At 41.2% G+C, this 243312-nt stretch overlaps 2 protein-coding genes and 2 long non-coding RNA genes across 12 annotated transcripts; 1 reads left to right on the top strand and 3 right to left on the bottom strand.

The window, feature by feature from the left end:
• Positions 1-30914: 30914 nt before the first annotated feature.
• Positions 30915-94572, bottom strand: GGPS1 (geranylgeranyl diphosphate synthase 1). Of its 6 annotated transcripts, none has more exons than XM_038397656.2 (4): positions 94384-94572; positions 84486-84576; positions 41464-41534; positions 30915-32117 (listed from the first exon to the last, which is right to left on the bottom strand). In XM_038397656.2, the coding sequence occupies exons 2-4, from the start codon at positions 84553-84555 to the stop codon at positions 31356-31358; spliced, it is 903 nt and encodes a 300-aa protein (XP_038253584.1). In that variant the 5' UTR covers positions 84556-84576; positions 94384-94572; the 3' UTR covers positions 30915-31355. The 6 variants fall into 6 exon arrangements, with proteins under 6 accessions (XP_038253584.1, XP_038253585.1, XP_043367337.1 ...); XM_038397657.2 differs by lacking the exon at positions 94384-94572 and adding an exon at positions 93778-93796; XM_043511402.1 differs by lacking the exon at positions 94384-94572 and adding an exon at positions 85318-87810.
• On the bottom strand, positions 59760-82031 carry LOC122459417. The gene is made up of 7 exons (XR_006280115.1): positions 81860-82031; positions 80138-80280; positions 68204-68480; positions 66824-67363; positions 61937-61939; positions 60032-60036; positions 59760-59774 (listed from the first exon to the last, which is right to left on the bottom strand). It is a non-coding gene; the product is annotated as an uncharacterized LOC122459417 (long non-coding RNA).
• Positions 94573-94905: 333 nt separating the features above from the next.
• Positions 94906-242475, top strand: ARID4B (AT-rich interaction domain 4B). Of its 4 annotated transcripts, none has more exons than XM_038397653.2 (24): positions 94906-95154; positions 96035-96098; positions 131726-131836; positions 143765-143830; positions 146232-146322; positions 154900-154979; positions 160964-161055; positions 168970-169108; positions 178206-178285; positions 179798-179871; positions 180773-180918; positions 187384-187456; positions 189138-189232; positions 190341-190438; positions 194456-194723; positions 196198-196370; positions 209566-209823; positions 221072-221156; positions 222072-222264; positions 226837-228045; positions 232081-232194; positions 234001-234216; positions 237262-237408; positions 240721-242475. In XM_038397653.2, the coding sequence occupies exons 2-24, from the start codon at positions 96093-96095 to the stop codon at positions 240849-240851; spliced, it is 3945 nt and encodes a 1314-aa protein (XP_038253581.1). In that variant the 5' UTR covers positions 94906-95154; positions 96035-96092; the 3' UTR covers positions 240852-242475. The 4 variants fall into 4 exon arrangements, with proteins under 4 accessions (XP_038253581.1, XP_038253583.1, XP_043367331.1 ...); XM_043511396.1 differs by having other exon boundaries at positions 94921-95154; positions 232090-232194; XM_038397655.1 differs by lacking the exon at positions 209566-209823.
• LOC119853957 lies at positions 106294-114092 on the bottom strand. Its single transcript, XR_005292283.2, has 4 exons — positions 113920-114092; positions 107880-107969; positions 106889-106994; positions 106294-106669 (listed from the first exon to the last, which is right to left on the bottom strand). It is a non-coding gene; the product is annotated as an uncharacterized LOC119853957 (long non-coding RNA).
• Positions 242476-243312: the final 837 nt, after the last annotated feature.

Here is a 243312-nt window from a genome sequence, read left to right as displayed (position 1 = left end):
CCTGGGCCAGTGAGTGTTCAGCTGCGACCTCGCTAGGTTGGCCCGCGTGGATGAAATTTGATGATTTTTTTAAATTGAATTTTTAATTAAACACCAGTTTATTTCAGAGAAATAAACCTACTTAAAATTATAAGTGAAATTATTACAATTTATGGTCAGGACTAAATTTTACTTGATTCAAATAGTTAATAAGTATATGTTTGCTGCCACTTTTTAAAGCAAGTCTAGCCCCTGAAACCAGGGGTAGTCACAGGTTTCAGAGTAGCAGCCGTGTTAGTCTGTAGTCGCAAAAAGCAAAGGAGTACTTGTGGCACCTTAGAGACTAACAAATTTATTTGAGCATAAAACTTTCGTGAGCTACAGCTCACTTCATCGAATGCATTTGGTGGAAAAAACAGAGGGGAGATTGATATACACACACAGAGAACATGAAACAATGGGTTTATCATACACACTGTAAGGAGAGTGATCACTTAAGATGAGCCATCACCAGCAGCGGTGGGGGGGAAAGGAGGAAAACCTTTCATGGTGACAAGCAAGGTGGGCTATTTCCAGCAGTTAACAAGAACATCTGAGGAACAGTGGGGGGTGGGGTGGGGTGGGGGGAAGAAATAACATGGGGAAATAGTTTTACTTTGTGTAATGACTCATCCATTCCCAGTCTCTATTCCAGCCTAAGTTAATTGTATCCAGTTTGCAAATTAATTCCAATTCAGCAGTCTCTCGTTGGAGTCTGTTTTTGAAGTTTTTTTGTTGAAGGATAGCCACCCTCAGGTCTGTAATCAAGTGACCAGAGAGATTGAAGTGTTCTCCAACTGGTTTTTGAATGTTATAATTCTTGACGTCTGATTTGTGTCCATTTATTCTTTTACATAGAGACTGTCCAGTTTGACCAATGTACATGGCAGAGGGGCATTGCTGGCACATGATGGCATATATCACATTGGTAGATGCGCAGGTGAACGAGCCTCTGATAGTGTGGCTGATGTGATTAGGCCCTATGATGGTGTCCCCTGAATAGATATGTGGACAGAGTTGGCAACAGGCTTTGTTGCAAGGATAGGTTCCTGGGTTAGTGGTTCTGTTGTGTGGTGTGTGGTTGCTGGTGAGTATTTGCTTCAGGTTGGGGGGCTGTCTGTAAGCAAGGACTGGCCTGTCTCCCAAGATCAGTGAGAGTGATGGGTCGTCCTTCAGGATAGGTTGTAGATCCTTGATGATGGGCTGGAGAGGTTTTAGTTGGGGGCTGAAGGTGATGGCTAGTGGCGTTCTGTTATTTTCTTTCTTGGAACCAGAGTTTGTTGAAGTGCTAAACGAGCAATAGTCTTTTCTGCAGGTGCAAAAAAATGTTTTTTATTTCAGTTTATTTAACTATTTCAGTTCAATGACTAGTTTATTCAAAGTTTAAAAATAAACAAAGTTGAGAAAAGCAGAAAAAGTTGATTTCCTTGTCCAAAAATATGAATACAAACTAGGTTTGTGAGGATGAGATTGACTAGTTCTAAAATTTTGGACATGGTGACCAGAAACAATCAAATTAATTAATTAGCCACAGACACTATCTAATTAGTTTTAATTGTAAAACATGTTTTCATACATTTTTTGATAAATGAGTTAGATATAAAAATGTTTTAAGAGTTTTTTATTTAAGGAATTAAAACATTTTAAATTGCTGGTTTTGTGCCTTTTTAATTTGATTTGAATTTCCAACCAAATAGACTTGAAACAAATCACAACTAAAAAATTAATAATCACTGAGGAAATAAATCATTCACCATTTTCTAACATAAAAATGTAAACATTAAAAATTTGAACAAATGTAACATATAACATTCCTTAATTGTGTATAAATATGGTGTGTATCCCCCTCGTTAGCAAAAAGCAACACCAAAATTAGCATAAAGACTATATTTTGTGGCAAATCAACATGTGTTAATGCTTACCAACCAATGAGAATTAACCTTTCTTTCAACTAAAAAGTACAAATGTAAAACAATTAAAATCTATTTAAATCAAGGTTTCTTGCTTGCTAATTTAAATCATTACTAAAATGAGTGACTGAAACCAATCCACCTTGATCTTGGTATTGGGGGGGGCGGAATTACTGAACAAATGTCTCACAAGGATGCAGCATCTCCTCTGTGTTCTTATGGATGAGATTGTGCACAAAATTTTTTGGTTAAAATTAAATTTTATTGGTTCTTACTGGACTGGGAATGAGGACCCCTGTGTACCAGGCTCAAACACAGACTCACTGTGTGATCTTGAGCTAGTTACAGGTAAAAAATTTCTGAAGTGAAAGCAGATTGTAGGTGCCGAAATTAAGACACCTTGGACCTAATTTTCAGAGAATATATTGCTCCCACTAACTTCAACTATCATTTAAAATTCAAAGCAACTTTCCAATCATTGGATCTTTTGAAAGGAACACAATGAACAGAACCGTGCATTTTATATCATTGTGACTAGTCAAGCATTCTAATAAAAATATTATTTATCTATCTATAAAATATCTGAACCCCCTCAAATTCAGAAATTGTTTACAGTACAGCATAGGGGACACAGATTTTATTTGGATAATTAGGAGTTTTGACAATCAAGAGGGCAAGAGCACCTCTGCAGCTCCACTGTCACAGACCCGCTCACTTACTCCTATGACAGCAGGGCTGCAGAGGGCTCCCTGCACTGCTGCTCTTGCCCTTTCAATTATTACAGGTCCCAGGGGTGGGGAGGCTTTGGCTGTGGTGGGAAAGAGCAGAAACTCCCAGCTCTGTCCCACCAGGACCACAGCCTTCCTTGCACCTGCAGGGATTGGGTGTCATCAGCCCTGCGGTAGCTTAGGGAGCCCTCTGCAGTTCTATTGTCACAGCCCTATTCAATCACTCAAGTGACAGTAGGGCTGCAGAGGACTACTTTGCAGCAGGAGCCATTCAACAGCGGGATGGCTTCCCAGAAATCAATGCCACAGCCTCATCTGGAATACTATGTGCAGTACTGCTCCACTTCAGCTCAAAAAAGATATTGCAGGATTAGAGGGGATTCAGAGAATGATCAGGGAGCATGAAAAACTCTCATATCAAAGACTGAAAAAATTGGGATTGTTGATGTTACAAAAGGAAACACGTAAGAGGGGACATGATAAAAGTAAAATAATGAATGATATAGATAGGGAGCTTACATTGTCCCTGTCTCATAACACAAGAAACAAGGGGACATTCAATTAGATCAAAAGGTGGAAAGTGTAAAACTAATAAAAGGAAACAACATCTGATTAGACTGTGGAGCTTATTGCCATATGAAATTATTGAGGCCAAGAATTTGGCAGATTCAGAAAAGGGATTGGACATTTATATGGATGAAAAGAATATCCAGAGTTATAAGTAATGGTAACAATTTTTGGAAGGAATATTAAGCCTTAACATCAGCACACAAGCCAGTCTTTAACTACTAGCAATCAGGATGAGATCAAATATAGGCTGCAGTGTCAGGAATCAGGGCCTACAGCAGAGCCAGTCTCTGGGCCACCTAATGAACACAACTGGCCTGTAGTAAGCTGCCTGACTAGCTACAATGCTAGGTTGACTGGAAGAGTCACAAGACTAAACCAGCTCTAAAACCCAGCTACATCAGTTAGTCATGGGGGAATTCTGCACCAAAAAAATTAAAAATTCTGTGCACAATATTTTAAAATTCTGCAAATTTTAATGGTCAAAATAACACAATATAATCACACGAGTTTCAATTATTTTGGTAATGTATTTCAAAATACCTGTCAGCAAGTATATCTATAACTATATACAAAAATTATTCCAGAAATTTTTGATAAATAGATTCCTTACTAGGCATATTAATACAGAATTTTGAGTAATAATTCATTTAAACAACAATACAGAAACATATTTCCTGCTCCCTTCAGAAGCAGTGAAAAGGCTGGGGGAATCAGGGGTAATGGAGGAGGGAAGTCATTGCTGGGAAGGAACCTGGAGGGTTGTTGGGTTTGGGAAGTATGGAACAGGTTTTTTGGAGGCGGAAGGGATTGTTACAGAGTTGGGGAGCCTCCCTCTTGCAGACCCTGGCTGACCCCTAGTCTCCCCCATTAAGGCAGGTATATCTACCCTTTCCCTATGTGTCCCTTCATCCCCATTCCCATGTGGACCTGCACCCCCACTCAGCCACCCACTGTCCCCCATCCCCACACGGCCCTGCACCCCTACTCCCATTCAGCCCCCGTCCTGACCTGTCCTGTTCTGGCACCACAGAAGCCTCTGTGGGCAAAAGGTGTAACTGCAGCGTCTCTCCACCAGAATGTATTTTCTGCAGAGAAAAAAAATCTCCGGGGGAACATGAATTCTGTGTGCGTGCAGTTGTACAGAATTCCCCCAGGAATACGTAATTCAGTAGATGTTAAAAACATTTGCTAACAGCTGTGATAGCTCCTATGCCTGCATGTTCCCAGCCATGTTCCAGCCCTGCTTTTGTCATGGCCCTAGCCTTTCCTCACTCTAGATAACTTGGGTGTGACTCTTGGCTCCAATTCCTGATCTCTCACTCTGGCTCTGGCCTCGAGCATCTGACCCTGGGTGCTGATGTCTGACTATCCTGGTCACTAACTTGCAGATTCTCTACATCTGCCTATGGCAGGGTTCTTCCACGTTTCTCTGAAGTATCTGATACTGGGTACTCTTGGAAGCAGGATACTGGATTAGATGGACCTCTGTCTTGATGCAATATGATAATTCCTGTTTTCTTCACTGATATGTGAAACTTCTGAAATTTATTGCTGTACTACTAGGAACTTTTCTGATTATTCAAGAGCAGTTTGATGGTAAAATACTTTTTATTCCAACAGTAACTAAGGAGACTGTTAAACATTTCCAGCTTTGGTAGCTACTGTTTAAATCAGCAGGTCTGAATATCTTGCATCTAAGAGTTCTACAAAAGGTTGGCCAGGGAGCTCTGTTGCGCTAATTGGGGCCTGGTGGGTCTCCCCAAGTTGTGAACCTTGCTCTGGGAAAGTGGATTAAAAAATTATGAAATGTCACAGTACAATATAAGTGTTGATAGGAAAAAAATGCAAGAGGGGGACAGACTGAACTAGTCTAAACAAAAAGGCCTACTGCTATGACTCAGGGACAGTGTTAAACCGTGTCTGGTAAACAAGAGAAGTGTGGGCCCAGAAATCTATTAACCAAAACTGGTGTGTCAGAAATTAGGCCTAATTGGTAAACAAAATACTGAGGGAATGGCTATTCTGCCTATCACTCCCTTTTGCAGGCCTGAAAAAGAAACTGGGAGGGAGGCAAGAGGATGGGGGAAGCTAGCTACTGAAATAGTAGCTGATTGAAAGATGAGAGAAGATGTGAACTTCACCATCATGGCTGCAAATGTGCCATTTCCTGGATCTTGGCATCTACTGTGACACCCTTTGGCCTTTCTTGTCCTGATCCTGAGAGATGTCCTGACCAAATCAGGCCAGACAGAGGGACCCAGATGATCTCACCATCTCCACTGATTCTAACTAAATCCCAACTACCACTTGAGATGTGAGACTTTGTCACCCCCACCTCCTCTGATGTCCTTTTCCTTCCCCACCTTATTTCTTCTTTCCCATCTCTCTCCTTTTGTTTTCTTTTTAACAAGAGTATGGCTTAGCCAGCCAAGACATATTTTGCAACACTGTTGTGAGCGTGTGACCAGAAAGATGCAACTAAATGCAACACCTTAAACAGCCCAATGCTAGTACAAGTTTCTCAGGCTTCTCAGAGCCCCTAATAAGACTGACTGAATGCACCCTGTATTCACACCCTACTAGAAAGTGTGTTGTATCTTGGAATCATTTCTGACTAACTCCTTATACTTGTACTCCTCTTTGTAGTTAAATAAACTTTTATTTTTAAATCAAAACTAATCCAGTGCAGTGTTTAAACTGAACTGTTCAGGTAACTCCAGTTAAAGAAGCAAACTGTTGCATATTGGCCCTGCCCCTTACAGGGGCAATGGACCTCTAATATCTAAACTGCCCAGGATAGGGCTGGCTAGTGCAGCCATACGGTTTGGGGGGAAATTTGGGACTGGGAATGTGTTGTGATCACTCTGCATCTAGTAACCAAGGCTACTTGAAGCCAGAGTATGGCTGGTGTGTTGCTGACAGGCTGCTGGGACAGAGCTGCTGGACCAGGGCTGTAGCTATACTCAGAGTGTGACCTGCATGCTGTTTGTGAGCAGCCCAGGTTGGGGAGCTACAACAGCAAAGCTTTGTGAGGCACCCAAGGTTGCAGGGTAGGTGGTGACAACCCCTCACTGGTCTGGACTGCACTCCGGAATGTGACAAAAAAACACGTGTTCTGCCTGTGTTTGTCTAGCAGGGTGGTGGCAAATGAGAGTCAATGCCAGAGACAGAAGCTACATTTTCTGTCTGCTGTTCTTTTCTCTCCCTTTTTGTGTGTGAGTTTGTCTTCCAGGAAACAATTTAACACAACAACAACAGCTCCAGTCCAGCTAACATTTTAAACAATCCACCCAACAACAATAGTTATTATCCTTAATATCATCTAAACGACTGTCAATTGTGGGGGAAGAGGATGGGGGGGGAAGAAGGTCATCATTCTAAGAACTCCTTTTCCAAAGAGAGAGGAAACAAGGGATGTTGTTAAAGTAAAAGTCTTACTTCATACTTTACTTTTAAAATGCTTTAACTGTTTTTCCTTTTCTGTATCTTTAATTGTGTGTGGTGACATGGTACTAAAGCAGGCTGAGGTCTCTGTATACCAAACCCCAACTCTTGTTTGTTGGATGCTGCCAGGGTTATGTTAACACCTTTGTCTCTGTAGGCCCATTTAGTCCATCTAAATTAATACAACAGCTCACTAAACCCTTGAGTTGAACCAGGATTATTATTATTTTTTCCAGTAAAAGTTTTGGAACACTGGGAAAATTCCAGATGATTGGTACTTCATTAGCTTTTTTCCAATCTTTAAAAAGGGTAAACAGACATATAGTTATCTGGGTCATCTTGTCAGTGTAATAGTGATCCTGGGCAAAATAATGGAACAGCTAATATAGAACTCAAGAATTAATGGAAGGTGATGTAATTAATGCCAACATACATGGGTTTATGGAACATACTGTACCGTAGAACCTCAGAGTTACAAATACCTTGGAAATCAAGGTTGTTTGTAACTCTGAAATGTTTGGGGGAGGAGGGAATAAAAAAAAAAGAGGAGTACTTATGGCACCTGAGAGACTAACAAATTTATTTGGGCATAAGCTTTTGTGGGCTAAAACCCACTTCATTGGATGCATGCAGTGGAAAATACAGTAGGAAGATATATATACACACAGAGAACATGAAAAAATGGGTATTGCCATACCAACTGTAACGAGACCAATTAATTAAGGTGGACTATTATCATCAGCAGGAGAAAAAAAACCCTTTTGTAGTGATAATCAGGATGGCCCATTTCAAACAGTTGACAAGAAAGTGCGAGTAACAGAAGGGGAAAAAAATTAGTATGGGGAAATAGTTTTTACTTTACGTGCTGACCCATCCAGTCCCAGTCTTTATTCAAGCCTAAATTAATGGTGTCCAGTTTGCAAATTAATTCCAATTCTGCAGTTTCTCGATGGAGTCTGAATAAAAGACTGGGAGCGGATGGGTCACTACGCAAATAAAAAACTATTTCCCTAATTTTTTTCCTCTACTGTTACTCACACCTTCTTGTCACTGTTTGAAATGGGCCATCCTGATTATCACTACAAAAGGCTTTTTTTCCTCCTGCTGATAATAGCCCACCTTAATTAACTGGTCTCATTACAGCTGGTATGGCAACACCCATTTTTTCCATGTTCTCTGTGTATATTTATCTTCCTACTGTATTTTCCACTGCATGCATCTGTAGAACTGATCAATTAAATTGTTTTTAATTGTTCACTTTATTAATATAACTTCATAAGCAAAGTTTTATGAATGAAACAACGTTCATTCATAAAACCAGTTACCCAAATAACTGGCTAATTGAGTTTCACTTTCAATCCAATTGCTGCTTAAATCACTGAAACTTACACTGCTTCAACACTGAAACTTCTGCTCACTGTTTGCCATTCCTTGCACTTGTCCATATCGTAACTCAAACTCCATTTTAAGTTGTCCCAAACTCCATTTTAAAAGCTCACTCATTTTGTAAACCCTACTGCAACCTTCATTTTGCAAAATCCTGATGTAATCTTATTAGTGTAGTTCAGATGTGTGAATAAGGTATGTATGGATGATGGAATCAACCTCCAGCCCCCCCGCCTGTTCTCATAAAATAAAGTTAGGTTTCAGAGTAGCAGCTGTATTAGTCTGTATTCGCAAAAAGAAAAGGAGTACTTGTGGCACCTTAGAGACTAACAAATTTATTAGAGCATAAGCTTTCGTGAGCTACAGCTCACTTCATCGGATGCATTTGGTGGAAAAAACAGAATCTCTCCTCTGTTTTTTCCACCAAATGCATCCGATGAAGTGAGCTGTAGCTCACGAAAGCTTATGCTCTAATAAATTTGTTAGTCTCTAAGGTGCCACAAGTACTCCTTTTCTTTTTATAAAATAAAGTGTAAACATCAACGGCTGAAGATGCAGACAACAGCCCTGACAAAGCAAGAAGAGTCCACCCTAAAAAGACAATTGAAGAAACATCAAAACCAGGTCCCAGGCTGAAAGTCATGTCTGCAACTGATGGGTGATCAATCACACCAAACCCAGAGGCAGCATGACACAGCAAGACCCATAAACTCTGGATTCAAACTAAAGCCTACAAAAAGGATGGATGAGACGGGAAGACTTTGGAGAGTAACATTTTGCTGCCAACATGGAAGGGCATCAGTACATGCCCAACAGAGACCCAGCTCTTCCTTGTGCCCAGCTTTCCTGGCCAGTTAGCTGCCACAAGCTACGAACCCAAGCCACGAACTCAAGCTACATTCAGGACTGGTAACTATGATAACAACCTTGCAGAACCTGTGTGTGTGTGTGTATGAATGAATGTGTGAATAAATATGAAATTGAATGGAATGTTATAGCTATATATATAAGATTCTTTCTGTATTCACAATAAAAGTGGCATTTTGCCTTATCCCCTTTAATAAGATCCTGCTGGTTTTTTATTTTATTGGTATATCACATCCGATGAAGTGGGTTTTAGCCCACGAAAGCTTATGCCCAAATAAATTTGTTAGTCTCTAAGGTGCCACAAGTACGCCTCCGTTTTTGTTTTTTTTGCTGATACAGACTAACATGGCTACCACTTTGAAATCTGAAATGTTCGTAACTCTGATCAAATCGTTATGGTTGTTTTTCAAAAGTTTACAACTGAACATTGACTTAATACAGCTTTGAAACTTTACTAATGCAGAAGAAAAAATGCTGCTTTTAACCATCTTATTTAAATAAAACAAAGCACAAACTATTTCCTTACCTTGTCAAATCTTTTTTTAAACATTCCCTTCATATTTGTAGTAGTTTACATTTAACGTAGTAGTATACTGTATTTAACTTTTTTTGGTCTCTGCTGCTGCCTGATGGTATATTTCTGGTCCAAAATGAAGTGTGGTTGACTGGTCAATTTGTAACTCTGAGGGTTTACTATAGATACTGTCAAAATAACTTGATTATTTTTAATGAGATCACAAGTTTGTTTGATAAAGCTGGAAGTGTTGATGTAATATACGTAGACTTCTATAAGGCATTTGACATGGTACTGGACACATTTTGATTAAAAAACAACCTAGAATATAAACAATATGGGAATTTGTTATTTTAATTATGTATTTAAATTAAATACATACATTATGGAATAAAATTTAAAGAAGCACAAAGTAAGAACACACCTAAAGTATCAAGTAGGCTAATTACACATGAATCAAAATTAGGTGTTTAATCTAAAGACAAGGAAAAAACTGATATACAACATGTAATTGAATATGACCAACAAAGTTAAAATATACAATACTTGCACTGCTGGTGATGTGGGACATGAGCAATGAGGAGACAGCAGGCATGGTGCGCCACATCTACCGGGAGATCTCCAAGGTGGCGGACAGGGGCGAAGGCAGAGGAAAAACCCATGCCTCGTTCCCTGGCTGAGCAGTGGAGGTGGCCCCACATCCTGCGCTCATGATAGCAGCTCGTCAGCCAGTGCTAGTGGCAGTGAATGGGGGGGCTACTCCCGGCTGCCTCTTGGCAAACAGAGAGGCTTGATTGGGTGGCTGAACTTGCTGGCTTGTGTTTGATGAGGAGCTGCAGACCTGGGGGAGGAAATCTGGTAGTGCAGAGGGAGCTTGTTCCTCTTTAAAGTCTCCCTGTCCTCAGCCCCGCAGCCAGAGAGCAGGCACAGCAGCTTCTGAGCAACCAGAGGTGGCAGCAAGCTCCGCGATTCCAAGGCTGCTGTTGCTGAGGCTCTGCCAGACTGCCAAACCAGCAGGGTGCAGCAGAGATCTGGCAAACGGTTACTGTCACAATGAGGGATGGTGCTCTGTACAGAACAGCAGCAACAGGAAAGTGGATTTCTCTTTTTTTAATCTTATTTTTTATTAAAAAATACGTACCTATCCCATCCGTCCAGGTCCTTTTAAATTGCTGGGCCCCTGGGCAATTGGCCGGAAGCAGTAGCTATAAGCAACACTAGTGCTAAAAGTGTGTTCCAGGCACTAACACACATTTTTGCCAGGGTAGGTTGGCCCTCCGACATCCTCACAGTTGCAGGATGTAATTTCCTGGCAGGAACTATGGAAAGCCTTTGGGAAGCTCATGGGGTGAACCACTTGGTTGCCACCCCTTACCACCATCAAACAAGTGGCCTGGTGGAGAAATTTAATGGAACTTTGGGGGCCATGATACATAAATTCATAAATGAGCACCCTAGTGTTGCAGCACTTGCTCTTTGCCTACAGAGCTGTACCGCACCCCAGTTTAGGGTTTTCACCATTTGAACTTGCATATAGCCACAAGGTTAAGGGGCCATTACAGTTGGTGAAGCATCAGTGGGAGGGGTTTACACCTTCTCCAGGAACTCACATTCTGGACGATGTAACCAACCTACAAAACACCCTCCGAACCTCTTTAGCCCTTGCTAAAGAAAACCTAAAAGATACTCAAAAAGAGCAAAGAGCTTGATATGATAAACATGCCAGAGAGCGTTCCTTCAAAGTAGGGGACAAGGTCATGGTCTTAAAGGCGCTCCAGGCCCATAAAATGGAAGCATTGTGGGAAAGGCCATTCACGGTCTAAGAGTGCCTGGGAGCTGTTAATTATCTAATAGCATTCCCCACCTCCAACCGAAAGCCTAAGGTGTACCATATTAATTCTCTAAAGCCCTTTTATTCCAGAGAATTAAAGATTTGTCAATTTATAGCCCAGGGAGGAGATGATACTGAGTGGCCTGAAGGTGTCTACTACGAAGGGAAAAGTGATGGTGGCGTGGAAGAGGTGAACCTCTCCATGACCCTTGGGAGTATGCAGTGACAGCAGATCAAGGAGCTGTGCACTAGCTATGTACAGACGTTCTCAGCCACCATCTAGGACTGACTGAATGGGCATACCACTCCATTGACACACGTAATGCTCACCCAATTAGAGCCTAAACTTACCGGGTGTCTCCTTAAGCTAAAACTGCTATAGAATGGGAGATCTAGGATATGCTACAGATGGGTGTAATCCACCCCTCTGGCACTGCACAGCCATCTCCATTGGTTCTAGTTCCCACACCAGATGGGGAGATACAACATTTAGCTTATGGTAGTCCATGCAAAAACGTAACTCGCCCAGACAACTATCCAATGCCACGCACAGATGAACTATTGGAGAAACTGTGACCGGCCCAGTTCATCTCTACCTTGGACTTAACCAAGGGGTACTGGCAGGTAGCTCTAGATGAATCCGCCAAGGAAAGGTCAGCCTTCATCACACGTCGGGCTGTATGAATTTAATGTGCTCCCTTTCAGGCTGTGGAATGCACCTGCCACCTTCCAAAAACTTGTAGATGGTCTCTTAGCGGGACTGGGAGAATATGCAGTCAGCTACCTTGACGATGTGGCCATATTTTTGGATTCCTGGGCAGAACACCTGGAACATCTACAAAAAGTCTTCGAGTGCATAAAGGAGGCAGGACTAACTGTTAAGGCTAAGAAGTGTCAAATAGGCCTAAACAGAGTGACTTACCTTTGACACCAGGTGGGTCAAGGAACTATCAACCCCCTACCAGCCAAAGTGGATGCTATCCAAAAGTGACCTGTCCCAAAGTCAAAGAAACAGGTCCAATCCTTCTTAGGCTTGGCTGGATATTACAGGCGATTTGTACTGAAATACAGCCAAATCGCTTCCCCACTGACAGACCTAACCAAAAAGAAACAGCCAAATGCAGTTCAGTGGACTGAAGTGTGTCAGAAGGCCTTTAACCAGCTTAAAGGGACACTCATGTCTGACCCTGTGCTAAGGGCCCCAGACTTTGACAAACCGTTCTTAGTAACCACAGATGAGTCCGAGCGTGGTGTGGGAGCAGTCTTAATGCATGAAGGACCGAATCAAGAGTTGCATCCTGTTGTGTTTCTCAGCAAAAAGCTGTCGGAGAGGGAAAGCCACTGGTCAATCAGTGAAAAGGAATGTTACGCCATTGTCTACGCTCTGGAAAAGCTACGCCCATACATTTGGGGACGGCGTTTCCACCTGCAAAACGACCATGCTGCGCTACAGTGGCTTCATACTGCCAAGGGAAATAACAAAAAACTTACTTGGTGGAGTTTAGCTCTTCAAGATTTTGATTTCGACATACAACACATCTCAGGAGCTTCTAACAAAGTGGCTGATGCACTCTCCCATGAAAATTTCCCAGAATCAACTGGTTAAAATCGTTCTTAAGATGTGGAAAATATTGTTAGTCTTTATACAGTTAGTAGTATATTTAGAGGTGCATGTGTCTTATTAACTCTGTTTTCTCCTAGAGCTCCAGGAAAAAAATCACAGCCAGTGTTTCACCCTATCTGTGATTTGGGGGGAGTGTCATAAATATAAAGGGAAGGATAACCAACTTTCTGTATACAGTGCTATAAAATTCCTCCTGAACAGAGGCAAAAGAGTTAAGAAGCTAGGATAACCTCCCTGGCACCTGACACAAAATGACCAACGAGGGGACAAGGTACTTTCAAATCTGGAGGTGGGGGGACACAAAGGGTTGTCTGTCGGTCTGTGTGATACTTTTGCCGGGAACAGATCAGAAATGCAAGCCTTCCAACTCCTGTTAAGTTAGTAAGTAATCTAGCTAGAAAATGCGTTAGATTTTCTTTTGTTTAATAGCTGGTAAAATAAGCTGTGCTAGAGGGAATGTATATTCCTGTTTTTGTGTCTTTTTGTAACTTAAGGTTTTGCCTAGAGGGATTCTCTGTGCTTTGAATCTGATTACCCTGTAAGGTATTTACCATTCTGATTTTACAGAGGTGATTCTTTTACCTTTTCTTTAATTAAAATTCTTCTTTTAAGAACCTGATTGATTTTTCATTGTTCTTAAGACCCAAGGGTCTGGGTCTGTAGTCACCTGTACCAATTGGTGAGGATTATTATCAAGCCTTCTCCAAGAAAGGGGGTGTAGGACTTGGGGGGATATTTTGGGGGAAGACGTCTCCAAGTGGTCTCTTTCCCTGTTCTTTGTTTAAAACGCTTGGTGGTGGCAGCATACTGTACAAGGACAAGGCAAAGTTTGTACCTTGGGGAAATTTTTAACCTAAGCTGGTAAGAATAAGTTTAGCAGGTCTTTCATGCAGGTCCCCACATCTGTACCCTAGAGTTCAGAGTGGGGAAGGAACCTTGACAGATTACATTGCAACAAGGTTCCAATTGCCATTCAGAGCTTGGGTCTCCTCAAGGTGTTCTGCTCTTGAACTACCTTACTTAATAAACATTTAAAACTTTGAAAGAAAACAAAACTAAGGATTAAAACTTCATTTTGTCCATTTTTGATGTATGCTGTTTTATATCTTCTTTTATGTGTACTCAGTCTTAACTCCATTTTAACAAACAAGCAACAAGAGGATTCTGAAATATTACAAGAATAAATTTGGAACTAGTTCTACAGAAAAAAAAATGCATGGCCAGAATGGGGAACACAACTGGTAACTTAAAAAAAAAAGTTTAAAAAAAGATTCAGATTATAAGGAAAATAGAAAAATCAAAAAGAAAAGGAGTACTTGTGGCACCTTAGAGACTAACAAATTTATTTGAGCATAAGCTTTCGTGAGCTACAGCTCACTTCATCGGATGCATTTGGTGGAAAATACAGAGGGGAGATTGATATACACACACAGAGAACATGAAACAATGGGTTTTATCATACATACTGTAAGGAGAGTGATCACTTAAGATAAGCCATCACCAGCAGCAGGGGGGGGAAGGAGGAAAACCTTTCATGGTGACAAGCAAGGTAGGCTATTTCCAGCAGTTAACAAGAACATCTGAGGAACAGTGGGGGGTGAGGTGGGGGTGAGAAATAACATGGGGAAATAGTTTTACTTTGTGTAATGACTCATCCATTCCCAGTCTCTATTCAAGCCTAATTTAATTGTATCCAGTTTGCAAATTAATTCCAATTCAGCAGTCTCTCGTTGGAGTCTGTTTTTGAAGTTTTTTTGTTGAAGGATAGCCACCCTCAGGTCTGTAATCAAGTGACCAGAGAGATTGAAGTGTTCTCCAACTGGTTTTTGAATGTTATAATTCTTGACGTCTGATTTGTGTCCATTTATTCTTTTACGTAGAGACTGTCCTGTTTGACCAATGTAAATGGCAGTGGGGCATTGCTGGCACATGATGGCATATATCACATTGGTAGATGCGCAGGTGAACGAGCCTCTGATAGTGTGGCTGATGTGATTAGGCCCTATGATGGTGTCCCCTGAATAGATATGTGGACAGAGTTGGCAATGGGCTTTGTTGCATGGTAGGTTCCTGGGTTAGTGGTTCTGTTGTGTGGTATGTGGTTGCTGGTGAGTATTTGCTTCAGGTTGGGGGGCTGTCTGTAAGCAAGGACTGGCCTGTCTCCCAAGATCTGTGAGAGTGATGGGTCGTCCTTCAGGATAGGTTGTAGATCCTTGATGATGCATTGGAGAGGTTTTAGTTGGGGGCTGAAGGTGATGGCTAGTGGCGTTCTGTTATTTTCTTTGTTGGGCCTGTCCTGTAGTAGGTGACTTCTGGGTACTCTTCTGGCTCTGTCAATCTGTTTCTTCACTTCAGCAGGTGAGTATTGTAGTCGTGGGAATGCATGATAGAGATCTTGTAGGTGTTTGTCTCTGTCTGAGGGGTTGGAGCAAATGCGATTATATCATAGAGCTTGGCTGTACACAATGGATTGTGTGGTATGATCTGGATGAAAGCTAGAGGCATGTAGGTAGGAATAGAGGTCAGTAGGTTTCCGATATAGGGCGGTGTTTATGTGACCATCGCTTATTAGCACCGTAGTGTCCAGGAAGGGATCTCTTGTGTGGACTGGTCCAGGCTGAGGTTGATGGTGGGATGGAAATTGTTGAAATCATGGTGGAATTCCTCAAGGGCTTCTTTTCCATGGGTCCAGATGATGAAGATGTCATCAATGTAGCGCAAGTAGAGTAGGGGCATTAGGAGACGAGAGCTGAGGAAGTGTTGTTCTAAGTCAGCCATAAAAATGTTGGCATACTGTGGGGCCATGCGGGTACCCATCGCAGTGCCGCTGATTTGAAGGTATACATTGTCCCCAAATGAGAAATAGTTATGGGTGAGGACAAAGTCACAAAGTTCAGCCACCAGGTTAGCCGTGACATTATCGGGGATACTGTTCCTGACGGCTTGTAGTCCATCTTTGTGTGGAATGTTGGCGTAGAGGGCTTCTACATCCATAGTGGCTAGGATGGTGTTTTTAGGAAGATCACCAATGGATTATCCCCACTGTTCCTCAGATGTTCTTGTTAACTGCTGGAAATAGCCTACCTTGCTTGTCACCATGAAAGGTTTTCCTCCCTCTCCCTCTGCTGCTGGTGATGGCTCATCTTAAGTGATCTCTCTCCTTACAGTGTGTATGATAAGACCCATTGTTTCATGTTCTCTGTGTATGTATATCAATCTCCCCTCTGTATTTTCCACCAAATGCATCCGATGAAGTGAGCTGTAGCTCACGAAAGCTTATGCTCAAATAAATTTCTTAGTCTCTAAGGTGCCACAAGTACTCCTTTTCTTTTTGCCAATACAGACTAACACGACTGCTACTCAGAAAAATCAAACAAGTTGGGTTAAAATGATGATGAAAAACATTGTTAAATAATTAAAAATGGGACATTTTCACATTATTTAAGACATTTTCTATCACTTTAGAGTACATATCTTTCAAAATTGATGTTTTTGGACATTAAAAGGCAATTATTTACCACATTCATGCAAGAATAATATTAAGCATACATATTTCATTTTCTAAATCAAATTGAATTCAAATTAAATTTTAAATTAGTTGGTGTCTGCATCAAGTTATACCCATAATCGTATACTGTAATACTTATCAAGCCAAGGAAATTTTACCACAAACACTACATATTGTAATTAACAGCTGCTTACCCGATATTAACTGTGGTTCTGCACTATGCTCTGCACGCATGGATCCCACTTATGGGATCCATGTGCTCCAGCACAGGAGATCAGAACATTTTTATTAGCAGTGTCCAGTATGGGTCACACATGTGCCCTGCATGCCCTCGCATCGTCCTCCTCTCCCCGTCCCGATGGCATAAAGGGCATAGCGATCCCAATTGCCATTCAGTTCCTTCACTGCCCAGAATCCTCATTTGTAAGACTCTAAGCTCCAGGGACAGAGGGTGGGTCGTGAGATCTACATGTGCAGAACTTCTCAAAGAACCACAGTTACTATCAGGTAAGTTATCATTCTTTCTTCAAGTTACTGCATATGTGGATCCTGTGGCATTATGCCCCATATTCTTCATAGTAATATTGTTATGATATGCTTATGGCATAACTATGATGTATTTTATGCAAAAAGGTCATGTAAGATATAATTGTAAAGATTCTGATTCACTGAATATGATCATCCTATTTGTATGCATGTATCATTTTGGTAACTGAAGTTAGGAATATTATCTATACAACTATTACAAATGTGTTTGCACCTGGAGAATGCCCACTAGGTGGAATGCAATCAGTCTGGCGGGGAAGTCTAGGCTGGCGGGGAAGGGCCATTAGGAAGAACACTAGGTCTTAGAAGATGCTAATCTCCCACAGGGGAGCCTTCCTGAGGATGCTACAAACAGCCTCCAACTCATGGCTGCTGTGGCCCTACAGGGGCATCTGACCAAGTCACCTGGTTCTGGACTCCATCAGAGAATACCAGTGTTTTTTCCACTGAAAGGCAGGGAAACTAAAGTTCGAGACAAAGGGTTCCTGCCCTATGCAAAAGCTGTTTAAAGCAGGGAAGTGACATCATCGTGGTTTTTCACTGACTCACCACCCAAAGGAGATGCTTGGAAACACCTGATAAACAAGGACTGAATTGGGGAGAAGGGCTAGACCCAGGCTAGAGGGATTTCTAGCCTGTGAAAAGAATACCTGGGGTTTTAAGCTGCAAGCAAGTGCAGCTTGCCCTTAAGAGCCTGCAGCCAGCTTAAATAATCATTTAGGGTGAGCATTTGCTACTCATATCCAATTTCTTTAGTATATTAGTATTCTTAAGATTACCTAGCAAATAAAACAAAACCGCAATCTGCTTTGATCTGTTTGATATCCTTTATAAATCACTTAAAATCTATATTTGTAGTTAATAAATTTATTTTTGCTTGGTCTAAAACCAGTGTGTGCGGGAGTCATTACTTGGGGTAGAAAGCTGTGTATATTCCTCTAAACATTGAGGGAGGGGGCAAATTTCATGAGCTTACACTGTACAGTTCTCGGTATAATTTTGGGTTTATACTCCAGAGGGGGGTGCATGCCTTAGGAACTGGGAGGTGCCTTAGCTGAGCCTTTCCATTCTGAGCTGATCTCAACATCTGTATGTAGCTGCAGCTGGGTGTGTCCCTACCTGTATGTGTGCTGGAGAAGGCTTGAGGGCCTGTCACCACAGTACAGTGTAAAGGGAGCCCAGGCTGGTGGATCAGGCAGGCTCAGTGGTGCCCCAGTTCCAGGTGGCACGCCGGGGGGAACCTGTCACAGATCCCACTTATAATGATTAATTAGCAGTCATTGTCCAGGAAGTGGGAAGTAGGAGTTATTTGAAAAGAGATTGCAAAACAGCTCTTCCAAATAAGGAGTCAGATCTTGAAGTGATGACTAATGAAGTGTTTCTCTGAGTGGGATAAGCCTCCCCACCTAGTGCTTAAAGTCCATGGTGGCAGCCCTGCCTAATGGTTGTGAGGTAGGAGAATCCAGGCCCTCCCACTTCACTGGGTTCCAATCCAGGGGCTCCCTGGAGTCCAGCTAACACTCTCCCATGGACTGCTGCCCCTCCCCTTAGGACACATCCTGGCCGGCTGATTTCCCTGGAGACCTAGTCCATGGGTCTCAGGAGAGCAGGGAATCTCAGTTACACAAACCAGACCTCTCCAAAGGACATCTTCCTGACACAGTCCCTCTCCATTGGTGAATGCAGATCTGCCTCTTTCTGTCCACCAACCTGCTGTGCTGAAAAGACTCCCTTTTAAGTCTCTCCTCCAAATGGAACATGCCCTGCAGGCCAGTCAGGGTGGGGTTTCCTGAGCCCAGAGTTGTTCCTTCACTCTTAACGCTCCAGTGTGGGGTTTATCCACCCCATCATACACACCCCTTTAATCTGGTGCTGGGGTCCAAGTTCAAGTCTTGCAGTCCTCTGTCCAGGGAAAAAAACCTCTGCATTCTAGTGTTTGTTTCCTGGCCTGTGGCCTATATGGAACTGAGCTAGTGAAAGGGTACATGATCCATTATAAAGAGCTAGAGATTTCCCAGTAGGTAATACTGTAATGCTCCTATAGCCCATTTTACCACCAAGACCTCTTTTTCTATACTCAAGTAAGCCTGATGAAGAGTACTGGATGTTCTTCCCCCTCAAAGTCCTGGGACAGTACTGCCCCAACTGTACATCTGAACCATCGTCATGGAATATGAACCATTATGTTACATTCAAGTGGCAGAAGACTGATTCATTGCTCAGGAGATTTCAAGGTCCTTAAGATTTGGTCACGGGCTTCAGACCAAGCAACCTTCTTGAGGCTAGAGTTCTTCACCAGGTACGTGAGGGGTGTGGCTATCATGGCAAAGCTGGATATGAAGTATCCATAGTCCTTGGCCAATCCCAAAAATTGTCTAACTTTCCTCTTTGTTGATGGGACAGGGAAGTCCATCAAAGCCTGGACTCTCCTGATTGAAGGCCTAAGTTTTCCCTTTCCAACAGTGTATCAAAGATACATCACCTCATGAAACCCCAATCAGCACTTGGCTGCGTTCACTCTGAGGCTGGTATCCTCAAAGGCCTGTCTGACTGCCAATATATGTGCAAGGTGTTTCTCCCAATCATAACTATATATTATATCATCTATTTAAGTTGCTGCACACTGATGATACAATCGCAGGATTGCATCCGTCAACCTTTGGAAGGTGGCAGCAGCCCCATGAAGGCCAAAGGGTATAGTTTTGAAGTGGTAACAAGCTGAAAGTTGCTGCAAAGGATGTTTTCTCTCGAGACCCATATGTTATAGGAATCTGCCAGTAGCCCTTGGTCAGATCTAGGGTTGAAATGTATTTCACGGCCCCCAATCACACTAAACAGCTTGTTGAATCGGGGCATGGGATATACCTTCCTAAAGTCAATACAACACTGAGTCGTTCTATTTGTCTCAAGTGCCAGGACAATGGGGCTCTGCCACCTGCGGTGAGATTCCTCTATCATCCTCAGGTCCAGCATTGCCTGAAGTTCCTGATGTACAGTGCCCCACATTTTTCTGGCCGGGGCAGTGGCTGGCCAGGACCTCCCACCCAGGCTGTTATAATGTGGTGAGAAATCAGCTGGGTTCTCTGGGGCTGTGCTGAGAAAACAGAAGGGAAAGATCAGACCCCCTGCAATATTGGAGCCCATGGGGATAGCTAGCGCCCTTCCCCCTGAAGAACCATGTCTGAGTCCTTGGATAACAAAGCCTGGGGGCCCAGTTCTGGAGTGGGTGGGAAGGATGTTATGAACATGCTCTCATTTATTTGATAAATCTCGGTCTCTTTCCTCTTCCCTGGTTGCTGAATCTCATAATCCACTGTTCCCACCTCGCATACCACCTGAAGGGCCCTTGCTATCTAGCCATTAACTTTGACTCAGAGCTGGACAGTAGTAGCAGTACTCTGTCACCGAGTTGGAATTCAGGTGGGTGGGCATCCTTGTTGTAGATTTATTTTGACATGCTTGGGACCTTAAGAGATTTTCATTTGTGAAGACCCCTAATATCTTCAGCTTTTCTCATAGCTGGAGAATGTGCTGTACTACCCTGGTCCCAGATTTCCCAAACTAGATCTCAGATCCCCTGGGGTTGCCTTCTGTACAACAGCTCGAAGATCAAAAAACTCATGAAGGCCTGGGGGACTTTGCACACTGCAAATAGGATGTGTGGTAATGAATGATCCCAGTGGTGGGGGTCTTCAGCCACACACTTTCTTAGAGTCCCCTTCAGTTGAAGCATTTGACTAGCCCATCTGTTTGGGGGTGATAGATGAAGGTTCTCAGAGATTTGATTTTCAGCAGCTCACACACATTTATCATCAGTCATGAGATGAAGTTTGTCCCCTGGTCTGTTACTATTTCCGTGGGGATCCCCACCCTTGTGAAGACCTTCATGAGTTCCGCCGCTATGGTCACCACATTGGTTGTGCAAAGCAGAATAGTCTTAGGATATAGTGTTGCATAATCTATGATCATCACTATGGGTTGGTGTCTAATCATGCTCTTCTCTAGTTACCCTATCAAGTCCATATCAGTTCTCTTAAAGAGTGCATCCATTATTGGCATTGGCATCAAGGGAGCCCTTCGAGTGTTCTTGTGTCCTGTCAGCTGGCACTCCAGGCAGAACATGCAGTAATCTTTCACCTCTTTGTGGATGCCTAGCCAACAGAACTGGCTGGTAATCCTTTCCATTGTTTTCTCCCTCCCCAGGTGGTTGGCACATGGTACTGAATGCACAAGCTGGAAAAACTCCCTCCAAAAGGGACGGAGCACCAGGAGTTGGGCCCAGACTTCACTAGTCTGGGGGTCACCCTATACCAATCGGTAAATGTGTTCCCATCTCAACTCAAAGCTTGGCCATCATACTGCCCTCTGTGGGTTAATTACCTCCCTGTTGACAGCAGCCAGCTGTTCATATGCCTGGCTCATGGTGCAATCTTTGTTCTGTTCCCCAATTACATCCTTGTTCTAGGTCAGCCATTCCGTACCCAGGGGGCTTTGAGTTAGTGGGTCCAGCTGGTCTTCCAGGGGCTCCCCTGTCTGCTGTGAGGTCCCTTCCCTGGGATTTTTTCCACACTCCTGCATTAGCCAGTTCCACTTCTCCCATGGTCTCAAGCGCATGATCAACCCCCTGGGCTGAGTCCCTCTCCCACACCTGCAAGACTTCAAAGTACTTTCAGTCTCAGCCCAAGACTATGGGGGTAGGCAAAAGCAGCTCTCTGAGTGATTCTCCATGGTCAGCTGTAGCTCCTTTGTGTGGCATGGGCATACGTCCCCCATGTATACACTGAAGGAAGACTGTCAGACAGCTTCCCATGGGCCTAAATCAGGTTTTCCCCTCACAAAGATCTGACTGCAGTTAGCCTGTGTGGTTAGCCAAGTGCAAGGAGTCACGCTATAAAGCCTTACCTAAATTAGCGTATCCTTGCTGATGCTGTGTTCCCCAGTGGGTTGCTAGGGCTTCTGGAGTCAGATCCCATGGTTCTTTGTGCTGCAGTAAACTGATCTTCTCTGTGGTTCTTTCCCAGTGAATTGTGGGAGAACTTGTCTGTCCTTCTGGGCACATGGAGAGGGGTGTGTGAGAATTACAGGAAAGCATTGGAAATGATTTAACTTGTGTCCTCACTGCAAGGGGGGTGGCTTATCAGCCCACGTGAAAGCGGAACAGATACTCTAGCACACCTACCCCCAGCTGTGCCAGCTAGCTGGGATTAAAAGCACCACTTTTCTCAGAAGAGAGGTTTTTATGTATGCATAGACGGTGACCTGGAGCAACATCTGAGTTTGAGCCCAGGATAACTCTGCAGTGAAGATATACCCATAATAAGCCAATTTTATAAAAGAAAAACAACAAGGGTTGAAATAGAGATCAATAAACTAGGCCCCTGGTTTCCTGCTATGCTACTTGAGCACTGATACGAACTGGAAAAGGAAACCACAAAACATCAAAATTGATGAATAAAATCTTAGTTTTTTATTTTACAGCACTCTATATATTAGTTATCTGAGAAACAACTAGTATCATAAAAGCACCTGGGCCTAAAGTTTCAAGGTTCTCGAGAGTTAACATTTGTGTAGATGCTGCTCAGAGGTACTAAAAAATATCCAGTAATGATTCTGTACAGTAGATTCCATCTCCCTGGTTGCCAGCAAGAAGTTACTATTATCCAGCAGTTGCTAATAAGTGAAAGATAGGTTTGTAAAGCTCCAGCCAGGGACAGAAGTACTGGGAAGCCTTCCCTGCCTGCACCCCTGCAAACCTGCCTGCAAGGAAGGCAGCAGCCTAGAGGCTGGGACTTTCTACAGGGAACGGGAGCGCAGGGGCCAACAGAGCTGCATACCCATACCTCTTCCTGCACACTCCAGGGGGTTGGGGCTCAGCACATCCTTCCTTGCATGAAGGTCTCCAGCAGGACACAATTGGGAGAGCACAGGTAGAGGAACCACACAGTTCCAGCATCAAGACTACAGCCCCTCTCCCTGCTACTGCTCTGTCCACCTCTCCCAGCTGCATCCCCTTACTTCCTGGGTGCAGGCAGGTTTTCAGGGATGCAGCCCCCTCCCTCTTACTGCCCTTCCCACAGCCTCTCTTCCCAACCCACAGCCTCTTACCTCCTGTGTGGTCCCTGTGTGCAGACAGATTTGCTGGACAGCAGCCCCAAAAAGAAGGTCTGGGGCAGGCTGAGCACTGACTGCAGGCAAGTTTGCATGGCAGCAACCAGAGAAGGCATGTCCCAACATGTCCTTCCCTGGCTGCAGCCTCCAAACTTGCCTGCAGGTGGCACTTTTCTTCCAAAAAAGGTTGCGAATAAGCAGCATGCCTTTGCCAATATCCAAATCCTGCTAACATTGATGTTAATGATATTGGATTGGTTCCCAGCAACATGTTGCCATTAACTGGAAGTTGTGAATATCAGGATTTCTATTAAGTAGAATCTACTGTAGTTAGGTATATCGGACTACCCCTAAAAAGTCATTTTCAGTCAATTCTCATGCAATACATAGATTTTTAGCAGATTGTATTTGCTTCTGCTGCTCCATTTAAAATGAGGAACTCTGAGTATGGCTGGATTAGCAATACCTTTGTCAGATTTTCTTGTCTTCCACCCACTCTTCTCTTGGTCCAGCACAAAACTGAGTGAAGCAAGTTTTAATTTGATTTCCATTAACTGGTTGTTAAGGAAGATGTTCATCTTATACAAAAACATCCAGATAGCATGGAACAGATTGTTTTTCTGGCAGCAAAAATTGGGAGATTGTTAGATGAAAACAATACAGTTACATAACTATCCTCAAAAAGAAAAGGAGTCTCTAAGGTGCCACAAGTACTAACAAATTTATTTGAGCATAAGCTTTCGTGAGCTACAGCTCACTTCATCAGATCCGATGAAGTGAGCTGTAGCTCATGAAAGCTTATGCTCAAATAAATTTGTTAGTCTCTAAGGTGTCACAAGTACTCCTTTTCTTTTTGCGAATTCAGACTAACACGGCCGCTACTCTGAAACCTGTAACTGTCCTTGCTGTTCACCGATTTTTGCCCTAGTTTTAATCATGACCAGGAAAAGCTAGTTGTATGACAGTTACATGTAATCAGTAGCTGATAATTTATGAATTGGGTAATTAAGTGTAATACCTATGGTCTTCCAACACAGTTTTATAAACAAAGGGAGGAGATCTGCATAACTTACACACCATGTAGTCTTTTCCTAGCAGCAGGATTTTGTGTGTCCTTTAAAGTTATTTCTCCCTTTCAACTGAAACAATTTAAAGTGCTGTGGTTTGTTTCATTTTGGCCTTTCCAGAGGAAAGAGCTAGCACTGAAACACTATGCTAAATGAACTGCTCTCACTTGGCTTCAAAAAAGGAGAGGGCTGCAGATAATGAAGATATATCAGGCCAATCTTCTCGGCAGGAAGGTGTTCTTCACCTCTGGGTATCTCAGTACAGGAAAAAGAAAGAACAAATCAATATCCCTTTCCTGAAACAGTAAATCCTCAAAGCCTAGTTATTGGAGTTCCATTTAAATCCTCATCCAGGAAAATCTTCCATTGTTTCAGACAGAACACTTATGTGCTATTGGTTTCAAACAGATTTTTAAAAAATGCAGATAGTTCCCTGAAAATGAATTTGCCTATAACCTTGAGAAGGCAGAGCAATGAAGGCTAGACTAAAGAAGAGATATACCATCTACTGAGCCCCACATACAGCTATTGTGTTTGATAGGAGTTCACATTTGCTAAGTGTACAGTAATGAGAACTGATCCAATAAAGAAAAGGTGGACAAAAAGAGTGACATTCTCTAATGGCAAGTGCATTTCTAAACACCACATTTAGTATTTTACATTATAGTGAAAATAAAATAGCACAAGGGAGTATATAATGCCCCAGGAGATTGAGTTGACCTTTTGGGAAAGGCTGCTACTGGAGCTTTACAGGCCACAAGAAAGCAGGAAATCCATTGGCTGGGTTAACTGGTTATCCCTTAAAAGGGTGTGGGGGCAGAGCCAAGTGTGGAGGTAGGAGAAGAAATGCTTAGGACACCACTTGGGTCCTCATTCAGCAAAGCATTTAAGCATATTATACAAAGGTAAATTAGAGTGAAAAGATTTTTGGAGAAAACTTCAGTCTCTTCCCTCACTCTTTGCACTTCTATCACTCACATGTACAAGACACATTCAAGAAGCATGAGTTTTGTTTTTTTTTAAATATTAGAAATATTAGGTTCTATTTCAATCTGTAGAGTCAAAGCTAAAAGGGAAGGAATGACAGCAGCACGGTGGCTGTTGCACTAGCCATTAAGAATCAGTAAATGTCTATAAGCCTGGAGGAGGACAGGAAAGAAAATGGGTGGTGACTGAGATCATGCCTAGTCTGTAAATTCAGCTGTCATTAGATAGGGAAGAGGAGAAAGTATGAGGAGTTAAATGTTTGGGGGCTGGGTTTTAGAATCTAGAAGTTTCTGGAAGGTGGCCAGTGTACCTGACAGTAATGATCTATAAATATAAAACTAACATTTTATTTTTCCCTAGGGCAGAATTCAGTAGGTAGTTTCTCATCCTAACTGTAGTAAGAGAGCTGTTGCTCAACACAGCGAAAAAAGGTTACTCACCTTCTCGTAACTGTTTTTTGAGATGCGTTGTTCACGTCCATTCCACTCAAATGTGCGCACGCGCACACACACACACAAGCCGGAAGATTTTTCCCTAGCAGCATCCATCGAGTCGGCCTGGGCGCCCTCTGGAGTCATAGCTTCACGGCGCTCAGTATAGAGCCCTGCCGACCCACCACTCCCTCAGTTCCTTCTTCCTGGCTACTCCAACAGAGGAGTAGGAGGGTGGGTATTGGAATAAATGTGAACACCACATCTCTAAGCATAGTTACGAGAAGGTGAGTAACCGTTTTTTCTTCGAGTGCTTGTTCATGTAAATTCCAATCAGGTGAGTCACAAGCCTAAGTTTAGGAGATGGGGTTGGAGTCTTCCACTGCTTGGCGCACTGCTCTTCCGAAGACCGCATCGTCTCTGGTCTGCTTGGTAATCACATAACACGTGGTGAAAGTGTGGATGGAGGACCACGTTGCCACTCTGCAGATTTCCTGAGCGGGACCTACACCCGGAATGCTGTTAATGAAGCCTGCACCCTGGTATAGTTTGCAGTGATTGGGGGTCCAGGAACCCTGCCAGGTTGTAGCACTCAAGAATGCAGGATGTGATCCATGATGAAATGCATTGTGATGACACTGGCAGACCTTTCAGTCTGTCTGCCAGCTACGTATAACTGGACCAATTTTCTGAACGGCTTAATTCTCTCACTGTAAAAGGCTAGTGCCCTGCAGACATCCAGAGAGTGAAGTCTCTGCTCCATACTGGTGGAATGCGGCTTAGGGTAGAACACTAGGAGGAAAATGTCCTGGTTGATGTGAAACTGCGATACAAGCTTTGGGAGGAAAGCAAGGTGAGGCCTGAGTTGAACCTTGTCCTTATAGAACACGGTATAAAGAGGCTCCGATGTTAGGGCCTTGAGCTCAGATACCCTTCTGTCCGAGGTTATCGCTACCAGGAATGTCACTTTGTAAGAGAAGTAGAGCAGGGGAGTATGTTGCCAACATTTCGAAGGGTGGTCCCATGAGCCTAGAAAGGACCTGGTTGAGGTCCAGGTGGGGACCCGCTGACGGATGTGGGGATACAGCCTGTCGAGCCCTTTTAAAAATCGTCTGACCATAGAGTTAGCAAACACCGAGCGGCCCCCCGCACCCGGATGGAAGACTGATATAGCGGCTAAGTGCACTCTTATTGAAGACAACAAAAGCCCCTGCTGCTTAAGGAAGAGGACATAATCCAGAATGAGCAGCACTGAGGCTAGTGTCAGGAATGAATGGCGCTGCGCCAACCAGATCAAAAATTTCTTCCACTTGGCAAGGTAGGTGGCTCTAGTAGAGGGTTTCCTGATGCCAAGGAGACCTAGTCGAACCTGTTCTGAACAGGAAAGCTCCATCAGGTTCAACCACAGAGCTTCCACACTGTGAGGCAATGCAACATGAGGTTCAGCTATTGAAGATGACAGTCATCTTGCGTTAAAATGTCCGGAAAGAGTGGAAGGGTGACCAGGGCTTCCACGGACATGTCTAGGAGAGATGTGTACTAGTGCTGACGAGCCCAGGCTGATGCTATCAATATGACCTGAGCTTGTTCCCACCGGATCTCGAGGAGCACCTTGTGAACGAGCAGAATGGGCAGAAAGGAGATGGCCTCCCCATGGACGGAGGATCCTCTGGATCCTGGGCTGTGATTCTGGAAGGAGCAGAAATGTTGGCATTTCCTGTTGTGTCATGTGGTGAACAGGTCTATCTGGGGAAAGCCCCACCTCTGGAAGATTGAAAATGCGACATCTGGGCAAAGGGACCACTCGTGGACCTGAAACGACCTGCTTAGGTGGTCTGCCAGCTCGTTTTGTACATACACAGATGTCCCTTCAATCCTCCTGAGAGATTTTGATTAAATGTTCACGGAGGTACTCTAATCCTCAGCCAAAGGTGTAAGGGAGGAATGCATTATTTTGTCCTCCATGGAGGACACTTTCCCAGCCATTCAGCAACAACTTCAGCAGGCACCATTGCAGTATTCAATGCTAGTAGCATATGACACAGGTGGCTTTGGGACACCAGCAGCAGCTGTGCTCACTCTGCCTGTGGGAAATGGTACCAGTATTCAGTGCCATCTACTACTAGAATCATGCAACCCAGCAATTTCCTCATTTCCCAGCTCTGGGTGGGCCATACTCACCCAGGCTCATGCTGTGACTGGAATAGTATATAGGCAATTCCAAGCACACACGAGAACGTAGTCTTAAAACTTTAGGGGAGCAAGGGGAGCGAGTTCAGCATCTTAAGTTTGTTTCTATTGTCACTGCAGCCTCCAGGGTCTCTCCCTCTACAGCTCTAGGACACTTGAGCCAGTAAGAAGAAAGAAGAGGACTTGGGATGACCTGTTCAATGAGATCTGCATGCCCGTGCTGATTGGACCATGAGCACAGGGCCTGGATGATGAATGCAGAGGACAGTCTGGAGAAGGAAAGAGTGGGCAGGAGAAAGGCTCAGGAATCCCAGCAGGAAAATAAGGAAATGCACCAGGACATAATGGGGCTTCTCAGGCAGCGAACACAGATGCTGTAAACTCTGGTGGACTTGCAAGTCCAACAATCCTAGGCTTGCGTCCCTCTACAGCCTATTGAGAACTCAGTCAGAACCACCCTATTTCACATGACATCAGAGGTCACTGCACCCTCCCTATCACTGCTCCCTGGGGGCCGTTAAAGACAATCACAGCTTCATATGAACTGTGGCTTCCATATGGCAACATGTGTATGTCTAAATGAAACAGAAATTAATATCCTTTCCCTTTCATAATTTCTGTTCTCTTAATGTATTAAGTTTGGTTAATTTTTTTAATGTACTTGTTTTAAAATTGCCCATTTCTTGCACTGATGGTTACATAATACAATTCTATTATTTGGAACATAATTCATCTTTATTAATTCAAAGCATGTGCTGCTGAGGGATCAGCAGTTCTGAACATAATCAATTAGCTGTTTATTGCATAGTGTCACTCAACTCATAGGATCATTTACAAAACAAAATTAATAGGTGCATTGACATACAGTAATCACAACATTACTCTTACCAGGCCACTAAAAAACATGGCCAGGTAGAGAACGCTACAAAGCTGGCTCATTGTAAAAATGGCCTTGCAAAGGCTCTGAGCCATATAGCTCTAAGTTGAGCTCTTCTAAGGACCCCTGTATCTAGCCCGTCTGTCGTCCACCCTGGCAGAAACTTTTCCTCATTCCTTCACATATAGCATGCAGGACACAGCAGATAACTATAATCATTGGGCTATTTTTCTCACCAAGGTCCCATCTTGCAAGTAAACAATGTCAGCCACCCTTCAAATAGCCAAAAGCACATTCAACTGTCATTCTGAACTTGCTGAGCCAATAGTTGATCTGTTCCATGGTGCTGTTGAGGTGGCTGTTGTATGGCTACATGAGCCAGGGGTAGGCTGGGTCACCCATGATCAGTATTGGCATTTGAATGTTCCCAGTGCTAATCCACAGGTCAGAAGAGTGTCTTCTTGTAGCTTTTTGAACAGCCCTGAGTGTCATGCACCTTCCCTGACCAGCCCACAATGATGTCAACCAACCAACCAACCAGTGATCGACCAGTGTTTCCATAACCATAGAAAAGTAGCCCCCTCTCCTGATGTACAGTGGCAAAGTGCTCTGGTGCCAAAATAGGAATATGCATGCTGTCTATTACTCCACCGCAGTTTGGGAACCCCACTGCTGAAAATCCATCCATCATGTTCTGCGCACTGCCTAGTCTCCATCCTGCAGAGCAGGAGGCAATTAAGGACCCCTGTGGTGGATTTGCTACCAGTCAGTCAGGAATCAATTTGGCATCACAATTGTCACAGTGCAATTGCCACTCGCTTTTCCACCATCAGTGCAGCTCTCATTTTGGTGTCCTGGCGCTGGAGAGCTGGGGGGAGCTCAGGGCACAGATCCAGGAATGTGGTCTTCCACATCTGAAAGTTCTGCAGCCACTGCTTATCATCCTAAATCTTATGATCCCACAAGTTAGTGCTTGTATCTTGAGCCCAGAAGCAGCACTCCACCATCTGCAGCTGCTCCATGAATGCTAATAACTTTGAACTGATTCTCACTATGTCCCACAGCAATCTGTCCTCCAAGGAATCGTCATGTTCCCCACTCATTTGGGTCTTCTTGTGGCTCTGCAAATATTCCAGGATTGTGAACCCTCTGCTTGCAGTGCTCATCAGAACAGAGCTGAGCCGTGTAGGCTCCATGCTACTGTCAGATGGCAGACAGCGAGTCCATAGCAAACTCGGAAGTTGACCCAATGCTCCTAGTCACCCCTGCATGACTTAATTTAGCCCCCTCATTCATTGCCAAAACTTCCCAAAACACACTGGACTGGACAGTGGGATAGCTACATTGCACTCTGTATCAATACAAGCCCCCTGGTGAGTATGTGCACCGCTGACACAAAGAGTCAAGTATGCATGTGTACAAGCAACATACTAAATGTGGTGGCAGTATGCCGATGTAACATGAGTTGACATGTTACTCATGTTACATGTACAAACTTGTACACAAGTTTGTAGTGTAGACATGACCCTAGAACCACCCAGAAATTGAAATCAGAACTATGGGATTGTGTGCATACATATTTTCTCAATTACATTTAAAGTTTAAGTCATTAAATAACAAGGAGAATTTTTGGCAATATATCTGAAGCACAGAGGTAACTAAAGACACTAGGTAACCATTTGCTACATTACTATTTGCAGTTAATCTGGTTGTGTGTTTTTTTTGAAAATGTCACCCATGAAGTGTTTTTTAAACTTGCATGCCAGCTTTAACATCCAATATGAGCCTTTGGCTACTGAGGCAGGTTTGACATACCTTTAAGTCAGAAAAATCATCTGATTTGATAGAACCCAACTAATCTGTTCTAATAAAGAATTGGTGGAGTATTTGCTTCCTTTGTACTTGTGATGGAATCTCTTCACTAAATTACCTAAAGGAGGCTCTCAAGGAATTGGGACTACAGTGGTATATCAGACCAGAGTGTTAGTCCCACTTGAATGGACAATGCCTGTGCCCTTGTTGGCCAAGCTAATGCTCTGATGATTCATATTAAAATAACTCATTATTTCAAATCCATTTCGCAACACTGATCTGCCTATTATACCACCATTTCCCACATCTGGCTGTGTGGTGACATATCTAGATTAGTTTGTTGTAAAGAAAAAGTCATTGACCATTGTGGAGCCTTCCTTCTCCTTTGATTCCACTTTAATAAAACCTATTTTTGTTAACTTTAAAAAGGACAATGAATATATTGCAAAAGGGTTACCTAAATCTCCATGTTTAAAAAAATTCAAAAGCTCCTAAATAGGGCAAATTCAATTTATTATGAAAATTTAGTCAAACTCATCTCAGATTAAGAAAATTGCAGGATTTAGAGGACACAAACTCTACAGCTAAAATAAATACCACTGACTGTGCAGTGAAGATTACAACTGAAAGATTCACATGAAAAACTAACTTAACAATTTTACCTTTAACAGATCTATGCAAGTTTATTTCTCTATGCAATATTTTGTAAGCAGTTTAATTAGAGCTGCAGAGATAATTTGTGATGTATACAACTACCCTTCAATTACTACTTACATGATGTCTAATATAGCCATTTCTATAATGCAACAGTAGTAAGTAATTTTAAATAAGCATCATTTCTACACTTTTCTTTACATGGATTTAGTAAGAAAGTCTAGTTAATACATGCTGGTTTTAAAGTTTCCCTCCCCAAAGCACAAGTCAAATTAATTATTACTTAATTTTCATTTTCTTTGAACATTTTGCTTAAGTGTTCAACTAGTGCTACAAGTTCAGGGTTTCCCCCAAGTGACTCAATCTGTTTATATGCTTCAGATTCAAGCTTTTTCAGCGTTTGCCGAGTGTATTCAAAGGAACCTACATTCTCAAGGTAATGTACACAGTATTTTTTTATGTCTACATTTTCTGTCCTTTGACGCAAAATATTCTGCACCTGAGTGCTTTCGGGTCTGGACCAAATAGCATGAATAGTTGGGAATGAGAATTTACCCTCAGTTAAATCTTCACAAAAACTCTTGTTCTCACTATATTCTTTGGAGTGTAAATTAGCATAGTCATCTCGTATTTGGAAGAAGAGCCCAAGTGTATTAAGGAGTGGTTTTAAGTCTCTTTTATAATTGGAAAACAACTGCATGAGGCCCACAGCTAATCCAAAGAGACCACCTGTCTTTTGCAGTACCATGGCTTTATACTCTGCTTCTGTAGGACAGGTGTATGTATCTCTCCAGTAAATATCCAAACCCTGGCCCTGATGGAGTTCCAGCAGCTGACGAGTGAACACTTTTACAGCATCTGGGTGATCAAGTGTTAAAACCTTCTGTAGGCCAAGGAAATACACATAATTAGCAGAATTTATTACAGATGGAATTCCATAGATGCTATGAGCCACTGGAAAGCCCCGTCGTAGTTTTGAGTTATCTTCAATGTCATCTATGAGTAAGCTGGCATTGTGCAACATCTCTGTCACTTCAATAATAACCTAATAATACAAGAAGAGAAAAGTCTTACATTGTAAAATGAGGTCTAAATTTGTGGAACATTTTGCATTTGCACAGCATTAACTAGTATTTTGCTTATTTTTAGTTGGTCCACTTCCTCCCTCTGTTGAAAGGGGCTCCCTAGAGCTCTGTTACACTAATTTTCATGCAAAAGGCCTTCTTGAATGTGAGTGACAAGAATTGTACACAGTATTCCAAATTAAATCTTACCAATGCCTTGTACAATGGCATCAATACTTTTCTCTATTAGAAATGCCTTCCTCAATACAACCTAGGATCGCATTTGCCTCAGTATTTATTTATTTATTTTTTGCAGCCACATCATATTGGTAGCTCACTGTCATCATGAGATCGACCAACATATCCAGGTCTGTCCTCTGTTTTCAACTGATGTGCCTCCAGACTGTAGCAGAAATTAGATCTTAAATTCATGACCTACATTTTTGTACTATTGAATTTCATCCTATTTCTGTGTCACTCCAGTCTTCAAGGTCATCCAGATTTTTCTGTATAACATTCTGATCCTCTTTCATACTGATGAGGCCTCCCAACTTTGTATCAGAATGTTAGTACACTCCTACCTTTTATGCCAAGCTCACTCCGAAAAATATTGAACTAGATTGGTCTTAGAACGAATCCCTGAGGAACTCCCACTAGTAACCTCCCTCCAGAATGATAAATCACCCCTCAGTACAACTCGTTGCCATCTCCTCTTTAGGCAGGCAAGGGAGAAGTGTGGTTCCAAGATGAGCTGTTTGGAAGCAGATGAACAGTCAGTGGGAAAGCAAGTTTAAAATGGCAGACACTATAAAGAAAAGACACATGCTAGCATTGAGATTGTATAAAATCAGAGTACATTAGATGAGGGCATGGCCTGCGAGATAAGATGGAACAACTATTTTATGAGAGAAGACTAAGTGGTTGGCTTGTTTAGTCTAGCAAAATGAAGGCCAAGAAGAGAGAAGAACTGCTCTCTATAAATAGATCAGGAGGTAAAAACCAGGGAAGATGAAGAGCTATTTAAGCTAAACAACAATAGTGCCACAAGGACAATTGGATATAAACTGACCATTAATAAATTTAGGCTGGAAATTATAAGGTTTTTATACATCAGAAGAGTTAAGTTTCTGGAATGGCTTCCCAATAGGACTGTGGGGGCAAACAACCTAATTAGTTTTAAGAAAGAGCTTGTCAAGCTTTATGAGTGAGATTGTATGACAGGGATGTTCGGGGGGAGGGGGGACGCAGGGGAGCAGGGCTCAGCCATCCTGGGGTCCCCTTCCAGTTTTTGCGTCTTATGTTCCTAAAGCTCATGCTTCAGGGCTGCAGCTGGTCACTTGCAGAGGTCAGGAAGGGATATTCTTTCCCTTGCCGAAATGCATTTTTTGGATCTCCTTCCTCTGACGCATCATAAGGCTACAGCTGGAGATAGGACACAGAGCAGGGTGGGCCAGTGGTCTGAGATAGTATTGAGATTTCTCTCAGGTTCATGCTCACATGCTCAGAATCTGATCACCATATGTGGGATTGGGAAGGAATTGTTCCCCAGATCAGACTGGCAGTGACCTTGGGGGGTTTTAGTCTCTACATCTTGGGGCATAGGTAATTTGTGAGGATCATCTCTGTATCTTTCACTTAATTCCCTGCCATTGCATGGGGATTAGGCATTAGTACATCTCAGTCTCTCCTATCCTCTTCCTATGAACACAGTAACAGTCTCCTGAGGGTTGTAACACTTTGGTCTAATTTCAGTTATTGAATTTAGGTGTGTGGATGTGTCATAAAAATAAAGGGAAGGGTAAATACCTTTAAAATCCCTCCTGGCCAGAGGAAAAACCCTTTCACCTGTAAAGGGTTAAGAAGCTAGGATAACCTCCCTGGCACCTGACCACAATGACCAATGAGGAGACAAGATACTTTCAAAGCTGAAGGGAGGGAGAAACAAAGGGTCTGTGTCTGGTTGTGTGATGCTTTTGCTGGGGACAGAACAGGAATGGAGTCTTAGAACTTAGTAAGTAATCTAGCTAGATAAGCGTTAGATTATGATTTCTTTAAATGGCTGAGAAAATAGGCTGTGCTGAATAGAATGGATATTCCTGTCTTTGTCTCTTTTTGTAACTTAAGATTTTGCCTAGAGGGATTCTCTATGTTTTGAATCTAATTACCCTGTAAGGTATTTACCATCCTGATTTTACAGAGGTGATTCTTTTTACTTTTTCTTCTATTAAAATTCTTCTTGTAAGAAACTGAATGCTTTTTTCATTGTTCTTAAGATCCAAGGGTTTGGGTCTGTGGTCACCTATGCAAATTGGTGAGGATTTTTATCAAGCCTTCCCCAGGCAGGGGGGTGCAGGGTTTTGATGAGGATTTTTGGGGGGAAAGAAGTTTCCAAACAACTCTTTCTCAAAAAAATAAATCCGGACGTTTGGTGGTGGCAGTGGAAATCCAAGGGCAACAGGTAAAATAGTTTGTACCTTGGGGAAGTTTTAACCTAAGCTGGTAAAAGTAAGCTTAGGAGGTTTTCATGCAGGTCCCCACATCAGTACCCTAGAGTTCAGAGTGGGGAAGGAACCTTGACAGGATGTCTGGATGGTGTTGGTGGCCTATAATATACAGGAACTCGGGCTATATAATCTGATGATTTCTTCTGGAGTTGAACTGACTTTGAACACCATGGAAGGTGTTTAAAAAAATAAGCAGCAGCAGCTTTCAACTGGATTCTCGCATAAAAGACAGTGGAATTGACAGAACTGCGTAGTCTGGAAGTGCTTCTTTGTACTAGAGAGAAAAAGAGAAGACCATAATTTTACATATTCTGAAATCAGACAACAACTAGGACTTGGGGAAGCCCTAGAGGAGAGAAATGGCAACAGTCTAGAAGAGACTAATAGAAATGTTCATCCATCCTAACCGGTGGAGCTAGTGTACCAGTGTTCACAAGCAATGGTGCAAAGGTGGTGAGTGATATGTTGACTTGGAGATGCAAGATGCAGCATTCATGAAAAAGGATGATATTTTCTGTCCAAACTTTAAGTAAGGGAACAGTTGTTTGACCGTGCTGCTTTCGCTCAGAAGTGATTCTGACATTTAATTTCTTCACCAATCAGCTAAATGAATCCACAAGTGTATTTGGTCAAGACAGCCAGTGTGGTGCCAGTGAAGAACAAAAAGGTGTCAGAAGAGATGTAATTTGATTGTCAGTGGCTTAAAAGTGATAGCTAAATTAGGGGAGAGGTAAACAGTCAGGAAATTGAAGACTGCAGTGATCTGCGAAGTTAGCCTTGTAGGATCCCTTACTGGAGCCAAAAGAAAAGAAATGCTTAATACAGGGGTTCTCAAACTGGGGGTTGGGACCCCTTAGGGGGTCATGAGGTTATTACGTACGGGGGGGGGTCCACGAGCTGTCAGCCTCTACCCCAAACCCCACTTTGCCTTCAGCATTTACAATGCTGTTAAATATATTAAAAGTGTTTTTCATTTATAAGGGGGAGGGGTCATTGCACTCAGAGGCTTGGTATATGAAAGGGTCACCAGTACAAAAGTCTGAGAACCACTGGATTAATAGAAAGAGCTGAATGCTGCGGACTGCCCCTATTACAAGGCTTCATGCAGTTAGCGTCACAATGAATTATAGAGAGGTGGCAGCTGCTCCAAATTAAGGCTGAAGCCAGCTTTCCATTCGAAGCAGGATTTTCAAATCTACTCCTTAAATTAAAAACAAAACAAAACAACAAAAAACCCCACCCAACTCCCTGGTATTTCATGTACTGTACAATCCCACTATAGAATCTCTGGAAAGTTTGGTACAAAAAAAAAAATCACTCAGAAGTTTGTGTTGTAGTTTTATTTCACTCATACATTGTTGTTCAACAAGTTTTTGGGCTAGCTCTCTCTGAAGTTTCTGTGAACCACATTCTACTAAGGAGTCTTAGCCTTCCCTAAATTTTAAGATGGTATCTGCAGGTATTGTGATAACATTTCAGGATGGTCTCACAATAATAAAAAAAATGTCTATGTCTATATGCCCAAAGAGTGTACTACACATTTGAAAGTTATACATTTTAATGTGCTTTTCAAAACATGGATAGCCCATGGGCAGATGCTCATGAAGGGTGGAGAAGAGTAGCTGACAGAAAACTAGATAGAGTGTACGTGGGTTTGGAGTAAACGAATGCGATGAAGCTACCTGGGCACAAGTAGTATTGGGAAAGGGAAAAGGAAGCTACATGGAAGAAAGGTTGTCTCAGAAGGAATGTGGTCTATTCCTACATCGCTTCAACACTTCACTGGAATCCCTGCATTGCTTGAGGGGCCTACAGGAACAATCACTGACTAAGTTAAACATTTAAAATCCAAGGATGTTGATAGGGCTAATACAGCCTTTGTTAACTTTGAATGGAAACAAATATTGTTTCAGCAAACAAGAATACTGCCATGCTTTATATTATCACAAGAAAATGGAAATCACAAAATAATGATTACACTGCAGACACAGCACATCTGAAGGTAAGCAAATACATAAAGTTCAGGTCACCCAACCAAAACTTCACTGTCCCTAAAATGCCACCCTCAGAATAACCAGAAACAGACTTCTTTATCCACACGCTGCATAGGAACTAGGACTGTCTATTAATCACAGTTAACTCGCGTGATTAACTAAAAAAAAATTGCAATAAAAAAATTGCGATAAATCGCAGTTTTAATCGCACTGCTAAACAATAGCATACCAATAGAAATTTATTAAATATTTTGGATGTCTTTCCTACATTTTCAAATATATTGACAGGACAGGTCACTGATTCAAGTGGTCTGGATTGCTTGGTAAACTGGGTGCAAGCAAATAATATGCGTTTTAATACAGCTAAATGTAAATGTGTACATCTAGGAACAAAGGATGTAGGCTATACTTACCTGCTGGGGGCCTCTATCTTAGGAAGTAGTGACTTTGAAAAAGATTAGGGGTCATGGTGGATAATCAGCTGAACATAAGCTCCCAATGTGGCGCTGTAGCCAAAAGAGCTAATGGGATGCTTGAATGCACAAACGGGACTTTTGATTATGAGTACAGAAGTTATTTTACTTCTGTTTGGCACTGGTGCAACTACTGCTGCTATACTGTGTCCAGTTCTGGTACCTACAATTCAAGTAGAATGTTGAGGAATTGGAGTGGGTTCAGGAACAGCCATGAGAATGATTAAAGGATTAAAAACTATGCCTGTGATAGACTCAAAGAGCTGAATCTAAGTAGCTTAACAAAGGGAAGGTTAAGGGGTGACGTGATTAGTCTATAAATATTTGTTCCCCATGTCAATTCTTAATAATTGAGTAATTATTCATAATTCAGAATAATTCAGTCTAGCAGAGAAACATATAACACAACCCAATGGCTGGAAGTTGAAGCTAGACTAATTCAGACTGAAAACAAGGTGTACATTTTTTTTTTTTTTTTAAACTGAGGGTAATTAGCCATTGGAACAATTTACCAAGGGTCACAGTGGGTTCTCCATCACTGACCATTTTAAAATCAAGATTGGGTGTTTTTTTTTCTAAAAGATCTGCTCTAGGAATTATTTTGAGGAAGTTCTGTTATGCAGATGGTCGGATAAGATGATTGCAATGGTCCCTTCAGTCCTTGGAATCTATGAATTGTCTAGCATAGTGTAGGTCTTTCCCAAGGTGTCTGACTTGTCATATGGGAGGACTGTGAGATGGATGAATTTACCATTTCTGCAGAATAGCTCTGTGATACTGTCCATTTGTCTGAAGTATGAGTCTGAATCATGATTCTCCCAGTTAGTAGTACCACATACTATTACTCAGTCATTGAACAATTTCAATTTGAAACTGGAACAAGAAATTAAAAGCAGGTAAGGACTGCAGTTCTAAAATGTTAGAGACTTGCACAGTTTAGTGTGGGAAGAATTGTGGCTTTAGCATTAACAACAGTGTTTTGGTGATGTGGTTTTGTTTTTTTACTCTCTCCCCATTCCAAGCAATGGTGTCATGTGGCTAGCAATGTTTACTCTTTTATTCTTCCTCCAGTGATGATGTATTTCAGGCCAAGGACAAAGGCCTTCGTCAGATGTTCTCTAGCCTTTTGATACAGGCTGCTGTTTTCTGCCAGTTTTCTTGCTCTGGCAGTTAGAGGGGGACTAGAAAGTTAAGCCCAACTGGTTTCTAAATTGCTTGTCCTATGCAATACTATTTTCTCCTCCCAAATTATTGAAATGCAGTCAAATAAGAAACTTGTCATTACTCAGAGAGCAGAAGTCTCATGAGTTGCCATGACAGGGCAACAAAATGGCAGATGAAATTCAACGTTGATAAATACAAAGTAGTGCACATTGGAAAACATAATCCCAACTAAACATATAAAATGATGGGGTCTAAATTAGCTGTTACCCCTCAAGAAAGATTTTGGAGTAATTGTGGATAGTTGTCTGAAAACATCCATTCAGTGTGCAGCGGCAGTCAAAAAAGCAAACAGAATGTTGGGAATCATTAGGAAAGGGATAGATAAGACAGAAAATATCATAATGCTTCTACATAAATGCATGGTATGCCCACATCTTGAATACTGCATGCAAATCTGGTTGCCCCATCTAAAAAAAAAATACATTGGAAAAGGTACAGAAAAGGAAAACAAAAATGATTAGGTGAATATAACAGCTTCCGTATGAGGAGGGATTAATAAGATTGGGACTTTTCAGCTTGGGAAAGAGATAACTAAGGGGGGGGATATGATCGAGATCTATAAAATCATGACTGGTGTGGAGAAAGTAAATAAGGAAATGTTATTTACTCCTTCTCACAACACAAGAACTAGGGGTCACCGAATGAAATTAATAGGCAGCAGCAGGTTTAAAACAAAAGGTAGCATTTCTTCACACAACACACAGTCAACCTGTGGAACTCATTGCCAGAGGATGTTGTGAAGGCAAAGACTTTAACAGGGCTCAAAAAAGAATTAGATAAGTTCATGAAGGATAGGTCCATCAATGGCTATTAACCAGGATGGGTAGGGATGCAAAACCATGCTCTGAAGTGTCCCTAGACTCTTTGGGCCAGATGCTGGGAATGGGCAACAGGGGATGGATCACTTGATGATTACCTGTTCAGTTCATTCCCTCTGGGGCATCTGGCATTGGCCGCTGTTGGAACACAGGATACTGGGCGAGATGGACCATTGGTCTGACCAAGAATGGCCATACTGAAGTTCTTATTCATGGTCTTCTCCATTGCCTTTCTAAGTGAAACATTACTCTTGTGCTTCCAGCTTATCATGTTTCTTATTTGACGAAGGAAATTGCATCATCATTGATTTTGTGAAAGGCACATGTATAAAAGACCTATGTATACCTCCTAAAAAAGAATATGAAGGGACTAGGGCTGTCAAGCGATTAAAAAAATTAATCTCACGATTAAACAATAGATTACCATTTATTTAAATATTCTTGGATGTTTTCCACATTTTCAAATAGGTTTTCAGTTACAACACAGAATACAAAGTGTACAGTGCTCACTATATATTTATTACAAATATTTGCACGGTAAAAACGATAAAAAGAAATAGTATTTTTCCAATTCACCTCATACAAGTACTGTAGTGCAATTTCTTTACCATGAAAATGCAATTTATGAACGTAGGTTTTTTTTGATTAGATAATTGCACTCAAAACAATGTAAAACTTTAGAGCCTACAAGTCCACTCAGTCCTACTATTCATACAGCCAATTGCTAAAACAAACAAGTTTGTTTACATTTACGGGAGATAATGCTACCCATTTCTCATTTACAATGTCACCTGAAAGTGAGAACAGGCGTTTGCAGGGCACTTTTGTAGCTGGCATTGCAAGGTACAGTATTTACGTGCCAGATATGCTAAACATTTGTATGCTCCTTCATGCTTCAGCCACCATCCAGAGGACATGCTTCCATACTGATGCGTGTTAAAAAAAAAGAAAGTGTTAATTAAATTTGTGACTGAACTCCTTTGGGGAGAATTGTATGTCGCCTGCTTTGTTTTACCTGCATTCTGCCATATATTTTGTATTATGGCAGTCTCGGATGATGACCCAGCACATGATCATTTTAAGAACGCTTTCACTGCAAATTTGACAAAAACGCAAAGAAGGTACCAATGTGAGATTTCTAAAGATAGCTACAGCACTCGACCCAACGTTTAAGAATCTTAAGTGCCTTCCAAAATCTGAGAGAGACAAGGTGTGGAGCTTGCTTTCAGAAGTCTTAGAAGAGCAACACACTGATGAGGAAACTACAGAACGCGAACCACCAAAAAAGAAAAATCAACCTTCTGCCAGTGGCATCTGACTCAGATGATGACAATGAACATGCTCTGGTCCGCACTGCTTTGGATTGTTATAAAGCAGAAACAGTCATCAGCATGGATGCATGTCCTCAGAATGGTGATCGAAGCATGAATCTTTATCACATCTGACAAATACCTTGCGACCCTGGCTACAACAACGACATGAGAATGCCTGTTCTCACTTTCAGGTGTCACTAAAAAAGTAGTGGGCAGTGTTCTCTCCTGTAAATGTAAACAAAATTGTTTGAACAACTGGCTGAACAAGAAGTAGGACTGAGTGAATTTATGTTTTACATTGTTTTATTTTTGAATACTAGTATTAGGTAAATTGAAAAATAAAATAAAAATATAAAGGGAGCACTGTACACTTTGTATTCTATGTTGTAATTGAAATCAGTATATTTGAAAACGTAGAAAACATCCAAAATATTTAAATAAAATGGTATTCTATTATTGCTTAACAGTGCGATTAGTTTTTTTAATCTCCACCGTCCTAACAAGAACCTCAACATTGAAGTACAGGAGTATGGTCACTAATCAAATCAACATATGGACTGGCTGGATAAGAGTGTCAGAAATAAGAGTTGGAGAATTGATCTCGTCAGATATTTGGTGAGAAGAAGCTTTTATACCTTAGATGTAGTTAATTTAGAAAAAATGCACTGAAGACTAGATTTCTGAAGAGAATGTTTGACTTCACAGAGTCACGTGGTGGGGGCACACAGCCAGACACCAAGGGGTTACTTTTTTGTGTGTAACATTTTGAGTAATGTTAATATGCAGATGTTTTACTTTTTATGAACATTAAATTGACAAGGCTGCAAGCCATAGCAAACTGCTTTCCAACAAGTCAAGCCACCTTCAGCAAAAAATAAATGGAAGTGTTTGGGATTCATCAGTATTCAATACTATCTAAACTAACTGTATCTGTCATCTGTACTTCTTCTAGTTTTAAAAATACCTCCTTTTTTAAGCAATACAAAGAAAGTGACTGGTACCTGTATTTTATCTTCTGGTACATTCAGCCAGTGATTAAAGGCCTGTGACAGTTTAGTTCTCACTTGCTTACCTGTTAAAAAAAAAAAAAAAAAAAAAAAAAGGTTTAAATATTGAGGAAGGCAATTCCATGACATCGAATAGACAAAAAATCAAATACCAGTACAACAATTCCATGCCTCTTGTTCTTATAGTGGTAGGTGGTAATTGTTAGAAATATTCGCAAAAAAGAAAAGGAGTACTTGTGGCACCTTAGAGACTAACAAATTTATTAGAGCATAAGCTTTCGTGAGCTACAGCTCACTTCATCGGATGCATTTGGACGAAAGCTTATGCTCTAATAAATTTGTTAGTCTCTAAGGTGCCACAAGTACTCCTTTTCTTTTTGCGAATACAGACTAACACGGCTGCTACTCTGAAACCTGTTAGAAATATTGGTTCAATAACAACGTTGATCAGTAACAATGTCCCCAATGAGTTTTGACTTAAGAGGGCAGATTATAAATAGCATAAGTGCTGTGGGAAATAGGAAAAGGAGGACTGCTTCCATAATGTATAGAACAAGCAGCATCTTGCTTAGTTATATCAGTGGCCTCACGTTAAACATCTCATGGTGCTATCTAGAAATAATGCTACACTACATATTGCTAACAGTTACAGTAAGTTATACTTAGACATTGCTGTAATTAAATTGGTAAAATGGTTTATAGTTGATCATGGTGGATGAAGGCCAGACTGCAAGTCTATAGCTTATATAAATCTGACAGCAACTGACAAATATTATAAATCTAAATTTATCAACATTAAGGACTTCTTTGGGTATGTAACAAGTTATAAAACAAGGTTTCAGAGTCAGATCAATCATTTAACTATCAATCACTTTATCTGCTAGTGCAGTGGTTCTCAAAACTGGTCTGCCGCTTGTTCAGGAAAAGCCCCTGGCGCGCCGGACCGGTTTGTTTACTTGCCGTGTCCACCGGTTTGGCCGATCGCAGCTCCCACTGGCTGCAGTTCGCCGCTCCAGGCCAATGGAGCGGCGAACTGCGGCCAGTGGGAGCCGCGATCGGCTAAACTTGCGGACACGGCAAGTAAAACCAGGCCGGTGCACCAGGGGCTTTTCCTGAACAAGCGGCGGACTGGCTTTGAGAACCACTGTGCTAGTGCACTGATCTCATGTTTTATTTATTGATCATCCCCTTCAATTTCAGCTAGTCCTCCCACAATATACCAGGTCTTATTTTTTCCCCCCTAGCTAACTGCCATCATAGCAGCCTGTATTCCAGCCAGGACAACAAAAGTGGAGTTTGACTTATTTCCGTTTCGGCATCGCACTGGAAATCCACTAACTAGTTTAATGAGGTTTGTTGGCACCAGAAAGGCGAGCAACTGGACAGCAGAAATAGTCTGACAGAGCCAATACCAAAAGAGATCCTTAATACACATTTTGAACAGAAGGGGAAAAATATTTTCAAAAGTTTATAAAAAAAACTCTTTGTAGGCACCGATCCTGTGTTCTGGAAATTTCTCCCAAAAAACACTATGCTCTGGTCTACACTAGGAGCTGAGGTTGAATTTAGCAGCGTTAAATTGATTTAATCCTGCACCCATCTACATCTTTTTTTCCCCGACTTAAAAGGCTCTTAAAATCTAATTTCTTTACTCCACTTCCGACAAGGGGATTAGCGCAGAAATTGGCCTTGCCAGGTTGAATTTGGGGTACCATGGACACAATTAGATGGCATTGGCCTCCGGAAGCTATCCCAGAGTGCTCCATTGTGACTGCTCTGGACAGCACTCTCAACTCAGATGCACTGGTCAGGTAGAGAGGAAAAGGCCCGCAAACTTTGGAATTTCATTTCCCGTTTGGCCAGCATGGCAAGCTGCAGATGAGTTCAGAGCTCATCAGCAGAGGTGACCATGATGGAGTCCCAGAATCGCAAAAGAGCTCCAGCATGGACTGAACAGGAGGTACGGGATCTGATCGCTGTATGGGGAGAGGAATCCGTGCTAGCAGAACCCCGTTCCAGTTTTCGAAATGCCAAAACATTTGTCAAAATCTCCCAGGACATGGAAGACAGAGACCATAACAGGGACCCAAAGCAGTGCAGCGTGAAACTTAAGGAGCTGAGACAAGCCTACCAGAAAACTAGACAGGCAAACGGCCGCTCCGGGTCGAAGCCCCAAACATGCCGCTTCTATGATGAGCTGCATGCCATTTTAGGGGCTTCAGTCACCACTACCCCAACCGTGTTGTTTGACTCCTTCAATGGAGATGGAGGCAACATGGAAGGTGGTTTTGGGGACAAGGAAGATGATGATGATGAGGTTGTAGATCACTCACAGCAAGGAAACGGAGAAACCAGTTTTCCCACAAGTCAGGAACTGTTTCTCACCCTGGACCTGGAGCCAGTACCCCCCAAACCCACTGAAGGCTGCCTCCTGGATCCGCCAGGCGGAGAAGGGACCTTGGTGAGTGTACCTTTTTAAAGAGTATACATGGTTTAAAAGCAAGCGGGTTTAATGATTAATTTGCCCTGGCATTCATGGTCAGTACAGCTACTGGGAAAGTCTGTTAACGTGTCTGGGGATGGTGCGGAAATCCTCCAGGGACATCTCCGTAAAGCTCTCCTAGATGTACTCCCAAAGCCTTTGCAAAAAGGTTTCTGGGGAGGGCAGCCTTATTCCATTCACCATGGTAGGACACTTTACCACGCCAGGCCAGTAGCACACTCAGGAATCATTGCAGAACAAAGCATTTCAGTGTATGTTTGCTGGTGTTCAAACAACATCCGTTCTTTATCTCTCTGTGTTATCCTCAGGAAAGTGGCATCATTCGTGGTCACCTGGTTGAAATAGGGTGCTTTTCTTAAGGGGACATTCAGAGGTGCCTGTTCCTGGTGGGCTGTTTGCCTGTGGCTGAACAGAAATGTTCCCCACTGTTAGCCACAGGGAGGGGTGAGGGGTTAGCCACACGGTGGGGGGAGGCAAAATGAGACCTTGTAACGAAAGTACGTGCTATGTATGTAATGTTAACAGCAAGGTTTACTGTGAAAGAGTGTACCCATTGTTCTATAAAATGCGTCTTTTTAAATACCACTGTCCCTTTTTCTTTTCCCCCTCCACCAGCTCCATGTATTTCAAGGATCACAGGATCTTCCCCTTCCCAGAGGCTAGCAAAGATTAGAAGGTGAAAAAAAACAAAACAAACAAAAAGCGCACTTGCAATGAAATGTTCTCTGACCTCATGCTGTCCTCCCACACTGAGAGCACAGATGAATGGGTGGAGGTAGACAATGTCAGTGTGCAGGAAAGCACAAAATGACCCGGAGGAGCGGTGGCGGGCTGAAGAAGATAGGTGGTGGCAGCGTGATGAGAGGAGGCAGGATTCAATGCTGAGGCTGCTAGAGGATCAAACTAATATGCTCCAGTGAATGGCTGAGCTGCAGGAAAGGCAGCAGGAGCACAGACTACCACTACAGCCCCTGTGTAACCAACCACCCTCCTCCCCAGGTTCCATAGCCTCCTCACCCAGGTGCCCTAGTACGCGGTGGGGGGGGGCCTCCGGCCACCCAGCCACTCCACCCCAGAGGATTGCCCAAGTAACAGAAGGCTGGCATTCAATAAGTTTTAAACTTTAAAGTGCTGTGTAGCCTTGTCCTTCCCTCCTCCACCACCCCTCCTGGGCTACCTTGGTAATTATCCCCCATTTGTGTGATGAATTAATAAAGAATGTATGAATGTGAAGCAACAATGACTTTATTGCCTCTGCAAGCGGTGATCGAAGGGAGGTGGGGAGGGTGATTAGCTTACAGGGAAGTAGAGTGAACCAAGGGCGGGGGGTTTCATCAAGGAGAAACAAACAGAACGTTCACACCGTAGCCTGGCCAGTCATGAAACTGGTTTTCAAAGCTTCTCTGAAGGGCACTGCGCCCTCCTGTGCTCTTCTAACCATCCTGGTGTCTGGCTGCACGTAATCAGAGGCCAGATGATTTGCCTCAACCTCCCACCCCCCCAAATGTCTCCCTCTTGCTCTCACAGATATTGTGGAGCGCACAGCAAGCGGTAATAATGAGAATATTGGTTTCTCTGAGGTCTAACTGCGTCAGTAAACTGTGCCAGCATGCTTTTAAACGTCCAAATGCACATTCTACCACCATTATGCACTTGCTCAGCCTGTAGTTGAACAGCTCTTGACTACTGTCCAGGCTGCCTGTGTATAGCTTCATGAGCCATGGCATGAAGGGGTAGGCTAGGTCCCCAAGGATAACTATAGGCATTTCAACATCCGCAATGGTTATTTTCTAGTCTGGAATAAAGTCCCTTCCTGCAGATTATGAAACAGACCAGAGTTCCTGAAGATGCGAGCGTCATGTACCTTTCCCAGCCATCCCACCTTGATGTTGGTGAAACGTCCCATGTGATCCACCTGTGCTTGCAGCACTATTGAGAAGTACCCCTTGCGGTTTATGTACTCGCCGGCTTGGTGCTCCAGTGCCAAGATAAGGATATGGGTTCCATCTATGGCCCCACCACAGTTAGGGAATCCCACTGCAGCAAAGCCATCCACTATGACCTCCACATTTCCCAGGGTCACTACCCTTGATATCAGCAGCTCAGTGATCGTGTTGGCTACTTGCATCACAGCAGCCTCTACAGTAGATTTGCTCACTCCAAATTGATTTCCAACTGACCAATAGCTGTCTGGTGTTGCAAGCTTCCACAGGGCTATCGCCACTCGCTTCTCAACTGAGGGCTGCTCTCATATTGATATTCTTGCACCTCAGGGCAGGGGAAAGCAAGTCACAAAGTTACATGAAGATGCCCTTACGCATGTGAAAGTTTCACAGCCACTGGGAATCGTCCCAGACCTGCAACACTATGTGGTCCCACCAGTCTGTGCTCATTTCCTGGGCCCAGAATCGGCATTCCACTGCATGAACCTGCCCCATTAGCACCATGATGCCCACACTGCCAGGGCCTGTGCTTTGAGAGAAGTCTGTGTCCATGTCCTCATCACTCTTGTAACCACGCTGACGTCGCCTACTCGCCCGGTTTCGCTTTGCCAGGTTCTGTTGCAGCATATACTGCTGGATAATGCGCGTGGTGTTTAATGTGCTCCTAATTGCCAAAGTGATCTGAGCGGGCTCCATGCTTGCCATGGTATGGCATCTTCACAGAAAAAAGGTGCGGAACGATTGTCTGCCGTTGCTCCGACAACATGGCTTACAGGGTTGGCTTATAGAGAATTAAAATCAACAAAGGGGGTGGCTTTTCATCAGGGAGAAACAAAAACAACAGTCACAAAGAATGGCCCCCTCAAGGATTGAACTCAAAACCCTGGGTTTAGCAGGCCAATGTTCAACCCCCTGAGTTATCCCTCCCCCTGGTATTTCAGGCAGGACTGAATCTCCATTAAACTTTTCAAGGTGCCCCCGACAGACCTCACCAAAACGATTGTCGACCATTGATTTCACAGAGGGAGGGAGGGAGGAGCAAATGAACACCAGATTTCTTTTGTGTATTTCTTGTTTTGATCCACTCCATCTATCTATTACATTTTTGGCTAGCAGCAGACAGTGCAGTAGGACTGCTGGCAGGACTAAAAAGAGAATAACCTGGTTGAGTCACTCCTATTTCAGTCCCTGCGCCCATGTCTGCCCAAGTGCTCCTGATCGACCTTACCAAGGCAGCCAGGAGCACCTCGGACATGACGACGATGGTTATCAGGCCTATTGCACTGTCTGCTGCCACAAGACAATGGGCTGCTGCTGTGTAGCAATGCAGTACCTCATGTGCCAGCACTCAGGAAACGTACGGTGACAGTGAGCTGTGCAGGCTCCATGCTTGCCGGTATGGCGACTGCACAGGTAACTCAGGAAAAAAGGTGCAAAATGATTGCCTGCCGTTGCTTTCATGGAGGGAGGGAGCAAGCGCCTGACAACATGCACCCAGAACCACCCGTAACAATGTTTTTGCCCCATTAGGCATTGGGATCTGAACCCAGAATTCCAATGGGCGGAGGAGACTGTGGGATAGCTACGCACAGTGCAACGCTCCGGAAGTTGACGCTAGCCTTGGTACTGTGGAAGCACTCCACAGCGTTAATGCACTTAGAGCATTAATCGACTATATAAAAACACTTTCTAAAAAGCAGATTTCTATAAATTCGACATAATTTCGTAGCATAGACATACCCTAATAGTAATACTGATTCTCAGAATGAATTAAACACAGAGCAAGCAATCAGCGCTTTCTCAGAAAGATGAAAGACAGAAGATTTAGAGTCCAAATTTCACTTTTAGAGGAGCCAAGCTAATAAGTTTAACTGCTGTTTTATCAGAAAATAGGAAAATAAAATTTTAAATCAGTTTAATGCATATTAATAAGCATATGCTTATACTTTAAAAAAAATGGCAACTGCCAGATCAATTAGCGAGAACACTAAAACAGAGATCTTTTAATATAAACAGAGTTCAGGTTATCTTGAGCTCAGATTCCTGATGGAACAAGTTTAAGACCCTTGACAATTTCAAAATCATATTAAGTCAAGCATCTCTGTAAAGACAGCTCTTACTAAGAGCTCCTGTGAAAATAGCTCTATACAAACCCCAAACTGGGCATGCCAGAATCAGGTTTGAGGCTTTTTTTACCCTATTCTTTGCAGAGCAAAATTAAAGAAGGGACAACTTGAAACTGATCAATTTCACATGACAGTTTTGGGGACAATGACCAACCTCTGCACATCCTGCAAGTGTTTTAAAGTTTGACTGTTTAAGTTAAAGAGAGCGTCTCTCCTATTGCTGTGTGAAGGACCTACCCAGAACAGGGAGTATGAACAGTATGGGGCACTGGGAATTTTCATATGAGGGGGTCAAAGCCTCTTGCTGTGCACGCACTCCCATGAGGCAAAGGTCAGCCACCCCTTTCTTTAAAGGCCCAGCACCTCTTGGCTCTTTTATTCCAATGGAAGATGGTAGGATGTTGGGTATGACAAAGTCCTTGTGCCCACCAGCCCTCCCAGACTAGCCTGTGCTGGCGGGGGCACTCTCAGTGGTCTTCCCAGCAGGACCATGTGAGTTAAGGGAACAGGGTAAGCAACCCTGCTTCCTGGTCTCAGCCTAGATGCTCCCACTGTTCTGTCTCCTCATGAGACTAGGAATCCCCATTACCTCCTGTCCCCTGCTCCTTCCGATTCCTCTTGTGAGTGTGGTCCCTTCCAGTCCCCCCACTGCCTCTCCTCTGCTGGGGGATACCAACGTGGGGTGCGGCTTCTACTTTCTCCTCCAAATCCATGGTGTCTTGGCTTCTGGACCTATCCTGTGGTAGGGATCTTACTCAAGATAATCTACCTTTCAGGGGGGCTTGCTCTCCCACAAACTACCTCTGGAACCTGTTGATGAGCACAGAAGCAAAGCACTAAACATAGTGCCCCATATCCATGTTGAGGGTCCTGGGGAGCAAAGAGAGGAGTTCTCTCTCCATCCTGTGCAGAGGTCCAGGAATGTAAACATCCTTCTGGTCCCAAACTTCAAAAACAGCAGCAGATAAAAGCTACCATGGTACTCACATTGCAGAACCTGGAGAACAGCATACAGATGAGTTCCCCTCAGAGAAGTTCACAAAAGTAATAATCTTTCATATTGAAATATTGACAAAACATATAACATTTACAAGTTAATAGAAAGGTCTGAAATCCATTTGAGGGCTTCAGGAGATGTTATAGCTCCTGTAAAAGAAAAGGTGGGGCACTTGGTTCACAGTTTGGAGGTCTCCGCATTCATGCTGTGGCAAATCCTTGATTCTTCTTTAGAGCAGCAGGTGCATGCAATCCATGTAATGTCCCAATACGGCAGATACTCATCCATTATCTTTAGCAGAGCAAGAAACCATGAGAGGTTTAATGGTGAGATCATCTACATGGTGCACGTCATTTATGTCAGAGCCTGCCCATTGCATCTGCCAGGGTTGAAGTTGGATAACAGAAGAGCTTCCCTAGATGCTCAAAATGGTCAGCGGGGCTTAAGAGGAGTGTGAGGCAGGTGAAAAAGTTCAGGTTGTCATGGAGTGGGAGCTGTGTTTAGTAACAGCTTTCTTGTACTTGTGCAACGTATTCCTCTCTCACTGGCTGGTTGGAGGAAGGATGTTTGAGAGGCCTGGAAACCAAGGCACTACAATGGACTTCAGGGTGCCAGTTACAAGTCTCATACACTTTTAGTTGGATATCAACAAGGTCTGCGTGCAAGTTTTTCCCCGAACAGGTACCCACTACTTGGCTGGGGAATAAACTGGCTTGGGAGGCCATTGTACAGATTCGCCTTTTTGCCAACGTGACTGCTGATGGAAATGGAACATTCTGTCCAAAAACACTGAACTAATGAATCAAAACATCTGATTGCACTGACAAGGTTGGATAGCTTCAGCAGAGCCCCTTATGCCAGATAGTATCACAGGCGGATGACAAGCTGCAGCTGTTTAAAGCGCCTGCTGAAAGCGTGTACGTGTAGTCAATACGTGTAGTCAGTGCAAACAACTGGTCACAGCAGCTTTGCCCTCCCCTGAAACCTGCTCACGCTGCAGGAACTGTGGTCTGCCTCACCAGGATTGCCCGCTCCAGTAATTTCTCTCTCCTCTGTACAACATACATAGGGCAGTAGCTTTTGGGGTCTTGAATGGCTTTCCAGGTGTGACATTGTGTAATTAAAATATAATCATGCAAATCATTATTTCTACCACTGTTATATACTTGCAACGATTCTTAAAGAACGTAGCCCATGACCAGAAAGGGTTAAGTATCCTGTAGGCTAATTAACCCAGAGTTAGCCTGTAGAAACATGTTAGAAATGGTAATTAAGGCTAGAACTTTGAAATGCAAACCTGTATTAAAGAATTAGAGGTTATACTAATTGTGTGTATCTTAGAGGACAGCCACGTAAACAGACTGTTCCGGTCTGTCACTATCACTATTAATTCAGAGATCAAAAGGAAATATTAACATTAGATTAATCTCGAGTGAAATAATGTCATTGTCTATATGTCTCTTTGAAGTTTGTAATAGACTGTCTAATGAATAAGTTGCCCTATGTTAATTTGTGTAACTAATTACTGGTGGTGTTCAGGAAACAAAGTTACATCGAAAACTTACTTACTGTTTTACCCAGGACTGCATGGGTAAACACGCTGCTAAAAAACGGTATAAAAAGACCTCTGGGTTCTGATCCTGTCATCTCAGATCTGCTTGAGGCTTCAATACAGGAGAAGCTTAAGCCACAAGATTGAGATCCCAGTGCTGACTGGTCCGCCCTGAATATATTGGGCATTGGACTATAACCTATGGACTAAAATCAAAAAACTTTCCATCTTTAAACCTTACCATCTCTGTAATAAATCTGAACCGCAGGAATTGAATTCATGTCTGTATGTATATTGTTCTTTTTAAATAAATTGTAGTTTAATTAATAATTGATAGTAAGCATGCATTTGGTTAAGATCTGGAATATTCATTAACCTGGGAGGTAATCGATCCAATCCTTTGGGATTGGTAGAACCTTTTCTTTTATATGATGAAATAAGAGTCTCAGAAATAATCATATTTGACTTGGGTACCTGGATGTAGGCCTGAGGCTGGGTTACTTCAAGGGAACTGTGTTGTTGGCTTCTGGGCAACCACTGAGGTAATAAAGAAGCTGTTTTGTGCTGGCTTGGTAAATGTAAGTATAGAAAATATCCACCAGCTTTGGGGATTATCTGCCCCATTCTTTGCAGTTCACCCTAATTGAGTGATCTCAGCAGCACTCCCGAGAGTCCAGTCACACCAGGTTTTAAAATGGCGATGACTTTGGTGGTGATGTGGGACTTCAACCCCAGATATCTGTTGGGAAAACAACACAGCAGGATACACATTATCCAACAGGTTCTTGGAATGGATTGGAAACAATTTTAGAAGGTGGAGAAAGCTACTAGGGGAGAGGCTGTTCTAGATTTGTTTTTGACCAAACAGGGAGGAACTTGTTAAGAATTTGAAACCCAAAGTGGAAGGCAGCTAGGGTGCAAGGGATCATAAAATGGTAGAGTTCATGATTCTAAAGGATGGTAGGAGGGAAAGAACCCAGTAAAGACAATGGATTTTAAAAAGGCAGACTCAGGGATTTGGCAAGTAAGATCCCATTGAAAGCAAGTCTAAGGGGAAAAACCGTTCAAGAGAGTTGACAGTTTTTCAAAAAGAGACATTATTAAGAGCACAAGAGCAAACCAATGCGTAGGAAGTATGGCAAGAGATCACCCTGGCTTAACCAGGAGATTTTCAATGATCTGAAACTCAAAAAAAGTCCCACAAGAAGTGGAAACTAGGTCAAATTACAAATGAATATAAACAAATACGTGTGTAGGGACAAAATTAGAAAGGCTGAGGTACAAAATGAGATTAAACTAACTAGAGACAAAGAGTAACAAGAAAACATTCTACAAATGCACAGAAGGAAGAGCAAGACCAAGGGCAGGGCAGGCCCATTACTCAATGAGGGGGGAGAACACAGTTACAGAAAATGTGGAAATATCGAAGTACTAAATTACTTCATTTCAGTTTTCACCAAAAGGTTAGTAGTGCCTGGACATCTGACAGTGAAAATGAAGCAGACTCAGTCTAAAATAAGGAAAGAATAAGTTAAAAATTACTTTAAGTTACAAGTTAGATGCCTTCAAGTCACCAGGGCCTGATTAAATACATCCTAAAATACTTAAGGAGCTGACTGGAAAAGAGCAAATATACTACCAGTCTATAAAAAGGGAAATAAGGACAACTAGGGAATTACAGACCCCAGTCCGTTTAACTTCAGTACCCAGAAAGGTAATGGAGCAAATAATTAAGCAATTTGCAAATACCTAGAAGATAATAAAGTGATATCAGCATGGATTTGTCAAGGAAAAAAAGGTCAAAACAACCTAATAGCTTTCTTTGACAGGTTAACAAGCCTTGTGGATGGGGAAGCAGTAGATGTGGCACATCTTGACTTTAGTAAAGGGTTTTGATACTGTCTCACATGACCTCATAAACACACTAGGGAAATACAATTAAGATGGAGCTACTGGAAGGTGGGTGCATAGCTGGTTGACAAACCATTCCCAGAGAGTAGCAATCAGTGGTTCAGAGTCAAACTGGAAGGGCATACTGAGTAGGGTCCCACAGGGCTCTTTTCAATATCTTCATCATCGATTTAGATAACAGCATAGAGAGAGTACACTTATAAAAATTTATGGACGATACCAAGCTGAAGTAAACATGATGAAATTCAATAAAGACAAATGCAATGTACACCCCTTAGGAAGGAACAATCAGTTGCATACATACAAAATGGGAAAGGACTGCCTAGGAAGGAGTACTGCAGAAAGGGATCTGGGGTTCATAGTGGATCACAAGCTAAATATGAGTCAACAGTGTAATAAGTGCAAAAAAAAAAAAAAAAAAAAAAAGCAATCATGGTGGGATATATTAGCAGGAATGTTGTAAGCAAGACACGAGAAATAATTCTTCTGTTCTACTCCACGCTGAGTAGGCCTCAACAGGAGTAGAGTGTTTCGTTCTGAAGGCCACCTTTCAGGAAAGATTTGGACAAATTGGAGAAAGTCCAGAGAAGAGCAACAAAAAATGATTAAAAGTCTAGAAAACATGACATATGAGGGAAGACTGAAAAAAACTGGTTTGTTCAGTCTGGAGAAGAAAAGAGGGGACATAACAGTTTTCAAGTACATAAAAGGCTGTTACAAAGAGGAGGAGATAAATGGTTCTTGTTAACCTCTAAGGATAGGACAAGCAGCAAGGGGGCTTAAATTGCAGCAAGAGTGGTGTAGGCTGGACATTAGAAAAAACGTTTTGTAAGGGAAGTTAACCACTGGAACAAATTGCCTAGGAAGGTTGTATAATCGCCACCACTAGAGATTTTTAAGAGCAGACAAACACCTGTCAGGGATGGCCTAGATAATGTTTAGTCCTGCCATGAGTGCAGGGGACTCTATTAGATGACCTCTCGAGGTCCCTTCTGGTCCTACAATTGTCACAAAGTGGTTGGGAGTTTGCTGGCGGCAATGACTACAATAAATAGCGCTGCCATCCATTGTGCCATCTGTCAATTCCAGCATCAATCTCAGTTCTTGTGAAGGGGCACATTGTGGGCAGAATTCCGTAAGAGGTGTTTTTGCCTCTTTTTGTTTTGTCAGCTTACAAAAATTTCGGAATTTTTTGGTAGGTGGCTGGCAATGCTGCTAACAGTGACATGTGGTATGCACACATGTAATGGCACATCTTCACCTAGGTACCACAGAAGGGTCCATGCTTTACAGCTTGAGTGCATTAAGTTTGTGGCCTCCACTGTTGCTGTCCATTGTTGTCATCTTGTAGACCTGGGTGCCCAACCTACAGCCCGCCAGAGCATTTCAGAAAGCCTGCAGCCTGCTTCAACACAATATACTAAAGGGAGATTTATTAGCATTGTGTCATGTTTAGAACATTTTAGTTTACACAGGTGTGTAAATAGAAACAAGCTACGTACAGTATTGTCTATCTAAATGGACATGAAACAAGATAACTTAAAATATAAATCAGTACAGGCAACTTTAAATCTTATTAAAAAATATAAAGAATCTGTTTGGCCCACACAAGATTGTGCTTAGGTTTATGTGGCCCTCTTGTGTAATAAAGTTGGGTACCACTCTTGTAGATTCCATCATCAACTCCAGGAGAGCAGTGGCTAAGTCTAGGTCACCAGTAGCTTCATACTCCCTTAGGAGTGTTTTGCTCTCAACTCCATCATGGCATAAAGAAGTTCCTGTAACCAAGGCTGATATTCTTCTTTCAGGCTTCAATAAGAAGCTTTGTGAAAGAGTCAAAGTTTTTGGAATTTTTTGGTATGCTACTGATGTTTGAGACGCTGGTAGTGACAAGGGTTTGAGGACAATATATACCACCACTACTGGCAAGTGCTGACTGTGCAGGAAGTGGTCCAGGACAGTTCAAAAGGCAGTAAGGGGTGATCTGCTGGAGTCAATGGACACAAAACGTAAGTCAGGTGTCTATTCTTTTTTCCTTCTTCAGGCTGAATGGAAGGTACCCTTCTGCTTTGCACTGAACAGCTCAGTGAGCTGTTCACCTGCAGCACTATCTGTTGAATAGCCCCATGCTATATCGTGGCGATTAAAAATCGCCAGGGTACACAGATGCCTTATGATTGATACTATGATTAAGAATAAAGTCATCATGCTAACGCATAAGACGAAGTGCAATTGACTAGAAACAAAACAATGAAACAGTGAACAAATTAAAAAAAAGGTCTCATCTACTTCTCATTATAAGCTATTTCTGTGTTCACTGTAACAGTAGTAGGTACACACTTAAGGATGATTTAGTTGGGGATTGGCCCTGCTTTGAGCAGGGGGTTGGACTAGACCTCCTGATGTCTCTTCCAATCCTGATATTCTATGATGTGCAAATACAATTTTCAAATTGATCCTCAGTCACATTAAGAGGACTCGAGTTATAACAAACTTATCTGTACCAGACACTAAACAAATGGGACAAGCAAGCACATTTCAGCTATGTGCTGCAAGTTTTCACATTTCCTGATAAATGAGCTAAGAATTCTCCGACAAGGTGCTTTAATTTTCTAGGAGATTTTCTTGGAGCAGATCAAACTGGGGAAAAAAAACAGCACCAAGCCTGCAGTTTCAAGATACTGAATATATCCTACAACTGTGTACATTTAGCGAACAGGGTTGTCTGCGGGTGAAGTATTAATAAGTATTTCAATACTTCTATGGGGAGGACTATTCAAAAGCTAATACTGCACTTGAGTAATTTTACTGCAATGTTGTAAGACACCTACTATACCAAACCCATAGCAACACTTTACTTTGCTTCCCCCTTAGTGAATTACATGCTTACGGAGAGAACAGTTGGTTTTAATGCATTAGGCAGCTATTTCTGCTGTTATAGCAGGTTTCCTAAAAATAAGCTTGCAGAACATTTAATGTTCAATAACTGATTTAACCATGAGGTATACACAATTCTGCATTAGTATGAAATCTAGATGGACCACTACATTATATGAAGGATTTAGCATATTTTAGTCACTTGTCCTAGACAAGTATTTGACTATAAGACTAGTCTACCCTAAACAGTAAGGCTGTCTAGACACTGTATTCAAGGAGAAAGAACACCATCTGTACAGAAAAGCATTCATCATTCCCTTTATTTTCACAGATTTCCTGTGATCCACTTTTTGAAGAAACACTATTGCATCTCTCAATCTTGCTGTTCTAAGGAGTCAGTAAAGTCAGGGATACTGGTGTAGTTTAGTTTGTGTACTTTCTCCATTTCCCTGTTTTTGAAAAATGCTGACAGCTATAGCATAAAGGCAAGGAACGAAAAGCCTCTGAAAGGCCATACTAATATAATGAGTATATGCACAACAGCATGCCACTACCTTCCTTGCCGCCTGCCTGGACAATCAAATAGAGGAGAAAAAAAGACAGACAGACATTGAAGGAAAACATACAAATAGGAAACTGACAGGTCTGAAACAGATGTTTTAAATGGCACTGGGAATTTATCTGGGGGAGAGTGAAAGGAAAAGGAGTGTAGCTTTAGATTTTAAAGTCTTTACCAGATGTGTTCAGTCTTTTTTTAAAAAAAAAAAAAAACAAAAACAAAAACCCACCATTGTGTATTATTACTGCTCTGTCAGTCACTCTGGGAAAAGCCAGACACCAGAGCAATTATTTAGCTGAAGGCATATTGTGGTCTACTCTTCAGAGTAGAAAGAGCTTATTATAAGGCAAGACAGATCACAGTGCCTTTACAGCTGTAACTCCTGATGACAACAAGCTGATTTTAACCAGATCACTACCAGCCACCTAATTTTATTTGCAAAAAGAAAAGGAGTACTTGTGGCACCTTAGAGACCAACACATTTATTTGAGCATAAGCTTTCGTGAGCTCACGAAAGCTTATGCTCAAATAAATCTGTTAGTCTAAGGTGCCACAAGTACTCCTTTTCTTTTTTGCGAATACAGACTAACACGGCCGCTACCCTGAAACCTAATTTTATTTGAAAATCAGAAGGCATTATTAATACTCAAACAAGTAGCAGCTCTGGATAGGAAGACAACCTTTCCAATGATATTATTTTAAATACAAATTTTTAAAAGAGAAAGTTAGCTAGCTTAAATAAAAATCAAACATATGAAACATCCAATATCTGGGAAGTATTTCCTTCTCCCTCCACCATCACTACTGTAACAAGATGGGGCCCAGTAGGACCTGAGCATTAAGAAAGGAGGATTAAGTTTTCCAGGTACTAGTTAACAATTGGATGCCCATTTCACTCGCATTTTCTATGAGAGTTTCCCACATCATCTTTTAGGGTAGATGTAGCACGACTCGATTGGCATTTCTTGATTCTTGCTCCTCATGCCTCCAACCCCATCTTCCTCTCCCTAGAAAATCATGGGATATATTGCTAATGTGTGGATAGTCGCAGCACTTCAGCAACTTTCATATAACTTTGAAGAGGACAACTGAATAAAACCACCACCTCAGAATTTTCCCCACTGCCCTTTAGAATTAAGCCTCCAAAACAACTCTTTAAAGCAGATTTCTCCACTAAACTGAGGCAGCTACCCAGGGTCATGGTCGGGTTGCATAAGGAGCATCTATAGGATTCTTTTCCATGCATTTGGTTCAAATCAGCAATAGCATTAAAAAAAATTAACACTTCCAATCTTTTATAAGCAATCTAGAGATAAACTTAGTATTATATACAAATACATAACTAAGTTGGCGTATGGAAATCCTTAAAACTGTATTAACAAGTCCTGCTACTAGTCGCTTTCTTCAAACCTAGTTTCAGAGTAGCAGCCGTGTTAGTCTGTATTCGCAAAAAGAAAAGGAGTGCTGTAGCTCACGAAAGCTCATGCTCAAATAAATCTGTTAGTCTCTAAGGTGCCACAAGTACTCCTTTTCTTTTTTCAAACCTAGTGACATTGATCATATTATGGTTGACGCTTTTCTACTGTCTTTTCTTTTTACTTGACAGCATCAGTTGAAGTCTTTCATCTCATGTTTATCTACAAATTTCTGCTTTTCTTACATTTAGATGCGTGTGACCTGTTTCCTATCAAAACTCTACATATCAAAGCTTTTCTCCTTCTGCCTCCTTCTTTATTTTACTATCTTAATTTTGAGTTTAACTTTGGCTATTGTCAAAGGGGTTTATCCCTTCACAGTCAAAAGTTTGTGTCTATGCCTACATCAACTTTCCATTAACACAGCTATTTCCTCTAAGCTAGAGTTTAATTTATATAGAATGGAGAGTAATCCTTCGTGTTTCACAGATGCAGTGAATAGTTTTTCAAATTCCATCAGTTTTCTGCTTAGGTTTGCCTTTTTGTGTGGATGGGTTAGCAAATTTCTCAATTATTGGTATTGATATATTGGAATTTGTGTGTCTTCTGGCAAGTTGTGTACCCCAAGCAATCAAAATGTGTGGTTTCAAAACAGCTGGCCAAGTTGATATATCTATAGATTCCTAAACATCACAACTTCCCAGGCTTTTACTGGGTTTAAATTCCGTATTATCTACTATGAGCACTGGCATAACTTTCTAAATAAATTATCCCAAGTTTCTACTAATGCTTTTATAAAAGGGTGATTAAACATTGATTTTGACCTATAATATTTATTTAACCAGAGAATCAGGTGAATTTGATTTCTCAAAATGAAATCACTCTATGTCTACCTGCTGCTTATTAGGGTCTGGCATTAGCCAGTACATTAGGTTTCTAATTTGACTAGCTTTATAAATGGTGCTTAAATGTTTGCTAGAGTAAATAGTTTTTGCCATGGTTTCTAAACTAGACTGCTTAACCCTGGATTTATTATTTCAATTTAGTTTAATCTGGAATTGCACAGAACTAAAACCAAAAGTGTTTGGAAAAGGATGTTAATTTAGGGCACAATACTCATCTTAACTGATGCAATTTTGCATAGCTATAAAATTTTGTATTTTGACCAATTTTCCAGATATGTTTTGATACTTTTAAAATCAATAGAGCATAATTATTATGTCTTGCGAGCTTTTAGGAATGTGTATTCCCAGGTATTTTACTGAAGTAATCTGTAATCATCTTTGATATCTTTCCGTAGATCAGAGCACACACTTATGTCTAAGAGCTCTGATTTGCCAGTTTTTTAAAATCTGGATGTTTTGCCAAACCTTAAGATTTCCTCTTGAAATTCTAGTAGCATTAATACCATAACACCATCTGCATAAAGTTTACTTGTGTTTGTTATGGTAACTTCATTTATATTAGGATTATTTCTGACCAATTAGATAACGACTCCATTACCATGGTATAAAGAGATGAATAATGACATCCTTGGGGGGGGGGCATATGTGCGCACACCTCAAGAAAAAGGGAAATTTAATGATAAATATACAGTTAATCTTACAGTTGGAAAATAAGAAATCTAATTTTAAAATTTAGGGCCTAAACCAAAGTATTCTTTACTTATAAAAATAAGAGTTAAACTAGCATGCTATTGCTCTGCAATTTTGAAGATTTAACAGATGGTGAAATAATTTCTAAGACTGTTAGATCAATGTGTCTTAGTCCTAGTTCTGTGTTATGCCAGGTTTATTGTATTATTAAAACACCAGGGTGTCTTTTTGGATTTAATAAATGCATTGTGATTGAGACAAAGCCACAGGCAGAGCACCAAACACCACCAGAACCTTATATTAACAGTTCACTCCCTCTCATGTCTTAAGAATTCTAAAACTTTTCTTTTTATAAATGAGTACTTGTGACACCTTAGAGACCAACACATTTATTTGAGCATAAGCTTTTGTGAGCATAAGCTACAGCTCACTTCATCGGATGCATTTGGTTTGCATTTATTTGCTCAAATAAATTTGTTAGTCTCTAAGGTGCCACAAGTACTCCTTTTTTTGCGAACACAGACCAACGCGGCTGCTACTCTGAAACTTATTTATGGTACCTTTTTTCTCAACATACTGCAGGAGAGAGATTTTAGCAGAAAGGTAAACAGGCCTGTTTTCCACGCTACTGTCTTAACATTATTTAATACTGTAGTACTTTTTACATCTTCAATGCATTATTATGACTCTATAGTTCTGAGAGTCAACTAACGGTCAACCCTCTCCCTCAAAAACGAACAGGTTGTCACAGGTACACCAAACTCCTTCCAATATTTGTATTTAAAAAAAAAAAAAAACCACATTACACCAAAAACCAAGCAGCTAGGCTACAGAGGGAAGTGAAAGTATAAGGATATGTGGACTAGAACCTGCGACTGCCAATGTTCCACTGTGAGGTCATGTGGAGCCACTGCCAGGGAGCACTATGGATCACAGGTGCCACAGGAAGTACCACACAAGGAACCCAGGAGTGACAGTACCCTGCAGATCTCTGAGTGGCCAAGTGCCCTATTTAATCTTGGAGGGTGTCCAAGGAAGTGGTCTGGGCAACTACACAGACTTTTGGCCTACTGCAATTTCAGACCTCACCTCATCCCCCTCTCCTACCCCAGACTGACTGACTATGAACCTGACTCTTGCCTCCTGACTCCATTCTGGAGTACGACTCTGACCCTGGCTCTAGCAATTCCTCCGACCCCTGCTCACCGACTACCATCCCTGATATGCGGATCCTGGCTGAGCTGTAACTGCTAGGCCAGACTTCCTATGCCCCAGTTCTCTACAGAATGCAATTTCAAAGTCAACACATCCTGCTGGCTGTGTCCAGTCTAAGCTTTTTCTGAAAAATCACCTAACTCTACTGGTAATAAGGAGCAGAAGACTAGTGTGAACTGGCCATTAATAATGGTGAAAAGACCACTCCAAAAGCGGTGACCAATAGTTTAGTGCTTCTACTGTGGCTTGTCCCAGTGGAGAGGATCTAATGCAAGATTTTTCAGGTATGGCTCACAGCAAACAAGATCATAGTGTTTTCAGAAACATGGTGACAACCCTAGGTAACTTTCATACCAAGAAAGAGCAGTTGGAGGTGGGGTAACATGTAGTTTTCTCCCACATATGCAGCTTCCACACTGTCATGCTTAGCAAGACCTCCCTGTTGCCAATGCAATTTTCACCCTTTCTTTCTTAAGAAATGGTAACTAACTTGGCACCATCTACGCAACTTCCAACCTACTGTTCCAAAAGAAAGTTAAAAACTCCCTCGGCTAAGCATACACTACTACAGAGCTGGAAAGTTCAGATTTGGGGACCGGGGGTAAAGAAGTAGACTTCAAAGAAAGGGATAAGAGTACCCGCAATGGGAAATAAAATGGGTGTATGCCTTTTTTGATTTATGATACAAAGCCTCAAGTTGGTTTTTAATGTTTTTAAATTAGAAGAGGCTCAGGTCTTGTCCATCATGTCTCCTCCTTTCCCACACCCACCAAAAAAAGATGAGAGAAACCATGCAAGTGAGGTATGATTGAGAAAAGATGTCTAAGAATTTATCATCACTCTCAACTGAAGAAAGATATAGACTGAAGGTCTCAGAAAAAAGCATACAAGTCCATAGCGAAACATCCAAGCCTCCTTTACATAAAATTTAGTGTCATTCTGCGTATGTAAACAACATAAAAATTGCAAAGTCAAACACATGCCAGAATTAAGATTGCCTGTGCAACCTTAATTTGGCCCCTTTATGCATAAGAGTACAGTCTAACTACATACACTCCATCCCTTGCCTCATTCAGTGCTCAGAATGGATCTGCTTTGGAGATGAATCATGGTGGTGTAGCACAGGAGACTCGTCTGTAGGACCCCTACCTCATTCGAGGAAGTCAGGTGTGTATCTGTTGTGGTAACTGGAACAGGAAGGCCTAAGCCTACGCACAACTAAGGTCCAACCCCCTCAATTGAGGCTGTTAAAATGCCAGTAGGAAAGATCAGACTGCTCAGGCATCAGAGAAACAATCATGGACACCAAAGATTGGTCCAAGAAGGGGGCCAGATGCACGCTGGAGGAGTGGGCCCATAAGATGTTAAAATGGGAACTGTAAATCTGATCCAGCAGGGAGTGGGAAACAGATGATTGAAGTGCGTGTGTTGCATGAGTGGGTTCTCTGAGGCCTTCTCAATTTAGAGACTCCAGAGAATGGGTAAGCATTGTCCCGCTTTGCTACCAGAGTCTCCTTGGCAAGGTCCAGCAGCTGGACCATCTCCTGGGGTGTGGAAGTAGGAACAGCAATAGTCCCTCCTCCCCCTTTTTAAGAAGGGAGGGATTTGCTAGGCCTGTGACTCGCTTTTGCCACACTTGCCTCCATTCCCCATCACCAGTATCCAATCCTCATTGGTGTTTGGAGAGTGGGCTCACAAGGCAAGGGTGATCAGATGGGGACCAGAGGAATGAGGGATAGGAAGACGGAAAGGGCAGTCTCCCCTCAAGATGGACTGGCTCCCTGACATTGCTTCAACTCAACCTTCTGAGTACCCCTCCTGATTTAACAGCCGAGTGGTCTGTCAGCTAAGTTGGGTGCAACTACCCCAGATCCAGGCTGGATTTGATTTAAAAATCAAAATTTAAACTGTGATTTAAATCATGAGTCAGGAAGACTCAATTGAATCATGGATTTCTACATGGAAGTGCATTCTTGTTGGTTATAACCTTAATACATATTCTTCACAACTCAGATGTAGGTTTCATTTTTAGAAGGTACACACTATACATTTTTAAAATGATTTTGAAGGCTTTTCAGATTAGTTTTACAGCTGTATCAGAAAATTAATGATTGTTTGATTTCATTTACCAAAGGTAACGGAAGCAGATATTTATGAAGACATTGGGAGGTGAATGATCTCCAATTCAACAGGTTAATAATGAATATTTGGAGGAGGACATCACCAGACAGACAGTTAAATTGTTTTATTTAAATAAAAACAACAACGTTATGTATTCTGGATTTTTTTCTTGAACAGCAAACAATATTTTAACAAAATAAGCATATGAATTTTTGAATTTAGTTAAACATTAAAGTATTTTAAAAATCAGGGTTGTTTTTGTTAATTTTTTTTTTTTTAAACTAAAACAGTTAATGATGTTTTTTTTTTTAAACCCAAGAATTAAAACAGACAGTCAGCCAGGTCAACATGAGAAACTTCAAATATTGGCTTTTGCAGCTAACTCAGCCATCTTCACCTTCATTTTCCTGTTTGTTCATAATCTGGAAAAGAAAAACAAGCTTTCCTGCTTTTTCAGGACCTAAACAATTTCTCAAATTTGGAATGAATTAGTCCAAAGGAAGAAAATATTCTTTCTATGCCAGCAGAAGAAGCTACTATTGTTAAAAGGTGAGATCATCATTTCAACAGTCTCTGAATCCCAAGCGTTTAAGGGACTTCCACCAGTTCAGTGGTGGAACTTTCTTTATAATATCAGCAAACATATTTCTTGAATGGTTCACCCTTAGCTCTGAAGTTTATTACAGTAGGCATTATGAAGGAATGATTGCTGGATGTCCATGTCATAGCCAACTCCTCTTCTTCTGCAGTTAAGGTTTGACTCTGATACAGAGTATCGAGAATATCTGCAAGAAAATGAGCTGGAGATAGTGATTGTCCCAGTCTTTTTTTAAAATGTTTGTAATTTAACTCTGTCATTGCATATTTTTTTTTTTTTTTTTTTTTTAAAGAACTCACTTGGTTCCTTCCAAATTTCAACAGCGTCAGCAATAAAACAAAAAGAAAAAGGAGTACCTGTGGCACCTTAGAGACTAACAAATTTATTTGAGCATAAGCTTTCTTGAGCTACAGCTCACTTCATTGGATGCATTTGCTGGAAAATACAGTGGGGATATATATATATATATATATATCCACACACACACACACACACACACACACACACCCACCCACCATGAAACAATGGGTTTTTATCATACACACTGTAAGGAGAGTGATCACTTAAGATGAGCCATCACCAGCAGCGGGGGGGGGGGGGGGGGGAGGAGGAAAACCTTTCATGGTGACAAGCAAGGTAGGCTATTTCCAGCAGTTAACAAGAACATCTGAGGAACAGTGGGGGGGTGGGAGAAATGACATGGGGAAATAGTTTTACTTTGTGTAATGACTCATCCATTCCCAGTCTCCTTTCAAGCCTAAGTTAATTGTATCCAGTTTGCAAATTAATTCCAATTCAGCAGTCTCTCGTTGGAGTCTGTTTTTGAAGCTTTTTTTGTTGAAGGATAGCCACCTCAGGTCTGTAATCGAGTGACCGGAGAGATTGAAGTGTTCTCCAACTGGTTTTTGAATGTTGGATTTGTGTCCATTTATTCTTTTACGTAGAGACTGTCCAGTTTGACCAATGTACATGGCAGAGGGGCCTTGCTGGCACATATCACATTGGTAGATGAGCAGGTGAACGAGCCTCTGATAGTGTGGCTGATGTGATTAGGCCCTATGATGGTGTCCCCTGAATAGATATGTGGACAGAGTTGGCAACGGGCTTTGTTGCAAGGATAGGTTCCTGAGTTAGTGGTTCTGTTGTGTGGTTGCTGGTGAGTATTTGCTTCAGGTTGGGGGGCTGTCTGTAAGCAAGGACTGGCCTGTCTCCCAAGATCTGTGAGAGTGATGGGTCGTCCTTCAGGATAGGTTGTAGATCCTTGATGCGTTGGAGAGGTTTTAGTTGGGGGCTGAAGGTGATGGCTAGTGGCGTTCTGTTATTTTCTTTGTTGGGCCTGTCCTGGAGTAGGTGACTTCTGGGTACTCTTCTGGCTCTGTCAATCTGTTTCTTCACTTCAGCAGGTGGGTATTGTAGTTGTAGGAATGCATGATAGAGATCTTGTAGATGTTTGTCTGTCTGAGGGGTTGGAGCAAACGCGGTTGTATCGTAGAGCTTGGCTGTAGACAATGGATCGTGTGGTATGATCTGGATGAAAGCTAGAGGCGTGTAGGTCGGAATAGCGGTCAGTAGGTTTCCGATATAGGGTGGTGTTTATGTGACCATCGCTTATTAGCACCGTAGTGTCCAGGAAGTGGATAAATAAATAAATAAAATAAATAAAAAATAGCAATAAAACCGCTATTTCCCTGCATTTTGTCCCAGGCTTCAGAAGTAGGCTTCAGGGAACCCAGCAAGTGTTCAACATTTCTCTTAAGCCCAATGTTGAGAACTCTATGACAAAATCGTGAAAAAATAAATGGCACTGTCACAGCCAAACTGTCATCCGATTAGGCCAGTTCTTGATATAGTGCTCAAAACAGTCCACTACAGAGTTCCATCGCATGTCTTGTGGGAGAGTTAGCTAACTTCTGCAAAGTGGTTGTTCCGGAAGTATTTTGCAATTTCAACAACATTAGCCTTTATTTCTGGAACACTGAAGTCTTTGGCTAGGAGGTGCATCAAATGAGCACTGCAACCGTATGTTAGTAGCTTAGGACTCTTCTAAATTTCTTCTCATCTTTGATACTTTTGCAGCATTGTCTGTAACCAACCTGCGTACCAGACATTTGAATTTTTTCCCCAAGTTTGTTATAGCTTTTACTGCTACTTCTTGTAAGTATTCTGCTGTGTGTGTGCATTTCCTGATGTATCAATTGTTTCTGTAAGGAAGACATTCCCTTCTGTTGTTACACAAGCACAAACAGGATTATTGTGGACATTGCTCCACCCATCATGACTCAGGTTAACAATTTCACCCTCTAGACCTTTTGCACACTGCTCAATTCTTCTTCACATACTTTATCCAGCAATTTGCCTGTAACACCTGCTCTGTTGGGTGGACTGTATTCTGGTCTAAATGACGGAACCATGTTAATGAAGTGGGGGTTCTCAATCATACGGAAAGGAGAGCTTATTGCATAAACAAACCAGGCAATTTTTTCATCAATTACCTCTTTTTGTAATCTGATGGTTCTTATCACAAATTTATCTGGTTTTTTTTTTTTGGATGGAGTTTTCCTTTTTGTTACAATTGACATACTGTGGCTATGTGACATATATGATGTGACTGAAACACTATCCCTGGCAGATCACCATCTTTTTCTATAGGTTCAGAGTTATCTTGAAGGTTCATAGTCTTCAGAATCCTGTATATTGACGATGGATTCTCCTAAACAAAATAAGTAAATGCAATTATTTAATTATTATTACCATACTGTTCATTTAGTATTACTCATTGCGTTGACTGACACTCAGTACTACTTTAGAGGTGAAATTGTAAAAGAAAGATCTGCCTATTTCAGCTATTTATTTTTTATCATAACTGCATCTAAAATGATAGTACCATAGAGTAACTATATTTTTTGCTCAAACATGAGAATTCAAGAATGGCCAAGAAGGAAGACAGACCGTCCTTAAGAAAGACGTATGAAACAAAAAATAGGTTTACCAACCTGAAGATCCTGCATGTTCAGACATGTTCCTTTCATCATCTTCAAAGCAATTTTCTCCTGAGAAGGAACACTTCTCATAATGTTGTTTCATTCGGACAACCAGGGCTTGCATTTCTTTGTTGCACTGTTGGCATTTTACACACATGCAGGTCTTTACCCACAGGTAGAGGAACTTCATTAAAAATATTCCCAAATTGGGTCTCTTACAGCCTGTTACCATTATAGGTTTTCCCTTTGAGAGAATGGTATGGTAGATCCCAAATCAATGAAGGTTACACTCAAAGACCACTAGACTTCTGGAATATGCTGCTCAAACTGTTTCACATTTATCTCCAGACTTCTTCTCTGTCTGGATCTATTTGTCCAAATCTTCTATTCACTGAACTTTTTGAAACTTTGCACTTTTAGAGAGAGGTAAGGTATTGACTCTGTGTACACAAATTTGCAGAGGGACAATAGGGTTGAGGTCTGCAATTTCTCGCCTCTATATATTTTAAAACATTTTTGCTGTTAACAAGCATGTTATCTCTGGAGACACAAAACCAGAGTTTGAGAACTGCAAAACTAAGCATCTCTGATGGTATCCTCTAGACTGAGCTCTGAGTCCCATTGGGTAGATAGAAAGATTAACTTAAATAATCTATACAGAAGCCACTGGAACCCCATAAAATTGGGTCCTTAATCCATGAACTATTGGACCTCATTTACAAAATTTTTCTTAAGCATTATATGAATATATTCTCATATGACAGAATTAGAATTTGTAAACCCTATTCCATGAGGAGAAATTTTTGGGCTATAATGTATCTTTAGATAAATTTTCCTCAAATAAAAAAAAATCCAGTTTTGATTAAAAAAAAGCATTGATTTTTATCCACTCTGCCCAGTGCCTAAGTTGGATTTGTCAGAGACATGGGAGGAGGGAGAACCCACCACCAGTGACCCTCACTGCTTGAAGGGCCAGCACACTCCTGGACGTTAGGGGTGCCCAGCATCCTTTGTCAGGCCAAGGCAGGGGTGGCCAACCTGAGCCTGAGAAGGAGCCAGAATTTACCAATGTACATTGCCAAAGAGCCACAGTAGTACGTCAGCAGCCCCCCGCCCTCCAAATCAACTCCCCCAACCCGCTCCCAACATCTCCCACCCATCGGCAGCCCTGGCGATTGGCTCCGCTTCCTTCCTCCCTATCAGCTGTTTCATGGCGTGCAGGAGGCGGGGGGCAGGGGGGGAGAGGAGCAGCAAGGGCACTGCAGGCTCAGGGGAGGGGGCAGGAAGGAATAGAGTGGGGGTAGGGCCCGTGGCAGAGCCAGGAGTTGAGCAGTGAGCACCCCCCAGAACACTGGAAAGTTGGCACCTGTAGCTCCAGTCCTTGTATAGGCGCTTTCTCCAGGAGCCGCATATTAACTTCTGAAGAGCCGCCTGGGCTCCGGAGCCACAGGTTGGCCACCCCTGGGCCAAGGGACAGTTACCTCCAGACATGCCCCAAAGCCTGGCAGGGGAAAAAAAAAAAAACAAAAAACAGTGCAGTGAATGAATCCAGTAGAGGAAGCCTGGATAGAGTATTACAAAAGACCCCTCCAGATTCCCTCTGCCACTCACTACCAGTAGTACCTGGGAGGATTACTTGCCAGTGGAACAAAGGCATGCAACAGAGGATGGGATCCTTGCAACCCAGGGGGAGGGGAGTACTGGGAGAGGTGTCTTCCCAGGGATGCAAGAGGAAGCTAAAAAGGTAGCACTGAGGAGGAAGGACAGGACAGAACTGAGGGCCACCCTTACAGCCAGATCCTCTAAGGACTTCAGAGGGACAAAGAGGCCCCCCACCCAAAATGCCTTTCTCCACAACCTTGTGGACTGCCCGAGATGAAGGCAGTGGGGGGGGCATAGTAGTGGTAGTGGTGAATGGAGGAACAACGGATGGCGATGGGTCAGTAGTCAACTAGGTACATGCCTAGGGGTGAACGGCAGATGCTCCCACAGCTGGTAAAAGGGACAATGGGGTTGAGGTGGGTGGGAGATGTGTTAGCAGCATCCACTGCAGATTTGTGGGTAGAGCTTGTTCTTCCCCTGGCCCTCCTTGCTGATTGAGGCGACTCTGCCAGTGGTGATGGTTTAGCAGGAGAGTCCCTGCCTGTGCCTTCTGCTACAGGAAGTGCTGATGGTGTTGGCAGAGCTGTTAATAGCCATGGGTAGGGCCCTACAAAATTTATGGACCATTATGGTTAATTTCATAGTATTAGGATTTGAAAATTGGTAAAATTTCATGTTTTCAGATTTTAAATCTGAAATTTCACAGTGTTGTAATGGGGAGGGGGGAGGAGTCCCAAACCTGTTGCAGGGTGGGTGTGTGAGAGCATGCACATGTGCAAGCATCATAGGATTGCCACCCTCACTTCTGGGCTCAAAGGCAGCAACTGCAGAGCTTCCTGCAGCCATAGGAGGTTCCTGGAGGTGGAGGCGAGTGATCTCTTCCATGTTGTTGGAAATGCCCCAGCCAGGGGCTCCTTGAGGCTAATCTTGGCTGGCTTGGGAGAAACAAGACTCTGCAGACGCATGGGGAGGGGTCACTGTACAGAGTGCATCCCCCTTCCAGATGCAATTAGCAGCTTATTTTGGTAAAATAAAGAAAAGTCATGTGAACTTGAAAGAATGGATTGATTGACGGACACTTTACAGCAACAAACTACGCTCAGGGCTCAACTCCCTGATTGGTAGATACAGGCATCTGGAGACTGCTTTGTAGGGTAGAGAGCTCAACTGGTAGCCTCAAACTTGAGAGTCACAGCCTTAAGTTAACAAAAATATGTGAAAAAAAGTTCTGGTTTCAAAGGTCTTTGATTGAATGTCAGCATGGAGCATCCAGCAACTGTCTTTCTTCATTCTCTGTCTCTGTACTGAAAGCACCTGCTGGCGTTTAGACACTGCTCTCTCTGCATCCACAGTTTGTTGGAATTGTCAGACAACCCTGAGCTAGCCTTGCAGGATGGGGGATTCTGCCGAGTTCCAAAACTGTAGCACAGGCAAGCTACAGTCTGCTTCTTTTGCAATTTTTTTTTTTTTTTTTTTGGTAAGTAGGCATCTCCAGCCTACAATTCTTATCAAAGCCAGGAATTTCGTTAAGTGAGGTTAAATACACCATCAACAGATACATTTGTGCAGGGTCAAAAATACACACTGCTTTTAGGAACCCTACTGCAGGTTGTGAAACTTCTGAGCCATTTTTGCTACATTGCTTGACTCTTCTCCGTAGTAGTAGTATTGTTTGAGCTTCTTTGCCATGCAAGAACACACTTGCTGAGCACTGGCATTTAACTCAGCATTGTCAGAACAGTTTTCATTTGACTGTGCTTCAGCCCAGAACAGTATGTACATCCATTACTTTGTTGTATGCTTGGTAGATTGTGACATGTCGAGATTCAAACCAAATGATTAAGTCCATGAGTCCTGTGGCTTTCTTGGCAACAAACTGAACATCCTCTTTCAGCTGAGCATCATTTAGAAGGGTTGACAGTTTTGTTAAAACCTGTGTTTTTGGTGTCAGTATCAGCTCTTCTGAGAAGAGCTCAGACTAGTACTTCAGGTGAGCTGCATGGTACCGTGCAGGCCAAAACTGAATTCCAACGAGTAATTACTGGCTCTGGGAGAAGTGCAATTTTTTGTTCCCCAATTTCAGTCATGTTTGCAATGTGCTGCCTGTATTGAAGTTTGAGGTTAGGGCAGTTTTAAATTAAATATTTTTTTTAATGCAGCTGACCAGTTTATTACCTTTATCAAACTTGCATCTCCACAGCTCACTGACAGAAGAAATATATGTGCATTACATGTAATATGGACAGCATTTGGCATTAGACCTCCGAGAACCAATTTGAAAGACTGTCACAAGCTGCATTGTCACTTATGAAAGCAGATACTTTGTCAAAGTTCGCACTGTATTTTGAAACTGTTAATTATCGCTTGAGAAACTAGTGTAGTTAACAGCACCCAAATAAATGCAGTCTGTGAGCACTGTTAGCTCTCTTGTCTATACATCTTTGGCCTTGTCAGAAATTAAAAAAAAACAAACAAAAACCAAACAACATGCAGTACATAGTTGTCTTGCTCATCTGTGAGCTCATCTGAAATAATTACAAAAGACTCACATGAGTTAATTTGACTTAATCTCCTCAAAATGTGTAGCAAAAGCCTTTGGAAGGTAGATCTGTCATAGCTTATTTGCAGTTGGTAAGCAACCAACATTTTGTACATTGTCATACTAACTCATGCAGCTTTGGGTGATCAAGTTGTTCCAACCATATATTAACACTTGCAAATGCATGCACAAGTTCCATTCTAGCTAAATGATGGGTCTCAGAGCTCTATCATTTTCTTAAAAAAAGATTTTTTAAAAACCTTTTTGTTTACCAGCAATGCAATATCTGCAGCCCTCTTTTTGCTTTGATGGGTTTCTGAGTAAGTGGCACTGAACTGTTGCCCAATGTGTGATCCAGTGAAACATTTGCAGCTTATACAAAATAGTTTGGCTTCCAAATTCTTTAACACGATCCACTGCAGTAATCTTTGAGGTTTCTGATTTACTTTTAACACTCATTTTACAGTAATTGCATGTCTTCTAGTAGGCAGTCAACTGAGATCACATACTACAATACCTCCCCAACATCCATATCTACCAATCAGTGAGTTGAGCCCCGAGTGTGATTTTCTACTGTGAAGTGTCAATCAAAAAATTCTGTCAAGTGCCTCACCTTTCTATTAAAATAAGCCAATAATTGCATCTAGAAGGGAGGGAAGTTCCCTGTACAATGTCCCCTCCCCAGGCAGCTGCAAAGGGAACAGGACAGGAGGTGAATGGGGATGAAGGGGTGTGGAGCTATCTGCAGCCAGGAGAGATACCCAAGAGCAGTTCTGCAGAGAAAGAGGAAGTCCTGTCCTGTCCTGTCCCAGCTCTGCCTGGATTAAGCAGGTAGGAGCCCTCTGCTTGGGCGCTCCCAGCAGCACAGGGAAGGTCAGACGCACCTCCTGGTGCCTCCTCCAGCTGCAGGAACCTTTGGGGCTGCTGTCCAGCCCCAGAGTGTCCAGCGGCAAGGGGAGGCACCCAGAAGAGGGTCTGATCTCCCCCCCAAATACTTGTGGCTGTACAGGGGTTGGACAATTCCTGTCCCTCCCCAGCCCAGATGGAGCTAGGAACCACCTTTGCTGGGGCACCCCAGCACCAGGGGGAGATCCAATTTCAAGGTCCAGGACGCGTTTCACGGCCATGAAATTGGTAGGGCCCTAGCCATGGGGCAGCTGGAGAAGAATGTCAACCTACCTTGGCTAAGGTGGCCAGGGATTTCCCCCCCTTCGCTCAGTCTCTCCCACCAGATAGACGAAGGTGCCAGAGCAGAAGCCTCACCCATTGCTGGGGTCCACCAAGCAACGGTGGTAAGAACAGCTACTGGAGTATGTGTGTGTGTGGGGGGGGGGGGGGGGAGGAGAATATAAAAAAAAGGGGGTGAAGGTAGGGAAGAGAGATCTTACCCACTCCTCTCAATGGGGCTGCACATGCGGGGACGAGAGAACTAATGGAAACTAGAAGGAATAATCAAACACATGAAAGGGAGAATGGGGATTTACAGTCAGCACTGGAGAGGAAAAAAAATCCAGCTCTTTGAGCTGCACTGTAGAGGGTGTATAAGTAAGTTGAGGGGGTGCAATAAATGGTGAGATACACAAGGGCAGGGAATGCACATGGGGAGAGTGAGGCCAGCTGAGGTAGTAGGCAACAAAGAGCAAGGGAATAGCTCAGACAATGAAATGTGGGAGAGGGAACAACAAGGGGGACTATGATGTGGTGGGGGAGATCAGGAGCAGTGAACCACGGGGTAGGGACAGGGGGATTGACTTGTGGACAGGCAGGGGGAGAAGAGGGCCCATTAGCCCAACAGAGGGAGGGAAATCTGAGGAGGAGCACATGTGCACCCACGTGAGCTTGCCTAGTATGTTACTGCAGCCCAGGGCAAGCGAAGACAGGCAGGTGGTGAGCAGACTCAATGTGGGAGTAGACAGAGGGGTCCAACATACCTCCTCCTGCCCTCCCAGCAGCAACAGCAAGCAGCCTCTTCCTCCAGCAGCAATGGGAAAAGGAAGTCCATCCAGAGTGACAAGCGCATCATGTCACTTTTCACAGGTGGTCACTAATTTTGTGTGTCCAACTTGATACTTTAGAATCTTACTCGCAGGAGTTTTGGCACACACAGCTGCAAATGAAGTCAATGGAGCTGTGCTTTGAACGCAAAATGCCATATAATACTATGTACTCCAAAAACTTCAGGTCTGCGTCTCAAACTGGGCACTCAAGTTTAGTGGATACTGTTAAACTTAAGCTTTCTGTGCTTCAACTCCCCCTTTGTAAAATGGGGATACTATAACTCCCTTTCCCCATCCCGCTCTCACAGGGAAACTAAATTGATCAATGTATGTGAAGCACTCAGCTCTTCCATGGTGCTTAATCAGTGTAAGAGCCCACAATGACATAATTCTGTTCTGGAAGAAGGGTTTGAATAATGTGCTGTAAATGAAAGACCTAGAGTCACATATGAAACAATAAAAGGAGTACTTGTGGCACCTTAGAGACTAACTAAGGTGCCACAAGTACTCCTTTTCTTTTTGCGAATACAGACTAACACGGCTGCTACTCTGAAACCTGTCAATATGAAACAATGAAAACAAGAAGATACATGTCCAATGTGGTGTTCAGCATCATCCTGTTCACTAAGTCAGGCAATCACATGTAGGAGAAGCAGCATGTTCAGTGTGCACAGAATCTTTGGCGATTTTAGCAGCTAAAAATCTTAAGGCATCTATGAGCACGTTTAAACAGGTTTTCCCAAAGGCTTCTAACTTGGTCAAGTTTGGGTGGCTTGTCAGAGGATCAGTAAGAGGCACATTCCTGACACAAAAGCCATCCACCAGCCAAATTTTAAGTCCCTGCTCCAAAGCATGTGGACATTAGAGCTTATCAAAAAAAAAAAAAAATCAGAATTTTTTGAAATGGTAGAAAAGCATATTTTTCCTTAGCCTTTTTCACAAACAGGCGAGTTGTTTTGGCTGTAATTTTCAAAAAACTTAAGCCTGAAGTACACAACTTCATCCCAAATAGCTTAAGTTTGGACAAAAAATAAGCAATTGAGAACAGTCTTATAATGGGAAGGGTTGGGCAACTTTAGGTAGGGGCTAGTAGCCCCACCATAAGTAGATCCCCATAGAAGTAGATCTGATATTTTCAAAATCCTTCACAAAAATAAAATAAATAAATAGGTACAATATCAAAGGTTAGGAAGACTAAAAAGTTGTCAAGAGCACTTCTGCAGTATGTTACATTTACTTTGTAGTCTGGAAGCCAGTGATGATGCCAAGGGGTAGCTGGCACCTCCCTCTCACCCAAAAATATTTTTTACCCCTTCTGCCTGAAGAAGTAGAATAGTAAGGGAACAAACCGCCTCTGCTGCTGTGGTATATGAAGCATGAGTGTGGAAGTGATTAGCAAAATACAAACAGGTACTTCCTTACTTCAGAACAGGAGATTGCTGCTGAAATGCACAGCCTACAGGACACACAACATCTGAAGTGAGATTTAAACGGATGACCATTCCTTTGTCCCTGCTTGGTTGGGGAATATCTCTGAAGGCTATGACACTGCAATTCACAGACAGATACCTTGTCTTCCTCTCCCCACCCCAGCAAACAGAAGTCAGAGGAGTTAGCTGGGAGAGATGCTGCTCTCAGCCTGGCCAGATCCCTTAGGTACTGGGCCAGGCCTGGGGCAGTCCACATGCAGGGGGGCAGGTGCAGTTACACCCCCCCCCCCCAAACTGTCCAAAACAGTAGCTTGCAAGAGGAGCCTGGGACCCACCTGTGAGACTCATTTCTATACACAAAACTAAAGAGTCAAGCAAGTGATCACTGACAATTTCAGAACTTTTCTGAAAGCAAAACGCAGAGAAAAGGAGCTACTCTAAAATTTGCTTAGACTCACCTTCAACTTCAGAAAAAGGCCTAACTTTGGAAAAGCCAGTAGAGAGCACTCCATCAACATAACCTCTGAACTCTATGTCTACACTACAGCTGGGATCAACTCTCTGAAATTGATCCACTGGTGGATTTAGTGGGTCTAGTGAAGACCTGCCAAAAACAGCAGATTGCTTTTCAGCTGACCCCTGTACTCTACCCCCAACGAGAAGAGTAAGGTAAATCGACCCCGCATAGTGTAGACCCCGCGGTAACTCGACCAAAGGTACGTCAACTCCAGCTAGGTTATTCACATAGCGTAGGTTGACTTACCGCAATAGTGGAGATATAAACTTAGATAATGACAAAGGTTGTATCTTAAAAGAATCAGAAGTAGAATGTTCAGCATCAGATTCACCACCAGATGAAGACAACGTGGAAGGAAATGATTGGGTAACATGGTGAACAGAAGCTGAAACGGAGCCCAGCTGATAACAAGGTAATCCCAGGGAATAAGATTCCACCAGGACCAAGTGATATTGTGCAAGTTGTATCTGATGGCCCAAAGCAACCACACTTAAGATCTTATCTGCAAATACAATACAAAAATGAGTGTAAGCAGTTTCAAAAGAGCAGCTTGGTTTATGTTCACGGATTGAATATAGCAAAATACCAAATGCAGCTTACTGCTTCCCATGCAGTTTCCCCTCCCGCCCCCCCAATCTCCACTGTGTTAGAAAAATCTGTGTTGATCTGTGTGGTAATGGCTTCAACAATGGAAAAAAGCTCTGGCAAAGGATACAGGATTCTAACATGAAAATGGAATCACAAGAGCTGTCAAGTGGTATAGGTAGACTTCATTGAGTCACAAATTACTGACCCACATTTGCTTTACTGCAAGAGAACTGCATGTATATCAAAGTTGTGGCAGATGTACTGCAACTAACTGCAGTCTGGGGGATTGCTGAAAAAGAGAAAGCAGCAACGACAAGGGCAACTTCCTCGAGCTCCCAATGCTAACAGCCAAATACAATGATGTGTTAAAGAAAACAAAGTGAACCATGCAATGCAAAATACACTCATTCATCAATACAATATGAAATAATTCAACATTTCTGACATTATATTTGAATGCATAAGCGAAGAAGTGAAAGAGGCTAATATTTTCTCTATATTGGTTGACAAATTAAGAATGTTAGCAAAGCAGTTGAGTTGAGATTTTATTTGCATAGCATTATATGACAGATTTTTTGGTTTCCATCCTGCCAAGTCACTTGATGCAAAATTTTTAAATATGGGACCTCCACATTATCAGTGTGGTATTTATATACAGAACTGCATTTCTCAGACTTACGATGGTGCCAATGGTATGAATGGAAATTTTAGTGTACAAGTTCCTACGGGAAGTAGTACGGCAAACAGTACACATTAACTGTTTCAACCACAGGCTCAAATTATTACTGATGTATGCAAAGAAAACAAAAACATTGAATTCTCCCATCCTGGATCAGATATACTCACTAAATTCACAGCCTTTCAAAAGAAAGCACAACCCAAAGTTTCAGAATTGAAGTTGTGACACTCAATGGGCATGACAAGTTTCTGCTTGTAATGCTGTGGGAAAAAAAAGACAGTTTAATCCATTCTTGTGTCACTAGCTGTATCAAGAGGTGACAGGGCAGCAGATGCACAAGGTGTTAGTTCAGACTGACTATTGTCCTCCCTTGGATGTGAAAGAAAATTCAATTTCTTAAAAGTTAGCTGCTTGCAAATAGTCAGGTGAGTGCGACTTGTCTCAGGCATGCTTATCTGTGAACACTTGTATCAGTGAATTTCTGAACATGAATGATCTGGAAGAGGCGTCTGATGAAATATGGAATCAAGTCATTACAATTGCTTAAGAAAATGATTTCAAGCTGCCTGAAGTTTGGGGAGTACACAGCTATGTATTAAAGTTGCCTACACCCTCAAGAATACATTTTGTCTGAAGTATCAAGTGAAGAATAATCCCTTCTAGATAAAGAAGGCTTCAAGGTCAAACTTTTGCCAATGCTCGATCAAATAATTGGAGAACTTTAAAAAAAAAAAAAAAAAAAAAGAAGAGGAGAAGAAGATTTTCTGAAAATAAATCTGTTCTTGTTGGTGTCAGGTGCCTTAATCCAAAGTATGAAAACTATGACTTTCTAAAATTAAAGCCATTTCGAGAACACTTCGGATGCGATATAGACAGTGTGGAGACAGAGGTAAGACTCTTGCCAAAACTAAATGAATGCTATCTAGAGAAGGGAAGACTTACAAGACTGACCGTTTGTTGCAGCTATTAATTTTTGGAATAAATACAAACTTGCCTTCCACAAACTACACAAATTATGTGTGATTGGTGGGTTTATTCCTCTGTCAAGTGCTGCCTGTGAAAGAATATTCTCATGCCTTCCAGGCGTGAAAGATTACCTGAGGAACTGCATGACAAGTGACCGGCTAAGGGACCTGGCTACTAAAAAACAAAGTTGAAGTCTCGAACTGAAGAGAGCTGTTGACAGATTTGCTGCTGCTCACCACAGGCTCATTAAGCTTAAGAAGGTAAATAAACTGTCAAACATTTATCCCCATTCTATAAAGTGTGTGTAATAAAGTCCTTGCTCCCCCAATAATGGTTCGTCACCCCTTTGCTCCCCTAACTAGTTATACTAGAGTTGCCCCTGCTGGAGGCATGTGTAATTCTGTGGATATGTTAATGATAGAAAGGTAAAAGATGTCATTTGATTGGTTTAAAAAAAAAAAAAAAAAAGAAAACCAAAAACCAACAATGTCATCCCATAGGCTGGCGGGAAGAATGAGACCTGCAGCTCCCCACTGCAGGTCGTTCAGTTGGAAATTTTGATAATACAAGGTCATTGGAAATGGACTAACTGCAGTTTCATTTGCAAGCCCTTTCTCCCACAAACACAATGGTACTAAACATGACAAACCTAGAACAATTCCATAGATATAGATGAGAAAATGTTTATGAAAGTTTTTTAAATTATACTTTAATGCAGGCACAAAATATACAGTTAAACTATGGCCCTCAACTGACAGTATTGTGTTATCAGTTAATCCTCAGAACACGATATCAGTTTTTTTGTTTTGTTTTTTTAAAAAGATTACTATAATGGAAAGAGTGCTTTAAGTTTATTTTGTATCAGTAAAAAAAAAAGCAATTCAGTGTACTGATCTTCATCTTAGTATATTATGCTAAAAGCTGTCATGAGACACTGGTTAAAATGTCAGCATCCAGCCAGAAATTAGTAGAATCCATCCACAAACAGTATGCAGAGTTACATAAACATATATTTCATAATTACAATGCTAAAATAATTTAAAATTCCCTATCTTTACTTTGGTCTTGATAATTTTTAATCATCACTGGGAAGATGGAATACTGACTAATAGCTGAATCTTTAAAGAATACCACTCCAAAGGAACTGGTTAAAAACCAATGCTCAGTGGCACATCATATGCTATAACAAGCACAACCACAAACTGAATTTGGAAGGTTGGAGAAGAAGTACACTGAGCATTCGGGAAAAAGTCAAAGATGTCAGGAAAGTGCTAGCTGTGAGTGAGACTTGCCTTATACTAGGTCTTATGGCACGAGTTTCAAGAATACCTGCTTCCTGAAGGCAACCATTAAGCACACTTTCAACATGTGTAACAGGTGAGAAACAGCATGAAGCTGTCACTCTTAGGAATTAATTGTTAAACCAACAGCCATTTGTAATGGTAGATTACACATGTCACAGTTGTCATATACCCATACATGCATCCTGCCAACCACAACTCCTTGCCTCACTGATTGCTCTGGTCACTCAGAAAAATAGTTACTGACGAGGGGGGCATTTATACCTATCAACTGGGCAAGTTATCAAATAATGGAATGACACTGGGTGATTGAGTGCATGCAAAATTACCCTCCTTCCTCAGGCATACACGAGTCTTTGACAATGGACTGATCACACCATTTATGTACGAAATACCATGAGCTCACAAATAAATCCTTCAGCTAATCAACTGCTCTTATGCAAAGACCAGATGCGCACTAGCCTGCATACGTTTGGCCAGCAACCTACTTTGTACAGAAATTTGCAGTGCGGACAAAGATCAGTATGATGTTTTAGCAGTGGTGCCCTGATGACTACTTTGATGAATAATGTTTTCAATCCTCCACATCAAGGCTGCCTTCCCTAGGATTAGCCAAAAATCAATGTGTTTATGTAACCAATGCACTGCTGTGTTCAAGTGTAACTTTAAAAATCAACTTTTTTTTTTTTAAAGTTTCTCAAATATCTATATAATTGTTCTAGATTTGTCATATTTGGTACCAAGGGGTTTATGGGAGAAAGTGCTTTTGAATGAGACTCCTCTGAACCCATTTCCGACAACACTTATCAAAATTTTCACCAGCCGGAGGATGCGAACCTGGGAGGAGTAGGGGGAACTCTTTCCCCCTCCATGTCACAAAGGAGGACACCATGGAAATGACTATTCTGTAACTTTTACAGGTCAAATGACAAATCCTTTTCCTTCCTATCCCTCGCCCATGGAATGAGGTTTTACTATACTATGCTCCCAGACTACTGTTATGTCAGTGTGTTCTACAGAGTACAAGTGGAATAATATATACACATAATTAAAAAACAAAACAAAACACATACTTGATCAGACCTGCAGTCCACTTAATCCTGTATTCTGCATTGGCCAGGTCCAGATGCTTCAGAGAAAGATGCAAGAAACCAGATAAAAGTGGGACCAGCTGCACCTCATGAAGATCTCAACCTAGTCTCTAGTATTTAGAGACAAACCCTGAGCCATGAGGTTCTCTCTTCCAGAACTCTAAAAGGAGAGAAACTAAAGATCTCTGGATATTCTGGTTACCCATAAAATTGTCCAAAACTAATATGAAACCTTCTTGTCCTCAGTGACATCCTGTGGCTATGAGTTTCACAGTAATTACATACCAAGTGAGAAAGCATTTCCTTATTATAGAAAGTGTCACATTTCAATTTCATTGAATGCCCATTTGTTTTATGAGACCAGGACCTTCTGTTCTCCTGATCTACCTTCTCTAGATTTGTTATATCAATTGTAGTCTAAGGTACATAATCCCCGATTTTTCAGTCTTTATGCAAGAGGTTTTCCATACCCCTAATCATTCTCATTAAACTTTCTTTGATCGCCCTCCTTTAAGATGCACTGACCAGCACTGCCAAAGAATTCTAGATAAGGGCATCAACTACTGATTTATAGTGCTATTATATTTTCAGAATTGTTTTTCATCCCATTCCTTATACATCTTGACATTGCCTTTTTGATTGCAGCTGCACATTGATCAGAAATCTTTATTGAGCTGTCCATAATGTCAAGTTTCTTTCCTGACTGGATACCGTTTAGAACTCTCTAAGGTACGCGAGTAATATTCCACATGCTCCTAAGAGTGCATTACTTTGCATTTATCAACATCTAAAACTTCATCTGCTGCTAAGTTGCCCATTCAGCTAGCTTAGTTAGGGTCCCTCTGAAGTGTTCTCTGGACTTGACTAACCTAAATAACTCATCTGAAAAAGGTTTTCTACCTCACCATTCTTTCCAGAAGATGATTAAAGTGTATGGTAACACAAAAGAAAGGAGGCAGCAAAGCAGATGCATAAACAGAGCTGTGACACTCTGCCTGCTTCTTTCATGCTACAGTAGAACCTCAGAGTTATGGACACCTCGGGAATGGAGGTTGTTCGTAACTCTGAACAAGACACTATGTGATGCTCCTCAGGGCAGACTGCTTGGAGCAAGGGCTCACAGCTCTGCAGGGCTGCCTGGCAAGTGGGAGTGGGCAAAGGCAGCTGGTTCTAGCCCCCTGGGCTGCAAGGGTGATGAGGCACCCTGGGGCACTGCAGCATCAGTGGGTGCACAGTGCAGGCTGTGGCCCTTTAAAACTGAGCCGCTCCTCTAGAGTATAGCGTGCAAGCAGGAGTTCGGGCTTCAGTAGCTTACATTCCAGGCCAGGTTTCAGTAGCAACTCGGGAAGTTTCTTTCCCAGGCTCTGAGCTTGCAAGCTTGTCCCCCTTCCAGCCAGTGGGGGAGAGAGGGGAAAACAGCGTTCACCACCCCTTACCTGTAAGCGGCTGCTGTGGCAAGTATGGGGTGGGGATACAGCCCAGATGTGCCTACCTTTAAGATGCAATACAGGCACAATGCAGTACAGTATTTGCTGGTTTGTTTTTTGTCTCTTCTGATAGCTTACTTCAGGTTCCTCAAGGTGTCCGGTTGACCGGTCAGTCTGTATCTTTGAGGTTCTACTATACTCTGCTCATGTCACTGATAAAACCATGCATCTCTTCCATAGATAGAGGATTTCAGTCTGGGATGGATCAATCCCTCATCTTTCTAAAGTACAGAATATGCTTAAGTTTTAAAAACAAATTACTAGTAATGTCCCCTACAGACCTCAGTCATAGCCAAGACCATATGCCCCTCCACACAGAGCAGGATAAAAGAAGATGTTGTTATATCTGTTTACACTCTAGATGACCCATTAGAGTTTTCTTTTGGAACAGCGTTCTGTCAATCTCAAAAGTATTATAATGATAATAAAGGAGATCAGCAAAATGGTCAGTTTCATAGCCAAAAATGTACAGGGTGAAGAGACATCACAGTAGAACCTCAGCGTTATGAACACCTTGGAAATGGAGGCCATTGGTAACTCTGAAAATGTTCAGAACTCTGAACAAAAAATTATGTTTCTTTCAAAAAAAGTTTATAACTGAACATTGACTTAATACAGCTTTGAAACTTTACTAAGAAAAATGCTGCTTTAACCATCTTAATTTAAAATGAAAGAAGCACAGAAAGTTATCTTACCTTGTCAAGTTTAAAAAGTTTTGTTCTTAAAGACTAAATTTAAGTTTAAAAACCACAGTACACCACTGTATTTGCTTTTTTGTCTCTACTGCTGCCTGACTGCATACTTCCAGTTCCAAATGAGGTGCATGGTTGACCAATTACAGTTTGTAACTCTGGTGTTCGTAACTGAGGTTCTACTGTACGTTTTAAAACTATTTAAAAATTGAGCTACATTTACAAGTTAATTTTTAAAAGAACTTTTTCTAGAGCCATTTTTGCTGGCCATTTCTGATTTCTCTTTAGGTTGCTGAACTCCCATTACTGAGTTTCTGATAAACTAAGCTTCAACTACTACAAACAGTGTATACATTAGCAAAAAGTTAGTTCATCTTCAGTATTTTAACATGTAATACATTAATGACCTTCTGGTCATAAGGAAAATAACTATTAAGGGTGGGAAGGAAGCTACGTTTCCTTTTACCTGGGAGAGGGGGCAAGTAGTGGGTGGTTCATTTGTCGGAACCACTGGCAGCTATGGGGGCAGGGGTGGGGGGGAACCAAAGAAGAGGAGAAGCATGCTTTGAAATACCATAAAGTCATTCTGATTTACTTCCCAATGGGAGATACTGTATCATTAGAAGTCAGGGGATTTCCCCTTAGGCTGGAGCAAGGAGCATTACTGGCAATTTCTCTTCTCCTTCCCCACTTCAACCAGAAATAGTTGATAGTCACATTGGAATTATATGTGGCACACAGATTATAACTGCTGCAGTCGTAACAATTAAAGTTCACCACAACCAAAGGAAAGTTTCACTACAAGACCCTACCTACGTCAGATATTTGGCATGCTAAAGGACCATCTGTACCCAGAGTATGCCTATTAATGCCACCTGACCACATCTAAAATTTCTTCCAAGCGTGCATAGGCATTCACATAATCTTCATTAGACTTACTTTTAGTCTTCAAGAGTTCACAGTACAAATTGGATGGAAGTCACTGCTGTAGTGCGCTAACAGTTTTACTATTTCCTTCCTGTATGGGACTAGTCACTGCTTTGGTGGCTTCTCAGATTTATTTTCTACACTTCACTGCTCATGGATGAAAGCTACCGAAGCCACTTACCTGTACACAAGGCACAACATATGCTATGCTGTTGATTGTGAGTTATTGTCCTAATGATCAGCTTCCTTCTGCCTGAAGCGTTACCACATCTCAGGGGAGGCCCTCCTCTGAGCATACTACCAGCTGGCCTGAGACCAATACAAAACCCTTGGCCAACCATCTGGGGAGATTAAGTGACCTAGAACAGTGGAAATTGGTTCAAAGGAAAATTCTGGCGTATTACCAACTGTTTAAGCAGCATGTTGAAAAGGGCATAACTGAGAAACCAACAGTACAGAGAGATCAAAAGGTCCAAATACACCAAGGCACAGGTCAATAGTAGGCTCAGGGTTGACCATGTCCATTTCACAAGAGCTGGACCAAGTCTTTAGCACTTTCCCTTTCACCAACCAGACTATATAGGACCAGTGGCTCTTAACCTTTCCAGACTGTTTTACTCCTTTCAGGAGTCTGATTTCTCTTGTAACCCCCAAGTTTTACCTCACTTAAGACTTATTTGCTTACAAAATCAGATATGAAAATAAAAAAAAAGTGTCAGCACACTTACTGAAAAAATATTGCTCTCTCATTTTTACCATATACAAATAAAATTTACATTTCAGTATATATAAACAAATTCTAAGAAATTTTAGTTTGTACTGACTTTGCTAGTGTTTTTTATGTAGCCTATTGTAAAACTTGGGCTGTCGATTAATTGCAGTTAACTCACGCGATTAACAAAAAAAATTAAAAAATTGCAATTAATAGCAGTTTTAATTGCATTGTTAAATAGAATACCAATTGAAATTTATTAAACATTTTGGATGTTTTTCTACATTTTCAAATATACTGATTTCAATTACAACGCAGAATATAAAGTATACACTGCTCACTTATTATTTGATTACAAATATTTGCACTGTAAAAACAACAGTATTTTTCAGTTCACCTCATACAAATACTATAGTGCCATCTCTTTATGGTGAAAGTTCAATTTACAAATGTAGGAGTTTTTTTTTGTTACATAACTGCACTCAAATAAAAGAGTCATACTTCTCATTCAGCCACTCAGACAAACAAGTTTGTTTACATTTACAGGCGATAATGCTGTCCATTTCTTATTCACGTCACCTGAAAGTGGGAACAGGCATTCCTATGGGACTTTTGTAGCCGGCATTGCTAGGTATTTACGTGCCAGATACGCTAAACATTCATATGCTCCTTCATGCTTCAGCCACCATCCAGAGGACATGCTTCCATGCTGATGATGCTTGTTTAATAAATAATGTGTTAAATTTGTAACTGAACTCCTTAGGGGAAAATTGTATGTCTCTGGCTCTGTTTTACCTGCATTCTGACATATCGTCCGAGACTACTGTAACACGAAATATGACTCAGCACATGCTGTTCATTTTAAAGAACACTTTCACTGCAGATTAGACAAAACGCAAAGAAGGTACCAATGTGAGAGTTCTAAAGATAGCTACAGCACTCGACCCAACGTTTAATAATCTGAAGCACCTTCCAAAATCTGAGAGGGACAAGGTGTGGAGCATGCTCCACATGTCTTAGAAGAGCAACATTCCAATGCAGAAACTACAGAACCCAAAACACCAAAAAAGAAAATCAACTTTCTGCTGGTGGCATCTAATGTTCAGATGATGAAAATGAACGTGCGTCAGTCTGCACTGCTTTGGATTGTTATAGAGAAGAACCCATCATCAGCATGGACACGTCCTCTGGAATGGTGACTGAAACATGAAGGCACATATGAATCTTTAGCGCATCTGGAACGTAAATATTTTGTGATGCCGACTACAACAGGCCAGGGGAACACCTTCTTTCACTTTCAGGTGACACTGAACAAGAAGGGGGCAGCGTTATATCCTGCAAATATAAACCAACTTGTTTGTCTGAGTGACTGGCTGAATGAGAAGTAGGACCGAGTGGCTCTAAAGATTTAGATGGTTTTGTTTTTGAGTGCAGTTATTTTTTTGTACATAATTCTACATTTGTAAGTTCAACTTTCATGATAAAGAGATGGCACTACATTACTTGTATTAGGTGAACTGAAAAATAGGATTTCCTTTTTGATTACAAATATTTGCATGGTAAAAACAAATAGAAAGGGAGCACCGTATACTTTGTATTCTATGTTATAACTGAAATCAATATATTTGAAAATGTAGAAAACATCCAAAAATTTAAATAAATGGTATTCTATTATTGTTTAACGGTGTGATTAATCATGATTAATTTTTTGAATCACTCGAGAGCCCTATGTAAAACTAGGCAAATATCTAGAGTTGATGTACCCCCAGAACACCTCTGCGTACTCCCGAGATACAGATACTCCTGGTTGAGAGCCACTGCATTAGACAGTATATTGGCTACTTAGAATGCAGTGGTGAGGGGAGGGGAAGAACAGTTTCTCTGAATTGGATAGACTAGAGGAACAATCTCAGAAGTGCTAGATTTATTCTGAATAGAAAATTCTGCTCCTTTCAATAAAAGAATTAAATTGCTCAGAATCAAAATTCCATACAAGTCAAGACTGGACAAATTCAAAAGAATAAGTAGAGGACAATTCTGATCAATCTCTGAAAACAAGTAGAAAAACAGAACAGAATGGTAAAAGGACACTTGCCTGGCAGTTGAAGTAAATACTTGTATGGCTCTAAAAGAATTCTTTCAGATGTTTCTTCCATTCCCTCCATTTCAAGAAGCTATGTTTCACTCTGTCAAAGAAAGGAGACTTCTTACTACTACAATCAAGGTTAGAGAAATTAAATATATATAAAAAAATGGAAGCCAGACCCTAATTCTAAGAAAGAAGGGACGAGACAAGCAAGCTTAAAGGATTTAGGACAAAGGCCACTTGAAAGTGTTGCTTGAAAGAAAACCATCATTTTCTAAACTAGCACTGGCTTTACATTACAAAATGAAGGCGTCTTGCTGTTGCTTTATATACTTTAACCAGCACATTTTAAAAAAACAGGGGAACTTGTTTTGGATTTTTGAGAAAGCAGAGACCATTTAAATTGAAATTCATTATGAACAATTTTAGAATCTGCTTTGATGTTTGGGTCTTTAGACATTTTAGATATTCTGGAGAGAACGGGTATTTAAAAATTAGCTAATAGAACCCCACACTACTATCAAGCACCATTATGTAGATCTTTCTAAAATTTAGAGTCAGAATAATTCAAATTCTAAAATGTGTGTATTTGTTCCTAGACAAACAATATAAATTTAATCTAAGTTTCCTGATTAAAAATAAGACAGACAACCTGAATTTTTAAGGCACATTTTAAAACAAATACTCTAAATTTTTGGCTTACCCATTCTTTCATATTTGTTTTAAAATCCATTCCATTATGTCTGCTATGTCCTATTCTTTTAGATCAGTTTAAGTGTTTGGCTCTCTTTATCCTTATTTTTTCTACCCGGTATTCCATTTGTGTCTCAAGTTCTCTTACTGCCAATCCTGGATTTATTTGTCTGAATAGCTTATTCATCTTCTAATGTTCATTTCTCAGTTCATGTCTGCTCTCTCTTCTCAGGCTCTCCATTTCTGTGACTTTTTTCAGACTTCCTTCTGTAATCCATTTTCTTTCCTCTCACCTCTAACCTTTCTTGCTGCACTGCAGATGCAGCAGCTCAAAACTCAATGCTTTTAATGTCATTTGAAGATTGGAGCTGCAGTGGTAGTATGAAGTTTCATTTTACTTCAGCAGCAATCCTTGCCTGTTTAGAAGGCATCTTGCACGGAGTGTTTTGCCCTAACAATAGTTGAAGAATTTCCTTGGCTAGAGGCCAAAAAGTCTTGCTGCTAGATTTATAAATGTAATGTACTCATTTTGAAAATAGGCATATTAAGGAGAGTAATCAAAATTTTTGCTAAAACATAAATGTATTCAATTTACTATTTCCAGACCATTTTCCTAGATGACTCTTGGCAACAGTTTTCCCCAGATGCATGGAAAGACTTGCATTACAAAAATTAACACTTAAGGTAGCACGGCCTTTTTAAGTGTTAATTTATGGGTAATCCAGACTGCAATACCCTTCCTCTCACTAAACAGAGTACCTTGCACCACCATTAGTTGCACTAAATTCAGTGCAACTACTTGCAAAGTAAGGATCTCAATCTTACCCCAAAATAAGGATGTAATTAGGTAAAGAAATAGAGACTAGGAAAAAAAAAAAAGAGAAAGGGAGATCCTGGAAAGGTGAGAAACAATTCTATGAACTGCATTATGAGACACTACGAGTTCATCATATTGCCAAAAAAATGTATTCAAATGGTTATCCAACACATGCCCTTTTTGTAAAAGCACAGAGCCAAAAGCTAAGATTCTGAAAGTTGTTAATTTCAAGATAATACGAATTTGAAATTTAAGGTTTCCCCCCAGATGTTTCCCAGAGCTATACAATATGCAGAGTTGGTTGTGCACATTTTCGCTACAGTAAGCGTATTTGGCAGTTATTGCAAAATGAGATTTCTAGAGAAAAATGATTTTTCAATATAGAGTTCTTCAAAACGTGAGCATATGGTTTACCATCTCTCCAATATGGATAAAGATGTTGTTGTGTGATACCTTATGAAGTTCTCGATCAATTACAAGATATTCAGAAACTTCCTACTCACACATTGCCCTGCTCATTATGCCATGACTTCAAACCGTTACATGCCCAAATGTAATTCCCCCTGCCCTTTCACAACAACAGGTCACTAGTTAAGACAGTTTCCCGTACTGATCTGTAAGCCATTGGGTGGTCCATGGAGAAGATGTCATTGCCTCTTTCTTGTTTCCAGATGCTTCTATGGGTGTCCAGACTACGCTTGACAATCTGGTCAACTGAGCAGTCAAATAATGTCAATTATCTATCTATTATTTGATCAAGGTCAAATATTGTTATATATTCCACCAAGAATGCCCCAATGTAGGCAGTGACCTAATCTTTTGACAGCATCATAGCGCCATTCTTCCATTTTTCAGAACTTCATTTTATTGAGTTTCACATTTTTCGGAGTTAAAATAACTCCTTCAAGTAACTTGTTTTTTGTAATTAAGCATAAGAATCTAAAGCTAACCCTATTGAAAAAAAATCATACAGTATTCTTTTGGTACTGCTCTAATAGTTAACAACATCTGACCGTTTGACATTTGACAATATTTGACCAATTACTTTTGGTCAAATGCCTAACCTCAGATTTGACTAATTTTTGTCAAGAAGAGATGGGAATCCTACAGAAGCAGCTGAAAAAAAAAACAAAAAAACAAAAACCCACACACCACAAACCAACAGCTGCCACCTAACTGCTTATAAAGAGAACAGGAACTGCTAGTCAATGCCACAAGAAGAGTCCCAGGAAGAGGGGAACAAAGCAGTCAGGCAGTAGATCCATTGCAAGAGGGTCAGGTGGCAAGGCAACACATCCAGTAGAAGTAAGAAAAGAGTGACAAGAAAGTCTGTGCAGGGGAAGGGATTAAAAAACAAAAACAAAAAACAAAACCCCACACCCCCACCCCCATAATACAGGCAACAGAAACGTGTCCTCTTGCACAAGGTGGCAGAGAAAGTTGCGCATGGAACAAGAGAAAGAGCAACACTAGAAACTGGAGAGGGAGATGAAGACTAAAAACAAATTCCCCACCCTATTGCATTTGGCACACCTTAGTACAAATACATGAAAAAATGAGAAAGCAAGCAACTGGTCACGTTATCAAAAAGAAGTTATGCAGTTGGAAACAGGATAGAAGGTGATTGATGACACCTCCTCTATTAACATATATGGTCCACAATATGAAGGAGCTTGAGAGCCCCAATTAGGAAAAAAGACTTAAAAAAACAACTAACTATACTCCTTGACTGTTTCCCAATGAAAAAACAAAACAAGGTCTCAGTCAGCTTCATGTCATCTTTGTCACCCAACACATCTCCAGGTCACTGTGAATTAAATTTGAGCAAACTAAGGCCACTTTACTTCTGAATGAGCTCATTCACAGGGATTTAACATGCCGTTTTCAATTAATGGATAAGGATAAAAAGATGGAAGATATGAGCACTGAGGACACACAAATATAAAAGACACTGAATAACATCAATCAAGGAACCAAAGGACACAGAAGAAATTCTTGAATTGCCTCTGCACTCATGCTCGGAGCTGGGGTAACAAATAAAAGGGTCTGGAATTGCTCATTTATGAGCACAAATTTCATCTGGTTGATATTACTGAAAATAATTGGGATTATGTGCATGATTGGCATATTAAAACAAACGGTTGTAACATATTTAAGAAGGATGGAGTGGGACTATGTCAAAGTTAGCATTCCCTATTTCTGAGTCACTGATAACTCAGAAGACAATAATCTTGAATGCGTATGGATCAATGCCCTAACAGATGGGGGGTATTAATTGGTATCTGGTGCAGATCACCAAATCACAATACGGATTAGGATGACTACCCCCAATATGAACTTATTTATAATATTTAGGAAAAAAGCTGCATGCTCACAGGGGACATCAGTTTGACTGACTATGCTAGAAGTCTCATGCTTCCCATACTAAAACATTCTTGGAATTTCTAAACATTACAGAAGACAATTTCCTAACTCAAGATGTGAGGAAGCCAACACAGGGGAATTCTTTATTAGACCTTTTCTGAACAGAAGAGGAAGTGATTATAGAACTAAAATTAATGGTAGCTTAGGTACAAGTAATCATAAAGTAAATAAATGTGCAAGCAGAATAAAGTCCAGACCAGTAATATATATATTTGGTTCTTTAATAGGGCCAGTTTCACAAAGCTGAAAATGATTCTGAGCCAAATCAGCTGGGAGGAAGAATTTAATTAGAAAAAATGAATGATAACTGGAAATCATTTAAGAACACCTTACTAGATGCCCGAAAAGCCACAACCAAAGAAAGCAGCAGTTCTAGTTAAAAAAAACTAAACAAAAAAACTAAATCTGCTTTAGAGGGGAAGTAAAAGCATGCATATAGCTATAGATAAAAATAAGTGGGAAAAAAAGGGAAAGTTGATAATAATGAGTATAAGGCAGAAGTTAGAAATTATAGCAAGCTGATAAAGGAAGCTAAGGGACACAACGAAAAAAGAAAAATCCATGTCCAGCAGAGTTAAGGACAATAGGTTTTGTAAATATATTATGGACCATTACCAGCATTCTTTTTGTTTCTTACTAGATGAAAGTGGTAGAATCAATAAAAATGCAGAAAGAGGCAAGAAATGTTCAATAAATACTTCTGTTCCGTATTTGGGGAAAAACAGATGATACAATCTCATCATAAGGTGATAACACTTTCCATTTCATTATCTCTCTGGAGGACATCTACTAAAGTTACATATGACAGGTTTCAGAGTAGCAGCCGCATTAGTCTGTATTCGCAAAAAGAAAAGGAGTACCCGTGGCACCTTAGAGACTAACAAATTTATTAGAGCATAAGCTTTCGTGAGCTACAGCTCACTTCATCGGATGCATTTGGTGGAAAAAAAAAAACATATTACATATTTTTACTTCGGCAGCTCCAGATAGCTCTTTTAAACCTCTGGGATTCAAGTTAATTGGGGAGCTCACTGGATTTTTAAAGCTGATTTTCCAATGTCTTGGAGCAATGGGGAAGGTCCAGAAGACTGGAAAGAAGCTAATGTGTGCCAATTTTTTAATAAATGACATGGGAATTATAGGCCTGTCAGTCTGACATTGATCCCAGGCAAAATACGGGAGTTGCTGATACAGAACTTGTTTAATAAATAAAAGGGGGTAATGCAATTAATGCAAAACAACATGGGTTTATGGAAACTAGACCCTGTTAAACTAACTTGATTTTTTTTTTTTTAAATGAGATTACAGGTTTGGTTGAAGAAGTAATGGTGTTGACACAGTACACTTTGACTTCTAAGGCATTTCACTTGATACCGCAAAACACTTCAAATAAAAAAAGACTAGAATGATATAAAATTGGAACACGTGAAGTGGATTAAAATTGGCTAATGGATAACTCTCAAACTAACTATAAACAGGAAATATTTTTTCTGGGAAAGGAAAGAGTCATCGATCAGTTGTATTTCCAGTCATGTCCAGCAGGGATTGGTTCTTGGCCCTAAGCTTAACATTATCAATGACCTGGAAGAAAACAAAATCACTGAAAGTTTGTAAATGACACAAAAATTGGGAGTGTAAATAATGAAGAGGACAGGTCCTTGATTCAGAACAATCTAGAGATCACTTGATAAAACACATTGTTTACTTGTGCCCAGTTTAATACAACTAAATGTAAATATATATATACCTAACAAAGAATGTAGGCCATGCTATACAATGGGGGTCTCTTTCCCAGGAAGCAGTGACTGAAAAAGATTTGGGGGGTTGTCACAGTGGATAACCAGTGGAACATGAGCTTCTAGTGTGATGCTGTGCCTAAATGAGCTAATGCAATTCTGGGATGCATAAACAGAGGAATCTCAAGCAGGAGCAGAGATAATTTTACCTCTGTATTTAGCACTAGTGCGACTGCTGCTGGAATACAGTGTCCAGTTCTGAAGTCCATACTTCAAGAAGAATGTTGATAAATTGGAGAGGTTTCAGAGAAGAGCCACGAGAATAATTAAAAGACTAGAAAACATGCCCTATATTGATAGGCTCAAAGAGCTCAATCTATTTAGTTTAGAAAGTTAAGAGGGAACCTGGTTACAGTCTACAGTATCGTGGGGAACAAATGTTTAATAATGGGCTCTTCAATCTAGCTGAGAAAGGTATAACAAAATCTAATGGCTGGAAGTTGAAGCTAGACAAATTCAGACTGGAAGGAAGGTGTAATTTGCCACTGGGACAATTTACCAAGGGTCATGGTGGATTCTCCATCATTAATCCTTTTTCTAAAAGATATGCTCTAGGAATTATTTTGAGGAAGTTTTGGCCTGTGTTATACATGAGATCAGACTACACAATCACAATAGTCCTTTTTGGACTTGTAATCAATAAATTTGGCTTTACTGTCCTGAACGTGCCAGTGTAGACACACCTTAAAATACATGTCCTCATGCCACCTAAGCCAGTGATTGAACAGGAGACCTCCAAAGAAAGTGGCATCAGCAATTCTGCAGCTAAGAAGATGCCCCAGCAGGGTTAAAAAGCACGTACAAAGAGAGAGGCTCTATTTCAGACCTAATATAGAAAAGTTATTGTTTGTTATAAAAAGCTTCCATAGCCTCTTTGTAAGAGCAGAGGTGTTCACAATGCTGTTTTGGCCAAATCCCAATTTGGTTATTATATTAGTTTACAATGTTTAGTTTCAGTCTGAAAATTTATTCTTCACTTTGCCTCCTAGACTGCTGCATGGCATTGTTGGTACCAAATGAGGTACATTCCACTCCATAGGCAGCTACATATTTCACTTGTGAAGAAATGATTTCTTAAGGGTGGCAAGTGTTGCCAAAACAGCTCAGTAAAATATACACTTTAATAGAGTATTTAACTTTTATCTTAACTTCTGCGCTCTCATTTTATTACCACCAATTCTATAACCTGTTTACATTAACATCCACAGTATTCTAGCACTTTCCAAAGAGCTCTCAATTTAAAAGACAAAGAATCAAAGCAGACATGCAGCACAACAGCTCAAGTGGTCAAGGAGGTATTAGGCTATATAATAATCTAATTGGCTAGTTCAATGCATTCTATTTTGTGACTATAGCTTAGCCAGCTCCTTCAACATAAGGATCACTTTAATATTTAAGGGAACACAAAACGTAGATGAATGCAACTTAGATTTATTCAAAATGTCCTCTAAAATATTTTTATTTAAGCACATCACCTCCATCGTTTGCAGCCAACAGAAGTGTCAGTCCCAGGGTATTAGAGACACAAAATGGGTGGGGTAACATATTTTAACAGACCAACTTCTGTTGGTGAGAGACAATGTTTCAAGCTTACACTGAAAAAGAGCTCTGCGTAAGCTTGAAAACTTGTCTCTCTAACCAACAGAAGTTGGTCCAATAAAAGATATTACCTCACCCATCTTGTCTCTGAATACTGTCTGCAATTTGTAGAGCAACATCTAAAAACTAGAAATTAAAAGTGGGCTAGTCTCATTGTCCAAAACATATGCATTACAAGTTAATATTTCCAGTTTTAGCAATCTAAGCAGTTCAAGAATGCCAAGCAGTTTTTACTATTACTGTTTCAGCAAGTCCTTGAAATGGCGCCTATTGAGCCAATTTACAGGTTTATCTTAAAAGTTTTACTCAGTGGCATTCTGCACAAAAAAATTAAAAATTCTGCACACAATATTTTTAAAATATGCAAAATTCTGCATGTTTAATTTGTCAATAAATAAATGACAGGCTCCAGCATGGCAGTGGGGAGTACAGGCCAATGGCTGCACAAAGGCAGGAGATGACCCTACAGTCCCCTCCAGATATGGACTCTGTGGTAAGGCTGCACCTGACCCTGATGCAGCACAAGACTTGGGCTTGCCCCAGAAACACCCTGGGGCCCCTCCAGGTGTGGGGCAGGCAGGCAGGATCCAAGTGTGGAGGGACTCAATGTGGGGGATCCAGGTGTGGGGCAAGAGGATTCTGTGTGGGACAATCTGGGTGCAGGCAGCTCAGTGGGGGGAGGTATAGGGGGAGATCTGACTGCATAGAAGCTCATTGGTGGGGGGGGGGGGGATTGCAGGTGCAATCGGACTCTGCAGGGACTTCCATGTGATGGTGGTTGGGGCTCAGCGGAGGGGTATCAGCAGGGGTGGGGCTCTGGGTACAGCTAGTTGGGGGTCAGTGGCATGAGGATCTGGATGTGGGGACTCAGGGTGGTACAGGGTGACAGGGCATCAGGGTGGGGGGTTTGAGTGCAAGAAGGTCAGTGGAGAGTGGCCTGGGTGCAAGGGTGGGGGTCTGGGTGCAGGAGGGGGTGGGGTTCTGGATGTACCATGTGAGGCTTGGCAGGGATATCTGGGTCCAGATGCATGGGGGGAGCAGCTCCCTGTACAGAGAGCCCTCCTCCCACAGCTGAGGATGTTGAGCTTTCTGCAGCTGGGGGAGGTTTCTGGGGGTGGGTCTGACACAGTCCCAGCAACTCCTCACAGGGAAAGAGGAAGTCTCATCTTCTCCTGCCTCCAGCACAGCCAGGACTAGCAGCTGAGGCTGGCTCAGGATAAGAGCCACTGGCTGGGGTGTCCCTAGCCCTGTGGTGATTTACCTCTCCACTGGCTGCTCTGGGTGCCCGAAACAATGTGCCTGCACTGCTAGGGAGTGGTGCGTGACTCCCTTTGCAGCTTCCCTGTCAAAGGAATTTTTTTTGCAAGGAAACAAATAAATCTGCAGGGGACATGAATTCTGCACACATGCAGGAGGTGCAGAATTCACCCAGGAATTTTAAAAGATTAGTCATGGTCAGAAGTTACATAAAAATACCATCTTAGTTAAATGATAGAATACATAAGTGCAGATTTTTACTGCTTTAAAGTCACTTTTAAGTCACCCTGCAGCACCTACACAGCAATAGAAGGTGATGTCTTGGCAAACATTATCTTTGATCCAAGCCATCATCCATAAGGTTGTCAGGTGTAACTAAGGGCAGAATTTGGTCTACCGAAGTCTATTTTCAGTGGTAACAGAGAAAGGCAGTTCTGCTTTTAAAAATTTACATAAAATGTGCAGGACTGGCAGTTCAACATACCATCTTTTAACTTGTGAACTAAATGAACCTTAAATTAGAGAAGCATCACCATGGAACCCAACTATGCCACAATTACACTATTTTCAGAGCTGAACTGCACTTTCAATATCTTCACAAAAGAAAGAGCAATACTCAACAGAACACCAAATGGCTAAACCTACACTGATTTAATAGCAAAACTTAACTACACACAGTTCATCTTGCATATCCCGTGAGCCATCTATTACTAACCTCTGCCGAAAGCTGGGTACATCACTTCCAGCAGTGGCTTTGATTACATATAAATGCTGTCGTTGCTTAAATTACAGCGCCATTTCAGCCAAAACCCGAGAGAAACCAAGCAGCGGCCCCGGCAGCCCCCGAGAAGTCTGGAGCCAGCTCAGCACTGCCTCCCGCGGAGGCGCCAGCCTCAGAGGCTGAGGCCGCTTTCAGCACGACCCCCCCGGAACAAAGCGAACAGGGACTCTCGATGCTGCCGGCCCTTTGCTTCCCCTCAGGTCAGGCAGAGCACGACCGGCTGCAGGCACCGGGCTGCGCCTTCCCTGGGGGCTGCGGCGAGACCTGCTTCCGCTTCCCGCAGCCCGCCGGCCAGGTCAGCGCGCAGCGGGGCGCTCGTGTCATAGCGCAGCGTTGGCCCGGGGGGCGCGGCGCCGAGCCCCGCTCAGCGGGCCGGGTAGGCGCCAGGGGGCTGGGCAGGTGTCGCTCCCAGCAGGGAGCCTCCCCCAGCAGCACAAAGGAGCCGGTCTGGCGACACGGACCGACGAGCGGGGAGACCGCGCCCCCGGAGCACGGGGGCTGGCGGAGGGGACCGGCGACACACGAACCCCCCCCACCTACCGCCGGCCGGGGTCACTATCTGCCGCCTCCACGTTCCCGGGCGGGGCCAAGACGCACCCCGTTTCGGACCGGGCGGGCTCCCCAACTCTGATACTGGCAGCAGGGCGTTAAAAACTCCACCCACTTCCACCTCAACTGCTACCGCCTCTACTGTTGGGGGGGAAAATGCGCCACCAGGGCTTCACTGCGCAGGCGCTAGGTCCTCCCACTTGTTTTAATTAGCCCTCGATTCGCCCCACCCCCTGAAGGCCCCTCGCGCGCGATGCATCATGGGATTTGTGGTTCGAGTGTGAAGCTCAGCTGCTGCACGGGCGCGGAAGAGTGGCGAGGGAGAGAACCGCGTTACCCATGAGCCTCTGCGGCGTCGAGTCTCTGTTTCCATAGAATTGATGGAAAAATGACGTTAGTGTTTCCGATATGGGGGCCAATGGTGTAGGGAGACGGGTGGGCCTTACCGGTTCCGGGCCACTAGAGAAAGAGGAGGGCGGGAAGCGGGCGGGTCTCTGTCTGTCAGTCACTTTGTGAGGTGGGGGGAGGGGAGCAAGAGGCTCGGAGCGGAGCAGCCACCGCCAGCGCCGGGTCCGGGCAGAGGGGGGGGGGATCGGCCCCATCATACGCAGCGCGGAGCTGCAGCCGTAGCCAGAGCCCTTGCTGGGGGATTGATCCGGGGCCAGCACCAAGCCAACGGGTCCGGAGCCGGGAGGAGGCTTCGTCCCACATCTCCTCCCGGGTCAGGCGGAGCCGCGGGCGGGCGGGCGCCGCGGAACAAAGGTAACAGCGACAGCAGGAGAAAGAGCCGCCCCGGCCCCGCCGCCAGCGGGTGAGGGAGCGGGGCGGCTCCGCTTCGTACGGGCGCGGGGTTGGTAGCTTTTGTCCTGGCGAGACTGCGGCGGTACTCGCTGATTCCCCCCCCCCCCGCGTGAGGTGGGGGGTGGGCGAAGGGCTGGAGTCGCTGCGGGGCGGCGAGGAGCCCGAGGGGGGCTGCCTCATTACTGATCGGGTCCGGCCCGCTGCGCTGGGCAGTTGCGGCTGTTGCTGTTGAAACTCCTGTCGCGGAGTCAGCGCTTTCTTTTATGGGGGTGGGAGAAGCTGCCGCCTCTGTCGGGATCCACAGAGCCGCAGCCCCTCCAACGGGGAGAGCTGCCGCCACCCCCTCCCCCCCCGCCTCCTCCTCATACAATGGAGGAGCAGCGGCCTTCCCCCCCCCGCCGCCGCCGCAGCAAAGTGGGGGGGGGGGGGTTCCAGGGATCAGACATCGCCGTCCCCCTCCAGCCCGCAGGTCTCTGGGGAGAGGATTGAGAGCCCCGACCCCCGTGAGCTGGGCGCGGAGCTGGGACTATCCTGGAGCAGCCGGAGAGGCTGGGGGTGGGTTGTTGTTGTGGCAAGTTTCTCCTCCTCTGACAGAAATGGCGTCAATGGCAGCGAGTGAAGGGGAAGCCGAGCCGCGGTGTGTGTGGGCTGGAGGGAAAGCAGTGGCCGAGAGGGGTGGGGGTGGGGGGACTGAAAGGGGAGGTATCGCAAATGGGGGGTGGAGGGATCTGGGGGAAGGGGGTTTGATCAGGATCCCGGCGGCTCCCCTGCCCGATTTCCCCCCCCCCCCCTCCGGTGCAAACGGCTGGTGCGCTGGCTCAGTGCTTTGTTTTAATTCCAGGTCCAGCCTCGGCCGCTCAGCCCCGATCGGGGGCTTTTTTCCGCAGCCTGAGCTCATTATGAAGGTAAAACCATCGTCTCTCTGTCTGGGAAGGGATGGGGAGAGGGTTGCATGAGGGAATGATGCCCGATTTGTCCCGGCCCCACTCCCCGGTGCGAGGCTCGGCGCTGGTGCGGATCTAGGCGCAGGCTGCTTCGCCCCACTGCCGTGGGGGTGCCTTAGATGCCTTTGGTGTTTGCTGTGCAGGTTTGGCTCTGCCAGATTTTGCTGAGGGACTGTGTAAGTTCACTGCGAGCAGGTCGTTCCTTTTCCGAAACAACCGTTTGTAGGGGAATAAGGACATGGCTGCCGGGCCAAGCTTGACGAAGGGATAGGGGACAATCACTCCGCTTCGGAAAGTAACATTGCAGAGGAAATATCAGCCAGTCATGTTTGCATTAATTGAAGTTAAATGTTGGATTTACTTTCTGTGCCTTAACGGGAGTTCTGTAGAATTAATAATCGTGAGCTGATGAGGCGGTGTCTGTACAAAGGATGCTCTGCAGTGAAGGTAGTGCTGTAGGATGCAGAATGATTTTCAAACAGCTTTTTAGTTTCCTTTTTAGTAATGTATGCAGTATCCACATACACCATTGTCAGTCAGAGGCATTTGTAGACCATTGATACTTGGTATGGTAGGCAAGCCCGATTGAAGTGATTGTTCCATTCAATTTAGATGTTTTTATGAAGAATCTTGCATTTCATTAGTAGATTTAACAAGTGTGATTATTAGTCTTTTCCCTGATTTACTCTTGGTGAATACAGTGTCCTGTTTTAAATACTGTTGTTTGTATTACAACAGCATGCAGAGTTCTTAATCAGGATCATGCCCCCATCTTGCTGCATTAAATCTGGCTTCTAAGTTTTATAAAACTTATTAACTACATTTGTCGTATAACTGCAGGAAAAAAATATTGAAATATATGTACAGCCTGTCAGCTTTATTATTCATCGCTAAATACAGTAACCTCCAGCGAGAGTCATATCTCTTTGGGGTTCTGTACATTTGTGCCCATATTATATCAAATGTATATACACCATTGTATTCAGGAAACAGTAGAAATAGCAGAGGATACAAACAGTTCTATTTAACTGGATTCAGTAGGCAATACTAAGCACAGTAAAGTATTTAAGGTTCAGTACATTCTCTTTTAGTTACTAAAGAAAGAGCAATAAAATGTACAGTTTTAACTATTATTCCCTATATCTTTTCTTTAATGGGGGGAATAACTAGTGAGGCCTGAAGTAGTGCACCAATATTGGTATTTCATTAATAGGTTGCATCTAGTAAGAAATAAAAACTATAGTTAAACTTTTAAGGCAATCTTATATGGAAGTTCCCAAATTGTGGTCCATGACTTGCTTGTCTGTGGAGTGTTGGCTAAATACATGGTGCTCTTTCTACTTGTGTCCATGTGGAGAGATGGAACAGATAGGGGCAGGAGATGAAATCTAGAACAGGGGTTCTCAACCTTTTTCTTTCTGAGGCCCCCACAACATGTTATAAAAACCTCATGGCCCACCTGTGCCATAACAACTGTTTTTCTGCATATAAAGCCAAAGCCGGCATTGGGGAGTAGCAAGTAGGGCCACTGCCCACGGCCCCACTCCACAGGTGGACCCGCAGAGTAAAGTTGCTCAGGCTTCAGTTTCACCCCAGCTGACAGGTCTTGGGCCTCATGTTTCAGCCCTGCATGACAGGGCTGCGGCTTTCTGCCCTGGGCTCCACCAAATCTAACACTGGTCCTGCTCATCAGACTTTCTGAAACTTATGTGTGGACCCCGGACCCCTGGTTGAGAACTGCTGATCTAGAGTAAAAGGAGACAGAGTGTGAACTTTTTTTTTCCAAAAGGATCTAAAGGCAGCTAAATATATAGAAGTACTTTTCTAATAGTACTTTTCTATGTAAACAAATGTGTAATTACTATGGAGATACTGTTGTTCAGATACTGTGGTTAAAGAATCCATCTAAATGCCTACTATATATACAATTGTGGAGGTGAGGAAGTCTGCAATCACAAATGGGAGGGGAAAGTGTGCTATAGCACAGTGTGAAAACCCCTCTTTTAGCTCAATTGAATAAGTAGCAAAAGGCTTAAAGCTTAAATATCAAACACAAAATCCTGTTTATAGATCCATATTTTAGACAGTATTTTAACAAAAGCTAAAAGTTTCTTTAGTTATACATAAAATTCAGACTGCCATAGCCATAAGAAGTTGAATTTTTTAGCAGGATTTTTACACGTTTTGTGATTTGTTCATGATGAGATCTGAACTTCTGTGTGGTCAAGATGAGCAAACCAACTGTCTGGAGTTTCCCTATACATTTATTTGGGTTTTAAATTGGAAGATGTTAGTTACAGTGAAGCTCCTTTTTAGAGTTACAGCACAAAAATAAAATAAAATTGTAGCTGGTTTTAAGCTTCCAAAGAGTAATACAGCATGTCTCATGCTAACTAAATGTATATCAGTTTACAATCTTGTAAGTTAATTTGCATATCCCTAAGAATATTGCAAGTATACAAGTTTGTCTAATCAGAAGTAACAGAAGAGAGGGAACAGGGAATTCTTTTTTTCTATTCACCTACATCACAGAGTAACTGGATGACTGATTAAACAGAGCAGGATGCATCATAAAAAAACGTGACTGATTTTGTTTATAAACTACTGGACAGCACCCTCACGTGGTAATTTCCCCTCCCCTCAATCACAAATCCATGGTTTCTTCCTACAGAGAGAGTGGAGGGGTTGGGGGGGGTATGTGGAAGGGATTCTGTTGGAAGGGAGGGGTTCCCACTCCACATACTACTACTCCTAGGTATTCCTGCTCACCAGGGTCAGTACTCTCTACCACAGGTTGGAGTTCAGCAGGTAGAGTCCCCTCCAATCTAGAGCTGCTGTGACTGAAAGCACCACAGACCAGTCATGGCTCTCCTGTGAGAGTTGTGTTCTGTGAAGCACTCCTAGGGTCCACTCAGAGCACCAGCTGCAGCCCATGCTCAAATCAGCTGGCCATTTGGCCTGTCTTGCAAACCCCCCCCCACCACCCTGGCAAAAGTTTGAAATGCCTCCTTGCCCTCTGGCTTGAGAAATTATGTCCTAACATGTGTACCACCCCCTATAGCCAGTGATAGCAGTGTATTCCCCACAACAACATATCCAGATCCAAGGAATTAATCCCTTTGTATACTAATACATACCACCTCAACCTACCAAGAGTGCTATGTGCATAAGCTGCAAAGATGAAAAAACCCTACAGTTTTGTTTATATAAATGTTGGAATAAAACCAAACTCGATGTTCCACTAGAGGTAAACAAAGCTTTTTCCCTCTTATAATCACATATTGGCCTATACTAGAGAAAGGTTAGAGTGGTATGTAAATTGCTCTAGCTATTTCTGAGTTCTAGTTGGGATTTTCTTAATCACACTGTGTGCCTTGCACATGACTCTTAGCAAAATAAGAGTGTTTCAGATGGTTAAAGAATCTTGGATTGCCAGCAGGTACCTATTTATGAAATGATTATGTTCCAACAACTAGTTTTATGTAACAATTGTTGAAAAGAAGTCTGTAAGCTTTTTATCTTAACATTTTTTTAAAGTCAGGGGATTAATCCTACAAAAAAACCCTACAACATAAGGTGTACCTTTTTTTTTGTTTTTTTAATCTAAAGGTTAGGGCTGCAGATACTTAATTGGAACTGAAACTCTATAGTTAGGTATTTAAAAATTAGAAGTGTTTATGAATGTATTTTCCTTTACCTTTTATTAGTGAACGCATTTAGCATAAAATTTCTTGCTGTGGCTTGGAAATTTACTTGATGCTGACTAGCTGTATAATAGCAGAAGTAGTGAATATTGTAGAAACTATAGAGATGCACTGTGAACCAAGTACAGTAGAACCCCATTTATCTGACGCCGTATTAACCAAACAACCAGCCACATAGGTCCAGAAGCGGACGATCTCTCCTATGGCCGCTAGACGGTGCTGCAGACTTGCACTGTCCCATTCTCCAGATTATCCGAATTTTTGATTATCCGATCTGGCCCTGATCCCAGTTAGATTGGATAAACGGGGTTTTGCTGTGTGTCTGGTTAGATCTAATGTGGTTGTAACAAAATAAAATGTTGAAAAATGCCTATTTAATGTTAGTATTTCCTTGACTTTTAAAATTGTAGCTTTGATATGCCAAGCCTAAATTACAGTTTTACATAGTTGTGGATATATTTGTATTCCATAAACTCATGTGTTGTGGGGTGCTCATTCAAAACTGACAAAACTATGCAACGGGAAGAATATGTTTTTTGAACATCTTCATTCTGAATTTACGTATTGGTTTAAACAACAGTTATTTCACAGTGACCTATCTAGCTCTCCTACAGAGGTCACTGGTGCATGCTTATGCTATGACTATCCTTCCTAAAAGCCAGTCTGCTACTCCAGTCCATTGTGTTGTGTACACATGATGGACTAAAGTGAAATATGTCTTCTAAACTTTTAGTAACTAATTTCTATCCTGCAGCCCAAGTCAGCTGAAAGCCAACGGCTCTCATGCTCATGCTACAGTCTGGAAACTAGTTTAGGAATTTAGTGACCTTCATTTTCTAATCAGCTGTGTGGGCGGCAGCAGAAGTGCAGGGGGGTGGCACAGGAACACTACTAGTTGGTGACTGCTCACGTGAAGGAGTTAGGAGAACAGGTAAGACTTGTGGTGTATTTTTCTCCAGAATTGGTTTTTGGTTTGCAAGAAACCACTCCATTTAAAAGTAATGCTCCCTATATGCCCCTTACTAACCAACCTCTGGTCACTTTTCAATTTCCTCATGCTTACATAATTACGCAGAAAGAAAAGAAAACACTGCTTTATAGAACATGTCTGAATAACTTAGTCTGGATAGAACTTGACTTCTTTCATAGCTGAAATGTCAGCTGCCTTATAGCATACAAGTGTATAATTTGAAAATCCATGTCTTTAATATTGAATCATTTAGTAGAAACTGTGATACAGGAGCTGTGAGGTAACCTAGGCTAGCTTGTTGGGGGGGAGAGGTCTGCTTTAACTGAGGAAAGTTTGTTACTATCACAGTTCAGGGCAAATGCTTCTGTATTTCCCCTCAGTGGTTCAGCAAGAGCACCTAACTCTCAGACTTCATCTCCCCAGCAGTTGCCTTCCTTGGACAGAGACCGGCATCCAGGCTGCACAAATCCCTGTCTTCACTGTGTTATTCCCAGACAAGAGAGGCTGTCCACATACACCTGCTTGCTTTGTCTTTAGAAACTGTTTACAGGTGTAATTACTGCAGTTGTAACTATCACACACTTCTCCTTATGCAAACTTATTTTATTCTGAAGGTTAAAAAGCACTACAAAGAAAACATATTACAGCCAATAAAGGAACCTACACATGTGCTAATAAGCTTTCATCCTAACATGGATTTTGTCAGGAGCAGTCCTTCAACCCCCCCACTCAAGGAGATCCCTTGTGGTTACCAATTTGTGACAGCTTCAGCTGAGAGTAAGCCCCCAGTCTTACAAAATCTCAGTAGGCCCAGTCCTTCCAACCCTACTGTAAGGATTGGGGCCTTCCATGGACCAGGGTTCTGTCCATTTGCTGGATCAGGAAGAAGGCCCTGAGTCAGTTTAAAACTAGGGTATTTACCCCCAAACCCAATCTTTGTTTGTTGGTCCCTGAAGAATCTAGTTTGTATTAGTATTTATGTAGCTTTTCCAGGGGGTGGCTTCAAAGAGCTGATAAGGGAGGAAGTACATTAGCATCCTCTCCCTCCTAGAGAATGTACATACAATACTATAACATGTACACAGTTGCATTTTTAATACCCCAAATTTATTAACCCTCATTCAGTAAGGTTCAATTTAATTCAGTAAACATTATCTTAATTCCTGAAGGTTTGTTCTGGATATTATAAGATATTGTCAGTCTGTCACAATTACCAGTAAATGAGCCTGCAAAGAAAGATTAGTTTTCGTTTGTTCTCAAGCTTGGTATCATATATTTGGATCAGTATTTTTACATGTAGGGTAACTAGTGTACAGAAGATACTACCTAATATTATAATAGAAGCTGCAACACTGAATATGTGATGCTAATCCTCAGTAAAACATTTTTAACTTGACAATCAGTAGCTTTTATAATCTGAGAATATGATTGCTATATATATTGTTGAATTTGTGTGTGGTATAGGACTGTGCAAAATGTTGTGCTACATTTGTATATTTGAAAAAGATAAGTTTTTTGCACTATATTTTAAAATCAGAGAAGAAAGTGTGAATTCCTACACAGTGTGCTGATATCACCACAGAATACATACAGCTAATGTTTTACAGTTGAATGAGACAACCTTTCAAAGGTTCAGACTTCAAAAAGCTGTGTGGCCTTTTTGTGGGAAGATGAAGGGGCAAGTCTTCCCACAAATTGCTTAAGTGTCTTTACTGAAAACTTAGGCATTTTCTACACTACACAGTTTGGTCGGCAAAAGGCAACTTTTGAACTCTGCTGTCCAACAGGCATGCACCTCTCCACTTTCTCCCCTGAAAGCTTTGACATTCCTCAGCGGTGGAGAGTTCACAGAGCTGCTGAGGAAGCTGCTCCCAGCAGCTGAGGGGGTGGTGGGAGGAAATCACAGAACCATAGGCAGGCAGACATAGTGGGCTGCTGCTGCAGGGTGGGGAGAGATATTGTGTTATGCAGATCTGGGGAATGATGTGGAGGGGTGTCCCCCTCCCCCTGGATTGGTTGTTCAGGCTGCTGTCTGAATTAAGAGACAGCCTACCAACACACTCTCCCCCAACACACACACACTGTCTCTCTCACATACATTCCCCTCCCCCCCGGCACACACACGCTCCCTGTCACACACTCTTCCCCCACTCAGGATAGGTCCTTCAGCCTGCTGTCTCCCCAACCCCAGACACACCACTCTCCTCTCCCACCTTCCCACCCCAAACTTCAGTTGAAAAACAACTGGCAATTTAGTAGGATGCCCCTGGAATTGATGGGATTGAGAAACCTGCATCATTGTGATGCTGTACCTGCCCAATGAGGCATTGCAAACCCTTCCCAAAGCACCTTGCAGCAACTTGCACAGTGGGATAAATATCCACAGTGCACTGCTCTCTGTGTCAGAGCAAGAGCTCCTAGTGTGGATGCGCTCTGCCAACACAAGGAGCATAGTGTGGACATGCAACAGCAGTTTAATTAAAGCGACATAACTTTTGACAAAAGTTGGTAGTTTAGACAAGGCCTTAGGTTCATGCACATTTTTCACAGATAGCTGAATTTTCTTATTCAGCTGCAGCTTGAAAGTACACAGCATTTCAGACTTCTTATACAGTTGACTGAACAAGTATTTTAATGCCATGCATATGAGAGACTAGTGTTTTAATAATGAAAATTTAGAATTTAAACTTGTGTGTGGACTTAAAGGGCTGTGGAGCCTTTCAGCCTCTACGGTCCCCAGTATTGACCAAAACTTGTTCACCTTTTGTGGAAATATGATGGTGGTTCCTCTCAAGTTTCATCCATCATAATTGGCAATTTAGCAGTTTTTAGAGGAAAGCAAAAGTCAGAATAAGCATATGCTTTGAAAAAAGAAAAGGAGTACTTGTGGCACCTTAGAGACTAATTTATTTGAGCATAAGCTTTTGTGAGCTACAGCTCACTTCATCAAATGCATCCGATGAAATGAGCTGTAGCTCACGAAAGCTTATGCTCAAATAAATTTGTTAGTCCCTAAGGTGCCACAAGTACTCCTTTTCTTTTTGTGAATACAGACTAACATGGCTGCTACTCTGAAACTTGTCATATACTTTGAACTACTCATCTCCAGAACAGTGAAGATTATAGAAAAGTCACAGTTCATGAGCTTGCACTGCTGCTGCTCTTGTTGCCTGTGTATTTGAGTAAAATGTGCTTCTCTTGTGCCTTTCCATTTAGCCCTTTGAATGCTGAGCAGCTATTTCTGTGGGTACACTTGAGTTGTACTAAGCCACTGCAGTTGTGCTGTCCTCTGGTACCTCTTTCTCAGTGGCTTCTGAGAAATTTCCAAAGGCCTTAGGGGAGCCAAGGGAAATTGTTTAGTACCATCCTAATGAGAAATCTTACTTGGTGCACTGTAACTGATATAAAGTATTCAGAAACATGTCTAACCTGGCCTTCCCATATTGCTAAACGTGGAGGATAGGTAGCTAGATGGGATGATAACCATAGGGCTTCCAGTACAAAAAAAGGTTGAGAACCACTGTACTACCCTAACTTGCAAATAGAGTAACATTTCTTGACAAGAGATTTTCCGCCCGTCAGTCTGAATTCTTATGTGCCCTTGTCCTTCACTACCTCCACTCTGAGTAAATGTTCAGCAGTCACTCTCTGCTCCGCAGGAGGTGTTTTGCTGGAGCTTTGAAAAAGCTGCTACGAGATAGTCACGGTGAGGTGTAGTGGAGTGTTTCTGCAGAAAGCTAGAGATAGTGGCAGATCAATTCATAGTTCACAATGCACGAACCACTGCCCAACTGAATGCACATGGACTATACTTGCAGATGGAGTACTATCTTTGAGTTCCAACCACATTTTATCAATTTCTGCTTACTTTTAGACCTTTTAAGCAGGAGCTGAATTGTGCATTCATGTGTTCAAATATTTTAGCCTGTGCACAAATCTCAGACTTGTTTTATCAAGAAATTTAAATACTGATTGCATAGATATGTATACATTTACTGATTTCACATAAGCCAATTATTTATAGCAGGCAAGTACACTACAAATGCACTTAGTACAGTGAGTTAGATCCTCTTTTGGCCACAGTATAAATTGCTGTTGGTGGTTGTGAAGCAAGTATGGGGTCCTTAAGAATATAACCCTAAATAGCACAGAATTATTTTATAATTGTGCTCTACACATGCCTTACTCTGTAGCTGGATACTTTTACTATGACTTCAGCACATTCTTTCCTTTGCAGTTTTAATTAGAAGGATATTGAATCTCATCTGCAAGTGGGATTGATCTCTTGAAACTTTACAAGGAAATGGAAAGGAATTACAACCTTCATCCTCTTCTGCCTGTTAGTGTCTCTTTATAATAAAGTATGTGGGTATATATGAATTGCCAGTAAGGTCAGTGGTCCACCTAGCATGGTATTCTGCTTCCTGATAGTGACTAATGTGATGCTTTCAAGGATTGCAAAAACCCTTATCATTTACTTAACTGACCAGTCGTACAGTGCTCTAGGGTGGGTGAGAAGTTAGTCACCTGAAAACATACCTTACATCCTGAAGTATAAAATTACCTTCTTAAAACTTGTAGTTGTGCAAGCCTATTGATCATAAAATTTAGTCTCTAAAATCCCACCATACTAATAATGACTTTCCTGTAGCACTGTAAGAAAGATAAGGTATAAAACAAACCTTAGTTAAGCATACTGCTTAACTGATTACTTGTATTATCTTTCTTAGGGTTCTTTGAATTTTGATGCTTAACTAAACAAAAGGACTATACAATTATATTATAATTTCATTTTATTATTAACTACCCTTATCAACTGCTAACATAAGGCATAAGAAAGCAAAAATAGTATTGGGCTAGGATTTTGCTAGCCTAAAATAGAAAATTGGTTGATATGATAAACCATCCAGGTTTTCAGAATCAAACATAACCACAATAGAAAACACTTTATCATCAACTGCTGTCTTGGGAAGGTGATTTTGTTTAGATATTAGACTGAGTCCCTCACTTGTGCCAGTTGGTTATCAACTCACATGTTGCTAACACAATGGAGGAAAAGCCAGTCATAGCTAAACCATAAGACAATTTGATCAATTACTTACATGCCAGTTCACCAAGGTCTCCTTCCCAATGGATTTATAGTAGTCAACTCTTAACTTACTTCCCAAGGAATTATATTAGCCCAGGATTCGATTAAACACTCCTAACTATCTAACATATGGTCCTACATTTAAGACAAACTGTATAGACTGAGTGCAGTTCAAGAGACTTGCACACATTCTCATTTTATATCTGTATACACCTAGAACTTGAAAGACAGCATGAAACCACAGTGTTTCACAGTCTTAGTTAACCTGTTACAAAAGAAGAATATGCCAACTCTGTGGCAATCTTTAAAGCAGATACGGAAGCATGTATGCTTCCTTACTTATCAGGTACCCAGTTTCAGGAAGTAGTCAAGTGACTGGTTTGGGACGTCACATAAGAGAAAGTCAGTCTGTTTATTTATTGCCAGATTTTTGCTCAGCCATCAGCTTTCAACTGTTCCTGTTCACATCAGGAATTGAGACTACAAATGCAGGTGGAGCAGAGGACGGACACAATTAGTCTTTTCCCAGTGTGCTAGCAGGCAACAAACTCCTGTAAAATAGAAAGATAGGCACCTTTAACTATCTGAGAAGATAGTCCATATCACCAGGACTCCCAGGTGGCTGGCCCAGGACCTGTCTTCTCCTTTATCGGTGTCCTCAGTTTTCACTGAAGCAATGTGCTGAAGGATGCAGGCCATTTTATTCCATTTCTTTTGTTGGTTCTTCTCAGAGATGCTGGTGTGGACAAATCAGAAGGTGCCCATACTTCTGCCAAAGATTCAAAATTACGTTTGTCCTCTCACCATTCATTTGGGGAACCAGGCATCACCTTTGAGTTCATGCAACTGGGACTGGAGTTTTCCACTCTTGGTGCAAAACATCTCGTCATACCAGCTTGCGTAAGATAAATTAGGCTGTACTATCAGCTACAGCCTATCTTGGGCCATACACCGAATACCAGCTGGTTTGATTCGGTCAGCAACTTACCTCTGCAAGTTGCTTTTCATGGGTCCTTCTGCGGTGCATCCCTTGGCCAACTTTGCAGGCTATGTTTGCTCAAGTTGCAGTTTCTCCATCATCACTTTGCTAGTTGCTGAAATATTCAGTTTAAAGGTCATAGTTTATACAAAGTCCCTCCACATTCTTTGATGCTTTTTAGACTTGTTTTACAATGTAAAACAAATAAGTAAAGTCTTTTCAAGAACTGTTTTCCAGCAGGCTGGAACAGCTATATAAATTCTCCATTTTTATTCTCCTTATTTTAAGAAGAATGATGGGACCTTTGTATGCTTCAGCTGTGTCTTATTGATCAGATAAACAATTACATATTCTTATTATTCTGTGATCAGGTGTTTGTATAAACACTATCTGGTTACACATGAATTTATTTATTGCCTTTTCAGAATGGGTGTATTTCACTAATTTGATAGCATAGGCATGTTTGATTGCAAATAGCCTTATTTTTTCACTTTACTGCTAAACTAAAATCACTATGAATGCAACCCTCATCTTTCTCCAACAGGATTGCCCATAAGGTAAACCCTATTATTAAAGTTAATTAATTTTCCCCAAAGCTGTATCACTTAATCTACTTTTCTTTTACACATGTAACATCATTTAATCACAATAATTGGTTGTTTGGTTTCTTAATTTTTCAACTAGTGTATCTGGCAACATAATATAGTATCTTAGTATTTGATATCTATATTTTAATTCATTCACAGACAAGGGGGGGAAAAAGAAAAGACGACTCATCAGCTGCACCAACAGTACACTCTTGTGAAAGGCTGGAGAGTTTGAAGAAACTGCCGTTAGACTGAGGGTTTTTTCCTCTCAGCCCTCTTTGCTTTTTTAAAAGTCTTGATGCCTGCACAATTCTTTAGTAATAATTCATAATTTTGAGGCCTTAGTTACTACAATAGCAACATGTACAAGTTGCCTATATGTTGTGATAAGTATAAATATTTTATTAACTCACCTATCATGAGAATGTTGCATTTTTCTTGTGGCTAGCTGAGGTCTTCTAGAAGTGTCTCTTGTAGAACTTTTGATGACAACAGAATTTCAGCTATACGGGGGGAAAACAGTGGAATTGGCTGTCAGTTGTGCCAAGTAAAACTAGGGAGACTCTTTGCTCTTTCAATTATAGTAATCTTAGGTGTTGCTTGATTTCCCCTCCACACCTTTATTTTTTTATGTTGACTGTATCCCCTAAATCTCTCTTCTCTTCCCATAAATCATTGCAACATTATACAACTATAACCCTCTCCCAGAGCATGGAGTGATTTTATTATTAAGAAGGCAGATTATCTGATCATTGGAAGCTGGTATTTTTGCTTGCTGGAATCATTTAACCCTTTAGCCAAGAGTTAAAACAGTCTTTGGGCAGAGCTGCTCACTAACAATTCTGGGATAATACAAAGCCTGAGGAATTGTAAGAAACAATTGAGTGTTGCAGAATAGCTTCAGCACTTCTGAAAGTGATGCTAGGAAAACGGGGCCTTCTCAGCAAGTTAAAATGCCTTACTTTTGTTGTATGTGGGGGGGAGAGGGGAAGGTTTGGAGCATCATAGCCACTCCCTGGAAATGGCTGCCATAAGACATAGGCCTCAACAGCCAATCATGATGTACCAGTGCAGCAGTCAGAGCCAAAGAAACTGAGGGATTCTGGGTGACTGAATTGTGTAAAACATCTGAAACATGTTGCTTTATATTGCTTCATTTGCTAGCTTCTGGGAGGCAGGATGGTCTGAATAGCTATACATGCAGAAGTTCTTATTTACTGTGGAATAAAAATCAGACCATTTCCTCTGTAGTATGCATAGACTTAAATTGTATGGCCTGGCTTCTAGAATGGAGAAGCTCTGTCCCCCAATTCCTCTCTTTCCACACCTACGCTCAATCAGTGAGATATTTGGAATTTAAATTCATTTCTTTATATTACCTCCAATGTGTACATTTTCAGTTTGCTTCAGATTTGTATTGACAAGGAATAACTGCATTGTAGGAGGTATTGTGAAAGCTAGAGATTTTAATATCAGATCAATGGACAATTGGTGCTTTTTAGAACCAAAAAGGCATCTGATTTGGTTTTGGTATCCAGGAGGCAGTAAGACTTTGGATGCTGTGGAATGTTTGCATCTCTTCCTCTTTAGGGCAGAGGTGATTTAAAATTTGAGAGGAGTGGGTTTGAATTCCTCATTCCACCCACCACGTATAGGATCAAGCTACACTACTTCAACATATGCACCCCTTTCCACTATCTGCTACTACATCCCCTAATGTCATAAGTCTAATTGGAGTGGTGATTCAGCTGTAATAATCAGTAAAATGGTTAACACTGAATCTTGGCAACATTTTTAAATAGTAGAATTCAATTTAGTTGAATGGGAACAGTTCACATCTGTTTCAGGCTAGCTATAGACTGAGACATCACTTTATTGGTTGCGTTCAGTTCACTTTTTGAAGCCTGTTTTCATAAGCCCCAAGGCACAGTTTAAATGGACACTAAGGGCTAGATTTAAGAGTGTGAGTTAGGTGCCCGACTTTCACTTTAGGTGCCTAAAAGTCTAATATTTAGCTACCACTAGCATTCACAAAACCACTGCTCAGCAGCTGCCTAACCTTGTAGGTGTACAAGTTTCCACTAGTAAAGTCATGTAGGTACCTAAACTTCTGCCAGTATGCATGTGCAAAGCCTCCTATATTCTGATGGAGTTGAGCAACTTGTGTACTAAACCCCAGAAGGATTCTTAAGCTAGCATTCCCCTTCATATCTCACCTGTGGGGCCTGATCCAGTAGACATGCTCTGAACACCCACAAGACAGGGGAAGAGGTAGCGGTTAGTCATACAGGTGACTACTTCTTTGCCCCTGTGGAGGTAGAGGGATAAGGAGGGGAATGGATTGCTAGCAACCCCCAGTTTGTTGGCTTCAGCCTGTGGAATTAAATCACCAATAGATTGACAGGAAGTAGAGTAGCTCATATTATATACTCTTATATTTCTGCAATTTAGGAATATTAATGTTCCTCATATGTGTTTTAGAGAACAGTGCTGTAGCTTTAAAAAAGCAAACTAAGACTACTGTTATCTAAAGATGGCATTGTAAAAATTGAATTAGATCCTGTTATCTTTGTTTAAGATTATGCAGCTTGATGATCCATGCATGTTTTCCTCATGAGACATAGTACTGGCAGATATTTCCATTAATCTGGGCAAAGCAGGGGTGCATTGCAATTACACAGCCTCCCAGTGCTGGAAGTCTTGCTTCAGATCCTGATAAAGTCCAGTTTGAAAAAGTTTAGTGATCTCATCCTGGTTTCTTGTATAGATTTGTGTAGACAGTACTGGCTCACTGATTGATACTATGTTCTGAGAAGAGTAATTTCTGTAACACCAGGAGTTGTTGCCAGTCAGGAGTAAAGTGTAGTATTGGGTCGATCTCTGACAGAAATGGTATTGTTTCTTTTGTGGCCCCCACATCTAGCTGGGAGGACTTTTGTTTCTTTCCCTCTCCCAGATCCAGCAGGCTGCTGTGGGGTATGTAGAAGACATCTCCATTACTCTATCCTTCTTTCTTCCTGTTTTGAGAATCTCATGGATCTGATATCTTTTACCCAGCAAGGTAAATTAAGATTATTATCTGTTTCACTGCTGCCCACAGGGTTATGAATAGGAGCTGTGGAACAGATAAGAATCCTCTTAATTTCAGTCCACTTCTGATGCTTAGAAAAGGACAGAAGCTCTGCCTATAAGATCAGTGTATCAGTTTGTAGTTGTGAAGATAATCCTTCCTAATGTAAAGGTTAAGCTTTCATTAAAGATTAAAATTCTGCAAAAGTTGATGGCTTATGGCCCCACGCTTGTGAGGAAAAATGTTGCAAGTAGAATCTTTAATCTCTGTGCTAAAGGTCAATTCAGTTGTGGCCCCAAAAGTTAATCTATAAGTGTCAAATGTCAACCATCCCTGTCATAGGATGAGTAATAATTTAAATAGGCAGCCATCAGACTAAATTTTCCCCCTTCCCCTATGTCCTGTTTGGATATCCTTGGATTTCTTATCACCTTTCCTACTTTTTCCTGGGATCAGAAACTGAACAATTAATTGAAGGAAAACTATTAAAATTGGATTTTTAATGTGAAGTCGTTTTTTGTTCTAAATAGCATTTGTATTACGTAGCAGTTAGGGGCCCTCAATTAGTGATGATGGCCCCCATCATGCTATGTACTGTTGTGTATATATACACACACACCATAACAAGATGGTCCCGGCCCTGAAGTGCTGCTGGGGAAGTGGTTAATGGGTGGGCATGTGGGGGAGGAGAAGCAAAGGCTTTGCTTAAAGACCATTCTGAATATGGAGAGTGGTGTGTGTACATAACCAATATCGATACTAAGGGCAACAGTTTTAACTGCTGTTTTCTCAGAATTTTTCCTTTCAGCCATGCAGAGGGTAGACTAATGCCCTGTAAAAAGTTACTAGGGATTTGGGCTCATTTTTCCATTCGTTATCTAAATAACTTTAGAGGATGGATGCTGGCCTCTATTTGAGAAATGATATTACAAAACAAAAGTAAAAAAGCTACAAGTAAAGATCAGTCTAGACAAAAATAATCTATATTGTAAGGTATATTGTAATATTTTGATCCTTTACTAGTCAGGTAGTTCTTTTCTCACTGCATTTCATGGGATCTGTTACTACCTAAACCTAGTTATTAAAAGCTAAATGTAGCAATACAAATGGTGTTTTCTTCAGCTGTTTTATTATATATTTCTCTGGGTTTGTTAAAAATAGAACTAGGTCTTATGCCACATGGGATTTTAAGGTTAAGTGTAGACTGCAGTAGAGCCAGCTGAATAACAAAGATTTCAACACAATGCCATGGGAGATTAATTAGGTAGCACTTCGGATACATTATTCTCCCCAGATCAACGTTCCCAGAAAGAAGTGTAGAGAAGAAATCTATGGCTCTCAGTATTTCCTGTAGAGATCACTCTCGGGATCTCAAAATCCTCTACATAGCAGTGGCAGGAAGAGACTATTCTCTCTCATTGATCTCAACACTTAAGATGAGAGATTCTCACACAATTTCCTTTTGTCCATCAAAGGCTTTGCCCCACTCCCAGAACAGGTGAAAATATGGTAGTAGCCCTCCAGAGACAATAATGAATGATCCAAAGATCAGTTCAAGAACCTCTGATTTAGTAGATAAGCTGTTTGTTTAGAGAGGTTCAGTCTGTTGGCTAGTTTACCTTTGTCCTTCAGTTCAGTCTCTTGTTCTGGGAGAAGAAGGGATTCATAGTGTAACTGTAGCACAGTGGACTCCAGGAAGGTCAAACTTTAAGGGCTTTCTATTTCTGGGTCAAAAAACTATTAATTAATTTTGTCTGAACTACAGGTCATTTGCCAGAGTTGTAGGACTTTAACATTTTTCCACTGGAGGCTGACAGGAATGGATAATGCTTCATAATTTTAATGATCAGAGGAATAAAGCTAATTAGACCTGAAATGGGGATCTGAGCACAACTCTGCCCCAGCATTCTTAAATTTCTATTGTGCCATTATCTAAAGGGAAAGTCTAAGGATATGCCTTCAGAAAGCTTGAGGTTGGTTGACCTACAGATTAAGCCTTAAACATCTTTGTAGACACTAAAGAAGAGGAGGACTCATTTTAGTTCTGCCCAGTTCCACTCCTGCTTGAACGAGACATGAACCCAAAGATAAGTCAGCGAGGAAGGCATGTGCTTGAACAAGATAATGTATTTGTGCTGTATACCCTAGATCCAACAGGGATTAAAACTGGCTTGCCTGTGCCAGTTCTGAACCTTCCAGAAGTCAGACTGGAGAGGGAGTAATATTGAAGCATGATATTAGGCTTTCCATTTTTTTCTCTTCTATTTCTTGGTAGACTCATTACACTCAGAAGGCTCTGCACAAATTTAATACCTGGAAGAAATTCTTATTGAAAGAGCCTTCTCAGAGGTAAATCAGGAGTAGCCTTATTGCCATCAGAGATGGCATCTGAGGCGTAGGCTTATGCAGAGATCTTAGACTTGTGCTCGGTTGTCTGCCATTGGTCCCGAGATTGGGTGGAGGAGTTTAAAGTCACTTCCCTTTATGTTCTGCAGTGACTTGCACCAAGGATCTTTCCTCCCTGGCCTTCTATAATCTGGGGTGGATTCATAATTTTACTTTATGCCTTTGATTCTTAGGCCTCAGATCTATTCTTGGTGTCAGCCAACTACAAACGCAACCATATGCGGGCTACACCAATTAAAGTATTGAAAGGATCCTATGTTACTGTTTTGATAAGACTAAGCCCATTTGTAAGTATAGGTGGTCAACATTTGGAATTTCCATCCAATAGGAAATGCCAGGATTTTGAAATTTTTTCCCCAAATGGGACAAAGTTGAAATTATGGAATTGTTAGCAAAACAAAATATTGCAAAAATAGCTCCTCTAATGCACTAACAAGTGAAAATGAAGAGTTTTGTTAGTGTGACAGGGTTGGGGTAGACCCCATCAAATGCAGGCTGAGTGTGCCCCATCTCTCTTAGGGCATAGAGGTGGGTAGTACTTAACGTACATTTATGCCACCTTAGCCCAAGTCAGTATACTCGCCCTTCTTAGTGGGGCAATGAGGCCTAATGGCCAAAGTCAACATACTTTCCCCTAATAGCTGGGTAGTGTAGCCCAATGGCCAGGCTCCATATATTTGCTTCAATCGGCAGGGCAGTATTCACCCATCTTAGCAGCACAGTAAGGCCTAGTGGCCAAAGTCAGTACATTTGTCCCTGGTAGCTGGGTAGTGAGACTCAGTGGGGAAGGGGGCCACTATACACAATAAGGGGGATGGCAGCCCAGGTCTTCCCTCTCCAGTGGGCCCTAGTCCAGGCCCTCATAGTGACAGGAGTGTGTGCCACTGAGTCAGCAGGGGTTCCAACCAAAACATGCTGACTCCAAATTCCAGTTCACTAACCAGGCCACTATCTAAATCCCCTAAGCTGCTTCCTACCATAGTTCCCACTTCTGTAATCCAGGCATCTTTGCAGTCTCTGGCAACTCCAGACTCTTCAGGGCCTCTATGGGTAGCTTGGTATCTGCTTGGGTTGCAGTGTCTCCAGCTCCCACGGCATCAGTTGATCCTTGGCTGGAGCTGACAGCATAACTCCTTCTTCCCTGGCAGTCAGTTGCAACTGAGCTGAGCTGCTCCCTTTTATACTAGTGCATTTGGAACATGCCCAGTAGAGTTGAGGGGGTGTGGTTTCCTCAGCTAACAATATAGGGTTAACCCTTCCCTGTCCAGTGCAGGGTGAGTGTGCCCCGTCACAGTCAGTTTTCTGAGAAAATTGACCATCAGTATGTGTGTGAAATGTTTAGATTTTGTTGAATCAGCATTTTCCAACTAAAGGGTTTCCCATTGAAAAGTTTTCCAATAGCTCTATTTTTAAGTATCACATGCTGTGACACCTATGGTTATAAATCTTGTGGCATATTCTACTCAAAAACAGTCTAAATGTATTTGATGTTGTATTCAATCTTGTTTTGACCTAGAGGGACCAGAGCATATGCAACTCAATTGAAAGCCACTTCAAAAGACTTGGACAAGGTGTCAAACTGAAGGCTGCTAGCTAGAGCTCAATTCATATATTTACACAGCATTACTCTTGACTTACTGGCTAAGTCTTATGTCGAGGATGTCCAGTTTAGGAGAGCAATTAAAAAGGGACTGTCAGTTTGAAATCTAATAAAAAAAATGTTTCTAGTTATGTGCTTGTGCCAATTGCCTCTGCCCAATGTGTGGCATTAGGCTCTGTTTTTAAAAGTTGGAAAGTGTTGCAGGGGGATTGCATGGGGTAGTGAAAAAGAAGTGATTAGTAAAGCTGATTACAGAAAGTAGTGTCACATCCACAGTAAAATTGGAAAAAAGGAATATTCATCTTTGTTGAAGTAATCTTGCTTGTTACCGTAAAACCTGCATAATTCAGAGAGAATGAAGATGTGTCCCTTTATAAGTTATAATCGTCTATCTCTAAAGAGTGGGATTTCCTACAGACTGTACTCAAAGGAGAATATCTTTTTCTCATTACCTTCATTTATTTAAAATCACTTTTAGTCCTTCAGTTCTTAAAATAATGGTAAAGAATGCTAGGATTTAAAATTCTGAGATTTTAAACTCTTAGTCTTTAAAGTTGAGGATACACTGACCTGGAGCTAAACTGGTTTAAGCCTATTTTTACTCAGAAGTGGAAACTATAAATAACTACATCATGATGCCTGACTGCTCAAAGTATCACAACAGTATTATTAACAAAACTTTTCTGTATTTCATTCTTAGAATAATTCCATGTTAAGATGACTTCTGTACAAAGCAGTTGTGCCTTGTAACTTTGAGGCGTACAGTGTTTTTACACTAATAATGGGTCTTGAGACATCATCATATTATATCTTTAGTTTCTCCATCAGTTTTACCAAGATTATAGATAGTTCTAAACGGCTAGTTTACATTTCACTATATAGAATTGTTCAGGATGACAGCATAGACCAGACTGTTTCATAGTCTCACATAATAAAGTAGCCCAACGTATAGGTTGCAAATACTGCTAGTCTATGTTGAATTGAATCATTTCTCACAGTAAAGAAAATTGTATATATTTTTTTTAAACAATGAAACATCAGGCCTAGACAACCTATCCCCTTTAACAAGTGAAGTGTTATTTATACTACCATGTTACAACACACAAAAGCTGATAGAGCAACTACAGAAAAATTTACCAAGTTATGCTACCAGATTTTTGAAAACACTAAGAAAAACACACTGATATTCTAGTCCTCCTATAACGGGATGCCCTAGATTTAAACAAGATAGCTGTGGTAGCCACATTATTGCAGGGATTACATTTACCTATGTATATAAGAAAGAGATAGTCTGACTTGGCCTGTAGAGCTGGAAGGCAAAGGGGTGAAGGGCGTTTGCTAGAGTTCCGCTTCTTAAAACTAAAGCAGTGAACAGACTGTTGCTGAGCAAAGTGTTTGTAGTACCTTTTCAAAATTAGTATTATGATAAGGTCTCAATTCTAAACTGAGATGCGTCCACATGTGCACTGTCTATCTGTCTGCTGCTGCATTGAACTCATTTCTAATGGATGGAGCAATAAGATTTGATGTATATTACCTCATCAAAAATTATAAAGCTTGTCTCCTTTGCTAGAAAACTATAGGATGGTTGGTTCATAACCATTCTGAATATTTTAAAAATGTTAGTTGGTTAGAAAATAATCTTATTAGATCCTTTGTTACAAAACTCTTCAGAATCTTTATTTATTTTATTTTTTTTACAACCCCAGCATTTTACTTGTTGATTCAATACTCATTCAAAATTGAGATCAAATTCCTTTGATTAAGGTTTGAAAGTACCATCATGATCTGTTAATCTGAGCTACAGAGTACCTAATGCCTTTTGTATCTAGCTCAATAATTTGTGATTTAACATTTTAGAAAGACATCCATTCTTGATTTAAAGACGCCAAGTAATGAATAAATTTACCCCATCCCTTGGTAATCTGTTCCATTGGCTAATTACTCATGCGGTTAAAGTTTATTTTCAGTTTGAATGTTTTAACTTTGAGCCATTGGATTCTTCTATGACTTTGCCTGCTAAATAGTCTTCCAGTATCATTCCCCTCCCCAAGTAATTAGAGTATTACTCCTAGGGGAATTCTGTGCCAAAAAAATAAAGATTCTGCAAAATTCCATATATTTTATTTGTCAGAATAACACAATTTTTAACACCAGTTTCAATTATTTTGGTAATTTATTTCAAAATATCTGTCAGCAAGTATGTTTGTGAAAATGCAGATGACAAAAATATTCCCCCAGGAGTAGCAAGTTTAAAAAAACCCTGCAACAATCCAGTTCCTGTTTCTCTGTTATGCTTTTGTTGGGTGCCTCAGTCTGGGTGTGTCACATTTGCCAGCTGGGCACATCTCAGAGGAGAAAACAGTCCCTCCAGTCTCAGACACCCACACCCCCTACCTTCCAGAGCCCACAGATCCACAGAGAAACAGCCTGATGCTGGGTCCTGGGCTTGTACATGCCATCTCCTTCCTTCAGGAAGTGCTGGGAATTGCAGCTGCCTGGCACCCTCCAGCTCCCCCTCCACCTCCCCCAGCAGTGTCCTGTTTTGCAAGATGGAGAGCTGGTTTCTTCTGATCCAGCAGCCCCTAGTGACAGCCAGCAGGTGTGCAGCACCAGTTCTGCGGGGGGAAATGAAATTCTGTGCAGAATATTAATTCTGTGTAAATTCTGCATTGCGCAGTGGCACAGAATTCCCCCAAGAGTAGAGCATGATCAAGCACCTTTTAACCTTGCCTTTAATGAACTAAATAAATTGAGCTTCTTCATTTTCTCATTGTAGGATATTTTCCAAACTAATTCTTGTAGCTTTTCTGTGACCCTTTTCCAGTTTAGACATTTATTTTAAAGTGACACCAGAACTGTGTACGATACTCCAGTAGTGGTCTGACAGGTGCTACTAAAAGGTGTTTAAAAAAACAAACAAAGCCAAGACATCACCTCTCTACTCACACTTGATATTCCTGTTATACATTAGAATCATAGAATCATAGAATATCAGGGTTGGAAGGGACCCCAGAAGGTCATCTAGTCCAACCCCCTGCTCAAAGCAGGACCAAGTCCCAGTTAAATCATCCTAGCCAGGGCTTTGTCAAGCCTGACCTTAAAAACCTCTAAGGAAGGAGATTCTACCACCTCCCTAGGTAACGCATTCCAGTGTTTCACCACCCTCTTAGTGAAAAAGTTTTTCCTAATATCCAATCTAAACCTCCCCCATTGCAACTTGAGACCATTACTCCTCGTTCTGTCATCTGCTACCATTGAGAACAGTCTAGAGCCATCCTCTTTGAAACCCCCTTTCAGGTAGTTGAAAGCAGCTATCAAATCCCCCCTCATTCTTCTCTTCTGCAGACTAAACAATCCCAGCTCCCTCAGCCTCTCCTCATAAGTCATGTGCTCTAGACCCCTAATCATTTTTGTTGCCCTTCGCTGTACTCTTTCCAATTTATCCACATCCTTCTTGTAGTGTGGGGCCCAAAACTGGACACAGTACTCCAGATGAGGCCTCACCCGTGTCGAATAGAGGGGAACGATCACGTCCCTCGATCTGCTCGCTATGCCCCTACTTATACATCCCAAAATGCCATTGGCCTTCTTGGCAACAAGGGCACACTGCTGACTCATATCCAGCTTCTCGTCCACTGTCACCCCTAGGTCCTTTTTCGCAGAACTGCTGCCGAGCCATTCGGTCCCTAGTCTGTAGCGGTGCATTGGATTCTTCCATCCTAAGTGCAGGACCCTGCACTTATCCTTATTGAACCTCATTAGATTTCTTTTGGCCCAATCTTCCAATTTGTCTAGGTCCTTCTGTATCCTATCCCTCCCCTCCAGCGTATCTACCACTCCTCCCAGTTTAGTATCATCCGCAAATTTGCTGAGAGTGCAATCCACACCATCCTCCAGATCATTTATGAAGATATTGAACAAAACGGGCCCCAGGACCGACCCCTGGGGCACTCCACTTGACACCGGCTGCCAACTAGACATGGAGCCATTGATCACTACCCGTTGAGCCCGACAATCTAGCCAGCTTTCTACCCACCTTATAGTGCATTCATCCAGCCCATACTTCCTTAACTTGCTGACAAGAATGCTGTGGGAGACCGTGTCAAAAGCTTTGCTAAATTCAAGAAACAATACATCCACTGCTTTCCCTTCATCCACAGAACCAGTAATCTCATCATAAAAGGCGATTAGATTAGTCAGGCATGACCTTCCCTTGGTGAATCCATGCTGACTGTTCCTGATCACTTTCCTCTCCTCTAAGTGCTTCAGGATTGATTCTTTGAGGACCTGCTCCATGATTTTTCCAGGGACTGAGGTGAGGCTGACCGGCCTGTAGTTCCCAGGATCCTCCTTCTTCCCTTTTTTAAAGATGGGCACTACATTAGCCTTTTTCCAGTCATCCGGGACTTCCCCCGTTCGCCACGAGTTTTCAAAGATAATGGCCAAGGGCTCTGCAATCACAGCCGCCAATTCCCTCAGCACTCTCGGATGCAATTCGTCCGGCCCCATGGACTTGTGCACGTCCAGCTTTTCTAAATAGTCCCTAACCACCTCTATCTCTACAGAGGGCTGGCCATCTCTTCCCCATTTTGTGATGCCCAGCACAGCAGTCTGGGAGCTGACCTTGTTAGTGAAAACAGAGGCAAAAAAAGCATTGAGTACATTAGCTTTTTCCACATCCTCTGTCACTAGCTTGCCTCCCTCATTCAGTAAGGGGCCCACACTTTCCTTGGCTTTCTTCTTGTTGCCAACATACCTGAAGAAACCCTTCTTGTTACTCTTGACATCTCTTGCTAGCTGCAGCTCCAGGTGCGATTTGGCCCTCCTGATATCTTTCCTACATGCCCGAGCAATATTTTTATACTCTTCCCTGGTCATATGTCCAACCTTCCACTTCTTGTAAGCTTCTTTTTTATGTTTAAGATCCGCTAGGATTTCACCATTAAGCCAAGCTGGTCGCCTGCCATATTTACTATTCTTTCGACTCATCGGGATGGTTTGTCCCTGTAACCTCAACAGGGATTCCTTGAAATACAGCCAGCTCCCCTGGACTCCCTTCCCTTTCATGTTAGTCCCCCAGGGGATCCTGGCCATCTGTTCCCTGAGGGAGTCAAAGTCTGCTTTCCTGAAGTCCAGGGTCCGTATCCTGCTGCTTACCTTTCTTCCCTGCGTCAGGATCCTGAACTCAACCAACTCATGGTCACTGCCTCCCAGATTCCCATCCACTTTTGCTTCCCCCACTAATTCTACCCGGTTTGTGAGCAGCAGGTCAAGAAAAGCGCTCCCCCTAGTTGGCTCCCCTAGCACTTGCACCAGGAAATTGTCCCCTACGCTTTCCAAAAACTTCCTGGAATGTCTATGCACCGCTGTATTGCTCTCCCAGCAGATATCAGGAAAATTAAAGTCACCCATGAGAATCAGGGCATGCGATCTAGTAGCTTCCGTGAGTTGCCGGAAGAAAGCCTCATCCACCTCATCCCCCTGGTCCGGTGGTCTATAGCAGACTCCCACCATGACATCACTCTTGTTGCACACACTTCTAAACTTAATCCAGAGACACTCAGGTTTTTCCACAGTTTCGTACCGGAGCTCTGAGCAGTCATACTGCTCCCTTACATACAGTGCTACTCCCCCACCTTTTCTGCCCTGCCTGTCCTTCCTGAACAGTTTATAACCATCCATGACTGTACTCCAGTCATGTGAGTTATCCCACCAAGTCTCTGTTATTCCAATCACGTCATAATTCCTTGACATCACCAGGACCTCCAGTTCTCCCTGCTTGTTTCCAAGGCTTTGTGCATTTGTATATAAGCACTTGAGATAACCTGTTGATCGCCCCTCATTCCCAGTATGAGGCAGGAGCCCTCCCCTCACAGACATTCCTGCCTGTGCTTCCTCCCGGTATCCCGCTTTCCCACTTACCTCAGGGCTTTGGTCTCCTTCCCCCGGTGAACCTAGTTTAAAGCCCTCCTCACTAGGTTAGCCAGCCTGCTGGCAAAGATGTTCTTCCCTCTCTTCGTAAGATGGAGCCCGTCTCTGCCCAGCACTCCTCCTTCATGGAACACCATCCCATGGTCAAAGAATCCAAAGCCTTCTCTCCGACACCACCTGCGTAGCCATTCGTTGACCTCCACGATTCGACGGTCCCTACCCAGGCCTTTTCCTTCCACGGGGAGAATGGACGAGAACACCACTTGCGCCTCCAACTCCTTTATCCTTCTTCCCAGAGCCACGTAGTCCGCAGTGATCCGCTCAAGGTCATTCTTGGCAGTATCATTGGTGCCCACGTGGAGAAGCAGGAAGGGGTAGCGATCCGAGGGCTTGATGAGTCTCGGCAGTCTCTCCGTCACATCACGAATCTTAGCCCCTGGCAAGCAGCAGACTTCTCGGTTTTCCCGGTCAGGGCGGCAGATAGATGACTCAGTCCCCCGGAGGAGAGAGTCCCCGACCACCACCACCCGCCTTCTCCTCTTGGGAGTGGTGGTCGTGGAACCCCCAACCTCAGGACATCACATCTCATGCCTCCCAACCAGCGGAGTCTCCTTCTGCTTTCTCCCCCCAGACATATCATCTGGTCCACTCTCCGCATTGGTACCTGTGGAGAGAACATGAAAGCGGTTAGTTACCTGTGTCTGTGTTACTGGAACCCGGACATTCCGCTTACCTCTTCTGGAGGTCACATGTTGCCAAGCTTCTTCACTGGCCTCTTGGCTCCTCTGTGCAACCTGCTCTATATCTTTAGAGCTTTGTGCCCCTAGAAGGCTATCCTGAGTTTGGTCCAGAAAATCCTCAGTCTCTCGTATACAACGCAGGGTCGTTACCTGTTGCTCCAGACCTTCAATCTTCTCTTCCAATATGGAGACCAGCTTGCACTTTGTACAGACAAAGTCGCTTCTGTCCTGTGGAAGAAAGACAAACATGGCACATCCAGTGCAGGTCACAACAGCTGAACCCCCCCCTTCCATATCACCTACCTACTATGAGCTTCCTCAGAGACGTTGGCAAGATGTAAGCCTCACTGGGCTCACTCCAGGCGAACTCCCAGGCAAACTCCTGCTGTGAGCTGCTCTGCTGTCCCCGCTGCTCCGCTGGTTCGCGAGGCTCTGGCTATTTTTAAACAGCCAGGCTTCCCTGACGCAAACACACAGACACCCTAATGCCCGCCCCCTGCAGGCTAGCAGCCAATCAGACACTCACTCAGGCTCTCTCCCTGCCCTCCCAGCAAACACACGCTCGGATACTTCCTCAGCAAGCAAACACACACACTCGGATACTTACCAGTCCCAGGCAAACTCCTGCTGTGAGCTGCTCTGCTGTCCCCGCTGCTCCGCTGGTTCGCTGCCGCTCCGTTAGCCATTTTAACCACAGCATTGGATTGGGAGCTAGTGTTGAGCTGCTTATTCACCATGACCCCATAGGGCTAATCTACACTTACAGCGCTGCAGCTGCAGCGCTTAGTGCAGACACTATTTACACCTCCCTGAAAGGTGGTCGCTATGTTGACAGAAGCCCACTGTAACAGGGGATTGGGTGGCTGGCTCCCTAGTGGTGAGATTGCCTGGTTCTCAGCCCCCTCTGGCTGAGTGACCTTAGCTGGGGAGAGAGGGACCTTGGCCCTCCCTCTCCACCAGGTCCCAGCCCAGCAGTCTGGATTGTGCCTTGCTGTGGTCCCAGGCTCCTTTGGGCATGGCAGCCACAAGCTGGTGAGGACAAGCCCCACAATCTCCCTGTGGGTTGCTTCTTAACCCATGGCCCACTTGTAGCCCAGTCGGCACACAGCTGCGGCCCATGTGATACTTTCAGGGCCACATAGATAGTATATACATAGCGTGGATGCGGCCCACATAACAGAGAGAGAGCTGCATATGTGGCCCATGATGGCAAATAGGTTGAGAACCACTGCTCTGGGGTTTTCCTCAGTCAGTTATCTCCCATGCTGGAGATTTGTTCAGTCTCCTTGACTGGGAAATCAATGCTTACCCCCAGGTGGCTGCCCTGGTTCTCTGTCCCTTCAGGCAGGGAGACAGCAAGTTCCTGCCTCTTCACCAGTCAGCCCTGAACCTTTGAGCCAGGCTCCCTTCTTTTATTCTCTCTCCCTCCCGGGCCTGGTGTTGGCTGCAGATATAGTGCAGTGGGGCTAGCTGGGCCAAAACGCATTCTTTAAAACACTGGCTTTTCTGGCTGGCAGTTTTTCTGCTTCATTACATCCTACTCTCGACAGAGTGCTGTCCACATCAGGAATTAGATTGGTGTAACTGCATCGCTCAGAGGTTTGGAAAATCCACACCCTTGAGCAATAGTGTAGACCAGGGCTAAATATATTCAGATGTGCATTAAGTCCTCTTCAGAGTCACAGTATGGGCTATATCCTGGAAAGCAGTAAATATAGCCTTTGTTCCTAGATATACAATCTTCCTGATTTTTAAAAAGTCCTTTGGAAGTTTGAACAATTAGTTCAGATTTTCAGTTTCTGTGCTAGAGGTTGTAGTCTGTTTCAGATCTTGTTAAAACTGAAAGAGGTCACTCAAATTTTTGTGCTAGAGAAGAAGCCTGATAAACTCCTTCAAAAACGAGCCTAAAAAAGTTTCAGGTTAGTTACTTACCTTACTCTTCTGTAACAGTTCATCCTTAACATATAACCAAGCTATAACTTAACTCAGTTTATATGCTTCTCTTGAAAACAGTATATAAAAATGCAAAGTCAGTCAAATTTGCTTTTTAAAACCTTACAAAAAATGTCAGTTGGTTGCTATGGAAATGATTGTGACTTCAAACAGGATTATGGAATAGAGGTGGGCATAGAAACAGCAAGAGCAGTAATTCAAAATATCCTGCTTTCATGCAGAGTCTTTAAGAATAAAGATCAAGAAAAGAGACATACAGATGGGATTATACAGAACCAGAATTATTTCTAAATAGAGCCATCAGCAGCTCTTAAGTGTTTGATTCAATAAAATGTTTGCTTTCTGTGGTGATACGTAATAATAATTATGAAAATACAATTTTCTTTCCAAGGATTTCAAAGCACTTTGTAAACATTAATGAAGTCTTGGTAGCCCTGGAGATAGGTATGTATTATCCCCATTCTACAGATCTGAAAGCTGATGCAGAGAGTAGAGACTTACGGTTTTACAGGAAGTGCGTGGCAAAGCTAGGACTAGAATCCAAATGCTTTGTTTTCTGGTCTGGTGCTCTGTTATTATTAAACTGTCAGATTTGTTTTATGCTAACCTAGAGTACCACATCGAATACCAAAATCTTCAAAGCAATAAAATGAGAAAATTAAATACAGTTTGAATTTGTGGGTAATCACAGCACTTAAGTTCCTGAATTTGAGAGAGCCTAATTGATCCTTGATCCTGACCTGGCTAGCTTGATTTAAATCAGCAAGCAGGAAACCATGATTTAAATAATAAATGTTCATCTTGTTTTTTCATGTGTACCTTAGCTGCTTTTCTAAAGAAAAGTTGATTCTCATTATTAGCATAACCTTCAAAACATGTTTTGCAACAAAATATAGCCTTTACTTTAAGTTTGGTACATTTTTGCTAGCCAGGAGGATATGCTACACCCTGTAAAGTATTCTATAGCTTAATATGTTTGTTTAGATTTTTAATTTTTTGCATTTTTAATGTTGTAGAAAATGAGACATTTCTCATTTATTAGTATTAACTTGTTATTTATGTGAAGCTGCACCTGGATTGGAAATGAAATTCAGTTAAATGCACAAACAGCATTTTTATAGACTCATACAATCCCAGGGTTGGAAGGGACCTCAGAGGGTCATCTGGTCCAACCTCCTGCTCAAAGCAGGACCAATCCCCAATTTTTGCCCTAGATCCCTAAATGGCCCCCTCAAGGATTGAACTCACAACCCTGGGTTTAGCAGGCCAATCCTCAAACCACTGAGCTATCTTCCCATTTTAAAATGGTTATTAGTTAAATAAGACTACCTTAATGTGCTGCAATTTATTAATGTTTTTATTTAAAACTGATTTATTAAACAGAGAAAGTATAATCTGTAGTTAGTGAATTGAACTGATTGTTTCTGGTCATCCTGTCCTTCAAGATTTTAGAAGTAGTAGTTCTCATTCTCACACTTCATTTTATTCAGAGGATTGGAAGAGAGGAAACAAGTTTTCCTGCTTTTCAGCTCCCAGTTGGTTTCTCAGCTTTGTATGAGCTAGACATTGAACTGAACTAGTTGGGTAAATTGAAAAGAAAATGTCCTCTCTGCAACTGAAGAAGGGGCTACTGCTGTGAAAAGCTGGTTGACTCTCATCTCTGGTTGGCACAAGATGAGGGAACAATGAAAAGATGCAACAGCTTTGTTTAAGGAGATAGCATCAACTTGAAATGGTTTTTAAAAAAACGCAAATCTTAATCTTAGTTTCAAGTTTCATACCTGCTATGAAGGAGTTATGCCAATTTCTGACTTAACACTTTTTTAAACAAGTGTTTGTCGCCACTGTTGCTCTGTGAAGGTTCCTCATTTAAAGGAAACAACCATAGAACCTTAGAGTTACAAACTCACCGGTCAACCACACATCTCATTTGGAACTAGAAGTATGCAATCAGGCAGCAGCAGGTTCTACTGTAACAGTGAAATTGAATATGCATCATGTTAGATACAGAGTTCAACAAACTGCATAAATTTATGTAGTCTGTTCTAGTAATATGTGTTTCCTGAAAAATTTATATTTACAATAACAGGAATAATTAAGTTGATGTCCCTTTTTAGCTACATTGGATAGTTATAAAAGAGGTTCCCTCTAGAGTTACTTGAAGTATAAACAGCAGCTTTCTCTATAGTATTCAGTGTAGTTTTGTTGACTGAGGTCCTGATCCTGCAGTAAGCTCTGTGAGCAGTTCTCTTGTGTGGAGCTCGCTGCAGTTGTGCTTAGCTATGAAAAAGATGAAGAAAGTCTTCCCCTCACAAGCTGGTCTGTCTCAAAACTCTTGAAGGCAGTACTTTAAGCCTTGTCCGTTTCTAATGTATGGATTCTTTATGTGGTGACAGTGAGAAGACTGAAAGTTTATTAAGAGAGCAGCAAAATAGTTTGTGTTATGAGGAAGAATTCGTCAGATTTGGCTTCTGTGTAAGATAGTTGTAGACAAGTGGGAGTATATTAGAGCAGGTCTACACTACAGTTGATATAATTTATGTCACTGAGGGGTGTGAAAAAGCCCCTCCTCGGTCCCCTGCAGTGATGCAAGTTTCACACTGTCCACACTAGCTTTATGTCAGCAGGAGAGAGAGACATAGCTTCCGCTTCTTGCAGAGGTGAAGTAATTATGCCAACAGGAGAGTGCTTTCCCATTGGCATAGTGCGTCTTCACCACATGCGCAGTTGCGCTGATGTAGCGCTGTAGTCTAGACGTGCCCTTAGCGGTTCAAATGTGAAACCAAATGTAACTTGCAGTATAGAATCATATAGAACCTCAGGAGGTCATCTAGTCCAACCCCCTGCTCAAAGCAGGACCAATCCCCAATTTTTGCCCCAGATCCCTAAATGGCCCCCTCAAGGATTGAACTCACAACGCTGGGTTTAGCAAGCCAATGCTCAAACCACTGAGCTGTCCCTCCCCTAGTGCAAGTAGTAATATTTTTTTTGTGTTGGGTGTTAGAAGTGAAACTGTACTCTACAAGTATTGAGCTAGATGTAAGGGGTTAAGATAGAAATCACTGGATTAAATGGTTATTTGGGTTTACAAGTGTTATCCAAAAGAAACTTGAACACCTGTTTTTCAGGGGCAATAGCCTTTCTTATCACCCTGTTCAATAATCCGTCATCTCAAGATAATCAGACTTAGTTGCATGACTTCTGCAGCATAGAGTCAAAATAGCTTAATAATTTGCCATCTCTGAAGAGGCAGTGGTTGAGACTGAATAGATCACGCTTACATTCTAACAAATCTCAATAAAACTAACTTAAATGCTGTAGTCTATCTGAATACCTTAAGCAGTCTGCTGCATAAGAAAACAAATTTAATTTACCAATAGGGGGTAGAAATCTGAATCTGATGTAAGATGAGGGACTTCCTATTACCTTTAAAATTATTATTCATTTGGAGAATTGAAAGATCTGATTTAGTTGGGGATTGAGTGACTGCTAGAGCTGGAGGCAGGAATTGCACAGTTGACTTTTGCTCCTCTAAGCAAGCCTTGCCTCATATCTTGCTGTATTATCTTGGTTTTGGACCTTTGGTTTCCACTATTCAATTTTTTTAAAATGCTCATGAATTGAGGTGGCTAAGGCATGCTAAAATTTGAAGAATAGGTAAATGCAGCAAGTGCCAACTCAGCTACAGCATGAGTGCATCCGACTTAAATTGTGGATGACATGCAGGACATAAGAAGGCTTAACACAGGGGTGGTCAAACTATGGCCCAGGGGCCACATTCGGCCCTTCAGACATTTTAATCCGGCCCTCGAGCTCCCACTGGGGAGCAGGGTCTGGGGTTCGCCCCATTCCGCATGTGCTGTGGCTCTGTGTGGCTCCCGGAAGCAGCGGCGTGTCTGCCACTGGCTCCTATGCATAGGGGCAGACAGGGGGCTCAGAGGTGGTGCTTGCGGATGGGGCAGCGTGCAGAGCCGCCTGGCCACGCCTCTGTGTAGGCGCCAGTGGGGGGACATGCCGCTTCTTCTGGGAGCTGCTTGAGGTAAGCGCCATCCAGAGCCTGCAGCCCTGACCGCCTCCTGCGCCCCAACCCCCTGCCCTAGTCTGTTCCCCCTCCTGCCCTCTGAGCCCTTTGGTCCCAGCCTGGAGCCCCCTCCCACACCCTGAACTCATTTCTGGCTCCACCCCAGAGCCCTCACTCTCTCCCACACCCCAATCCCCAATTTTGTGAGCATTCATGGCCCGCTATACAATTTCCATACCCAGATGTGGCCCTCAGGCCAAAAAGTTTGCCCACTCCTGGCTTAACAAGTTCCTCTCTTAAAGGTGACCTGCAAAGTATTTTAAAAAGTTATTGAGGAATGCAGTCTTTTCTGCTTGATTTTGACTTTAGAAGAAAATCAGGCATGTCAAGCTTGGTCTTTTTTTTTATTTATTTCTTTTTCTTTTCTTTTTTTTAAATTTTGAAGACCTGTTTGGGGATCTAGGCATATTTGTGAGTTGTAACACGTTAGTTAAAGGAGAGATGGTGTTTGAATTCTTCACACTCTGAAAAAGTTGTTGATCTTAAAAAGGTGTTAACCCTAAAAGGTTTTTTAAAATTCTGACCAAAAATCTTGCCCTTTTCAACAGCTCAATTATCATTCTTTTGGCTCTTCTGAAATCATTTCACTAAGTTATATAGTCATCATACCCTTCCACCCTAGATAGGATCTGAATTTCTAACATTAAAAGAACTAAGACTTTCAGACCTCCTTTAGATAACAAGTAAAAGAATTTCCAAGCCCCATCTTCCCCTCCCACCCCACACATGCGCGCGCGCGCGCGCGCACACACACACACACACACACACACACATTACCTTCAAAACGGCAGAGTCGGCTTTCCTACTGAGCATGTCTGCTACATTTGTTGGGTTAATGCTTAATCTTGTTTTGGTGTGGCTTGCTCAGAACATCCTATGTGGTGTGTGGGTACAATGAGGAACACAGATTAGGATATAAATTATATAATTTAGGTGAATATATAAAGCTCTTGGGAATCCTGAATAAAAGGCAGCATATAGAAGTAATATTAGTTACTATATGACATGCCACAGACTTTAGAATCATTCAGATTCAATAATATTGCACAATTGTGCAAGAATAATATTGCACAATTGTGATCTCATCCTACATAGCTAAAGAGAGCTGACCTCATTAACAGTCCCAAAAGAAGCTATATAAGAACAAAGTATCACTTTCTTTTGATCTTCAGTTGCTAATTTTTAAGTGTTCCTGTTTGTTCTGAAGTGTTTTCAAATCTTTAGCTCCTCCATCTCATTTGAAAGATCAGAACTACAGTGCTGGACTGATGTCTAACTGTAGGAGAAATGCATTCTTCTATGGCATGGGCATCTAACTGTCAATCCTATGACACAGTGTTTCCCAAACTTGGGACACCGCTTGTTCAAGGAAAGTCCCTGGTGGGCCGGGCCGGTTTGTTTACCTGCCCTGGCCGCAGTTCGCCGCTGCAGGCCATTGGGGGCTGCGGGAAGCGGCGTGGGCTGAGCATGGCCTGCAGTGGCGAACCGCAGCCAGTGGGAGCCGTGATCAGCCGAACCTGCGGACGCAGCAGATAAACAAACCGGCCCTGCCCACCAGGGGCTTTTTCTGAACAAGCAGCGTCCCAAGTTTGGGAAACACTGCTATGACACATAATCAGTTTGAAGGCTAAAGCTGAATCACTCCAAAAGAATTGTTGGGTGCCAAAGAAAATTCAGCCACTGAATTGTTGGAAATTGCTAACAGGTCACCTAGAGACAGCTTGTTTTTAAGTGGTAAACCAGCTTTAACAGTAATACCCTCCCCTTTATATGTAGAGGGACTGTTTTCTTCAAATAAACTACATAACAGTTCATTTGAAGTTGAGGAACTAGTGAGCTAAGAGAGCAAAGAAGCTAGTCTTCCTATTTCAATTAACAAAGAATTAAGCACTAGATAAAGCTGTAATATTCTAGAAAGCCTAGTGGGTAACACTAATTACAAAAGTATTTTCTTTCTGGTTATTAGTTTCTCATTTTATTTTAAAACTGATCATTTGTTTTGATGCTGGTCATTTTTTCTGCAAAAGAAGCAATGTGTTGAGGATCAAAGAATACCATAGCTTCAAAATTACTCCAGGTTTGTTTATAGTGCCTAAATGAGGTTGTGCTGTATCATACATGTCAGTCCCACTATGATGATGCACAAGACTGACATAGGAAGTTTGTAACTTGCTGACAAAGCTAGTCCTGCAGTAAATATTCACTCTGCCCTCTTTGGGCCCCTACGGCAGATTCCTTTCTGAAACAATGTGGAGTGCCTCTTTTAGTTAGTCTTCATCCACCTCACTTCCTTGGATAGTATCATTAGTTTGTTTGGCTGAGGTTGATTTTTAAATTAGCCCAGATATGGAAGTGTGGCACTAATGAGCAACAGGAAGAAATCCATATATACCACCCATTGTTATAATTTTCTCACACACACACACACACACACACACACACACACACACACAATTCAGTGTAAGAATCTACACCACAATGTACATTTTTGCACAAATAGATAATCCCTGAGCAGTTGTGCATTCTCCAGTCCTCTATTAGCAAAATAATAATAAATTCAGCATTACTGGTCCTACTGTATGCACAAGCACAGATCCAATGGCATATTAAAAGCACAGCTCCAGCAGGCCCTTGGGCTTGTGCTCTCGTTAAGTTACTCTCAACAGGCCATCAGTCATGAAAAGCTTTGCCCGCAGCTCTGCTCATCAATCTCCTTAAGAGGACAAATTTAGTTTAACTACAATCCGTATTAAATCTAATGCAGTCCCTGGATTTCTTGCTGATCCCAGACAGAAAATATAGGTGTTTCCTGCTACAGCAGCCATACTCTGGTTTCAGTCAGTGAGTTAGAGAAACTTCTGGCAGACAGCTTCCAGTTTCAGGCTCCTCCTATCAGAAAGCTCTTCTTAAAGTGACAAAACTTGTAATAGATCATTTGTCATAACACTTCCCAAGGCTGGTGGCAATTGCATAGCTATTTAATACATTGTTATCGTAGAACTGATGTATTTAATTTGATAGTTTTTAATGATCTTTTTATAAGCCCCGGAAGCTCAAGTACCTTAGTTTTAACAAAAAGACTTCAGAACCATTTCTCTTTTATTTAAAGAGACTTCCATTCTGTCACAGAGGTGCATCAATGTGTACTGCTGTTACTTTGGGAAAGTTGGATTATCAGGTCCATGCTGAGAAAAATAACTCCACATAACTATCTGGTCATAGCAATTGTCAAAAACAGTTATAATTACTTATTGCAGCACACATAGCATATCTCACACAGAAATCTTTCCTACATGTGAGTGTGTAAACTGGGAAAGTTCAGCTGAGTTTCTCTTTAATTCTTCTGGCAGGCGTGGGATTCCAAGTGTTTCAGGCTTCACGCTGTGGCCCCTGCATTTTACACTGCCCTCTGGAAGGCATGACTCTTGCAGCACCTGTCACTGTGCTGCCACAGCTACTTCTAAGAACTCTCACTGTGGCAGAGATGGAAAGAATTCTGAATGCCATGGGGAAATGGGAAATTGCTGTAGATAGTCTGCAGTAATTTGGGCAAGATTCCCCTTTGAACTTGAGGGTTGAGGAGAGAGAAACAGATCCCCACCAGATTTTGACCCCCACCTATAGCCAGTGATTTTAGTTTATTGTTCATTTACTGTGTGGTTATAATTAACTAACATGTTATGTCATATATAATCATTGTATGCTAGAGTTAAACTTTAGGATTATAGAAGTATAAGATTGATCAGTATGTAGAGCAGAGGTGGGCAAACTATGGCCTGCGGGCCACATCTGGCCCACAGGCCCGTCCTGCCTGGCCCTTGAGCTCCTTGCTGGGGAGGCCAACCCCCCGAGTTGTCCCCCCTCCCTCACAGCTTCAGCTTGCCGTGCTGCCAGTGGTCTGGGCGAGCTGCAAATGTGCTACTTCTGGAGCACCAGGACTGGAAGCTGTAAGTAGTATACCCTATAAGTAGCACATTCCTACAGGGAGCAATTTAATGCATTACACCCAGGTAGGGAAGGTAGTGCATCCGCAAACAGCCTGGCCCCTGCCCCCTATCTGCCGCCTCCCACTTTCCACCCCCCTCAGAACCCCTGACCCATCCAACCTCTCCTGCTCTTTGTCCCCTGACTGCCCTCCCAGGACCACACCCCCTATCAACCCCCCTCCCGCTCCAGTATTGGCAAGAAATTTAAGGGGGTATTTTGTAATTTAGATTTTTACTAACTGCAAAAGAGCATTCACCACAGACTTTGGACACACATGACAAACTTAAAACAGACTAACAGTTGACCTACTGAGAGCACTACCCCAGCCACACCAAGCTTACTACTGTTGGAGGGTGTCCCCACCCTTACCCAATTACAGCCATTATGTCTCTGTTATAGCTGTAATATCAATCATCTTGTGTTTGAGGACTGATAGACATGGAAGTGTTTGGGAGATTAAGGGCACCTTGTGTTCCTCTCTCTTCCAGGCCATTGATGAGCCTCCGTATTTGACAGTGGGCACTGATGTGAGTGCTAAATATAGAGGAGCCTTCTGTGAGGCCAAGATCAAGACAGCAAAAAGACTCGTCAAAGTCAAGGTATGTAGTTTTCCTGTTAATTTTTCAGAAAAATTAATGGATATTCTGAATGCCATAACATGCAGATATACTTTACTCATGATACGCTCAAGGGGCTTAGTTACACCCACTACTCAACTCCCCTTCCATGCTGACTGGCACTGAAAAAAGCTGTGGCATTTAGGGCTCCTGCATGTGATACCTAACCATCCCTTCAGGAGCATCATGCCTATTTCTTTTCTTCAGGCAGTGTCTTCAGTACTCTTCCTGTGATATTCCTTTATGCTTGCCTCCCACACTCTGGCCTCTAAAGCCACAGGCTGGTCATACAGTTATAGTCTTGAGACTTGTCTAAGCAAATAGTTAGTGTATGGCAAGTTGGGAAGTAAATGTACCTCATACTAGCTTGCCAGACCCTAGGGGACTGTGTGGACCGTACTGATCTCATTAAAGGTTCCCCCATGTATTTTATCTACTTCCACTTTGAAAGACATGCTTTTACATTCCAACTTGCCATGTACTATCTGTTTGTATAGGCAAGCCTTAAGATAATGAGATGTAGTTCATTTTACGTTTATTTTTCCATAGTTAGACTTTTACAAGTTGGTTTAAGGCAGTGCTTTTTAGGAACACATGACTTTGCCATCTAGCAGACTACTACTGCTTCAGAGAAAGGAGAGGCCTCTTCCATCTTCAGATGAAGCATCTAGTTAACTGTTAAATGCTATTCATATGTGGACTGGAATTTCTTCCTGATCCCTAAGCTGTCCAGTTGATAGTCAAAGCAATCAGTAAAAAGCAGATACAGTCTATATGGATGTTGTAGAGGGAATACACGGTATAGCTTTTAAAGACTATTATAAAATTGTTAAAATACAACTAGAAGTATAGAGGCCAACTTCTGGACTTGTCTTGAGCAGTTAAGTCTGTTATCGAACATTTAAATTGTGTGTTTGGATAACTGTACTCAGACAGTGCCTGCTCAAGTTTTCTTATCCATGCCAATGAAAAACCCAGTGGAGAAAGCTAGGAGGGATCAAGAATTAAGGAAAACTCAGTGCTGTAATACTATCTGTTGCTAAATTGCATCTGAGCTATTGTGACAAAACACTTCATTGAATAACGAATCTTCAAGAAAATGTTTTTGCCACTATAGCTCAGCTGAAATCTAGGAGCAGAATATTACAGTACTGAGCTTTTCCATAAGTGCTCCTGATCCCTGCTAGATCCCTCCATTGGGTTGCATGGTTGGAATAAATGAAAAACCAAAGTAAGTTTTCATCGTTGTTGTAGTGAGCACTTGACTGTTTTCTGCTATTACTGACTTGGATTATAAAGTGTTTGACTCCAGTTGCATGACTTAGCTCTGTATAGACAGCCACTGCCTTAGGCTCTCAGCTGGTGTCTGCTATAATGGTAGACAGCTAACACTTATCCAAAATATAGGGTGTATTTTAAAAAAAACTCTAGCGAAATATAGTGCTAACAGAACAGTTCACAAAGTTTGTTGCAACATGAACAGTTTTAAGAATTTCTCCTCCAGCTTAGTGAAATCTGTGTTAGGAAAGCCCTCCAGTGTCCCTAAGCATTTAATATAATTTGACTTTATTTATGAAAAGTGTGCATTTACAGAGTGGATTAGACATTCTGTAAAAGGAAGCTGCCTTCAGTATGAACAAACAATGGGTGGAAAGTGTAAACTTGCACCTTATTGATCTCTATGAAATGATAGACACAGGAAAGGCAGCGAGGATGGGATATAAGTGAGACCCATTAGCCTGTGCTATGAAGACCTTCCATAAAAAGTTATCACAAAACAGATTTTATGGCCTGACGATTACCTGAAGCATCTCCTTGAAGTGGTAGAATAAGTCTTTGTTGTCTCTATCTTATTTTATTAACATCCATCACCTGCCCCAGTTAGTCTTAATAAAACCATTTTATACAAGAACTACAAGGACAGTTTAATATGGATAATGTCAGGTTCACATAGGCTGAGGCAGAATTTAACACAAGGGGCAATAAACTATAGGTTAGTTAATCCGAGATGTTGGTGTGCATAGCTGTGACAGGTGCAGTCAAAGCAGGACCAAAGATGCAGTAGGCTGAAGTGAATCCATCTCCACCAACTGTCTCGTGAATGTGATAAGCAACTATGTAAAAGTAGCTCCACTTGAACCCTCAAAACAATGATCTACTACACTGTAACCTGTGGGAAGCTGCCGAAGCCTGCATGCATGCTCTGCTCAGATCTGCCTACAGCATATGTACAAGGAAGAGTACTGCCCTGATGACCCCCTGAACTACCATTGCCTTAAGATCCTGTGGGAAGGACTAAACTCCGCTCATTAGTTTTTGTGAGATTAACACAACGGAATCATAATTACAGATCACTTTCTAGGCTGAATTTTGTTTTTGTTTTTTTAACTTAAAGGATTCTTCTGTTTTTCATTCTAATAGTCATATTTTTAAATGGTATTTGCTGGGTTATTTCTTTAACAGCACCATTGAGTTTAAAACTATTAAGTATAATTAAGAACAGGAATTGTGCTAGAAGTAAAACAAAAATCTTGACTTGCAGTTTCTGTAAGGTTTCCAGCCTTCCTTGATAAATAGCCACTACCACTAAGTAATATTTTCTTTGAGTAGTAGCTTTATACAGGTTTCACTGCATGCAATTCAACCACACTGTGCTAGTGCATAAAAACCTGAAAGTGAAATAGACTAGAAACTTACTATAAATAGATGATACTAACTTATCTTTATGGTCTGAACTACCATGATTGTTGGCTTCTTGGGGCAGTGACTGTCTCTTCACTACACATTTATGCAGTCCTAGGACAATAGAGTCCCAGTACCTATTTGGGACCTTTTAAGTGCTACAGCAGTGCAAGAAGTTAAAATAGACTAAAGTAAAACAGTGACGTTCCTAAGTCTATTTTAAATTTGAGATGTTTAACAAATCAGGAGTTTAAAAAGTTCTTTAATCTAACAGTGACCCCTAATTTTCCCAAAAGTTATTCAACTCTTTCTGGCACACTCTTGATTTTTCAAGATTTTCAGCTGACACTTGGCCATATGGGAATTTTTCATCACCAGCTGACTGCTTCTGAATTTTTTTTGGTAGCTGCATATTTCCCTACTCCCAGTTGTTTGTAGCCTCTACTCCAGTCTCCTATCACACATAATGGAGTCATCTTCATTTTAAGCAATTCTACCTTCGTTACCAGGGAAATCAAAATTATCTTTATAACATGAATTTTAGGGTTGGGCATGAATTTAGTTTTACCCAGTGAATATGGCAGTTCTCCCATCTTTACCCTATCCCCAATATAAATTGCTGCACCCAAAGCTAAGAATGTTAGTTGAAGGTTTTAGTGATCATTTTTTAAGTAGTTATGACATGTAAATAATCTTGTTAGTTAGTGCCTAATTAAGTTAGTTAGTGCCTAATTAAGATGAATGAGGGCAGTTCATACTTTGAGCTATTTTTCCAGCTAGTTCAGTTAGACTTGACACACCATTGCTCAAGTAATTTTCTTCCCAGCAGTAAAGGCTAGAAACTTAATTTTTAAAAAAAAGTTAGATTATTTTCTTCCAAAATCTCTGGCAAGGGGTCGTTTCTTTAACTAGTTTGTTAGCATTAGACACTAGGCCTCCTGCATGTCAAGTTCCTGGACCATTAATTGTTGGTACATCTACACTGAATTATAAAAAACCCAAATACAATGTTATGTATAGAGAGCCTCTGATAGTGTGGCTGATGTGATTAGGCCCTATGATGGTATCCCCTGAATAGATATGTGGACAGAGTTGGCAACGGGCTTTGTTGCAAGGATAGGTTCCTGGGTTAGTGGTTCTGTTGTGTGGTGTGTGGTTGCTGGTGAGTATTTGCTTCAGATTGGGGGACTGTCTGTAAGCAAGGACTGGTCTGTCTCCCAAGATCTGTGAGAGCGATGGGTCGTCCTTCAGGATAGGTTGTAGATCCTTGATGATGCGTTGGAGAGGTTTTAGTTGGGGGCTGAAGGTGATGGCTAGTGGCGTTCTGTTGTTTTCTTTGTTGGGCCTGTCCTGTAGTAGGTGACTTCTACTCACATCACATCAGTCACACTATCAGAGGCTCGTTCACCTGCGCATCTTCCAATGTGATATATGCCATCATGTGCCAGCAATGCCCCTCTGCCATGTACATTGGCCAAACTGGACAGTCTCTACGTAAAAGAATGAATAGACACAAATAAGACGTCAAGAATTATAACATTCAAAAACCAGTTGGAGAACACTTCAATCTCTCTGGTCACTCGATCACAGACCTAAGAGTGGCTATCCTTCAACAAAAAAGCTTCAAAAACAGACTCCAACGAGAGACTGCTGAATTGGAATTAATTTGCAAACTGGATACAATTAACTTAGGCTTGAATAGAGACTGGGAATGGTTGAGTCATTACACAAAGTAAAACTATTTCCCCATGGTATTTCTCCCTCCTGCCCCACTCCCCACTGTTCCTCTGATATTCTTGTTAACTGCTGGAATTAGCCTACCTTGCTTGTCACCATGAAAGGTTTTCCTCCTTTCCCCCCCCTGCTGCTGGTGATGGCTTATCTTAAGTGATCACTCTCCTTACAGTGTGTATGATAAACCCATTGTTTCATGTTCTCTGTGTGTGTGTATATAAATCTCTCCTCTGTTTTTTCCACCAAATGCATCCGATGAAGTGAGCTGTAGCTCACGAAAGCTTATGCTCTAATCAATTTGTTAGTCTCTAAGGTGCCACAAGTACTCCTTTTCTTTTTGTGAATACAGACTAACACGGCTGCTACTCTGAAACATAGTACCTGAGTTTCTCCAAGCTTTACAAATACGGGGTTAAGAATTAGTCTTTAAGAAAGCTACCTGCTTCAGAATATTTCCATTTTACACAAAGTGCAGTGGGTATGTGTGACAGGGTTTGAGGGTGTAAATCCAGGCCATTAAGAGGTTGTATCACCACTTGCCATTGCTACTCTTGGTGCCTCTCTGTGCTTTGCTGCTGTAGCTCCCAGCCTGGGATGCTTACTATCAGCCTACAGGCATTCAGATCGCACCTTGAGTGTCTGTGTGCTAGACAGCCCTGGTTCAGCAGCTCTGACCTCAGCAGCTTGTCTACAGTCCCACTTTGACTTCAACTGCAAGGTGACCCCCACATACCCCTACACCCAGATTTCCCTAAAATCATGTGCTCTGCAATGTCCAACCCTCTCCCGAACATTTTAGAGGAACAAACAAACCATATTATTTCTCTGAAGACACAAAAGCATATCACTGCTCAATAACTTTATTGGGGTAAATATACCCCTTCATTTAAATAGTGCACTGAGTTGGTTTATAGTAAAAATAAAATTTATTAACAACAGGACATAGGTTAAGTGATGCCAAGTAAAAAGAATAAAGTTAGAAAGGATTAAAACCTCCCAAAATGTGAAAATATGCATCTAAAAAGTCTAAAACTTAATCTAGCAAGATGTACAGGCTTTGTGCAAGATGGCTTCTCTCACCAGTCTCCCTTCTTCCTAGCCATGGGTGACTTTCTCTCAGTCAGGAAGTTCCAGGAAAGCACAAGGGGCTGACTTTCCTTGTCTTCCTAGGTGAAAAGATCTTTGCCTAAACAGGTTTCTTACCTATATTTAATTTCAGAGACTTCAACCCCCCTTTGTTTGAAGGACCCATCTTTCTCAGTTCCTAAGAGTGCTGTTCCCTTGTGTCTGTCTAGTAATGGATGCCAAAGATGGCTTTGGTCTTTGCTTATCTTCAGGGTGGATTTGATTTAAATCAGATTGATTTAAATCATTATTTAAATCAATAGTCAGGAAGACTCAATTTAATCATGGATTTTGACATAAAAGTGTGTTCTTTTGCGTAGTTATAACCTTAATACATATTCTTCACAACTCAGAGATAGATGTAGGCTTCATTTTTAGAAGATACACGCTGTACATTTTTAAAGTGTTTGTTTTAATTTGAAAACTTTTCAGATTAGTTTTACCGCTATATCAGAAAATGAATAATTGTTTGGTTATTTCATTTACCAAAGGTAATAGAAGCAGATATTTATGAAGTCATTGGGAGGTGAACGATCTCCAATTCAACAGGTTAATCATTAATATTTGGATGATTTTCTTGCCATGCTGTATGAAGAGGAGAACATCAGCAGACAGACATTTCAATTGTTTTATTTAACTAAAACAACAACGTTATGTATTCTGTATTTTTTTCTTCAACAGCACACATAATATTTTAACAAATCAAGCATATACATTTTGAATTTAGTTAAACATTCACGTATTTTAAAATCAGATTTGTTTTTGTTAAAATTGTTTTTAAATAAAATAGTTAAATGAAATGTTAAAAAAAAAAAACCAAAACCCAAAAATCAACTGTGTCAGCCAGGTCAACATGAGAAACTTAAGATATTGGCTTCTGCAGCTAACTCAGTCGTCTTCACCTTCGTTTTCCTGTTTGTTCATAATCTGGAAAAGAAAAACAAGCTTTCCTGCTTTTTCAGGACCAAAACAGTTTCTCAATTTGGACTGAATTAGTCCAAAGGAAGAAAATTTTCTTTCTACACTGGCAGAAAAAGCTACTGCTGTTAAAAGTGAGATTATCACTTCAACAGTCTCTAAATACAAGTGCTTAAGTGACTGCCACCAGTTCACTGGTGTGACTTTCTTTAAATCATAATCAGCAAACATATGATTCTTGAATGGTTCACCCTTAGGGCTGAAATTTATTATAGTTGGCGACATGGAGGGATGATTTCCGGATGTCCATGTCATAGACAACTCCTCGTATTCAGCAGTTAAGATTTGACCATGGTACCGAGTATTGAGAATATTTGCAAGAAAATGAGCTGGAGATAGTGCTTGTCCCATTCGTTTTTTTTTAATGCTTGTAATTTAACTGTCATTCCTTATTTCTCTTTTTAAGATCTCACTGAGTTCCTTCCAAATTTCAACAGCATGAGCAATAAAACAGCTATTTCCCTGCATTTTGTTCAAGGCTACAGAAAAAGGCTTCAGGGTACTCAGCATGTGTTCAACATTTCTCTTAAGCCCAATGTTGAGAGCTTCAGCTGTGACTGTGAACAAAATCGTGAAAAAATAAATGGCACTAACTCTCATCAGTATAGGCCAGTTCTTAATATAGTGCTCAAAACAGTCCACTACTGAGTTTAATCACACGTCTTATGGGAGAATTAGCTTGGTTCCTCCCACTTTTTTCAGAGCAGCTGCTGCAAAGTGGTAGTTACGGAAGTATTTTGCAATTTGAACAACATTAGCCTTTGTTTCTGGAACACTGAAATCTTTGGCTAGGAGATGCATCAAATGAGCACTGCAACAGTATGTTGTTAGCTTGGGACTCTCCTCACTCTCTTCTAAATAATTTCTTCTCATCTTGGATACATTTGCAGCATTGTCTGTGACCAAGCTGTACACTAAACATTTGAATTTTTTCCCACAGTTTGTTATAGCTTTTACTGCTGCTACTTGTAAGTATTCTGCTGTATGTGCATTTCCTGATGTATCGATGGTTTCTATAAGGAAGACATTCCCTTCTTCTGTTGTAACACAAGCACATGCAATAGGATCATTGAGGACATTGCTCCACCCATCAAGACTCAGGTTAACAATTTCACCCTTTAGACCTTTTGCACACTGCACAATTTCTCTTTCATACACTTTATCCAGCAATTTGCCTGTGACATCTGTTCTGTTGAGTGGACTGTATCCTGGTCTTAATGACTGAACCATGTTAATGAAGTGTGGGTTCTCAATCATACGGAAACGAGAGCTTATTGCATAAACAAACCGGGCAGTTTTTTTCATCAATTACCTCTTTTTGTAATCGGCTGGTTATTATCACAAACTTATCTACGGTTGTTTCTGGATGATGGCGATTTTGATTTTCTTTTTGCTACAGGTGATATACTGTGGCTATGTGACTACAAGATGTGACTGAAACACTATCATTGGCAGATAACTCTGAAACTGTAAAAATGATGGTGAACTTGAAGGTGGATAGTCTTCAGAATCCTGTATGTTGAGGGTGGATTCTCCTAAACAAAATAAGTCAATGCAGTTATTTAATTATTATTACCATTGCTCATTTAGTATTTCTCATTGCATTCACTGACACTCAGTACTACTACTTTAAAAGTGAAATTGTAAAAGGAAGGTCTGCCTATTTCAGCTATTTATTTTTTATCCCAGCTGTATCTAAAATGCTAGTACCATAGAGTAACAGCTATATTTTTTGCTCAAACATGAGAATTCAAGAATAGTCCAGAAGGAAGACAGGCAGTCCTTAAGAAAGAAGTATGAAATAAAAAAGTTTAGCAACCTGAAGATCCCGCATGTCCAGACATGTTCCTTTCATCACCTTCAACGCAGCTTCCTCCTGAGAAGGCACATTTCTTACGAGGTTGTTTCATTCGGGCAACCAGGCCTTACATTTCTTTGTTGCACTGTTTGCATTTTGCACACATGCCTGTCTTACCCACAGGTAGAGGAACTACATTAAAATATTCCCAAACTGGGTCTCTTTTACAGCCTTTTATAGGTTTACAGCCATTATAGGTTTTCCATTCTAGTGGGAGAGTGGTATGGTAGATCTCAAATCAATGAAGGCTACACTTAGAAAGACCTCAAGACTTCTGGAATGTGCTGCTCAAACAGTTTCACTTTTGTTCCTACTGCCTGCCCCTCCCTTTTCACATTTATCTCCAGACTTCTTCTCCTTGTCCAGATCTATTCTGCCCCCAACAATCTTCTATTCATTGCATTTTTTGAAACTTTGCACTTTTAGAGAGAGGTAAGGGATTGACTCTGTGTACACAAATTTGCAGAGGGACAGTAGTGTTGAGGTCTGTTATTTCTCACTTTTATATATTATTTATTTATTTTAAAATATTTTTGCTGTTAACAAGCATATTATCTCTGGAGACACAAATCCACAGTTTGAGAACTGCAAAACTAAGCATCTCTGATGGTATCCTCTAGACTGAGCACTCAGTCCCATTGGGTAGATAGACGGATTAACCTAAATAATCTATACAGAAGCCCCTGGAACCCCATAAGATTGGGTCCCTAATCCATGAACTATTAGAACTCATTTACAAAACTTTTCTTAAACATTGCATAAATATATTGTCTCATACTATAGAATTAGAATTTATAATTCCTATTCCATGATGAGATATCTTTGAGCTATAATGTATCTTAATTACAACTATCTTTAGATAGGTTTTTACCTCAAAAAGCATTTTATCCAAAAAATGCAATTTAAATTAAAAAAATCCAATTTTTTAAAAAATTTTTAATAAAAATCATTGATTTTTATCCACCCTGCTTATCTTCCAAAGTTCGATGAGTTTTTTTCAAGAGGCAGGATGATCTCATGTTGTTTTTTCCCTCCAGTGGGTTTCCCATCCCCTGCAGATAAATGGAGCTTCCATTGTTTGATGCCACCATTCTTAATTTATATAGGAGACGGGTAAATAGCTGCCTTTTCTCCTGTCTGGGAAGACTGTGCAATCTAATATCAGTGAATAGCCATAATTTTTTGTATGGTGTTGATACATATAAGTCACGGTATTAATCCTTAGCACGTCATAGGCTCTGAGAAAAGACCTCACTCTGTATACAATATTTCTGTATTATAAAAGTGTATAGTCTACTGATTCAGTTGTTTATCAGTTGAGGTTCATCCCCTGGCTATATAGACTAGTAAATCTTTACAATATATTCTTTGAAAGGTAAAACCCAGACCAAACTTTTTTCTCTGCCGCTGGTTGCAGACACCATGCTATCTCCTCCCCCATTTGTTAGTATGAAGCTTGCCTCCATCCCTTGTTTGCTTGATAGGTCTGTTTAGGCAATATGTAAATACATTCTCATGGTCTTTCAATGTACTTTTGAAGTAACTCCCAGGTGGGGAAAACACATTTCTTTGTCTAGTTCACACCTGTTTATCAACTCCTCCTGGCATGACTGGTTTAAAATACACTTCAGTCATAATTCTAGTATATATTCATAACTAAGGCTACGTTTTATTCACAGGTATTTTTAGTAAAAGTCACGGGCAGTAAACAAAAATTCACGGCCTGTGACCTGTCCATGACTATTACTATATACTCCTGACTAAAACTTGGGGGCGGGGGCTGCCCAGGGGCACCGTGTATGCTGGGGGAGGGCAGCCCAGGTGCTGAGGAGAGGCGGGGCGTGGCACGTTGACTGGAACCCCCGCTGGTGCTGAGGGGAGAGGTTGGCAGGGCCGGCAGGCTCCCTACCTAGCTCAGCACTTCCTGGTCTCCATCCCCTCGGTTCCACTAGTCAGGCAGGCACCGGTCCTCACCTCGCTGGTCGCTGACCAGGGTCAGTCGGCAGACTCAGGCCTCGACGGCTCCACCTTGGTCACCATAAGGGCAGTGGTCGGCCTCGGCCTGGGCGTTCAACTCCTTGCCAAGGAAGGGTCACTTCCATGACTTCCAGGACAAACTTGCAGCCTTATTCATAACTCTTAATACTCACAGTGTATATACATTACACAAGAATACTAATGATCAGTGAGTTATTAGTTTTTAAATGATACCTCAAGACATATTTTGTACAAAGATTATTACAAGTGTATGTATGGTCTGAATACAGGGGTGCTTTCTGTCAAGGTACCAGACCAGTGACACTCAGCATGAAGAGTCAGAATGCAAAGTAGTTTTGATTCCCCTGAACTATACATTTCTGTGCTTCATAAAGTCTATTTAAATGTTTTAGTGTTTGTAGGTAAGAAAACTGCACTACTCATGATTCCCAACCCACCAAAAAAGAAATTAACTCTAGCTTACCTAAGTATTTTTCCCCTGAGCAACATATGAATGCATGCCTAGAAGAAAACATTGTTGCCATACACCCAAACAGTCCTCCAAGATAGCATGGTATTTACCTTTAAAGGGACAATGACAACTTAACACCCCTCTGAAAGTTTACCTTGGCTTTGTCTTCACTACACAGCTTTTAGCTTAAAAGTTGGGCAGTGTAAACACTGTTTGTCGGTTTTGCCGACAAAGTACTTCCACCCCCTACGAGCGGGGTTCATGTTGTCAACAGGAAAGCACTCCTGGCGGCAAAACTTTTGTTTTTTGGGGGGTGTGTGCTTTTTTTAAGTGGCAGTGTAGACAAACCCTGACTGTTCCAAGTAACACTTAAGATCACCAACTGAGAGGCTAGAGAATTCTTTTCAGCTTGTGCATAAAGCATGTTGTCTATAGCCACTTTTACCACTACCCTGCATAGTTTCCTCTGTTTTACATGTATCTTTCACTCAACAATGGGGAGAGAAACAAAACAAAACAAAAGTGAGATTGTAAAACCATAAACTGAGGCCAGGAGTACAATCTGAAGCTATTTTTTTTAAGTTATAAATTTAAATAGAACCATTGCTTTGAGGACTATGTTTTGGATCTAAATATGTTGGCTTTATCCTTTTATTTCATTGATCAACCATTTTAGATTGCACCAGTTAAAATCTTTATGCAAAGTTTTGGTTTTTTTAATGCATCCGATGAAGTGAGCTGTAGCTCATGAAAGCTTATGCTCTAATAAATTTGTTAGTCTCTAGGGTGCCACAAGTGCTCCTTTTCTTTTTGCGAATACAGACTAACACGGCTGCTACTCTGAAACCGGTTTTTTTACAGTGTTTCTTTGCACCAAGGTCACTTGCAAAATAACTTCTTGGAAGTGTTTAAAGTTATCTTGTAAAACAAAAATATCTGAGTGACAGAGCTTCAGGAAATTGAACAGCTACAGGAGACTGGTTGAATACAAGATGAGAATTGGAGAAAAAGGAGTGCTTACGCTTTCATATACTTACGCTGCTCAACTGTATCAAGTGATTGTTAGTTGAATTATATTTTCTAGGTAACATTTAGACATGATTCTTCAACAGTGGAAGTGCAGGATGACCACATAAAGGGCCCATTAAAGGTAATACATATTTTTAATTTCAGTAGAATTCATTCAGTCATTTATCAAAATGTGTTGATAGTTATGCCTATCTAAGGTTACACTTTTTTCCTCTTTGGGAATACTGATTAGCCAGATAAATGTCTTTCTGTAGGAATGAGAATTTAAAGAGTTTTTAAATATGTAGGGTATGATATAGAAAAATGTGGGTGGTCTGAACATAGTCCTGCCATAAATAAGCCTGTTCCATTGCCAATTGCAAAGAGCGAAACCCAGCACTGCCAGTGTAGAGTGACAAGGTATAAAGGTCATTTGTTTAGCAGATTCCCTGCTAACCAAAGGGAGAAGGTTAACAAGAAACTGGCCATCATCCTGAATATTAAGTAGTTATAGCCAATTCATTTAAGATTTCTACCCTGCCACCAGGGGAGAAAACAAAGCTGGTTCCTCACTTTAAGTGCTTGGTCACAAATCTTTTTTGACCAGCTTGCAGATGTTTTAGTGCCTTCCTACCAGAAGTGGAGTAATTGTTAAATCACACACTCAATTTCCTTTTTTATGTGGACTCCTTGAAGAGCATGAGGGATTTCCCTGTTTCCCTGGAAAAATCCTAGAGCCACACTTACTAGTTCCCCACTTTTTCAAAAGCCTTATCCAAACAAAGTTGCCCTAGTTTGTCTGTTTAGACTCCTTTTGTTAAACTGGTGCAAATGCCTGTGTGGACACTCTTTAAAAAAATTAACCCTTGTTTATGTTGATTTAACTTTATTCTCTACCAAATCAAGAGATGTTAAATTGACAAGTCAATGTTAAATTGATTTTAGTATCCACAGGCATTTGCAGTAGTTTAAACCTGTCCTTACAGATTTTACTATGTATATCAACTTTGATTAGTTCAGCCCTAAATGTTCTCTAGATTATGAAAGTAAATCATGTTTATTCACAATTTTTAATAGGGTTGGGTCCTGCCAGTAGGCGAGAACTAAGACTGACATGCTTATGGCCTAACTTTTGTTGAAGCTTTGTGCATATATACAGAGCCAGAATTGAGAATTGGCATGTCACAAGGCTTGAAGGTTTTTAAACATTGAAAAAGTTTCAGATATCATTCAGTGGCTGGATGTCAGCAAACTAGCCAGCTTTCTGGTTAAAAATGATGCAGAAACAAACAATCAAACAGCTTACCAAGGATAATATACTGGTAACCAACCTTGCAAGAGGAACCAGGCCAGTAATCCTAGGTGAACATGACACATTGATCGGTTGAATTTTTAAAAACTGAACAGTGCAACAAGACACTCTAAGGGCTTCCACACTACAGGCAAGGAATTTAAAGAAATAGGTCTTGTTGACTATTTTACTAAGGCAGTTTACTCAATTTTTACTAGAAGTAAAGACTTTTATAGTAGTGGGAGAATGAACTTACGTTTTAGGGATGGGACTTTTGTAAGAACTATGACCACTTGCCAAAGTTTAAGTACAGGAATTTCTCAAAATATAAAATACACATTAGTCACATTCTTTCAACTTTAATATTTCAGTATAAGCCAGTTTATATGGACTTTAGGTTTCAAATACCAATTCAAATAATCTTCCTCTGGAAGTGTTTAGTGACAGCTTTTTTTTTTTTTTTTTTTTTTTTAAAGAAGATCCTACTGGCTCAGATTTTCCAATTAAGTGTAGTTTGACGAAAGGAAAACCACTTCTTACCTCTACCTCATAGGGCCTACACCTCCCACTCTGTGTTCAACAAAACACAGAAGCAGATAGGATAGTAAAGAGAAGAATAAAAGTGGACAGAAGGCACGAGTAGTAGAGAAACAGTATTGAAGGAAGTTGCAAAGCAAAAATGGTTGACATGATTTGTCTTTTGCAAAGACAAGTGGGGAGAATAGGCTTATAGTGCTCTCCGTCTCTTGATCTTCATATTGCCGCCTTCCTCTGGAGGTGAAGGGGATGTGAGCATTCAGTGCATAACTGTTAGGCTTTTTGGCTTGAAGCTAAGAAGTTTGATTGGCTCTGGTTTTAGTCACTGTTCCTTTGGAAAAAACTCAGCTGGATGGTTTGAACTGGCAAGTTGTTATACAAGAGAATGACATCACTCAAAACAGTTCTTATTCCCTGCTTGCTGGCAGCAAAGAAAGAACCATATTCAGTTATCTGGATTGGTTTGGAAAAATAAAGTAACAAATTTACAAATATAATTTTGAGCGAAGGTGAAAGGTAAAGTATATTTAACTGTGCAAAACTAGAAATTCAGTGCACCTGAGGAACACAAGGTTGCACCTGTTCTAAGCAAAGTATTTTTAGCATCTTACCCTCATTAAGATTTGCTGATTTAAAATACTTTTAGCAGTCCTAATTCAGATGAATTGTCTGTTTGAAAGTTCTCAAAAGTTAACTAGCTTTTATATTATTTTAGGTAGGATCTGTTGTAGAAGTAAAGAATCCAGATGGAACTTACCAGGAAGCTGTCATCAACAAATTAACAGATGCAAGTTGGTATACTGTAGGTAAGAGAAATGGATAACTATGTCCTCAAACTGGAACACATCACCACTTATCCAAAGATTATCAACACTTGATCTGTTTTAAATTTGAGAAAATGCCTTTGGGCTATAAATGTATTTAGAGAATATTCTCAATGGGAAGTACTTAATAAAAACAAGATTTTGTATCTGTAGAAGCAGTTGTTTAACAGTGTTCCCTGTGCTGCACACTTTTGTCAAGATGATTTGATACTAGCGTATGGACAGGCTTAAGCTCATGCTTTATGTACTGCAGATAGTCCCATTTGAAGTCAATGGAACTGTGTAAAGTTAAGCACATGCATAAATCTTTACAGGATTAGCACCATATAGAAAATTACATACTTGAGTACTTTTAAATTGCAAATAAGTAAATACTAGACCAGTAGACAAAGTTATTCAAAGTTGAGTGTCTCATATTTAAAGAGATTCACTCTAAAAAATGAGTTTCCTAACAAGATATGCATGTTTTATTAGTCTAGAAAAGCAATCTTCAAACTGTGGTACATATAGTTTGGTTTAATCAGAATAGAATCCAATCCAACTACGCTGATAAATTGTGACGGTTGTACACCAAATACTTTAGTTTTAGATGTGGTTCATTAGGTCCTCGTTTGAGAACTATTGGTCTGGACTCTAGAATATCTAATATGCTATATTGTAGCATGTACCTGCTTTTGACAGTAGTTAGAAATAATTCATGGTGATTTTAAGTGTTACAACAACTTCAGTAACAGTTTACAGTACTTATTTTCCCCTAGTTTAGAACAAAGATAAAAGCTATCAGAGCTCCTTTAAACAAGCACATAGCAATGTTGACTCTTCCTTTAATTTTTCCATTATCTAATCAAGTCCTAAAACATTTTTTCTGATGACTTAATCCAAATGCCCTAGCAAAGCTTGCTTTTCGTATGCCCCGTTCAGATGGCACTGGCTTTTCAGTGCTGTTTCCATGGCACGTCAACCAGTAAATGAGAGGTAGAAGGGTAGAGTACATGTAAAACTAGTTTTTCAGGTCTCAGGAACCAATACTCTCCTTAACACAGCCCTAATATAGGAAAATGGAAAGTACCAATTAAGGGTTTTAAAAAATTTTTATTATTATTTATTACTACTGAGAAACTTGTTCTCTCCCACCCTGAGCTCCATAATACAAAGAGATTGGGGGAGACTGACTCCCCCTGATTGGCAGTTTTTTAAGGTGAAGGCTCCCCTTGACAGGTAGTCTCTCCCATCACATAGGCTAATGTTGGTGTGGGGATCTTGTGCATGGACCATGTTTTTGGCTAATCTAAATGAAGCTTATTTTGGACTCCCTGACCTCTAACATTTCTAAATTGGTAGACTGATCTGTTACACACAGGGGCGCATAATATAAAACAAGATTGAAAATACATTCATGCACATCATTAGCTGCAGTTATGGGTAAAGAAAAATATTAGCAATTGTGACCATTTATTATTAAGGGTTGCTAATTGTAAACTGATGCTGGAGAACTGGCAGATGAGAACTGACTTCAGGAAGCATGTGCTAGGTGAGTTCTGAGCAGAGTGATAGTTCTTCGAGTGCTTGTCATGTGCGCTAGGTATGTGCGCGCTCATGTGTATAGTCGTTGAAGAGTTTTATCTTAGTGGTATCCGTAGGGTCGGCAGTGGCACCCCCTTGAGTGCTGCGCCCAGGCGCTGGTATATAGGTGACGCTGATCCTACCCTCGCTCAGCTCCTTCTTACCACCTGTGACGGTTGGTCAGAGCGCCTTGTCTTTCCATTGCAAGAGCATTAGTGGGTCTTCAACAGCCTATTTTCTGGCTTCTTTGTATATAGCAGGGGTGGCCAAACTGTGACTTGCGAGCCACATGCAGCTCTTTTACAATTAAAGTACTGCTTGTGGAGCCCCCCATGCTCACCCCTCATTCTCCACCTATCAGACTTGTTGGGGGGAGCTTGGGACCTTTCCCTTACAGTCGGGTAGGGCTTCTGCCTAGTGGGGAGGGGAGGTCTCGTGGCCTCAGCCCTGCAGAGAACATCTGCTGGGGCTTGGGACTTCAGCAGGAGCAAGGCTGAAGCCCTGAGCTCCAGCAGGTGCCTCCTGCGGGGCAAAAGCCCCGGCAGATATGCTCCAGCTCTCGAACGTCTGAAGATTGTCGTATGCAGCTCGGAGGGACAATAAGTTTGGCCACCCCGGTATATAGTTTAGATACGTAATTAGCCTTTAAGTTAAGTGTGAAGCAGTTTGGTAGTTAGAGTCCTGGCTGGGACTTCACCCCAGCGTGGGGCATGCCCTGCTTTCCTGGTTTCAAATCATGCTCGTCATACAACAGGCAGATGCCTATTAGTGTCCCCCATGACAGTTGTCTGAAGTGCTTAGGAGAGTCCCATAGAAAGGACAAGTGCAGAATCTGTAAGAACTTCGCCCTAGAACCCAGAAGGAGTGGGATAGCCGCTTGAGGGCACTCCTCATGGAGACTGCGCTTCGTCCTGTGTCAGAACCCTCCCACTCTGATCCCACGCAGAGCAGCTCGGCATTGGTGCAGAGTGCCCCTCCAGCACTGGCTCTGTCAGACACCGTTCCCCCTCGCTGGTGCCGAAGAAGTGGCAAAAGAGGAAGAGCACCCGGCACCGGAAGGGAAAGGGGCCTCAGGCAAAGGACTTGTGTCAGGTCATATGCCCGCCTCGGGGCTTCATGAGGACACGGCTGAGGTCAGACCCCCGAGACTGGCCAGGGATCCGCCTTCGACTCCCGGGAGCAGAAGGGGACCCCTGCTTCTCTTAAGGCCCTCATTGCCTGAAGCAGCCCCAGTGGTTAAAGAATAAGCAGGCTGACATCATGCCAGGTGCTAGACTCGGCTAAGGCCCCAATGCCAAAGGGCAAACCAGTCATGGGACTGCTCCATAGAGCAGTGGAGCACCCTCCGTACCCGGACCATGGGCTTAGATCTGCGGCCTAGGATCCCTGCACCACATTCCCAGTCTCCGGTCAGAAGGCCCAGGTCCCCGATGCCATGCTCTTCCCCTACAACACATGGGACACTGGAGTTGAAGCACCAGTCCCCATACCACCAGTACCAGCGAGCTGCCTGCCAAAGATCGCCACTGTGCAAGTGACCCTTGCCCAGACGGTCTCCAAGAAGTTGGTTCCCACTGGGGCGAGATCGCTTCTGGTAGCAGCACCGGTCTCCATCTCCTTGGTTCCGCTCGTCAGGCAGGCACTGATCCTCATCCTCACCTCGCCAGTCACCGACGAGGGTCGGTTGGCAGACTCGGGCCTCGATAGCTCCGTCCTGGTCGCCATAAGGGCGATGGTGAGCCTCGGACTGGGAGTTCAGCTCCTCACCAAGGAGGGATAATTTGCCACCAAACCGCGAAGCTGACGCAGCACCTGCAGTGACAGCATGGCAGCAGGGACAGTGCCCATAATGCGAGTCCTGTATTCCCACCAGTCCTCCCTGAGTGCCTTGGACAAACCGCTGTTGGCACCAGAGTCGGAACACGGTACTGAATCCAACGTGGGGGGCAGCATATAAGGACTCCAGCACCTAAGGAGAAGGAAGGGGAACCCGTCCCTCCCCCAGCGGTGCACTCGTCATCTCTGGACAAAGCGGTGGCAGGTCCCTCCCAAATGGGCAGCCCCCCCCGATGACTTTAAGGAGCACCAGGCTCTCCTTAAGAGGGTGGCTACCAACTTTAACTTAAAAATTGAGGAGGTCCCAGAGGAGTCTGATGACCTCTTTAAATTTATATCCACCACCACCCCGGCCGGGTCGCACTGCCCATCCACCCAGGGGTCCTTAAGATTGCTAGATCACTGTAGCAGACCCAGTCTTCAATTCCATCTACTTCTAAGAAGGCAGGAAAAAAGTATTATGTCCCTCTAAAAGGGTTTAAATATCTGTATACACATCCTCCAGTAGCATTAGTGGTCGATATTGACCACTATTAATGAAAGGGACAGGCAGGGCCAAGTCAGTGGTACGCTGAAAAACAAAGATGCCAAGAGACTGGCATTTGGCAGAAAGATTTATTTAACGGCAAGCCTACAATTTCAGAAGTCTAACCAACAGGCCCTGTTAGGTAGGTACAATTTTAACCTGTCGGGCTCCCGTAGCAAATTCAAGGAGGACCTTCTGTGGGACCGAGCCCAGGAGTTTGCTGCTTTGGTGGACGAAGGCACAGCTGTGCTAAGGGGGGCCCTTCAGATGGACTGGGACGCTACTGACTCAGTGGCCAGGGTGGTCGCCTCCGTGGTGGCCATGAGACACACCTCCTGGTTGCAGTCCTCCGGGTTATCCCAGGAAATGCAGGCCACTATACAGGGCCTCCCATTTGAGGGAACAGGTCTCTTCTGTGAGCTCACAGACTTGAGGCTCCATGGCCTTAAACACTCCCATGCCACCCTCCACTCCTTGTGCCTCCATACTCCTCACCAGGCCAGGAAGCCGTTCCACCCTCCAACTCCTCTGCCTCCGCAGTCTAGGTCCGGGGGGACCCCCTGGTTGGGCACCTACAGGAGGAAGGATAGAGACAAGGGGGTAAGCAGCGATACCCATCATCTTCCCATTCATCAGTTCAGCTTGGGTCTTTCAGAAGCAGTCATTTTGAGGGTGCGCTCAAGGATGATGCCCCAGTCACCTCCCACTCTTTCCTCAACTGCCTCCACCCCTTGCGGTTGTCCTGGTCTTAGCTGACCATGGACTGTTGGGTGCTCAAAGTAATATCTTCAGGTTACATCCTGATATACCTAGAATGGAATCAACATAAACAAGCACTTGAAGAAGAAAAAACGGTTGCCTACCATTCGTAGTTTTTGTTCTTCGAGATGTGTTGCTCATGTCCATTCCATTACTTGCCCTCCTACCCTTCTGTTGGAGTTGCTGGCAAGAAGGAACTGAGAGGGCGTAGGGTTGGCGGTGCCTATATACCACGCATGGACGGGGCACTCAAGGAGTGCCGACACAGCCGACTCGACGGATACCGCTAAGGGAAAAATCTCTGACGACTACATGTGGGCATGCATACATCTACAATGGAATGGACATGAGCAACACATCTTGAAGAACAACAACTATGAATGATAGGTAACCGTTTTTTCTCTTTTAAAAGAAATTGAGATTTTGTGAGATGAGTATGCTGTGCCTGCTAGGTATTACTACAAAGAAATTATCTGACAGAATAAGAAAGTAGGAAAAGAAAGAAAGTAGGATGATGGAGGGCCATGGACAGAACAGAGGCCAAAATAGAATGAAGGGGTGGGAAGAGGCAGAATAATAGAAAATGGTGTGACCATGAAGAAGAGGTTTTCATAAGCAGTGTAGAAGTGGACATGGGAATTAGTGAGCATGTGAAGTGGGGAAGCAATAGTGTATGGACATGTAAATAAAAAAGTCGCCTGAAATTTGGATATAATTGTAAAATGTGATCTGACAAATGCATGAAATCAGCAGTTTGCCAAAGTAAGTGATGTAGAAATAGATAGAGACTAAATAGTGGAGGCAGCTGGCGCAAAGAGTTGCAGTTTGAGATTCAAAGTGACCTGTGCAGCTGTCAAAGATTGAGCCTGAGAAAGAAAGGGAAGGTGGAAGTAAAGAAGGGAAGAGAGAGCTGACCTGGAGATGTGATTGAAGATACTGTGCTTACCAGATAAGATGATGTCCATCTTGTGGGATCAGTGAAAACTGGTATCACAGCTGCAACTTCATCATGTCTAATACAGTTCTGGAGTGAAATGACATTCTTAGCAGCAGAAGATTAGGAATATACTTTATCAGGTGGGTGAATAGAAGCAGGACGGAAAAGAACTTTGGATATATTGGTATCTGTGGATCTGAGGAAAGTCTGGTTGAGAACTGGGTGTTCCTGTCAGACTCCATAATGATCAGTTTCCTTATTCAGCAAGTTTGTCTAAGTTTACATTAGCACCCAGCCATCTTGAAGTACTGGGTGACATCACTAATTCAGAGAGTGACCTTGCTCATAAATTCTTCTGCTGAAAGCTTCATTTGGCAAATAGTAAACACTGTAGCAGTTATACAGCAGATTGTTACACCTTAGAGATTCATTCATTTTGTGGCTCAAAGTCTTAATAGAATCATGCATTTGGGAGATGCTTGAAAACTGTATGTTCTACAATACCTAAGTACAAGTGGAGAGCAGTTTAAAGGCATGTCAACCTTCCTTGCTTTTGTAGGGCTACGGTCTTGCCTACGCTCAGGTTTTGATATGGGTATATGATTCTTTCCTATCAAAGTAATCAGTACAATCCCTAGCTTGGGTCCAGTTATATTACTATTATAACAAAGGTGCCTTTTATCAGTATAGATTATTCCCTTTGCTATAGTAGTATAAGGCAGTAGTTCTCAACCAGGGTCCTGGGGGCCCCTGCGGGGCCACGAACAGGTTTCAGGGGGTCTGCCAAGCAGGACCAGTGTTAGACTCGCTGGGGCTCAGGGCAGAAAGCCTAAGCCCTGCCATGCAGCACTGAAGCCAGGGACCCTGAGCCCTGCCACTTGGGGCTAAAGTGGAAGCCTGAGCAACTTAGCTTCGCGGGGCACCCTGTGGCTTGGTCGCCCAGGCAACTGCTCTGCTTGCTACCCCTTAATGTCAGCCCTGATTTTTATATGCAGAAAAACAGTTGTTGTGGCACAGGTGGGCCATGGAGTTTTTATAGTATGTTGGGGGGGCCTCAGAAAGAAAAGGATTGAGAACCACGGGTATAAGGCACCTTTATATACTGATAAGAGTCCACACTGTTGAGGTGTGGGGTTGTTACCATTTTACATTTTAACGATACCAATATATAGTTAAAGCAGTATTACTGGTGTATGGACAAGGACTAAATCATGCCCTTGACACTTCTGATCTTTGTAACATCATTTGTGTATGTACAGGCACCTGACTTATTTGGTGTCCAGAGCTTTGGCATAGAGTTCTACATCTTCAAGAAAAAGCCTGCTGATGGGCAAGTTCTCCTTTCTGTAAGATCTTGGAATAGCTGATTTGCATTTCAGTTACTTTCTCTGAAACCTTGACCTTTTGGTTTCCTTTGAAATTTTCAGTTTCAGGATAGTTATTTTAAATGCACTACACTACTGTACTTCTTTCTGATAGGAAGCTGGAAAGGTTGCCTTGATGGTGTATTTTAAAGGTTTCCCACTGAGGTAAAGGAGAAGAATATGCAAGTGTGGCAGAGCTAGCATCTGCTTTCTATAGATCACACACGCTTTTTGGCCAGATAAGACATTCCTCTTGTGGGGACTTCATGTTAAAGGAGACTTAAGGAGCTTGGCTTGTTTAGCCTAACTAAAAGAAGGTTGAGGGGAGATATGATTGCCCTCTATAAATATATCAGAGGGATAAATACAGGAGAGGGAGAGGAATTATTTCAGCTCAGCACCAATGTGGACACAAGAACAAATGGGTATAAACTGGCCACCAGGAAGTTTAGACTTGAAATTAGACGAAGGTTTCTAACCATCAGAGGTGTGAAGTTTTGGAATAGCCTTCCAAGGGAAGCAGTGGGGGCAAAAGATCTATCTGGTTTTAAGATTCTACTCGATAAGTTTATGGAGGAGATGGTATGATGGGATAATGGGATTTTGGTAAGTAATCTTTAAATATTCAGGGTAAATAGGCATAATCCCCTGAGATGGGATATTAGATGGATGGGATCTGAGTTACCCAGGAAAGAATTTTCTGTAGTATCTGGCTGGTGAATCTTGCCCATATGCTCAAGGTTTAGCTGATTGCCATATTTGGGGTCGAGAAGGAATTTTCCTCCAGGGCAGATTGGAGAGGCCCTGGAGGTTTTTCGCCTTCCTCTGTAGCATGGGGCATGGTTGACTTGAGGGAGGCTTCTCTGCTCCTTGAAGTCTTTAAACCATGATTTAAGGACTTCAATAGCTCAGACATAGGTGAGGTTTTTCATAGGAGTGGGTGGGTGAGATTCTGTGGCCTGCGCTGTGCAGGAGGTCGGACTAGATGATCAGAATGGTCCCTTCTGACCTTAGTATCTATGAATCTATTAAATGGCTTAACAAAAGAAAAGGAAGTTGCTTTCTATTATTAGGATGCCTTCAGCCAGGGGTTGTGGAGGAGACAGATAAATTAGGCAAAATAAACACAGTATACAGAGCCCAACTGTCCAGGGTCCATAATGCAGTTACCTACCAAATTCTGAGCTTACCATGGAGAGTTTTCTCCTGTTGTAATCAGCTTGTGGAAACACACATATGTTGTGAGATTTGGGGTTACAGCCCAACTACACAAGTTCCCTGGAGTAATAGGTGATCTCAATCCTCTAGTTCCCTGAAACAATTCTGGAACTATAGAAGAGTACAGTTACCATCTAGTTTGGTGCTCCCTCTTAGTGATGAAACTGGGGTTGAGTGTGTCATGTTCAGAAAGGGTGGTTCTCAATGCCCCATCCCAGAGAGTACTGGATTTTATACAGGAAAAATATTCAGGGAACTGAGCAAAGGATATTTCTATAGCAAGAAAATACAGGCCAAGTATTTTTTTTCAGTTTATTAACTAATAATTTGCCTTTCCTTTTTTTCCCTGGTGACAGTCTTTGATGATGGGGATGAGAAGACTCTTAGACGCTCTTCTCTTTGCCTGAAAGGAGAGAGACATTTTGCTGAAAGTGAGGTAAGTGATTGGTGTCAAAATGAACACATCTTAATTCCACATTGTTTATATTTAAAAATAATCAAAACACTGCCTTTCATCCCAATTTCATCAGTTTAATTAGTGCTTCAGACTTTCAAAGGCTAAATATATTAATGCTGCTAAAATGGTGACTATGCAAAATATAATCCAGAAAGTCTAGTTCATTCCTTTACACCCAGAAATAAGATTTGAGAGTGACTTCTCCAAACTAAAAGTTGCCATCAAAATTGACATTTCATATTTATTTTTTGCGTAATGGGGTTCAATAGTGATATTGCTTTATAAGTTGAATTATTTTAGCTATAAATACTTTTCTTAGCTTTCTCTGTAAGCATTGATTGAAAAAAGATACTGCAGTGTAGTGCATGACGCACATTATTATTTGTATCTTCTCACATAATTATGCTTTAATGGGAGCTGATGCAAGTGACCATGTTTAATTTGTAAGTGTTGTTGTAATAGCTAATAAATTTGAAATCTGAGATACATCTGTGTACTGTTGTTTTAGGTAGATTATAGCCTCTGGTCACCTGTTACTTTGAAGAAATGTTTGTCCCTCCACAAATAAAAAATCTTTTCATATTTGATGTTCTCTAGCTTACAGACTAATTACTTCTAAAATATACACATGCTTTCTAAACAATTACAGTGTTAAGTCAGACGTTTATTTCTGCTTATTACACAAGACTGTGTGAACAGACAGACAAGCAGATGGACCAATATATGTGAACATGTTAACTTATCAAAGAGCTGTTTGAGAAAGTGTTCTGCTCAGCAGGAAAATTCTTTCTGTGCTATACTCAATTGAGCATGTTGCTCAGATGTTGTGAATTGGGCATTTTTACTGTGCCTTTGTTAAGGTGCTCAGATGCTCTCACTAAAAATTCCAAGTGTATGTGCCGAACATTAAGCTCCTAAATACCTAAACATGGATTTAACTACAAGTGGCCTAATTTTCAAAGATGATGAGCATCTGCTGTTCCTGTTGAATTTTAGTGATTTGTAGGTGCTCGGTACTTCTGAACATCGGGCTGCTTATATATATTTAATATGGGGTTCGGAACCTAGCTTTGGGAATCCAGATTTGAAAATTTTGGCCAAGATTATTATATAGGTTAATCTACCTCCCTGCTGTCTGAACAAGAATGTCCATCAGTCCAGATTATTGTATCTGATTCGTAGAAACCTAATTTTAAGGTAACCTCTCCTACTTTTCATTTTGCTAGTCCCTTTTCTTTTCAGGTATCTGAGCACTTGGTGTTTAGCCAAAAATCACTGATTTTCAGTTCCCTCACTGTCATTGGGGGTTTACTGTGCAGTTCTACGAATTGGTTCATGATAGTATTCCTTTACACTTGGAAGTTAAAATTGCACCTTCACTTTCTTCAGCACTTAGGCTATGTCTAAACTACAGTAGAACCTCAGAGTTAGGAACCCCTCAGGAATGGAGGTTCTTTGTAACTCTGAACAAAATGTTATGATTGTTCTTTCAGAAGTTTACAATTGAACGCTGACTTAATACAACTTTGAAACTTTACTATGCAGAAGAAAAATGCTGCTTTTAACCATCTTAATTTTAATGAAATAAACACAGACAGTTTTTTTATCTTGTCAAATCTTTTTTTTTAAACTTTCCCTTTATTTTTTTTTTAGTTGTTTACATTTAACACAGTACTGTACTGTACTAGCTTTTTTGTTTTGTTTCTGCTGCTGCCTGATTGAATATTTCTGGTTTCAAAGGAGGGATGTGGTTGACCAGTCAGTCGTAACTCTGAGGTTCTAGTATACATCATTTACAGCGGTGCAGCTGCACTGATGCAGCTACACTTCTGCTGAAGATGCTTTAGGCCGATGGGAGCGAGCTTTCCCGTTGACTTAATAAATCCTGCCTCCGTGAGCAGTGGTAGCTGTGTCAGTGGGAGACATCAGTCTACATCAGTGCTTAGGTTGGTTTAATTTACGTTGCTCAGGGTTGTGGATTATTCACCCCCCAAACAACGTAAATTATGCCAAACAATTTGTAGTGTAAACATAACCTTCGAATGATGTCACAGTGCTGTTCTCTTGTTCTGAGTTAGGGTTTTAATTCTGTCCATGCCCATCATTCTGTGTTGGATAAATATGCAATGTCTATCACAGTAACAGACAGATGTGTGTTTGCTTTTTGGTTTGAAGGAGGTGGGCTTCATCAGCTGCAGTGAGTTCAGTCTGACCTACTGTGACGGGGTTGGGACTCACCACTGCGGCGCCCCGCTGGTGACTCTGGGAATTAGTTCAGTCCATGTGGAGCGCCCTCTACTGGTGGTGTCCCATCCGTCTCACACCCTCCGTTGGCGTCTGAACCCACGTTGCTCCCTGCTCGGTGGTGTCATCATCAGGACACTGCCCTCCAGCAGTGCCCCTTAGTCCATACTCACCCCATTCCAGGGCCGGGGTTGGGGGTGTGTGTGTTAACAGCAGTCTCCTGGTTCGCCCCTGCCACAATGGCCAACCACACCCCTAAAGTCTAATCCCTTCCTTCAGGGATCTGGTGCAGTCCATTATGGCCACTTCCCACAGCCAGGTGCGAGATAAGGGGAAAAGGGGGACCCAGGCCCGCCCACTACTTTGGGTCCCCACCCAGGGATCCTCTAGCGACAGCCTCCCTACCCTCCTTCTTTCCCCTTGTCTGTCCGCTGTCCCTGGGTCACTTCCCCTCTGACCCCTTTGCACCCTCTAGGCCCTTCTGGTCAGGGCCCGTAGCCTGGCAGGTAACAGGCTGGAGCTCTCTTATGCTCCCCTGACTCTGCCCAGCGCTGTGCTGTGCTGTGCGGGTGCTGTCCGGGTGCTGTGCTGTCCGGGTGCTGTGCTCCTTGCTCAGGAGACTGACCTTCCCTGCTGGAGGTCTGGGAGAGACTGATTGCTCCGCTCATGGGCAGGCTTTATATAGGGCTGAACCCAGCCCTGATTGGCCACCTCTTGCCCAACCCTGATTGGCCTCTAACAGGCCCTCCTTGATTGGCTGCCACTTTGCGCAGCCTCTCTAGCCTGTCTTTGCCCACTCTCACAGTGGGGTGGGGCACTTGCCCCACCACACCTACATAATATTTTTTAATGAGAATCTGATGTATTCTTCATAGTTTGAAACTAGCATAGCATTGAGAATGGTAAGACAAAGAAAGTTTTCACACTTCTTAAAGTATAGTCTGGTAACATCTGTTTATTGTGTAACTAACTGGGGAAAATATCTCATATTTTTTATGACTATGATGCATGCCTTTATGTGTGTAGATATGATGGGTTACTTGCTATGGAGTTAAATCAAAAGGTTAAAGGAACCAAGCAGGAAAGGTATAATAACGGCCTAGATAAGGGCATCCCAAGGAAAACACAATAGTCAGATTTATTACCATGAGTAGCGACTCCTCAGCCCCAAACCTGGTGACATAGCTGTTTTGCCAAGGCAAGGAAGAGAGAGAGAAAAGGGAACACTGAGACATTACAGGACCCTGTATATAGAAAAGGATGAGGGTTGCGTGAGTGGCCAGAAAACTGCCCAGGAAATGACAGGAAGAGCTGACATGCTGGCAAGGGGACAGACAGAAACAGAAAGAGCCTGCTGCAAGCAAGACAGTTTATTTCCAGCTGGAGATGGAGGTTGGCTGGAGTGAGGGGAACTTAAAAATCTGGCAAGGAAAGATTAGGGTGTAAGTAAGACCCATGTGTATATGCCTTTTATTGTTTTTACCCTTTAATCTGTGTGCTTTGTACCATTGGGGAAGGAATAAAAAACCTTATATTTTGAAGATGTGTTCTTAAGTCACTTAAATCAGCTCCTGGGTGCCAGGAGTGAAAGAGCTTACAGGCATCAACTGCAGTTGGGCCTATTGCATTTCTACAGTTGGGAAAGGTGCACTGATGCTCAGAGACCAAATCCCAGAGTAGTTGGTTGCATGGTTCCATCCAGTGATGAGCTGCCAAAATCTTAACAATGGGTTCCCTCCTCACCCCACAAGGGGGTCGTTGCCCACCCCCGCCCCCCGGGACCCCTGCCCCATCCACCCCCCTCCCCGTCCCCTGACTGCCGCCAGCACCGGGCAGGAGGGTCTCATGGGCCACCGTAGTGGGTGCCCACCCAACCCCTAAGAGCTAGAGGCACTTGCCGGGAGGCGAGGTGGGGAGTCCCGGTGGGGCAGCTCCCAGGAAGCATCTGGCAGGTCCCTCTGGCTCCTAGGAGCAGGGAAGCGTAGCTGGGAGGGAGCATGGGGAGCAGCCACTCCCCCACTGATCACATCAAAAGTGGCGCATTAGGCGCCGACTCCCTGGGTGCTCCTGGGCTGGAGCACCCATGGGGAAAATTGGTGGGTGCAGAGCACCCACCGGCAGCTCCCCACCCCGCACCCGGCCCCAGCTCACCTCACCTCCGCTCCACCCCCTCCCCTGAATGCACCGCCCCGCCCCGCTCTGCTTCTCTGCGCCCCCCCCAGCTTCCCGCGAATCAGCTGTTCGGCGGGAAGCTGGAGAGGACCGAGAAGCAGGACGCGGCTTCCCACTCAGGCCGAGGGTGGCAGAGGTGAGCTGGGGCGGGGAGCGGTTCCCCTGCACCTCTCACGGGTTACCTGCTGCGGCGCAGGCGTCCCTCCTCGCGCTGCCCCCCCTCCCCCTGAGCTCACCTCCACCTCCCTGGGCCTGAGCGGGAAGCCGCCGCTTGCTTCTCAGTGTGCCACAGCTTCCTGCGCAAACAGCTGATTTGCAGGAAGCCTGGGGGGGCAGAGAAGCAGAGCGTTCAGGGGAGGAGGTGGAGCATGGAGGTGAGTTGGGGCCAGGGTGGGGCGGGGAGCTGCCAGTGGGTGCTCTGCACCCACCAAATTTTCCCCTTGGGTGCTCCAGGGCTGGAGCACCCATGGAGTCGGCGCCTAAGGTGCCACTTTTGGCGGGTTAAATTTAGAAGCCCTTTTAGAACCGGTTGTCCCTCACGGAACAACTGGTTCTAAAAGGGCTTCTAAATTTAACAGCTGGTTCTAGCGAACCGGTGTGAACTGGCTCCAGCTCACCACTGGTTTCATCTAGAGTGAGGTGCAAGACACAGGGCCTGTCACTTGAGGGTATACTTGAGAAGGACTAGAAGGGCTCTAAGAGGCAGTTTGCCCCTTAACTGTGTCAACTTCCATTTAAATAACAATAAAATATGCCAATAGAAAAAGCTCTAGGTACCCTAAAAAACAATTTATTACCATTGTGAATGATAATAGAGAACGTCTTCTCCATAAGACTCCCATTTCAAAGGCTTGCTATATAAGGTGCTGGAGGTCTCTGAGATCCTTTTTTTCACCCTCATGCAGAAAAGACCTAAATTAAGATATCATGCTCTCTCAGCCTTTCCAGCCAGTACCCCCTTCCTAACTACATCTGGTTTATAATCTTTGAGAAACATGTTGTTCTTGCCAGACTCTGTTCTCTCTTGCAAGAACACAGTTGTGCAATATTTTGTCATTAATTAATAAGAAAGTTAACTTCATTTGGTTTGCCGGTATCTGTTGGTCTGCCTTGCTAACTTCAGTTTTTCTACGGGGGACCTTTGTCCATTTCCCTTACATGTATAATTGGGATGTGGATGTACGGGTGCTTCAGAAGCAGAATGTGCTTCATCTAGCAAGGAGAAAGGAGTATCTCATATCAGAATGTCAGACCCACTGCCTGAGTTTGTTCTCCTTTACTGATAAGTGGTCTCAGAAAAGGGCCTTCAGGGTGTATGAATGTGAATGGGCATGTGGAAGAAGGTAGTTGCTGTGAAATGTTAATTTCTAAAAGATAAGGCCATTATTTTTAAAGCAGTGCTGTCTCTGCTCTGAGTACATTGTCGGTAGGGAGACTTTCCATTTACAAAAAATACATTTATTAAAGTATATACAAACTTAGACTTGGTATAAACTCTTGAAGAATTATTGGTTTGAGTTTTAATGAGTTTAATGATCTTCCAACAGACATTAGATCAGCTCCCACTCACGAACCCTGAACATTTTGGTACTCCTGTCATAGGAAAGAAAACAAACAGAGGAAGGAGATCTAATCATATGTAAGTTTAAATATCTTTTCAATCATTTATTTGAGCTCTGTATTAATTTACTTTCTTATATTGTGTCATTAATTCCAGAAGTTTTTGTATATTTCAGACTTATATAAATTTTTAAGATACTTAGCAAGTTGAATGAAAAGTGACATTATTCTAAAGTTGAAGAGTAAGTCAGGAAATAATTTTCCCTGCTTTGCTGTACTGCAAGGATTGCAACAAGTACTCAATGTGTTTTCCAGCTAGCACAATTTCACTGTTCATTGTGGACAGGAATTTTAAAAAGGGGGGGAAAAAGAAAAAAACATGCAATAGATTTCCCTGTGGCAGTATACTGTTTGAAAACTTTTTCAAACAGTTACAAAACTATGTATGATGGAAGACTTTCTGTAGCTGACATGAGGTCTTTTTAGCCTCTAGGGTCCCAAAGCAGTCTTTTGGGAATTCTTTACATAAATCTAGTCCCATGGGTAAAGATTGTTCACCCTCTTCAAAAGAGTACATTTGCAACCAAATGTGACACTGAAGAATAAACTGCTACAAATATGGTGGTCAAATTTCCATGCAAAGGTTAAAGATAATCTTGGCATGGCCCAATATCTAAACAAATACTTTGCCTCAGTCTTTAATAAGGCTAAAGAGGATCTTAGGGATAATGGTAGCGCATGACAAATGGGAATGAGATTATGGAGGTAGATATTACCATATCTGAGGTAGAAGTGAAACTGAAACAGCTTAATGGGACTAAATCGGGGGGCCCAGATAATCTTCATCCAAGAATATTAAAGGAATTAGCACCTGAAATTGCAAGCCCATTAGCAAGGATTTTTAATGAATCTGTAAACTCAGGAGTAGTACCGAATGATTGGAGAATTGCTAATATAGTTCCTATTTTTAAGAAAGGAAAAAAAAGTGATCCGGGTATCTACAGGCCAGTTAGTTTGACATCTGTAGCATGCAAGGTCCTGGAAAAAATTTTGAAGGAGAAATTAGTTAAGGACATTGAAGTCAATGGTAAATGGGACAAAATACAACATGGTTTTACAAAAGGCAGATTGTGCCAAACCAACCTAATCTCCTTTTTTGAAAAAGTAACAGATTTTTTAGATAAAGAAAATGCAGTGGATCTAATTTACCTAGATTTCAGTAAGGCATTTGATACCGTGCCACATGGGGAATTATTAGTTAAATTGGAGAAGATGGGGATCAATATGAACATCAAAAGGTGGATAAGGAATTGGTTAAAGGGGAGACTGCAATGGGTCCTACTGAAAGGAGAACTGTCAGGTTGGAGGGAGGTTACCAGTGGAGTTCCTCAGGGATCGGTTTTGGGAGCAATCTTATTTAATCTTTTTATTACTGACCTTGGCACAAAAAGTGGGAGTGTGCTAATAAAGTTTGCAGATGATACAAAGCTGAGAGGTATTGCCAATTCAGAGAAGGATCGGGATATTATACAGGAGCATCTGGATGACCTTGTAAACTGGAGTAATAGTAATAGGATGAAATGTAATAGTGAGAAGTGTAAGGTTATGCATTTAGGGATTAATAACAAGAATTTTAGTTACAAATTGGGGACGCATCAATTAGAAGTAACGGAAGAGGAGAAGGACCTTGGAGTACTGGATGATCATAGGATGACTATGAGCTGCCAATGTGATATGGCTGTGAAAAAAGCTAATGCGGTTTTGGGATGAATCAGGAGAGGCATTTCCAGTAGGGATAAGGAGGTTTTAGTACCATTATACAAGGCACTGGTGACACCTCACCTAGAATACTGTGTGCAGTTCTGGTCTCCCATGTTTAAAAAGGATAAATTCAAACTGGAGCAGGTACAGAGAAGGGCTACTAGGATGATCCGAGGAATGGAAAACTTGTCTTATGAAAGGAGACTTAAGGAGCTTGGCTTGTTTAGCCTAACTAAAAGAAGGTTGAGGGGAGATATGATTGCTCTCTATAAATATATCAGAGGGATAAATACAGGAGAGGGAGAGGAATTATTTCAGCTCAGCACCAATGTGGACACAAGAACAAATGGGTATAAACTGGCCACCAGGAAGTTTAGACTTGAAATTAGACGAAGGTTTCTAACCATCAGAGGTGTGAAGTTTTGGAATAGCCTTCCAAGGGAAGCAGTGGGGGCAAAAGATCTATCTGGTTTTAAGATTCTACTCGATAAGTTTATGGAGGAGATGGTATGATGGGATAATGGGATTTTGGTAAGTAATCTTTAAATATTCAGGGTAAATAGGTGTAATCCCCTGAGATGGGATATTAGATGGATAGGATCTGAGTTACCCAGGAAAGAATTTTCTGTAGTATCTGGCTGGTGAATCTTGCCCATATGCTCAAGGTTTAGCTGATTGCCATATTTGGGGTCGGGAAGGAATTTTCCTCCAGGGCAGATTGGAGAGGCCCTTCCTCTGTAGCATGGGGCATGGTTGACTTGAGGGAGGCTTCTCTGCTCCTTGAAGTCTTTAAACCATGATTTAAGGACTTCAATAGCTCAGACATAGGTGAGGTTTTTCATAGGAGTGGGTGGGTGAGATTCTGTGGCCTGCGCTGTGCAGGAGGTCGGACTAGATGATCAGAATGGTCCCTTCTGACCTTAGTATCTATGAATCTATAATCTATGAATCTTGATAGTCATGATCTTCAGAAAATCTACATTAAAATCTCTGTTGAATAATTCCTCTTTCTTTTGCGTTAACAGCTCCAATGGTGAGCACAAGTTATTAACACAGTTATCAGAAGTTGTAATTAACCCAAGTTACTGCTCTTTTAGCTTTGTAATTGGACCTCTTGGATAGAATCTGCAAAGCAATGTTCAGTATTTTGCTCTGTGGAATTCATTTGTCAGCTTTTACGCCTGGGGGAATTCTGCACCAAAAATTTTAAAATTCTGCGCAATATTTTAAAATTCTGCATATTTTATTTATCAAAATAACACAATATAATTACACCAGTTTTAATTATTTTGGTCATTTATTTTGAAGTATCTGTCAGCAAGTATGTCTGTAACAATACAGACAACCAAATAGATTCAGGAAATGTTTTCTGAGAAATACATTCATTACTAGGCATATTAATACAAAACTTTGAGTAATAAATCATTTAAACTACAATCCAGAAACATATTTCCTGCTCCCCTCAGAAGCAGTGCAAAGGCTTGGGAGTCAGGGGTAACAGGAGCTGAGGGAGAGGGAAGTAATTACCGGGAAGGAGCCTGGAAGTGAACCTGGAAGGTGGTTGGGTGTGGGTGGGAGAAATATGGAACAGTTGGGGTTTTTTTTGGAGGGGGTAAGGATTGTTAGGGAATTGAGGAGTCTCCCCCATGCAGACCCTGGCTGACCCCTAGCCTCTCCCATTCAGTCAGGCACATCTATCCCCATTCCCCATTTGTCCTTGCACTCCCACTCAGCTACCCCTCCCCCCAGTTCCCATGTGTCCCTTCACCCCCACTCAGCCATCCCTCCTCCACCATCCCTATGTGTCTCTGCACCCCTCCTCTCCCTGTTGCCATGTGTCCCTGCACCCCCACTCAGCCACCCTTCTTCCTCCATCCCTATGTGTCCCTGCACCCCTCCTTCCCCGTCCCCATGTGTCCCTACACCACCACTCAGCCATCCGCTTCCCCCTGTCCCCATGTTGCCCTGCACCCCCACGCCCATTCAGTCCCTGGTTCGATGCTGTCACCCCACTAGCTTCTGTGCTCCCACCTCAGTCTGCCCCCCCCACTAGCCCTTCTGAACCCCAGTCTATGTGACCCATCAGCAGCCCCATATGCCCCGCTCTGTCCGTCCCCTCCATACCTTGAGCTTTCTTACCTTAGTCCTGAGGGCAAGGCACTGTGAGGAATGCAATCTCACATTCCCTGTCCGTGGCTGGCTGAGCTGGCTGCCTTCTCTTCCAGTACCATAGCAGCCCCGATGGGGAAAAGGTGTAATTTCAGTGCCTCTCCAGCAGAACGTATTTTCTGCAGAGAAAAAAAAATCTGCAGGGGACATAAATTCTGCATGTGGTCAGTGGCGCAAAATTCCCCCAGGAGTAAGCTTTGCACTAGAGCAATTGACTGAAGACATTACCATAACCGAAAAGGCTATCCTAGTGCTTCAGTGTTCCTATTAAAAAATGTACTTCCTTCCAAAAAACAGAGAAAAGGGGATTTCTGAAGATTTCAAACGGCAGAATTGACCATCTGGTTCTATTGCAAACCCTACTTCTTGGAAGCAGAATAAAACATTTTGTGCTATAGTGGGGAAAAAATAACTATATACAGTAGAAGTGGGTTTTATCAAGAATTTCAAAAGGTCTTATGATTCCTTTTTTAGACATTCTATTATTTTTCAAACAGTAAAATTGCTGATCCCTGAAGTCTTCAGCAATAAATTTAGTACTTAAGAAAGATGTGCTTCACAAGAATACAATAGGGTCACCTTCATTCTGACAAGCGCGTAAGAAGACATTTAAATAGACATTTTTTAAAAATAGTGCTTATATTGAACTCTTCCCTTGTTCATAATACTCTTAAATATGGTTGATTTTTATACATTTTATTCTTTTCTTTTCAGTACATTGAGCCTGCCCCATTGGGATAACAGAGCTTGAAATTAACACGTCTTTTCAGTTAACTTCCTTGTTTGCACCAGCATCATCAATGATGTTTAGAGGGCTCTGTGAATAAAATTTTACTTTAGAGGCAGCATATTTACACATGAGCCCAAACCATTGTTCTTCACCCTCAATACATTAGTTTGTGATTGATTGCTTCACCTTTTGCTTCCAACTGACTTGTGACAGAGTCAGTTTGATGTACTTTCTTCAGTCTGTCTCTCTCTCTCACTAAAACTTATTTTCTCTGGGTATTTGTCTGTATAGTCATGGTCACAGCAGAGAAAGCTCTCTCTGTTATTTTTATCTTATTGTCGACACTGACTGAACTGAAGTAAAGGAAAGGGAAATTGTGCACACACTGAGGGAAAACTCAGCAGCAATTTCTCTATTCTCCCACTCCCCAGTGTCCTGCTTTCCCTCCACCATTCTGACTGATCTGACAAAGACATTGGGGTTACTGACTCCTCCTCCTCTTTCTACAAGAGGTTCCAAAGTCTTATAAAGCAGCCTGGAAGATTTCTTTAAAAATATTATCAATTTATGCTATTGCTATTTAAAAAAAAATTGGGAAAAATGCTTAACAACATGATAAAGAAGGAAAAGAAAAGATATATTTTGGGGGGAAATTGAGACATGTAACACTTTTTTTTTAAATCCTCCAATTATTCACCTTATCTCACACTTCAGTCATTGGAGAACAGACCACTAAAGAATAGCAAAATTGTATTGAAAGGTGACACAGAAGAAGGCATCTTTCCTATCTATCTAGCCATTAAATCCTCAGCCCTTTCTAGTTGTAAAACTTTGCCTATAAGTTCTCCTAGCAGCCAAGTCCAAATAATATGGATTTCCAAAGGACAAGGTTTGTGGGGAGTCTGTCCCAAAGGCAGACCTTTTCTTGGTTTCAGTTCTACCAGGTTCTCCATTCTTGTTGAAAGAAACTCTATTCCTAAAGAGACACTTGAGGCCCCTGAAAATGTTCGACTATTCTGATTTCTGGCTAACTGATTCAGTTCTCTCCCTTCATGTAGCCTGAGCACTGCTGGATTGGCTCACTGAAATTCCTTTTCAGAATTAGTCTTTAAAAAAAATTAGCACCTTATGCCAAATCTTTTTTGTTATTGTCCAAGGTGGTCTTAATGATGGCATGATACAGACTATGAACTTCCCATAAAGCTAAAACTGACTAAAATCTTTTTTCATAGGATATGTTTGAAGAATATATTTTTGGGATTAATTGACATTTTTTGCCATTATTCTTCATAACTGAAAGTTTCTCCTTCAGCAGAGCCGAGGAAATGTTTTTCTTTAGAGAATTCCATGAAGAGTTGTCCTGTTTCAAAATGGCTGCTATCTCCCATTGTTCTCAGTGGCGCTGTGGCCATTAGCTGACCATAGCATAAGATGGCTACTGTAGTAACACTGTTCGGGGTGGAAGGAGAACAATTTAATGTCTCTACATATCCGTTTAATCAAACTGCTTCAAATAATCATAGGGGTTTTGTATACTATAACAACAAGGTGGAGTTAAGTTTTTTTGGAGTGTCCTAACTGTGTGTTTTTGTATCTTAACATCTTTACATTTCTTTTAAGTGTGACTGTAGCTTTGAATGTCCACATTTATAGTATTTGGATTGGAGATAATTCAACATTCCTGTAACATAGTTTGCCCATAATTACTAATGTGTATTCTCCACCATAACTCCATTTTAATTTAATTTTTATCTGGGAATGTATTTAGGCATTCTGAATATCTTCCTAATCTGCCTTGAAATGCTGTTATTAGAGCTCACGCCCTAATTTTGCAAACACGGCCCTCATCCTTACTACTCACAGTAGTGATGTTAATCACATGCTTAACTGTTTGCAGGATTGACGCCTAAGGTTATGCTGCATGTCATGCCATATGTCATAACCAGGGTAATTTTCCTTTAGATATGCAATAAGAATTTGAACCATGAATGTCATGTCACAAGTTATTCTTCCATAGAGATTCTTTACCTGTAAAGAACAAAACACATTCGTTTTGTGCAATTTGCTATAATTATATTAATTCACAAGGATAAACTTCTTCATTAGTTTCTAAACTAACAGGGCTCAATGAGTCCTTGTGAAACTCTGTTGACTATCTTGGACTTATACGAAAGATGAACTGGAGTCATTAACTTCTAAAATGTAATTTTCACTGGGATGGGAAGTCCAACAAGCATTAAATAACATGCTGTTTGGAAGAGTACAACATTAAGAAAACAGGAGAATTAAAGAATTGCAAAGAGATTGAACAGCAAGTATTTAGTAGTTTTGATACATACTGTGAAACTTTGCAATTCTAAAGAGGAATTTTATTATTTGTAAAAACTTTTATATGGTACAAATCGCAAGAGTATCTAAGTGCTTCACAATTAATGTAGCCTCACAGCCCCTGTGAGCTTGGAAAGTATTATTAACCTCATTTTACTGATGTGAAATTGAGGCACAAATAGAGAAAGCAACTTGCCCAAGGTAATACAAGAAATTCGTGGCAGAACTCGGACCAGAACCAAGATCTCTTGAGTTACAGTTCAGCCTTAACCTAATCAAGAGAGAGTTGCTTTTGAGGTTTTCTTTTATTTAAACGGGTAACAACTGGAAAACTGAAGTGTTTTTGTAGCTGTGTTGGTCCCAGGACATTATAGAGACAGGGTAGGTGAGGTAATATCTTTTATAGGACCAGCTTCTGCTGGTGAGAGAGAGACACTTTCAGGTTTACACAGAGCTCTTCTTCAGGTCTGGGAAATGTATTCAGTGTCACAGCTAAACACAAGAGTTGGTGTTAAGCTTTGCTTCCTTTTTCTTCATGCTGTGGAGTTTCCATATGTGTTAACTACTTAAATTAAACAATCTGTTCCACCTTGTATTTAGCTGTGGCACTCTGAGTACATTTCCCAGACCTGAAGAAGAGCTCTGTGTAAGCTCAAAAGCTTGTCTCTTTCACCAACAGGAGATGTTCCAATAAAAGATATTACCTCACTCACCTTGTCTCTCTGGAAAAAAAAAAAAAGAAGGCATTTAAAGATTTAATAAATTCTGTGATTTGGGTTTTTATGCTGTGGTGATCAATCTGCATCCTGAAAATTTTTGGAATTACAGTATGTGGAGCCTTTTCTATTTTTGTAAATTTCCTATAGTAAATTGAAAAAAATTTCTTCTTATCCATGCTTTAATTTTGTTTCAGATAGTTAGCTTTGTACCCTCTCTGATTGGCAGGTTATAAACCTATATATTATCGTGAAATTAAGTTTAAGTCTCTCTTGTTTCCCATTGTAGACCAGAAGAAGAATCTTCATCCTCATCCAGTGATGAAGATGAAGATGATAGGAAACAAACAGATGAACTATTAGGAAAAGTTGTGTGTGTAGACTATGTTAATGTGGATAAAAAGAAAGTTGTGTGGTTTCCAGCCTTGGTAAGTGTTTAATTTATATTTTGTAGAGGCTTTTAATCTTTTGTAAACACCAAATGAATAGTAATTGTCCTTTTTCTTTGTCCTGTATGACTCGCATGCAACCAATGTACACAGTAGTATGTTTCTTAACATTAAACAGTATCATAATTGTCCAGGGGAAATATATATCAAAAAAGTTTGCTAATAAAATCAAATGCTAATGTGGTTGTAATCTTCCAAATAATCAGACTTACTGATTTTCTTAATTTCACTTGAATAACTTGTGTTAATTAGGGCTCACTGCTAAATAGCCAATGTTAGCTTTTCTAGATTACTGTGATTTTTATTTCAATACCAAGATTCATTAAAAAGGATAATTTAAGAAATGCTCAGTAACTGAATAAGTACCTTGTTTTGTTCTTCCATGATCTTTCTAGCTGAATACAAAGATAGATTACCATCATGTTTTCAAGGAAATTTCCACTTAACTATCTTTGACTAAATATCTGATTTTAACTAATGCTTTTTTTTTTTTTAACTGAAAACACCTAAAACTTCATTTGCATCTGGCCGGTATACTTAGAAAATGGTTTTCTCATACATAGTATAAGAATGGCTATGAATTTTTCACTGTGAAGTATTCTGCTCATTTCTCTTTGGCTCTGGGGGCAGACTTGCTGAAGACTCTTTATTTTTCTTTTTAACAAAGAGGCCTGTGTACTCCCTCTGTTGAAAAGTTGCTGTACTGCACCATCAGCCCTGGAGAGTGCAGTAGCTGTCATCCTCGGCTCTCACTCTGAAACTTGCTACTCCCCTCCTCCTGTGGCTTGCTGTGCAGTCCAGTGGCTTTCCGAGGGAGTGCAGCAGTGCCTTTTGAGGTCGGGGTGAAGAGGCTCGGAAGGGAGAGTCAACAAAGCTGGCAAAAGCTAGCCAAAAAAGGGCAGACTATCTAGCAGTGTGATGTTCTTGTCAGTGGATGGTGGCATTATGAAAAATTAAAAATAAGTAAGGAAATAAAACATTTTACTTAATTGAAGGCTGTAGTTAAAACTATGGTGGGATAGCCCCACACCTCCTGTTCAGTACCTCTTGAGACAATCAGTTCTATTAGTTTAAATCTTTTTATGTCCCTTTGGTTGGACAGGTTCCCTTGATTATACCTTCGGCAACCTCCAGTAGGTATTGGGTTTATCTGAAAATCAAGGGTAGTGTTACTCAAGGTAGCTGGGAATTAAGATCTTCAAGTATAGCTGAATTGGTTACGATGCATCTTTCCAGGGACTTGGTGAAGGCAGGAGATGTTTCTTTTGGCTTTTTCTTGGAGATTAAAATAGTTTGGTTTTTCTTGGAAAACATTAGGTAAACAAAATAATTATTCTCTGGGGTATTTGTCCTGAGGATTATAAATAGAGAAGTTTAGCAATATTTTTTAATCACCACATATCTCTCTCTCACAGAGACCAAAGAGGCAGTCATTATTTAAAACTACAGCATACTTCAAAGTTAGTTCAGTAGTGCAGCATGGTTTGAAAATAAAACTTCCCCACCACTGTGACCAAAACCCAGCAATTTTTAATCTCTCAGGTTGTTGCCAGAGTAGCCAATAATATTAGCCATAATAATAAGTTAGTGTTGTCTCTGTTGCTTACCCGGACAATCTGGAACTGTGCAGAAATTCTCAAAAATAAGCCTCTACTTGCATTGGCAAAATGAAAACTTCCATGCTTGGGACAGGTTATTTTCAAAGTTTTTAGTGCTGTCCTAGCCAGCACAGATTATTTTACGCAAAACTTTATTCCACAGAGATCTACCCTATGCAAGTCACTGTCAGAGTAATACATATGGAGGGGAGGGTTTGTAAGTAGTCACAGTTCAGAAGCTCTATCCTACCCTCAAGTATGAAGTTTACATTTCCCCACATAGTACTGTTGTGCGAATTTCCCACAGGTCAGAAAGTAGAGCATCACACTTACGAAATTTCATAGGACAACATGGTTGTTGTTCAACGTACTTAAGTTCTCTTTAAAAAAAGATTTCAGAGTAGCAGCCGTGTTAGTCTGTATCCGCAAAAAGAAAAGGAGGACTTGTGGCACCTTAGAGACCAACAAATTTATTTGAGCATAAGCTTTCGTGAGCTCACGAAAGCTTATGCTCAAATAAATTTGTCAGTCTTTAGGGTGCCACAAGTCCTCCTTTTCTTTTTTTTTTTTTTTTTTTTTTTTTTAAAAAGGGTGTGTGTATGGCTTTTTCTCAAAAAAGTAATCTTAGTCAGAAGTATTCTGGTTGGTTGTGGATTTAATTGCTTCAGGCTATAAACCTCCTTGAGCAAACAACATCATTCTCTTTCAGTAGATCATACTGTTTTAACTAAACCTAATATGACTAGAAGTAAGATCCCTTTTGTATTTATACAACTCTCTTCAGTATAGAGAATGTAAATGTTGTAATACAAAAGGGAAACTGAAGTCTCTTTCATTGTCCAAACTGAGTGAATACCAAAGCAAATGAAGAGTATAAATAGTGAAAAGCAAATTAGATTTTAAAATTTGTGTTTCATAATGTAAGGTGTTAATGCAAACATTTTAATATAATTTTACAATTTGTTGTTACCGTCTCTTGAAAAAACAAGATGTGAGACTTGTTCTGCTGCTCACCCTTCCACTCATTCTTCTCCAATTTCAACTCTTCTGTTTCATACATCATTTTCTACCTAATCATGTGCCAGTACAGAACATACTGTTGGAGCTCAACAAATGATTAATTAACTCACTGCTGCCTTTTTGTTGCTATTTTGCTGTGGTTTACTTATTCTCACAATCTTACAGTTAAAACTTAAAAATGTGTAATCTGTACAAGTTACAGAAACATACCCTGTCTCAAATTAACCAGAGGGCATTTTTAAAATATAGTTTAAAAATAAAGTTAGTCCCCATTGTGGCTGTGAGGACTAATTCTTCCCAAGTACCATGAAGTTTGTGGTGTAGAGGCAAGAGGAGAAAGAGAACTTATTTTAGTGCCTTATCAGGAACCACCCTCAAGTTAACTTTGTAATTGGTTATGCGGCTCCATAAATATACACAGCACATTGTGTATAATGTAAAGTTCGTGCCAAAAAGATAAGATGCCTGCCTCCAAGGGCTTATTTTCTCAGTTTGTGAGCCAAGGATTTAGTGCCTCCTTAAATTTAATCTTCTAAATAACATTATTTTGTTGTAGAGAAACTTTGGCTTAATTTTATTGTACATTATAGTTAATAATGACTATATATTGGTGTGAATAATAGAGACATATATTTAAAATGAATAATACCCTTCAGCATGTGTTTTTTTCACTCTGTTATACTGTATTTGGTATCATAGTACATATTCTCTGGACCACAAAAAAAGATGGAATAGCTTTGATGCTTCTGAAATGCTATGCTTAGTCAAGATACTGGGCAAACCTTAATTCTCAAAATATTCCTATGTGGTAGGGAGAGGTACATGGGCTTGTATGAACCTACACAGTGAGTCAGTAAGAGAACCAAGATTAGAAGTGAAGACTCTGGTTCACAGTCCTGTGTTTAAGTGCACTAGATCAGAGGTAGTCAATAACTGGACCATGGGCCAAATCTGGACCGCCAGGCACTTTTGAACGGACCCCAAAATCTTTTTATTTGCTTACTATCATTATTATTTTTTATTATTGTCTCTGGCATCTGGACCTTGACTGTACGTTGACCAAGAAATTTGGACCTTGCGAAAAATAACTGACTACCCCTGCATTAGACCATGTTGCCTTTAATTTAAAGACCTAATTTTGATAAGTATACTAGAGGCTGCTCTTGTATAGTCTTGATCTAACCTACCTGAATGTTGTTAGAGAGGGTGTTCTGTAGGGCTCCATCTTGTCATCCCTCTTGTTTAATGTGTACATGAGACCTTTGGAAAAGTTAACGAGGTGGCATGAGTTGCATTATTTTCAGTCTGCTGATTCCCTGCAGCATTATAATTCCATCTCCACTGACCCATCTTAGAGCTATTAGTTCGCATTACTTATTATCTGGAGATTAGAGCATAGAGGAGGGCTAGCTGGCTGAGATTTGATCCAGAAAAGGCTTAAGTGGTGTTGGTTGAGGTAAGTCACCTGAAGCGATAGTGTGTGGGTGCTGTTTCTTCTCCTTTGAGGATGTGCATTTGCCTTTGATTGACCAGGTGTACAATTTTGGGGTCCTGGATGCTATTAGAAGATCAGGTAACAGCTACAGCCAAGACAGCCTTTTTCAATTTGCAGATGGTTAGGAGATTGCATCTGTTTCTTGGGCCTAGCAACAGTCATCCATACCTTTGTTGCCTTGAGATAAGACTACTGTAATGTGCTTTACATGGGGCTACAACTTAATCTATTCAGAAACTGCAGCTGGTGCAGAATTTGATGTGCTGCTTATTAAACAGTATTTCTCTTTGTGAGCACATGAAACCTACGCTCTACAAAATGCACAAGCTATCAGTTGATTTCCAAATTGATTGTAGATGTTCCTTTGACCTATAATGTCCTACATTGCATAAGATCTACCTATCTAAGAAATTGTCTCTATCCCAGTGATGCCCTGGGACAAGTGCAGTCAGTAAAGTCGCTTGCACTGAAGCTCCATTACTATAAGAGGTGGAGGTGGCTGGCAGGGCACTCTGCTTTAGGTCCCAGATGTTTGGAACCCCTTTCCCCTCAGGTCCATAACATCCAGAGTTGCCAGCCTTCATGGCATTCGGCAAGGCCCACCCCTTGCATATGAAAGTTGGGTAAGACTGGTTGTGGTGCTGTAGGACTCGGGGGGTTGATTAATTTGCATTACATTTATGCAGTTGCTGGGTTTATTTTTAAACATTGTTTTGTGGGTGCCAGTGCCTTTGCTTGGCACATATTTTATAGTTTATTTTAAAAAAATTCAGTCTGCATAATAAGGATTCTTCATAATAAAGCACTTCTTCCAGTGCTTGCTCATGTCAATTCCAATCAGGTGTGCACATGCCACATGCGCGGTCGTCAGAAACTTTTCCCTTAGCAGCTCCCGTCGGCTTGGCTAAGGAACCCTCTGGAGCGGCGTCTTCTTTAACTCTTGGGATGATACGTCCAAGTACAAAGAAACGCTCCCTGCAGAGTCAAGAGTGGAATTCTCAGCTCTGGTTGAGGAGGGGAAGGCAATGGCCAGGACATCCCTTCAGCCTCCCTTGATGCGGTTGACTCGGAGGCACGAACCATCTCCTAAGGGATGGTCATGATGAGAACCTCCTGACTCCAGGCTTCAGGTCTTCCACCCAGAGGTCCAACAGACCCTGCAGGACTTTCCCTTCGAAGGTGCAGGGCTGTTTTCAGACCAGACAGATTCGAGGCTCCATAGCCTCAAAGATTCAAGGGCAACAATGAAGTCTCTGGGGATGCATACACCTGCTAACCAGAGAAAACTTTCAAGCCTCAACCCCAGCAACAGCAGAGGCGATATCAACTCCGCTCAAGGCAGGATCCTTACCGCCGTAAGGGCAGGAACAATAGGCGTAGGTCTCCTAACCAGTCGTCACGCCAGGGCCAGGGTCCGACTAAGCCACAGTCAGGATCCAAACAAGGGTTTTAAGGGGGCGCCTGAGGATAGCGTGCCAGACTCCATACTGGATCCTTTCCCCTTCTTTCTGAACCATCTATCCCACTTCTACCGTGGATTGTCCCTTATAACATTGGACCATTGGGTCCTTCGCATGGTAGAGGTGGGATATTCTCTCCAATTCTGCTCCTCCCTTCTCTCCCACCCCCATTCCCTATCTCTCTTCAAGGACCCTTCTCATGATCAACTCCTTGTCCAAGAAGTGCATCGCTCCTCGCCTTAGGGGAAGTGGAGGAGGTTCCTCAGGAACTAAGGGGCAAGGGGTTCTACTCCCATTACTTGCTAATCCCCAAAGCTAAGGGGGGGTCTCAGATCCATCTTAGACCTGCGAGGACTCAACCAGTTTATGGTAAAGTTGAAGTTCCACATGGTCTCCCTGAGCTAGATCATTCCCTCCATGGATCCGGGGAACTGGTATGCCGCCCTCAACATGAAAGTTGCATACTTCCACATAGCCATTTGTCTGGCCCACAGACATTTCTTGAGGTTGTGGTCGATCACAAGCACTACCAGTTCACGGTGCTCCCATTCAGTTTATCGACAGCCCCCTGGGTGTTCACCAAGTGGTCACGACCTTTCTCCAAGAGGCAGGTACAGGTGTATCCCTATCTCGACGACTGGCTGGTATGGGGGTGTTCCAGGGAGCAGGTGGAATCCCAAGTCCGGTTAGTCACAAATACCTTCCACAGACTGGGTCTCCTCCTCAACATGGACAAGTTGACGTTGTCACTGACCCAAAGAATAGAATTAATTGAGGCGGCGCTAGACATGGTTTGGTGAGAGCGATATTGCCAGGGTCCAGACTCCAAGCACTAACAGGAATCATTCAGACTCTCAAGCGATACCCCACTACGACTGCAAGGGTATTCCTGAGTCTCCTCAGACACATGGCAACATGCATCTATGTGGTCAGACATGCCAGACTGAGACTCAAGCCACTCCAGGCTTGGCTCGCTTCAGTTTATCACCCAGGCTAACATAGTTTGGATTCAATGTAACAGTGGCAGGACGAGTCCTTGACACCCTATGCTGGTGGCTGGACCCTCGCATGGTATGCAAGGGAGTCCCATTCAGCGCTCCTCAGCCATCCATGACTTTAGTAACGGATGCATCAGACCTGGGTTGGGGGGCCCACCTAGGAGATCTACAGACTCAGGGCAGGTGGTCGCAGTCTGAGATCCCGCTCCACATCAATATAAAGGAACTCAGAATGGTGAGACTAGCCTGCCAGACCTTCAAGGACAGACTTCAAGTGCACAATACCACCGCCATGTTTTACATAAACAAACAGGGCAGAGCCCGCTCCTCCCCTCTCTGTCAGGAAGCTCTTCAGCTTTGGGATTTCTGTATCGCCCACTCTATTCACCTGGAGGTGTCCTGTTTCCCAGGCCTGCAGAATGAGATTGCAGACCATCTCAGCAGGTCGTTTCTCAACCACAAGTGGTCAATCCATCTGGATGTCTTCCATTCCGTCTTCCAAAGGTGGGGCTTTCCCCAGATGGACCTGTTCGCCACCATGAGCAACAGGAAGTGTCCAATGTTCTGCTCCTTCCAGAAACACAGTCTGGGCTCCATCTCGGATGCGTTCCTGCTACTTGGGGGGACACTTCACGTATGCCTTCTCGCCGGTTCCACTCGTCCACAAGGTGCTGCTCAAGATCCACAGAGACAGCAGACATGATCATCCTGGCCCCAGCATGGCCATGACAACATTGGTACTCCATGCTTCTGGAGATGTCAGTGGACACCCCTATAGCACTGCCACTTTACCCAGATCTGATCACACAGGACTATGGTCGCCTCCTTCACCCAGACCTCCAATCTCTTCATCTCACGGCTTGGAAGCTTCATGGCTAAACCCAACGGAGCTCCAATGCTTGAATTCGGTAAAGGAGGTGTTGCTTCGTAGCAGGAAACCTTCCCCCAGGGCCACTTATCTAGCTAAATGGAAAAGGTTCTTGTGCTGGTTTGAACAGTGTCTCACATCTCCACTTCAGACTTCTATACCACTCATCCTGGAATACCTACTACATCTGAAACAGCAAGGATTGGCAGGATCATCTATCAGGGTACACCTTGCGACCATCTCAGGGTTTCACCCAGGAGAGTCAGGGCACTCTGTATTCACCAACTCCATGGTAGGCTGTTTCCTCAAGGGTTTGGAAAGGCTGTACCCACATTCTTGACCACCTGTACCCATTTGGGATCTCAGTCTGGTCCTCTCCAGACTAATGGGAGTCTCATTTGAACCACTGGCTATATCTCCCTTCTGTATCTTTCATGGAAGGTAGCGTTCCTGGTTGCCATCACTTCAGCCAGGAGAGTGTCCGAGTTAAAAGCACTAAACTCACACACACAACATGGTCTTCCATAAGGACAAGGTACAGCTCAGGCCTCACCCAGCCTTCCTGTCCAAGGTGGTATCTCAATTCCACATTGAACAAGACATTTTTCTACCAGTCTTCTATCCCAGGCTGCATGTCAGTGCATGGGAGCAGAGTCTTCATTCGCTAGTCGTCCAGAGAGTGCTAGCGTTGTACATTGAGTGCACAAAGCCTTTCAGAAAATCGAACCAACTGTTCATAGTGGTGGCAGACTGGATGAAAGGACTTCCGGTCTCCTCACAGCGCATTTCATCATGAATCACGGACTGCATCCGTACTTGCTACGCCTTCGCCAAGGTTCCAGCTTCTCCTATTACACCGCACTCGACGAGGGCTCAAGCCTCATCCTCTGCTTTCCTGGCTCAGATGCCCATCCAGGAAATCTCCAGAGCGGCGACCTGGTCATCCAAGCACACATTTATTACCCACTATGCCATCACAGGGCATGCCAGAGAGGACGCAGCTTTTGGCAGGGCAGTTCTCCAATCAATGGTTCCTTAACTCTGACCCCACCTCTAGGAGACAGCTTGGGAGTCACCTGATTGGAATCGACATGAACAAGCACTCAAAGAAGAAAAAATGGTTATTCACCTTCTTGTAACTGTTGTTCTTCGAGATGTGTTCATGTCCATTCCAATACCCACACTCCTTCCCCTCTGTCGGAGTAGCTGGCAAGAAGGAACTGAAGGAGGGTCGGGTCGGCAGGGTCATACATTGAGTGCCATGAAGGCGCCACTCCAAAAGCTGCTAAGGGGAAAATTTCCAACAACTGTGCACGCAGCGCACGCACACCTGATTGGAATGGATGTGAACAACACATCTCAAAGAACAACAGTTACAAGAAGGTGAGTAACCATTTTTTCCTCACTAAGGGCCCCTAACACTTGTATAGAGGAGCAGATTTCATCTCCTAAACATTTGCAAGATTGGCCCTTAAAGGTGAAATCCTGAGAGTTGCTCAGCACCCTCAACTCCCACTGAAGTCAGTTGGAGGTAAGGGTGGTAAGCGCGTTGCTTGGTTAGGCTCTAACTACTTCCTCAAAGTGTTATAAATGCAGCATATCTTTTTTTTTAATGTTTACTTCTTATCTTTTTGTAGGTGGTTTGTCCAGATTGTAGTGATGATATTGCAGTGAAAAAGGACAATGTTCTAGTTCGTTCTTTCAAGGATGGTAAATTGTGAGTAGAAACATAGAAGCTACCAATTAAATATGTGCACCATCTAAAGTGTGTGACACCCGCTGTTAAGCGAATGCTTTCCTGAATGTGCTAATGAATGGATGCTCATGATTAAGGCTACGATTTAGTCATGGGTATTTTTAGTAAAAGTCTTGGACAGGTCATGGGCAATTATCAAAAATTCATGTCCCATGACTTGTCCATGACTTATACTGTAAATACCCCTGACTAAACGTGGGGGGAGGGGGTGTGGGCAACGGCACCAGCTGCTGGGGGCCACTTCCAGAGCAGCTGCTGCTCTGGCTGCCATGGGGACCGCTGCTCGAGAGGTTCCTAGAACCAGCTGCCCGGGGCCGCCTGAGCAGCAGCCAGTGTGGCTGGCTGCGAGGCCATCTGAGCAGCTGGCTGCAGAGCCACTCCAGCAGTGGATGGTGTGGCTGTTCCCGGCGCCACCTGAACAGCTGACCCTGAAGCCATCTGCTTGGGCAGCCCTAGGGTCTGCCACACTGGCCGCTGCAGAAATCACAGCGGTCATGGAAGAATGTAATCCATGACTTCTGCGACCTCCATGACAGACATGGAGCCCTACGCATGGTCCACCCAAATTTTTAAGGCAGTTGGATTTTTTCAGCTCCATTTTTTTAATACTGTACGAAACTATAATAGTAAAAAGGGTATATTTTAATGAACTGTCAGCAATATTTAACTTGCTGAAGACGATATTGTCTTATTGAAATAAACTTGCATGATAAATCGTGATTTATTGATGTCATTGTCCAGATACATTTCATATGCTCTTTCTACACATTTAATAGCTCTGTGTATTGTTTGATATTATCCCTTTATAACAGGGGTTGTCAGACTATTTTTTTTCTCTGCGCCCTCCCTTTGAAAATATTTCAGGCTGTGATGACCTGACCCCCCCCACCCGCCGCCTTGTTTCTGGACATAGCTTTCATGGCATCAGTGCACATCCCTACAGAGCTAAGTAACCATACCATGCCTTACTTCTTCGCTGCTGCTGGCGGTGGCTGTGCCTTCAGAGCTGGGCAGCCAGCTAGCAGCCACAGCTCTCCTGCTGCCCACATCTGAAGACAGTGCTCCCACCAGCAGCAGTGCAGAAGTAAAGGTGGCAGTATCATAAACCATTCTACACTTACTTCTGCACTGCTGCAGAGTGATGGCACTGTCTCCAGCGGTAGGCACCTGGCCAGCAGTCGCCGCTGTCTGACCACCCAGCTCTGACGGCAAGGAAACAGGATGAGCCAGGAAAAATCACGGACATTTGTTTGTATTTCAAAAATCTACCCGGACAGAGATCGGAGGACCAAAAAAAGGTCAAGTCTGGGAAAATGTGATGTATAGTATCCTTGATCTCATGACCTTAGCCTTGCGACCCCCTTTGGGTCAGGATCCCCAGTTTGATAAATGCTGGCTTTTAAAAATATGTGATTTTTAAAAAGTATACTTTAAATAATTGTTGCCTTGTCAACACTCTTTTAAATTCTCTAGTGCTTCTGTACCAAGAAAAGATGTTCAAGAAATTAGTGAAACTTCACCAAAGCCTGATGCTTTGTTAAAACAAGGTAAGAATAACCTTTAAATACAAAAAGAGCATTTTTTTCTTGATTAATTACAACTAGCTAGTGGTATATATTGCACCAAATACATAAGAAAGCATGCTTTTGCATTCTGTAAAATTACAGAAATATGGCTTCTCTATGATGTTGTCTACAGACTTTTAGAAACGAAAAATTTCTATAAAGTCATCAAGCACAATCTTTAAAAGCATAAAAACTATAATGCATTGCTTATATATGCTGGAACAACAAACAAAAGGAGTAGTAATGTAGTGGAAACCAACTTCATGGATTTTGTCTGAAATCCAGCCCCCCCTGTTTTGGGCCTTCATAAAGTTGTTTGCACCATGGTGTGCTGATCAGGATAATCTTGAAAGGGTTGCCTCCACAAATTCTGCATGCTGGAGAGGTGGGCTCTTTGGCAAGCTACATGGTGTGCTCAACTAATCTTTGCAAAATAAATGCTTATATTATTGTTACTTCAATCCTCTTTATTCCCCATTCCTACCCTTTTATTTATCCACAAGTTGCGCCTTGTCATTAATTTGGACCCTATATTCTTTAGGACAGGGATGCCTCTTAATTATGTATTTGTACATGGCCTAACACAGGGTGTTGGTGCCTTTAGGGATCACTTCAGCATAATTAATAACAACTGTAAATAGCTTGAAGTGCCTGATGCAGAGACTACTGGGTATGCATGGCTGAGCAGCTCTGCATAAGGATGCAGATAAGGAGTGGCTGTGGAACAGCACTGCTAAAGTCCTATGATTTGGATTCTCACTCTTCCCTTGCCTTCCCCTAAGCTTTATTTATTTTATTTTATTTTATTTTATTTTATTTTATTTTATTTTTGGAGCAAAATTGATCCTTCTTCTAATGCTAATAAATGCTGGTCTTCTTGCAGCCTTTGACCAAGCCCTTGAATTCCGTAAAAGCAGAACTGTTCCCAGTAACTGGAAGACTGAGTTGAAAGAGGAGAGCTCCAGCAGTGAAGCTGAAGAAGAGGAAGAAGATGAAAAAGAAAAGGAGGATAATAACAGTGAAGAAGAGGCAAGTATAACATTGCAAACTGTCTGTTTTCATCAGCTGTATATTGGCACTCTGCTTAGAACTCACCAGCACAGATTTTCATGCTCCTTCTATCTTTAACACACATGTCTTTCTTAGATGAAATTCTTACTTGTAAAACCTCCCCGTGGAAACCAAATTAACAACTGTGAATGGACTCAGGAAACTATCTCTTCACACACACAGTCAAAGGACTGAAACAATAGGAGCTAAAGATAGGTGAAAGACCAAATCTGAAGATCGAGCTTAGGATCAGATATAGCCCTCACTGCACCTGAAGCAGTAATATGTAAGGGCCAAGAACTATGTTGTTGGGATAGGGCAGAGTGAGGCAAGGGTGAGATGGAAGGAAGAGACATGTGCTGCCAAGTGCATCTTACAGTTACTCGAAAAAAGAACAGAACATGCCCCTGACTAATATATGTTCATGACTACAGCGTGCTTGCAAGCTAATTATAGAGACTGAATGTCTCCTAACTGTGGTTAAAAATATATATTTATTGTACCTCTATTTATTGCAAAAAAAATGGGTATGGAACGGCTTTCATATGGAGCGATTAATAAGACTGGGACTTTTCAGCTTGGAAAAGAGATGACTAAGGAGGGGGATATGATAGAGGTCTATAAAATTATGACTGGTGTGGAGAAAGTAAGTAAGGAAGTGTTATTTACTCCTTCTCATAACACAAGACCTAGGGTTCACCAAATGAAATTAATAGGCAGCAGATTTAAAACAAACAAAAGGATGTATTTTTTCACACAGCACACAGACAACCTGTGGAACTCCTTGCCATAGGATGTTGTGGAGGCCAAGACTATAACAGGGTTCAAAAAAGAGCTAGATAAGTTCATGGAGGAGAGGTCCATCAATGGCTATTAGCCAGAATGGGTAGGGATGGTGTTCCTAGCCTCTGTTTGCCAGAAGCTGGGAATGGGCGACAGGATGAATCACTTGATGATTGCCTGTTCTGTTCATTCCCTCTGGGGCACCTCACATTGGCCACTTTTGGAAGACAGGATACTGGGCTAGATGGACCTTTGGTCTGATCCAGTATAGCTGGTCTTATGTTCTTACCTGACAGTGCAAAGAAAATGTAATATTTAAGGTAGTTGAAAATTGTCTTTAAACACATATCTGTTTTTATCTTAATGATTAGTTTTCAATTGCCCTCCACCCCACGCCTTTGGAGGCATCTATTCTAAAGGAGGTTTTAAATGCTAAAGAAATTCAGGTTCCACCACCATTTGCATAGGGGTTCTGCTGGGGAAGCAGCGTATACAGGCCTATATAGGAGTCCCACTGGCAGAAACTCCCTGGGAGATAAACTGAACAGCGTGTCTCCTAGTTGGCTGGGCTGGCACATCCCCAGCACTGCTGGGCTAGGCCTTCTTGCTCCAGGCCTCCTTATGGAGAGGAAGTTGCAGGTAGCTTGTACCATTTCTCAACCTTCAGGTAGACTTTCTGCTATCAGCCTTGAGTTCCACTAGTTTGTGGTGGTGAAACATGAGGGATGAATTTGTCCTAATACTTTTTTAATCTTTCAAATAATTACAAAAAATGTCTAAGTTTTTGTATCTCTCTTCTTTCCTCTCCTATGATAGAATTGGTTCACTAGATGTTATCTCTCTGCCTACCCTGACAAAAAGAAGCAGAAGAACTTTCGGGCAAGGTGCCAGCCCACCCACTTCTCTTCCACCTCTGTCTCCTTTGTTTTGGAAGTATGGAGTGCAGTCCTGTACCTATCTTCTAATTAACTGTTCTTTCTCTCCCCCCACCCCCAGTCTCCAGTTCAGAAATAAAGAAGATGAGAAAAGATGGAAGTAAGAGGAAAGAACTCTGCTTCACAGCTGGCTATGAGGCTGTGTGTGTGTAGGGAGTTTGATTCCGTTTTTTCCTCTGTACTTTCTCTTGGTGCTCAGATTCTGGCTCTGTCCAGAGCACCCCTTCTTTAGCTAGGGAGTGGGAGCTGTTTCTCTTGACTCAGTTATTCATCCCTGCAATGCTGACTGCAATGCAGCAGCCTAATGCTCCCAACCCTGGTTGGAGCTTTAGACATAAGGTTGAACTGTCTGGGTCCTAAACAACTACTGTACTCTGTGTCTCAACCCATCTTTCCTGGTTGGGGCTTTTCAGGAGGCTGCAGGTGTGTGAGGTTGGAATTCTGCCACCTCTCCAAACTCACTTATTCCTCATACTTACGATGAAATGAGCTGTAGCTCATGAAAGCTTATGCTGAAATAAATTTGTTAGTCTCTAAGGTGCCACAAGTCCTCCTTTTCTTTTTACTCCTCATATGGTGCCCTTCTACGGTCCTTTCAGGGTTTGCCAACTGCAGGAATGTCTTTCTCTGTCTGTTACTCTCACCTACTTATGCTCACTTCTCCTGGAAGGGCCACTTGGGAGGCATGGGTGAGGAGAATCTGAGCTCTTAAGTACTACTGTTTTTAAGGGTTTGGCCTTTAGAGCCTTTGCCTTTGGGAGGTAGCTACACCTCCTTCTGCCAGCCTTGCCTTCGCTGGTGTAGCATGAGCTGCTCTTCCTTCCCCATGCAAGCTCCCTAAATGCCTTGGTGAACAAGCCTGGCTTTTGACACCTTCAAATCTAATGGATTTGCTATGGTAGTTCTGAAATTGCTTCTCTAGTGTCTCTGGCATCTACTGGGCAGGAGGTTTGCAAAGTAACAGCTAGAGCTTCACTTTCTTTTTTTGAGTGGGAGCAATATGATCCTGCCCTGTTTTTCTCCTGTCTCCTGTTTCCATTTCAGTTGTTATGCTCTGTGGGTTCCCTGCATGGGTGGCCTTTCTCCTCCAACAAAATATGTGAGAGAACACTCTTGGAACTAGACAGTCCTTCCCCTCCAGATTGTTCTAGCTCTCCCGGGCCATGAAGAATTTCATTGGTTCCCTTATTTCTACTCACATGGCCTCTCTAACTGTGCCGTTCAAAGCATGGGTAGGAACAGTTTTTTCATTTCCATCATCTTCATTTCACACTTAGATACCGTGGTAATAGGTGCCATAGAAATCTGAGAGATTAGATTCTTTTTTTTTAAGGCTGCTTTCCGTCGTGTGTCCCCCTCCAAATGGGGCTCTGCCTCCCAGTTTCTTCTCCTTTACTAGCATGATGGGAATAGGAGGACTAAATCTAGCTTCAGCCAAATATGGAGGTGTGGACCAGGGTCCACTTTGAGTTATAATAAAATATTTACAGTATGAGTGTTAGCAGCGAGCTGCTTGCTTCCTCAAGTTAGAAACGAGCTACTTTGCTGACTCCTTTAACCTTCATAATGCTGACAGGTACACTGGTATTCCCAGAGTGAACACCGATGAGATTATCTAATGTAACAATAGGCTGAGATAGCAGAATATTGAAGGTTATATGTCTGCATCTAACAATCGCCAGGATGCCTTGGCATCAGAGTACAGTCAGTTGGTTCTTCATGATATTCTCAGAATAACAGAGATCATTAACTCGCCTTGCTACAGTGTCTCACTTCAGTCCCCCTGTGAAATCCATTGGGTCTGCACACTCTGAGAATGTACAAACACTCTTCTGTAGATCTTGGCATATCAAATCTTAATTCTGTCCCATTAGCACATTGTTCTAGAATCTAGCGGGGAATTTAATTACAACAAGGGATACCTACTTTTGCAGTTTTGGTACTTAGTGTTACAAGTATCTGCTCTGAGCTTCAGGAATAGTATCTTAGGGTGTGTCTACACTGCAGCTAGACACCCGCAGCTGGCCCATGCTAACTGACTGGAGCTCATGGGGCTCGGACTAAGGAGCTGTTTAATTGCGGTGTAGATGTTTGGTCACAGGTTGGAGCCTGTGCTCTAAGACCCCATGAAGTGGGAAGATGCCAGAACTCAGGCAGAAGCCCAAACTCAAATGTCTACACTGCAGTTAAACAGCCGTTTAGCCCAAGCCCCGCGAGTCTGAGTCAGCTGGCAGTGTCAAATTGCAGTGTAAGATACCATAGGGTCCACAACGGATGGTAGCAGTACCTGCAGCACTCTGCTCAGTACCTACAGCACCTCTCTTTTTTGGCTCTCTTAGCACTTGAAGGAAATAGCATACATGATACTTCTTAAAAAGAAAAGAAGTACTTGTGGCACCTTAGAGACTAACAAATTTATTAGAGCATAAGCTTTCGTGAGCTACAGCTCACTTCATCGGATGCATCGGATGAAGTGAGCTGTAGCTCACGAAAGCTTATGCTCTAATAAATTTGTTAGTCTCTAAGGTGCCACAAGTACTTCTTTTCTTTTTGCGAATACAGACTAACACGGCTGCTACTCTGAAACCTATGATACTTCTTGAAACCCTAGTTAAGTTTCCTGGGAACATCTGGTCAGTGCTTTCCTCCCTGACCTCTTATGGTTCTGTGTCGTCACCCTCTTGTGACAAGCATTTTCTTGGTTGTGAGCCACTTTCCAAATCTAGCTTTTTTTCCTTCTCTTCTGACCCAGAGTACTTACGGGAAGGAAATCTCCTGAATTTCCACAATATCTGAGACTTTTGGTCTAAATAGAATACAGTCCTACTTCTCATTTTGCAAAATATCCCTGGCTGTTTTGTTTCTTCTTTTCAGATGTGAGAGAAGGTATTTATTTCAGTCAGACCTAGCACAACCTCCCTTATTTCACCTTGATGTCAAGAAGGATCTTTAGCTATGTCAGGTTTCAGAGTAGCAGCCGTGTTACTCTGTATCCGCAAAAAGAAAAGGAGGACTTGTGGCAACTTAGAGACTCACAAATTTATTTGAGCATAAGCTTTCGTGAGCTACAGCTCACTTCAGCGGATGCATCCGATGAAGTGAGTTGTAGCTCACAAAAGCTTATGCTCAAATAAATTTGTTAGTCTCTAAGGTGCCACAAGTCCTCCTTTTCTTTTAGCTATGTCAGTGATCACATTAGTAGTTTGGTATGGGAATTTCTTTTCCCTCACTTTATACTAAAGATTCTTAATCTTTAAGCTGCTGTCAGCAATTTGGGCTGACCCTTCACCCATACGATCTGCTAAATTACTATATGGCCCTTTTTTATGCAAGTTTTTGTTATTAATTAATGTTAAATGGAGAATATGCTAACACATCAGAAGTATGTTTTCCTCTTGATTTCCACTGTGTATCCAATTAGTGTGTTCGTTATAGGATGAGGGAGAGGACATATACAACAAGAGAAAACTTCTTACTGGTAATTCTGTTAATTGTAGCTTTGCCAGTTCTACTTTCATCCCTCCACCTGTTGAGGCTATTAAGTGAGGAGTTGTCTTTTTTATTTATATCGTATTCTTAGTAATTGTATTCAAATTTTGAAAGTTTCTCAGCTGAGCTCTGATGCGTCTACACAAATCTTGATGAATAATACTTTTGTCTCCTTGCTTCTGGATTGGTGAAGTCATAATGCTTAGGATAAGAAGTAGAATGGGAAAGATGAAGCTGATATGGCGACAAAGTAATTTTTCTTTATTTACAGAAATGATATAACAGTTATACTCAGAGAAAGACTGCTATGGGTCAGAATTAAAAGGAATACAAAGAATTGAAACTAACTCCTAGTCTGCATGCCTCTTTGAAATATCTTAAACTTAGTGATTAAAATTCCTAGAAGTTCTGATTACACTAGAAGTAAGATGATACACATATGGGAAATATTAATTAATATCAGTTGAGGTATATGATACTTCTGGGGATTTCCTAACTAGCTTGGGAGGAGCTGTTGGACTGAGCCACAGTGTCTTGCCATTGATCTCTGCTGATCGTTAATCTAGTGTAGAGGTTTATTACTGTCATAAATTTAATAGCCACAAATATTTTTGATGTACCTATTCTGCATTTGTTTGTTTCTAATTAATTCTGTGTATACTATGTACTCTGCATGCACATTGCCAGAGGAGTAATGTCATTGACCTCAGCGTGTTACTAATGGCTTGTGGAACCATTGAAGAAAAAAGTGCAGGCACAATTTTATCTTCCACTTTATCTTTAAAAGTGACTTAATCCATCCAGGCATTAAAGAATAACCACATCTAATTATAGGACAAATGAATCTCAAAATTGTGTGTAATCTTTTGAGGAGCAATACTCGTGTCTACCAGACTCTGTTTTCTGCCTAATTTAACACAATCGAGAGCTTGTGTTGATTTATAAGAATTCTTATGACATTTTGATGATAATCTATAGAAAACCCATGAAGATCAAACCATATGTTTTATCATTTTTATTAGCTGGAAATAGCCTTTCCTGCTTCCAGATGGCTTAACAGTCATAGACCATATGCCCTCTGTATAGCATGCCGTCAGTGTAATTAAATTCTACAGTAAATCAAAATTTTTAATGTAAACTTCATTTGCTACAATAGTTTTCCATATTAAAGTCTGCTAGTTAGAAATGCTTAACAAGACAAGTGATAAATTTTCTTTTCTTGTATTACTCATATTAGGAAGAAATAGAGCCTTTTCCAGAGGAAAGGGAGAATTTTCTACAACAGTTATACAAATTTATGGAAGACAGAGGTGGGTGTTTTATCTTCAGTAATGTAATGTATATTGAAGCTTTGAGCTATGACCCACTATTGCTTCGCAATTCATTTTTGGGAATCAGTGTGGCCATATCCATCTTTTCTTGCTGTGATCTGGGAGATTGTAGTCTGTCACTTGACCCTCTTTGTCTTCTCAGCATTCACGAATGCTAAAATGCAGACATATCCCTGCTTTGAAAAATAAGGGGATATGCTCCATATACCCCCGTATATCATACACTATATTCCTGTGATATAGATAGCTGTGCATTTAATGCCTAGTTTTGTTTTTAATTCTATTACTGCATACATTCCATTTCATAATTTTAATAAGATGCCTCAATAAATTCATTTTAGAATGACAAATTTGAATGGTTTAATTTATTCTGGTTTTAGCTTGTGCCTTGTAATACCACCTGAATGTTTGTGTTACTGATAAGGGAAACTGAAATGCCTTTAAAAACGTATCCCTTTAATATGTCAAATCCTTAACAGATATATAGGTAGAGATTACAAATAAATATGCTTTCAGAAAGCAAATAGTTTCTCTCTTAATTGTGTGTTAAGACTTGTGTTCAGAGGCCTCTGTTTCACCTACACACACACACACACACACGAATTGTGATATTTTTAGTGGATTGAGATAAAAGTGAGCTTTTAAATAAAGCTGTATAGTTTCATTATGATATTTATTATCTTATTATTAAGGGCATATCAAATTCTCGGCCATGAAAAACGCTTCACGGACTGTTAAATCTGGTCCTCCCTCTGAAATCTGGTCTTTAGTGTGCTTTTACCCTATACTATACAGATTTCACAGGGGGAGACCAGTGTTTCTCAAATTGGGGGTCCTGCCCCAAAAGGGAGTTTCATGGGGGGGGTCACAAGGTTATTTTAGGGGGGTTACGGTGTAGCCCCCCTTAATTCTGTGCTGACTTCAGAGTTGGGCGGCCAAAGAGCAGTGGCTGCAGGCCGGGAGCCCAGCTCTGAAGGCAGAGCCACCACCAGCAGCAGCGCAGAAGTAAGGATGGCATGGTATGGTATTGCCACTCTTACTTTTGCACTGCTGCTTTCAAAGCTGGGCAGCCGGACAGTGGTGGCTGCTGACTGAGAGCCCAGCTCTGACGGCAGCAGCGCAAAAGTAAAAGTGGCAATACCATACCATGCCATCCTTACTTCTGCACTGCTGCTCGTGGCGGCTCTGTCCTCAGAGCTGGACTCCCGCCTGCAGCTGTCGCTCTCCAGCTGCCCACCGCTGGAGGCAGAGCCACTGTCAGCAGCAGCGCAGAAGTAAGGGTAGCAGTACTGCAACTCCCCCCCCCCACAATAACCTTGCAACCCCCCACAACTCCTTTTTGGGTCAGGACCCCTACAATTACAACACCATGAAATTTCAGATGTAAATAGCAGAAATCATGAAATTTGTGATTTTTAAAATCCTATCACCATGAAATTGACCAAAATGGGCCATGAATTTGGTAGGGCCATACTTATTGTATAAATAGAAAAATAAATAAAGACTGTACTATGGACATGATATGGTCAGAGTCAAAGAGCTTGCAGTAATATATTTAGTAATGTGAAATAATATAGGTATAAATTTCTGGTCTTGTGCTCAGTAAAAAGACACACTTCAAAATATTTTAATAATAATTTTAATAATTTTAATTCCACAGGGACTCCTATTAATAAACGACCTGTACTTGGATACAGAAATTTGAATCTCTTTAAATTATTCAGACTTGTACACAAGCTTGGAGGATTTGATAATGTAAGTATTAAAGTTAAGATGGAAAGTATTTCAGACACATAAAGTTTGAGGAAAAAATATGATAGATTAGATTTAAGTCATAGTAAATAAGACTCCTATACAAAAACTCTAGGTGAACAGTAAATCCTACAACATAATACACCCAGCAGCATTATTAAAAAAACAAACATTCAAACAGATTATGTAATCTAATTTCTTTGTGATACATGCAGTAGATCTAATTATTGCTGTATAATAATGTAGTCAGTCAGAATACTTCCTTTTTCTCTGAGGATTCAGTGAATACCTATCTGAGAGAGCCTTTGTTTTAGACACTGAGCAAATAGTAGACTTCTAAATCACTGCACAAAACCTCAAATGCAAACAATCTGAGTTAAGGGTTCTATGGCATCCTTAACTCCTCCTCATTGTGGATCATATATAGAAGACTGTGCTACCTGGAATTAGCTGAACTGATCTTGAAGCAGCAATTAGATCACTTACTTGGAATTCCTGGGGAAGTAGGCACTATTCCTACTTTTGACATCTTCCTATAAAATTAACTTACGAATTGGTCATATATATTTATGCAGTAAAATGCAGTGTCATCTTCTGATGCTAAGAAAGGGTCACATACTTAGAGAACAAGATGTGTTACAGTGCCTTTTGAGGACTGTTGGAACTAAGCATACTAAACAGGTTACAAAACTTGAGCATATTAAGAGTGTAAAAGGCAGTGGAAGAGCTGATAGAGGCAGTTTCTGGGGAACCTGGGTATTGTACCATTCAGGACTTTAAAAATTGCCATAAACAGTTTGAACTGCCTTCTTTATTTTAAACTAAAACTCTGGATTTGGTAAATAAGGTTACTATCAAAGTAAGTTTTTGTTATAACCCACTTGGCTGACTCCTGCAGTTTAAGACTGTGGCTTTTACTGAAATACAAAATGATAATAATTCTGTGCAGCAGAACAGTGATTTTTTTTGTTGACTAGATTCTTTTGTGGATCTTAAGACTTTTTTAAAAATTGTTAGCATTCATCTATTGTTGCAAAGATAATAGACTTAAATCAGTCTTGTGTTTTGTACTAGATTAATGTGCACATTTGTATTTTGCTGTGTGTAACAGATTGAAAGTGGAGCAGTGTGGAAGCAGGTGTATCAGGATCTTGGAATACCTGTGTTGAACTCAGCTGCAGGATATAATGTTAAATGTGCTTACAAAAAGTAAGTGATACAGCACATGTAAAACAGATGAAATATGAATGGTGATACCATTGTGGGGTGTTTATGTATAGATTCCAGTGAAAACACCTCTTTTATGAAAAATAGTTTCTGTAAATTGCGTATTATTAATTATTTTTGAATTTTAAGACTCAGAAATATAGGACTGGCAAGGACCTTGATAGGACATCTAGTCCAATCCCCTGCACGGAGTCGGGACTATGGCCTTGTCTACACTACGAAGTTATGCACTTTTAATTAAAACCACTGTTGCATGTCCACACTAGCTCCTTGTGTTGGCAGAGCGCATCCACGCTAACAGCTCTTGCAGAGAGCAGTGCACTGTGGTAGCTATCCCACTGTGCAACTGGCTGTAGGGTACTTTGGGAAGGGTTTGCAATGCCTCATGGGGCAGATACAGTGTCACAGGCTGAAGGTTTCTCTATCCCATCATTCCAGGGGCTTCCTACTAGTTTGCCAGTTGCTTTTCAGCTGAAGTTTGGGGTGGGAAGGAGGGAGAGGAGAGTGGTGTGTCTGGGGTTGGGGAGACAGCAGGCTAACCGACCTATCCTGAGGCAGAGGGAGGGGGACACCCCCACCAAGTCAGCCCCTGGCTCTGCTCGGCTCAGCAGTCTCTCCCGAAGCAGCCCACTCTGCCTGCCTACCTATGGTTCTGTGATTCCCTCCAAGTTCTCCCACAGCCTCCTCAGCTGCTGGGAGCAGCATCCTGAGAAGCTCTGTGAGTTCTCTGTGCTGAGGAATGTCAAAGCAGCACGGTAGTCCTGCTCCCAACTCCCCGCAATAGCAGTCTGCCAGTGGCTGTATTCCTAGTGCAGGGCAGAACAGGAGCATTCCATGTTAATGGTTAGTTCCCAATCCCAGAGCAGAGCAGCAGGCTCAGCTGTCAGATACTTCCTGGAGCTTTGAAAGGGGAGGGGTGTATGCCTGCAGGGTAGCAGAGATTAAAACAGTGAACAGAGCCGTCACAGTAGACATTGTGGGATACTGTTGGAAGCCAGTTATGTCAACAAAACAAACAGCAGTATCTACACTGATGCTTAGTCATTTTAACTTCACCGCAAAAAGTTGAGGTGGTTTTATTTTGTCAGCAAAATAGCAGAGTTTTACAAAAGGCAGATTTTGATGACAAAACTTCGTAGTGTAGACAACGCCTAAGTTGTTGTTTACCTCATGCTACACTTAGGATTGTATCTCTTCTGTTATGTATGTTCTTCTTCTCTGTTGTGTCAAACATAAGCTACTTGTCTTTACTTTCAGGGTCCTTCACGACATCTCCGCACCTTATCTGTCATTTCTGATTTAGCATCAAATGGTCAACTCTTAACCTCTTATTGACCCATGATATCAGCCTCCTTTACCCACTTGTGAAATTTTTCAAACTAGAACCTTTGTGCATTCTCCCATTCTGCCTCTCACACTTGAGAGAAGATTCCTGTAAACATCTGCAAAACTAATTCACTATTCTTCTCCCCTTAAAATTCTCCTCTGCCATTAAGCCTATGAAAAACTTGACAATAGCTGGGCCACTGGCGTTCTGAGACTGCTTCTTACCACGCTGACCAATCTGTCTCACAATTTCCTTGTACTCCCTCTTTGGTCTATTTGTATCCATCTGGTGTCTCTTGTTTTATACTTAGATTGTAAGCTCTTTGGGACTGGGACTGTCTTTTTGTTCTCTTTGTACAGTACTTAGCACAATGGAGTCCTGGTCCAGGACTTAGGCTCCTAGGCACTATAATAATACAAATAATAAAAAATAATAGATATAAAAACTTCTCCAGTGCCAGAGGAACTTAAATCTGTGGGTTTTGGATGGGGGTTAGTTTGCCACAATATCTTAAAATATGTATATATTTTGATGCATTTTTGCTCTTTTTTTAAAAAAGTACAGTAAAAGCTTTGTTATTCGACATGTTGGGGGAATGGGGGGTGTTGGTTAGTCAAAAATTCCAGTTAACTAAGCATTATACTTACCAATGGAGGGAGGGAGTTTGGTTGTGGGAGGGGGTTCAGGGCTGGGGGTTGGGTTATGGGGGGGAGTGCAGGCTCTGGGAGGGAGTTTGGGTGCAAGAGGGGGCTCGGAGCAGGGAGTTGGGGGTTTCTGGGTGCAGGATCTGGGCGTCGCTCACCTTGGGTGGCTCCCTGCAAGTGGCAACATGTCTCTGCTGCTCCTAGTCGGAGGCGTGGCTAGACGGCTCTGCGCACTGCCTGTGCCCGCAGGCACCGACTCCGCAGCTCCCATTGGATCTCCCCCGCAGGGCGGGGACAGGGCTCGGAGCCCACTGGCTGTTCCTCTGCCTAGGCAGCAGGGACATGTCGCCACTTTTGGTGAGCGCCGCCCAGATCTGGCACCCTGAAATGCCAGTTTCTAGAGCTTTCTGGTTGGCAAAGTTCTGGATAACACAACTTTTACTGTATTGGGGAAAAAAACAAAACAAAAACAAAACAGAAGTGTAAAACATATAGGAAGGTAAATCAGAGGAGTGGAAAACCTTGCACTATTATACATTCTATACTGCTGTTGTCAAATGTTGGTCCACAAAGCCTTTGATGATGTCCACAGAATGAAGTAATTGGGAATCAGTAGTAGGGGATTGGGATGGTAGGAGCATGGGAGGTGATTTGTGAAATGATCTCTTGCTCTGTTTTGAAGTGGTCAGTAGAATTGAAGTGTTTGGGGATAGCTATTTGGTATCATGAGAGAACCTATCATTAACTTCTATGGTCAGGTGGCTTTCACATATGTATCTTTTTGATATTGATGTTCCTAGATAAATGAATAAAAGGTAAAAGATGGTGGCTTTAACAAGTTTTGATTTATTTTTAATATTTATTGTAATGTCAAGACATTACTTTTGGTAGGTATTAGCCTTATGTTAGTCCAGTGCTTGAAATATTGTGGATTTTCTTTAGCTGTTCTGGAGGAGCTCTGTAGTGTAAAGATAAAGATATAGAATAAAATGGTAAAAAGGTACAAGAATAAGAGGATAAAGGAGGATAAGTACAACATACAAATAAATGTATAAAAGAAAAAGCCAAGCATTTGTTTGTAATGATATTTATACATTACTGGGGTAAGGTTTCTGGAACAAGGAATCTTAGCACAGTGAAATAATCTTTGGTAAATATTTAAGTATGGTGTTACCATTAGTATTCTCCAAGAGCTTTAAGAAGTCAGTTCAAATTCCATAGTATTAAGCTAGTCATTGCTAATGATATGATTTGTTTGAATGATCTTCTTTCTGATGCAGCTATAATAGCATTTGAGAAAGGAAGATAGAGGGATATGTCAGCAGCAAAATAATAAATGCTTAATGCAGTATTGCAGTAAAAAGTCATTTTGTGTTACAGGGTGACATACCCCAAATTCACTGAAACCAGGGAGTATTATCAGTTTTGAAGTTTGGAGTGTATTTGTTTCAAGGCAAACCACTATCACTTGTACTGCTTGTTTCTGTCAGTTTTTATAACGTGCTATCACATGTGACCTATGTCAACTAATAATCAGAATCAAGTAGGCTTCTTTCTAGGAGGCTCAGAAAATGCCAATTGTAATTATAAGCTTAATTTTCAAATTGGTTTGATAATTCCTTCAAGCTGAGAAACACTTACTGAGTTTCCATATTGCTGGGCTGAGCAAACTGGACACTGCTTTCCTTTGATTTTTCCTTTCCTGAATTGGTAGAATATTTTTATTCCCGTTTGTGTTCTTAAATGTTTTCTGGATTTTTGGTATTTCTGTAATACTGGTTGATTAAGAGGTATCATTTGCATGTGTTTAAGTACTGTAAGAAGTAGAAACAAAAAAAAGAAAAATGGTCAAACTGATACCAGATTTTCACAAACAAATTTTATTAGTCAGTTTTAATATAACCTATTTATTGTATCCTATGAAATACATGTATTTGTTTTATCAAAGGTATAAAGATCTCACTAAGTTAATATATATGTAAATTAATGTTAGCATGATGTCATGGAATATAATTTTTCTTCCTTCAGATATCTTTATGGTTTTGAAGAGTACTGCACATCGGCTAATATCGAATTTCAAATGGCATTGCCAGAGAAAATGACAAATAAGCCCTGCAAAGAGTGTGAAAAAGAAAAAGAATTGAAAATGCTCGAAGAACCTGACCAGGATGTAAAAGAAATAAAAGTTGTTAAAGAAGAGCATAAGGAGGAGGAAGACGTGATCATACAACAGGAAGAAACAAAACCAGCTGAGAATGATAATGAATGTAAAGAAAATGATAAACCCACCTTTCTGGTAAAATACTTTATGTTTATGTTAAGACCAGTTGCTAAATTGAGGTAGTGTTTGTGGGGGGAGTAGGAGGTAGTATATTAAGTAGGGCTGAAATCACCTTGGTTGAGTTAAAAAAGCAAACAAAAAACAAATACCTAAACAGTTTAGCATGTTGTCTTGATAATGCATAGTTCTTTCCTTATTATTAATACTGATCGTATCACAGCTTGAAAATAGGGTTTGGTGGCTGACAGCAGCTGCATAGCTAAAGGAGGATAAGTACAACATACTGTGGGCCAGATCCATCTCTGAATGTTTGCTGGCTGCTGCAGAGGGTCTTGGAGGCAAAACGTCCATGACTTCCTACAGAACAGCTGCAACCTCACAGCTGTTGGGGAACCTTACAGTCAAATTAATACGAAAATGTGTGACCTACTTTGGCCTGAAAGGGGCTATATCCTCTTAGCAGCTGTAATAGTAGGGTTTCTGTTTTGAACCTGGCTTTAGATTTAGGTCTCAATCCTACAATGCATTGCGTCTGCATGGACACCTTCTATTCCCATCCCCAACCCAAAATCAGTAAAGTTCCACAAGAGTTCAGGGATCTGCCCCAGGGCAATGCATTGCAGGACTAGGACCTATGCACTTCAGAGGGATCTTCAGGCACACGTTTAAGCCTTTAGAAAGTACCATTGAGGTTATTGGGATACTATGTAGACATAAAGATTTGTCTGAGTGAAGTCATTTGTAAGTCAGGGCCTTAAGCTACTTCCACACCACCCCCACAAAGACACCTGAAAAGGCTGGCAGGAGCACTACTTGATATCTGTTTTTAAGACCCACTGCATTTAGTGTGAAATCTTTAAAAGGAAACCATCAAAGAGATGCTGTCAGTTTAAAAATTGCATTTCATAAAAACACTAGGACCTAAGATTATTAAAGATGACTACATGTAAAATATTTTTATTTTTCATTTGAATGCTGTTAATTTATTTTCGTGCTGTTCAGCTTGGAGAATGAAAATTGACTAGTCAGTTTTACTTTAGTTTCTAGTCAGCTTCGCTTTTGGATTCTCATTAATTTGGCACAATCAAACAATTTTGAGTCGCATAGAAAAAAAAATGTTTGTTTTTTGTTCAGAAATTGTTTCCATTGGAATTGAAAGAAATATAATTGAAACTAGAATTTCTTAAGTGTTTTTAAAGCTTGTTTTTTTTTTTTAAAGAAATTTGGGTGCAGAGTTGTTCTGGCAGCTTCACTTTAAATGTTTCTTCTATTTAAAACATTAATGGTAGATTCTGTGGCTCTGACTCAAGCAATCCTTCTGCAAAAGTTAAATCTCATTTAATAACAAAGTATATACTGGGAATGGTTACAATCCTAAATTATTTGAATTATTTCTGCCAGTTGATTAAGTGTGTTTTGTCTGCCTTTTTTCAAATGCTTGTCATGTTGATTTCTATTGTAGGTTAACTGCATTTTTATATTTTCTTAGGAAAACAAAAAAAACTTGCAAGAATCTATATATACTCAGTCTGACCAGGAAAAGGAATTCAGTTCAACCAAAACAGAAGATGAAGCCAATCTGGAAGATAAAGAGGAAGAGAATATTAAAGAAATGGAAATTCTTAACACAAACATGGAGGCTGAAGAAAAAGAAAAATCAGGGTAAGAGGTTTTGGGTTTTTTTTTAAGTTAAGGAACCTGATGTCACTGATGTTTTAATTAAAAGTATGTTTGAACTTCAACATCAAACCGTATTGTGAGACCCTGATCCTGCAAAGACATAAGCATGTGCTTAACTTCATGCATCATGAATAATCCTATTGAAGTTAGTGGGGCTACTCACATTGCTAAAGCGAAACATTTGTATGAGTCTTTCCAGGTTCAGAGCCTAAATATTTAAAACCCAATGAGCAAGGGGAAACATACAAAGTGTAAGTAACTTAAGTCTATTTGATCAAAAAAATAAGGGGGCCATCCTAGTGGCGTAGTGTTTGTTCAGCTCTGCTACCTGATGGATTTCTGGTTCCCACCTCTTGCTCTTGGGAGTGTTTTGGAGATAGTGCTATGGGAAGGGAGTATCTTGCATCTCTCAATAGCAGTCTTTGGTTGAGTAAGGGATGATTTTGACAGGATCAGATCCAGTTCTCCTCAAGAGAAGGTGATTGCAAGTGAATTAAAATGAAGTAATATTGGTGCTGGGGCCCAGCTAGTCAGTGGATGAAACAGGGTAGCAGAACATTCCTCCCTGCATGCATGTGTGTATGTATTCTCCATAAAACAATGGATAGAAAGGTTTTCATATTTAAACGCAAAAAGATTTGTTCCATGTATTACCTTTGTATGTCTGCCCTGAGGTCAAAATGGAATGGACAGTTCTTAATTAGACTTAGCATAGCTAACAACTTACATCCTTGACAAGAAATGCATATACATTGTCGTGTGTCTGAGCGCTATTCAAAAGTTGAAAAATCCTAAAACCATTGTGTTTTGAACACACGTCCTGCCCCTTTCTCATCTGAGGGTGAGAAGAGCCCAAAAGATGATAAAACTTGTGTGGTTGTGTTACAGGTGGGAACAAGGTGTGCAGAAATGCTCTAGAACTGTGTTTTATGGAGATTCCATTCACTATACAGTCTGGAATATAGATGTGGCCACTGCACTGGATTTGGCCCATAGGAAATTGGTGAAACCATTGTGTAAATATTGCATCATTGACACATTTCACCATGTAGAAAGGAGATAGTAAATAATAATGATTATACAAAAAATATATTATGTAGAGTAAAATAATTTGCATAGTTAAAATATAAGATGATATGTTTTTAATTGGAAATCTACCCAGACAATAAGAAAAGTGCGATGAAGAGAATTATGCCACTTACTTCAGAACTGAATTTAGCTCAGTGTTTTTAAAATGTCACCTGGCAAAGTCTTTTAAAAGTGTGGGACATCTTTCTAATACCGTGTTAACCAAATAACAATGTAAATGAAATAATGAAATTATAAAACTATTCTCAAATAATCATTTGTATCTGTTTAACTTGGGACCAGATTAGTTCCTCTACATGAGGAGAAGGCTTGCCTAAAGGATAAGAAGCTCCATGAGTTTCTCCTTGCACAGTTTCCACCAGACTGCTCCATTGTGGGGAAGGCAGGATTTCAGTCCCAGCTTCCAAATTTTAGGATATCTCCTGGAGGCCAGGTGTGTCTTTCTAGAGGTCCTAAACTCCACCTCCCAGTGTCTCATCACTCAATCCTTTTGAAACAGGGTTTCCCTGCTGAACTCCCTCCTGTAATCCCTTCTAAACTGGGTTCAGCAACACAATGGGGTTTTGTGCAAAAGTTAATACAGAATCAGGTGATATTAACTTTTGAGCTTTTCACTTCCATTTTATGTTGTGTAGAGGGGAAGCTAAATGTGATATCTGCAGCATACTAATTCCTCTCCAGTGCTATTCCCTGGCTACTCTTGTATCCCGACCATGTTAAGTAGTCTACACAGATCTGAAGACAGGGAGACAAAGCAGCCGAGGCAGCTGACATCTCCCCACCCCTTCTCTATGGGCAAGGATTGATGTATGTGTAGGGTCCTTTGTGTGCTGACTCAGAGGTGGACAATCTCTGGGCCAAAGAAGATAATGAAAAATTGGTGTCTTAGTGTTCTTATTGAGTATGTGGAGCATCACTCTTATGTTGTCTGCTTCAAAGAGAACTTTCCAGGGCTTTGGAAACTCATCCTTCTGCATAAATTAGAATTCCCTCATAGTTAATGTGTCCAAGAATAAAATGGCGAAAGGCTATCAGTCTGGCAACTTCAGGACATAAGTTTAACACCACTAGTGGCAGGAAGAAATGTCTCCCAGCTACCTCAATGTAGTATTGCATGATTAGGTACATTCCTCTGTTGTGTCTATTGAATTATTCATTTTGTAATTATTGAAGGCCAAATGGACTATTTTTCTTCAATATGGCATTTCTTATCTTCCTAGAAATTGAATCATTGACAGAAAAAAATCCTTTAAGGATACCTTATTTGTAGACATGCCACATATATAAAGTACAATTGAAACAATCTGACCCAACATCCTTTTTTGTGAGGGGATTTCTCATGGATAGTCAATTAAACTGAAAGGCAACAAGGTACTGAAAGGTGCTTTTCCACACACAGAACAATTAGCCCATGGAACTTACCCCCTCAAGATTGAGGCCAAGAGCTTAGCAGGATTTTTTTTAAAAATTGAACGTGTATATGGATAACAAGAATATTGACTTTTTATCATAAGGATTAAAAAAGCCAAAGAAGATTTTTGAAACAGATATAAGACCTCATGCTTTAGGGCATATAAGCCAAGCTCTAACTAATCAGAATTGGGAAGAAACTTTCTTTGTGGATAGTTTATTTCATAACTGCTCTCTGGAGGGGTTTCTTGCACCTTCCTCTGAAGTATCTGGTACTTGCTGCTATTTTAGGGCTAGTCTACACTACCGCCCTACATTGGCACAGCTGCACCGATGCAGCTGCGCTGTTGTAGTGCATCTGGTGAAGATGGGCTATGCCAACAAGAGAGCATCTCCCCCTGACATAGTACAGTGTGGACATTGCTTTAAGTCGATGTAACTTATGTCGCTCAGTGGGGTGGTTTTTTCACACCCCTGAGCGACATAACGTACATCAACTTAAGTGGTAGCATAGTCAAGCACAGAGACACGACAAGAATATGTAAGAAAGTAAGTCAGCAGCTGTGTTTCACATACAGGAGGTAACAGGTTAACAGATGTAGTGTTTTTCTTCTGCCCTTTGCAGTTTATTCTGTGGGTATTTTGAAAAGTAGCATAGTTTTTTATTTAGTGTTGTTGTAGCCTTGTTGGTCCCAGGATATTAGAGAGACAGAGTGGGTGAAGGACCTGAAGAAGAGCTCTGTGTAAGCTCCAGAACTTGTCTCTCTCACCAACAGTAGTTGGTCCAGTAAAAGATATGACCTCACCCACCTTGTCTCTAGTTTTTTATTTGTCAGAAGAGGTATATTTTGCAGGCTTTGTGATGAATGAATGTAAAATTGTAGGAGAGGGATTTAAAATATCACAGGAAAGTGTGGATTAGTGTGGTTGGCTGACAGTCATATGGATTGGCTTTGGGCCAAATAAAGCACTATACATTAAAGGTAACTCATACAGTCAAATTTAATTTTGTGTAAAGTAAATTATTTGAGGGGGGGAATGCGTCGTCTTCCTTGCACAGTTGGTGTGAACACCGGTTTAACTTTTGCACTGTTAGTGTAAGCACAAAAAGATCAATTTATACCAAGTACATTTGTATAGCATCATATATAGGGATTCACCCATTTGGTCTATGCATTGTATTTTTGTGTGCATGTGTCATGGGGGCATGCCTCTCTAGCATATTCTCTTTTGTCTGTTGTGGCCCTGCAGGTACATTGCACTCAGCACCTCTTGGGTCTTTTTCAACAATTACCCAGAGCAGGTTAGTTCAAACTGTTCGCAGAATCTGATTTATTCACAGTTCCAACATAGATACCCCTTCACATGGTTCGATCTATTAACTTGTTCTACAGACAGAACTCACTTGTTTAGCTTCTCAAGTTCACGCCCTCTCTGGCTCCATGTAAAAGTCAGTTTCTCCTCCTGTTCTGGAGGCCGTAGCCTTCCTCCCAGAGCTGGGTTGTACTTCAGACAATCCCTCTTGAGCTCTCCTTACTACAGGAGTCTCCTAGCTCTCCTCCTTGACATTGGAAGTAGATTTTAGGTCAGCTGTAGAGCTCAGGCAGTTTCTCCCCAAGCTGGCCCTTTTCCCAATTTAAAAGTGCTGAAGGATACAATTTTAGGCTGATACTTTAAAACCCCACTAATTTTAATAACGGATCTTGTGAGATTATAGCCCAGTACTTCATGTTGAACAGGCTATTCCAACTTCCTGATGTGTAAGTGTGCAAAAGTATTTTTGTTTTCTTTTGAATGACCTGTCCAAAAATTTCTGAAAAAACAATCTCACAGCAGTTCTTCTTCGAGTGATGGGTTCCTAGGTGTATTCCAAACATGGGGGTGAGCATGTATGACATGGCTCTGGAGCCGGAAGGTTTTCGTAGCAATGTCTGTTGACGTGTCATGCGGCGGCTCATGTTCACAGCTGAGGGTATGATAGGCTGTGCCAGTCAATGCCTTTCCAGTTGCCTCATACTGCCACATACCCAGAGTTGGAATCACAGGCATTGTGGCATACCCTGCCTCATATGCCCCCACACCAGAACAGACAGAGTGGAGGTATTGTATCCCAGCTAAGGGGGGTGGACTTCCTCTTTTGTCACCTACCTCTCTTGTTGTACATGCAGCAGAGGAATGGGTGCCCCAGCACACACAAGAGTTGACTGCCTCCAGACCAGCCGGCTAAGCGATTTGACCTATTGAGAGAAAGGTTTATTCCTCAGCAGCACTGTAATTTAGGATTGCAAACTATCAGTCTCTGCTAGCCAGGTACGATTTTAATAACTGTGTGTGGCTAGCGGAGTTCCAGGATGAACTGCCACCAGACTGCAACAGCAGTTTCAGGTGCTGGTGGATGCAGAGTTCCTGGCCGCCAAGGTGGGCCTCCAGGTGGTGGTTGATGCAGCCAACATGTCCTCTTGCTCCCTTGCAACTGCAGTCATCATGCACTGGGACTCATGGCTCCAGTCATCTGGCTTTCCTCAGGAGGTCCAAACTATTATCAAGGACCTTCCCTTTGACAAAGACAATTTGTTTTATGTGAAGACGGACAAGTCCCTTCGCTCTTTGAAGGACTCCAGCGCCACTTTACAGTCCCTGGTGATCTACACGCCAGCTCCACAATGCAGGCACCAGCAACAGCAATTCCTTCCCCACCAGTATACACGCTACCTGGCCTACTACGAGGGGCAACAGAAAGCCCCGTGCAAGCAACACCAGTCCCAGCAACAGAGACCCACGGCCTTTGCCATGGCCACCTCCTCGACCCACCTGAAATCAAAGTCCCAGTTTTGATGGTTTGACGTGAACTGCGAATGTTGCAAGGGGGGTCAACCATCATGGCCGACAGTTCACTGACTCATCTAGATGAGGTAATGGCGACTAGGAATATTACTTTAATGGAGAGATGGGACAGGGATCATGTTGCCATTGGCTTGAAGGGTGGCTTTGTGAAGGCAGACAGAATGAGATTAAAGTCCCACCGGGGTGTGAGCCGGAGTATTGGTGGGAGTATGATTCCATTTGAGTCCCACATAAAGAACGCTATATTAATGTGTAGTAATCCATGTATTGAGGAAACCTTTCCTGAAATGGTGGTGGGGTGCATAAACACAGAGGTACCAGGCTGTGAAGTGAAGAGGACCCAGATTGGGATGCCATACTTGGCTCTGATATTGTTTGAGGAGATCGAAGGTGGAGTTGTGTACGGGTGGAGAGACTGAGGAGGTCCATGAACCAAAATTGACGGGGCCAGAACAGGACTATAAGTATTACGGTAGCTCAGTCCCGGCAAAACTTGCAAAGCACTTGTGGTAGGGGAATGGGGAGAAAAGTATAGTGGAGGACGCCCGTCCAGGGGAAAAGAGCTTTGTCCTGCAAGTCCTCCCATATGGTTCCCCTGGAACAATAAAGAGGCAACTTGCAGTTCTCACGAGTGATGAAGAGATCCCAGAAGGGGGTGACCCATTTGTGAAAGAGGTATTGGAATATGGCACTGTGCAATTCCCACTCATGGTTGAGGAAGAGTATTCTGCTGAGGGCGTCAGTTAGGGAATTTTGGGTGCCCAGGTAGAACGTGGCTTGTAGTGTCATGTGGTTAGGGCCCTACCAAATTCATGGTCCAATTTGGTCAATTTCACAGGCTTAGGAATCTAAAAATTGTAAATGTAATGATTTCAGATATTTAAATCTGTATTTATATTATATATAATTATATTATATTATATATAATATTTACAATCTGTTGTAATTGTAGGGGTCCTGACCCAAAAGGGAGTTGTACGGGGGGAAGGAGGTGGGTCACAAAGTTATTGTAAGGGGATTTGCATACTGCAGCCCTTCTGTGCTGCTGCTGGTGGCGGCGCTGCCGTCAGAGCTGTCAGAGAGCAGCGGTTGCTAGCCAGGATCCTAGCTCTGAAGGCAGAGCCGCTGCCAGCAGCAGTGCAGAAGTAAGGATGGCATGGTATGGGATTGCCACCCTTACTTCTGTGCTGCTGCTGGTGGGATGCTGCCTTCAGAGCTGGGCACCCAGCCAACAGCCACCACTCTCCGGCAACCCAGCTCTGAAGTCAGCGCAGAAGGAAGGGTGGCAATATTGCAACCCCCTAAAATAACTTTGTGACCAACCTGCAACTCCCTTTTGGGTCAGGACCCCCAATTTGAGAAACGCTGGTCTCCTCCATGAAATCTGTATAGTATAGGGTAAAAGCACACAAAAGACCAGATTTCATGGTTCATGACTCATTTTTCATGGCTGTGAATTTGGCAGGGCTCTACACATGGTGTTTGATGCACCATTTCCAAAGGTGGATGGGCTCGGAACAGAGGGAGGGAGAACTGGCACTGCCCTGCTTATTGATGTATACCACCACTAAAACACTGGAGAGTAGTTGAACATGGTGGGACCAAATGAAAGGAAAAAACGCCTGGAATGCAAGATGGACTGCCCTCAGTTCTAGCACATTTATATGCATTCTGGCCTCTTATGGCAGCCAGACACCCTCAGCTGTGTGATGGTGTAGGTGGGCTCTCCTGTTGTGATGGTGGCCTGTGGGTTGGGACGGTGAAGGGGCTAATAACCATGATCTTGGCAGGGTCGATCCATCAGGTCAGGGAGGCAAGAATCATCTGGGGGACAACTCTGGCCTCCAAATGGTCCATATGGGTTCTGAGGATGGAGAGGAGCCACAGTTGGAGGCACCACATGTGTAGACATGCAGCAGGGTCATGGAGGTACAGGCTGCCATATATCCAAGGAGGGAGAGAGCGTGGACCGTGGTACGTGGGTTGTGGCATAGGTCTGCAATTATGGCCATCAGCATTCCAAAGTGATACACTGGAAGGCAGGCCCATGCCACAATGGAGTTGAACAACGCCCCAAAAAGTTAATCATCCGTGTAGGTACGAGCACCAACTTCTCATTGATGCAGGTACCTCTAGAGTTCAGGAGGATGAGGGATGAGAATGGTGGAGATGAGTTCTTGTTGGGATAGCGCAACAAGGAGTCAGTCGTCCAGGTCTGAGTACACCAAGTAGCTGAGGCGGCACATTTGTGCTACCATGACAACGAAGACCTTACTGAAAACCTGCAGAGCCATCACTATGCAGAAAGGGACGACTCAGAATTGGTAGTGGTGGTGTCCCATCCCAATGCAGAGAAACTTCTGGTGGACCAGGTGAATGTCAATATGGAAGTAGGCATCCTTCATGTCGAGAGCCGTGAACCAAACCCCGTAGGGGAAGAATGGGATAATAGACGCCGTAGTCACCATGTGGAATTTGGATTTTCTGATAAAGGTGTTTAATAGCCAAAGGTCAATAATGGGGCAGACCTTCTTTGGGATGAGGAAGTACAGGGAGTAGAAACCTCTCCCCATGCAGGGAGATGCCACATGCTATATGGTGCCCTTTGCAAGAAGAGCATCTGTATTTTGTTGGAGAGTGCATTGATGGGAAGGGTCCCATGGAGATGTCCCAGAAGGAAGGGGTCTGATGTGGAGGAAAGAAAGAAACTCTATGGAGTATTTGAGAAGGATGATCTTCAGTACTCAATGGTTCGTGGTGCTTTTGCCCCAATTTGTGGGGCAAGATAGCCCCCAAAGATGATATAGGACACTGCTTCTTCCTCCCTTGTTTTGATATTTTCATTTTCGTACCTTTTAATCACGTGACAATCTTTCCATATTATTACTCCTGTAATTAAACCTACAAGTAAACATGATTCCATTTGAGTCCCACATAAAGGACGCTATATTAATGTGTAGGTAATCCATGTAGTTTTCCTGGGTCAAACAAAATAAAGGCCCAAAAGCTATATTCCGTAGCAAAGCATTTGTATGAAATTGAGCAAGCTGAGAGACAAAAATTTAAATATTAAGATCTAAAAACAGCAAACTAAAATTATGTGGAGTAGTAATAAGTCGACAGTTCAGCATTTATATTTAGACAGCCTATCTCAAGTATACCTAATATCCAGTCCCCTGATGCGTCATCATATTTATAGAATTACAGTTGGAGACCCCAAAGACCTTTTTCGCAGATGTTTTATTTTTATAGTAACAGCTAGAGGCCTCAACCAAGATTATAAAGAGCCTTTATGGTAGGCACTGTATATAAACCCATAAGAGACAAGTATCGGGGGTAGCCATGTTAGTCTGTATCCACAAAAATAACAAGGAGTCTGGTGGCACCTTAAAGACTAACAGATTTATTTGGGCATAAGCTTTTGTGGGTAAAAAACCACTTCTTCAGATGCGTGGATTGAAAATTACAGTTGCAGGCATTATATAATGACACATGAAGAAAAGGGAGTTACCTCACAAGTGGAGAACCAGTGTTGACAGGGCCAATTCAATCAGGGTGGATGTAGTCCGCTCCCAATAATTGATGAGGAGGTGTCAATTCCAGGAGAGGCAAAGCTGCTTTTGTAATGAGCCAGCCACTCCCAGTTCCTATTCAAGCCCAAATTAATGGTGTTAAATTTGAAAATGAATTTTGAGTTCTGCAGTTTCTCTTTGAAGTCTGTTTCTGAAGTTTTTTTGTTCAAGTATAGCTACTTTTAAATCTGTTACAGACAATCCATGCCTCAAAGAGTTAGTACTCTAAACAGACTTGAGAGATAGGAAGTGTTCTTATCTTCATTTAACTGTAGGAACTAAGGTACAGAAAAGATTAAATGTCTTGCCCAGTGTCACACAGGGAATCTTTTGCAGAGCTGGGAATTGAACCCAGATCTCCTTGAGTCTTAGTTCAGAGTCTTAACTAAAAAGCCAATCCTTTCAAGCCAGATAATTTGTTCAAATAATGAAAATATTTCCCACTTCAGAAGGGCCATTCTGATTTTGACCAAGCAAGGATAAAAAAGTTGAGAGAAGATTCAGCACCCCAGAAATCTACAGATCCCTATATTAACTTAACGCTTAGTTACATTAGTTTTACATTTGTTTATTATTATTATTATTATTTATATATGCTGCCATGTGGTTGGTACTGTACGTATGATGAGGTTTGGTTTAGACCCCATCCTGGGGTTGTGCAACAATTCTAATCAAATGAAGTTTTATTGGCTAAAGATGCTCGGAAGAACTTTTACAATAAGGACTGGTAACAGTCTTCCTGTCAGACACAATGACCCTAAAGATTACAGAGTATAGCACTTTGCTACATAACAGTACATAATACATACTATTTCATGCATTCATATTTATTTGTTAATATACCCGCACAGTGGATATGTTTGTATTTGGCCTATGTGCCTCTGTATTTACTGAGAAATGCTACTCTAGAGTAAATTATGGTACCTATAATTTTAAATAGTTTTCAAATATTTAAAATGTTTTAAGTTCCCTCACTGTATTGTTTGAGTTTTGTGATATTCATGTATGTGTGTGTGTGTGTATTTACACATATTTTAAAATATTTGCTTTATTATTACCAGATATTTTAGAATTATAAATGTTCCCTCCTGCCTTTGATTTTCTGCTTCTAAGCAAGGGCTGAAGCTTCCACTCTGGGGGTTTCTTTAGCTGGTTGCTGTAATGTAAATAAGTGACCTGTTTGCAGACCAGTCCTTCTCACCAGCTCCTTGGTATTGTTTGGATTGTTGGAACACAATTATGGTAATGCTCCATTTATGGTGGTGCTCCATTATCTGCCTTTTCAACATAAATGCATCTCTCCTGCTGTGCAAAGGAGGGGGCTTTCATATTGCTGCAGCTTTGTCATAATTATTGGTTGGTTTGTTTTTGTTTTTATTTTTAAGATTGTGATTGCTGCCAATAGTCTTGTTTGTTTCCATTTTTATTAGAATTTGGATGAACAGCAATGCAAGAAATCTGACATTCACATGCACGCATAGATAGCCAAATGAGATTTCTACAATGCTCACTGGACTACCATGGCCACAGTTTTCTTTAAGAACTTCAGCTTCACAGCATTCAGTTCCTTTCTCTTCATCTTCATGGCTGGGTTTGAGATCTTGAAACAGGAGTTTATGGTCTTCATAAAACAGATTCCACTCTTTCCTTTCAACTTCTGGAACATGCTTTTCCTTTCACAGAGTTCATTCAGGGATATAATCTGGCAGTTCTGTTATTCCCAAAATACAAATATTCTTGGCTTTTGTTTGGTTTTCTAGATTCTCCAACCTGCGATCTAACCAGGCCACTTCTCACTGCACTCTTAACTGCAACCATCTCTGATGATATTTCCTTATGCTTCCTGGCATTTCCCTCTACCTGTTACAGTCCGCTCTCCACCTTACCTACTTGACCATCCAAGTTGCTCAGCTTTACAATGAGGGTTTCAGTATCCCCTCCAGAGAAGTCCTGGTAGACTGTTGTAGAGTCTTTTTTCTCATGAAATCCATTGATGCACCAAGAAAGCCACCATATCTGGTGGGTGATAAGAGGAGACTCCAAACTAGTCCAGGCCTGTGGGTTGCTTCACAGTCGGCTTCACCGTAATTGGACAAACTTTGGAAGAGTCCTTGTTTCTCCTTTTCAGGCATGATTTTCCTCTTTCAGAAATCATTAAGGATTCTGCCATCAGGTTTTGAAAAATTTCTCTCCAATAAGGTTTATTTCATTAAAATTGCCAGAAAATCTCCATGGCACTGAAAACTCTCAGGCATGTCTTGCTTCTGCAGCAGCTTGGCTCCATCCTCAACCCCTGTCTGATACTTTTGTTTCCATAACTTTTTTTTCTTAAGTCCTTAAAATTACTGTAATCATGAGCTGCAGTTTGCTAGGATTTGTAAATTACAGGAGCGCTGGAGCACTTTGAGAGCACTTTATTGAAAGCTAAATACCAGACAGGTCTAGGTCATGATTGTCAAGGAATTCTCCAGCCTATGGGCCAAATCCTGGTCTCAGTGAATTTAGTAGGAGTTTTCCTGTTAATTTTTGGGTCAAGTATTTGACTATATGGGAGAGATTGGAGAGGAAAAGAGTTGTAAAGTAGCTGTTTATTTATATTTCAGTTTAATAACTTCGGTGGTTTTAATTACATTAGCAAAATAGACCATTTGAAGTATGTTGTATAATTAATGTGATGTTCATTAATACAAAACTCTGTAGACTTTTAAGGATGGAAGTGTCTGTTTAGAGAGTCCTCTCTATCCTTGGTGTGTATTGAATGTAATAGATTCTATTTTGGGTTAACTGATAACATATTACATCAACACTCCGGGAGTTTTAATTTTTTTCTTATGGCATATGCATGTATGCATGCAGTGGGCCATATCTATTCCTGGTACAAGTCCATTGAAATCAGTGCAGTTGTGCTAGGGATGAATTTGGCCCACTATTTGGAAATCACATGGCAGCTAATTAAAGAATTGTGATTTGATATCGGCCAAATGCCTTTGGTAGAAAACAGTAAAATGTTGTTTGATTCCTTTCAAGAGAGAAGATGGCTGTGTTAAATGAATATTTTTGCCTATACAGTCATACGGAAAAATAGACTGATATCAATATTGATGTAGACTTTCTTATGTGTACTGTATATTAAAAACAGAAGTTGACTCAAAGGCTGATAGCTGTATCTCTTTATATACAGTTTTTAAAATGTGCGAGAATATTTGTTACGGTTTTCAGGTTTTAACTGATTAGGAACCTATGATTTTTAAGAACCCCATGGGTGGCATGGATCTATTATAGGTTGTATATGGAGGAATAAGGACAGTCCCAAAATCCAGTAAGAATGTGCCTTAGAGAATGTTTAGAGGTTAAGGCCCAAAATTTCAAAAATAGCCTCTATAGTTTTGAGCCCCCATCTCTAGAAACTTAGCCCTAGATTTTCAGAGGTGCTGAACACCCCTGTAGTTGTCACTGATTGAAATCATCAGGATTTATCTGTGCTCAGTACCTCTGAAAATTTGGCTCTATGTTTCTAAAGTCACACCTGAAATTATAGAGACTTCATGTGAAATTTTTGGGTCTCAGCGTGTCTGTGTGTGTGTGTGTGTGTGTAGCTTGGCTATTTTATTTTTGTAAACCTTTAGCAAAGAATAACAAGGTCATAAATTGGATATTTTTTTAAACCCTCATATTTAGGATTTGTTGCACAAAACCTGCTTTAATGGCAATCCTTTCAAAATAGAATTGACCCATATACATGGCCATTGTGAGGCAATGGATGTAACAGAGCACAGATCTTTATATGGTAGCCAGTGTTAGAAAGTTACCACTTGTAAAACTTGTATCTTGAAAAATGAAACTTAGGAATGTTTTCTCTATATTGAGAAGAATGGGTTTGAGGTGGAAACATACGTATTTTAGCTAGGGAACGACATGAAGGAGTTGAGAATTGAATAATAAAAGCTAAGAACATTAAACAGTTTCTGTACCATACAGTACAACTTCACTTCTCAGATGTTGATGGATTTTTTTCTCTAAACCGTCGTTTTTTAATCTTCCATTGCTGTAAAAGCATCTTAGTGTCATTATATTCTATGTGTGCTTTGCTCTATTCTTTTTAGTTGATAATACTAATATAACACTGAGGCAATTTCACATATATGGAGCCTGCTGTTTCCAGCCTCTAATGCATCCGCAATATTTATCAGTATATGTGGTTTGGAACTGAAAAGCTTATGAAGTATCTTTTATTAACTCTACAATTTTTTAAACCTTTCAAGAGATGACACGAATAAGGAGGAAGATGAAGATGAAGAAGAAGCAGAGGAGGAGGAAGAGGAGGAGGAGGAGGAGGAGGAGGAAGACAACAATGACAACAATGAGGAAGAAGAGTTTGAATGCTATCCACCAGGCATGAAAGTCCAAGTGCGGTATGGACGAGGGAAAAATCAAAAAATGTATGAAGCTAGTATTAAAGATTCTGATGTCGAAGGTGGAGAAGTCCTTTACTTGGTGCACTACTGTGGATGGAATGTGAGGTAACTTAAGTTTTAGCTAGTGATTACTTCCGTAAAATACTTCTAAAATACACTTGTGTATTTTAAAAACTAACTGAATATTGAATTCCGTACTCTTAACTTTCAGTACTGGTATTCTTTGAAGGTCAGGGTACTGTATGAAATTATTTCTATTTTTAACATATATAAATGCAGTACTTCGTGACTTGCAGCTTAGGAAAAATCTTCTTAAGGTTACTTGTCCAAGGAAAACCTCAGTCCTGTCTCAGTTTTCTTTTAAACACCACCAAACAACAAAGGAAATGGCAGTTAGCATAGTTCTTTGATAAATTTCTTCTGTGGCTCTGTTCAACCAGTTTTACTGGATACCATATTTGAGTAATCATACACTTGACTAAATCTGTATATGCACTTCTCAAAGTGCAGCACAGAGTACAAAAGCAGTTTGGTGGCATTTACCAGTAAAAAGAGATAGGAGGCCAGTTTTCATTTAGAGAAAAGATGTATTTTTTGCTGGACATCCATACTTGAGAAACTATATTTCACTTTCAGCTTTATTAGACATATCAATCACTCTGTGCACCCAGGATTCTTAATTTCATATCAGTAAATGGCAGTAAATAATTACACTTCACTTGTTCAGACCTGTTTTTTCCAATTGCCGCAATCTTATGAACAGCAAGATTCTTCTTAGCCTGGTGGCTTGTTATGCCATTCTTATTTTATTTGTACCATACTTGGAGTTTGTTCTTAATATAGTATTATTGAAAAACTATTAAGGCTTAACATATTTTTGAAGTAAATCCTGGAGTAGAAACTTTAAAAACTGGAGTAGAATAAGATACAAGATACTTTGAAAAAGGCAAAAAACCTTAAAGCTTCTTGAAGTCTTTTAAGTCAATTATCAAGTCTTCTGCTTTTTTGCCATTTCAACCTATCCTTTTCTGATAACTGTTCTCAGGCTGCTGTCTTTTTAAACTTTGTTTTACTTAGTATGAGATTAGCAGGGCTTTAGAAGCAAGAGGTTTGAGGCAAATCTAATTTTCTTCATGAAAACCCTTAAGAACCTCTTATCATCTTCACCTATCATCTGGACTTGCATTACTTTAGTACTTCTGGCCAAGAGGACAGAACACAGGTTTCTTTGGACCTTATACAGTGCTGGCCGGATCAGCTGGCAAGGGTCACAATTGTAAAAGCAGGCCACTTTTCTCCTTCCGTTGTTTTCACCAGTTTGGATCTGATTTCACTGAATGCATCACCGAAGCCACTACTGATCTGGGGAATTACCGTTCATTATTGAGGCCTCTGACTTCAGTCTCTTGCAGTATTTGTAGCTTGTACGCCATACTGGAATGGCCTCATTTTCTTGTACATAAAAAAGAGTCTTCAGGAAACATCAAGTAGGCATTTCAGAGGAATAAGGCTATAGGATCCATTCCTTAAATGCCAATATACTGGGGGAAACAGTTTGGGGTTTAGATAAGAACTGGAACATTACTAGTATTTCAGTCATTGCCACAAAGGACTTGCCTTAGGAAGCCAGACTGATGAAATTTGCAACCTGGGCTTTTGACAGTTGCTGTATATACATCAAGAGGGATTTGCATTTTAAAAGTCCTTTTGAGATGTCTTCATTGTTTTTTAATTCAAAGGAGAATCTTAGGAAGAGCTTTACGAATAAATTCTCTGCCTCTTCAAAGTAAATGTTATCAAATGTGCTACCAGGTGAAAGAGTCGGAGGGGTTTTCTCAAGCAGCACTACTTCTTAAATCTGGAAAAAAATCAGAAGTTGAAATCCAGCCTTCCTCTTGCAGAGCTCAGCAGCTTCATTATTAAAGGAGAAGTCAAGATTGTGTGTTTGTGCACTATGAATTCCGAATTTTAAACAAATGCATAGATTGATATCAAAGGGATCCTTCTTATAGCTAGGATGTATTAGATATTAAGAGCTCCTTCAGTTAACTGTTGTACCTTGGTGGAGGTGGCAGGGGTCAATGATAATTTTCGGCGTTTTGAAGTCTTCACTTGCTGCTGTTTGATCTTTTCTGCCAGCTGAACTGCATATATGTTCCTTCCTAAAATGTGGCTGATCGGGGACAGTCTTTTTGGAGGGTTGAGAGATAATATATTTTACTAAAAAGTGTTCAATCATTTGGGGCCTTCAGAAATTTTCATAACCCAAACAATTGCTATTTAGCTATTGGAATTTATAAAGACTATCACACAGGCTAGTTTAATTCAAATGAGATAGCGGGAAATGTTGGATTAGACAATCAATTGCTATCAGTGCAGATGAGTCTACTGCACTCCATGTCTACAAACAGCATTTATCACAACTGTGACATGCTTCCACTTAAGGTAACATATTGGAATTTTTGTGGTGTCAAGATATGTAGTCTGTCCCATATTCAGCTTGACAACTGTCTTTGAGTCAATTCCAGACTTGAAAAATAGTTGTTTTTCCTTGGTGTTTTTTGGTATTCCATTGTTCCAGGAAGATTCATCTTAGCTACATGTGTGTGTGCACGTGTGCATATTCTTTTTCAGTTAAGTCTTGGTTTTTACTCAATTTTTAAGTAGAACAAGTGATTTAAAAACCTTAGTTCGCGTAATAATTGTCTCAGCTGGTTTAGAATCCATGGTCGTCTTATCTCTGTTCTTTTTTCTTTAAGTTTAAAATTTTTTTCCTCTATTCTAAACACTATATCATGTACTATGTATTCCTCAAACCAAAAACAGTCTAATCAAGAATACTTCAACACTTATGGCATTTACTTAGAAGTTCTCATTTCAAGAAGATATTATCTCTTCTTCAGTCCATGCCTTGTATCAGTGTATCGGGGATGAAAGTAATATTAACTGTTCAGATATTCAGAATATTTATGCTTCACTACACTTCTTTGAAGAACCATTTAGCGATACTAAGTATAGTAGGTTTCAGAGTAGCAGCCGTGTTAGTCTGTATTCGCAAAAAGAAAAGGAGTACTTGTGGCACCTTAGAGACTAACAAATGTATTTGAGCATAAGCTTTCGTGAGCTACAGCTCACTTCATTGGATGCATTCAGTGGAAAATACAGTGGGGAGATTTATATACATAGAGAACATGAAACAATGGGTGTTACCATACACACTGTAATGAGAGTGATCACTTAAGGTGAGCTATTACCGGGGTGGGGGTGGGGGAGGAACCTTTTGTAGTGATAATCAAGGTGGGCCATTTCCAGCAGTTGACAAGAACGTATGAGGAACAGTGGGAGGTGGGGGTGGGAATAAACAAGAGGAAATAGTTTTACTTCGTGTAATGATTCCCCCCCACCCCCACTGTTCCTCAGACATTCTTGTCAACTGCTGGAAATGGCCCACCTTGATTATCACTACAAAAGGTTCCCCCCCACCCCCGCTTTCCTGCTGGTAATAGCTCACCTTAAGTGATGACTCTCGTTACAGTGTATATGGTAACACCCATTGTTTCATGTTCTCTATGTATATAAATCTCCCCACTGTATTTTCCACTGAATGCATCCGATTAAGTGAGCTGTAGTTCACGAAAGCTTATGCTCAAATAAATTTGTTAGTCTCTAAGGTGCCACAAGAACTCCTTTTCTTTTTAAGTATAGTAGGACATTGTCAACTTTCTTGTATTAATTAGGGAAGCCTTGAAACTGAGTAATTTCCTAACTGCACTTTTTCTTGTGAGGGAGGAGATCACCATTACTATTTGTATGGATGAAGGACGTGGGTACTGCAGATCAGGGAATCTAAGTTGGGTCTCTTAGAACAGGAATCAGACTGTCTTTAGTGGAAGAAAGAGGTAATGATACTAGTAGTAGGTGCATGTTCTCTTTTATTTGAAAGAAAATTGTTTACATACCCCATATTTTCTAATATTAACCAGAAAGCTCAAGATAGAGAGCAATCTTAATATCCTTTTTGCCCCGAATAGGAAACTTTGATTTACTTTACACTAGTGATGACGCTGGTGTTAGACCAGGTAGCTAAAGCTAATCCCAAAAGACTCAAAACCTTACTAGTTTTTAATGATTAGAACTAGATTCTGATGACATCTATCTGAGGTGGGGACTAGTATGTTTAACCATTCTCCTGAAACATGGGGGAATGTGTCTTTTGGGAAGTAACAGTCCTAGGGAAGAAGATTACTCTGTATTCAGTTTGAAAATTGAAAGGGGAGATGGAACTAACCTAGTGGAATAATGAGAATGAGATGTTCTCAATCATAAAATTGCAAACCTGCTACCATGTTGGTCTGAGAAAAAGTGAAAAATTCTCAGTTGGAAAAGACATTTCTCATAAGATTTTTGCATTCCGGAATTGCTGATATATAGTTTTATAAAGTTACTATAGTGAGATGCTTAGAGGTGTCGGGGATCCCCTTTGTGGTTTGAAGGGTCACTTGCTGAATTTAGCACAATTTCTATGGATCTAAAACGTCCTTGGAACTTGCAGTGCAAGTCCCTCCAATTGTGGTGTTTGCAGTTTTCAGCTGACAGCACTATGCAGATAAAATAAAATACATTGAACGGTGAATTACAGAGGGTTTTTAAATATGAATTAACCCTGCAATATGTGCAGAATGCCCCAAATAGCATGGTGCAGAGGGGCATATTCAGCACAAATTCTAAATTAACAATCCTTGTAGGTCATTTAAACTCTTACGGGCTGGCTGCCAGATGCTCTGACACCCCAAAATGCATCATTCTTGGACGTTACAGCTATTCTGAAATTATACCTTATCCCTTTTTCTTTTGGAAATTTGGTTGGGGAAAATATTTAGTTACTGACTTAATTGACTGTTTTAAGTTTTTTGTGCTTCACAGTTAGATGTTGAAGCAAAAGAGGCTTGAGGTACTCCAGGTTTGAGGAGCCCCTGAATAGTGTATGTAACTGAGAAAAGTTATGAATATTCAGAGTGAAGCCTGCCTAAGGGCATCACTTGAGACCATCAGACGCTGGTTAAGTAATATAGGAGGCTTTAGTTAATGCTCCAGGCTATTTGGAAACCAGCTTTAAAGCACCCTCAATATGAGGGTTGCTCTCTAAGTAAAACTCCTGCCTAGCAGTCATTGGCATTAACTAAACTGATACTGAGGAGTGTTAATTTTATTCATTTTATATGGACTCATCCAGGGCTTGAAAAGTCCACTTCCCCATCTGGAGTAGGACTCTGTTGGGTGAATGCCATTAGCTTCTGCAGAATTTTAGCTTTCGTTTAAAAAAAAAAATCTAATCCTTATGGTTGTGAAGATAATCTTCCAAACACAAACTGAGTGTAAACCAATGCAGTTATGTCTTCCTAAGTGTGCAGAAACTGCTCCAGTACTGCCACCGTTGCTGCTAGGGTGGAAGGGGAGCCCAGCTGCTGCTCTTGCTGCTATGGCAGTCTCACAGGATAATCACTCCTTTTAGGAGTAGGGTGCCCTAGAAGTGCCACCTTCCCAACCCTTTGCACCATGGAGCACTGTGGAAGGGGCACGCCATCGCAGCAGAGAGCTCTGTGTTTGCATGGGGGTCTCACTGACATTTCGTTTCCCCATCACCACAGCAGAAGGCCAGCACTCGTACACAGAGCCCTTTCCTGGGATGCAAAGAGAAGTCCTATGTACATGTGACTGACTGGCAGGAGGGGCGTATGGTTCAAGAAGGGCTGTAAGTAGGGGTACCATGTATTTCAGCTTGGCATATAGGTGTAGTGCTACTGGCTAGCATTATGGTAATACTAATAATTATTATTAATAATAACAACTAATAGCCAGTGTTGGGTATGTTTTCATGACTTGGGCACATAAGTGCACTGGATGTTGGCACACTTTGTCAATAAATACATTCTTCTCAAAATGTAGCTGGTTGTTTGATAGTGTGCAGAATTCAAGAGTAAAGAGAAAAATCTTAAATGGAAAAAGGGTTGCTAAATGTGCAAAACTACTTAATTTTTTTCTATGCGTTTTGAAGAAGTAAAAAGAGGAAATATGAAAATTGAATTTGTTCTTTTCTCTATTAGGATAGCAGAAGTTTTGTTCCTTTTTGGCAGAAAGCTGTGTGCGGTTGTCTCTACGATGGTATAGGCTGCAGCATCTGTCCTTTCAGTTCTCGACTATGTATTGATGATGGTCAGGGGGTTAGTTTTGTCCGTGCTTTCAGGGCTTTTATTAAGAAGGTGAAGAGAAAATATCTTCCACTGATGCTGCCTTGTCAGACCCTAGCCTATCTCTTGAGAGCCGTGCAAGCAGAGAGAGCCATCTCAAAGGACAAAATTCAGAAGTTCACCTAATAGTTACTTATTAAATCATTCAAGAGATATACAAAAATTTTCAGCTCCCTTATCTTCTTAACAAAAAGAAATATTTTTACAGATAGGTTGTGGAACTCATTGCCACAATATGTCATTGAGGCCAAGAGTTTAGCACGATTTTAAAAAGGATTAGACTTCTATATGAATAGCATACTCTGTGTTGTAATAGTAAATATTTTTTTAAAAAGCTTTGAAAGGGATATAAACCCTCAAACTTCAGGGCATAAGCAACCCTCTTGCTCTCAGGAATTAAGAGGGCGCTTTCTTGGTGACCAGCTTACATCATATCTGCCTACTACAGAGTTTTTTCTAAAGCACATGGTACTAGCTGTTATTGGAGACAGCATCCTGGACTAAATAGACTACTGCTCTGATTTGGTATGGCTATTGCTATGTTCCTGAAGAGAATTTATTTTATTCAGCTGAGGATTTGGTCTTGTATCCTGTGGTCCATCTTAATGGCATACTCAGTGTGGATGAATACCACAGGACCAGCAAGGATCCCCCTAGAGGGATATGAATTCTTCATCGTTTTCTATGAGTGAGTGTTCATTTTTCTTTCCTTCTTTTCATTCAAAACAAGCTTTCTGAAGGCAATCATTTTAACCAGAAAGATAAAGGAGCTTCAATCCGTCGTGGTTTAATCCTCCAGTCTTAATTTTGATAAAAATGAATGGACTCTTCTTCCTTGCAATAGATTTCTCCCTAAAGTATTTCACATGAATTTTACCTTTTTTACCCTTATACCATTCTGTTTTTAATGAGTCATTTCATAAAGATATCTTTCCTTCATTTTGGGCATAGAACCAAAAGAGAACCTGTCTCCAAGCAATATGATTTCAGATAGTAAACTTTCCAAAGAGAATCATAGAAATGTAGGGCTGGAAGGGACCTCAAGAGGTCAAGTCCAGCCCCCTGCACTGAGTCAGGACTAAGAATATTTATCATAGAATATCAAGATCTATTATGTCCACTAGGCCAGTAACCCTGTCAAAGATGGAAGTTAGTTTGGTTTGACATGATTTGTTCTTGACAAATCCATATTGGCTATACTGACCACCCTCTTTTCCTTTAGGTCAGTGTTTCCCAAACTTGGGATGCTGCTTGTTCAGGGAATGCCCCTGGTGGGCCGGGCCAGTTTGTTTACCTGCCACGTCTGCAGGTTCGGCCGATCGCGGCTCCCACTGGCTGCGGTTCACTGTGCCCGGCCAGTGGGGGCTGCGGGAAGTGGCGCAGGCCGAGGGACATACTGGTCCTTCCCTTCTGGTCTTTCTCTTGCTCCTAATGTATTTATAGTACCTCTTCTTACTGCCTTTTATGTCCTTTGTTGGCTGTAACTCATTTTGTGCCTTAGCCTTTCTAACTTGGTTCCTACATGCTTGTGCTATTCTTTCATACTCATACAAATACTTGTACCATATACAGTCAGTTGCCCATTCTGGTAGGTATTTAGGATCCATTAATTCAATCAGAGCCCTGGTGGCTTCTGAGGTATTTTTTTTTCTAACTCTCTGTATATGAAGTTGTTAGATTTTGTAGAACTGCAAGTCTAACACTGACCTTTCTCCACTCCTCACCATCTCCATCCATCCCTGAGAAGTCACTACTTCACAGTTCTCCAAAGAGTGAATTTTGTGGCTAGAATCCCAAACTGGAATAAGTAGGTTTTATTTACCAATAACTGGTATTCGCCTTTGGATGCATCTATCTATTTTCAAATGCCTGCTATTCTCTGATCACACGACAAGTGAGGGGAGGGGCTACATTATACAGACATGTGAACAGAGCCTGTCAATAGGCAACAGTTCATGTTAATAACTTGAATATTTTCTAATGCCAGTGTCTGTGGGGAATTATGTGCTGTACATATAAATCTTGAAATATCATGGAACACTGAAGATGATGGTCCACTTGGAGAATTTCACTCGCAGCATAATAACCCAGGTTTTTCTCTTATTAAAAGTGCATGTTTCTTTTAACCTAGAACTGAAGGGCTTCTTTTCACATTCTCAACTCTTGTTCTTCTTTTCTTGAGTGAGCAAATCATTTGAAGCCCCATTTATGAAGTAGAGATGGTTCAGTTGTGTGACTTTAAAAATGTTGCAACTCTATAGGGCAAAATATAAGACCCTGCAAAATCTATAAATTCCTGAATGTCCTTTTGTACTTGTCCCTAAAGACCATAATCTCTAAGTGCTTTAAAGGTTTATGATTCTCAAATTTGAAATGTGTGTGTTGGTATAGATAATGCACACAATAGCATTTTCCACTGAAAAGCCACTTTGGGGATTTGGACACCCAGTTCCCATTTAAAATTGAGAACTATATGACCAAATCCTCTAGGAGACTTTTTGAACATCTCAGTCTAATGTAGGTATTTCCTACCAGAATATTGAATTTAAATGACATAAACTGGTATGGGCATTCCAGTGTCATTCATCTGCCAGTGATGACATACTAATCTTTGAATATCGATCTTTGTCTAACCTAACAGTGAGTGTTTTAAGTCACTGGAGACACATGCAGTGTTTAAAGTTAGTGTCTTTATGTGGAAGATTATTTTTGTTGGGGGAGACATGTAGAATCGGTGAATAAGGCTGCAAATGGTATAGTGATATTATCAAAATTGAAATTAAATTTGTAGAGTACTCAATTTTCTCTGTGAACATGTTCAATCCTAGTGCTGCTTTCTTTCATAAATTTAGATCTAAAAAAAGCCTTAGCTTTGGAGTGCAAGGTCCATTCAGAATTCTGTTTGGTTTGATTCCATCATGTTAACATGAGCTTGATCTAAAGAAACCTTACTTTAAACCACAACAGTTAGGTAAACCTGCCAATAGCAAATTCATATCGCCTAAGGATCTAGAGAGAGAAAGAAATCTGGATCTCTCTACCTGTGTCTAACCTGGTCATTAAAATTAATTTAATCAAAACCATGTCCCTGATAGTGTGGTCGCTCTCAGTACATTAAGATTTTCTAGGGAAGAAGACTGAAAATTTGTGAGCATTTAATAAAGAGAAAGGTCCATATGTTACTCTGTAGAAAAACAATATTGAACATATTTGTGTTCCAGTATGAAAGCACACCTTACCTCTCTCCTTTCATATCATTATTATGTTTCTGAATGTCATTCTTTGTTTTCTGAGTGTGGGGGATGTGAATGGGTAAAGCACTAAATTTATCTCTGGACTCCTGTGTTCAAATCTTGATTTAGGTCATAAATGAAAATGAGTTTGGTGACCTCTTCAGTCTCTACATTGGTCAGTATCACAACAGTTACTAGAGTTAGGCACATTTGTCAGTGGTTGCTAAGAAGAGGCCTGTGACTGTAATAGCAGAGTCACTACAGGTCAAAATAGAGTTGTAATGTCAGATCTGTGTGAGAAAGCCTACTATGAGATCCAGCTCTGCACTGTTGTGCTAGTTGCATACTGTATTTTCATGATACTGCATGCACATTTTCATGACTACCAAATGAACTCCCTTTATACACACACACACTTATTTGTTTTTAATTAACAAATTTCTTATTCAGACACTTTTTGAATTCACAGTGTAGGCAGACCAAGGTATTGTGTTAAGAATAAAAAAATGAGTTTATTATAAACTTTACTTAGTGTTTTTTTTTAATTGTTAGTTTTCTAGTCTGAGCACATTTCTATCATGAATATTCTTAATGAGAATATATTTGTTCAGCAGTCTTGGATTGTACTTCACATGTACAGTTTCAGGAGGTGGGACACATGAGGCAGTTGATGTACATATATTAGTTCTATTTATAGAGCATCTAACTGCTAGTACCTTCTGATATCAAATAAAAAGTTCCTATTGCAAAAATCCTTTTAGATCTCAAGGGGAGCTTTTATAGAGAAGTGGTTCTCAAACTAGGGCCTCCGCTTGTTCAGGGAAGTCCTCTGGTGGGCAGGGCCGGTTTGTTTACCTGCCACATCAGCAGGTTCAGCCAATCGCGGCTCCCACTGGCCACGGTTTGCCGTTCCAGGCCAATGGGGTTGCGGGAAGCGGCGTGGGCCGAGGGATGTGCTGGCCGCCCTTCCTGCAGCCCCCATTGGCGTAGAGCAGCGAACCATGGCCAGTGGGAGCCTCAATCAGTCAAACTGGCTGATGCGGCAGGTAAATAAACCGGCCCGGCCCTCTGGGGGCTTACCCTGAGCAAGTGGCGGCCCCAGTTTGAGAACCACTGTTATAGAGGATACTGTTCCCTTCACAGATTCAGCTACAAGGAGTTTTTCTTTTTTTTACCAAGCAGTGAGATATTATATTATTATAAGAATTTGTTTTTAATTAGTAAGATGATATACTATATTGGCAACATTTACCTTACATATCTGTACAGCAGTATATGACTCAAGTATTCTGCTTTCCCTATGGGCATGGATATCCCATTATTATTTGATATAAATTCTATGCACAAAAGGAGAGCAGAATATTAACTTTGAATACTACCATCCCAGTATGCCCTATATGCTAAGAAAGTAAAGATTTGAGATTTTGCAATATTTTACAGTACATAAGCATGTAAGAACAGCCATACTGGGTCAGAACAAAGGGCCATCTAGCCCAGTGTCCTGTCTTCTGACAGTGGCCACTGCCAGAAGCCCCAGAGGGAGTGAACAGAACAGGTAATCATCAAGTGATCCATTCCCTGTAACCCATTCACAGTTTCTGGCAAACAGAGGCTAGGGATACCATCTCTGCCCATCCTGGCTAACAGCCATTGATGGACCTATCCTCCATGAACTTATCTAGTTCTTTTTTGAACTAGAAGATATAGTAGAAATATATTCATTAGTTTTCACCCTTACGTACAGAGTCTATCTGCATATGGTTTCCGTTACATGTTTTACTACTTTTTCTTTCCCCTGTAGAATGTCTTATGAAAATTTGCTTAAAATTCTGTTTATAGATATATATTTTAAATGCTTGCTTTCACATTTAGATATGATGAATGGATAAAAGCAGACAAGATAGTGAGACCAGCAGATAAAAATGTGCCAAAAATAAAGCATCGGAAGAAAATAAAGGTAGATCTTTTTGCTGCTTAATTTACTTTCATGTAGACTGATTTTATAATTATAGCCTTTAAATGGACTTGGAAATGCATGATAAATTTAAAATTAGTTTCTGTTAGCCTCTTAGAAGCATACACTTTTTTAAGAATGATTTTTGTCCTTCCCTTTTGAAAAATAGCTTTTTCCTCCTCCTCTTTCCTCCACATCCCCAATACGTCTGGTGCACCAACAGGAAACAGAGCCATTCCCTCATCAGCGATGGCAGCACAGCTCTGGGAAATAAAATTTGCTAGCTACCATGCGGGCTTTGAAGCACAAACCTGTGTCGAACCTATATAAATGTGGCTTGTATCTTACTTTTAGCTTCTTGCCAACTGTGGTAGATTTAAAAAAACCCCACAGATATTTTGGACAGATCCTGATCAGTTCCTTGTGCAGGGCAGAAGAGTGTGAACAACCTTTCCGCCCCTCACCAACAAGCTCCATGGCCATCCTTGCACTCTGAACACAAGGAATACTAGAATCCAGTGCCTTTGATAGAGCCAGACTTGCCTATAGCCTCTCCTCCTTCCTCATTAGCACAGCACAAGGGTGTGCCATTCAATCCAGGCTGTCACAACAGTCATGCCTTCTCTCTGCAATATCCCTTACTGCGGTATCTAGCATAGTGGAAGAAGAGTTTAGCCCTTAAATGCTGAGAATATTCCTCATCAGATATAAGTGTTAAGGTAATTCACATTTTTGGTGTTCATACTTGTGCATAAGACAAAATACAGTACTTGCATATCCTTGTAAAGGAACAAAGAAAAAACTTTTATTCTTATGTTTTGTGTTCAAAATCACTGTCTTCATTGCTAATTGTAATTCACCTTAAATTATATGTTAGCATTAGAAGAGTTTTTAAAAAAATTTTTTTCCTTAACCTAGAATAAAACTGACAAAGAGAAGGATGAGAAGTATTCTCCTAAAAATTTTAAATTGCGACGCTTGTCAAAACCACCCTTTCACACGAGCACGTCACCAGAGACTGGATCCAAATTTGACAGCACTGAAGCCAAAAACTCTGAACAAGCTCCAATTAAATCCATAGAAATTGCTTCTATCCTTAATGGGCTACAAGGTATTGTACATGGAATTTCTAATTCAGTATGTAATCATTTTACCAGTATTTAAAAGTGACAGTACAGAGCAATTGAAGCAAACTATAAATAAGGCTGCGAGTTTGTCATGGAGGTCACGGATTCCATGACTTTCCAGGACTTCTGCAGCGGCTGGCCCAGGGGCCATGTGACCACCTCGGGCGGCCCAGCCACTGCTGGGGCAGTCTCAAGCCACTGTACCCCTCCCCCCCAGCAGCAGCAGGAGTTTGGGTTTGGGAGGGGGCTCAGGGCAGAGGCAGGGGGTTGAGGTTTGGGAGAGGGAGAGGGCTCTGGGCGGTGCTTATCTCGGAGGGCCGGGGGCTGTCCGGCTCCCAGGCGGAGGTGTGGCCGGGTGGCTCCATGCACTGCTTCTGCCCAAAGGTGCCACCCCCCAGCTCCCGTTGGCTGCTGTTCCCAGCCAATGGGAGCTGCGGAGCAGTGACTTGGAGTTGGGGGAGGCACGCAGAGCCCCCTTGACCATGCCCCCCCCAGCACCAGCAGGGGCCATGGGCCACCGCCCTCCCCCCAGCAGCAGCAGCACCCCTGGGCCGCCGCCTCCCAGAGCATGCGTGGCTCCCCCGCACAGCATCGAAATTTTAGTTAGGGGTACATAGTACAAGTCATTGACAGGTCACTGGCCGTGAACTTTTGTTTACTGCCTGTGACCTGTCCATGACTTTTACTTAATATACCCGTGACTAAAATGTAGCCTTAACTATAAATTGAAATTTGTGGAAGAAGAAATTTCCTTCAGAGCATTAGGAGATTATTATAAATTCAGAGTCTGTCTGTCTGTACATGTTTTTTTATTTCTAAAGTGTTTTATATATATTTTGCACATAAATACCATATTTTTTTCTAAAGTGCTAAAACATGCACAAACTTTCTGAATAGATATTCTGGATTCAGATGATTTTGTGTAATCATAAAAATAATCAGTTCACCTATAAAATAATACTTTGAAAAGTTTTTCTGATATGTTTTCCCCTTTTTGTGTTTGACAAAGTATTTTTGGCTGTTCTTTTTAGAAATAACAAAACGAAAAATGATAAAATTATACAGGAAACTAATTCTACCAGTATAAAAAAATATTTAGGAGCCATGATAGTGACATCATTAGTGACTCCAAAGTTAGTTATAATTGGCTTTTAATCACAAACGCCAATTTGACATGTACACAAGTACTTTCTCAAAATAGATGCTTTTATCTGAAATCTCTAACTTTTTTGAAAATCTTTAAAAATAATGCATCAGATTCTGATCTGGTTGTAAATCTGCACATCTCCATTGCAGTTGATATAGCTATACCGATTTACACCAGCTGAGGATCCATCCCCCACTTGGAAAAACATCATAGCCTAGAAACTCCATGTTTGTTTCATTTAGTTCTCCTTGGTAATTAGTACCTTAAGTATTTTTAGGATATTTGGGTGGTTTTATAAAGTTTTGAAGCTGTTCACTTGAAGCTTTTGAAAACAGTCAGTTTCCTGTAGAATTTATTAACTTGGATGATTGACTCTTTCAGATGACAATATTAATCTAAAGTTTCATTTAAAGGTGACATATAAAGGAAAAGTGGATTACTGCTCTTATTTATGATGTATAAAAGAGACCTAAAAGAGTTTTGGAGATTTTTTTCTGCTGGAGCTTTAGATTATAAATTCACGTCCTGTCTACATTGAAAGACTCTGTGGAGAACTAGCAGGATTATGACAGCACAAGTACTAAAAGTGAAATCTGATTAATTGAGGGAAAGAGTGTTTTTAGATATACAGTCTAAAACAATGTTTTAATACCTATTTAACTAAAGTAATGGGAGAAAAGTTCTTTGAGAATTCAATATCTTAATCCTTCATTTAAAACCTGAGAAAGTTCCCAATAGGCATTTTGCAGTCATCCGGAAAGGGTTTCTAGCCGAAAAAAGAATGGAAGTGTGACAAGCAGAGAAAAAACAACTTTGAAAAATAAACAAAATCTACAAACCTTTCATGCCTCCATCATAAAGAAGAAAAATCTACATTTATTTGTAGTTTGCTGTAGACTAGTGGGCAGATTCACCAGCCAGGCAGTCCAAACAAAGCCCAAACCCCTCATGTTCAGTTCCCCATCCTTTTCATCTGAGCAAGTTCTCTGATAAACAAAAGATGCAAAACTTTTTAAAACAATACAAAACACCTGGTAACTCAGATCTTTCTGCAGGTGAGAACTGGGTGGACCATCTTTCCTCCAAGCCTTCTCTTTCCCAGCTATTGTGGACACACACACACACACACACACACACACACTCTCTCTCTCTCTCTCTCTTCCCCCCCTCCCCCCGACACTAGGTTTCTCTAGTCTGCTATCCCTGCCTGAGACAGGAAGCTATATATCTGGCTTCCTGTAGGTACTTGCACCTGACCATGTGCCTGGAGATTGCAGCTCCCTTTTGTAAAGGGTCCTAGGATGCTAAAAGGCATACTAGGATATGTACATCTGCCCCACGGCCAACTGGTTGTTAGGGTACATCTACACATCAATAAAAGACATGCAGCAATGAGTCTCAGAGCTCAGTGAAATGACTTGGACTTATGCTCTGGGGCTTAAAATAGCAATGTAGATGTTTGGGTACTGGGCTCAGGCAAGAGCCTGGGCTCTGAAATTTTTTCCCCTCACCAGGCTTCAGAGTCCAGGCTCCAGCCCAAGCAGGAACATCTACACTGCTATTTTTAGCCTGAGTCACATTACAAAAAGGGTCAAGTCTGTACCCTGAGTCACCTAAAAAACCCTTCCAAAAACACACCACAAGTTTCCAGCCTTATTGTGAAGATAGGTTTTAGAGTAGCAGCCATGTTAATCTGTATTCGCAAAAAGAAAAGGAGTACTTGTGGCACCTTAGAGACTAACAAATTTATTTGAGCATAAGCTTTCATGAGCTACAGCTCACTTCAGCTCACGAAAGCTTATGCTCAAATACATTTGTTAGTCTCTAAGGTGCCACAAGTACTCCTTTTCTTATTGTGAAGATAGTCTTCAAAATGTAAACTAATGGCTCTGCTTGAAAATTTTTGTGAAATGTTTATTAATAGTCTTCAAAGCTTCAAACTTCTATCCTTTCTCACATGAGCAAAAGTGACAAGCCCTCATTTTGGAGCAATATTGTGCCCAGTTTAAAATTAAAAAAAAAAATTGCAAAACAGCAAAACAATAAAGTCTTAAAATGAACAAAAACACCCTCAGCTCTTTGTGTTGTTGGAACTTGTAGGTGACTGACTGAAACTAAACTTTTTTTTAAAACTGGGTTGCGATATGAATGTTTTCAGCCAAAAGTGAATATGTGTTGCCCTGAAAATTAGCAACTGGGATGAAAGCCTAGTCCTATTGAAGTCCATGGAAATTTTGGCAAAGAGTCCTGTAGCACCTTATAGACTAACAGACATATTGGAGCATGAGCTTTTGTGGGTGAATTTTGTGGGCTAGCCAACTACAAAAGCAGTTTCTCCTCCCTTGATGTTCACACCTCAACTGCTAGAAGAGGGCCTCATCTTCCCTGATTGAACTAACCTCGTTATCCCTAGCCTGATTCTTGCTTGCATATTTGTACCTGCCTCTGGAAATTTCCGCTACATGCATCCGACAAGTGGGTATTCACCCACGAAAGCTAATGCTCCCATACATCTGTTAGTCTATAAGATGCCACAGGACTCTTTGCTGCTTTTACAGATCCAGACTAACACGGCTACCCCTCTGAAGCTTGATATGGGAATTCTGTCATTGACTTCAGTGGGGCTATGATTTTGCCCTCTGTTTTGAATATAAAACTTGGTACAACTTTTAATTTAGATGATGCTAGCTACAGGACAAGGATATTAGTAAAAAGTGAGCTTTATTTTGTGAGATGTGGACATAGAATGCGTGAGACTGCAAACCCAGATTTCAGACATTTCAAGGTTTTTAGAAGTGAGCTTCTGATGGTAGTGATCCTCAAGTAATAGTAATAGTAGAAATCATTAACATTTAGAGATGATAAACCAAGCTGGAATTTACAAGTCCTATGCAATTAGAAAAATGTCCTAGTCTTTTCTTCTATACATCTATATTTTTCAGCTTTGGGAGTAGGGCAAATAGCATTTGTAAATTGTAATTATTAGTTAATATTAAAGATTTAGTGCATTTAAAGTCTAATATTAAACATTATTTTGGGCTCCCATGTGTTATATAGAAGATTCATATATGTGTGGATTAATAAAACAGAGTTTATTTAGACTTGAATCTGTCACTTCATGCTTTCTCTGGTTCTTCAAAAAAGTATGCAAATCCCTTTAAAGGAATTCCCTGGAGATGTTTTATTATATGGGATTTGCAAACTGGCAACATTGCTGCTTATCTAGCTATTACACTTCCTAATAAAATGAAGTTTTTGAAAGTAATCTGTTTTTTTTTTCTACTGGGTACATGAAAACAAAGGATTTTAATCGTACTAGCTTTAGTGTGTATTGCTATCTATTTATCTATAACATGTTTGTATATTAGGTTTTTTTTAGTATTACTTGTAACAGATTTTTTTTTAATAGCTTCAGAAAGTTCTGCTGATGATAGTGACCAGGAAGATGACCAAAGTGCCCAGAATGTACATAATGATGGCAAGGAGGAATCTCCGGATGAGACTGTGAGCCAGGACAAAAATGAACTCTGTCCAAAAGAAGAGCAGAGCAGCTCATCTCCCCCAGAAGAAGGGAAAGCTCTTGCAGATGTAGCACCACCTAAATCAGTATCCAAATCACCAGAAAGATTGCGGAAAGAGCTGGAGGAATTATCTGATGATACGGACTATGAAGGAGAGGATGAAGCTACAAAGAAGAGAAAGGAGGTCAAAAAGGAGGTAGTAGATAAAACAACAAAGCCACAGGTAAAACGTGGTAAGCGAAGGTATTGCATCACAGAGGAATGTGTAAAGACTGGGTCACCTAATAGAAAAGATGAAAAGTCCAAGAGCAAAGACTCCCATAGCTTAGAACATAGTAGTAACAGCTCCTCAGATGAAGATGAGGAGGACAAATCTAAACTAAAAATAACACCAACTAAAAAATACAATGGGTTAGAGGAGAAAAGGAAGTCTTTAAGGACAAGTGGTTTCTACTCAGGGTTTTCTGAAGTGGCAGAAAAAAGAATAAAGCTTCTAAATAACTCTGATGAAAGACCTCAGAATACCAGAGCTAAGGATAGAAAAGATGTATGGTCCAGTATTCAGGGACAGTGGCCCAAGAAAACATTGAAAGAACTTTTTTCAGACTCTGATACAGAGGCTGCAGCCTCACCCCCACATGCTTCTGAGGATGCTGCAGTAGAGGAGCAGCTGCAGACTCTTGCAGAAGAGGTTTCTTTGCCCAGCTCTGAACTAGAAAAGCCTTTACTAGTCAGCATAGATGTTAAACCTGTTGAGGAGAAACCAACTGAAATGAGTGACAAGAAAGTTGAATTTCCAAGCAGTGGGAGTAACTCAGTGCTAAATACTCCTCCTACAACCCCTGAATCACCTTCATCTGTCACTGTAACAGATTCTAGTAGACATCAGCCTAGTGTAACAGTCTCAGAGACATTGGCACCAAATCAAGAAGAGATACGAAGCATCAAGAGTGAAACTGATAGCACAATTGAAGTGGATAGTGTTGTGGGGGAGCTGCAGGATCTTCAGTCTGAAGGAAATATTTCTCCAACAGGCTTTGATGCCAGCGTCAGCTCTAGCAGTAGTAATCAACAAGAACCAGAACATACTGAAAAAGGTAAAGAAAAAACCTGTTGTCGAACATATATTCCTCCTCTCATTTCTTATACTGCTAATATATTTGTGTTTAACTGCTGCTACATTACTTGGAGATTGGCTTAAGAACATTAGTCTGACCCAGTAGGGCCATTCTTAAGGTCCATCTAGCCCAGTATCCTGTCTTCCGACAGTGGCCAGTGCCAGGTGCCCCAAAGGGAATGAACAGAACAGGTAACCATCAAGTGATCCATCCCCTGTCGCTCATTCCCAGCTTCTGGCAAACAGAGGCTAGGGACACCATTCCTGCCCATCCTAGCTAACAGCCATTGATGGACCTATCCTCCATGAATTTATCTAGTTCTTTTTTAACCCTGTTATTGTCTTGGCCTTCACAACCTCCTCTAGCAAGGAGTTCCACAGGTTGATTGTGCATTGTGTGAAGAAATACTTCCTTTTATTTGTTTAAAACCTGCTGACTATTAATTTCATTTGGTGACCCCTAGTTCTTCTGTTACGACAAGTAGTAAACAACACTTCCTTATCTACTTTCTCTATACCAGTTATGATTGTATAGACCTCAATCATAGCTTCCTTTAGCTGTCTATTTTCCAAGCTGAAAAGTCCCAGTCTTATTAATCCCTCCTCATACGGAAACCATTGAATACCCTTAATCATTTTTGTTTCCCTTTTCTGAACCTTTTCTAATTCCAATATATCTTTTTTGAGATGGGGCGACCACATCTGCACACAATATTCAAGATGTGAGCGTACCATGGATTTATATAGAGGCAATGTGATATTTTCTGTCCTATTATCTATCCCTTTCTTAATTATTCCCAGCATTCTGTTCGCTTTTTTGGCTGCTGCTGCACATTGAGTGGATGTTTTCAGAGAACTATCCATAATGACTCCAAGATCTCTTTCTTGAGTGGTAAAAGCTAATTTAGACCCCATCATTTTATATGTATCGTTGGGATTATGCTTTCCAATGTGCATTACTTTGCATTTATCAACATTCAGTTTCATCTGCCATTTTGTTGCCCAGTCACCCAGTTTTGAGAGATCCTTTTGTAGCTCTTCGTAGTTTGACACTCTTAAAAGAAGCAGTAGCCTGCTGTACCTTTTTAAAACTGTGAAAATAATGCAGTAGAAAGGCCTGTAATCAATAAGTAAATACTTGACACTCCTTCAGAAAGTGTTTCTTGACCTTTTAGTCAGCAATCTAATATTTTAAAAATCACAAATGCAACATAAGGTGTATTCTGGAGATTGCACCAGAACCCCAGACTAAACTGTAAAGCATTGTACACTTGATGTCTGTGTGTCTAAATTGTCTGATACCTTTTTTATACTGTGTTTGAATATGCAATGTACAGTTTCTCATTAACATTTTTATTTACTGTGTGTTCATTGTTTGGAACAACCAGCTGTCCAGGATTGTTCCTCAGGCAACTATTTCAAACTTATTTTTAAGGTCTGACTAACTTGCATGAGTTTTGTAAAGGAATTTGCTGCTCTCTTAGGCCACAAACTGAAGAATCATTATTCATATTTATAACTTAAAACAATCCACCTTGACCACAATTTTATTAATATAATACATTTTCAAGGAGCAACTGTCAGAATTCACAATTATTATTAATACTCCCTGAAGACGTAGATACTTTATGTTGTATTTGTGATCCAGTAGATGTTTAGGAGCTTTTCCATGATGCACTGCCATTTTCAAATATCGACAAATAAGTTGAAGACATTTTCTGTAGGCTTAAACATATCATACAAGGTCCGCTGTGGAAGTAATTTAGAATTTTTAAGGCCACTTTTAAGTGCTGAAAATAGAGCCTGGAATTTTTTCACTAAGGTAACTCAAAAATGGGTTTTCATTTTCAAATTTAACCTGCAAAAATGTAAATCCCTACTAGGACTCCACAATGGAGGAGGGGAAGAAAAGGCCCAATCCTGCTAGCACTTGTGTACATGTATAAGTATTTTCAAGGTTGGGTCCAAAAGCTGTTTTGTTAAATCCATTAGCTATATATTAGTCCAGTCATTTTTATTACAGTCTACCAAATATTTTTTAGTTTACATGGCTGCCTTTTGATACATGGACTAAAAGGAACACATTTGTTTTTAAGGACACTCACACAAAAATTGACATTCCGAAGTTTTGTTTGTATTGCTTTCTGTAAAATATATAACTTAATAGTTCAAGTGTGCCATATTTTCTCCCATAGATAAGCATAGTTACTATAATATGTGTAAAATTAATAAGCTAAAGAAAACAATTACAGAGATATGAACAGGATTCTGAAATTGCAATTTTTTTTTCATTTTAGCAATTTGCAACTACTTTTAGGAGCAAAATGCTTAACTGAAAGTTTTCTCAATTGGCTGCTCTCAGAGCATTGTATCCTCTTTAGTTCTGCTCTTGTTATGCTTCTTGCAAGAGAATAATTAGGATTAGAGAAAGAAATTGATTTTTGGAGCCTGTGATAAAGTAAGTCTATACAGCCCTCTCACACTTAATAATGAGTATGTTGAAAACTTTTCTGTTCTGCTTCCAGGTACTATGTATAAAAAAATGTGTACTGTGTGAAATCCAGGATGACTCCTTTCTCTTTCAAGTTCTGTTTTGTTTTGTAGTATCAGTCACACATAATCACTTTTTTATATATTCTATTCTAAGCGCCTCTCCAATTTTTATGGTCATGTTTCTCCATTTGTAAAATGCAAGGTGCCCATGTTTAAAAACAGGATTGAGTGTGTGTCTGTAGTTCCTTAATTTTTGAATGAATTTGCTACAGGAGCCCATGGTATCTGTAAATCAGGCAGTTTCTGAGCCTTGTACAGTTCCCATTGCATTTTTTTTTAAACCAGATGTCCTAGGATATATTTCAGTTTTCCCTTCCTCTTCTAATTTTATTCCCTATAGCCATAAATACCAATAGTTCTTTCAGTTTTTAAATCTGAGAAAGAGAGAGGTGGGGAAAAGGCAAAATGAAAGGCTGTTGGTACTTCAGAATTGCCTGCTAGACTTTAAAACAGAAAACCATTCAAGCAGGTTTAATGCACTGTGGCTTCATTTTTTTCCTTGAAATTAAGCTGTAACATGCTGTCCACGTCTAATTACACTGATGAAGAGTTTCTACATGTTTTTTTTCTTTTACTATAAAAGAACAAGTGTATGGTTGACATATGTTAATGGACTTTATTCACAGGGTGGTGGGATCTTACTTTATTATGATATTGCTGAATGCTTCTGATTCACCAGCCAGAGGGATACTTAAATTTTAGATTTCAGAGTAGCAGCCATGTTAGTCTGTATTCGCAAAAAGAAAAGGAGTACTTGTGGCACCTTAGAGACTAACACATTTATTTGAGCATAAGCTTTCGTGAGCTACTGCTCACTTCATCGGATGCAACATTGGATGCGAGAAGTACTCCTTTAAATTTTAGAGTTCATACTTACCCCATCTCATCTGAAAACAACAAAAACAAAACACCAAAAAAAACACCTGATACTGTTGATTGGTGCCTTACATGTTCTATGAATGCACTCTGATAACATTGTTGGTACTGTTGGTTTCCACAGTTTTCAAGACTGCTTAAGGCTTTTTAAAATCTATATTATTATCAAAGAGAAGTGGAGGTCTTTTTTGATTCTTTCACTTTTAATGAATCTTGATAAATTTGCCATCTGAACAAATGCCTGTTTAATTTGCAGTACTTAAACACCAAAATGTCCATATGTGGTTAGGAAAAATTATATTGAATCATATGACCTATTAGTTACTTGCAAATATCTAACACATTTTCTCTTTTTACTAGCAAACTGTCTGCTTCCCACGCACCCCCAGTATCAGTTACCTGTGTGTACACATAAAATAATTAAATCCTGCTAATGGCAGCTGAGAAGAAAAGTCACGATTGTCTGTAAACGTAAATGTCAGAGAATCTGCCTGAGGCTTTAATATAGATAGATATGCCTTAACACCTAAAATACAAAGTTGTATAGTGTTTTCACCAAGAATTTAATGATTTGTTAAAATTGGAGTCTGTACAGGTCAAAAAAGACTTAAAGATGCTCAGGGAGGAGGCGGTTCCTCAAAAAAGCAGAAAAGAAGCCACAAAACATCAGTGGTGAACAACAAAAAGAAGAGCAAAACTAGTAAGTATAGCAACTTGGTGCAAAATGAAACCTAGACTTAGAACATCTTGTATTTGAGTGACAAGTGAAGGAAGTGTTTATATAAAGATAACATTTTAGAAAAATGTGCTAAGTAGAGAATTCAGAATAAATGTTAAAATGATTAAGCTGTTTTCGCTGAGTGCAAGAGTATTTAAAATTTCTTGCTATGCTGTTTCTCTGACTGATCCTATAAGGTGCTCAAAGCTTTCAGCTCCCATTGAATTCAGTGGGACTTGAAAGCACGTGGCACTTTACGGGGCCTGTTTTTGTCAAAGAGGGAAGGAAAGAGAATATTTTGGGGTGTGGAAATACATATATTTTAAGGAAGGGAATAGGAACTCTATGCAAAGTGAACTTACATACTATGCAAGGTCAGTTTTCACACAATTTCACATAATTTAGAGGTGGTATTATTTGCACAGTACTGCTAGTGTAATTGCACAGGACCTGTATTCATCCACCTATACTGTTTGCTGCATATTGGAACACTTCACAAGTACATCTGACTTTTAAAGTAAACCAAATAAAAAATGAAGAGGTAACATCAGGATATCCTCATAAGTAGATGATAATTAATGAATATATAGATCATTTTCCTGCCTGCACTATGAAACTAGACAGTTGCTCTGCATTATCCTCTAATGGAAGCTACATCTTTATTGAATATACTCTGATGTTACCTGAACAATTCTGGAGGTGAAATTCACTCTTTCCTACACAAGGCCCAGGTAGTCAGTTTTTGTGCAGGACTTTCAGGGGCAGAAGTTTGACTTTTATTTTTTCCACACACACACCCCACTACCTACCCATTTACTTACCTTAAGGGCAGGTCATGCGTAACCTTAGATTTATATGTTCCCCCTTAGTAATTTAAAAATAACAAATAAAACCAAACTGAATTCTTTATGGCTCGAGCCAGCAGGGCAGTTACAGATCATTTAATTTATTGGAGGACTGTGAATGACTCAGTAAGTGATAAAATTAAAAACTTTATTTAATATAAAATAGTTAAGCAAACAGGCATTACAATATAATCTATACTGCATTTATACTCACATTTGAAGAGGAAACGGTGCATTATGGAGTGCTCAATACCTAAATGACGAGAATGGGCATAATCCTTTCTCTAACAGTACCTTGGTGGTGGATGCGTGTGCCTAATCTAAAATTAGCATGCTACCCTTTTAATAATCAATTATAATAATACTCCTTAATTAATTAACATTAAATTTACTATTTTACCATAATTAAATATTTTCTACTTTTTATTGGCTATTTAACATTGTCATCTTAATTAACATCTGCATAAATGCCATAGCAATATCTATTAATATAAATAGCATTTTCCAAAACATTAACACTGTATCTAAAACACTTATAGAAACCAGCTAGGACCAAACATATTTACAATATGACCTGGGGTTGTGTCCTAACTTATCTTCAGCTTGCTTCTAAATTGTCTTGGTTCACTTTATTCATATTTTACCAGGCCTCGCTTGACTATTTTCAAACCTATTTTTAAGAAATAGATTTTTGGGCCTACTTACAAATCAATATTTCTGTATAAACGTAAGCAAGCACCATCTCTATAGTCAACACATACGGCTTGCAGTTCAGATCCTACTGCCCACTCTGTACCTCCCTCTCTTCACCAGGGATGCATTTTACCTTTATATATTGAAAAAGAGGTGTAACCCCTTTTCTGATATTTGGAACCAGCACTTGAGGAGTTAGTGGTTTGATTAATAAAATAAACCGATGTTGTGTATTTTTGTGTTTCTTCAGCAAACAGCAGTGATAGTGAAGAACTTTCTGCTGGTGAAAGTATGACCAAGTCGCAGCCAGCAAAATCAGTTTCCACTGGAATGAAGTCTCACCACACCAAATCACCTGCAAGAACACAATCTCCAGGAAAATGTGGGAAAAACGGAGAGAAGGAATCTGATCTCAAGGAACAGAATAATCGTTTGCCTAAAGTTTATAAGTGGAGTTTTCAAATGTGTAAGTGCCTTTTTTAAACTAGATCTAGTTTGTTCCTGTAGCAAGGCATAGTAAATAAAATACTAAGGTATTTTCTTTCAGAATTACTTTCAGTCCTAACGTTTCGAATTTAGTTATCTTTCTCTAAGATTAACTTTTAATTATTTTTGGGTGAAACTTACTGTGATCAAAATGCAGAAAGCCCACCGCTGTGCACTTCCTTATATACCACTTATTTTTTTACACATAGGGTTTAAAGTCATTCTTAGGTTTTTGTGCAAACTGTCCAGTACTGGTGTGAATTTCCTATTTCTTATGTTTAAGTTGACTTGTGAACCTTTTTTTCCCCCCTGTGATGATCCCTCAGAAGTTTCCCAGACTTGGTAGTCAGTTAAATTTCTTTGTGTTCCATTTTACCTTAGCAAAACTGGAACCAGAACAGATTTATATCCTGTTATAGCAATAAACTTCTCCATTTTGTGTATTAGTCAGCTGTTCTTGGATAACTTTGGTGTGTTGTGAGGCATGAAGTTGGAGCGAATGTACTTTAATCCACATAAAAAATTCATCAATAACTTATTAATGCAGACCTGCAGTGCCTTATTGCTACTAGAGAGCAACTTCATTTTAACTTCTTTTTTTTTTTTTTTTTTAATAATCCTTTTTTTAGAAAACAATTTGGGAACGGGGCAGTTAATGCAACACTATCCTTCCACTGGGGAGAAAAGGAGGGCAACAGAAAATACATGGGGAAAGGCTTCAACACCTCTTTTTTAATGTAACAAACATATTTAAGACCCTTTTCCCCTCATCCTGTCCTCCATACGTCCATCTGCCCTTTCAGCAATAGTTTGTGGTCCAACAGTCATTTTCAGCTCTGTTTCTGTTGTAAACTCAGACTTTAGGTTTTTGTTGTTTTTTTTGTAAAGTGGGAATTAGAAGTGGCTGTTGGGCTACAAGCTACTGCTGAAAGCGTAGCGGGGCTTAAGGGGGATAGGAAAAGAGAGCAGTCTAAAATTGTACTCGCTCCCTTCTGACTTTTCTGCCAATCCTCTCTTTCCCTTATATTCCTAAAAAATAGAACTGGGAAATCAGGATCCTTTAAATCAGCTTTCAATTCAGGTTCCTCAGGCTTCATGTCTTCAATTTTATAGAAAGGCACTGCTTTCTTGCACACCCCGAAGTGGCTGTCAAGACTTTCCTCTTCTTGGTGATGAGGTCTCATTTGTATACCTTTGCATGGCTTTTATATCCATTTCAAGAGCTCCACTGGTCAAATTAGAATGTCACTTTGGACAATTCAGAGCCAGGTGTTACGGCTTTGATTTTAAAAGTCCAGATAATTAGATCTTGGTCATAAAACCTTCCACAGAATCATAGAATATCAGGGTTGGAAGGGACCTCAGGAGGTCATCTAGTCCAACTCCCTGCTCAAAGCAGGACCAATCCCCAACTAAATCATCCCAGCCAGGGCTTTGTCAGGCCTGACCTTAAAAACATGATCCTCTCCTCTCCCCCAAGCACACATGCATGAATAAAAAGGAGCAGAGAATTCACCTACACATAGGGAATTCTTCACTTGCCATCTTCAGTCATATTAAGGACCAGAGAATCTGACCCTAAACCCTTGGAGCCCAATCCTAAATCTGTAAGTAAAGCTCAAGAGTAAAGAAACTTTGCTTGCTGAAACTGTGAAGAAATTAAGAGGACAGAATCTCAAGAAAAGGAAAATCTGTTGCAACTTTGTGTTTGTATAGTGCCTAGCACAATGGGACCCCATTCTTGCTTGGTCCTTGGGCACTACTGTAAGAAACATAATTAAAAATAATTCCTTCATCACACCAGGGTCACATTCCACTTCTGCTGCTGATGGGAGAATAGCAGGCATAGCTTTCTGTTTTCCTTCAGAAGTTTGTAACTATGTGCTGTGCTTTCATCCACCTGTCATGCCCCTGCTCTACCCAAACCCCACTCAGTAATCCGCTCAAATGAGGTGTGCAGATTTCCCACACAGCTCCCATAAGGGTGCTTTTTTTATTCCCTTCTTCCCTACCCTCCTGCACATCAGACACAGGGTCAGATCTGTTCTTTTTTGCATCTCTCAGGTGGCACAAAGGAGTTGAATTTTAACCATAACTGGTCACCTGTGAATTTCCCTGCAGAGCGGAACTCTCAGTGAGAGTAAAACCATCAGAGCCAGTGCCTGTTCCTACCAACATCCCAGGATAAAATGCCAGGGGAAGGAGAGGCATATTGGGAGTAGATAGGGAAGGAAGAAGAGCTCTGTTATGCTACACTGATCCTCAGTTATTGTACGGTCCCTCACTTAGAGCAGCCCCTAGTATGTTCTAATTCACACTGGAGCGAGCACAGACTGTGCTACAGAATCATGAAGCCATAACTGGCTGGCTCCCTGATGGCCATGCTACTCTCTTTGTCAGAGCTCTGTTTGTCCCGAATTAAGGCTCATGCCCACAGACTTTAAACTGTTTTTGATCCAATTTGTGCCCATCTAAGGATTCAGTTCTGGATATCTAATCCTGAAAATTCTTATTAATCTTTATAAACATAAAACAAAAAACCTTGTTTGTTTGTTTTTTCCCTCTCTCAAAAATATTTTCCTGTCTGCCGCTCGTGGTGTTTGAGGAGAAAAATCTGTATTGATAGATGTTGGCTGTGTTGTAACTATGTGGTTTCAAGATACTATATTAGAGACATAAAATGGGTGAGATAATATCTTTTAGTGGACCAATTTCTGTTGGTGAAAAAGAGAAGCTTTCAAGCTACACAGAGCTGAAGAAGAGCTCTGTGTAGCTCGAAAGCTTCTCTCTTTCACCAACAGTGATTTGTCCAATAAAATATATGACCTTACCCACCTTGTCTCTCTATTGTGATAGATGGCAACTAAAGTTGCTGTGGTTTTTAGCTGCTTTGTTTTCTATCTTGATACTTTTCTGATACCCTCCCTGTAGGATCTGAACATTTCCCAAGAATTTACAACTAGAAAGTTTTATGGAAACTTCAGTTCTATATTAATAATTAACTAAGGTGTTATTTAATTCACAGCTGACCTGGAAAATCTGACAAGTGCAGAGCGCATAACAATCCTACAAGAAAAATTGCAAGAAATCAGGAAACACTACCTGTCCTTAAAATCTGAGGTAGCTTCCATTGACCGCAGAAGAAAGCGCTTGAAGAAAAAAGAACGGGAAAGTAAGTACTTAAGGTTAAATTCTTTCCTCTGTATGCCATGCAGTGGGATTACCCATTGTACCTGAGGAATGTGGCCCTGAGATCTCTGCCAAAAATTTCTAATGCACATACCTGTTAATTTCCAACAAGTTAAATTAAAAGTCCAAAAGAATGTTTTTCTTGGGTTGATCTTTGTAACACATGTAACATTTATGTTTCCATAAATGTTGGGTAACTCTTCATGAAAAATTGTTTTTCCAGCATACCATGTAAGTACATTTGTCATTTTAATAGATGCCAACAATAGAAACCATGATACTGTAATCCAGTACACAAGTTCCTTTTGTTTCACTACTAATGCAGCCTTTATTTTTTTAAAGAATACTGTCAGGTTAAAAAAAAATATGTTTTGAACGACAAACTTCTATCTTTGGCCCGACTCCAACAAAGCATTTAGGCAGGAGCTTAAATTTAACCACATAAGTAGTCACATTGACTCTGATTACTCATGTGCTTAAAGTTAAACACTTGCTTACATGATTTACCAGAATGGGCTTTTTTTTTTTTTTTAGCAATGACAGATTAGTTGGGGTTTTTTTAATTTCAGTTTTAATTATCTAATATACTTTTCACCATTTATACTGACTTTCTTACTGTTTTGCACCTTGTTCAGATAATGAAAACCTAATAAAATTCATCTGTTTCTATTTCATATACTAGCACAGGACTGCTGTGTTTGTATTATAAAAACTGTAGGGGAACATTTAAGTGCAAAGTGGTTTTCACTGAAATTCATGAAAACATTTCTATTTAATATTAGGTTTATATAATCATTTAAAATACAAAGCCTAAATGTTTGCACTTAAACTACCTGACAATGCCACGTGACACTGTTTCTAGGGTTTTCAGTGCAGCCATCTGAGAAGTATGGCAAATTCATGCAATGTCCTGGGCTGCCATTCACATTAATAGCATTTGTAAAGTTGTCAGCAAAATGTTTGTGTAGATATCTAGAAATTCTTCAAGAATTCAAATAAAAATGATCCCACAAAAATGCAATTCAGGTATCCAACATTTTTAGTCAACAGCACTTCATATGAAAAGAACATTTTCAGAGGGATGTATTCTATCTTATTCTCTAAGAGGATCTACATTTTTTTTTTTTTGAAGAATTATAAAACTAACTTTTTCTAGTAAATGTATGCAAAATTCAGTATTATTAGCTTGATTTTTTTTTTTACAAATAAGTATCATAATTTACTATAAAATCATTTATCATGATTTCCATGATAAATTATAAAATATTAGCTCTCCATTAGCCACAGAGTCATTACTTCATTAACTACTTTTAAAGGAACACCATCTTAAGTCACACTTCTCTCTGACAGGTTTCAGAGTAGCAGCCGTGTTAGTCTGTATTCGCAAAAAGAAAAGGAGTACTTGTGGTACCTCAGAGACTAACAAATCTATTAGAGCATAAGCTTTCGTGAGCTACAGCTCACTTCATCGGATGCATTTGGTGGGAAAAAAAACAAAACAAAACAAAAAAAACCCCTTTTTTTCCTCCAAATGCATCTGATGAAGTAAGCTGTAGCTCACGAAAGCTTATGCTCTAATAAATTTGTTAGTCTCTAAGGTGCCACAAGTACTCCTTTTCTTTTTACTTCTCTCTGAAAATGTTATACATACTGTTATAAATCATATATATAATTACTGCTGAAAGATATTGGAGAGAAATAGTATTTTTCTCTATTCTTCATTTGTTCACTTTGTACGTTTGACAACACCATGATTATAAGGGGAAACAGTGAAGTCATAGAAATGTAAAGCTGGAAGCAACAGGGATAGGTTATCTTGTCCATCCCCCAGCACTGAGGCAGGACTAAGTATACCTAGACCATTTCTGACAGGTGTTTGATTGATATCTTTTTAAAAAATCTCCAGTGATGGGGATTATATAACTTCTCCTGGTAACTTAATCCAGATCTTAACTATCCTTATAGTTAGAAAGTTTTTCCTAATATCTAACCTAAATGTCCCTTGCAGCAGATGATTTTTTGTTCTACCTTCAGTGGACATGGAGAACAATTGTTACAGTCCTCTTGGTACACCCCTTAACATATTTGAAGACTGTTACCAGCTGCCCCCTCAACTCTTTTTTTCTTAGGACTAAACATGTCCCTTTTTTTAACCTTCCTGATAGCTCAGCTTTTCTAAACCTTTTATCATTTTTGTTGCTCCCCTCTCTTCAATTTGGCCATATCTTTCTTAAAGTGTAGCACCCAAAACTGGACAGAGTACTCCAGTTGAGGCCTCACCAGTGCCAAAAAAATGAGTGGGACAATTGTCTCCTGTGTCTTATATGTGACTTTCCTCTTAATACACCCAAGAATGATATTGGCCTTTTTCACAGCTTCATCATGTTCTTGGCTCATGTTCAAATTTTGATCCTCTATAACTCCCAGATCCTTTTCAGCAGTACTACTGCCCAGCCAGTTATTCCTCATTTTGTAGTTGTTCATTTGATTTTTCCTCCCTAAGTATAGTACTTTGCAATTGTCATTACTGAATTTCCTCTTGTTGATTCAAATCAGTTCTCCAATTTATCAAGGTCATTTTGAATTCTAATCCTGTCCTCCAAAGTGCTTGTATCACCTCCCACCATGGTGTTATCTGCAGATTTTATAAGCACATTCTCCACTCCATTATCCAAGTCATTAATGAAAATATTGAATAATACCAGGCCCAGGAGAGACCCCTCTGGGACTCCACTATTTGTATCCTCCCAATGTAACAGGAACCATTGACAACTATTCCCTGAATATGGTTTTTCAACCAATTGTTTGCCCACCTTATAGTAATAATAATGTATAGTAATGTAGTATAATGGACCATACAGTCAGTTTCCTTGTTTGTCTTGGTCTTTCACACAGCAACAAGAAATTATAAATAATTATTAATTAAAAAATGTGTAGTAGTTGTTGGAGTCAGTGGATACCGACTCTTCTTGTATTACAGGGTTAGAACCTTGTTAACACCCACCAAGGGCATGTGACAAGAGCCACAAAATAAAATTAGCTTCTTATCTGCACTACTCTTGTTATAACATGATGGCAAAATCACAACAATTGGCAGGGGCACTTGGGAGCTAGAGAAATTACTTTTAATTATTTTTATTATTTTAACTGGCTAGATTTTAAGTTGATGGTGTCCCTTTAATGTTTATTATCTGCTTTGAGATTGTTGGATAAGAGATGCTAATGTACATGCAAAGTATTTTTTAATTTTATTTTAGTACATTTATTTAAACCTTTTTGTTTTTCTTTGTCATAGGTGCCACTATTACATCATCTTCTTCTTCCTCACCTTCCTCTAGTTCCATTACAGCTGCAGTTATGTTAACTTTAGCAGAACCATCTATGTCAAGTTCATCACAAAATGGGATGTCAGTTGAGTGCAGGTGACAGCAGGACTTGCCAAAGCACTTTGCACTTAATGGCTGCTGAGGGCCACTTTTTTTATACTGCACAGTGGCACAAAATTCAGACAAGCACTATTTTGTATTTAAAAATTGTTTCTTGACAAGCTAACTTTGCACTTAAGTGCACTTTTATGAAGAAAAAGTACAACAAACTGCTTTTCCTCAAGCAATAATTGTTTCCAACTTGTCTGGGAATTGTATGTTTAGTGACCCGAAGGCCTTCCACTGTGGCAAATGGAGAGGCTGTTCACTGCCTGTAGAGACAGTACAGTAAGCATACAGTTGTTGGTTGGGCCTAATTGATGTGTAAAGGCTTACTGTATATGTATTCCCTGGTATTTTGTTAAAGCTGGAACATTTGATATTTTTCCATTTATTTATGACAAATATTGAACCTATTTTCATTTGTACAAACTAATTGTTTTTTAACTTCTAAGTCACCTCATAGTGGCTTTAATTGTATAAGTCAAGCACATGTATTAAATTCAAAACCTGCAGTTAGTAGGATGTTTTGACATCAGTCCTGATAACCAAATATGAAGATTCTCTTTTAAAAAGACTGACTAATGTTTACAGGTTTGAATTAGGCTAATAGGTTACTATGGGTTTTAATAACCCATTAATTGGAATGGAACTACTGTACTTTGCCATTTTTCTACGAATCAGTATTTTTTTTAATTTTGATAAAATACATTATGACAAAAGGAAGAAAATGGCTATCAAACTGTATTAAATCTTAAACAATGTATAAAGATTGTATTTAGCCAGTTTAAAGTGTATATTTATTCATAATGGATTATAACAGTTATATTTTTGTGTTTTCTTGTAAATGTTTCTTTTCCCTTAAAGCAACAAATATTTCATTTGTAATGCTTATTTTATTACGAGCTGCAACTGAGAGGACTTCAAGAAGGAGAAAGCTGTGTTAATATAGTTTGTGGTTGCTGATATGAACACTGCCACAAAAGGATAGTTGTTTTTAATATAAATAGCTAGCTGAGTGTTAGACATTAATTTTTTTAAAAAAATGCCTTGTACAAAATCCAGACCCAACTCAAAACTGTTTTCACATGTATTGATTTTATGTTGTATGAATCCCAATCTCTCTCCTGTTAATTATACATCTTTGTAAGACATTTGTATATTGCGGAAGTGTTCATTCAAGCTATTTAATACCTGGCACTGTTAATACACAGTACTTTATTGTACAGATTGTTTTACTGTTTTAATTGTAGTTCTGTGTACTTCTTTTGGGTGGGGAAAAAGGGGCTGGCATGTTTTTCTTTGTTTTTTGGCAATACAACATGTAATTTCAAAAGGTTTTGTTTGTAGATGCTAGTGTCAGAATCCTTTACATTCGACTTTTCTAAGAAAAGCGTTTTCAGTCTTCGTAGTGTGTGCTTACGGTAACTGATTTTATTGAAAATGGTTTCAAAGTATTCAGATTTGTACAAGACTGTAAAAATTTGTTGACAAACATTGAAGGAAAAGCTTATAGAAAAAAAGCTATAAAATATATATTAGGTTCTGAAGACAATGGAGAACTATGTAATATATTGTACAAATGTAAGCAAAGGCCTCTGAAATAAAATGCCATAGTTTGTGAATCCCTGATTTTGTTTCTAACAGTTTAATTAAGTAATTTTAGTGTGTTCATTAAATGACACGCGATTGTAGAATCAGTTAAGCTAATTGTATTGTTTGTGTTGTAAAAAAAAATAAATATATAAAGAATAATTTTGAGAAAAATATACTGGGCCAAATTCTCTTCTCAATTTGGCCAAATTCATCCTCTACAGAGCCATGCTACTGATTAATTTGGCAAATTGACATAAATGAAGTTGCATCAGTATAATTAAAGACTGGATTTGATCCACTTTAATTCTGTTAGTTTGAAAATGTGAAAGAAAAGATGCTTAAGGTATTTGCTGACCGCTAATATCTATTGGCCAAGTTCAGATGAGGTGAAAGCAGAACTCCAGTGAACTAACTGGAAATGCTCCTGCTTACCCTAGGTCTGAATTTGATCCTATGCATACAGACTTCACTCATCTGATTAAAATGTTATTGCATGTGTAAACTGATGTATTATCAATGAGACTTTGTTATATAACATAATTAATATGCAGTTTAGCAAGACGTGACTATTTTAATTACTAACATTCTGTCATCTGAGGCCCGGATCCTCCAAACACTTAGGCACATGCTTAACTTTAGGACCATGAGAAATCCCATTGATTTAAATGACTTAATTGACTGGTCATAGTAGTAAAGTTAAGCATGTGCCTGTGTTTTCCCATCAGTAGATGTAACTTGCATTGGTTTCATTGGGAATTGCTCCTGTGGAACTGAGGGCAAAGTTCACCCACTGGACTATGCTTCTGCGTCTGCTTTTTGGACAAATAGCTTTTACTCTAATAAAACACTTACTGGCTTTAGTGGAA

The sequence above is a fragment of the Dermochelys coriacea genome, chromosome 3, assembly GCF_009764565.3.
Source record: "Dermochelys coriacea isolate rDerCor1 chromosome 3, rDerCor1.pri.v4, whole genome shotgun sequence".
NCBI classification, from domain to species: Eukaryota; Metazoa; Chordata; order Testudines; family Dermochelyidae; genus Dermochelys; species Dermochelys coriacea.
Note: the sequence above shows the minus strand (reverse complement) of the source record. Positions and strands in the feature narration are given on the sequence as shown.

Coding starts and splice junctions, on each gene's coding strand:
- GGPS1 (XM_038397656.2), bottom strand. CDS start 84,555: ATGGAGGGAATGGAAGAAACATCTGAAAGAATTCTTTTAGAGCCATAC. Junction 41,535..84,485: donor GTATTTACTTCAACTGCCAG/GCAAGTGTCCTT, acceptor TTTTTTTAACAG/GTAAGCAAGTGAGAACTAAA. Junction 32,118..41,463: donor TACCAGAAGATAAAATACAG/GTACCAGTCACT, acceptor TTGTATTATTAG/GTTATTATTGAAGTGACAGA.
- ARID4B (XM_038397653.2), top strand. Junction 143,831..146,231: donor ACATAAAGGGCCCATTAAAG/GTAATACATATT, acceptor ATATTATTTTAG/GTAGGATCTGTTGTAGAAGT. Junction 189,233..190,340: donor AGCTTGGAGGATTTGATAAT/GTAAGTATTAAA, acceptor TGTGTGTAACAG/ATTGAAAGTGGAGCAGTGTG.